This window comes from Salvia hispanica, chromosome 1 (assembly GCF_023119035.1).
Source record: "Salvia hispanica cultivar TCC Black 2014 chromosome 1, UniMelb_Shisp_WGS_1.0, whole genome shotgun sequence".
In the NCBI taxonomy this organism is placed as follows: Eukaryota; Viridiplantae; Streptophyta; class Magnoliopsida; order Lamiales; family Lamiaceae; genus Salvia; species Salvia hispanica.
In genome coordinates this window covers 7,470,872-7,753,872 of record NC_062965.1, presented here as the reverse complement: position 1 = coordinate 7,753,872, position 283,001 = coordinate 7,470,872, and the positions used below count along the sequence as shown (strand labels likewise).

At 34.5% G+C, this 283,001-nt stretch overlaps 35 protein-coding genes, 1 long non-coding RNA gene, 1 other non-coding gene and 1 pseudogene across 55 annotated transcripts; 16 read left to right on the top strand and 22 right to left on the bottom strand.

Annotated features, from left to right (window-relative positions):
* Positions 1 to 1,475: 1,475 nt before the first annotated feature.
* LOC125201929 lies at positions 1,476 to 9,801 on the bottom strand. 3 transcript variants are annotated; one of them, XR_007173003.1, is made up of 5 exons: positions 9,441 to 9,801; positions 8,214 to 8,312; positions 2,732 to 2,778; positions 1,979 to 2,071; positions 1,476 to 1,681 (listed from the first exon to the last, which is right to left on the bottom strand). It is a non-coding gene; the product is annotated as an uncharacterized LOC125201929 (long non-coding RNA). The 3 variants fall into 3 exon arrangements; XR_007173000.1 differs by having other exon boundaries at positions 1,499 to 2,071; positions 9,441 to 9,771; XR_007173001.1 differs by having other exon boundaries at positions 1,499 to 2,071; positions 2,752 to 2,778; positions 9,441 to 9,762.
* A 3,264-nt stretch (positions 9,802 to 13,065) lies between these two features.
* Positions 13,066 to 18,270, bottom strand: LOC125200652 (casein kinase 1-like protein 10). 2 transcript variants are annotated; one of them, XM_048098353.1, is made up of 15 exons: positions 17,875 to 18,270; positions 17,513 to 17,699; positions 17,398 to 17,438; positions 17,088 to 17,157; positions 16,851 to 16,999; positions 16,669 to 16,764; positions 16,083 to 16,153; positions 15,195 to 15,256; positions 14,994 to 15,057; positions 14,824 to 14,908; positions 14,548 to 14,674; positions 14,371 to 14,444; positions 14,199 to 14,262; positions 13,800 to 13,930; positions 13,066 to 13,709 (listed from the first exon to the last, which is right to left on the bottom strand). In XM_048098353.1, exons 2-15 carry the CDS (start codon positions 17,586 to 17,588, stop codon positions 13,434 to 13,436), a joined length of 1,386 nt encoding a protein of 461 aa, XP_047954310.1. In that variant the 5' UTR covers positions 17,589 to 17,699; positions 17,875 to 18,270; the 3' UTR covers positions 13,066 to 13,433. The 2 variants fall into 2 exon arrangements, with proteins under 2 accessions (XP_047954310.1, XP_047954309.1); XM_048098352.1 differs by having other exon boundaries at positions 17,513 to 18,270.
* A 4,325-nt stretch (positions 18,271 to 22,595) lies between these two features.
* LOC125202775 (uncharacterized protein At4g14342) lies at positions 22,596 to 25,060 on the bottom strand. 2 transcript variants are annotated; one of them, XM_048101239.1, is made up of 5 exons: positions 24,979 to 25,060; positions 24,761 to 24,846; positions 24,542 to 24,665; positions 23,711 to 23,755; positions 22,596 to 22,832 (listed from the first exon to the last, which is right to left on the bottom strand). In XM_048101239.1, exons 1-5 carry the CDS (start codon positions 24,982 to 24,984, stop codon positions 22,785 to 22,787), a joined length of 309 nt encoding a protein of 102 aa, XP_047957196.1. In that variant the 5' UTR covers positions 24,985 to 25,060; the 3' UTR covers positions 22,596 to 22,784. The 2 variants fall into 2 exon arrangements, with proteins under 2 accessions (XP_047957196.1, XP_047957197.1); XM_048101240.1 differs by lacking the exon at positions 23,711 to 23,755.
* A 1,938-nt stretch (positions 25,061 to 26,998) lies between these two features.
* Positions 26,999 to 31,153, bottom strand: LOC125201666 (probable methyltransferase PMT3). 2 transcript variants are annotated; one of them, XM_048099874.1, is made up of 8 exons: positions 30,962 to 31,153; positions 29,571 to 30,040; positions 29,294 to 29,458; positions 29,000 to 29,182; positions 28,284 to 28,878; positions 28,029 to 28,141; positions 27,699 to 27,919; positions 26,999 to 27,579 (listed from the first exon to the last, which is right to left on the bottom strand). In XM_048099874.1, the coding sequence occupies exons 2-8, from the start codon at positions 29,835 to 29,837 to the stop codon at positions 27,267 to 27,269; spliced, it is 1,857 nt and encodes a 618-aa protein (XP_047955831.1). In that variant the 5' UTR covers positions 29,838 to 30,040; positions 30,962 to 31,153; the 3' UTR covers positions 26,999 to 27,266. The 2 variants fall into 2 exon arrangements, with proteins under 2 accessions (XP_047955831.1, XP_047955830.1); XM_048099873.1 differs by having other exon boundaries at positions 30,966 to 31,153.
* A 2,662-nt stretch (positions 31,154 to 33,815) lies between these two features.
* Positions 33,816 to 36,564, bottom strand: LOC125186589 (low affinity inorganic phosphate transporter 1-like). The gene is made up of 2 exons (XM_048083016.1): positions 36,433 to 36,564; positions 33,816 to 35,657 (listed from the first exon to the last, which is right to left on the bottom strand). Exon 2 carries the CDS (start codon positions 35,648 to 35,650, stop codon positions 34,052 to 34,054), a length of 1,599 nt encoding a protein of 532 aa, XP_047938973.1. The 5' UTR covers positions 35,651 to 35,657; positions 36,433 to 36,564; the 3' UTR covers positions 33,816 to 34,051.
* A 22,100-nt stretch (positions 36,565 to 58,664) lies between these two features.
* Positions 58,665 to 64,083, bottom strand: LOC125186308 (glycerol-3-phosphate acyltransferase RAM2-like). The gene is made up of 3 exons (XM_048082662.1): positions 63,971 to 64,083; positions 60,156 to 60,738; positions 58,665 to 59,577 (listed from the first exon to the last, which is right to left on the bottom strand). Exons 1-3 carry the CDS (start codon positions 64,081 to 64,083, stop codon positions 58,711 to 58,713), a joined length of 1,563 nt encoding a protein of 520 aa, XP_047938619.1. The 3' UTR covers positions 58,665 to 58,710.
* Positions 64,084 to 67,518: 3,435 nt separating this feature from the next.
* On the bottom strand, positions 67,519 to 68,635 carry LOC125201819 (ethylene-response factor C3-like). The gene has a single exon (XM_048100076.1). The coding sequence runs from the start codon at positions 68,449 to 68,451 to the stop codon at positions 67,837 to 67,839; it is 615 nt and encodes a 204-aa protein (XP_047956033.1). The 5' UTR covers positions 68,452 to 68,635; the 3' UTR covers positions 67,519 to 67,836.
* A 15,604-nt stretch (positions 68,636 to 84,239) lies between these two features.
* Positions 84,240 to 84,830, bottom strand: LOC125205104 (ethylene-responsive transcription factor 14-like). The gene has a single exon (XM_048103952.1). The coding sequence runs from the start codon at positions 84,819 to 84,821 to the stop codon at positions 84,465 to 84,467; it is 357 nt and encodes a 118-aa protein (XP_047959909.1). The 5' UTR covers positions 84,822 to 84,830; the 3' UTR covers positions 84,240 to 84,464.
* A 4,486-nt stretch (positions 84,831 to 89,316) lies between these two features.
* LOC125202631 (deacetoxyvindoline 4-hydroxylase-like) lies at positions 89,317 to 90,687 on the top strand. 2 transcript variants are annotated; one of them, XM_048101075.1, is made up of 3 exons: positions 89,317 to 89,834; positions 89,894 to 90,215; positions 90,301 to 90,687. In XM_048101075.1, exons 1-3 carry the CDS (start codon positions 89,350 to 89,352, stop codon positions 90,574 to 90,576), a joined length of 1,083 nt encoding a protein of 360 aa, XP_047957032.1. In that variant the 5' UTR covers positions 89,317 to 89,349; the 3' UTR covers positions 90,577 to 90,687. The 2 variants fall into 2 exon arrangements, with proteins under 2 accessions (XP_047957032.1, XP_047957031.1); XM_048101074.1 differs by having other exon boundaries at positions 89,894 to 90,227.
* Positions 90,688 to 90,770: 83 nt separating this feature from the next.
* On the bottom strand, positions 90,771 to 93,062 carry LOC125186297 (transcription factor bHLH104-like; the record flags this gene model as incomplete). The annotated part of the gene is made up of 5 exons (XM_048082652.1): positions 90,771 to 91,201; positions 91,311 to 91,473; positions 91,587 to 91,664; positions 91,903 to 91,989; positions 93,007 to 93,062. Coding segments are annotated over 5 exons (633 nt in total), but the record flags the coding sequence as incomplete, so codon positions are not given.
* A 698-nt stretch (positions 93,063 to 93,760) lies between these two features.
* Positions 93,761 to 95,718, bottom strand: LOC125201659 (electron transfer flavoprotein subunit beta, mitochondrial-like). Its single transcript, XM_048099864.1, has 5 exons — positions 95,574 to 95,718; positions 95,221 to 95,505; positions 94,437 to 94,517; positions 94,138 to 94,232; positions 93,761 to 94,062 (listed from the first exon to the last, which is right to left on the bottom strand). Exons 1-5 carry the CDS (start codon positions 95,640 to 95,642, stop codon positions 93,837 to 93,839), a joined length of 756 nt encoding a protein of 251 aa, XP_047955821.1. The 5' UTR covers positions 95,643 to 95,718; the 3' UTR covers positions 93,761 to 93,836.
* A 349-nt stretch (positions 95,719 to 96,067) lies between these two features.
* On the top strand, positions 96,068 to 99,023 carry LOC125202788. 4 transcript variants are annotated; one of them, XM_048101249.1, is made up of 5 exons: positions 96,068 to 96,320; positions 96,977 to 97,372; positions 97,569 to 98,116; positions 98,233 to 98,296; positions 98,378 to 99,023. In XM_048101249.1, exons 2-5 carry the CDS (start codon positions 96,985 to 96,987, stop codon positions 98,434 to 98,436), a joined length of 1,059 nt encoding a protein of 352 aa, XP_047957206.1. In that variant the 5' UTR covers positions 96,068 to 96,320; positions 96,977 to 96,984; the 3' UTR covers positions 98,437 to 99,023. The 4 variants fall into 4 exon arrangements, with proteins under 4 accessions (XP_047957206.1, XP_047957210.1, XP_047957207.1 ...); XM_048101253.1 differs by having other exon boundaries at positions 96,068 to 96,328; XM_048101250.1 differs by lacking the exon at positions 96,068 to 96,320 and adding an exon at positions 96,405 to 96,435.
* Positions 99,024 to 99,321: 298 nt separating this feature from the next.
* LOC125213308 lies at positions 99,322 to 102,755 on the bottom strand. The gene is made up of 7 exons (XM_048113782.1): positions 102,637 to 102,755; positions 102,234 to 102,339; positions 101,877 to 101,921; positions 100,715 to 100,823; positions 100,264 to 100,489; positions 99,974 to 100,182; positions 99,322 to 99,706 (listed from the first exon to the last, which is right to left on the bottom strand). The coding sequence occupies exons 1-6, from the start codon at positions 102,679 to 102,681 to the stop codon at positions 100,000 to 100,002; spliced, it is 714 nt and encodes a 237-aa protein (XP_047969739.1). The 5' UTR covers positions 102,682 to 102,755; the 3' UTR covers positions 99,322 to 99,706; positions 99,974 to 99,999.
* Positions 102,756 to 107,555: 4,800 nt separating this feature from the next.
* On the bottom strand, positions 107,556 to 110,604 carry LOC125216336 (annotated as a pseudogene).
* A 1,229-nt stretch (positions 110,605 to 111,833) lies between these two features.
* LOC125196830 (non-specific lipid transfer protein GPI-anchored 21-like) lies at positions 111,834 to 113,205 on the top strand. Of its 2 annotated transcripts, none has more exons than XM_048096343.1 (4): positions 111,834 to 112,229; positions 112,393 to 112,419; positions 112,522 to 112,584; positions 112,926 to 113,163. In XM_048096343.1, exons 1-4 carry the CDS (start codon positions 111,896 to 111,898, stop codon positions 112,946 to 112,948), a joined length of 447 nt encoding a protein of 148 aa, XP_047952300.1. In that variant the 5' UTR covers positions 111,834 to 111,895; the 3' UTR covers positions 112,949 to 113,163. The 2 variants fall into 2 exon arrangements, with proteins under 2 accessions (XP_047952300.1, XP_047951784.1); XM_048095827.1 differs by having other exon boundaries at positions 111,839 to 112,229; positions 112,909 to 113,205.
* Positions 113,206 to 113,283: 78 nt separating this feature from the next.
* On the top strand, positions 113,284 to 113,365 carry TRNAS-AGA. The gene has a single exon. It is a non-coding gene; the product is annotated as a tRNA-Ser (tRNA).
* A 724-nt stretch (positions 113,366 to 114,089) lies between these two features.
* LOC125186287 (type IV inositol polyphosphate 5-phosphatase 6-like) lies at positions 114,090 to 116,725 on the bottom strand. Its single transcript, XM_048082642.1, has 8 exons — positions 116,634 to 116,725; positions 116,447 to 116,551; positions 115,629 to 116,358; positions 115,347 to 115,540; positions 115,173 to 115,281; positions 114,937 to 115,085; positions 114,419 to 114,857; positions 114,090 to 114,347 (listed from the first exon to the last, which is right to left on the bottom strand). The coding sequence occupies exons 1-7, from the start codon at positions 116,723 to 116,725 to the stop codon at positions 114,635 to 114,637; spliced, it is 1,602 nt and encodes a 533-aa protein (XP_047938599.1). The 3' UTR covers positions 114,090 to 114,347; positions 114,419 to 114,634.
* Positions 116,726 to 121,372: 4,647 nt separating this feature from the next.
* LOC125223182 (ATP-dependent RNA helicase SUV3, mitochondrial-like) lies at positions 121,373 to 126,627 on the top strand. The gene is made up of 16 exons (XM_048126198.1): positions 121,373 to 121,616; positions 122,130 to 122,253; positions 122,341 to 122,462; positions 122,560 to 122,750; positions 123,458 to 123,598; positions 123,814 to 123,936; positions 124,429 to 124,506; positions 124,908 to 125,076; positions 125,239 to 125,351; positions 125,442 to 125,522; positions 125,610 to 125,675; positions 125,813 to 125,877; positions 125,966 to 126,011; positions 126,101 to 126,217; positions 126,307 to 126,398; positions 126,464 to 126,627. The coding sequence occupies exons 1-16, from the start codon at positions 121,568 to 121,570 to the stop codon at positions 126,555 to 126,557; spliced, it is 1,671 nt and encodes a 556-aa protein (XP_047982155.1). The 5' UTR covers positions 121,373 to 121,567; the 3' UTR covers positions 126,558 to 126,627.
* Positions 126,628 to 126,812: 185 nt separating this feature from the next.
* On the bottom strand, positions 126,813 to 129,813 carry LOC125223189 (serine/threonine-protein kinase STY13-like). The gene is made up of 6 exons (XM_048126211.1): positions 128,691 to 129,813; positions 127,991 to 128,109; positions 127,704 to 127,909; positions 127,458 to 127,632; positions 127,232 to 127,366; positions 126,813 to 127,155 (listed from the first exon to the last, which is right to left on the bottom strand). The coding sequence occupies exons 1-6, from the start codon at positions 129,004 to 129,006 to the stop codon at positions 126,949 to 126,951; spliced, it is 1,158 nt and encodes a 385-aa protein (XP_047982168.1). The 5' UTR covers positions 129,007 to 129,813; the 3' UTR covers positions 126,813 to 126,948.
* Positions 129,814 to 131,723: 1,910 nt separating this feature from the next.
* On the bottom strand, positions 131,724 to 134,093 carry LOC125202101 (protein XRI1-like). 2 transcript variants are annotated; one of them, XM_048100439.1, is made up of 9 exons: positions 134,028 to 134,093; positions 133,870 to 133,919; positions 133,373 to 133,428; positions 133,174 to 133,296; positions 132,884 to 133,014; positions 132,743 to 132,806; positions 132,563 to 132,650; positions 132,430 to 132,476; positions 131,724 to 132,355 (listed from the first exon to the last, which is right to left on the bottom strand). In XM_048100439.1, the coding sequence occupies exons 2-9, from the start codon at positions 133,890 to 133,892 to the stop codon at positions 132,018 to 132,020; spliced, it is 870 nt and encodes a 289-aa protein (XP_047956396.1). In that variant the 5' UTR covers positions 133,893 to 133,919; positions 134,028 to 134,093; the 3' UTR covers positions 131,724 to 132,017. The 2 variants fall into 2 exon arrangements, with proteins under 2 accessions (XP_047956396.1, XP_047956397.1); XM_048100440.1 differs by lacking the exon at positions 134,028 to 134,093 and having other exon boundaries at positions 133,870 to 133,954.
* Positions 134,094 to 139,275: 5,182 nt separating this feature from the next.
* On the top strand, positions 139,276 to 142,970 carry LOC125209639 (protein tesmin/TSO1-like CXC 2). The gene is made up of 8 exons (XM_048109229.1): positions 139,276 to 139,612; positions 140,444 to 140,604; positions 140,683 to 141,690; positions 141,773 to 141,847; positions 141,917 to 142,100; positions 142,163 to 142,258; positions 142,340 to 142,406; positions 142,498 to 142,970. Exons 1-8 carry the CDS (start codon positions 139,508 to 139,510, stop codon positions 142,884 to 142,886), a joined length of 2,085 nt encoding a protein of 694 aa, XP_047965186.1. The 5' UTR covers positions 139,276 to 139,507; the 3' UTR covers positions 142,887 to 142,970.
* A 7,220-nt stretch (positions 142,971 to 150,190) lies between these two features.
* On the top strand, positions 150,191 to 155,849 carry LOC125202228 (protein NETWORKED 1A-like). Of its 2 annotated transcripts, none has more exons than XM_048100590.1 (3): positions 150,191 to 150,309; positions 150,461 to 154,533; positions 154,624 to 155,849. In XM_048100590.1, exons 1-3 carry the CDS (start codon positions 150,207 to 150,209, stop codon positions 155,704 to 155,706), a joined length of 5,259 nt encoding a protein of 1,752 aa, XP_047956547.1. In that variant the 5' UTR covers positions 150,191 to 150,206; the 3' UTR covers positions 155,707 to 155,849. The 2 variants fall into 2 exon arrangements, with proteins under 2 accessions (XP_047956547.1, XP_047956546.1); XM_048100589.1 differs by having other exon boundaries at positions 154,621 to 155,849.
* A 2,513-nt stretch (positions 155,850 to 158,362) lies between these two features.
* On the top strand, positions 158,363 to 160,532 carry LOC125202808 (latent-transforming growth factor beta-binding protein 2-like). The gene is made up of 5 exons (XM_048101279.1): positions 158,363 to 158,687; positions 158,760 to 158,849; positions 158,945 to 159,070; positions 159,865 to 159,948; positions 160,227 to 160,532. Exons 1-5 carry the CDS (start codon positions 158,432 to 158,434, stop codon positions 160,304 to 160,306), a joined length of 636 nt encoding a protein of 211 aa, XP_047957236.1. The 5' UTR covers positions 158,363 to 158,431; the 3' UTR covers positions 160,307 to 160,532.
* A 1,191-nt stretch (positions 160,533 to 161,723) lies between these two features.
* On the top strand, positions 161,724 to 165,969 carry LOC125200880 (ubiquitin carboxyl-terminal hydrolase 2). Its single transcript, XM_048098692.1, has 3 exons — positions 161,724 to 161,936; positions 162,329 to 165,225; positions 165,515 to 165,969. The coding sequence occupies exons 2-3, from the start codon at positions 162,335 to 162,337 to the stop codon at positions 165,732 to 165,734; spliced, it is 3,111 nt and encodes a 1,036-aa protein (XP_047954649.1). The 5' UTR covers positions 161,724 to 161,936; positions 162,329 to 162,334; the 3' UTR covers positions 165,735 to 165,969.
* A 5,019-nt stretch (positions 165,970 to 170,988) lies between these two features.
* On the top strand, positions 170,989 to 174,304 carry LOC125202522 (VAN3-binding protein-like). 2 transcript variants are annotated; one of them, XM_048100927.1, is made up of 7 exons: positions 170,989 to 171,409; positions 171,610 to 171,729; positions 172,277 to 172,694; positions 172,777 to 173,001; positions 173,161 to 173,210; positions 173,411 to 173,468; positions 173,632 to 174,304. In XM_048100927.1, the coding sequence occupies exons 1-7, from the start codon at positions 171,074 to 171,076 to the stop codon at positions 173,832 to 173,834; spliced, it is 1,410 nt and encodes a 469-aa protein (XP_047956884.1). In that variant the 5' UTR covers positions 170,989 to 171,073; the 3' UTR covers positions 173,835 to 174,304. The 2 variants fall into 2 exon arrangements, with proteins under 2 accessions (XP_047956884.1, XP_047956885.1); XM_048100928.1 differs by having other exon boundaries at positions 170,990 to 171,409; positions 171,613 to 171,729.
* Positions 174,305 to 177,622: 3,318 nt separating this feature from the next.
* Positions 177,623 to 178,266, bottom strand: LOC125212163 (EPIDERMAL PATTERNING FACTOR-like protein 4). The gene is made up of 2 exons (XM_048112287.1): positions 178,114 to 178,266; positions 177,623 to 178,008 (listed from the first exon to the last, which is right to left on the bottom strand). The coding sequence occupies exons 1-2, from the start codon at positions 178,184 to 178,186 to the stop codon at positions 177,830 to 177,832; spliced, it is 252 nt and encodes an 83-aa protein (XP_047968244.1). The 5' UTR covers positions 178,187 to 178,266; the 3' UTR covers positions 177,623 to 177,829.
* A 9,815-nt stretch (positions 178,267 to 188,081) lies between these two features.
* LOC125201856 (stem-specific protein TSJT1-like) lies at positions 188,082 to 189,929 on the top strand. The gene is made up of 4 exons (XM_048100131.1): positions 188,082 to 188,343; positions 188,795 to 189,035; positions 189,118 to 189,238; positions 189,581 to 189,929. Exons 1-4 carry the CDS (start codon positions 188,141 to 188,143, stop codon positions 189,769 to 189,771), a joined length of 756 nt encoding a protein of 251 aa, XP_047956088.1. The 5' UTR covers positions 188,082 to 188,140; the 3' UTR covers positions 189,772 to 189,929.
* Positions 189,930 to 198,461: 8,532 nt separating this feature from the next.
* LOC125214801 (guanine nucleotide-binding protein subunit gamma 2-like) lies at positions 198,462 to 199,503 on the top strand. 3 transcript variants are annotated; one of them, XM_048115999.1, is made up of 5 exons: positions 198,466 to 198,636; positions 198,746 to 198,882; positions 199,044 to 199,096; positions 199,170 to 199,214; positions 199,296 to 199,503. In XM_048115999.1, the coding sequence occupies exons 2-5, from the start codon at positions 198,766 to 198,768 to the stop codon at positions 199,378 to 199,380; spliced, it is 300 nt and encodes a 99-aa protein (XP_047971956.1). In that variant the 5' UTR covers positions 198,466 to 198,636; positions 198,746 to 198,765; the 3' UTR covers positions 199,381 to 199,503. The 3 variants fall into 3 exon arrangements, with proteins under 3 accessions (XP_047972122.1, XP_047971956.1, XP_047972041.1); XM_048116165.1 differs by lacking the exon at positions 199,170 to 199,214 and having other exon boundaries at positions 198,462 to 198,636; XM_048116084.1 differs by lacking the exon at positions 198,466 to 198,636 and having other exon boundaries at positions 198,643 to 198,882.
* Positions 199,504 to 199,529: 26 nt separating this feature from the next.
* Positions 199,530 to 201,314, bottom strand: LOC125214659 (ADP-ribosylation factor-like protein 5). 2 transcript variants are annotated; one of them, XM_048115883.1, is made up of 3 exons: positions 201,244 to 201,314; positions 200,910 to 201,108; positions 199,530 to 199,972 (listed from the first exon to the last, which is right to left on the bottom strand). In XM_048115883.1, the coding sequence occupies exons 2-3, from the start codon at positions 201,099 to 201,101 to the stop codon at positions 199,613 to 199,615; spliced, it is 552 nt and encodes a 183-aa protein (XP_047971840.1). In that variant the 5' UTR covers positions 201,102 to 201,108; positions 201,244 to 201,314; the 3' UTR covers positions 199,530 to 199,612. The 2 variants fall into 2 exon arrangements, with proteins under 2 accessions (XP_047971840.1, XP_047971766.1); XM_048115809.1 differs by lacking the exon at positions 201,244 to 201,314 and having other exon boundaries at positions 200,910 to 201,237.
* A 9,570-nt stretch (positions 201,315 to 210,884) lies between these two features.
* Positions 210,885 to 212,165, top strand: LOC125186278. Its single transcript, XM_048082634.1, has one exon. It carries the CDS (start codon positions 210,885 to 210,887, stop codon positions 212,163 to 212,165), a length of 1,281 nt encoding a protein of 426 aa, XP_047938591.1.
* Positions 212,166 to 215,646: 3,481 nt separating this feature from the next.
* LOC125186267 lies at positions 215,647 to 217,008 on the top strand. Its single transcript, XM_048082625.1, has one exon. The coding sequence runs from the start codon at positions 215,647 to 215,649 to the stop codon at positions 217,006 to 217,008; it is 1,362 nt and encodes a 453-aa protein (XP_047938582.1).
* Positions 217,009 to 220,268: 3,260 nt separating this feature from the next.
* On the top strand, positions 220,269 to 222,072 carry LOC125206905. The gene is made up of 3 exons (XM_048106123.1): positions 220,269 to 220,984; positions 221,080 to 221,272; positions 221,391 to 222,072. The coding sequence occupies exons 1-3, from the start codon at positions 220,646 to 220,648 to the stop codon at positions 221,945 to 221,947; spliced, it is 1,089 nt and encodes a 362-aa protein (XP_047962080.1). The 5' UTR covers positions 220,269 to 220,645; the 3' UTR covers positions 221,948 to 222,072.
* A 5,209-nt stretch (positions 222,073 to 227,281) lies between these two features.
* On the bottom strand, positions 227,282 to 231,334 carry LOC125201447 (U-box domain-containing protein 44-like). Of its 2 annotated transcripts, XM_048099560.1 has the most exons (4): positions 231,256 to 231,334; positions 229,739 to 231,029; positions 229,355 to 229,661; positions 227,282 to 229,279 (listed from the first exon to the last, which is right to left on the bottom strand). In XM_048099560.1, exons 2-4 carry the CDS (start codon positions 230,963 to 230,965, stop codon positions 227,763 to 227,765), a joined length of 3,051 nt encoding a protein of 1,016 aa, XP_047955517.1. In that variant the 5' UTR covers positions 230,966 to 231,029; positions 231,256 to 231,334; the 3' UTR covers positions 227,282 to 227,762. The 2 variants fall into 2 exon arrangements, with proteins under 2 accessions (XP_047955517.1, XP_047955516.1); XM_048099559.1 differs by lacking the exon at positions 231,256 to 231,334 and having other exon boundaries at positions 229,739 to 231,098.
* A 565-nt stretch (positions 231,335 to 231,899) lies between these two features.
* Positions 231,900 to 233,648, bottom strand: LOC125201449 (major allergen Pru ar 1-like). Of its 2 annotated transcripts, XM_048099561.1 has the most exons (3): positions 233,362 to 233,648; positions 233,111 to 233,274; positions 231,900 to 232,128 (listed from the first exon to the last, which is right to left on the bottom strand). In XM_048099561.1, the coding sequence occupies exons 1-3, from the start codon at positions 233,543 to 233,545 to the stop codon at positions 231,994 to 231,996; spliced, it is 483 nt and encodes a 160-aa protein (XP_047955518.1). In that variant the 5' UTR covers positions 233,546 to 233,648; the 3' UTR covers positions 231,900 to 231,993. The 2 variants fall into 2 exon arrangements, with proteins under 2 accessions (XP_047955518.1, XP_047955519.1); XM_048099562.1 differs by lacking the exon at positions 233,111 to 233,274 and having other exon boundaries at positions 231,900 to 232,292.
* A 2,180-nt stretch (positions 233,649 to 235,828) lies between these two features.
* Positions 235,829 to 236,397, bottom strand: LOC125186249 (major allergen Pru ar 1-like). The gene is made up of 2 exons (XM_048082605.1): positions 236,214 to 236,397; positions 235,829 to 236,127 (listed from the first exon to the last, which is right to left on the bottom strand). The coding sequence occupies exons 1-2, from the start codon at positions 236,395 to 236,397 to the stop codon at positions 235,829 to 235,831; spliced, it is 483 nt and encodes a 160-aa protein (XP_047938562.1).
* On the bottom strand, positions 236,059 to 239,733 carry LOC125200808 (pentatricopeptide repeat-containing protein At3g23020). Its single transcript, XM_048098581.1, has 3 exons — positions 236,727 to 239,733; positions 236,214 to 236,286; positions 236,059 to 236,127 (listed from the first exon to the last, which is right to left on the bottom strand). Exon 1 carries the CDS (start codon positions 239,338 to 239,340, stop codon positions 236,767 to 236,769), a length of 2,574 nt encoding a protein of 857 aa, XP_047954538.1. The 5' UTR covers positions 239,341 to 239,733; the 3' UTR covers positions 236,059 to 236,127; positions 236,214 to 236,286; positions 236,727 to 236,766.
* Positions 239,734 to 264,319: 24,586 nt separating this feature from the next.
* LOC125202216 (auxin-responsive protein IAA14-like) lies at positions 264,320 to 265,664 on the top strand. Its single transcript, XM_048100581.1, has 5 exons — positions 264,320 to 264,662; positions 264,737 to 264,960; positions 265,035 to 265,170; positions 265,244 to 265,305; positions 265,391 to 265,664. Exons 1-5 carry the CDS (start codon positions 264,442 to 264,444, stop codon positions 265,426 to 265,428), a joined length of 681 nt encoding a protein of 226 aa, XP_047956538.1. The 5' UTR covers positions 264,320 to 264,441; the 3' UTR covers positions 265,429 to 265,664.
* A 4,872-nt stretch (positions 265,665 to 270,536) lies between these two features.
* Positions 270,537 to 274,862, bottom strand: LOC125186239 (late blight resistance protein R1-A-like). The gene is made up of 2 exons (XM_048082595.1): positions 274,440 to 274,862; positions 270,537 to 272,780 (listed from the first exon to the last, which is right to left on the bottom strand). Exons 1-2 carry the CDS (start codon positions 274,860 to 274,862, stop codon positions 270,537 to 270,539), a joined length of 2,667 nt encoding a protein of 888 aa, XP_047938552.1.
* Positions 274,863 to 283,001: the final 8,139 nt, after the last annotated feature.

The following is a 283,001-nucleotide window of genomic DNA, read 5'->3' as shown; positions in this document are numbered from 1 at the left end:
TATACTTCATATATTAATTTTATAATAAAATATAAATATAATTAATGAAATAAGCAAGAAAAAAATAATTAGTACTTTAATTTGTTATGGGGCAAGATTTCGTAGACAAATGGGGTTACTCGTATTTGTTTTTGTATACAATTCACTTATTTACTTTTCCCACTCTCGTAGTCATAACTTCAGCTAGTCATAATTTATGTAGGGGACTATAAGGAGCTGATAAAATATAAATTTGCTCACACAATTACTTTCATACATGTTCGATACCTAACAACAAATTAAGTAAACTCTAATATTTGTACATTACATATTTTTAAATTTGGATATCGCATGTACTTTCAAAAATACTCGTTTTCAAATTTAAATTCAATGTTTTTTTTATTTTGTACACAATTTTTTTCCCTTTTATAAAATCCACCAATATGTACTTCTCCATAATAATACTTGCGAAATTAAAAGTTATTGTAGAAAGTAACAATAAAATATCAGTGGTTTAAAAATACTCCCTCTTGTTTCTCCTTGTTAAAATATTCAATTACATTTTTCTCTTTACCTACTCCTAAAATCCCATGGCACTCAACAATGTTGACATCTTGAGTGGAACGAATGGAATATATATATATATATATCGTATAATACAAGAGAATTTCTAAATAAAAGAGTATTTTGTCCAATTTTTTCTTTGTAAAAAAGAATAATTTAATTATCTTTATATCAATGTGATAGTTTAAATATAATGAATAAAAAATTACTACATTAAAATACCATGAACGATTATTCTATCTAAAATTTTATTTTGAATCTTTTAATACATGGATAATTTGATAAATAAAATCAATTTTTAAAATAATATAAATGAATAAGGAAAAATTGTAAGAATATAATTTTCCTCCTATAATTGTAAATAGTGTCAAATTAGTCATAGAAATATGTAATTAATGATTCTATCAATTTAAAATAATTGGGTCTTATCCTATTTAAATTAGTCTTATCTTTATTCTATGACTAAATGAAAATATGAAACATTTAATATGATTTGCTATTGAATATGAATTTGAACCCATTTTTAGCATAGGAAATAAGTCATTAATTCAATGGTTAAAAAAAGCATCTACAGATTACGGATACATCTACATTAAAGGCGAGTATTCATTTAAAATTTTACAGCCTGTCATTTTTGACTGTCAATTAAAATTAGGCATATTTCATTTACTGTGGAGGTTTTCTTATGCTTGTTATTACAAGAAGACAAATAAAGTTTGTTTTTTGTAATCATTTCCTTTTTCTGGTTAGTGGTTGTGATTATTTTCGTGATGGAATTCTCCATTATACTTTATGACCAATGGCCAAAAACAATTTCTGCTGCCCCTTTTTGTTCTTTCTACCAGAAAAATATACTGGCACTCTTCCCAATTAAAATAATCAATAAGTCATAATATTCCGAGTAATTTAAAAAATATCTAAAGGCGATTGAAGAATAAGCTACAACATTGTGAAATGAATAAAAATATCCTACATGTTCAAATAATAACAATGGCAACAATAGCAAAGCATATCTCATATGAAAAAAGTGAAATTCCAAAACCAAAGTATAAACAGAGTTTGAAATTCCATATGTTTTAGAAATTAAAATTTTCCCAATTTTAGCACACCATAATAGTAAAATTTGAAAGGCTCCACCCTGTTCATTATTGCATTAGGCAGGCATATAAATAACAAAAATATGCCTTCTACATCTGCCAGTTATGCATAGTAAACATTAAAACAACCCCAACATTACTATGAGTAATTTAGTACCTGTAGATCATTACCACTCATCCCATTTCTTGTAATTAAATGAGGCACACTCCTATACTATGCATCAACTCTAATTAAAACCTAATTGTGTAATTAATAAACCATATTTCAGTAATGAGAAACTTGATTGATGATTAATAAACTTCAATCAAAACGCTAGCTAAATGAGAACAATACTTACCGTTTTGCGTTAAATGAGAAATCGGACAATTAGGCCACACCAAAATATGGACCATGATATAAATAGTAGTACTAGTTTCTAAATACAATTAGCCTGCAATTGTAGACATTAGCACAATATTAGTTTCTAAATCAGCAACACCAGATCCGTTACATCATACTATTACATTTTGATGATCATTTATGTTAGGAATGTTTATATCTTACAAACCTTGGTTATGTGAATGATGAAACAAAAAGTGTGTATATAATTTTTATTTCATAGATTTGATTAATTAGATATTAGGGAAATACTAATTGCCAAAATGCTGAAATACCCCGGCCCTGATTTTCACTGTACTAACTTAACTAATCAAACATCCTCCTAGTACCCACCCCTGCATGATTTTTAACAAAAATTGGCTCTTAGAACATACTATCTTATTCTAAAAGACCTCTAAGAACAATGTTTTACCTCCACATGTTTCCAAAAGAACCAAAGATGCCTAAACTAAGTAAATGAGATGCAAATTATGCAAGATGAACTTAGCTACAATCAAGGTATACATATGATATGAAAGAGCAAAATTCTCTAAGCACCTACGTTTTAGGAGTTCAAAATTTAAGAGCTCTAAAATAGGAAAAGAGCCATTAAAATTCATTGATTTACCAGTTGATCTTATTCAATCAGCTCATGCTAAAGACTACATGAGAACATTTGGCATTACTAGGTCCAAAATCTACGGTAATTAGTTAAAATTCGAAATACATTTACCTTATAGTAAGGCTGCTTACCTCACTTTCTTTGCAGCTCTTTCCACCCTACATAATCAAAAAACACATGTATCATGAAAATGAAGGAACCTAACAACTGAATAAATTGGAGTTTGGTTCCTGTCCCATAGTAAACAGGATAATCAAATAAAATGGATAAGTACCGAAGACATTACAGCGTCACTTGTGATGTATATCTTAAATCTCTGCATGATTATTTGATGATGATATTAGATTATTCCATTCAGTCCCTCAAACTCCTTATTTATTCTAGTTATTCTTGCAAAAGAGAGCCACACATCTTCAGGAAACAAGTTGTTATGCATTATATGAACACATTCAGCTATGTAAAAGATGAAATTGAGTTGACTACTTGACTTAGTGGAAAGACAATACACGAAGAATAAAGGAGATGATGGATCGATGGTAGACAGAAGTAAATTGGTTTTATCTTTCATTTCAATGAATCTTGGAAAATAGCACTAGATAATCAGTTGTGTGGCTACTTATAGAGTACTAATGCAAATTAATTGGAACATGTCTAAGTGTGTGTTGTTTGTGGATATCTACCTAGATATAGATCGACATTATACGATCATTGATTTCGAAGAATTACAATATCAGTTCATTCTTAAGTGGACTTCTCATCATTGTATCTAGGTCAAAAAAAAGGAACAACTGAAGACATTGAGCAAGCAGGCAGAGGATTTGAGTGAGAATACAGGGGTTTGGAAGAGTTGAAGCAGTAAATTTGGCAGAAGACCAGATGGATAAATACAGCCACAAATAAATGCTGAAGGCAGATTTTACAAGCTGGATGTATTTGAATAAGGCGAGAACATAAAATCAATTCATATTTCGTGTTAGTCACATAGATGATCACTATTTACTTGATTTAATATAGTCCAAAACCAATTAGAATTGGTAATCCTTAATTATTTGTGGTTTCATGTGCATAGAGGTTCTCAATTAGAATAGGGTACTTCTAATTCGTAATGTTGTTATCAATTTAATCTTAAAGGGTTCTTGTACATACTACATTGTATTGTATTCTAGAAGCTTATAATCAATTTGGTTCAATTGTATCATTCATGATTTTTGTGAATTCATTTTTACATTCAGAATTTCTCTCCAACGGTAACTGTTTAAGTTGAATTTTCTTTAACATCCATCTCCAAAAAACTATAATTATAGATAAATAACAAAAAGGTAATTTAGCTCATGGGAGGGGAAGTTGCACAGTTTCTCGATGAATCTACCCTTACTCATTCGTCAATTAGCATGTTACATATGAGTTCGTAATCACTTGGGATCCCCTCTATTCCATTTTTCGGTTTCCCACTCATGTCTCACTATTAATTTTTTATGTCTTTCTTCATCTTGATTTCTTATGTTTTAAATTAGTTTTACAATTATTAATTAAGTTCATTATATCCACAAGCCTTATAATTATTTCTAGAATTCAGTGTTCATTTTTTGTAAATAATTAATTGTTAGGCTTGATTATTTCATCTTTAAGGTGTACTAAAACTTTTTTAAGCTTCATTTTTGGTAGCAAATACCCCCCCCCCCCCCCTCCCAAGGTAGTTGAGTCGTATTCCTTTTCGAGCTGCCCCAAGGTAGTTGATTCGTTTCCTCTTTTGACTAACAACTTTATTCTTTCTCCTACTAAACTCTCTCTTTCTCTCTAGTCTCTCCTACTTTATTCCCACTTCACTTAACTCACTAACCATCTATTCCCTCATCTCCGTGCCCAAAAGAAATGTTCCAACACTACTTTTTCTACTGACATAGAAGAGAAAGGAAAGCAATATCCTAAAAAATCTCTCATGTAAATATTATTATAACATAGATTTTACCGTGTTTTTCTAATTACTCCCTTTGTTCACAAAAAATAGTCCCATCCAAAAATAGTCCCTTATATTCCTTCTCATTTACAACTTATACCTGCCATCTATACACATTTTCTCTTTCTCTCTCATACTTTACCCACTTTCCCTTTCTCTCTCCTACTTTACCCACTTTTTTTCTCTCACTCTTACTTTACCAAATTATCATTAAAAACTGTGCCGTCCGCCCATGGGACTATTTTTGGTGGACGGAGGAAGTATAAGATATCTTGCCTTTTCCTAATGAAGTTTCAATGCGAATCAAATAAAAGGAAAGACGAAATTTCATTCATTAAATGCATAACACAATAATTGAAACAGCAACAACAGATCTACTAATGGAAAAACAATGGGGACATAGCAACACCAGATAAGCATATATGGATGAGTTTTCTAAAGTTTCAACGTCAAGTCTATCTCAATTGAGCTCTTGTTCTCATCCTCCTCCTCATCATCACTTATGACAATTATCTCTTGATTCTTATGAACCGGAAAGCGCATTTGCCCTCCATTCCGCTCTCTCAAAGGCGGTGCCGCTGCTGCTGCTGCTGCGCTGTAAGCAAAGTTCCTATGATCCACTTCGGAATACTTGATTGGTTGTGATGTATTCAACACAGGGATATACAGAGGATTGGGGTCTCTTGGTGTATGGTTTGGTGCTATTTCTGAAGGAACAGGTAAAGGATGAGATCTTAAGAAGTCATTCATCCTTTGAAACCTTCTAGCCAAAGCAGAATAAGAACATGGTGGGCCGCTCGAAGATAAGCGCTGCTCACTTCGTAAAGAGGCTAGGTCTCTGGCACGTAGCCTAAATCCTTCATTCACATGGCACTCAAAGTGTAGCACAAGGCTAACATTGTCGAAGAACACCATATCACACACCCGGCATGCGATTGGCATTCCACGCAAGCCAGTAGGCCTCTCATTTTCGAATTTTACAGAATGACGATTATGTAGAGACATGTTGTGTGTGTTTAAGAAATCTTAATAAAGAAAGAAACTCAGAGATATGATTAATGGCAAACAGAAGAGAGAACAAAGACTACAAGGAAAAGGAGGTTTTGGGTATGAAGAGGAAGGCGATGCAATAGGTCTTCTAGGGAACACCGTATTTATAGAATAAAATTGGGAGGCCTTTCGAATGCGTATCTGTATGGACATGAAATAAATGCTCAAATTTGCTGTCACTATTGCAAAATTCCAATGTTGAAACAAGGCGCTGTACGAATTAGTTAGCATCAATTGTATTTATTTCACCTATTAGCGAATCTTTTTAAATTTTAAATTTCACCGTTGGAAATTCTGGTTCTTAAAAAATTACTCCCTCCGTCACATCGAAGATGACCCACTTTCCTTTTTAGTTCGTCCCACTAAAGATGACCCATTATTAAAAAATGAAAACCCCTTTATCTCTACTTTATTTATTCTCTCTTACTTTATTTTCTCCATCTAACACAAAATTAAACTACATAAAATCCCGTGCTGCCTAAGGAAGGGGTCATCTTCCTTGGAACGGACGGAGTACTTATTAGTTCACACTAGACCAGAAGTGGATCTAATAAAGCTTTCGGTCGGTCGGTTCGGTTTAGGGTCTAGGATTTTGGTTCAGTTTGGTCAATAGAGCGGTGCAATTTTTTATTCAGTAGAAATTTAAAAACTAAACTGAGTTTGGCCAGTTTTAATTTCTAATATGTAACTTTGTTTTGGTTGAAACAAATCGAAACTATAACATATTTTTTATATTTTATCTTAGAACTTTGAAAATCAAAGTTATTTTTTACTCTCCACTTTCATTATTTTCCCTGTTTGCTTGTTTTTTTTACAGATTTGTTAGCATAAGAGACAATATTGGAGCAACCATATTTTTTACTACCAGCTATAGTGGCATGCCTGCTAAGCATACCAGAGGGTGATATACCAATGATAACCTAATATCTAATATCTAATTTATTTAGAAAATAAAGCTCTTGAAAAAGGACTGGTTTGACACCTCTAACCAACCTAAGCTCGACTACATAAGGTAGCAATGTATTATTTAAAATACCCTTCATCAGATTATTATAAACCCTGAATTATTCTTGCAAATTAGTACACTTTAGGAAATTGGGAATAGTACACTATAGTATACAAAACCAAAGATTGAAAATCCATGGACTAGTACACAGTATACTGAACAAAACAGTAGGCTATACATCTATACAAAATTACAAATTAGGAATACTTGAAATAACAGAATATATACCTTTTTGGAGAAAGACATCTATCTTAGTCAAATATATCAAGTTTTATCTGATAAAACTTAGAAAACGAGCCATTAAGCAATTGTAACTCGCAGAAAGACAAAAATGATTTCTAAGTGTAGATAATACAGAGAAATGAAGTAGAAAATATCAAATTTGGCCAGTTATATGTCTAGTAAGGAACACTTACCTTGTTATATATCATAATCACAAAAGCTTGACTCAAATTGAAAATCTAGCTTAGATTTTTAGAATCGATGTTACGAACTTAAATATAGTGTGCTTTAAATTTACAACTTCAAGCAACATCAGAATACCAAACATAAATAAAAGAAAAGAACATTAACTGCTGTTCATGATATTCAAGTAATAAATGATAATCTTTCAATAGCTTACAGGTTTTTATCATGGACATTCAAAATAGTAACAAAGTTAAGTCAAACAAAAGGTCCCAGTTCAAATCCTATCACAATTGTTTATCACAAAGTACATGTACATTACTTGAATTAATAGCAATTTTATTGCTTGCTTGTGCGCACTTTAAAGGAGAAAGAGGGCTATATCGTAAGTATAAAACAGTAGAGCGAATTGCTTTAAAGATTAGTACAACATTTGGACAAAATTGCAAATTAGACATTAATATTAAGACAACACCACTTTTCGATTTGTTAGTTTATTAAGATTTCTAACTGTTCATGTTCGACATGTCAGATTTTCTTTAAAGGACATAGTTTCCAACAAATGAAAAGAACCTTTCGTTGGAACACAAATTATGGCAATTGGCAAAAACAATGATTTTTTGGAGATAATTGATATTTCAGCATGATCTTTATCAGTCTTTCAATTAGAACATCAATCTATGGTTGAATGTCCAGACATCAATAAAAGAGGCTTGTGGAAGACATTCATTATCTACGTTGAAAACCCAAAACCCGTAAACCTATGCTCAAAATTGGGGGATGTTGAAAAACATCAAAATCGTAAATTGACGTCTTGAGTTTAAATAATTGAAACTCCTGTCAAATTGCAGCTTTTCTCACAAGCAGTGATTTCTTTTCCAACAATCATTGTTGAAAAAATGTGTTCCTTTATTTTCCTAAAACTATGTCCATGTAAAAAAATTCCCATCAACATGTCAGACTTGATAGACTGGAAAAATTTAGCGATGCTGTAAAAAGCATACTCCTCTAAGCTTCTAGATGAAGCAATTTTCCAACAAATTCAACAATAATACTATAGATAAGTGAACACATTAAAGTCCGAACTCATAATAACATTAATAAAAAATCATAAAGTTACTAATGTATAATTTATAACATATTCACTTTTCGCACTTATGAGAGTATGGTCATACCTAAAGCAACTTATAGGTTGTAACTGCAGTTTGCTAGCGTCTCATGATACACAAACAGTGGCTTCTCTTGTTAAAGCGAATACTGCATGCGCTCCACTTCTGAAAATAAGATATAGGATCAATATCACATGAAAATTAATGATATCAACAACACCTTTATACCATTAACGTTTCTAATTCCTAGCACGTCAAATACATGTCTAAGAAATATAAATGTCAAACTCAGCCAATTGGGGCTCCGCTATTAGGTGTTTAGCAAGTAAAACCTTCAGTGCCGCAATTACTACCCATCAACTGAATTGAATCTAGGCTGAAAGTTGTGATGTATATTATGATGTACTTTAAACAAAAAAAAGGGCAATCCACGAGGCAAGTCTGGAGAAGAAGAGAGAACTTTTTACAATTAAAAAAAAAAAAAACTCACAGCTTCCTACAAAACCAACACTGATGGGGCAAAACAAACGTATGTAGAATTGAAAGTACTCGAGAAATTGTCACTCTTTCAGGTAAGATTCCAGGAAGAGTGGGTATTACAGTATTATTAAGATTCAAATCAAGAAAAAAGAAGAAAGTCAACAAAACCATATTTCAGGTTGAACGATTAACAGCTAAAAGGCCTTTATGCAGAGTACAAGGAAGCCGACACAATAAATGTAATTGAGAAGGATCAATTATTAAACTAACATAGGGGGTTTCTATACCGAGACGGTTTACAAACGTAATTACGTGCCAACCTTTAATGCAGTGTATTAGCATATCATTCATCACTTTAATTGACTCAACATCAGTTTTATAGTAGCAAACTACTCTCATCGCTGCTGCCATTATTAGGTACAAGCTTGCACGTAGGTAAGGTTTTAAATCCTGCTGCTAAACAAGGAAACAAAACTCTCACTTCAATGTTTTACTAACAAATTGAGTCTCAAATATTGCCAGAGTGCAGTAGGAACAACCCTTTGCTACAAATAACAAAACATCATGGCATATCATCGACTAAAACAGAGCTAATTCTGATACACTCGTCAATTTCTAGCTCGAATTTCACTCTGTTTTGCTGAAGAAATACAAAGATGGCGCTTTTAGGGGACATCACAGCCAAAATGTTCATAGTAACAAGATAGATAAAAACCAGATTACGAAAACACGAACAACGAGAAGGCTAATATCAATGCATAGTTAAGTGCTAGTATAGAATCGATTAAAATGCTTGGAAAAAAGCTAATGTACCTTGCGTGCAATATTATGCGCCATTGCAGATCGAACTTCGCCGAAAAACGTCTTTGAAATGGATTGAACATAACGCATTAATCGCAGGGGTTTGAGATTAGGGTTCGGAAATGGTGAAAATTTTGCCCAAAATTGATTTTACTTTCTTCATCGAGAATTGCTCTCTTTATTTGCTTGATTGATTTGGAAAAGGCAACCGGAAGAGATTTAATTCACACGGATATTCATTAAATTATTTCATTTTCAAAAATAAGCTATATTAGCAAAATTAAAAAAATTATTAGAGTATGTTGAAGTTGAAATTGAAATTTTATGGAATTAGAGCATGGTATGCTCACGAGCTTCGTATCACTTTTGTCCATTTTCATTTTTCTAGTGTAATTTTTATTTTATTTCTGGGATCAAATTAGTGTACAATCTCATCGATCTCATATCAAATTTCATAAATTGAATCACTTTTTCAAAAAATACGCGACATCTAAGTTTACGAATAAAGAAATACATTCATTGATAAGAAAAAAGAAAAATTGAATGGAGGTTGGATCGTAATGAAAAGCACTATAAGGGTGTGTTTGGATGGTCATATAGCATCAGTTAGAGGGTGTTAAATGGGGTTAACTAATGTTTGATTTGTCATTTACATATTGTGCTAGGCCCAAGTTATGGGGTCAGGCCCGCCTAATAAAGGCGGATAGTGTCAGTTACCTTAACTCTCAAAATTGGTCTGATACATAACTGGGGAGTACATTTAAAAAGATATTTTGGGTGCAATTACTGAAATACCCTCGCCATTTACTCATTCTCATCAAAATTAAATTTCTGAATCTCCTCTTTCATCTTCATCGGAAGCGAAGTTCTTCAAACTCTTCGAGTTCGCCTCTATTCAGGCCGAGGCATATCACTGCTCAGGTTGGCGTACTCGGAGACCCAGCTCGCCTGCAGTTAGGGTGATGGTTTGCGGCGGCAGCGGAGGAGTGGGTAGAGGAAGGTGCAGTGGAGGTAATGGAGAAAGAAAGGGGAGATGAGGGCGGCGGTGGGTGGAGACTGGAGAGGGAGAGTTTTTTATGAGGGGGAAGAGGAATAAGCTATGAATAAAAAAAATACACAAACAGACAATTGATTTGGGTGGTGCCTGAAAATTCAAAGTTTGAATCTATAAATCACTAGAACTAAACTAATAAAGTGTATGCTTTAAAATTACAACTTATAAACTTTAAATTTTCATACGGTTGTGGTTATTGTGGTGTGAGAGATGGGTTTCACAAAATAGAACGACGGCTGTGGATGATGAATTTGCACTGGAATTCCTCAAGGGCAAGGTTGGAAATTAGAAAATAAATGAGGTTATGGTGGAAAGTGATGTTTTTGCTCTGTTGTATCGAAATTTTCCTCTTCAAAATGATTTTAAATTTTAGATAATTTTGTTGTTCTTTCTAGAATTATATAAAATCTTCAATTTTTTTTTATAGTTTTCTTCAATAATAGTTGGAGAAAAGTCTTTCGTTTCGATCAACTACAACATAAACAAAGAATAAATTAATCAATTTGAATTAAAGTTTGTGTTCGTGTTATTATTTTGGCATTTTTCATAATTAATTCTTTATGAAAATTAAAAATCATATGTTATATGAATCAATATTAAAATGATAAATATATTGAGATTTTGATGAATTAGTTCTTAATTTTATCTTGATTGGCTTTGGTGGTGGTAAGACAGTAATGACAGATGATGCGACGATGGAATAATAGGTGGAGCTTGAAAATTGATAGTATGGATCAAGTGGAAAAGTGTAAAATAAAAATTGAATAAAACTAATAATTGTGCCACATGAAATTCAAAGATAAAAATTAAAAAAAAAACCTCAAAAACTTAATATTTATTTTGTTATGATTTGAATTGTAATCATTATTCATAAAAACGTTATATCACTTTATTTAAATGATGATCCATTAAAAATATACTTAGTACTCCGTAGTACTATGATTTTTTTATAAAACATCACATTTTATAATCATGATAACGGTATATTACTCACATCTCCCTAATATCAATAAGCCTCTCCCAAATATATCAATTACTTGCATAATCTGTCTAAGAATTTTGAACCTTTTAGAGTATTCACAATAGGGGAGCCGTGGCTTCCGGGCGGGGAATGGTTGGGCCACGACTCCCTATAGCTGGGGACAAGTAAGGAGAGTCGGCCGCGCTGGGGGGGGGGGCATGGGAGCGCCACGTAGTTGAAGGCTCGGGAGCTCTTGGGAGCGGGGCGCGGCGCCCGCCCAGGTTCGATTTTTTCTTTTATTTTTTCAGTTTTTGTGCTAATTTTATGGAAACAAATTTTGGAGAAGGTGAAGTGCGGAGAGAGAAATATGGAGAGAGAGAGAGAGTGTGTGTAATTAAAAAGGGGACGCCGATTTAAAAAAAATTAATTTAGCATTAATTTAGGAAACAAATCATCTCTAAAACTAAATCTCAATTAAAATTGGTCAACTTTTTAGTTAAGGATTGTGATTTCAATTCACACCCTAATCACGGAAATAATTAAAATTCGAATTTTCAATAAATATATTTACTTGTAATTGTCAACTTTTTTATTAATTAATTTATGTTTTTTTTCTAATTATTATAGTCCGATAATTTTTATTCTAATTAAATTAAAATATATCAACAATGAAAAAAATAATTAATTGTGGCTTAGGCTTGTCCACTATTAGGGTTGACTAAGTTTTTTTTGGCCTTGGCCAAGTTTTTGTGGCTTGGGCTTGGCCATGGCCTTAACTATTATGGACACCCTTAGTAACCACAAAGGAGAAATACACTATTGCTATCAAAACTAGTAGGTGTTTCTATCATAGAAAACAATTTGGATGAATCGAGTATATTAGAATAAAATATTATAGGGCTAATAGCTAGAAAATATACTCTCTCCGTTCCATAATAGTAGAGTCATTTTTATTTTCTACACTCGTTTCAAAAAAATGAATAATAAATAGTTAAAGTGGAGAAAAACTAAAATATGAGAGATAATAATGTAGAAAATATTCTTTATTTATAGTATTCTCTCTCTTACATTATTCTATTATCTCTCTTACATTATTCTTTCTCCACCTAGACTATTTATAATTATTTTTTTTAAAACGGGTGTAGTAAATGAGATGTTTTTGCTATTGTGGAACGAAAGGGGTACTAACTATAGGGCAATTCAGATATTTATCATGCATTATGTTTATTCAATATACATAAACTTTTTACTCTAATCAATTTTCACGACAAAATATTTTGGCAAAAGTAAATCCTTTGCAGTGTTCAATAAGAATTAGCAAGATTTTTTATATATTTTTTATTAAAAAATGTCATTTTAATTTAGTTTGACAATCCAATATAGCACCTCAAACTAAGACGATATCATTTTGAAAATTTAAACATGTCGTTTTGGATATAATTTGGACGATATTCAATTTTTTGAAAAAATTAGCTCTATATTAAAACGCCCAACATAATAAGTTAAAAAAAAAACTAAAACATATAAAGATCAAAACATAAAACTATTTCACAAATTTCCAAGGACAAAAGGAGCTGAAACACATGTAATGTTTAACAAGAAGAATGTAGCAAAGTGCAACATGAGGAAGGGTACCCTTGTGGAGACAGTATTTATTTGAATCACAGTAGAATCACAAACATGAAGAGTAGTAGTTCCATTTAGCAAATTAAAACATTCGTCTTCGTGGATTTATACGTACACGATGTATCGAAGCAAGAATAAGTAAAGAGAGCAATTCAAGAAACGGAGATTTAGGTAATGCCATTGGAAACTGACCAGTGATGTCGTTGTATCCGCAGCCGGAGTTTGGAGAAGCCATATCAACAAAGGATGCCATAATATACCCGTAACGAGTGAAAGGTTATAAGAGACATGATGATGAGCAGCTCCTGGTGTTTACATAGTTTGGCCGCAGACAAAGCTGAAACGAGCAATATAAATGGTACGGTTACTTCTTTTTCCCACTGCCAATTGTCAGCAGCTCAAAGCTGCGGAGAGTTTCATCTCGGATGCCTCTTGCAGCAGCACGAGTGAAAGAAGAGGATTTGGACTCAAATCCAGGTTGTAATCTCTGAGTGGTTGATATACGACCACTGCCTGACCCGAGCCGGCTATGACGATTGTCACTGGGTTCACCAGAGGAGCTGGGCCTGCTGCTTGACACGACTGCCCTCTTTGAGCTACTGCCGGTCCGAGAAAGCCGACCTCTTTCCGAATCAATTTTCTAGAAAATCAACAAGCAATATTCAGTTGTAAAAACTTTGGTCCTCAAATAAAACGTAACTAAGAAAAACTTCTGTCAATTTCAGCGCACCACGTCTTTGGATGGTGGTACTTCATCGGATCTGTTTCTCGAGTTTTCTCCATGCAAGCCTGCACCAGAACCATTTCTTCTGCCAAATGCCTCCATTGCACCAGATAATCTGTCCCGAATATCGTGCTTCACTGCATGACACATGTGTTCGACATTCATTAGAGATTGTCAGCACAATGAGAATTCAAACCTGTGTACCAACTTCTTTCTCTTTATCAACAGCTACCCTAAATAGATTCTTGTTTTGAGGGGTTCGATGGGAGGATTAAAATGGAGAAAATAGACACTACCGTTTCACATCTTTTTGAATCAAATCATCAACCCAAAAAAACGAAAATTTTAATACTTTCGTGGTCCGTATTCTTTCTAGCAACTGCAATCATAATCATCTCTCTTTACCTGGTGTCTTCTCAACTCTTTCTGCAGGCTGTCCTAGGTTTAAAGGGACTTTTCCTGTTGGGTGCTGATGAAGAAAATATAAAAAATAAAGGAAAAAAGGTAAGATTTATATCTTATAGTAGTACTTATTAAAGTGAAATAATATAAAATAAAAGACCAAGTGAAAACTAACCCTTGTTTTAGAACTCGAGCCGACTTGTGGATACTTCAGTATTGTCCAATCAAATACATAATCAAATTGGTAACCTGCGATAATGAATTGAAATAAATTTCTGATATGAAGACTATAAAGTAAAGTTGATAAAAGCATAGCATAAAAACAAACGTGAACAACCCTATAGAAACGTACCTTCTCGAATAAAGAGGTCTCGGAAAAGTCTCTTCAAGTAAGAATAATCAGGCTTGTCTTCAAATCGCAATGACCGACAATAATGGAAATATGAAATGAACTCTGATGAATAAGATTTACAAAGCACCTGTCCACAAATGTACAAATAAATTCATATCATCCACCATGTTACACCTGTGGCAACGCAAGATATTCATGGTGCACTTTGCTTTCCAGTTTGCCATGATCATCATAGGGTAACACAAGATAAATTTAATACAGAGCAAGTTACAGTACTTCTACTGGAGTAAGCATCTTTTTCTCGCTGATTCTGTCATACTTCTGCTTTTTTGTGCCAGCTTTTAGTCCCTGCCAAGGAAGGCTGAAAACGAAGAACATTTAGGGAAGCAAATCAAGCCTAAAGAAGTTTGATGGAAAAAGATATAGATAAAAACTTTAAACTCAACCTTCCTCTTAGAAAATACATGAGGACATAACCAAGAGATTCTAAATCATCCCTTCTGCTTTGTTCTGTAATAAAAGATCACAAACATAATTTAACAAAACCAAGAAGATGCCAAAAAAAAATCTCTGTTCTTCTGAGACAGACGAACGAGAGAGTATATGTTAACTTTAGTATACTGGTAACAAGAAAAATGGTGACTCACCAACTCCAAGATGGGTGTTAACACTAGCATAACGAGCTGTGCCAGTGAGGTTCTTATTTTCTCTGTATGTAAGAAAGAAAGAATCAGTACATATTGTTTGCACAGTTTAAGACTGTGAAATAATTAGATAGATATAAAACAGTATATACTTACAACAGCTAAGATTTACATTATACCCAAAAAATTATTATTTCAGTATGCCACAGAGCTCAGAATTATCAGATGTAAAATAACTAGTACCGGATTGAAGATACCAATCAGTCAAAATTCAAATAGCATTGAACTACTATTCTAATTGACATGTAAATGTACAAGCTACGGAGCACTGTTTCAATCCCATAGAAAATAGTGACAAGTTTAAGCCATATGCAATAGTAGCAGTAAAACAAATTGTGCATTGTGACTCCTATCATACTAAAAAAGATTGCTAGAAAGATGAACACGGTCCTAAATAAATACTCCCATCGCCCCAAGTTAGTTGAGTCATTTCCCTTGTGCACGTGATTTAAATTAGTAGTGTTAATGGTTAAGTGGAGATGAAATAAAGTATATGAGAGGATAAAGTAGGAGAAAGAAGAAAAAGTGAAGTCTGAAAGCGAACAAAGATTTTTATGCCATAAAGAGAAATGACTCAAGTAACATGGGACGACTTGAAATGGATTACAACTCAAATAACTTGGGAGTTGGGATGGATGGGGTATTCGATACAAACATTTACAACCATATGCAACTTTCTGCTCTTTTACATCAGCAATTATATAAGTCTAAGGAGTAGTAACTCATTATTTATGATATTTAGGGGTCAAGGGTTGTGGTGGGAGTGGGACAAAAAAGATCAAGCATGAATTAGTTGACAAGATAACAACTTTGTCGACCTAGTGATAATACCTGTAAGGTATATGCTTGTGAGTCTGTAGATCTCGGTATTTCTTAGCGAGCCCATAGTCAATGATGTACACCTGGCAAAAAGATAAACAAAGTTGAGTTGCTTCAGGTACAGGCCTGAAATGTTTTTGAAGATAAAATAACTAGTTTTTCCATCAACAACTTCAGAGGATGAACCAAACTGTTGCCTTCAGGTTTCCAATCATCACCCATTGAATGCATATTGCTATATGATCCAATACATCATAGAGAACAACAACTAAAAGCTGAGCATCCTTTACCCATATTGTGTTTGGTAACAAAATAACTAGTTCGAATCAGAAACTAGATTACTTTACCCAAAATGTGCTTTCATATGCACAACTGCACCAATGACTAATTGCAATATTTCCAGCATATTTTATCAAAGACAGTATACGATTCGGGTGTTAGGTGAAGCGAATCAACATATATTATAGATAGCTTTTACCAGGCAAGTGATACCAAATGCTTAAGATATTAACAACTAGGAGCATCAAAAAGGAAGTAAGCATGGACTATTCTAATTTCTAACAAAGACTATATGACCTGGGAACAAAAGCAAACTTACTTGATTGGCTTTGCGTCCCAACCCCATTAAGAAGTTATCAGGCTTTATATCACGATGAAGAAAGCCTCTAGAGTGCATGTATTCAACTCTATTTATCTACATATGAAAAATGGCAGTCAGTCAAGAGAAAATAACAAAACAAATTAACAATGTAGTTAATGTTAAAATGAAAGCATACTTACTAATTGATCTGCTAGCATAAGAACTGTTTTCAACGAGAACTTCCTGTTGCAGTAGTTAAACAAATCCTCCAAGCTTGGACCAAGAAGGTCAATAGCCATAGCATTGTACTCTCCTTCAACTCCAAACCATTTAAGGTGGGGAATCCCAGCTTCAGGAGAGAAACAAGAGCATTAATGTGGATTACATCTTATAGAAAAGAAGAAAAGAACTCAGACTTCATGAATGCAGATACTCACTTCCCCCCTGAAGAAGCATGTACAACTTTGATTCATAGTGAAGCTGAGGGTGCTTAGTCTTAACAGATTCCTGAAAAGGAGAAAAATATGTTCCTTCGCAAGATCAGAATACAGCACATTAAATAGAAATTCAAAAATTGCAATTGGATGAGCACCATGATCTGTAATATCCTATTCTGGCTCAAAACTAAACATCTTAAACCATTACACAATTGAAAACAGAGGAAAAATATCCAGATCGACCAATCACTCCACAGGATTAAAAAAAAAGGCTGCACAACTTCGCCATTATTCCTCGAAACTAACTCACCAGCTTCACAGCAACTTCTTCTCCAGTTTGAATATTTACTCCTGAATGAATGAAAACAATGCATGATTCTTTTTACTCCAAAACCACAGAATTTGGTAATCATAAAAAAGAGTACCTAAGTAAAGCTCTCCAAAAGATCCGCTCCCAATCTTTCTTCCCAGCTTAAACTTCCCTCCGATGACATGATCCATGCTTCGTTTTCAGAAATGAATCAAAATTTCTCCCAGAATCAATACAAAAAATGAATCCCTTCTTATTTCCCGATGCACAGCTTAATGTATCACGAAATTTGGACAAAATCCCTAATAAACAATAAAAAAAAAATCCCCAATTTCTCTTCAGATCCTATCAAAGAAAACGATACAAAAAAGGCACCCAGAAAAAAATACCCTAATCGAGAATACAAGTTCAGCTTATATCACATAAACCTTACAATATACACACACTGTATTAGAACAAAAATCAAATCTTGGTTACTTGAAAGTTAGAAAACAACAGGGCTGAATTGATAGCTAAGACACCGCGGCAAAAGGGGAAACTTCACGCAAAGTCAACATCTGGGACTTGGCAAAGAAAACCCCAGAATTTCTTCTCTTTGATCCGAAACTAAAAATCGATAGAGGAATGTTGTATGTTTCTACACAAGCGGCGAAGTAATTCCACAGCAAAATGTCGGATGCGGAAAACTAAGAGAGGAAGAGAGAAGAATCTGAAGGAGAAAAAAGTAGCAAGTTTATAGATTGTGGAAAAGATCCGTGTGAGAGAAGTACATAGACAAGAATTGAAGAGCAAATTCAGACTGCTCTGATTGATAACAATTGTGGATATCTCATGAATGTCAGCTCAAGATATGGGTGAGTGTTTGTATATATACACTTTTAAATACTGTATTTCTGCACTTTTATTTTCTTCGCAAAATGAATTTGAAAACCTAATTTCATTTTATACTGTTGATATCCGGATTACGGTTAGTGCACACTTTGTTTCTCTCGTTAACTCAAGTAATTTATCATAATCTAGACTGAGTTCTAAGACCATTCACGGTAGTACTCTTGAAATCTTGTCTTATTTTTTCTTCTGTATTTTATTTTTCAGTCCCAACACTTACAATAACACTCTAAATTTTACTCTTAAAAATACGCAAATTCTATTTTCACCACTATTTTTTTTTTAAATATTGTGTTATCAAATAATAGAATAAACAATATCAAAACATACTTAACTTTTTTTAAAAAAAATTACTGTACAAACAATGGAGTGAAGGGGTGAAGAAATAGGATAAAAGAGAGAGGGTATTTATAGAGTGAAAATAGTGCGAAAAAACTTAGGGAGTCAGCAAAGAGGATCTGCAATAGCGCCGATCGTCACGCCCTATCCTTGGGGAACCAGCCTCGGCCTCGAGAAATCTCATGCAATAGCGGCCCATATACCCGCTGATCACTTAGGGTGAATTTATAGGCACTATTATGAATGCCCTAAACACATTATCTTTGTTTGTTTGAGCATAAAACATTAAGTGAGTTCTGCATAAAGTCTCTTGCCACATAGAAAATGCTTCATATAAAGTGTGAAGGAGAGAGTTGTTTTTATTACTCACTTATTTATTCAAATAAAGATATTCTTTTTGTTTAATAAGAGTATGCATTGTTTCTTTTTAATCTGTCCCACAAGAGTATGCACTATCTAATTTTGAAAAGTCTTTTTACTATAATGACGTGGTCCCATTTTCCACTGATAATACTTTAATTACTTTTTTTTTTCTATTTCTCTCTTACTTTACCAACTGTACATTAAAACTCATGCCAAATCAAAATACATATTTTTATAGAACGGAAGGAGTATAATATCGAGTAAATCTGAAAGTGGGTGTATTTCCAATCTCCACATTCAATATATATATACATATACTCCATCCACCCCATAAAAGTAGTAACTTTCGGAATTGTACGGGTTTTAATGCAAAATGGTAAAGTAAGGGAGAGGTAAAAAGAAAAAGTGATGGGAGTATTATTAGTGGAGAATGGAACTCACCTCATAGAGAAAAAAGACTTGCCAAAAATGGAAGATGATTGTTTTTGTGGGACGACCCGAAATGGAAAAGGAAGACTATTTTTATGGGACTGAGGGAGTATATTGCTATGGATGTAATCAAATGCAAACTCTAATATTATACAAATTACAAACTATGACCTGGTCCATTAGAAAATGTCAACAGATGACAAAATAACAGCAAAAAAAATGTCAACACAATGTCAACGGTTGACGTTGTATTGAATCTGTGTTGATATTAAATCTTGAAATATTATAATGTGTTGATATTGTATTGAGAAGTTTGGAGTTTATACAATATATAGAGTTTGCATTCTATCACTACACATATATATGTGTGATCAAATACTAACTAATTTCCAATTCAGAACTTAGCACTTTTTAATTTTATATATTAAAATTATCAACACATATTATAAGTATATCAACACTAAACTGTTGATATACTTATGTCTTTGTGTTGATTTTAAATTTACATATTGCATTACTAAAGATATGTCTTTGTATTGATAATTTTAAGTATATAGTATCGAAAATTCTGCATTCTGTATTGGTAATGGACCTCACGTTACACTAACTTATCACATTCAAGTTTTATTATAAAACTAATATTCCTATATAAAAGTAGGACTCATATTTCACTAATTTTTTCAACAAAATTTTCATTATATTTCTTAAAATTTAAGCCGAGTAAAACGGACTTGATTAATTGTAGATGGATATAAATAGGGGTGTAAATTCGGGTACCCGCGGGTACCCAAACCCGAAAATTCGGGTACCCGAACCCGAAATCTCAAAAATATCATACCCAATACTTGACCCGTATGTGAATTCGGGTACCCTAATACCCGATGCGGGTACCCGAACCTAACAAATCGGGTACTCATAAACATGAAATTATTATATTTAAAAATTTTCTTTTATATAAATTAAATTGTGATGAAAATAGAAATTATTAAAAATAATACTATTTATACTGTTTATTGACTATAGTTCTACTATTACCATTAAGTTACATGCAAATATAACAAAATATATAGCATGCAAATTGATTAGGTGTAGATATTGAGTTTAGTATGGTCACCGCCAACCATGAAGGAGGTAAAATAATAAATATGCAAACATGAAAACTGCAAAGAAAATAAAAAACCAACCTGATCTAATGCAAACGATACACGAAAAATCTATAAATCTACATGTGATTAAATAAAGTTACCCTAGATTTACCGTACGGGCCATAGGTCCTATACTAAATAAAAATATTTATCATAAATATATAATTAATCGGGTTTAATCGGGTATTAGTCGGGTACCCTAATACGGATTTTGGGTACCTTAAACCCGAAAAATCCTAACATTAACTACCCAAACTCGTACACGAACCCATAATTTCGGGTTTCGGGTATCCAAAACCCGTCGGGTATTGAGATTGGGTCGGGAATACCCGAAACCCGCAGATTAAATTTTCAGGCCTAGATATAAAACATTAAGGCCAAATAAATAGAACTTTAATAAAAGTGTACAAGTCAAAATAGACGCTTATTAATGTTGATTCAAATTTTTGATGGAGCCGCCAATTTGCTGTTCCAATCCAATCAATCTTTCACAAAAGGAGAAAACCAATCAACAAACAACTAATCCAATTATCTTCACATGTATTATTGACAAAATTAGCAATACAGCACATATCTTTTCCCAATTTAAAACGGCTATTATATTGTTTTGCCTCGATATATTATTACGTACATAGATATTATGTTGATAAACCATATGAAATTAAAAACACGAATGGTCATTATCGCAACAACTTATTCAAATAAATTACATTAACATATAAGTCAAAATACAATTATGTTTTTAGAACTGAAATTTAACGAAAATTTCTAACAAGTCGACAAAAATAATCGCAATAAGTGCATGCCCAAAGTATCGATTACATTATCAGATAATTCTTGGTTTGAAGATTTCAAATAAAACTCAAAGAAAACGAGTACACGGAATTTTCTCGTGAATTACTAATTTATTTCTCTTTGAATTTATTTGTTGACACATGTCGTCTATGTTTATACTAATTTATACTGGGAACTTTATTTTGGTCATTTTTATAATATAAAATACATGTCTTGTAGTCTAAGTCAACATCAAGCTTGGTTGTGGAAGCGTAATATCCACTTCGTTACCCAGACTTACATAAATGGTAGGAGTATTTAAAATTTAACAATATATTATGTTACACAACAATTATTTCGCTGTCACTCTATAACAAAAAAGGGTATGTAACATTAACAAATAAGATTGCGACTATGCCATCTTACTATACAAAATACAACAAAAAATTATCATACAAGACCCAAATATTGTCCATTTCACGCATCATGTCAAAGATAAAAACAACCAATAAAAGAAAAAATTTTTTGCTGGCCATGCCCCTTCTTGTCACCATATGGATGCCATAAGATTATCAGAGAAATAGTAGTTAAATTTAAGACTTGTTTGTTTTGATGCTGCATAACATTTGTATTGTTGTAAAACATCTCACATTGAGACTAGTACATTTACTTATCAAGTAGAAATGAGCTGCAAAATTCACTGGTGATTCAACATGCTTTGCTCGAGTGCGAAACGCAAGACTTGTGGCCATTCTTGAAACGGTGAAATCGGACGAGATTATTAACAATGATCCCTCTGCGAAGATCTTCTACTCACCCCCGTTGCCTCACAATATCCTGCAGTAGTGCAGTGCCTTGCAACGGTCATGGTGGTTTCCGTCTCCAGCTAGCTTCGTTCTTCTTCGCCCCTGTCCTTGTAAGGGTCGCTTTCAGCTTTGCAGCCTCTTTCCACCTTCCCACATCAACATAAACATTGGATAACAACACACTTTTCTATTGAAAACAAATTCAAATTTGGACACCCACAATTTTTCAACTAGTGGGTGGTGCCGACTCTAATGCTAACTTTAGTTTTGTCAATTTAATTATCTTTTCTAGTTTTTGTATTCACGTGTATGTAATGTGACTCGAATTTAACTTTTGTAAATTTAATTCTTACCAAACATTCCAACATCATCCGTTTCTCTACGGACGAGAAGTTTTAATCCTTGAGATGGCATTTTCCTCGCAGCAACAGTAACATTTACAGACAAATGTGCATATAATAAAGCAACCTTTCTTGCAAAAACTAAACACTCTGTTAAGAGACAGTAAGAGTAGAGCAGTCAACTACAGCGTGAGTGATTTATATAGAAATGCATAAGACAGATCACACGGACGAAAGGAGTGGCCAGGTCTCTGGGAACATCCGAGTGCAGTTTCAGCTCCACAATGATAGCAGGAGGCCCTTCAATCATCTTCTCTCTCGGGAGGGAGACCACAAGGCAAAAGCATTTTCTGTACACAAGTTGGGAATTCACAAAATATTAGTACAAACTTTGATACAAAAACCAGCTACATACAATCTCTGTAAATATTAGAAAACATGAAGTGCTAGATGATATAAAAGTTCAACACAAGCAAATCTGATTGCTCCAGAGCTCAATGAATTAATGAATAGTAGTATTTTTTAAGCATTTCGCTGCACCATCTCCTGATAACCCACATTCAGTTAGGAGTGTTCCGAATAAGACTTCACCTCAAACCTTTCACACAACTATATTACGAGCTTTTCAGTTCAGGTTTTACTAATCCAAGATCTGGGTATATTTTGAAAAATCTTAAAATTGCAACAAGAACTTATTTGTTGTGGAGTACTTTTCTAAAGCTAAAAATATCCAAAAAAAAATGGACACAAAGTAACAGCAATATTCAAATCCCAAATTTAGTGGAACTTTTATGGACATAAAATTAGACTGCTACAAGATCTGAGAGCTTCACACCCACTGCTACAAGCAGTAAGACGATTGACTTCCCATCATAGATTTTGGATACATATATAAAGAAAGGGGGTGGGGGGATGATAGTTGGGCTGGCAGGCCAAATGTCTGTTAGCGTACGCAGTGCACTTGGATTGTAGCTGGATTTGGCTTGGTAATGTATTTCCCCAGGGGGAGGACGGGGGAGAGATGGGGGAGGGGGAGGTCCAAGAGGGGCAAGATACTTAAAAGAAATGAACTCTCAATCAGTTATATATCATTCTTTAAAAGGGCTTATAAATCCTCAAATGGACTTATGCCTCTAAAACAATTTTACCAACTTCATAACTGAACCAACAAACAGTCAATAGTTCCAGTGGTACCACTCACCACTAACATCAACCAAAAACCATTTACCTGAAACCAGTCAACGGACTGACTTTGGCTTGGGCAGGTCAGTGGCTGGAGCCAAATATGAACAACTTTACTAAGAAAATAGAAACTAGAAACTACTCCCATATATGCTAGCAGAATTAGGAATACACTCAACCAGAATGATTTCAGAAACAACTTTATCATTGATGATTGTGTGGAAGTAAAATAAAAAATACAAAAGATATTTGGACAAAATGGCACTTTCATAAATGCCATACCAACAACTCCTAACAGGAAGACCCTGTATAAGTAAAATTATCATCTCTTCTCTGACTAGTCGTGAGAATAAACCCAATCAAACATACTATCTGGGCTTTATTCATTCATTTCTACCATGTCCAGCGACAAATTGAAGCTAAAATAATACAAAATGTGGCACGCCACTCATCTTCTTTAGAAACTTTCCACATTGAATCAAATTATAGTAGTATGTATTTACAAGAACATTGTAAATTTTGACTATAAAACCTAATGTAAAGCTGAAAGAGACAAACAAACAATGAAAAGATTGCACCAATCGACTCAAATCTCACTGAAGTATTTACAGAGGCAATTGTACCCATTTACCATCCTAAATCCACAAAATACAACCACCAAACCCACCACAGCACCAACTCCAAGTCCACAAAATAGAGAAACTAAAGGGGGAAAGGAAATGAAATTTTGAAAAGCTCAACAGACCGACAAATTTTCAATACCTTCCTTACCTTCACCAAATGACTAAATTAACAATCACAACAAGCTCCAAAGTCCAAACACCAAAAAAACAAAAACACAAACAAAACAAATGAAGATTGAGCACGGAAGGTATACCTGCATGAAATTGTAGCGCTCTCTCCCAATGGATTCGTTTTCAGCGACGGCAAAGTAGGCCAGCATCGGATAATGCCCAACGTACGAGGCGTAGCTATCTCGGTGGATATTCACCGCCCATTCACTACAAGAGAAGCAATTTTCCCAAAATTAACAAATTAAAGAAGAAATAGAGAAGCAATCGATCAGTTATCCGCAGGTTTGGGTTAGGGTACTTACAATCGAGTCAAGTCGGCGTGCCCTGTACCGACATATTTAGCTTGCAAATGTTCGAGCTGTGAGTTGATATTGAACCTGTCGCTCGCCTGCACCGATCACAGCCACAAAGATTAGCTTCCACCAAATTTCAATAACGGTGAACTTCATCGAAGTGTTAATTGTGGAAGAAGGGAGAAAAAAAAAACCTAGGGTTTCAGCGAGGATTTAAATTAATTTACCTGCATATTGAATCTACGATTGAGCTGAAGAAAAATAAGCCGTCTGGTTTTGACTGTTAGTTATATAGCCTTGTAAGTTGCCAGCAACCCGTCGGCTGGTCCGAATAGCCCGCCAAATTTATAGAGTTAGGGCTGAAAATTTCCAATCCGATTAGCCCACACCCGATTAACTCGCAATCCGTTAAGGCCAGATTCAAAAACCCGATAAATTTTCTATTATTTTATTTATTTTACTCTTAATTCAATACTTCATTGATTAATACTATAATATAGATAACTAAAAAAATATCTTTCGATTTTATATTAAATATACAAATTACATATTGAATTTTGTTAATATAATCATTGATAAATAAATTATAAACTTCTTATTCACTAAAAAAATATTTAAATTTCTAAAATATGCATTAAAATTTCACGAAATATATCAAATATTAGTCTTTGATCATGTTTACGATTGAGTTTAAGGATATATCTCAAATTTATCATAATTAAATATTTTATATTTAATGATTATAAAAATTTCATCATTATTTATTGAATCGATCACATGTTAACCCGAAAGAAATCACAACCCGATTAGCCCGCAACACGAATAGAGTTGGCCCGAAACCTGACGGGCCGACCCGATTGACATCCCTACTTATAAGCGTGGGATTGAAACAACGACAATTCTAAAACGCTGATAGAGAAATATTTATATTTCCTCATTTTCTTGGGCAAATTGGCTTAAAAATCGTGAATTTTCATAAAAGTTTGGTTTTTCCCGTAAACTATAAATGTTGCGTAAAAAATCATGAACTTTCATAAAATGTGCCGATTTCCCGTATCGGGTATTCCGGCTAAGATGGCTATATTGACGGTGACGTGGACGATGAGTTGGCTGCTGAGATGGAATATTTTTTTTAATAAACAAAAGCATTACTTATTATACATATTATACATATTATACCAAAATCGCAGTGTTCATCCATGTAGTGCTGTTTCCACCCATACATAGAAAGATACACATCTGCAATTGAATCAATTAAGTAAATTCACTCAGAATTTGGGGATTTTGGGGTAAATGTGAAATTAGGGTTGAACGCTTACCGCCCAGTAAGGGAGGGGTTGGATTCGGCCGCTAACGACAAGCCACTGGACGCCGTAGCCGACGAAGTCTTCGACGGAGCCAATGAGGAGGATGACGGAGGTGGGGAGACGGTCTGAGGCGAGGCCGGCGAAGATGCCGAATGCTTTTCCGACGTCTTTGGCGACGGAGAGGCTGTGGAGCTGGAGCTGAGTGAGTCCCATGAGTGTTTTGAGGGCGTCGGAGTAATTAGAGAAGGTGTAATTGTTGCCGGAAATCGCTTGAACCCAGACGGCGGTGACAAGGCCGAGCCATTTTCCGGCAGGGGACGCCGGCGAGAGTTTTACTCCCATGGCAGAATGTGGGAAATATTTCTTTGGAAATGATTTCAAGGTTTTGAACTTTGGTACTTGCTGTGAGGACGGGATGGAGAATTGTAGATGGAGGAGGAGGAATAGCGATGGGATGGAGGAATCGTAGCTGGAGAAGGAGGAATCGCAATGGAGAAATTGCAGACTGGACTTCACCATGGGTGGAAGAAATCTAATCCTAATTGATTAAATTTAATTTTTTAACAGAAACTACTAAAACGACGTCGTTTTGACAGCCGGTATGCCATGTCACAACTCCGGCAGCCACGTAGGATAAGTTTTGGCCGGAAATATACCGGGTCGGGTCAACCCGACAAAGTTCATGATTTTTTATGCAATATTTATAGTTTGCGGGAAAAACCAAACTTTTATGAAAGTTCACGATTTTTAAACTAATTTGCCCTTGAAATTTCAATTATCTATGTTAGATATAAGATTCAAATTATGAAATTATGAGATTTAAAATTATAATTTAATTCCAAACTGAAATATATATTTTTTATATATAATACTATTAGATTTGGAATTGAAGACTACACCAATTCCATATACCACACAACTTTTTCTTTTTTCTCTAGGATGACAACAATAAATCTTTATATAATTTGGCTAAGAACAAGTTCCCCAAAATCTTAATTTTACAATAACACAATCAATTGAAATGTAGCCTACAAATAAATTACTTCATGCATCGTGATCTAAATCATAAATTAGAACAAAAAATAGCAAAAAGAAAGAAAAAAGAAAGAAGAGAAACCAAGTAATGAATTTCCCTGGGAAAATGCTTCTTTGATCCCAAGAATATGTTGAACAAATATAACAAGAGGCATATCAACAAACCTCAACGCCTACTCTGCATCTCTGAAGCTCTCACTTGTCAGCCACAGCTTCTTCTGGATGATAAACACGACCTCGTCTCCGTTCTCCTGATTCGGCTCTCCAGTCGCCACTGCTTCCCAGTGCAATGCCGCCATATACTTCTTCACAAAGTTGATTACTGGCTGCCTGTCCCGGAATATGGCAAATCCGGTGGGCCTCAGAATGCGATCCATCTCAAGCAGTAGATCCTCGCCACTGCAGCCCTTCTTCTCGATGTCTGAGAGTACATTCCACGCGTGGAGCAAATCATAGGTTCTTGGGTACGTAGAGAAGGCTTCACACCTGCAGTTTATTAGATAATGACTCAACTTAAAATGCTGCAACTATCAAACTGAAAGTAGATCACTAAAGCAACAGAAAAACACAAAAACATCTTGAACCACAGCAGTTAATTGACGTACCAGTTATGAACTGAGCCGATCAAGCCTCTGTCGTAGACAATCTTAAGCGTTTTGGGTCCATCGTCAGCTACAACATTCATAACCCACACATCCTTGTCATTCAAGGCAGCAGCAAACGAACCTAAATTCGCTTTCATGTCCATCACATTCCTGATAGTATCGGATGAGATCTTCGGATTCAAGAGACTCCAGTAGTTGTCAACCCTCCGCCTCCATAGTTCCTGTTTTTAATCAGCGAGAATAATATCAATATATTTGGCCACATATGCATATGCACAAGCATAACAAGCTGTAGGGATTCAGAAAATAGGGAAGAATGTGCTCGTTTACCATGTCCTTTTCAAACATATCACTCGAATAGCCAAAATCAGCAAGGCGTGGAGGAGGAGTAATTAATCTAGCAGGCCATGGCGCTAGTCCGCTACCTTTCATTTTGTGATCATCTGATAATGGAAAACAAAATGTTGTATAAATAAGTCGAATCACATGAAAGAAACTTTGCCATATAGATTCTCGAGGCAGGATGAGATTTCTTCTGTTTCTTTTAAAGAGAATCTCTAGGTAAAAATGTAGTGAGATGCTTACGGTCTGAATAACGTGTTATGCACGGCTCCATCAGCACGCTCCCGACAGCATCAGGGTCATCATCAGATCGGCAGAGAGGTGGCTGAGTGCCGTGTTCTCTTTCAAAATAGCAATCATTACTCAATGGCTTCTGCCAAATGACAGTTTGGTTTTTCTTAACCGCTATTCTCCAACACATGCGCTCAACTAGTGCACTCATCTCCTTCCATATTCTCAGATCCTCTTCGTCCTGAGCATAAGCTTCGGGAGACGAGTAGGCAAAATATCCCCCAGGTCTAAGCACCCGATCTAATTCAAGGAGAAGAATCCCATCCCTCTGGAGCCAATCAATTCTACAGCGAGAACAGTGAGCAAGTTCAAAAGACCTGCTCGGATAAGGAAGCCTCTTTGTCCCAAGAACACCTAGATATGCAGGTATCCCTCTCTCCAGAGCAAATTGGATTTGATTTTGGTGCACGTCGTTAGGAGCAAGTGACATAGTAAGGATATCGGATGAAAGTAGGTAACCACCAAAACTTGCAACACCACATCCAACATCAAATACTGTGCGCAATCTACCTTCATTGTTCAATACATTGTTTGAAAAGTTGAGCATCTGCCAAATGGAAGCATGATTACAAGTAAAATGAGTTTTATTAAATGTCAGTAAAAGCAGTGTTATTTTTACAATCGGGTTAGTTATGAAATTCTCCGTACTACGATGGCGAGAAACTTACATTTGCTAAGTGCGCAATATATTTATCTGCTCCGTAATGAAAGTGGGTGCCTCCTCCAGGAAAATGAATTTTATCGCCTTTAACAACCATCCAGTTTTGGTCTGACTTCTCGTGGGCAAGGTGAGTGTGGGGTATATTAGCTTTCCAAACCTCATCTCTGCTACCCGGCCACTTAATCGGAATCTGTAACTCCGAGAAAGGGTAAAAAGAGTTAAACAAATAAGCGAAACAATCAATTTGCAAACTTTATCACACTGCAAACTTCAATACCATAAACCAGCTCGATGAGCTCACCTTGTATCCGGGAGGAGGAGGAATCAAACAATTGAACCGCCTTTCAGGTAATGGGCAGTGCCTCTCGTAGTGCTCCATTAATGATAGGTCCAGCTTCAATCTCATTTGATAAATAAGATTTCTGTCCAAACAGGGAATCAACTCCGAATGGCGATCATCACATACCTTACAAACCGAGCACAATGAGATCATAAAGTCAATTAGACACAATTCACATATCATTTTTCTGATGACAGACAAACTTAATTGGCATGAAATGAGTTGTCTAAACACTTACAGGGAAGCTCTTGGGAGTGATACCATCCTCACTGTCATCTAGCACAAACTTAGTTTCATCTTGTTTACCACCAAGATCAGAATCTTCATCTCCACCCAAGTACGAAGACCCCAACTTTCTCAAAGACCGGCTGCCATACTCTAACGCAGACTCCCCAGTATTCTTAGAGCCATGGTAAACGTATAGAAAAACAAGAAATAGAGCAACAACAAATACAATAGTCAACAACCGCTTCTTTTGTGCTTCATCTGGCCGTCCCCTCGACATTTATGTAGATTCACTAATACTTGAAAAGGCCTCCTCCTCTCCAACCACCCTAAGTTTTTTCCTTTTGTTTTTGGGGTAAACTATTACCTCAAAATCTGGAGCTTAAGGTCTGGAAGCATAGTAGTGTTACAGAGGTTATGGAGTCTACCGACCAAGAAATCACACTCACAACTATTCAGGTAAACGATGGTCTATGAAGCAACCTGTAACATCAATGTATAGTTAGAAAAATTGAATAAATCAACCACATAAACATTTTTCCAGAATAATTTATGAGAAGAAATGAATTACTATTCCTCCTATGGTGCTTAACTAAACAGGATATCGTTAGGCGTTACAAGTCTTAAAAGACAGAGTTCGTATTATAAATATAGCATATCAAGTTGCAGCAAGTATAGTGATAGAACTAGCTCCATTGTAAACCAAAAAAGCTACCACCGTGTGAATGTAAAGTTTCAAACATATGCACAAGAAAAATAAGCTGAGATTATAACCGATTCAAATTGCAAAGTGACTGTGGTAAATGAAACCTATAACTCAAGGTTGTATACACTAAAGCATTGGAGAATGAACAATCATGGGGCTATCAGAGAACAACCAATTTCGATTACAGGAACCAAGTTTCTCTGGCAACTCGATTTGCATTTAGAATGAAACTTCTTGCCAAATCAACAATTGCAGAAACAAATTTTCAAGATTCCATAAATGTAGCATAATCATTGCCTGATTTGATTGAATCATCACAACCAAGATACATCATTTTTTAAGAGACCTATACTTCAAATCGATCATAGTATACTCACCTCTCCATACTAGAAAACTAATCAATCAATCTACTCCATTTATAAGAAACATTCCATACTTAATTCAAAAATCCACACATCAAAATCAAATCTTTCTCTACAAAAAGACTCATAACACAGCTGCATCGAGGTAGATCTACGAATACGAAACCTCAAAGCCGCATCCAATTGCAAAATGCAGTAACAGAATTCACATTGCAATCAATTTAAAAAGCTAACAGCTATTCATTGGAACGAGCTACATAGATCAAAATATCCAAATTTTGCAATGAAACGCAATGGGACACTGAAAGTAGAAACCAGATCAAGATAGCGAAGTACCTACCGAATACTCAGAAAATATTGAGACCGGGAAGATCTGAGTTGGATTCAAGGAATAAATAGAGTACGAATAAATGGTTATCGATCCTGCGCGTGGTGGAGAGGTGAGTAACTGAAGATTTAACTAAGGTGCCGCATTTATTTGGAAACATATGTAAATCATCAGGAAGATAGAGATATATTGAATGAGGTTAGTAATTTGGATACAATTTGATATTTTTACTCTCTTTGAAATGTGGAGAAAATGTGAAACTTTTGTTTTACTCTAGGCCTTAATTTATTTTAAACTATTAGTAGTATTCTTATGTGGAAAATACTCTTTCCTCCATCTCTCGTGAGTCGTGTCTCATTTTCACTCAGATACATATTTTACGAAATATAATAAACAAAATTGAAAAAAAAAAAGTTAGTGATACGTGGATCATAGTACACTAATTTAATAATTAAATGTCAATGAAATTGAGTTAATGGAATGTGAGATCCACGTCAAAATAGTAAGTGAAATATGTACTTCCTTCGTTCGACATTAGGAGTCCTGGTTGACCATTTTCATCTGTCCGGCATTAGGAGTCCCAGTTAGACATTTGCATAAAAAGTGAAATAAAAATATTGGGTCTCACATTCCATTATCACACATTTTAATTAATTATTACACACTCAAACATTTGTTAATATCCACAATTCAACCGAGACTTCTAATGCTGGACGGAGGGAGTACAAATAATGGAAATGGAAAAGGTAATAGTTAAGGGAGAACTACGAACAAATTTAGACTCTGACCTATGAAGCAATGTAAAAACAACTCACATTTTTCAAAATTGTTCTCAGATGCTCTTACCTTTTTTATTAATATCAATACAAAGATTTTTGAAGATACGTTTACCCTTTTCATTTTTATACTTATTATTCTTCTCTTTTGTCTCACTTGGATTAATTTTTTTAAAAAAAGAATACAAGTAATGTTAAAAAGTGCTATATTATATATCAGACACTAGAGTAGTCTGAAAAAATTTAAAAAATGAGATCGTATTTAATATTTGTTTAGTCCCACAAAAATTATGCATACTTCTATTTTCGCTCGTTCATGGATATCTGCATTTATGAAAAGTTGCCACAACTTAAATTTATGTGCTAGAACTATAAATGTTTATGTGACTAATGTTAATATCTTGAATGAATTGTATTATTTGAGGGCATAACTATTATTTTGACAGGATCCAAATAAATGAACTGATAAATTTTAATGAGGTATGTAGCTGTTAATTTATGAATAATAACAATCACAATAACTATAACTATAACTATAATAATAATAATAATAATAATAATAATAATAATAATAATAATAATAATAATAATAATAATATAATAATAATAATAATAATAATAATAATAATAATAATAATAATAATTAAAAAATGGGTGTCACGCGGTGGTATTGGAGAAAAGGTTGAGAATGAATGATGCTGTCGGTGAGCATTCACTGAGCTGGACTCATATGGACATTTTTGTATTTGGGCTTGTTCGACTTGAATTTCTCGATACCTACATTTAAACGTGATGACAGATTTTTAGCCCAAAAAATCTCATTGAGATATAACGCAGGAACAATGATATTTACTAAGTAGTAATTTACAACTTTCTGTTACGAGATAGTAATTGTTTGGTAGTATATGGTGTTCAGTTTGCAAAATTGGATACCCGATTAAATATTTAGTGTGTTTGGTTCATGAGATTTATCTCATAATTCAATCCTGAATTGATAATCATGGGATAATTAGTCCTAGCTAACCCCCCGTGCCTGAAATAATCTCACAACTCAATTCTAAATTGTATCTCGGTTGTTCATCGTCAACGACTCGTGCACTTTGAAGTTGGGGGAGATGAGAGAGCCATGCGTTTAACGAATGCAGTGTACGTGGTGACATGCGAACTCAGACTAAGAGATTCGATACCTTTAGGTGGTATTCGGTTTTCTAGATAAAATAATACCAAGATAGGAGTATACTCTAGGATTGAGTTGTAAGATTATTTTAGTCATATGGGGTTAGCTATGACAGATTATCTTATGATTATCCATCTAGGATTGAGTTGTGAGATTGAATCTCATGAACCAAACACTACATATTTAATCCCGGGATACAAACTTGCAAACCGAATACCGCCGTAGCATATTTAATCAGACAAAAAGGATAAATATTTCAAAAGAATGAGGGAATAATTGACTCCGAATGTTCAACATCACGTACCACATCGGCTTCAAGGTCATGAGTTGATACAAGGCGAAGGCCGTCAAGATCAAGTGGGTAAAGGATGGAATAATCTCATATTTTGCTTACCCGAGACTTGCCTCTTGTAAATAAATCTCAACAAATAAACAATGGATATATTGATCTAAACATAAAAATTAGATAAAAATTGCAGTAGATGGAAGAGAAAAGAAAGGAAGAATGTGTGAGAGGTGAGAATCCTCTTTAGGATTTAGAATAACCATTTAAAAGAAATGATAATTCTAAGTAATTTTCACTTTTGCAAACACCATATTGGCTCTACAAAAAAGCCCCCAAAAATGGCTTAAAAGCTAAAAGTCGAGTTGGTAAGGTCTCAAGGTTGAGTGGGAGCCTCGAGAGTCGAGAGTAGTCAGCTAGGTTTTCCATAAAAGCTACTTACAAATTAAAGGCACTTACTTCTAGATTATCCAAAAAATTGACGATTGTTTGCGCATTCTAGATACGTTCTCCGGTCTCGACCTTAGATCTTCTATATAATCCGTGCCCTTTATAATCTTTGTGTACGCAAAATTGCAAACCAGTTATGCGAATAGAACTTGTACGAGAGAAACAACCCTTAAATGTGGAAGAGGAAAATTTGAAAATACTGTATAACATAGAAATGTGTATAGAGCAACATTAACAAAGCACATCTGTACATAGAGAAGAAAAATTCGGGTAGCTAGTCACAATTTTTATACTACTAAAATCAATTTAAATCTGGCCATTGATGACGCTATTGTACAGCACACATTCAAACCAACTTCAAAACTAAGTTCATAACAAAATATCCAAAACTCTTAAATCCTTTGCATAAAATTTAAACAGGAACCGTCCTAGCTGGATCACCCGCTTCTCCATTTTCATCCTCGACCTCATTCTCCTTGGACATCTCCTCCAGCGACTTCCCGTTCGACTCCGGCACCAACAACGTGAACATCACCCCCAAAGCGTTCACACACCCCAGCACCAGCAGCGCGTTTCTCACCCCGATCCCCGCCGGGTACCCCGCCTCCGTCTTCTTCGGATCCTTCGACTGCGCCGCGTACAGGAACCCGAACGCCCCCACCATCGCCCCCGCCTTCCCCGCCGCCGACGATATCCCATGGCACGTCGACCTCAGCCTCGCCGGAAATATCTCCGCCGGCACCACAAACGTCGTCGCATTCGGCCCGAAATTCGCAAAGAAGAACGTCAGCGAGTACATCACCACGAACCCGATCCTGTTGTCCGGGTGCGTCCAGTGGTCGTACGGAATCGCCAGAGCAAACATGAAAATTGTCATCATCGTGAATCCCATTATCTGAATCTTGAACCTCCCGATCCTGTCGATGAAGAACACGGTGAACCAGTAGCCCGGGACGGTGCTGCACAGCGCGATCAGCGTTTGCGCCCTCGCGATCCTGTAAACCTCTTCCAGGGCGTTCATCGTCTTCGCGGCCGGGATCCACCCGATCGCGCTGAAGATGTCCTTCTGGAAGAGGTTCTGGCTGTAGAAGGCGATGTCCAGGAGGAACCACGTGCTCGTGGTCCCGAGGAGGTGGAGCCCGTGCCTCCGGAGAAACTCCTTCGAAAAGAGGCCGAATTGTTTAACCTGTTTTCTCTCTGGCTCTGGCTCTGCTTCTATATCCACCTGCAAAACCTTAGACATGTCGGCCGCGGCCTGTTTCGCGTTTTTCGCGACAAGGGCCGTGTACCGGGCGGTCTCTGGCATCTTCATCCGCCAGTAGTAGGTAAGGGCCGCAGGGAGTGCACCAAACATAACAATAAGCCGCCAGACATAGTCAGACGCCGCGGGAATAGAGGCCGCGGCGTTGACTTCATAGGCTGGGGCGGGGTAGGCCGCCTTAAATGCGGCCGACATAATTATTGCCACCATTCCGCCAGCCAGGATTCCAAATCCCTGCATGGCGAAAACCGCGGCGATAAATGCGCCACGGGTTTTTTTGTTGGCGTATTCGGACATAATAGTGGCTGAGAGAGGGTAGTCGCCGCCGATGCCAAAGCCAAGCCAGAAGCGGAAGAAGCAGAGCGTGGCCATGACGGCCTTCGGCTGGCTTCCCATCGACAGGCCGGAGGCGATTGAGCAGATTACCATCATCATCAGTGTCATGCCGTACACTTTCTTCCGGCCTAGCTTGTCGCCGAGCCAGCCGAAGAAGAGCTGGCCGGTGAGGGTGCCGCAGAAGGCGACGCCGTTGACCGCGGCGGCCACGTTAGGGGGAAGAGAGCCTGGCTTCTCGGCCCCTTCGACGGTGTAGTAGAGGCGGCCAAGGAGCTTCGTCACGAGGGAGATGCAGAAGAGATCGTAGGCGTCGGTGAAGAATCCCATTCCGGCGATGACGATCGCCGTGAAATGGTACCATTGCGTTTTGGCAACGTCAAGTGCGTTTAGCACTTCCAATTGTTTCTTGGCCATAATTTACCTGCCACAAACACTCAAATAGTAAATAATAGTACTAATTAAATATATTTCCAAAGCCAACTATATGTATTAATTGCATGATCACAAGTTTCCAAAGAGGTGGGGTGTGTGGGGGGTTGAATATGACATAGAAATGGGTCACATGAAAACGAAAGAGTTTACTTGTCTAAGTCAATAAAGGTATAGTATATATTTTATTTATGACCAAATTTTATAAATTAATGCTCGCTTATTTGCTTATCACATATCCGTATTTTAATTTTATTGACACGAATCAAAAATCAAGTTTCTAATCAACAATTGATAATACAAATAAATAATTAAGTAAAAAAGTGAGTAATTTCTAGTGCTCAAAAAATAATAGACCAGCCTAAGTTTGAAATATCAACAAGATTAGATTGTGTTAACCACAAAAAATAACAACAACGATAGTAATACTGTTTGTGATAACAAGAAAGCGAAAGGAAAAAGAACCATGTTGAAATTTCATATAAATCGTATATTGAAATTTATTGGAACGGAATCATGCTACACCACATTCATGACCATAAATATCGTGGTATTCACATCATTAAATAGGAAGCAATTTCTATATACTGAAACGTAATAATCGTTTCGCGATGCTTCAAATTCAAATTGACAATGAACTCCATAGAATGAAAAAAAAAAAACTCGTCATTCACAATCTTTCTTCAACCAACAAAAAATATCTAATGAAGAATTCTCATGCAGATAAACAAAAAAATATAAAAATATTTAAATAAAAAAGCATTTACCTCACTTGAAAGACGAGGAAAAGTAGAAAGAAGTAGATGGTTTCAACTTTAAGCGACTCTCGATTTTGCTTTTAAAGTGTTCCAAAAAACAGAGAGAGAAAGAGAGAGACAACCGGTAGGAGAGGAGAGGAGTGTAGTGATTAGAAAATGGGAGTGAAGATACGTATTTAAAAACAAATTTATGGAATCTTTGTGAGCATATTCCGGTATGGTGTATGGGCACGTGTGATATGACCTAGGTAAATCTTCCAAAATCAAAACAAACTAGTATGATTAATTTTATTATTCTTTAAAAAATTGAACCTTTTGTATTTCCAAGTATATCATTAAAAATTATTTAATTTGCTAAAGTCAAACATGATTGACTTTGATTAGAAGATTATTAATTATTCAGATATATAATGAAAGATTAATCATTTGAAATATCTAAATATTTAATCTGAAAAGGTTAATATCTAAATTCTAAACTATAGTAAAGGTTAATCCTTTATTAATTTATGTCATTATATGTGTACAATATATAACGGAACTTTTACGATTGTATATTTAAAATTAATTCAGGAATAGTATGAACTATTTTTAAATAAATTAATACATTATATATGTATATCCTTCTACTTAGAAAAATAAATATTTTAAAATTAAATATCTGCAGAATAAAATATTAATATTTCTATTGAATATATGAATATAATTTACAAATTAAACTTGTATATATGCATGAATTTGTTATAAATCTTCGAGTGAAGTATAAAAAAGTTCCTGAATTATATAAATATCTCGCCAATAGTCCCTGAACTTTAAAAATATCTCCAATAATCCCTAAACTAAGGATTTATTTCAAAATCGGTCCTTTTGCACTGTTTTCTCTCGAAAATGGCCTTTTGGGCTACTTGACAATTTTATCTTTTCACATTTTTAACTTTTTTGATCTGATAGTATTATTTCAAAATTATCTTTTTCTTTCCTTTGCCATCCTTCATTTTATTTCATTTTTTAAATATCAATGTTAATTTTATAAAATTATATTTAAAATATATATTTTTAAATACAAATAAATTATTTTTAATTAAAATTATTAATTTGCTAATTTGTTTGCGTCATTACTAAACAAGTAAAAAACAGTCAAAACTGCATAAATATTAAGGCTCGCCTTGGACAAAAATGTGCACGTAGGGTTTAGATATTTTGGAAAATTTTTTATATTAAGTGATGTGGATTTGATGGTTTTATATAGTTAGTTGATGAAGTTGTTGATTACGCAATTAATAATAATATGATAATATTTTAATCAGGTTTTATATAGATAATTGGTTATAGTTTTGATTTTCGATTTTATATGACTGTTGAGTGTTGACATAGTACTCCTTCTTCATATGAATAAATGTCTAACTTTGATTTGAACAAATTTTATGTAATTTTGGAAAAATAAAGTGAAAAATTAGTATTTCCTCCGTCCCCAAAGAGTATGAACTTTGGGTTCGGTACCGGTTTTAATGCTTTATTGGTAAAGTAAGAGAAAGATAGATAGAGAAAATTTCTTAAGTATTGTTAGTAGAGAATGAGTCCCACCTCATTAGAGAGAAGAGAGTTTCTAAAATTGGATTGTTCGTAGTTCATACTCCTTGGGGACGAACGAAAAAGGAAATAGTGCACACTCTTCAAGAAACGGAGGGAGTTAAATATAAATCTTATTTTTATATAATACTCCCTCCGTACCACAAAAGATGTCACGCTTGTGGGACGACACAAGATTTTAGGAGGTTCTGTTTTGTGTCTTAGGTGGAAAGAGAAAATAGTACTAATATTTATATTAATATGAGAGAGAACTTTTTCCAAAAAAGAAAATGTGACATCTTTTGTAGGACAAACTAAAAAGGAAAGTGTGACATCTTTTGTAAGAGGAGGGGGAGTAATTTTTTGAAGAATAAGGTACTAATTGAAATATGAAGTCAATTTACTAAAAATAAAGTAAAATAAATATATATCTGTGGATATTCTTAAATGACAATATTAGATATTTAATGGTGAACGAATACAATGTAATTTTAATTCCGACGTTTTCTAGTTATATTAGTCAAGAGTGTTTTTTTCATTTATTTATTTTCTAAATATCTCTCTATTGGAGGTTGCTTGGGATTATGGAAATTCTATTCAAACTAAATTTTAATTAAAATAATTTTAATTTTATTTAAAAATAATTTATTGGTATTTAAAATTCTAAATTTTAAATAATTTTATAAAATTAAATATGATATTTAATAAATGAAACAAAATGAAGGAGGACAAAAGAAAGAAAAAGATAATTTTAAAATTATATCAGATATAGTACATCATTGAAATAAAATCAGATTGAAAAAGTTATAAATGTGAAAAAGTAATTGCCCATTAGCCCAAAAGGGCATTTTGGGAGAAAACAGTGCAAAATGATCGATTTTAAAATAAATTTTTTTTGGAACTATTGAAATATTTTTAAAGTTCAGGGACTATTAGCGAGATAAATCCATAATTCATATTCCCTCCGTTCCATAGTAATGGAGGCGTTTCTTTTCGGCACGGAGATTAAGAAAGTGTTAGGTGAGTTAAGTAAAGGGAGAGTAAAGTGGAAAATGAAAAAGGTAGAGAGATGAAGAGAAAATAAAGTAAGAGAGAGTAAATGAGGTGTGGAAAAATGTGTTGACTTTTACTAAAAAAGGAAAATGACTATATTACTATGGAACGTACCAAAATGACAAAATGACTCTATTACTATGGAACAGAGGGAGTACTATTTTTCTAGTTCACTCTAAATCTTTCATCCAAAACCAATTTTATGATATCTTTTAAAATACAATCGTGGCACTTTAATAAGAAAATAATCTATACCCTCCACACAATCAATAGAGTCTTTGTTGTTTCTGTTTTGGCTTGTCTATAAAAGAATTAAACAACTTTCATTTTTGGTATGTTTTCTTTAACAATTTTTTCACTATAATTTTTCTAATTACCAATTTTGCATTTAAACGTGTATTACGGAAACGGATAATGATTTATTAACAAACATTGTATATACAAAATGCCCTTATATTTTAAACCGGTTTTTATTTAAACCGGTTTTATTATTTTCTTACTAGTTTACTCTTTGTATATATATATGGAAAATTATGAATATGTGGAAGATCAATACAATATTTATGGAAATTTCATAAATTAAGATAATTAAAATTTATCTAGCCAAGATTGTTTCTTAATGCTTATACGTATATTTTAAACAAATAAATATACTACTGCTAATATTTAGCACTAATCTATCGTTAAATTCAAAATTATAAGATTACATATCTTAAAATTTTTATACTTATTTCTTGTGTATTAACCGTAAAGTGATGAAAACAAAAAAAAAATACTTTATAATTTTTAATTAATATTATATAGTATAAATTTAAGGGGAAAAAAACCAAAAGTTTAAAAGAACCAAGCTCCAATATAGTATCAATTATATACGAATAGAATAGTAAAGACTAAAAAAAGATACTATGTATAATTTTTAGTATTATTTTAGTGAATAATCATATTCGAAAATGTATATACATCTAGTTGTTTATATAGCTTAAAATTTTAGTGATAAATTAACAATAAAATAATTAAATGTGAATGATAATTATTTTTTTGTCTAATTAAATTATAAAATATTTATTTCCCTCACCGGATTTTATGTGATGGTACTATTATTATTTTGTGAGTTAAATAAAAAGAGAAAAAAAAAAGAGATGATTTTATTTCTATTTTAGCAAATGTGTCATTTTTGTGTGACAATTCAAAAAAAATAGGTGGAATACTTTTGTTGGATGATAACACTAAGAAATTAAGTATATATACATACAATCGCTTGTATGACTTAGAATTATAAGAATTATTTTAAAATAAAATAATTGGATGAGAATGACTGTTATTATTTCGTTGGATGATAACACTTAAAAGTAAAGTATGTGTACATGTAGTTGTTTTTATTAACTTAGAATTTTAAAGATTATTTCCTTGGACGATGATACTAACAAATTAAATATACATCCACGTAGTCGTTTTTATAACTTAAAATTTTATTGATTATTTAATAAGCACTATTCTAGGAAGCGAATGACTAATATTATTTCGTTAGATGATAACACTAGTATATATACATGTAATCATTTTTATAACTTTAAGGTTTAAGAATTATTTAACAAAAAATAATTAGATGTGAATGACTAATATTATTTCGTTGGATGATAACAACAAGAAATTAGTACTGTATATACATGTCGTTTTTATAACTTAGATAATGATTTTTTATTAATAAAATAGTTAGATGTAAATGACTATGATTATTATGTTGAATGATAACACTAAGAAATTAAATATATGTTTTTTTATAATTTAGAATTTTACATAATATTAAAGTAATTATTTGATGACCATGATTATTTCGTTGGATGATAACACGAAGTATATATACATGTAGTCGTTTTATAACTTAGAATTTTAAATAATTTAAACAAAATAATTGAATAAGAATGACTATGATTATTTCGTTGGATAACAACATTAAGAAATGAAGTATATATACACGTAGTTATTTTTATAACTCGAAATTTTTATAGATAATTTTATAATAAAATAATTTGATGCGAATGATTATGATTATTTCGTTGGATAATAACACTAAGAAATTAAGTATATATAGATGCAATCGTTTTATAACTTAAAATTTTAAAAATTATAAATAATTGGATAAGTATGACTATGATTATTTTGTTGGATGATAATACTAAGAAATGAAGTATATATATACATGTATTTGTTTTTATAAACTTAGAATTTTAAAGATTATTTAATAGCAACACAATTAGATGCTAATGATAATCATTTTTTCGTTCAAGGATAATATTAAGAATATATATATACATATATAGTCGCTTTTATAATTTTAAAATTTAAAATTATTTTATAATAAAATAATTTGGTATTAATGACTATTAGATGAGTGAATTAAAACAGTTCTAAAGCAAACTCAAACGATATACTCCCTCCGTCTCTGAAGAATATGCACTATTTTCTTTTTTGTCCGTCCCGAAAGAGTATTAACATTCCAATTTTGGAAATTCTCTTCTCTAATGAGGTTGAAATGCATTAAAACTCGCGGCGAACTTAAAGTTCATACTCTTTGGGAACGGAGCGAATATAAACTTTTATATTATTCTTTGAATATTAAATAAAATTCTCCATTTTAGATTGCAAGTCAACTTGGAATCCTTTTATAGTAGTAGTATTTTGCAAATTTGAAGTGAATCTATAATATCTTACTAAAAGTATTGTAAAGTTTTAATTAAATTTTTTTTAATTTATTCCTAATCAAAATATTCATCCGAAAATTATGAAATCATGAACCATATGAATCTAGCTAATTTGTAGGGGAGAGTTTAAATTTTTATTAAATGGAGAAGAAATATCCTCATTTTTGTTAATGAAAGAAAAAATTATGTAACGGTTAGTATACATTATCAATTACTAATTATTCCTTAAATACATAAATATTGATTATGAGAAACTTAATCTTTCCTAAATAATCAATTAAAGGGTAGATATGTAATACATTAATTTTAAAATGTAAAATACCTTAACTATCCAATTTTGTATATACAAATTTTGTTAATTTATCACTACTCTTACGGAAACTACTAATAGTGGTTGGAGAACATAATCCATTTAAACAAAACATGAAACATTTGTACCCTACTAATTCCGTACTACTAATTCCGTACTCTGATATTTATCAGTCTTTTGAATCCATCACCTCTCGATCAATAAAATTGGACAATTTATTGACTTAGTCTTACATCTTTTCTTATTGTTGAATTTCCGGATATTTCTCAACCGACACAACAATAAGGCAATAAATAATGCTTGGAGATCTTGTCCTTGATTGAGTTATCTCTAATTGCTTAGATAGACATCCTGATAACTTGGAATGAACATACTAATATATTTAGCATATGAACATACTAATATATTTAGCTAGGTAGTTGTTTTTATATTGTTACGTTGCGAATGGATCACTTACAACATAACAACAGATATGTTGGTTTGGTGCGGCTCTCTCATGCCAATAAAAAAAACATAAAGCTATCAAAAAATAAACCAGTTACCTCACTTTGACAGTATATTTAGCTAGGTAGTTGTTTTTATATTGTTACGTTGCGAATGAATCGCTTAACATAACAACAACAGATATGTTGGTTTGGTGCGACTCTCTCATGCAGATAAAAAAAAACATAAAACTATCAAAAAATAAACCAGTTACCTCACTTTAACGGGCGAGGAATATCTCAATTGCTTTAAATCTCAAACTTTCGTTTCTCTTCAAGTATTTAGCGTGTTCCAATAGTATTTGAAAGGAACAAGTCAGAGTGCAGTAGAAAATCAAAGTGAAGTTCAGCATTTAAGGACAATTTTACAGAAGTTAATTTTACTGTTAATTATATAATTTCTTCACTTAATTTACCTTATTGTATTTCAAGACATATCATAAATCATTAGAATTATTTAATTGGATAAAGTGAAACATGATTTACCGTGATAATTGGATAAAGTCAAACATGATTTATTGTGATTAGAAGATTATTATTCAGATATATAAACGAAGGATTAATCATTTGAAATATGTAAATATTTTATTCGAAAAGGTTAGTATCTAAATTATAGTAACGGTTAATAATTTATTTATTTATGTCATTAGGAACAAAAGGCTAATTCAACTGCCAATTATAGCTAATTTAAAACTATAAAATTTGTAGAGATCCAATGGTCCATAAATTATCACGTGTAATTTTATTTTATTATTATTTAAATTTAATAGTATGATCAATTTATGACTCAACCTTTAATTACTAACTATAACTAATTTAAAACTATAAAATTTATAGAGATATAATAGTCTATAAATTACCATATGTAGTTTTATTTTATTATTATATAAATTTAAAAAGATAAAAAAACCAATACCAAAATTAGGGTTTTAGATCAAAATATCAATATAGCATATTAACATATCAATAAGATTCATTGAATATGTCAACACAATTTAGTATTGACGTTGTATATGTATTATATTTACATATTGTGATAGCTACATTGACATTAAGCTGCTTTTTAAGAAAAAATGAAAATTCAAGAATACTTTTTTTTCAAATTTTGACATCGGACCATATGCAAGTGAGATTTCGTTAGAATCCTTATTAAATTATCTTTAATTTAAATTGAGATAGTTATAATTATTTAAAATTTTCATATATTTTTTAAAAGTTAGTTAACTAACTTTGGCCTAATTGACATTTTTTTAAATTATATTGATACTCATGGATGAACTCTTATGCTTTAATTTTATGATTCAATGCCTATTATTTAGCTGTAGTTAGCAATTTATGAGTGAATTATCAATACAATATATAACTGGAACTTTTATGATTGTATATTCAATTCATGAATAGTATTCACGGAGTACTAATTTAAAATAAATTAATATATCATACGTATATCCTTCTACTTAGAAAAACTAAACATTTTAAAATAAAATATCTGCACAAGAAAATATTAATATTTCTATTGAATATCTGGATAATAATTTACACCTTAAACTAGTATAGATGCGTGAATTTGTTACTATAAATCTGTGAATTTATTATAAAAATCTTTGATCTAAAATTATTTTTGCGATATCTTTTAAAATACATTCGAGGCAGTTTAATAAAACAAATAATATCTGTCATTATATTTCTTTTGGTTAATAATTTTAATTAAAACGTGTGACATTAATTAAAAAAACTACTGGCAGTGGTATGAGAGCATAATCCATTTAAACAAAACACGCCTAGTTCAATTTTAAAATGTAATGGCATAATATACGTCTGCAGATTATACATACATAATTGAACTTTTTAAAACATTATTCACATTAGAAATTTATTCATAAATATTAATTTATTCAAAATAAATTACATATACTAATCATATGCAACAATATAAAAAAAATTGAAATTTTAACTTAAATATTAGCATATTTAAGAAAAAATATTTTTTTATTAAATATTGTATAATTATTTCGAATGAAACTCGACATTATGTTACAATTTGACATAAAATTTCTATATCATTTTTTTCTTATTGCTACATGATAATATGATACATAACAATTAATTTTTAATTAAATTCAATTAAATATAAATTTAAGAATATTATATACTCTCTTCGTCCCATAGAAATAAGCCATTTGATATGGACACGGGTTTTAATGCATAATTGGTAAAGTAAGATAAAAGGAGAAAAAGTAGTTGGAATTGTGTAATGGATAGTGGAGTCGATAAATAAAAAGAGTAAAAAGAGAAGGAGAAAAAGGTTATCATAAATGGATATGGATTATTTGCATGAGAATGAACGAAAAAGAAAATATAATTTATTTCTATTTATTGTAACGAGAGAGTACATGTATAATTTACGTACATTTATCTTTTTTCTAAATGAAAAACGTTTGTTCCCTATTAGTTACTACATGTCCTATTTGGAAGGAAACATCTTCATAACTTCAAATGAAAGTACGAAGATATTTTAGTTACTCCATGTCCTATTTGGAAGGAAACATCTTGATAACTTCGAATGAAGGTACGAAGATAATTATCGGAAGCTTTTGTACGCATCCTCCACGCAAATCAATGAAATTGGACTATTTGTTGACTTAGTCTTACATTTTTTTTTTCTTCTTGCTGAATTCCCGGATGTTTCTCAACCGACACATCAATAAGGCAATAAATAAATAGGGCTTGGAGATTATGTACTTAACTGAGTTTTCACTAATTGTTTGGATAAAGACATCTTAATGACTTGAAATAAACAAACTATATACTGTTAAACTTTTATGTATAGGCTGCTGTTTTTACGTTGTTATGTTGTGAGCCTTGTTTAGTCACTCACAGGACTCAAAGAGCTTATGTTTTAACTTTTAATGTTTATGAATTGTGTTTCACGAATTCTAGATAGTGAAAGGTTTAACATTTTACGGGTTCTCTTTTATATAGACATATTGCATCACAATGAATGGTTATTTTCGATTAAAAATTCATTATTTAAATTATTTTAACCTTTTCAATATTAATGGAGTGTAATTTTTTTTAAATGATATCTTAAACAATTCATGAATTATTTTATTTGTCCTAAATTTTACGTATTTTTGCAAGAGTATAAAATTAATTTTAAAAGTTTCTATTTAACCATAATCTTTTAATTTATAAGTGCATCAGGTACCAAAAATGTTATGGAGGATGTTAAATCACATTTTTGGTATTTAATTGAAATTTATAAGGTATAAAATCACATGTTTTTGTTATCGAGGATGTTATGGAGGATGTTTTTTGGAAAAGTGCATCAGGTACCAAAAATGTGATTTATAAGTACCAAAAGCGATATAAAATAAAGATCAGGTACCATTTACGTATAAAGTGAAAGATCAGGTACCATTTATGTAGTTCACTCTTTAATTTATCATATACCACAATCAATCAATCAAAACAATAAGAAATACTCCCTCTGTAATGACTGATAATTTGTTACATATTGGTAAAGTAGAAAATAATTCAAAAATTTTACATAGACTTCACTAAATTGGAACTCTGGGGCATTATAACTTTTCATTAACAAAACTAATCATAAAATAGGCATAGTATATGACACAATTCGAGCAAGATACATGCGATATTTGTATATATGAAAAATAAATCTGAAAATTATTTGCTTTTGTATAAATGCTATAAAAATAATTTTATAATAATTGTTTTGTATAAATTTTATAAAATTGTTTGATAATATGTAGTCGAATTAAAATTTAAATATAATTGGCAACGATGATGAAAAAGTAGTCCTTAAAATCATAAACTTTCGCATAATTTGATATTTCACAATAGCTTAAACTTTGAACCCAAAAAATAATGAACTCAATCTTTGTAGTGAAATTTTTGTAAGAAATGTTACATAAGTGTCCCTAAACAGTAACCGGTGTCCCCATTAAAATTCATTACTCTTGGCTGGCATGTATGAGAAGACTTTGAGAAATCCAAGTCAACGGTCAGTTCTGTCGCAATTTGTAGTTAGAAATTACTTTGTCTGTCCCATAGTAGGTATCATACTTCGGAGATGGAACAAGATTTTAGAAGATGTTATTTTGTGTGATAAGTGTTAAGAGAAAATATAATTTTATAATTAATGTAAGAGGGTCTTAAAGATGGTAATCGAGAGAGATATAGAAAGATTGGATAGGTATATTGTTGTAGAAAGTGAAGAGATTGTACTTCTTTTCTTGTTGTTTTTGATTTGCTAATTTTCCCTAGAATTTATATGGAAATTAGAGTCTTGTAAATTACACCAATAAATGAGTATTGGAAACATACTACACTAGGTACTCTACATTTATTCAATGTTCTAGGAACTCTCCTATAATCAACATGGGCAGCCATCCTCCTCTTTCCAACACTCCCCTTCAAGTTGAGCGACGGTATCACCGATACTCAACTTGTAAAGAAATTCTTTGAAGACTTTCGGACACAATGTCTTGGTTAATATGTCTGCGAATTGTTCCTCAAATCGAACGAATGGAAATTCAATGATGCCGCTTTCGAGTTTTTCTTTGATGAAGTGACGATCGACTTCGATATGTTTCGTTCTGTCATGTTGTACGAGATTCTCTCAAATGCTGATTGTCGCTTTGTTGTCACAAAAATGCTGGCTTTTCCGTGTAGATGGAAAGCCAATTTCTGTTAACTACTCCCTCCGTCCAACAACAGCAGTCCCATTTCTAAAGGGCATGAGTTTTAAGAAAGTTTTGGAGTGTGTAATAAATGGTGTGTGATAGTGGAATTTGGGACCCACTTCAATTGTGTTAAACTTTTTCTTTTCGTCTTGCATAGAATAGAAGTTGTTTCCAATATTTTGTGCCAGATTGCTAGATTGCTAAACGTATCAATGTCATACATTTTGATGACATTTTTAATTTACTCCTTTCAATAATTTCAAGCATACATTCTGATGACATTTTTAAATTCCTGCATTCAATAATTTCATGACATAAAATGCAAACTGAATTTAAAATGAAACTTAAACATATACCAAAGGCCTGCGATTACTAATTGGTGCAAATGAGTTTGAATCTGCTCTTTTTACAAGGGGGAATCACTCACCATCCACGATGGATCATCCAGATCTGGGGTTTCAAGGAGCAGTTTGGGCTGGGATTCAGACCACGAAGGGCCTTCGACCATCGAAGTTTCAGGAACCACGGGACATCGAATCAGACGCCTCCCACGAGTATGTGGGGACAGGAGAAAGATGGGCAGCAATAGGAGTCAAGATTGACCCCTCCGAGGTGTCGAAGGTCCACTCCGGCATCGGATTCGGACGAGGAAACCGTGGCAGTTGAACACGCTTTCCGTTCGAATTTATAGATTAGGGTTCCGAGAGTAGCGAGAGAGAGAGAGTGAGATAGTGAGAGAAATAAAGATAGACGGGATCGGGGGTGGGGTTTGGGGGGTGTTTTTTAATGGCTTTAGTGTAAATAAGTGAGAAGTGGAGGCTAATTTTATTTTCCAAATATAGTAAGTAGAACCGGGACTCCTATTCCCGGACGTCCAAAAACGGAAAAACGGGACTCCTATTGTTGGACGGAGGGAGTATCTTTTAAGCCAAAGTATCTCCATAAGGCCACTCCTAATCCCTCGAAATTCGGCTTCCGCACATGATAGCGCCACTACTTTCTGCTTCTTGCTCCTCCAAGTGACTAAGTTACCCCCAACAAAGATAAAATACCCTCCAGTGGATTTTCTATCAACGGGATTGGGTTTCCAAGAATACCCCATAAATGGCGGTTTCCTTTAAATATCTCACAATTCTCATGACAACATCCATATGATCTTCCTGAGGCTGATGCATGAATTGACTGACAACTCCAACTGCATATGTGCTGCATATGTGATATCCGGCCTAGTATGAGAAAGATAAATAAGTTTACCTACTAACCGTTGGTATCTTTCACGGTGTGTAAGCTTAGCTCCATTAACAATCTTCAACCAATGGTTGGGTACCATTGGAGTTTCAGCAGGCTTACAATCTAGTAGTCCAGTTTCGGCTAGCATATTAAGTACATACTTCTTTTGCCTTAGGAATATTCCGTGCTTGGATCTCAACACATCTATGTATTTCAAAACTCCCAAGACCTTCATTTCGAATTCCTTGAAAAGATTCTCCTTTAGATTTTGGATTTCTTCCGCATCATCTCCTGTTATGATCACGTCGTCAACATAAATGATTAGACATGTCATTTTTTCGTTTCTCGTCTTCAGGAATAGTGTGTGATCTGAATGGCTTTGTTTGAAGCCATGTTTGAATATTGCCTGACAAAATCATCCAAACCATACTCGGGGGGATTGTTTTAACCCATAAAGGGTCTTTCTTAGTCTGCACACTTATCCTTTTCCAAATTCGTCACTAAAACCCGGGGGAACCTCCATGTAGACTTCTTTGTTTTTCTCAAGTTCTCCATGAAGAAAAGCATTTGTAACTTCAAACTGGTATAACGGTCATTCCTTACATGCAGCTACAGATATTATATTTAGTTTGGCCACAGGGGTGAAAGTCTCCTCGTAGTCTGCTCTATACACTTGAGTATATCCCTTAGCAACCAATCTTGCTCTGTATCTCTCGATTGAAAAATTATTACTAACTTAGTTGAAAAATTATGTAACCGCGCCACCTCCCACATTTTATTTAGCCAAAACATTTTGTGTGGAATTTTAGGACTTTAAGTATAATTTTAGATTTTAGATTATGACTACAAATAGAACCAATGTAATGTGTTTGTATTATTTGCCAAATTTAAGTAAGTTTGTTGCATAGTAAAATTTATATTTATTTGTGTGGTTTATTTGTTGCTTTATTTTAGATATATAGGTTAGTAGTATAAAGTAAGTTAAGATTCGTGAATCGCACATATATTATACTGGTAGTATATTCTAATTTGCAAGTGATCATAGTCAGAATATGAAATATTATTACTACTCCCTCCGTTTCACCATAGTTGAGGCGAAATTTTTCGACACGAAGTTTTAGAAATGAATATTGGGTGTGTTAAATAAATAGATAAAAAGGTAAGAGAGAGGAAAAAGTAGAGAGAATAAAGTATAAGGTGAATAAAATAGAGAGAATAAAGTAAGAGAGAGTAAAGTAAGAAAGAGAAAAAAGTTACTCCCTCCGTCCCACAAAGATGTCACACTTTCCTTTTTAGTTTGTCCTACAAAAGATGTCACATTTTCATTTTTAGAAAAAGTTCTCTCTCACATTAATATAAAAATTATATTTTCTCTCTTCATCTAACACACAAAACAAAACCTCCTAAAATCTCGTGTCATCCCACAAGTGTGGCATTTTTTGTAGGACGGAGGGAGTACTATATAAGGAAATGACTCAACTATAAAGAAACCTCCTAAAATGGTTAAAATGACTCAACTATAGTGAAACGGAGGGAGTACTATCTTTTTAGTTTGAGCTGAAATTCAGGTTTTTGTTTTAAAAAAAAAACTATGACAAACTCGAAATTTAAAAAAAACAACTTTGACAAAAAATAATTTCCATGTATATATTAGAAAATTATTGTCAACCACACTTACAACATCGTTCAAAATCTGAAAAACATCGCATGGAGATTCCAGAAACAATATACAGTTTCATTACCATAAATAAATAAATATAAATTCCATTAAGAAACATCTAGGCTTTGGAGATTTGATTAATGTCAAACAAAATAATAAAAATAATTTGATTGTGGGAGCTCCACCGATCCACTTTGAGAGGACACAATTTGGAAGCAATAAACCACCATAATTTTAGAATTTTAGCAATTATTATTAATTTCTGATTCACCTTGTTTCTTTTAATTTCGAGAACAAATGGTAATGTTGCCATCAGCGACATTAATCCGCCGCAACAAGCGTGTACTTACGAATGAAAACTATTGACTGGCATAAAGTTAAATACTTACCACACTTCTTAACTAGTCAATTTTTGATCATTTATCCGAGACGGATCCAAAGACCCTGTCTATAATAGTATGAATTAAATTATTAAATGGGAATGTGGTAAAAGAAACTTTGTTAGTGATAGTTGTAAGTAGATCGCATATATTAAAAAAGAAATACTCCCCTCGTCCCAAAAAAGTATGAACTATTTCATTTTTCGTCCGTTCTTAAAGATTATGAACTTTCTAATTTTGAAAAATTCAAACATACTACCCCCTACACATCATTTTACTTATAACATATTATACCATTACCATTAATACTTATACCATTATAATAATATGAATCCCACTTTCCACTAACATTATTTCCACTCTCTCTCTCTCTCTCTCTCTCTCTCTCTCTCTTACTTTTCCCCATATTTATTAAAACTTGTGCCGAACATACTCTATGGGGACGGAGAGAGTAATAGTAAAATACTACTCCCTCCGTCCCGGCTAAGATGACACATTCCTTAGCCGGCACGGGATTTTAGGAGTTATTGATTAATGTATTTAAGTTGAGAGATAAAAGGTGGGTGGAACTGTGGAAGTATTAAAATAGAGAGAGAATGAAAGATGAATATTTTAATAGGGGTAGGAAAAAAGGTGGTTGAGTTTATTAATTGGAGAGAGAAAGTTTCCGAAAAAGAAAATGTGTCATCTTATTTGGAACAAACTAAAAAGGAAAATGTGTCATCTTACATGGAACGGAGAAAATACTGTAAAAGAGGAGATAACAAATTTAGTCACTTAAATATGCTGTAATTTGAATCGTGATTCTTATTCTGTAAAAATATCTCCAGGCGAGTTTAATCTTTAATGTAAAATAGTTTGAAATCTTTCTCCACTATTCATAACCTTTTTACTTTTATGATCCTGGGGCATTTTTGTACTTTTACAATCGAGAGCACGATGTTAGTGCTTCAACTCTGCAATGATATCAAAGGAGGCCTTATTCTCGAACATTATTTTCACACACTTGATCTACTATCAGTGGAAGGATTTCATGACTATTTTTTGCCATTTGGGTAATAATTTTTTACTCAAGAGGCAGAAGACCAGGTACTTTTGTCCAAAAATACTGAAAGTTCTTCTAACGGTATTATATCAATTTTTAGTGAATATGGACTTTGTTTGATTTTATTGCACAGTTCATAAACTAATTTATGGTTCTCTCAATTGCAAAAGTATAGAAACGCCCTTTGACTAAAAAAACCTAAAAGTGAAAATTACATTACAATGACATAACAGTAAATAAAAAGAAAAAACAAATTAAAATAACAAAATGAAATACTTAATCTAATAACCCGGTAAATCAGAATGAGCTCCTCTAGTATTATCATAGTACGAAGGATATGTTCAATTTGCATAGTTATTTGATTGTTCTTGTAGTTGAGCTCTTTTTTTTTTTTTTTTTTATAAAATATATCTTCTCTCAACTTGAAAATAAGGATCGAATATGGACAACTCCAGTCTCCATAGTCATTATTTTGTTTTCTTCCATCATAGTTTTGAGTCCGTGGCTATTTTTGATGATTTGCTTGTTTCATACTCTCATCTATTTACTCATTTTGTTTTCCTAGAGCAACAATAAGTGATGCCGAGTTCTCGGATAACTTTTTCTTCAATTTAGCTTCCGCACTCTGATGAAGAAGAGCCACCAACGACATGTTCCTTTCCATTATCACAACTCATGGGAAATAAGACAGTTTGTGATCCATGCAAAATATGAGCCTAACTTTCTGAATTAGAAGATTGCATTCCACGTGATGCTTGTTGTCTAGAGCTCCATGCACAATCTGGGATGAGATGATTATGGTGTTGTGCTTTCTTGTATTTAAAGATACGAAATTATTATTTTGTTTCTTAAATGGATGACTAGAATTTACTTATACTTTTGCTACGATTGACTACAATTGAAAGCACAATGATTATGTTTTTTTTCCTATTACTTAAATGGATGACTAGGATTTACTTCAAAATTTACGATGAGTAACTACGATTGAAAACACAAGGATTGTGTTTTTTCTTTACTTTTTTCTGCCACTTGAATGAGTGACTAGGATTTACTTCTATTTTTATATGATACAGTATTATTTTTTAGTAATACTCATATAGATAGAGAAGAGATGGAGAATGGCTTTGACGTTCACAAGTATTAAGTTGATAACCTCATTCTCTCCATAATGTGTTTTTATTTTGGATATTGTTGTATTGTCTTTCAGTTAAACACTGTTTCACTTTAGCTATGATAAATTTTTTTCTACTGTTAAATTTTTGAAAATTTCAAGAATATATCAATTCTGGAGCCCTTATCAAATCAGTGTAATAGAAGACTAAATCGCGTGAAATTAAATGATATTGGAAAGGGCTGAATTGAAGTTGTGAATTGAAAATTTGAAGACGCAAATGAAGAAATAAATTATATAGCATTGAGAAACAAGATGACCAACTCCCAAGAAATACATTTAGTTTATAAAATTAAATAAAAAATTACAAAAGTTTACTATGTAGATTGAGACAAAAATGATTTCACATATTTTGTTTGTTCAAAGTTCGACGACACCTACACTAATATTTAAAAACAAAATCAAATCTGAATTTCTTACCATATAGTTATAAAATATCTGCTCATTTAATCAAATTAATGACTAAAAAATCTAGAAACGGAGTCTAAATCAGAAACCAAAATGAGCAAAGTTTTCCTCACATTTGAAAATCAGCAGTGATGATGCGAAATTGGAAGAAAATGAAATTGATTTATAAGAGGAGGAGGAAGATGAATTAGTAATTGTCTAATTGAGTTCTAGAAATGTGCATGCTCAATTCTAGTTATGTTATACTTTCTCCGTTCATAAAAATTAGGGCACATTTACCATTTTTGGCCGTCCACAACAAATAGAGCACATTCATTTTTAAAAAGTTTTCAACAAATAATAACCCTACACATCATTCCACTAACACTACTTCTCACTTATTTTTTTTCTCCTTGTCTCTTACTTTTTTCCATTCTCTCTTACTTTACCAATTCTATATTAAAACAAGTGTCATGCACCAATTGCTCTATTTTTTATAGACGGAAGGAGTATTACCGGAAAAGTGTGAAAGAAAAGTTAGAAGAGTGAGGTGATCAATTTATCGTATACTGTAGAGTACAAGTTCTGAGCATACTGTACATTATGTGATGTGTATGAGAGTGAGTTAGACATTAAATAGTGTTCACTCCGTCTCATTTTAGGAGTCTCGATTTACTATTTTTGGGTGTCTCACTTTAGAAATCCCAGTTGAAATATTCTATAAATGGTATTAGACCCCACATTCCATTAATATTTTTCCACTCACATTTTATTATAAAACTAATATCAAAAAGTAGAACTCACGTTCCACTATCTTTTTTCACCAATTTTTCTTTACATTTCTTAAAACTCGTGCCGAACTCAACTGGGACTCCTAAAATGGGATGGAGGGAGTAGTACTCTCAACGTTTCACTCAAGTTATCCATCTTTCCTTTTTAGTATACCCTACTCAAGATGTCTATTTTTTATATTTGGACATAAATCCCTCTCTCTTCTCTCCTCATTAATATATTCAACAATTTTTTTCGTTCTACTTACTTCACCTAATATCTCCTCCTAAAATTTCATGCCACCGAAGAATATGGATATCTGAGACGGAGGGAGTACTCTTTTCTGAAATAGATTCTTGAAATGTGAAAGATGAAAAATAATGTATCGTATTGGTAGCATAAAAAAAGGGTTGTAAGAATAGTTCGACTTCGACCTAGCTATAGTTCTTTATAGTTACATGGCTACTCTTTCACATTGGAAACCAAAAATGAATCCTAATTTTTAGGATTCCTAAATATCAAAGATGTTTTTTTAAATAAAACATTAAAGATTAACCTAATTTAATCAGAAAAAATCATTAATTAATATAATAAAAGACAACTTCGAAAATAACTAGGACGATGAAATAAAATTCACACACAAATAAACAAAAAAAACATAATTGAAAACGAAGAATAAATTTCAAAACCACTCTTGTTTTCGGCAAACGTGAAATTAACAATACTTTTCCCTAATACCTTAATTTGATAATTTTGTTTATTAATGAAATATGATATACACATATACGTTATACATATACAAATTAATATTTAAAATGCTTCTACTACTGACACTATTTTATTCGATACAACTATCGTTCAGGCGGGAAAGCGAGCCCGATATTTTATTCGATAAAACTAAACTTGTTTCTCTTAATATCTTAATTTGGTGTTTAAATTAATTTAATATCATATATGTTTAATTTCATTTATGAAAATTACAGGTTTATATCTAAATTGTTTATGTTTTACTTATCAAGTAGAGTTCTACGAATTATTGATGAAATATATCTCATCAATAATTATCTTAATAAAGGTAAATTAGTAAGTGGAACATTTCTATTTCGGCATAGGATTTTATATAATGTTGTTTTGTAAACTAAGAGCATCCGCAATGGTGCTTAGGTCAGCCATAGACCAGCAATAGGCCAGCCATTCTCTCCCCTACCACGTCAGCAACACTAAAAAATCCACATGCCACATCAGATTTAGGCCAGCCATAGTGCCAGCCGCAATAAAAATAATTCAAAATATACTACATTTACGGAATTAAAATTACGATTAAATTACGGAATTAAATTTACGACACATATACGGGAAAAATAATCCATTCCATTAAAAAAAAAGTACAAAGATTTTAAAAAAAAAGTACATGATTTTTTTTTTTAAAAAAAAGGGCTTCCACACACGAGCCCCGCCGCTCTCTACTCCTCATTGCCGTCACCGTCGCCACCGCCGCTGCTGCTGCCGCCACCCGTGGTATCTGAGCCCACGTCGGAACCCGCTAGCCGTGCCCTCGCGATCTCCAAATCAACACGCATGCTCTCGAGCATCTCGTGAAGAAACATCTTCTCCGTGGGGTCAGTGGCGGCCTTCCACTCTTGGAATACCTTGTACATCTGATCCCACGTATGGTTACGCGAATGGAGAGTGTACTCGAGTGGGGCGGGTGGGAGTAGCCGACCATTGCGGATGCTCTAAATAGAAAGAATAAAGTAAGAGTGATAAAAAAGTAGAGAGAGTGATATTTTTATTTTTAAAACTGTGTCATTTAGAGTGGAACATCCCAATAAAAAAAGTGATTCAATAATTAGAGTGGAAGAATATTTTAGTAAGCATCAAACAATGCATTTAAAGGTAGGTATGAATAACTAAAAATCAATAATACTGTATTTGAGAAATTTATCTCCCGACTAAAATCAATTAACAACACGTAGATAAACGCCACATTTAAAATTTGATACTTCTTCCCTAAACTACTAATGGTTAGATTTAGTTAGCGAATTATTTGGAATTCAGAAGCGAAAGAAATCATTTTATCTATAAATAATTGTGAACATATAGGGATTTTGAGAAATCTCAAATACTCTCTCTGTCTTATAAAATTTATCTCAGTTTGATTGAACGTGGATTTTAAAAAATTGTTTGACTTTGTATTAAATAGGGGTATGTAGTGGAATAAAATGAAACAAACTTTGTGGGACGGAAAAAAATGATGAAATGAGATAAAATTTATAGAACATAGAGAGTAAATACTCAATAATCATTTAATTCTCGTTTCGACCCAGCGCAAAAATCTCAACAAAGAATCTATTTTCATACATATCTCAAATAATTCATATGCCCACTCTTTTATTTGAGCATAAGACTCCGTTTACAGTGTAATATTAATTCGCATTCAATGAGATATTAATACTAATAATCGCATTTAAAGTCATTTGTAGTTCTAACACATGATGATTTACGATTTTGATACAAAACATTATCTTTTGATTTATTACATTATGAACAAATGAAAATGGTCCGGATTCAGTCCATTTTGGATGGAACATTCAAAATTTTAACATTCAACAACAATTAAGTAAACTTTGACTGGATTAATAATTTTTAATTAGAATATGAGTAGGAGACCCTTCAATTTTCTTTAAATACTAGTATAATCTATTTATTATTGTTTTGTTATAAAAAGACTAAAGGCCATTTGTGGTCCTAAATATTCAAATTAAAAGTTGTTAATCCAGTTAAAATTCACTTAATTGTCGTTGACAATTAAAAATTTGACGGTTTCATCCAAAATGGACTAAATTCGGACCGTTTTCATTTGTTCAGGATGCAATAATTCAAAAGATAATGTTTTAGACCAAAATCGAAAAATTGTCATATGTTTAGGATCACAAATGGCCTATAGTCTATTTAATAAATAAGCATAATTCGAATTTAATTGGAAATTGAAATAAAAATTCGTCGGAACATATGCAATTGAGATCTTGTTAGAATCCTTATGAAATTACCTTTAATTAATTTGATATATTTTTTACCAAAAAATAATTTAAACCGAGAGAGCTATGTAAATTTAAAATTTTAAGACGAATTTGAGGAGAAAGAAAGTGACTAATTTTAACTACCATATATAAGAAATGATTTTAATCCCATGACATTATTTTAACCACTATATCTTCTAATTTACTCCATCCGTCCACCATTAAATGTCTCATATTTGACCGACACGAGTTTTAAGAAATTATTTGACTTTATGAAGTAAAATGGGTAGAAAAATTGGTGGAATGTGAGACCTATTTTATATATTGGTTTTATAATAAAATGTGAATGGTATGAGTTAGTGGGATGTATAGTCCACTTAACAAATATGATAAAAGTGAAATGCGACATTTATTGGCGGACGAACGAAAAAGGAAAAATAGGACAGTAATTGTAATAATCAAATGGCTAAAATTTAATAGTACTATTAATTTGTGATTACTAATTATTTATGAATTTATCATAACCATAACCAGAGAATTTAATACTTAAATGAATAATTAAACTGCTCGACTTTTTTATCAAATGGAGGAAGCATCCTCCTCTCCCGTGACTGTTTCACCTTGTGTTATGTACTTGTGTGTGTCGTGAGAAGGAGATTCTGAGCAGCAATACTCCCGTGACAATTGTAAATTGTTTTATTCGACCAACACACTACTCCCGTGACAAACCAAGCTCCATTATTTTATACTATTTCTCTCTTTTCATCACACCCTCTTTACTCTTAACCTCTCACTTTTATCTCACTCCCATCTTTTTTACACATCTCCCTCTTCGTAGACTTTCATTTTATTTTATCTCCATTTTTGCAGAAACAGTGATTCTCTCCATATAATAACTTGTCCAGCACTATTTTAATCCTCATTTCTTCTTTAATTATATCTACGTTTCTTTTAGCAGTTTTCTTCTCTCTAAGGAAAACATTAACAGTCATCTTCTTCCTCCGGCGGCGATGGAGGGGGCGACATTGGCGGTTTTCCGGGTTGAAATAGTCCGCCCCCGTCATCCACCACTGCCCGTCATCAGGCCTCACAGCTCACACATATTGAAGTGCATAATCTCTCATTTCTACCGCCTATCTCTATTCGCATATGCGGCCATGCGTGACGCAGTTCGTCTGGCATCCACGCTAACCCACATTCGAAATGTTCACCTCCTTCTTTAATAATTCTCGTAGGAGAAGGGAACTGGAGAGATCTAGCGACAACGAGATTATACAACTCGGAATTGAGGTAGAAAACAGGCTCAACCGCATCCAGAGCCTACTCGAAGCTGAAAGGGCGGCCATGCGTGAAGCTGTCGGTGCGGCCTCAAGGCTGACACACATTTGGGTACACACTGTTACAGACATGGCGAACCACGAGTGGGACATCTGACCACCAAGACCGAACCTCAGCAAGAAAAGAGGCAGACCGAGAATATAGAGAACCGAAGGAAGAACGGCCAAGACGTTAAATGCGGGCTCCAGACCGCTAATCTTCTATTTATCGTTCCAATTTTATCGGATGTCCTGAAGGAACGCTATCTAGATTATGTCTCTCGTTAATTAGTTTTGATTAGTAATTCGTATTTTATTTTATTTTATCGGAGTAGTAATTATAAATAGCTAAACATCAATATGAATGTGTTCATGAAAATTACACTCTTTATTTAACAAAGTACAAAACATAGAGTGGAACAAACAATTTAGGCCATCGTTATGTTGCAAAGTGTATTTTTAATTAAACCGAAATAGCAAATAATGAATCAAGCAGTAGCTTTGCTGTTGACGAGGCCATCCGTCCGAGCCAACATTCCATACTTATCCTTCCTCGTAAGAGTGGTGCACTTATACCCCAACGTCTCGGCAATCATTTTTTGAACATTATTTGCAACGTCGAAGCTCGATTTTCCGGCCTTGCAAGTCTCGTGTGGCGGCAACATCTCCAAAAAGGTGACATCGTAGACCGGAAAAGGGTTCATGTATAAGAAGAATGGGTCGAGCCATTTGTGGCCTCGTGCCGTGGAGCCGTGGAACATGCCCGTTTTTATGGATAGGGCTACCGGCACGATGCGGTCGGTCAGCTCCGCGAACAATGCGGAGAATCTAAGCAAGTATGGCTCCCGGCACGTTGTTCCCTCGGGGCACATCACGAGGAACTTGCCTTGGTTCAAGATTTGCTCGATCAATCGGGCGTCTTTGGCGCGGTCGCGCGTGAGCCTGGAGGTTTTGATTGGGGATATGAACTCGCTGAAGCTTGGTACGGAGTAGGAGACGGTGGTGGTCATGCGGCGGAGGCAGGAGGAGACGACGACGGCGTCGCAGACGGTGCGGTGGTTGCACACGAAGGCCATGCCCTTGCCCCCGGGGAAATGCGTGGGAGCTCCTCTTGTTGTTACTGGGCACCCGAGCACGTACATGATGTAGCGATTCATTGAAATTGGTACTATCGAAAGTGTGAACACACGTAGAATTGATAATATAATCCCGAATGGGAGCCATAGAGTGATTAGTAGAGCCCGGGATGGTGTTGGTTTCTGAACGAGCCGGCCGTCGTGGAATATCACGGGCTTTGGCAGCGTTTCCGGTCTCATTGGCTGCGTCCCGGGCCTCAGTGGTACCATGTATTTTTCCTGCATGGCAAAATAAATAAATAATGTAAAAAGATACTCCCTCCGTCTCCTATTAGGAGTCACTCTTTGACCGGACACGGGTTTTAAGAAATGTAAAGAAAAGTTGGTTGAAAAAGTTAGTGGAATGTGGGACCCATTTTTTAATATTGGTTTTATAATAAAATGTGAGTGAATTGAGTTAGTGGAATGTGAGACCTACTTACTATTTATGGTAAAAATGAAGTGTGACTCTTAATTGGGGACGGACCGAAATGGAAAAGTGTGACTCTTAACTTAATGTGGGACGGAGGGAGTATCTGAAATAGCTACATAAGTCTAATAGACCACTCATATTACTAATTTGTTTTAAGGCTAAGACTTTATGGATTTATATCATGGTATTAGAGTAGTTCGTCGATTGTGAAATATTTAACTAGCTCAGCAGTATATATAGGCTGAAAATAAATAAATAACAGACCCAACAGTATAATAGGACTTTAAATTTGGATCAGTTTGATAGAGAGATGATCCGACCTAAATTGTATTGATTTCTAGCACTACTACGTTGTAAGATGACTTATAGATGAGATGCATATAACCTTGCACAATTTGAGGAATGGAATATCAGTCTCTCTATCTCCAAGTCCAACATGAGGCATTTCTTGATCTCGAAAAGCCTTTCTAAGAGCAACAGCCTTGCTCTCCCCAACCAGCACGCCGTTACCGGCCACGAGGCCGGTAGCAACGCCCTTAAACGACGAGATCTCGGTGCCTAACACGACATCAACGCCCAAATAATTCTGCAAGAAAGGCTCAACCATGATCCTGGGGTTGGCCGTGAGCACACACTTCCTCCCACACGAGGCGAAAACGCGCCACGTCTCCGGGTGCAAGTCCTCAGAGTAATGCTTGGGAAGCACTGCAGCGGCCGCTGACTCGATCGACGACACCTTCACCCCGGCAAACGTGGCGAAGATGAGCACCTTGATGCCGGCGGATTCCGACACAAAGTGGTAGAGAAGGCCGGCAAACGGAGCCGCCAAGAGCAGCAGCATCAGCCGCAGGATCCCTCCCACGTCGAACGCGATCAACGCGAAATAGGCGAAGGAGCTGCGGCCCACCAGCAGCGTTCCGTCCATGTCGGAAACCACCGTCTGATTTTGGCGATTGTCCACATGGCAGCTGATTATTCATCCACGTGTACAAATGATTAGCTAGGAATGGTGGTATGGTATTATTGTAAGATGGGTTATCATTTTAACACATCCCCTAGAAATATAATTAAAAATACCACAAATCACAATCGTAATTACAAACATGCAATCCTAAATTGAATAAATAATAAAATATTCAGCCTTATTTTATTATACCTAGATAATTATTTGTATTTAATTGAAGGGGAAAGCAACATTAATATAGTTATATTTAATAAAAGTCGGATCGGTAAAAATAAATGGAGTTTATTAAAATATCAAGAAGTAAGATAAAATATTACTAGTAGTATGAAAATGGTAACCAATGTGGATGAATTAAAGTAGAATAAAATAGGAAAACTTGTTGGATTAATTATGTTGTAGCTGTCTATATGCGATTTGACATCTTCTAGCTTTAAATTTTTTTTAAGTTTTCACATTTCCTACTAAATCCTCTTGATTTCTTTTCTTCTTTATCGTGTATATTCATCTCATTTCTCTCTTAGACACACGCACACTTCAAGAGGAACCATGGCAGGATACTGGTCCGGCGTCAGTCAAGCCTCCGTTAGAGCGGCGGCTTGGCCTACGCTAGGTTCGTCCCTGATTGAGGCGAAACTTTTCAGCACGAAATTTAAAATAGGAATGTTGAGTGTGTTAAATAAATAGACAAAAATGTAAGAAAGAGAAAATAGGTAGAGAAAATTAAGTAAAAAGTGAATAAAGTAGATAGAATAAAGTAATAGAAAGTAAAGTAAGAAAGAGAAAAAAGTTACTCTCTCCGTCCCATAAGAATATGCACTCTTTCATTTTTAGTCCGTCCCACAAGGACATGCTCTTTTTAATTTTAGAACTATTTTCTCTTTAATGAGTCTCAACTCATTATCCACTAACAATAATTTATTTACTTTTTCTCTCTACCTCTCCTACTTTACCAATTTTTCAGAAAAACTCGTGTCGAATCTAAAGTGTATATTCTTTGGGGACGAATGGAGTACTATATATGAAAATGACTCTACTACGAGGCAACTATGAGGGAATAGAGAGAGTAGTTCATTATTAGATAATATATAGATCATTTTAGTTCATTCTTTCTAAAGTTAACTAAAACAATCAAATAATAAAGTCGATATAAAATTATATCATTTGCTTAATTTATTTTATCCGCTGAATTAGTGAAATGGATGGCTGAGATTGATCACTAGTTTTGCTAGTTCGACATTGTATACCAGGAATTGTTCCGGATGTATGATGACAACTCAGTTTATCTAAGCTGCTTTTTGTTTTAATTTAATAAATGGACCAGGCAATCTAGCTAGCTACGTTATTAAACATATTAATGCAATTTAATACATTTTCATTTTGGCGCTGCCCACGTATCTTGCTAATCGAATTAAACGTTATTTAGGATGTGTAATGGGGAATTGATGGTTTAATTGAAAATTTTACTAGTGACAAGAAGTAGGTGGCTGCGTAACACAACGAACCTGCTCATTTAATTAAATTGATTAGATCAATACCCTACATAACATAGTACTATTATTTAATACACACCATAGTTTGGAATTGATAATGCATTTAAATTTTCCGCTCCTGGACCGGAAACTAAGAAATAGGGCAGCCGGCAGCCTAACCTAATTATAACCTTTATAGCCATAACCTTTAGTGTATAGGGGAGTGAGACAAAGTTTAAGTCCAGTATCAATATCATGATTTTTAAGAGTAATTTCATGGTACTCCCTCCTTTTCACTTCACAATTTTTGCAAACAAAGATATTAATGCATTTTCACATTTATTATAATTGTGTATATTTTTATGCTATTAGTTCTCATACGTTTTACTCCCTCCGTCCCACAAGAATATGCACTTTTTAATTTTAAAAACTCTTTTATCTGATGAGACTCATTCTACACTAACAATACTTTAATTTCTTTTTCTTTCTATCTTTCTCTTACTTTACCAATTTTGCATTAAAACTCATGCTAAACCTAAAGTGCATATTATTTAGGAACAAATGGAGTATTTTGCGTCTTCTTTAACTCTGCGTGTATTTTTTGAAAAACACGAATGAATTTTTTTTTAACCAAGTCCACTTTTTAAAATGTATGGTGTATTCACTAAAAATAGTAAAAACAAAATGATATGTGTATAAAAAACGAAATGATATTTGTATATAAGTCATTGCAAAAATAAAAGTGGAAACAAAATAAGATAAAGTATTATTTGAAAAAATATATATAGGGTTCATTATGCTGAGATTTCTTAGCTTAATTGAGAATTGAGATGTATTTTCAGCCACTCATCCACAACATTTTCAAAATGTCAACTGCAAGTAGATTATGTCAACTCGTGGGTCGTCAATATCATGCACGTCAAAATGTCAATAGCCTGCACACAATGGCGGACCTACATGGGGGTTTGGGGGACCCATGGAACCCCCATTAGTTTCGAATATTAGTATAATTATATATTCCTAAAAATTATATACCAGCTTAGTTCAGTTGGTAAGAATATACGCCTACCATCTCCCCATCCTGTGTTCAAGCCTCATCTAGACCATTTTGGTATTTTTCAGTTTCAATTGTATTTTTACTATTTTTCTGATATTTATTTATACTATTTCTTACACAATTATACACAAAAATTTTCTTATTATATACTTCATTATAACTTATTTCAAAATTTATTCATGATTAATAATATTAAATATATACATATCTAGTTTCTATATCATCTAATTAAATCTATCACATTACTCATTTCCCTCGCATCGTAATAATATCGCAACTTTCGGCTTCAACGACATCAAATAATATTTTACGATTGTTATAAGATAATTGGACCCCCCAACTTCAAAATCCTGCGTCCGTCACTGCCTGCACATCAAATGTCAACAATTTATAGTTGACATAAATTGTATATGTAGTTGACATTATATGTGTGTAGTTGACATAAATTGTACTTGCAGTTGACAAAAAAAATTTAAAAATTAAAAAAAAAATAAAAATAGAAAAAAGTAAAATGTACCATGAAATTACCATTCTACCCTTTCATAATTCATTAATCTAAAAATATTTTCCATGTGGCAAATTCTGGACCACTCATTTAATAAAAATGATTGACTGATAATGCATCTCAATTCTCAATTAAGCTAAAAAATCTCAATTGATCACAACCCTATATATATTTAAACTAAACCCTAGAAAATAAACTCCCCCACACTTTCCGCCTCCACTCCTTACTCTTCTTCCTCCACTCCCTTCTATCTCCAATCTGCATCCACGCTATTGCACTCGCCTTCAACTTCACACTGTCACCGGTAACCCCCGCCATCCAGCTATCCACGCAGGCGACTCAAGATCTGGCATCTCCCTAAATGCTAAATCTCTCCAGCTCCAGCTCGAAATTATGAAAATTGAAGATTTTTGTTGATTAGTATACTATTTAGTGTGTGTACTCATTTTGTGGAAATTGTGGAAAATTATTGTTGATGAGTTCACTGTGTACCCGTTTTGATTGAAATTTAATTTTTTTTTATTTTAATTTTTGGTTGATCTTGATGGATGATAATCAATTTTTCTATTTTTTTGGTTTTAACTTTTTTTAGTTTTTTAAAATTTTTGTAGAATTTCGGTTTTTTCGGTTTTTGTAATTCGGTTTTCAGTTTTTCGGATTTTGGTTTTTCTGTTTCGGTTTCTGTTCAGTTTTAGTTTTCAATATAATTCGATTTTTCGGTTCGATTTTGGCAGAAAAACGAACTTAAATCCGAATGTTCACCCCTACTTAATTCTTTGAAAAGAAAATGTTTTGGGATCAACTATGACTTTAACATCTAATATCCTAGTGGTTTAGCTATACCAAAATAATAATGCTATTCAGTGGCGGACACACAGCCAAGGGAGGAAGGGTTTAAGCCCTCCCCAAATAATTTTTTTTTTTATATTTTGTACTTCAAAAAAATTCAAAATATATGAAAAAATGTCTTTAGCCCTCACTAAACTACTGTATCTAAGTCTTAAATGTAAAAGATTGAATTAGAAGGAGGGGCTGAAACTTGAAATTGCAGAAGGAGGTTTTAAAAAAATGGTTGTCGTTGCTGTTTGAAGAAGAAGATGAGATAAATAAGGCTAATTAAATTAATAATAATAGTAGAATTTGCAAATGTCAATCCCCTGCCTATAGGCTATACCTATATCACGTGTACGTATTCTACTTTTATTAGTGTTTTAAAAATATTTAATTATCGTATTATAATTTAAAAATATTAAATACAGTAAGTTCATCAAATGTTTATCTTTTGATTCTTTAGTCATTTTAAAATTTACTATCATATATTATTATTATTAATGATGGGTTCCATCCACTATGACTAGCACTATTTCAACCAGTTTATCAATTTATGTTTCATTCTATATTAATTTTACTTTAAAATTCGGGTTGCTGCAGAAATCTCTACTTTTAAAAGACAAAGAAATGTATATTGACTAAAAAAATTTACTGTACAGCCCCTCCCAAAAAATATTTCTGCGTCCGCCACTTATGCTATTACTCAATTTTGGAGTATTAAAAATACTCCATCCGTCCTACTATTAATTTAAAATATTTGCTTTTCAGAATAGAATTTTATGTAGTGTTGTTTCGTGAGTTAATGAAGAGAGAATAAAGTAAAAGAGATGAAATAAATTAGAAATGATGGTTTTTTCATTTTATAAACATTTTATTTTTAGTGGAAAAATTTAAAAAGTAAAATATTTCATTTTTAATAGGACATATGGAGTATATAGGTAATGACATTATTATACATATACTTTCTAATTATAATTTCATATTATTGGTTGTGTGTATCTAAATTTATATGAAGTCGTACAAATCCTTAATAGTTTTACGTTTCAGCATAAATTTGGTGTAAAGTATCAACTAAATCAAGATTATGGCGTAACTCAGCCTATTTATCATGTTAGGCCCATAGATGATAGTCACAACGGGCCCAATATTTGAGGTTAGGTCAATATGTCAAGCCCATTTACAATTAATTACTGATTTGTAAGTGGGAATTAACAAAGTAACACGTCGAATTTTGGTAGACAAAATAACAGTGAGATAGAAACAAGATTTTTCTAGAATTAAATTAGTCATACAATTAAAGATAAAGGTGAGATTGTTAGTAACAAGAGAGTACAATTTAATCTTGATATCATTTAGATGGATACATTGTCTTCAACCAAACTCCAAACTGTAAAAAAACACAATCTACATTAGTCATAATCTTTAATCATGAGCCACAAGAAATTTATGCTGTATAAAGTAACAATCTAGGGCAGATGTTGACATCCAAAAGCAGCGTTGGAAATTCAAATTAAATTGAACGCAGACAACAAAAATAAATGTACCTGTGACCTACCCAAATTTATTAGGCTATGATAACCCCTAATTAATTGATTCCTCGTAATATTCTATCTGCTGTAATTTATACTGCAAATTAAACGTCGACATTAAATTTAATGCTAAACAATGCTCTTGCTAATTAATCATAGATTTCTGTCCCCACCAATAGATTATAAAAGCATATCTTAAATAAGTATTTCTACAGCCTACTGAGCTGTCTATTTCCTAGGTTTATAGACTTAAAAGCACTGAGAATGTCCACAATAATTTGGCACATCCACGGATGTACTCAAGGCACGAACACAAAAACTTATCCACAATCACAAAAACATTTGTCCAGCCCAACAGTGGACATGCCACAACCACAAATCACATTATTTTATCAATTATTGGTATATTTTAATTCAAATAAAAGAGTGGAGATTGGAATGGTGTGAAAATAAAGAGATGAATGGGTTGATTTATAGGAAAAAAACCGCAAATTCATAAAAAATTTAAAAAATCCGTTTCTGGCTCTATTGCGGCTTGCGGCGCCGTGCAATAGGGCTCCAGTCCCACCGCCACTGCCTCGCTGCCAACGCGGCACATGGCCGTCCACCCCCCTCGCCGCGCCCGCCCATTTCTGCAGCATTAAATAACCGGCGGCCACCGCGGGCTCCCTGTTATGGACACTCTAATAAGAGATTGTAGTCACTTTATGGCTTATCATAGAATGCAAAATTTTCTAAGAGATTGTAGTCACTTTATGGTTTTATCATAGATTGCAAAATTTACTACTTGATATTTAATGCACAAATTCTATCAAATTTTTATATTTTAATTTTAAATCTAAAAAATTTAGCATGAACGGCAATCATATCTTTACTTTGTTTCTGTGACTTAATTTGCAGGCAATACATTATCCAACTTAAAATTAAATATTATACATTTCCGTGTTAGACATCGCGCGAATGAGGTTTCCATGCATGTTCATATAATCATATGTAAAATCAATATGATAAGATGCAAATCTTTATTTCAAAAAGTGTTTCATCGTTTAGATAACTTGACTACTAATAGTTTCTATACTTGGGTTCCGTTTAATTTTTCATTGAAAATATTTTGCCTCCTTTTTCATCATCAATACTTTTCATGAAGATCGCGCTGACTCTTAAAATCTATAATAAATTTACTAAATCATATTCTATCAAAATAGATAAGAAAATAGTACTCATTCTATCCGTCATTTATAGTCTTATTTTGACTCAACGTAAATTTTAAGAAATTGTTTGACTTTATGGAGAAAAATAAGGAAATAAGTTAGTGGAAAGTGGGCCGCACTTGTATATATTGGTTTTATAATAAAATGTGATCAATGTAACGAGTTCCCCAAACCTAAAATGGAAAAAACAAATGAAACTTTAAATTACGTACTTCCCAAAATAGCAAAAATAAGATATTATTACATGGGCAGATGGAGTATTATCTAAACAAAGATCTCAAAGTTTGAGTCTTGTTCATTTGTCAATGCTAAAAAAAAGTAATACTCCCATGCAAAAAACACTAAATCTTCCACACACTATATAAGATGAAGATTTTATCTAAACAAAGGAAGAACAAAAAACTCCTAACAAAAAGAAAATAAAATTAGTGGCCCCTTTCATACTATGGATATGGACAAAACATTTAGCAAGAAATAAAAAAGTAGGTGGCTTTTGAATTTCACCAAGAAGTAGCTTGTTCACTCTTGATCAAAAGCTCCTCCAAAAAATCAGCCCCCAAATCCTCAAACACCACCACCTTCTTCTTCCCTCCTCCGCCGCCGCCGCCGCGCCGCCTCATCGCGTGCCTCCTCTTCAACGCAATCACCGGCGACACCCCTTCCCCTTCCCCCTCCGTGCACCACCTCATCTCCCGCAGCGACTCCCTCACCCTCTCCACCGGGAAGTTGAGCACCGCCGCCGGCCCCCTCATCGCGAACGCCGCCTGGTCGTACGCCAGCGCCGCCGCCTCCGCCGTCTCGAACGTCCCCAGCCACACCCTCACCCCGTTCCGCGTCGAGTCCCTTATCTCCGCCGCGAACTTCCCCCACGGCCGCCGCCTCACGCCGCGGTACGACGCCGCTTCCGGCTTCGCTGCCCGCGACGAGTTCACCTCGTCGCTGGCTTGCAGGAGGTGGCGGCGCCCCTCCACAACGACGTCGTAGAGGAGCATTTCCTCGGAATCGTTCTCGTTGAAGGGGAGAGATGATTCCGAGGATGAAATCAATGAGGAATTGTCAGAGGAGAAATCGGTGCTTGATGATTGAAAAGTAGTGCCATCAAACCCTGGCTCCATTTTTATTTTTGTGTGTGTGTTTTTTTTTTGAGGGAAGTCTAGGTTCTTTATATATATGTGTATAATAGTACTAGTATTGATAATGGAGAGGAATGTTCAAAAGAGTAACATATTGTGGATGAAAAGGAATATATATTATATTGTATATTATTCTTAAAACTAGGAGTGTGACAATAGTTCAGGGAGGATGCATGTTTATGATTTAATGAAATTGTAGTACGCATATAAATAATTGTAGGAGGAGCAACTGGGATATATCACACGTGACTCCAAAGCGTGACACGCAGCCATGTCAGACAAATAGTTATAAGATGAACATTAAATTTTCTAAAATAAAAGGAGTATTTGTTTGATTGAGTGTAGAAAGTAATTGGTGAAATATCTATACTTCTAAAAGAGTGATATTTCTTGATCTTTGCAGAAAACAGAGTAGTACGGTTGGTAAACTTAGGATATTATAGTGGATGTTTAATATGGGTCATTGAGTGGTTTTTGGATTAATGAATTGGTTGTCATCCACTTATGCATTTATTCAGGTTATTTAATGAGTTTGTTGAAGTTTTGGAGTTAAAACAGTTGAAAATGGGCTCAAACGGGGCTTAAGGAGGCAAAACAGAGACAATGTCTGAGTCGCACTCTGGAGCAGGGGAAAAAACACCCTGAGTCACGTGTTTTGTAGTTCAGAAATAGAAAAAAATGCCTGAGTCAGGAATTTCACGCATTGAAAACCGCTTGACCGCGTGTTCGAGAGGTCTTCGTGAGTCAGATAGAATGCCCGAGTCAAACGATTCTCACATCTCGGATCGCCCGACTGGGCGATTGCACCTGATGCCTATTTTGTTGATTTTTCACTCCAAGTATAATTACCAAGCTTAGAACTCAATCCCCACAACTTTCACACGTCCCAAAACTCACTTCACACACTTTGGACGAGGAATTGAAGTGCTAAGAAGTCCTATCATCTACATTCTCGAAGAGGAACACTCCCCACCATCCAATTCATCCTTGGGAGTACGTTTGTTTAGTTTTATCATGTTTTACCCAATTACTATTGATTTGTCCGTATTTGTTGATGGAAAGAACATTGGGTAGGATTTGGTTACAATGGGTTGATAAATTAATTCTATGTCTTATTTTCGTGATGATCACAAATTAGGGCACTCGAGATGGGCCTAAGTCTAATTAAGTGGTTCCCTAGTAAACTTAAAAGGTGACCATAGGTAAACATTATGCATTGGGTAAATTGAATGAATGACTATTTTTATGAGAATAGAATAGTGATTCTAAATGGAATTATGATTTCTAAGGTAAAATGTATACTACTATTAAACAAAGGAATGAAATAGAAATAAGAATATAATTCATTTCTTTGTTGCAAGCCATCATATCAAGAAGGATCTATGTTAGAAACCATTTCAAGTTCTTATGATTATATATCGAGGGAACATCTTTTTTGTCTACGAATTTTGTCAAAGTATCATTTTTGGTCCGTGAACTTTGAAAATATCATTTCAGGTCCATCAACTATGGGTTAATATCATTTGGAGTACTTTTTAACTATTTCCAAATTTTTTTGGACAAAAATACCCTTGATACCTTAAAGGGTATATATTTTTAATAAACTTATCCTATACTCATATTTTTTATAAATATCTTTACTATATATTTTTGATGAATTTTCAAAATATAATTTGACCTTCAATATTATCACTTAATTTTGTAATTAAGTGACATGCAAGAAAAGATCCTTATTAAATTTTTTATTATTAAAGAAAAGTTCTTTATTCAATTTTAAAATTCTTTAATATAAAAATTGAAGAAACAATTTTACTTGCATGTCACATAATTAAGTGATAATATTGAAGGTCAAATTATATTAAGAAAACTTGTCAAAAATATATTGTAAAGATATTTATAAAAAATGAGTATATGATAAGTTTATTAAAAATATATACCCTTTAAGGTATCGAGGGTATTTTCGTCCAGAAAAACTTGGAAATAGTAAAAAAGTACTTCAAATGATATTAACCCATAGTTGATGGACCTGAAATGATATTTTCAAAGTTCACGGACCTAAAATGATACTTTGGCAAAGTTCGTGGACTAAAAAAAATGTTCCCTCTCATATATTATACTCCCTGCCTCCTTCATTGTATGTCCACTTTTATTATTTTTATTCGATGTGTCCATTTTTTTATCATAAATTGTAAGTAGGTATCACATTCCACTAATTCATTTCATTTACATTTTATTATAAAACTAAATTAAAAATTAAGAGCTTTCAGCTTCTAAATTTATACTACTCCCCTCATCTGAAAAAGTTTGTCACTTATTTTACTTTTGTCCGACCCATAAAGTTTGTCACATTTCACTTTTATCATTTTGGTATAGTAGACTTCAAATTTCACTAACTCATTTTTACTCACATATTATTATAAAACTAATAGTATATAAAAGTATGACTCATATTTTACTAGCTTTTTCAATTCATTTTCTATTATATCTTAAAACTCGTGTCGGTCGGGTCAATACATGACAAATTTTATAGGACAAAGGGAGTACTAATTTTCAAGAAAATTCATATATATTCCACGATGATTCTCGTAATTTAAATTTTAAAAATGATATTTATTTTACGTGAACCGTAAGTTTCAATCAAGCCACTACCGTTAAATTTTTTTAATAATTTCCGTGGTCAAGTATCTTTTTTCTAATTCATTTTTTTATATTTTAAAAGGCTTAGTTCATCCTCTTCTTGGCTTCTTGGATTCTTCCTGGCCGTTGTATCAATTACGTATGGCGCATGATTCACATCTACCCTTTTTGTCATTTTCAGAATTTTATTTTATTAATTAATACAGTCATATTATGATTACTATTGTTTATATTACTAATGTTTATATTTAATATTTATTCAATATTGGACACATGTTGTAATAGTGTATTTTATGTTCCTGTCCAATACGTTACATGATCACTAGCTAGCTAGTTAATTTATTTATTATATTTCTTGTTTTTAATTTATTAAGTACTACATAAATAAATTTAATTGAAGATAATTATTTGACCGACATTCAGACACAAGTCACACAATAATATTGCGGTTAGAGATGTCAAAATTATCGAAATAAATGAGCTGACTCGAATAGCAAAAATAGATAGTTAAAGGCTGAAAATGTCATACCTAGAATTTAAAAAATTACATATGGCGCGAATAAAAAATATCTCGTGACCGAGTGGTTGTTTGATTAAAAATTTGTTCTTATTATTTTATTTTTCTATTTGATATAAGATTTTTCATAACTATAACTTTAAAAATACAAATGGCGCTAATAAAATAAAACTCGACACCGACTGGGTGATCTGACTATTTTCACATTTTACTGTATTTGATAATAAGATGTTGATACTTGGATACATGGGTTTAGATTTTCTCATGTCCCTAAAAACATTTTTGAATAACAATTGAAGAAATTAGTAATTTATGGTCAATGTATGCAAGTTAAGTGAATTACTATTTCTACGCGTAATATTAATTATATAGTATATGCATGCTAGCACGTGGGCGTAAGAATTAAAAGAGACAATTGTATAAGATAATAATTTTTCTATTTCTTTTATAGGAGCTTTTGCATTTTATTTTACACAAAATACCAATAAAATCATAATATTAAATAATAAAGTAATAAAAAAAATAGTTGGTGAAGGGCTTAAAGCCCTCCTTAGTTACACGTGTCCACCCATGATTGAATCAGTTAGGGAATTCTTTAAAACTTACTCTACCAGTTAAAAAGTGACACACTATACTACATTTGATAAAATTATACTGTGAAATTTCGAGAAGAAACAATAGATAAATTCATGGGAGAAGAAGTGGAATTTTCATTAATGATTACATTGTAGAAGTGTTAGTTGCAAAATACTAAGAAAATTTTTATATATAAGCACGAAATACCAACTAATAAAGTCAACTAATTGCTAATTACGTTTATACTTTCAACTTAAACATATATTTCCTTGCTTTCAAAACAACAAATTGTACTTGCATTCATATTCGCAGATACCAAAGAAAAATAAAAATAAAATTTCGTTATATATTTTTTATGTTCACACGCGAATCCAGAGGAGTTAAAGTCGTCATCGATCACGTAGTTAAGTTTTGATATTTCAACAAAAATATAAATGTGCAACAGTGTAAGTGTCGTGTCAGATCCTAAATTAAACAGCTCCGTATAGAAGTTCTAAACTTGACTTGGATATTTGGTTTTACTTCCTTTATCGATTTTTACATTTAGTGGAAAATGTATTGTAGGGTTTACATTAATATATTTAAAGAGTTTTATATTTAAATTTAGTCTAATTTTAAAAAAATGGCTCAAAATAATAAAACTAAGCTATTTTTTTTAGGAAGGGGGAGTACTATTACCAGTGACATAATATAAAATAATACTTCCTCCGTTCCAAGATAAGTGAGCACAAATTTTTTGGCACGAGATTTAAGGAAAGGAGGTTTTGTTAGTAAAGTGGAAAGTGAATAAAGTAAGAGAGTTAATAAAGTAGAGAGAAAAAGTAAGAGAAAGAATACCAAAAAATGAAATGACTCAACTTATCTTGGGACGTCCCGAAAAGGAATGTGAGTCGCTTATCTTGGGACGGAGGGAGTATGAAATCTAAAATCAATGATTGGAGCTAAGGTTGAAATTATTATATATTTTTTTAATTATAAAGGGTATTTATTGGCGGGCTGAGTGACTAATCTGCGCACTGATCTGTAGGTACTTCCATGAGCGAGACAGTTGGCCCAAGGATTTAAAGTTGCTCCATATCCAAAGGCATGAACCAATCCCCTGACCACTTGGTTAAGGAGGACGAGTCCTATGCCACTCGACCACACCCCTTAGATTAGGGCTGAAAATTTTGACGACATTAATAGCACCAAATTTATAGATTTGAGTCATGTCTCTTATTGGGTTGACTCGTTAAAAACCCGATAATTTTGGGTTTGAGTTGTGATGTGTTAGTTGGGTTCGAGTGATTCATTATAAAATAAAATTATTATTTTAAATTATTTTATACTGTTTTTTGAAATATAAACATTTTAGTTTCATTCTGTATGTTCGTGTAAATAAGGTTTTTATCATAAAATCATGTTTAATAGCATCGGATTTTAATCGTGCAAATCAGGTTTTTATAGTGTTAGGTTTTAATAATGTAAACCAGGTTCGGATAATTATCGGGATTCTATCATATCATGTAAACACCCATATAATTTTATCGTGTCATTTACGGGTCAAATTCGAGTTTGAGTCAGTAGGCAGTTTTATGTTCCGGTTGAGCATTTTCTTAGAGCATCCCCATCGGTTGTCCGTCCGGCCTTGCCAGCGGCACGGCGACCGCTTGTCCGTCCTTGCCAGCGGCAGGGCGGTGCTCTTAGCTATGAGCACGTCCGTGCCGCTGAGCAGGTCGACGTGGTGGGCTGTGATTGGCCAACGACTTAGCCATTGAAAATTCTTTTTTTTATTATTTTTTTTAAATTCGAATTTAATTTTAAATTTTTTTTTAAATAAAAAAAACATTTTCCCACTTCCCAATAAATTATATCAGTTTTCTACACACTTTTAATTTATTTTTCACATTTTCATCTATAAATACTCACACTTCAACATTAAAAATTATGCAATTTTTAATTTGTAGGATTTTAATTATGTAATTTTTATTTTTTAGGATTTTAATTGTGTAATTTTTATATTTTAATGTATTTTAATATTGTAGAAAAGTTTTTAGTAATTGGAGTATTTAAATTGAATAAATAGAATGGTGGGACTCTTGAGATTGTCCTTGCGGAAGAGCATGGATGTGGGTGTTATGTTCTTGCCTAAGGACAAGGAGTAAAAATGAGTCCGAGCCCACCTCCGTGTTTTTAAATAAGAGCACGGATGAGGATGCTCTTAATAGATAGAATTTAGGTTAAACCTTATATATTAGGTTGAATTGTTATTAGGTAATTAGGTTGCCCGATAATAGCTCAACCCACGCGATTTGCAGTCACCTAAATAGAACTTATACAAATATTACATCAGTATAGAAGTGTAGTTCGATCTATGCAAATGACCAAATACAAGCCCCCTTGAATTTTATCGAAAATTTATTGAAAGTCTTAAAAATTAGATACTCAATTGCGCTTTGAATACTTCCCATAACAACGGATACTATAGTTAGACATGGACTCGACTCTCGTCATTAAATCACTCTTCTATTGGCGCCACATTTTGCTATCTTTGAAAATTTCCACAAAAGTCTAATTTAAATGATAACGTTGTGATCCATTTAGTATCTTAAAATTCGAGTATTACTATTTCATTATTGAAATGAACATTTCACCTTTTGTGGCAATTTTATTTACGGAGTATATGTTTTGAGGAGTAAATTAAATTTACTTTGTACAATACTCCATTTCCAAAAATGGAGTATTACTAATACCGAAAAAATGTACAGTGACACTAAGCAAATGTATAGACATTAAGATATATTTTTCCTAAGATTAATTAATGGAAGTGTTGGTTTATTTGGTGTTTAATAATTTCAACTTAGAATTTACTAATTTTCTATTAAGTCTTGGTGATAAAGAATTTTCAGAATCAGCCAGACGAAATCGTTCTAATGATTGTCAAATTTTACAAGAGAAAATTCTTGGAATAACCCATCTTTATTTTTGTTTCATATTCAGACAACTACTTTTCATGAAAGTGGGACAAAATATATCATGGCTATTTTGAAACCAGACAAAAAAAATGAGTGGAAAATATAGGGGGCTAGCAAATCAGATTTTGACACCAATTACAGTAAATCTTTTCGTATCGCAATCGAAAATTCCTACCTCCTTCTTTAAGATTTATACTGTTTGATTTAACAAGCTAGAAAAATCTGTTTTTTTTAAACCAAGAGATAGATCACTAGAAAGGAATCCATTTAAAAACTATAAACACTTAAATTCATCCCCAAAAAAGGGCTAGTTTATAATTCACCACTTATTCAGAGTAAAAAATGCAAAGGGATCATAGGAGAATGAGAAAAATAGCAGGTCATAATTAATGTGTTCAGCTGCAAATCAGGCTTGCTCTTGTTTTTCTTTTCATTTTAAAATTATCAATATTTAAGGCGATAGTAAACTTTAGAACATTTTCCGAGTATGGGAATTAAGACAAAATTGATAAAGTAAGAGAGAGTATGAGAATGATATGGTAAAGTAAGAGAGAAGAGGAGAATGATATAACTTTCTAAAAATGAAATGTATTTATTTTTGTGAGACGGACGAAAATAGAAAGTGCACATATTTTTATGGGACAGATGGAGTATAACTTAACTACCTTGAGATGAATGGTGACTATATATATATATACATAAAAGAACTATAAAAAAATAACTGCTGTGTATTTTTAATTCTAAAACATATGCAAAATCATTCTCATCTAGTATCGCAATTTTTTTAACTGGTTGGTTACCTGGTTACCATACTCAAAATGTAAAATGTTAGTATAAAAATTAGGAAAAGAGCAAGTTGAAAGTTGGTAGTCTGTGGGCCAATTTTTTAGTGGTATGTTTTTTAGTACTATACTTATATTTGACCTGTCTTGTGTACTATATCAACATATTTTAATTGTGAAATATTGGAGTTTTTCATTTAATCAAATTACGTATGGTGTCTGCCATATTTGGAAATTATATTTTCTAGTAGATAAACACATGTATCACTTGTGGCTGATTGGTGCGATTATTGACTAATTAGAATCATCGTGATCTGTTCACAATAGTGTGTTCATAAATGAAAAATATATACAAACAATATTTTATATCGATATAAAAAAAACTGAAATTACTATATACTCCTCTTGACTAATTGATTTTAGGATGGAATTCTAATAGAATTTTGTTTATAATTGAATGGGTCGCGGGTCACCTACTGTGAGTTAAAAAACAAAAAAATTGACTGAGTTTATAAAGGTTGGTCCAACAGTATCAGGAAAAAAATATAAAAAGTAAAAAAAGTTTTATCACTCCAAAGTTCATGGATCACTCAATCTATCATCTATAAGTTTTAGAGCATCCACAATAGAGGACTAGCACGCAGATTAGCCTCTAGTCCTGTGCTAGTCCACTATTGTGGGTGGCGAGCGGGTGACGGACGTCCCAGGAGGGCGAGAGGTCGTCCGTCGTAAAAGGCAGACGTCCGTCTCCTTGTCCGTGCGCTCCTCCGCTATTGTGGGCTGGCGACGGACAAGAGGTAAGACGTCCTATTTTTTTAATTTTTTTAAACTTTTTTTTATACTCAATATTTACAACTCATTGCATTTCATTTTTTGTATATTTGATAAATACCAACAATTAAAATGAATTAATCATATTTTTTTCATTTATTTTATTAGCTAGGGCGTCGGCTAGTCCTAGTGCTAATCCACTATTGTGTAGTAGGATGGATGTTCTAGTGGTGTGGCAGTGGGGAGGAAAGTCCTAGTGACGTGACAAAAAATGTTTTTGGGAAGTCCTAATACTAGTCTGTGGGGACGTCCATCCTACTGTGGATGCTCTTAGGATTATGAGTATTAAGCTACATAAGAAATTATAATTGTTTATTCCTTTTATTCTTTTTTAATTGTGCTTTACAGACATTGCACACAAGAAAAGTTTATCTAATTAATGCGTATTAAATATAGCTTCTGCTTAATTTTTAGGGCATAAAAAAGAAGAAAGAGTGAGAGAGATCGTAATCATTAATTTATTAGTATACTTAATCACATATTTCAGTTAGGTGATTGTGATCTATATTTTCATGACTACAGAGAAACATTTAACAAAAAGTGTCCCATTTGCACACAATTCCTTTCATCAAGTAAACTTTTTTTTTTCTTGACTTAAAGTTGAGAAGTAATCCTTCGTTAGTTTATAATAGCAAGAATCATGAATTAAATAATTAAGCAGTCACAGTTAATTATGTTCATGAATCTAATTACTTCTTAGCTAATTCTAGCTAGTTAGGCACAACTGTTTATCTCAAATGGAGTAAAAAATTAAAATAAAATGATGATTCATGGAAACCTCCGATGTAGCTAGTTATAAAATACTTATAAAAACAATTATATATATATTTAAGCCTATGTGCCGCCAGAAAACTACAAAATAATAAATAAACTCAAGGAATTTCATTTATTAGTTGTCATTATCAAGTGTGCGTAAATCAAATAATAATGATAAATGAGAGGGTTAGGCATTTCTACTGATACAGAGAACTTAGTCGATTTTTTTTCAATTTCGATGTTACTTTCTCTTCCTGGTCCCTAGTTATAATTGATATATCTATCTCTTTTTCCTTTTTTCTTTTTTGAAAATTTCTTTCCAGCAGCTTATTTTTTATGGTCAAATTTATACCGTTGCCGCCGTTGTAGTTATTAATTGCGACACTCCAAGCACTTGCTAGTTCACACTAAACATAAACTAGAAACTAAATATATGAAGATTAACAATTTTGGAAATAAAATTTTGAAACAGACGGTTTCGTCCAGTTATATGACTATATTACTCAACATTTTAGTATCAGTATGCATGTGGTAACTTTTTTATAATTTGGCTTTAAATGAAAAATGGTTAGATGCAATCTGCACCAAAATGACATTATAGTTGCTAATAACGCACACTCCCTCAGTCCTCTAAAAATAAGAACTTTTGAAACAACGCGATTTTAAATGAAAATTAGATAAAATAAGATGGAGATAAAAAGAAAAGTTTTCAATAAATTTTGAAGTCCACCGTCTCTCTCATCTCATGGTATTCTTCACAAGTTTAGGCGAAAAAAGGGTACTATTATAAGTGCTGGATTTTCTAATATTATACTACTAGCGAATAATAAAATTTTTGGCAGCATTTAGATGGCCCAGATCAGATTTTAAATAAAGCCCATTACTAATTTCCGTTTTTTCAGATATGGGCTCAACTACAACTGGCATAAATAAAGCCCATTACCAATTTCCCTTTGTGCTTTCATAAAGCTTTATTATTCGTAATTTACGTTTTTGAATTGATAAATAAACTGATATTTAATGATTGTGGACTACAAATCTAGATTATTGGTCTCCATCCCTCTATTATTAGAACAATATATAGATGCAATGTTATTAAACTAATACATATCTATTTTTTATGGAATTTTTTTTTTCTTTTACTTGAGTATTATTTATGACCCTTATATCCGTTATATTATTTTAATTACTTTTTCTTCATCTTTTTAATTTTATTAGTTTATATATCTGCTATATTATTTTAATTACTTTTTCTTTATTTTCCTTATTTTATTAGTTTAATATTAAAACTCATATTATCCATAAATGATAGTGGTGGGAGCACTTGTTATATGTACACATAAATGATAGTGGTGGGAGCACTTGTTATATGTACACATATTATTTTGATTTTTAAAATATAGCACATGCTCCATTTAAAATATGAACGCTCTCTCTACATATAGCTCATTTCATACATATATGTCCTAATGCCCATATAGCTGATTTCATACATTATATATACCTCATATACGTATGAGAAGTGTAATCTGCTACTTTATCTGTTCTACAACGGTATGCATTCTTTCATTTTTAGTCAGTTTCACAAAAATATGATTTTCAATCTCATTTCTCTCTAACGAGGTGAGAGTCATTTTCCACAAACAATATTTTAATTACTTTTTCTTTCTATTCTGTCTCTTACTTTACTAGTTGTGCATTAAAATTCGTGTCCAATGAAAAATGCATACTCTGGTTGGACGGAGGGATTATATGCTTTGGTTAGACTTAGCATGATTTGATTGAATATTGCTTCAATTTAGAATGTTTTTGTCTAAATTCCTATCGATGGGTTGTTTTTAAGAGTTTGGTGAGTTTTAAAGAAATTAATAACTAAAATTTAGGGGTGGGTAGGTATGGTATACCTTACCGAAATCACCATACCGTATACTTTACCGTAAATTCGGTATGCGAAAAAATCATGCATTTACCTTATCAAAATTTTTGTTATACCGAACTTCGGTATATCTTATTTTCGGTATGGTGAATTTCCATACCTATATCGTACCTCATATTCGGTATACCCTACTGAAGTTCGGTATACCGTACTTTTACGGTATACTTGACTTTCAATATTATTGAAAATATAATTTTTGAAATTTTAGAATGTTATTTATATTTAATAATTTAAAAAATATATTAAATATATATAATTCAAAATTATATTTATTATTATAATTTAAAAATATATAAAATATATTTTATATATAATTATACTTATATTTTACGGTATATACCTTAATTTACGGTATATAATAAATTTCGATATATCGCGGTATACCACTGTATATCAGAATTCGTACCGCTACCTTACCGAGATCTTTCAGTAACGTGTCATATCGTACCAAAAATCACGGTATACCAAAAATTCAGTATTTTTGATATTTTTCGGTACGATAGAGTCGGTATTTCAGTATTTTTCCCCAACCCTAAACTAAACATGATTAGTTAAAATTATTTTTCAAGGTATCTAGTATCTTCATTTTCGAATGAGCTTTATATGAATATCTTGTATGCCTCAATCGTAGCTCGGTATAAATATTTATGGATATGCTACGAAAACTGCTCGAGGTAGTATAGTACAAACCTAACGGTCCACTGAGATTATGTGATAATTATGATATTTTTGTCTTTTGAAGTTAAACCTTTTTTTAATTAAAAGTATATTCTTATAAGATTCAAATCCTATTGTATCTCAATCTAAGTATCTCAATCTAAGTCTCCTTCCCATTATAAATATATCTGCTTAGGGTCATATTCTAATGCTTAGAGCACCCTAATCTAAAATCAAGACCAAATCTCCATCTTTAGATTTTAAAATGAGTGGATGAGATTAAATCTTATGAATCTCAATAAATAGTAGACAAAATATCAACAAAAGGGTAATATCGTCATTATGTTATCATATGATAATTTTCGTGAATGTTTTTTTATATCAACAGAGTGTATTACAAATATCAACAATATGACATATGAATATCAACACTAGTACAAGAAAATATCAACACATATGTATTGAGATTTTTACATGGTTTTATTGAGATTTTTACATGGTTTTATTGAGATTTTGTGATGTATTTGTTGATAAAAATCTGGTTATCAACATTTACGAAAACTAAAATAAAAAATATCAAATTTCATCATCCGAACATCGTCGGAACATATGCCATTGAGATCTCGTTGGAATCCTTATAAAATTATCTTTAATTTGATATGTTTTTGCGAAAAAATAATTTAAATCGAGAGAGTTACGTAAATTTAAAGTTTTAAGATAATTTTAATGAGAGGTAATTGACATTAATACCCTTTAATTTTATTTATTAATTTTCTTAATTAAAAATATAATTCATGTGGCATTATTTCAACCACTAGATCTTCTAATCTAATGGCTAAGATTTAGTCTTAGTTTGAGATTGTTAATTAGTTAGTAATTGATCACTCCTCTATCTGCTCATACTCATAAATAAAGCAATTTGTTTGGTTTTTGGATAGAGGTGCGCGCTGACGCACCAATGTTGAAAATCGGACCGGACCCGACCGGCTTGTTCGACCGCGAACTAGTAGGCAGTCCGGTCCGGTTCACATCTAGAAACCTTCAACATCTTAAACCGTCATGGACTGTCGAAACCGGTCGGTAAGACCGGTCGGACCGTAAACTAGAAACTGGTTTTTCACTTTTCAAAAAAAAAATTCAACATTTGTTGTTAATAGGGCTTGAACACATTACCTTCCTCTAAATACCAAAACCTTTACTGCTCCACCATATGACCATTTTAAAATATTATAAACCTTAATTATTCTCATATGTTAAACATGAAATTTTTATCCACCAAAAATAATAATTCATTTTAATTTTATACGCTCTTAAGAATATATTAATTATGTTATATATTTCCAACATTTAAATTATACTTTATAAATCACTAAATTTTTACAATATACGAGTTTATAATCATACAAGCTTAGTATATTTTTATATATTATTTTCATTGTATATATATATATATATGCACTTACCACTGATATTAATATATATTTTCACTGAAAATAACTAATACCTCGTGTTTAATTATACAGTAATATAATAGTATTTCGTCCAACCCACTCTTTTTTAGTTAAAATGAACTTTATCTAATATTAATTTTTTTTTATCTACAATAACTAATGAATTATATATTTCATTTTATTTACAAATAAAAAATATTTGAAATTTTATCATTTACATAAGTTTAATATTTTTATATTTACAACTAATTATATATAAGGTTAATATTATTGGATATATTATTAATTATATGTAAATCTAATATATTGTGTATATAGTATATTTACTTATATATATTTGCAACAGTATAATGATTCGACCAATAATTGAATCGATTGGATCGGTTGAACTATGAATCAGTAGTTTCACCGGTTCACCGATGGTCCGGTTTTTTAAAATATTGTGACGCACTATGGGATTACTGACATAATCTTTGCTTACAATCATTTTGATTATTTGCGTCTGTGTATAAAAAATGGGTTAAATACTCGGCCCTATAATGACTATTCGGTAATTGGGTAAAAATTACGCAAAAAAAATCTAAATTGTCTATGGTAGCCTATTTCTTTTTTTTATATCTATTATTTTGTTTCTTTATTTTATCAATTCAAATACTTTTAGCTTCTAATTACCAAAATAAACCCTTAAAATACTTTATGAAATTTACTCTTTTAAATAAAATTTAGTATGCACTTACGAGATTTAAATATTTACTATTTTACCTATATTACTTTAGAATTATTTAAAATCAATTTTATTAGTAATTTAATATAGTTTATTTACTTTAACTAACCTAATTATTTACACTAGAAAATATAGGGTCGCTTTAATTAGGATGATAACTAGGTTAATTTTCGAACTTTCTGATTAATTTAACTCTAATATGAATATATCAAAATAAATTTATATGTCTTTGTGTTGAAGTTAGCAAAATAAACAAGTTACTATTTGATCACACCCCAGTAAATATATTTGTTTAATATTTACACCTAGTATAGATTTTTTAAATTAAGATGTTTATCTCATTTATTGTTTCTTTTACGAACTTCGCCAATTAATTTAAAACATGACTTTTATATAACTATAAAATTTGTAATTTTTATAATGTAATTATGAGTGATCATGGATATTTATTATGACACCAAATATTTTGCGAGCACAATCATGTATTTACCATATTATCAAAATTACGCTCGATACTTTTAGCAAGCACCTTTTGCTCAATATATCAAATCAAGAAAGCACTGTGTGGAGCCAATAATTTGGTCGCACTTGGGTGCTCAAATGTTTAGCAGAGTACTAACTTTACCCAAAAATCTATATGGCATCATGCTTTCTTTCTTTTTTTCTTTTTTTTTTTTGTAAATTGTAATGGTTAGCTCCTATTTTTTTAGTGATCCCTTTCTAGAATTATTTCTGCCCCCCTTGCTACTTGATCATATTCACTGTATTTCACAAAAATAAACAATATTATACAGGTATCATTGTTTAACCGTATCTATGTATAGCACCTACAAAGTGGAAGATGCAAAATGATGCTCATCATGTTCATATTAGTAAAGAAGTTTAATTTATTTATGAGGGCCTACTGGTGAATAATTCTAGGCCCCTTAAATTTAAAGTTGTTTTGTTAACAGTAACACTACGTATTCCCCTTCCATCCCTCAAATAATTATTCTTAATCTACCCCCACTAGAGAGAAAGAACCCAAAAAAAAAAAAAAACTACGAAATATTGAAATCGCAATTTTCACAATGCATATAGAGAGAGAGAGAGACCTAGGTTTGACCTTCAACTATTTATTTTGACTCTACTTTACAATGTTGACTCATTTCTATTAGAATTCAGTTTTGGCCCTTAGTGATTGAATGATCCCAAAAAGAAATATCTGAAATTTGTCGTGCTCGTTGTAGTTTATAACCTATTCTCATATTAACTAATCATTTCAGGTTTATGTTTGTCCAGCTAGATTGCTGATCGATAGTTCAATCATCATTACAATTATGTTTGATTTTTCAACTATGAATATATAGTGATTTACCAATAAATAAAACTAGTATATATATATAAATAAACTAGTGTGTAGCCACGTGTATATGAATATATAGTGTGCGCACGCAGTGTGCAGTGTTTGTTTGTTTGTATTGTGTCTGTTTGTATTGTATGTATGTATAGCAATCTATAGGGTTGGACTTTTTTATCGGGTCATATCACCTCTATATGTCGACCTGACCAAAATATAGAGCCAGATAACTGTTGGGACACGTAATTTGTGTGTCGTGTGTCATATATACAGTGTGTGTTGCGTGTATTAATAGAAATCTATAGGGTTAGACTTTTTTTTATCAGATTGGATATGTTCTCTGTCAAACTGACCCAAATTTAGAGCCAAATATATTGCTAAGTTTGTTATCTTTTTAGTTTTGATCCAAATATAATGTTGTGTCAGTTAAATTTGGTCCACAATCCGCGATCTGCTCTGCTAGCATGATAGAAATTCATATAGTTCATCCTAAAATGGGTTGGCCTGTATAATTTGTAATGTTTCAGTTCTCTCTTTACGTACAATGATGTGTGATAATTTCATATTTATTCTTTCTCATTTGCCAACATGTATGCTACCAAACAGAGCCTTATAGAATCCAATTTCCATATAATCAAATTGAAAAGAAGAAATTGGTTACATAAAATCAATCACGCACACAAGAAGAATGCAAATGCCATGCACTGCATTTCAATGGCTACTCATGAATTTGATCGTAGATGAAATGTAATTATTCAATTTTATTCACCTTAGGGTCACACTCACACACGAAATGCAGAATGATGATGACAATGATTGATATCAATCAAACTTATTAATTGTCTCTCTTATCATCAAGAAGATCCTCAAGAAGCTTATCGTCGTAGTACTCGAACTCGAACACCTGGCGCCCCTGCTGCGAACCGCCCGAGGGCGCAGCGAAGTGGGATGAGGTGCTTGGCAGGTTGTACTCCTCGGGAAAGTTGAGGATCGCATAATGGCCCCTCATCTCGTAGGCCGCCCTGTCGTAAGCCCTAGCCGCCTCCTCGGCCGTGCCAAACGTCCCCAGCCACACCCTCGCCCCCTGCCTCGAGGTGTCCCGTATCTCGGCCGCGTACTTCCCCCACTGCCGCTTTCTCACGCCCCTGTACTTCACCTCCCCGCCGCTGCTTTTGCTTCTACTCTCATCCATGTTTGTTTGTTTGTTTTCAATGCTTTTGTTGTTGGAGACTTGGAGTTATGTGGCATTTATATAGTTTCCGTGGAACATTCTATTAAAGCCTAATGGCTGACGTGGAATTTCTTATTCTCCCTACTCCCTGTCCCACTATTTATATAAAACTCTAGGCAAAAATAGAACAATAACTTGATACTTCAAACAATATTATAATTAGTTTATGATCTCCACTTAACTTATAAATAATATTATATAAAATTTTGTGCCGAATTAGAACTGATCTACTTAGAATGAGACAGAGAGAGTAAGATTCTTGTTGCCTATATATAAGCTTTGTTGTTAGTTTGAATAGCAGGTTTTTGGACAGTTAATGAACAAGATTTAGAAACTTGAGTTTCTGTATCGGTTGGTTTCGTTTCTCTCATGTGTTCAGTCAATTTCGAGAGCGATTTGATATCTGATTATTATATTGATTTAGATGAATTTCAGGAGGTCAAGTCTCTATGATTAATTTAGGATATACCAGTCTCTAATCAATTCAAAATATAGCAACTATAAACATAACCACTTATTGTATAAATAAAACAAAATTTTGATAATTTATACACTACTAATATTCCATTATTTTTTTCCTCCATAATAGTTTGTGACTACATTTGTGTGTGCATTTAATTTTATCATTTTTTATGGAACGAATGAGAAATTTATTTTATGATTGGATGGGTGGGTTGGTCTTGGGACGAAGAATGGCTCTAGATTTGCCATGTCAGATTATCAATTGAAGCAAAAGTGGTTCCCACGTGGGAAATGTCTGATGTTGACCAAATTTTTGACATGCTCTGAATCTGGGCTGGTCAATGTGATGGCTGTGGAATTCCTTTACTTACTAATGTTGATGTGAATCAACTGAAGGCTTCAAAAAATTATAATCGTATGATTCCTATTCGTTTCTTACTTCTAAGAATTGGCTAAATTAGTTCCTCATTCTATATTCATAAATCATTATATTGTAGCCAATCATTAATATGTATCGTGAAAATTAAATGTTGAAATAAAATTTCTAGCATAGAAGAATTGAATTGTTAGTGTTTGGTCATGTTGAAAATTCAAAGAGTCATAGCTAGGTTTTCATAAACGTGAGGAATTTTCTAACAGTGGTCAAGATATGATAGTGAAGTCAGTTTGCTGACGTCCCGTATGACGTAGTGTAGATAGAGACTCATCTTTCCTTTCTAAGCCTAACACTTTTAAATTAAAGCTAGGTTTTGAGGTATATATTCATAATTAAACAAAATTACTTTCCGTAATAATTAATTAATAAAATAATTTCTGATCGTCAATCGAAGGTTTTTTTTTAGATCCCGTGATATAGTAAAATAGATTTTATTCCTGTGACGTCATCGTTTCAAATCTAGTTACATCATGTTCTAATAATGTAAACGGAATATACAGCCTAATGGAGTAAAATATTATTGGGAGAGACATGTACGGGGAACTCTAGGGTCATTAAATATTTCTTGCTCTCTCAATTTTTTAAAATAGAGACATTTGGAACGAGATTAATGCATAATTGGTTAAGATCTAAGAGCATTCTCATCTATGCTTTTGGTAAAGAGTATGGATATGGGCTCAGACTCATTTTTATTAATGTTTTATTCTTTGCTCTTTGGTAAGAGAACAATATTCATATCCATACTCTTCTGCAAGAGCATGGTCAAGGATCTCACCATTCTATTATTTAATTTAAATACTTTAGTTACTAAAAACATTTTCATAATATTAAATGCATTAATAATACGCGGAATACTAAAAATTTAAAGTTACACAATTAAAATCTTAAAAATTAAAAATTACATAATTAAAATCCTAAAAATTGAGGTTGAGACAGTTGTTTGGTATAGTGTCATTTTTTTTTTGTTTGAAATGAGAGTATTTTACATGAAAGTATGAATTTTGGGATAAAAATAATGAAAAAATAAATTAAAAGTATGGAAAAAATGGATATATTTTATTAGAAAGTGGAAAAATATGTTTTTTTATTAAATCTGAATTTTTCAGATTTTTTCAATTTTTTTTAAAAAATAATAACAAAAAATGATAAACCAACGGCCAACCAGAACATTCACGTCAGCTGCTCGTGCTCTTGCCGTTGGTACGAACGTGCTCTATGCATCGAGCAGGGCCGTGCCGTTGGCAAGAGCACATCGGCGAGCATGGGTCTGCTCTTGCCGACGGCACGAACGTCGTTCTTGCGCAAGAGCACCGATGGACATGCTCTAAGAAGAGAGATGCGAAGAATGATAGTTAAAATAATATTAGTGGATAGTGGGCCCACATTATTATTAGTATTTAATGATGGACTCTAGTGGTGTAAGTTGTAAATAAATTGATATGTACTCCCTCTGTCGGACTAGAAATGAAACGTTTTCCTTTTTGGGTTGTCCCATTAAAAATGAAACGTTTCTTAAAATAGAAATAACTTTATCTCTACTTTTCATTCTCTCTTACCTTACTCTCTCTTCTTTAACTCACAAAACAACACTACATAAAATCAGGTGCCGAAAAGCAAACGTTTCATATTTATTGGGATGGAGGGAGTATATGAGTATTGAGTTGAAGTGAACTTTCTATCAATGGAAGTGGACTATTTTTATGAGACTGACGGAAAAGAAAAGTGTCTCTATTTTTGTGGGACTGATGGAGTATATTTCTTTTCAAATTACTATGAAATCTAATTTAGTTGGTAAGGCTTTTCTCCTCTATCCAATAGGTTGGAAGTTTGAATTATTGCAAAAATAATGGAAAATTATTATTTACTCTTTTTGTAAGAAAATAAATATCTCTGTGCCACCTCCTTTGCGAAAATAATTTAAGAAATTATTATTGAGAAAATTATTATTGCAAAAATAAATTATTATCCAATAGGCTGGAAGTTTCAAATTATTATTGCAAAAATAATGTAAGAAAATTATTATTTAGGCCTTTGCGTCCAGATCTATCCAGACGTGGTTGGCCAATCTTCGTGCCATGGTGAGTCCTTGTAGAAATGCCTTTAGTTCCGCTGCTAGCTAGACTAGATGACGTGTTGAAGTAGTCTGCAAAATCTCCCAATATGTATGACTCCCTCATCCACCGGCTGGCACGTTAGGACCAGAGAACACACCATTGGTGTTGACTGTTGAGCATAACAAACTATAGTATCATTATGATAATACATTATATTCCTCGTAAATTTAATTTTACTGAAATTTAAGTGGCAAAAAGTAGTATACTACATATTTTCAGTTGTATGTATTGCATATATCTGCCAACAAATTGACAATTACCAATTTAATGTAGTTGCTAATACGATAAATTTATTATGATTAAATTTTAGATCTAATAAATAGTTTTGTTTAGTACCTATTTTAATTTGACAAGTAATTAAAATGATTGGGCTTTCAAAATTCAACCTTAAAATGAACAAATGTTTAAACCAAGCTATTGACCATTAGTTTTTAGGTAAAATCAATTTGGTTTTTGGATCAACATTAATGTGATTACTGATTAGAACCTACCTTATTCAATTTTTTATTGAAAACGCAATTAATCTTGTATGAGACGCATGCCACACATTTATTGGATTGGCAATATTATAAAGTATCCCAACATTTAGTTTTATATGTACTAGAATATATATTGTCTATCATAGGAATATGAATTTTATAGTACTCGCTCCGTCCTATTGAGGATGACTCAATTTTCTTTTGGTTTGTCGAGTGACACATTACTAAAAATGGTAGTAGCATCTTTTCTTTACTTTAACTTTCGCAACTTCACACGCAAAATAAAATTGCATAAATTCTCGTACTGCTCAAGGAAGGGGGTCATCTTTTTTGGGACGGATGAGTGAAAAGAAAGTAGGTGGGAAAATAAAGTAAAAGAAATGATTTTTTTGCTTAAATGGAAATGGCTCACTTATAGTGGGACATCCCTAAAAGAAAAGTGACTCGCTTATGGTGGGACAGAGGGAGTAACAAAACGAAATTACACATGACAATTTATAGACAATTAAATCTCTAAGAATTCTATAGTCTTAAATTAATTGTAGTTAGCAATTAAAGATAGAGTTAGCAATTGATGACACTATGTACTGTATAATTGTTAAAATATTGCAATTTAAAAAGGGATATTGAAGTTAAAAATGATGAGACACGATGTTGCTAGTTTGTAGCAAGGTACATAAAACTGTTGTTAAATGTAAATAACTAATGTACGATGTGTGGTTTGTGATCTGATCAGATTTTGGATGTCCTTCACGCAATTCTACAAATATCAATACCATCTTTTTATGATGAATATGGATGTAATCGGCGAGTTCCGCATGCATTGTAATTTGTACCTAGTCCAGCATGATAAACCCTCATCATGTCCACATCGCCAAGTATTTGGTGACTAAGATATTACATAGTCTGCTCTATTAAATACTCCATAAGATCTAATGTGACTTTCCAAAATAGTAAAAAAAAAAACAGTGAGTAATTTGTGAGTGCAGACAGCAAGCATGTCCGAATACAACCGAGGCAGGGAACTAGAAGCATTTGATGAGACGAAAAGCGGCGTGAAGGGGCTTGTGGACGCTGGAATCGCAAAGATTCCTCGTATTTTTGTCCACGAAGACTACATACAGGATGACAAGACGCTCTGCGATCTAAGCGTTCCGGAGATTGACTTGGGATTGTTGAGCGATGATCGTGGTGAGATCATCAATGAAGTTAGAGCCGCCTGTGAAGAATGGGGAGTTTTCAAGATTGTAAATCATGGAATCTCAACGAGTTCGATGGGCAAAGCGATGGAGGCAGTGAAGGAGTTCCACGAGCAGGACACGGAGGTAAAGAAGCAGTACTACACGCGGGATAACGCGAAGAATGTGGTCTACAACTGTAACTTTGATCTCCATATAAATGCCGCTACTAACTGGAGAGACAATCTCTATTTGATCATGGCTCCCGACCCTCCTACTGCTCAGGAGCTGCCTCAAATATTCAGGTATACAATCCTTTATGTTTAATGGTTTGCATTTTGTAACTGAACTATCATTTGTGCAGAGATCCGATGATGGAATTCTCGGACCAAGCTAAGAATGTGGGAATCATTCTGTTTGAGTTGCTGTCTGAAGCTCTTGGACTAAAGAGGAGTCATCTGATAGAGATGGATTGCGCCAAGGGAGAGTTTCTTGCTTGCAATTACTATCCAGCTTGTCCAGAGCCCCACATGACATTGGGATTCGAGAGTCACACAGACAGTGGATTTCTCACTCTTCTGTTGCAGGACGAAATCGGAGGACTGCAGGTCCTGCACAAGGATCACTGGGTTGATGTGCCCCCTTCTCCCGGAAGTCTTGTTGTGATCACCGGAGATATGATGGAGGTAATCAAGTTGGTAAGGTGCCACATGATTCTGTTATGCATCAGTATCATAATGATAATGATGTTTGTGTTGGTGTTTGTTGCAGTTGATCACAAATGCTAGGTTTAAGAGTACCTACCATAGAGTTTTGGCGAAGAATTTGGGCCCCAGAATCTCACTGGCGTTCGTGTTCAGGATGCATCTCGAAGAAAGTGGGAGCTCCAGGCTTTATGGGCCGATCAAGGAGCTCTTGTCTGAACTTAATCCACCCATTTATAGGGAAGCCAAGGGAGAAGAGATTGTTGCGTGTCGATATGCAAAAGGAATAGAGAAGAAGACTCCACTACTGTGGTATTTCAAGCTCAGGACACCGCTGCCATGATCAGAACATTGCATGCTAAGATGATCTTTTGAATCATCATCATCATCATCATATACAATTTGTGATGCTATTTCCTTTCCGTCTAGATCCAATAAAATGTTTTTCTTTTCATGAGTGTTTAGACTATTACCTAAACTATGTGTTTGGATGACTATTCTGTAATACTCAAATATGAGAGAGAAGAACATCAAACCTTAGCAGAACATCAAAATCTTTCAACTTATTCAGTACTCTACATCTGTTCAAAACAGCATTTGAACAGATCTAAAACCAAGATAAAATCAATTGGTAGGTATTTCAATATTTACAAGCATGTCATGCAGAACAATTTTCAACTGTGTGATCAAGCTTATAAGGCCACCAACGCATGCGAAAGTTAAGCAGCAGGCGGCCTGAGCTCATGATCTTGAGATGTATCACGAGCAGATGCTGGTAGATACTGCCACATTGGGACGAGACTGTAGCCGGGGAACATAGGCATCTTGTTCGGGGCAGCCGGGTATACCGGTGGATGTGCAGGCAAGAAACCAGTAGGAGGAACAGACATACTTTTCAGTTGCTGCTCCATCCTCTCTTTATCTGTCTTGAGCACCAGCTTCTCTTCACAAAGTTCGCTTTTCTCAGCCTGTTTTAGATATGACAGATAGTTATAGTGCTGAATGAGATTTCTACTGACTCAAAAAACAACAATTTGAGGTGGTTAGGTATTTCTAATGTGCAGGGTGATTTCTGACCTTCAAAGTTTTTATCTCTTCTGAAAGCTTCTCGTTCATCTCTTTATACTCCTCCGATTCAGTTTTTAGCTGATTTAGAACTCTGATGGCATCACCTAGTATGGCCAGTTTGTCAGTTTTCGCAGGTCTCCCGGGTTCTAGAGTAGCAGACAATTCTGCAAACCTGCACCAAGCCAGTTCTTTAATTTGCAACAATCTATATCTTGTCCATTACATAATGCACTACCATGATCTCCCTTTTTCTTTCAGTAAATAGTACTCGTATGTATATACTACCTGTCGTTCAATTTTTCTCTCCTCATTCTCTCACGACATGCTTTGTTTCCTGTTCCACCACATTGATCACTGCGTCCCCTGTAGAATGAGTGCAACAAGGCCAAGAATTTAGTTGGCTTCATTTGAAAAAAAATTGATAAAGCAGCTGCACATAAAAAAAGTTAAAGACTAAAACATAACCGAACATACAAGCAGTTCAGTGAGAAATGGCTCAAAGTGCCATATATTTTTAAGGACTCTCATGAATCCAGCTGAATCACATTTTAGAAGCTTTATAAGTTCTTCTAGTTACTACAGTAATTATATTAGTGATTACCTCTTTTTTCGGCTTTCTCGATCTTCTGCAGAGTCACTGACATGTGATGTAGTTCCACTAAATGACACATCGGTTGTCAAACAAGCGCTTCAATAAAATAACGACTGTGTCATGACCGAGTAATTGAAAGGAAAACACCAGGTGTAGTATTTAGCAATAGAACTGTAATAACTAATACCAAGTAAAATAGTAGCCAAATGATACTGTGTTATGAAATTTAATGCATCCCTACCACACCTTGGTTATAAGAGCCACCAGCAACTGAGCACTTAATTTCATAACTGAAACCTAAAACCTAAAACCACCTAAGAATAACTTTAGACTCAAAACTCAAGCTCACAAAACTGACTTCAGCACAGGTACAGCAATATCATAAATAGAGGAATAAGCACAAGTCATATTCAGATATTATTTGTTTGTCCAGTTCCCATGTATCACCTTGTCTTGCTTTTTCTATTGTATAAGATACGATGCTCTTCTCAAGACATTATAGGGACAATTTGGCACTCGTTATAAGTACATTGGTCAGTTGAAGTAAGCTGCAACTTGGGATGTATTATTGTAGTAATCAAAGGATAGACTAACACAGAATTTTTTCACCATGACTTTAGTCTGGAATCTTATCAGTTATCAACTGAGTGCCCTATGAGCTATCAGAACACCCATAAGCAGTTCAGTGTTTACAAAAAAGATACGCATGAGCTCAAATCACGCCTAAACAACATGCTAGGGTCAATTGATTTCCATAAGAAGGAATTTAAAAAATCAATTTTGGTAAATACTCCATATTTCGATAGCTGCATTGGCTTAAATTCGATTTCCACTGAAAAGTTATTAATAACGAAATAAATCTACAAAACGAGCTCCTTTATCGAAATATCAATCCTAAACATACTAAACATAGCCCTAAATGCTGAAATCCACCATTTCTTTTGAGAAAATTCACGTGCATCTGGAAGCAAAGTACTAGCACAAGTTTATTCTGAAAAAAGGAAATTGCAGAAAACCTAAATGAAAAACTACATCCGTAAAGTCAATTCTAGAATCAAAGCATTCCAATCAAGAGCATCGTTGTAGAAAAAACTAATTCTAAAGGAAACTCACTTTTGCGCGGGTAGCTGAGGGTTCCAATAAAGGCCGGAGGGCGGGACGCAGCCCAATTAACTCCATTTGAACATGGTGACCTTTCCAATATATTAAGAGGCAGCAATTGGGACAAGAAAAAGGTTCAAACTCTTAAAGTAAAAACTAATACTCCTCTAATAATAAATAATTATTGCATTCTGCTCCCACAACATGTGAAAAGCTTCATATATACATCCAACACTTTATAAGAAAAAAGATCACAATCAGCACATGCAGTTACACTCAGTTAACAAAAGGCTACCCTCCAATCTATAAAAATTAACTAGTACTGTAGTAAATTATTTTGCAACCACAATCTTCAAATTTCCATTCTTTCAAACCTTGAATAGAGAAATCAGAAAGATCGCAACCCAAATTTTTTTTTTTTTTATTTTATTTTCCTTCTATAAATATAATTCCCATCAATCACAATTCATCTTCATATTTGTTTCTAAAATCCCGCAAAGTGCTCATGGCCACCTCCAACAAGATTCTGTCAAACAAATTTGGTCATGCACACTACACACATTTAGGCATTGACATTAATATAATTTTTAATATATACTTTAGAAATTTGAATTATGTAATTTAAAATTTTAATCAATATAAATAATTGAAATTATAAAATATGGAATTGGAGATTAATTAAAAAGATGAAAAAAAATAAGTTAAGGTAGTAGTATGATTTAGTATGGCTTGAAACAATGAGTTCTGAGTTTTGGTAAATGAAGAGTGAAACACAACATTATACATACTTATTTAGTTATAGAAGTAGCTATTGTTTGAAGTTACAGAGAATTTTCACAGTATCATATTACACGGGCTTCATTTTTTAACCTATCAATAAGTTGGTCTACAGAAGAAAGAATCACCCCAGCTTGTCTTTTGGGAGGCTCTGTCACTTGAACAACCTCCAAATCAGATCTTATCTCGACATTCAGATCCTGCGGACTGAGCTTCTTTATCACCTTCGACTTTGCCTTCATAATGTTCGGAAGAGTAGCATATCTTGGTTGGTTCAGCCTCAAATCAGTGCTGCAACAAAGAAAGAGTCAGAACATGAAAGCACGAGAGAATGAATCCTCAAAAGCGAGAAGGGGAGATTTTTACGTGATTACAGCAGGCAAGTCCAAGCTCAAAGTCTCAAGACCACCATCAACCTCTCTGTCCACGGTTGCCACTTTATTTCCTTCATCGAGTACAACCTAACAGAGATATCAGCCAAGCTTACAGCTTAGTTGTAATTGAACCAAAATTTGAAGATGGAAGTGATGTGTCAAAATTATCTTAAGGCCAATGAAAGAAGATTTTCGAAGAAAGGGAAAGAAGGGGATACCACAAGGCATCATAATCACTATCTCGTCATTCTATAATCTCGTGGGAAAAGAAAGGGACAACGTTAGGCTAACCTTGGAGGCAAAGGTGGCTTGAGGCCATTTAAGAAGCCCTGCAATCATTTGTCCTGTTTGGTTGCAATCATCATCGATGGCCTACATAAATCTGAACATCAGAAGTAATACAAACAGCATAAAATAGGTCTACAAAATGAAATTTCAGGTCAGAAAGCGCAATAAAATCAAAACAGAAGCATCCTTTTCTCCTGAGGAGTGGATAACACTGATACAAGTAATAAGATATGAAAAAAAAAGAGGGAAGCAACATTCAATGTAAATGGACATAAATGTGTTGGGAAAGTCTTAGAGAAGCTAAACTAAGTAACAAGGAACAACAATAGGATCCAAATGTGATATATGTCCTACATCTACTTCAGGTGAATTACTCAGATCAACAACAAAAAGCAGCAACATCATTTCTCAAGTACAAAAAAAAGAACTTTGTAAGAGAATACAAGCAAGACCAAATGAGGCGCCTTCCTAATTCTAAACACGAGAAAATGATTCTGCGAGCAATGTGAAAACAAAATGCAAGTTAATACGCAACTAAACAAGGGCTATGCCAAGAACACTTTACCCTGCTCAAACAATTTAATTTTAATTATTAGGATTACTCTAATCACTCGATCAAAACTAACATCAAGACTAGCCTGTTAGGAGAGATAACACATTTAGTCTTTATACCCCAAACCAGTTGTTCTCACAACCGATGAGAGACATTGAGTCCATAACAACAACAATGTTCACTACATACGCATAAAAGCTAATGGTAATAAAAAAAAAAAACAAAAAAAAACACCTGTTTTCCGAGAAGGAGAAGGGCGGGTTTCTCAGCATCGACGAGGGCTTTGAAAATCTTAGCAACGGAAAGGGGGTAAAGGGTAGCCGGGTATTCCACGTGGATGGCACGGTCGGCGCCCATGGCGAGGCCGGTGCGGAGAGTATCAGTGCACTGGGCCGGGCCCACGCTGACGGCCACGACTTCCTTGGCCCGGCCCGATTCCCTAATCCGGAGTGCTTCCTCTAACGCAATCTCGCAGAATGGGTTCATGGACATCTTCACGTTCGATGTCTCCACCCCGCTCTGCAAGTGCAACAAAGGCATCATAAATTTAAGAGGAATACCAAATTGTGTCGTTTTGAGCATCATACCTTGTCGGGTTTGACCCGGATTTTGACGGCGTAGTCCACGACCCGTTTGACGCCTACCAGGATCTTCATTATTGCCGGATTTGGTCTGAAACAGTGCTTTTCTTCTTTCTTGCTGCGGCTAAACTGAAGAATGAAGCAAAATTTTTGAGTTTTAAAAGTTCCAAATATTCTTACCTTACGTGGCAACCCATTCTAGATAAACATTATGTAATTGAGTAGATTATTATAAGATAATTTTTGCATGATAGGAGTATTATTAATAAAATAAAATAAAAAATACTCCGTATAATTAATTGCATTTATTTAGTAAAAATGAAATAATTTCACATTGAATTGATTTATATTAAAAATGTGAATATAATGTATATAATAAATTAGTTAATTAATTAAGCTAAGCATATGAAATTGATCGTCTCTTGCGTCTGAAATTGTTTTCCGATCAATTGACATAAAAAACATGAAAATATCTTATGAAAACCTCCCGCCAACAATCTAACAAAATTGCAGCAAAATTTCAACCACCACAAATCAAATTCACATTTACAGACAAATTGTAAATCCCACATTTCCAGACAACGAAATACACAATCAATAATAGTAATAGTTTCGTCTCGTATGGATGGAGATGACGCATTCATAGTGTGATTCAATTCAGGAACTATTATCATGGAAGGAATGAGCGGAGGATCTCCCGCGCCGGTGGAGCGTGAGGAAAACTCCACGCAAAAGCAAAATCTCCGTTCAGGGGTAAAACGGTCATTCCACTACTGTTGCCATTTCTTTCATTTTTAAAGCTCTGTATTCACAATTTTCACTTCTATTCTATCTACTATTGGATTAGGGTTTCTGAATTAATTTCGCTGTAAGCTACAATTTTCGCACCTATTTACGTTTTGCGCTGCATCACTTTCTTCAATTGAGTTGTTTGATCAGCCGCTCTTCAATTTAGTTTCTCAGATGAAGTAATTTTACTATTTCTAATGTTTCTGCATATCAACTGTTTCTTATAACCGAATAAGAAACCTTGACTCTATTCGGTTCATATTGTTTTTGCAATTTTGAGTTAATAATACACATTCTCCTGAGGTTTGTCATTTAATTGTTTAATCGGGCAGCTTTGCCTATCATAATGTTTATCGAGTTGAATGTGCTTTACTTGAGTAGCAATAAGTGTGTTTGAAATTTGAAACAAGCTTGATCAAATTAAAAGAGGTTTTGAGCAATTAAATGAATTAGAATTGGAGGTTACAGTAACTGTAACTAATTATGTGCTTCAGCAATTACCAAATGAACTTGCACTGTTGAAGGAAGTCTATCTCATGCTGGTTAATCTTAAGTTAAATGCTTAGCGTGTTGTTGCGAATTAGCATTATTTTATCTGTATCTGTTATAACATGTTACAGAGCCTAAAATGACTTGCGAGCCAGAGAAGGAGTCTATGGACATCGACAGTGCGGGAGAAAGCAAAGAGATTCCATGTGAGGTTGTCAGAAATGGTCTTAATCTCTATCCAGTCTTTGCTAATGATTCTGGTGAAGGCCTTCCATATGCACCTCAAGATTGGCCTAATCCCGGTGATAACTGGCGCTGGAAAGTTGGGAAAAGAATTTCTGTTTCAGGATACTTTCGAGATAGATATATTTATGTTCCCAGCAGGTTCCGCAAGATGGGAGATAGTAAAGGCTTCAAGAGCAGGCTCTCACTTGAACACTATATTCGAGAAAAATTCCCTTGTGCAGATGTTGATACTTTCTTTGCCTCTTTCAGCTGGGTAATCCCTTCTAAACTAACCAAGAAAGGTTTGTATCATGCTTTGCTTGTGCTATGAAGTTTGTTTACTTTGACTTTTCATCCTTCAGTTCATACAAACTTTGGACTTCGATGTGAGCTATATCTTGTGTAACATATATTGGAAGCTGTCAGAAAAGTGTTCTGTGTACTTAAACAATCAATTTTTCCTGCTGCCACATGATTTGCTCTGTTAATATGCTTCAGATGCAGATGACCGAGAAATGCTCAGGCTCCTGCCGGAGCCAGCAAAAGATCTAGAATCTGATGGCGTTGCGCGTTGTAAAGCTGGTAATAGATTTTGCAGCAGCTTAGCTGCACGAGAGGAGTCTGGTTCACAAATCATGTTATGTGATATTTGCTGTGGTGAAGCTGGTTTCTGCAGAGATTGTTGTTGTATATTATGTTCTCAAACTATCGACAAAGCTTCTGAAGATTACAATTCCATTATATGTGAAGCTGATATTGAGGGCGGTACTTGTGGACATAGTTGTCACATTGACTGTGCTCTACGAGCTTACATGGCTGGGACAGTTGGAGGGAGTATAGGTTTGGATGCAGAGTATTTTTGCCGTCGCTGTGATTCAAGAACCGATCTAGTTCCACATGTTACCAGACTAATAAATGATTGGAAATCAAATGGCTCGCAGGATGATATTGAGAAGATTTTGAATGTTGGCATCCTTGTGCTGCGTGGGTCAAATAGAACAAGCGCAATGCAGCTGATGCATCGTTTTCAGTTAGCCATGTCAAAGGTATCTGAAGAGAATGATAGGCTAATAATTGTTTTACAAAACAGCTGATACTTTCTTGTCTATACATCTTTTTTCAAATTGCCACAGTGATAACCTATCAATGTTATTTTCATCAGCTTAAGAATGGCAATTATCTGGAGGATATTTGGAAGATGGATCCTGTCTGTAAAGATACTTCTGGTATTCTGTTCTCCATGCTTGTTTTCTTCGAATTTTTCACCTCTGCTGTTCTATAAAATCCAAAATTGTCTTACACTCCAGGAAAGATCGCCTGCTTCGGAGTTGATCTTCTTCACAAGACCGATTGCTGGAGTCCTTAATATTCCCCAGCAACCGTGGTTGCAACTTCATTAAGTGGGATTTGACACAGGTTTGAAAACGAAATTGATCTCATTCTGGACGCTAAGAAAGTCGCAAGAGATTTCAGTACAGACTTGCTGGAAAGGCTCTCAGCTCAGGAGGACTATATCATAATCTCTACGAACAGCTTCACAGACAGAAGGACTTATTGCTTGATGCAGTCTTAAGCAGAGTTTCTCAGGTGAAGCGGGAAGTGTCCGACTCAAGGACTTGGGCAGAGTTTCAAGGGATTCAGTAGGGTTCCTAAACATATCCTTTTGGACAATTCAGTCTAGATCTTGAGCATTGGCAAAGCTTTAGCTAGCTTCCTGTAGGGAATTCACAGGAAACCAGGAATGCTTTATACCACAATGTTCTAAATGCTGGAGAAATGTTTTCTTGCAAAATGTTTGTGTATGTGATATGATGAATGTGTGTCTGTGGCTCAAAGTTTTGGTGTTCCTTTAGTAGTTCGTGAATTGATTTCATTTCAACTTCATATTGAATAATCCCTCAGATATGAGTCTCTCTTGATCAAATGTAATTGATCTTCCTATATTACCTTTTAGTGAATTGTGAATAGCCCTTTAATTAGCTATGAGACCCTACCTAAAAAATTTTCTTTCTTTAGTTGTCAAATTTCATTACTTTACTCTCATGTAAAATGACAAGGCTTGTAACTTATTGCATATATTTGTGAAATGTGTTCTATTCAAAATTTAGAGACAATGTTCACGTCTGTCTTTTTATTTAAATGCTTAATGGAAACTTAATAATGTAAAATTCCATAAAGATATTACCTCTATTTTGCATTAACAGCCAATTTGGGACATCTCATCATAGTCATTTCATTTTTCTGACTAAAATTAACAAAAAAAAGTTTCATACTTTATTCCATAAAGAGTATCTTTTCACTTAACATACTAAACATTTTTTTTTATTTCTATGCTGAAAAGAAATATCACTATTAACAATAATCGGAAGGGGTAGTTTTAAGACCACTATCCCTAAAATAAGTAGTAATTAAAAAGAGAGCTAATTGTGTTGAATTTTGCCATAAATGAAAATGACTCAACTGTAGTGGGACGACTAAGGGAGTGTCGAAAATGACACTTTTGCATTATTGCTGATACTGAAAAATGTCAAACTCTAAAAATATAAGTCCAAATGCGCTGGAGCTTAGCAATGCAAAAAAGCAGCACCAATCCAAAGCAAGTGCATTTGTTTGTGATTGTTCAACAACTCCCCACCCTGCATGTATATCTCAGATTTGTAAAACAATTGCCATTTCAAAAAGCAGCAGCAGCCCAAAGACAACATGCTAACATAATATTTTCCGAATAACAACACCTTTTTATCATAAATATGAAAGAGACAGATGATGATATTCCTCTCAAGTAAGAAACACATAGTTTGGCATTCTGACATGATGCAACACAATTCAATAAGTTCCGATTTCTAGGAATGTATCAGAAATAATTCATATAGAATTACAACACGGATTTTCAAGCAACTTACCGGTCATCATGGTGTTGCTTGGTAAGCTAAATCTCAGATTCCACGTCACGGCCATGCCTATGCCTGCGGTGCAATCGTTTCTCTTTTCGTGCCTGCCTCCTCGACAATATTTTGGGTGCATCAGCCTGATCAGAAACCTCTTTTGTACTCTCAGGAAACCCGAAAATGAGATCAAATGGATTCTCTGCAGTGTTGCTTCCTGTACTTGCCTAAAATTTCAGAAAATACAAAGAAACAGTCATTCTCAACTCCCTTCTGAATTGAGTGTATGTAAAACGTTGGTCACTCACATAGACTGGTTCGGTTTCTTTTGCAACCATCTTGGCGTCTTTCTCATGTGAATTGGCTTCCGTGGTGCTTTGTGTTTGAGAAGCAATGGCATCTCCAGACGTGTTTCTGTAACGCCATCTATAGAAAGCCTTATCTACCGATGCATCGACGAAAACAACTTCAGGGTAAAAGTACTTGGAGACGTATTGATATGCCCAACCATTACTCTGATTGTTCCTCAATATTCTGATGACACGGCCAAACAAAAGAAATTAAATGAGAATATTTTGTATCAAAATCGGGGTTTCGGAAGAGAGGGAGACATAAAGTGGACAAGAAAATTTTGGGAGGGTAAATGTAGTACATGTGAGACACGAATAATGTTTTGCCACAAGATATTCATTAGATTCCAAAAACAATTAGCCGGAAAGAGATTCAATGCACAAACTAATAGAGTTTGGTAAAACCTACATGTGTGCCAATTCTCCCTGTACCCGACTCCCTTGCAGTGAAAGCATATAATCAACAGATGAGTGAATAGATCTGTTAAGTAGAGCCAGTCCAGAAAGGGAACCAAGCCCTGGTAAAGTAGCAGTAGACAATTCAGTCGTATTCTTGTTTATTGAAGATGCTAGACGACACATTATGCTTGCAGTAAACGCACATCACACCTCCTACATTCCTTATTTTCCTTACACTACAAGCACACAAATGGGGATTCCTGAATTATTAAAAGAATCCTCCCTCTGTCCCATTAAAAATGAAACGTTTCCTAAAATGGAAATACCAACAACTCTACTTTTTCCCTCTCTCCTACTTTATTCTCTCTTCATTAACACACAAAACAAAACAACATAAAATCCGTGTCGAAAAGCAGACGTTTCATATTTAATGGGACCGAGGGAGCAAACTGAACAAGAACTAGCTGTAGATGTTATACAATGAAAAACAAAGTCCATTGTAAGAGAAGAGCAAATAATGCAGTGTTTGGTTTTGTTCCATCATCTATTTTCCTTCAACAACCGAAAGGGCATTGGATTTTTTCAAAATATCAATCATATATTGCAATATACTAGTATGAAACAACAGTCGGGAAACAAGAATTCAATTATCTTCCTATTACTATAACACTGATGGGGCAATTAAAACTGAAAACTTCCCAAATTACATTGGATCATTTTTGCAAAAATTCATCCACTTGTTTTGTACACTTTATACATTTTCCAATCATATTTCGAGTACAAATTCTGAAGATAAAACCAAACAGTTTTGCATCTTCACCCACTGATGATCATTCTAACAATTCATATTGATAAACAGACATATCAGCAGTTTATGCAATGACTCTGCAAAAATCATTGCAAAATATGCACAAAATTTGCATTTAAAAGCATCTAATAACGTAGGGGCTACAAGGCTGAAATATCTATGGCAACATACACACCATTTTTTAAATTACATTATCATATCAAGAGCAGCCTTCCCCCTTTTACGTATAAGTAGGCACTCAAACACGAATAAAAAGTATTCAATACTGTATATATTTACTAAAGGATCCGTACACTCCCAGCCACTCTTACAGACATAGTGACATACACGAACACAAGGGTAAAATGGGAGCGACGTCACCAACCTGCAGAAACAAGAATCCGTAGCTGCTTGTCAAGCCTTTTTGTCACTGTCAACAAAAGGATGGCCGTTTAATTAGGCAACAGTATTAAGCATCAACAACAGATCATTTCACTAAACAGAAGAATTAAAAGCAGTAACAGAAAAACAAGTCGACGTGCGAAAAAGCGAAACTAAAATCTATTTTTCTTCACCTCTTTTCCAGGAACAAAACCACCTATAATGAGGCCTAATGCCTTTTGCACAACACAAACAATTCAGCAGAGATGCATCACTTTTCCATGTTAAACAATCTATAACCAACAAACTAGTTAACAAGTAAAAAACCAACAAAAGTACAAAACAATGGTCATGATAATACCTAGCCAAGAAGTAACTGAACCAGCAAGACCACCAACAGATAAAGCTCTTTCAGCTCGATCTCTCCATGATTGCAATGCATTTGCTTCTTTAGGCGTCAATTGGACCTGCTCATCCGTCTCAACATTTTCAAAAAATTAAAATAAACTGCAATAATAGTACAATTGAAGTAAAATTCAAGAATCAATTCGTGATTTTCAGAAGTTGAATTCTGAAGCACAACTCTGTTCGAGTTTTGTCTTTAAGAAAAGACACACATTTTCCAGGAAAAAAGTGAAATTAGAATCCCATTCGCAAATTTTCAAAACCAAGCCGCAAAATGCCCAAAATTGACAGTAGAAGAGTGCAAGAAGAAAGAAAATATCAAATAAATTAGATATCTAAGAATTTTGATAAACGGTCACCTGTTTTGAGCGAAGAACTGATTCAAGATTCATAAGAGCATCCATTTTCTAGGCGAAGAGATGATTTCAGTAATTAGTTGTATGACTTTCTGCAGCTGGTTTTAATACCCCATTCGAATATGGGCCCAAAAAATGATGATATGGGACAAACGGTGTCGTTTTGTATGGAGTATTTTGTTTTACTACTCATGTACTCACTCCGTCCCAGTTTTCTAGTCACATTTTGCCATAAAAGTCCGTCTCATATTTATAGTCCCATTTAGAATTTTCCATATTTGGACATAAAATTTTACCACATTATTCACTAAAATTACACTCAAATGCCATTATAAACACAAAAATAAACCAAAACAAAAATAAAAAATCAAAAAGTCAACAAGGGACCCACTTTCAACCAACCCACTTAATTTATTACACACTCCTTCATCTCACTTCATTTATTACACACTCCACCATCTCACTCTTCCATCTCACTTCATTTATTGCACACTCCATCATCTCACTTCATTAATTACACATTCCACTAATTCCTTAAAACTCGTGCCCTAACTAAATGTGACTATAAATGTAGGACGGAGGGAGTATAATTTTAATTTAATTAAACGAGGGAAATATAGGATAAACTATAGTTCAAGAAATAGTAGCAGAATCTAGAAAAATGGGTAACATGAAGAGTTTTCATGAGGATTGAGACATGTAGGAGGAAGAGTTGAAACGAAGGTGCGTAGGGAGTAGGATTTTCTAAGAGCATCCGCAGTTACACGGACTAACCAATAGGCTAGCTACGATTAGCCAAAATCATCTCCTACCACATCACTAGGACTTTCCACAGCCTGCCACATCATCAGGACTTTCCACTGTCCAGTAAGAACATCCACAATAAGGCGGACTAAGAGCATCTCTAATGGGACGGACTTCCCATTGGACTTTCCAAAAACACCCCCTGCCACGTCATAAGGACCTCTCACTGCACTGCCACGTCATAAGGACATCCCACTACACAATGACGGTCATCCCCAAGGACTTCCCGCGCGGACTTCTCGCAATAAAAAAAAATCACAAATTCACAAATATGCAATTTACGTTACGAAATTAAAATTTCGACACGAATACGGATAGGGAAAATGCAACAACTTCATTAAAAAAAACACATACATAATTATATATATAAAAAATTACAATGCAAACAAAAGAAAATTAAAATATCAACGTCCACCCCTCCGCGTCCATAGCTCTTCAACGATATCATTCTGAAGTCGTACATGGGCTTGTGTTTGGCGCATGTCGGCAAATTTGCGGATCCGATCCGCGTCTCCAAGGGGTATCCCATACGTGCATTCGCCGTGGCCACACCGTGGCTTGGACCGACACCCATAGCATCTTCATTGGTCCACCGAGTCAGTTCAGGACATTCACTTTCGACAATCATGTTGTGCATAATAATACATGCGTACATGACATCAGCGATGCTGTCAATATACCACAACGACTCTGGAGCACACCAAATGTCCGCTCCACATCCTTGCGTGCTGCCTCCTGACGACCCGCAAAATAGATCTTCTTATCTTCTGATGGGCATCTGATCGTCTTCACAAAGACGGGCCAGTTTGGGTATATCCCATCCGCCAAATAGTAGCCCATATTGTGTTGGTTGTCGTTGGCGACGAAACTGATGGTGGGACCAACACCCATGCACTGATCGTTGAACATGGGCGACGACTGGAGGACGTTGATGTCGTTGTTCGACCTGACTACTCCAAAGTACGCTTGTTATATCTACAGCCGGTAGTCAGCTACAGCTTCAAGGATCATAGTGGGATGCTTGCCTTTGAAGCCGGTAGTGTACACCCCTTTCCAGGCGGCAGGGCAATTCTTCCACTCTCAATGCATACAATCTATGTTGCCCAACATTCCGGGAAACCCGTGATCTATCAGCTGCTGACAGTCTTTGGGGCTGGGCTTCCGAAGATACCAAGCCCCGAATATCTCTCTAACGCCCTGATAAAAAACTGCAGACACTCGCGGGATGTCGACTCGCCAATGTGGAGGTACTCGTCGAACATGTCGGCCGCGCCTCCGTACGCCAGCTGCCTGATTGCGACAGTGCACTTCTGTATGGGCGTGTGACCGGGTTTACCAACTGCATCCTCCCTGAACCTGAAATACTCGTATCAATGCACTAAAACACTCACGATATGCATAAATAGCAGACGATGCATCCTAAAACGTCGCCGGAGTAAGTTATCCTCAAAACGCGGCTCCGGAGCGAAGTAGCCCGCAAACAACCGATAATGTGCAGTGATGTGGTCCCGGGGTACTATAGCTTGACGATGGATGGGGCGAGGTACCGCCGACCGCTGCTGCCGCTGCAAGGCCTCACGTAGCAGGCGATCTATCTCCCGTGCCATAACAGCCCGCACCTCTTCATTAATTCGCTGGCCCGCATCCGCACCACTATCACCCGCGCTACTACCACCCGCACCACTGCCACCCGTACCACTACTAGCCATTTTGGATATACTGAGAACAAAAATTTTAAAGAGAGAGAAACTCGTTAACACAGTGTTGCGAATGAAATGAAGTTCAACGAGCTGTATATATAGAGTTTTTTTAAAAAAAATCAAAAAATTGGAAGTCCGCGTCGTCGCCGCAATGGCGAACGTCGCGGCCGACGTCCCGCCTCAGCCGCGGATGAACGGTGTCTGCTCCCGACGTCTGCGTCCGCCGTAGTCTGACACTAGGACTAACCAAAAACACCTTCTGCCACGTCACTAGGACACCACAGCCTGCCATATCACTAGGACTAACCACAACACAATAATAGGCTAACACTAGGATTAGACGACACCCTAGCCAATAAAACAAATTGAAAAATACGATTAATTCATTTTAATTGTTGGTGTTTATCAAATATTAAAAAAAGTTAAGTGCAATGAGTTGTAAATATTGAGTATAAAAAAAAAAAAAATCGGTTAATTAGTCCTCTGTCCGCGCAATAGAGGACTAAAGGTAGGACTAACTAGGGCGTGGATGAGCGCTCGTCCTACTTCGGGAAGTCCGTCGCGTTAGTCCATTATTGTGGACGGACATCCCCACGCCCTAACCGCTAGTCCTACCTTAAGTCCGCTATTGTGGATGCTCAAGCACTAGGACTAGCCGACGCACTATCCAAGCAAACAAATTCACAAATATAAAAATTGGACACGAATACAAAGAAAGTGCAATAAAATTTCATTAAATATAAAAAATTTACCTAGAACAATTAAAAAAAAAAGTCTAGTTAAATTAAAAAAAACAACAATTCAAACAAATTACATAGATATCAACGTGCAATCATACGCGCCCATAACTCTTCAATTATATCATGCTGGAGTCGAATATGAGCTTCTTGTTGGCGCATATCAGCAAATGTTTGGATCCTTTCGGCGTCTCCCGGGTATCCCCATTCGTACATTAGCAGTGGCAGTACCGTGGCTTGGACAGGCAACATCTTCAACGGCCCCATCAGTCAGTTCTTGACCTTCATTTTCGACGATCATGTTGTGCATGATAATACATGCGTACATGACATCGACAATGCAGTCAGTATACCACAACTGTGTTAGATCCTTCACTGTCGCCATCGAGACTGGAGCACACCAAATGCGAATGAAATGAAGCGCAACGAGCCATATATATAGAGTTGAAATAAAAATAAATAAATAAATAAAAATGTGGTTCCCGATCGCTCGTTGATCAACGCCGCACAATAGCGGACGAGCAATCGCCGAGTGATCGGCTAACGCCTCCTGACCGCGCACGACCGCTCTTCCACCCCCCTCTCGGCCTAGCCATTCGCCGTCCGCAACGCTCGAGCCGCTAGCCGGTGGCTAGGGCGTGCGTTTTTTCGTCCGCTATTGCGGATGCTCTGAAGGAGCTATGATTGGTGCCAGGGACAACAAATGTATATGTACGGGGAAAAAATATACATAAAGATATTTTAATGAATTAAAAAGAAACATAAATAAGAATATTTTCAAAATATTTAAATTAATTATTAAAAGTAGCATAAATGAATTTTTTAAGGTGGAACATTCGCCCCTTGCAGAAGCCATTTGGTGCTATGTGGCATAAAATTTGAGAATGACGTTGATGCTAGCGATGCAAATGCTTGCTGTTGGCGTCTTTTTTGCACGTTGCGAGCGACAATTTAACAGAGGAATTTGGCATATGCATCGCCGTTTTCGTGAGAATTGTGTGTTTTCTTTTAATCATTTTTTGGAATTTGTACTTCTTGATATTTTAATTGTACATGTAGAGAAAATGTTGTTCGATTTTAACACTAATTTAACTATTTTTCTTTTTCTCTCTCTTACTTTATTAATATATATTAATTTTCATGTTGTTCTAAATATCTTTAATTTTATGGGTTAATTTTATGGGATAGGGAGAGTTATTCAGCATTCTCTTTCTTCTATTATTCTTTTGAATTATATTATTCTTGCCAAATCATGTACTGCCAAGTTTATGTACCAAGTTTCCAACAGATATTTAACCGAGTAAAACTGAATTGCGATTCTTAATTCGACTAAGCTTTAATTTTAAAAGAATAGTGGAATGCATTATACGGCTAGGATAAACAGGAGTAATTTATGTTTGGCTCTCTAACCGGAAATAAATTATCAATGATGACAAAATTTGTGATCAATCAAGACGTGTGATAGATTTACAAATTTAGATAATCCTCTCTCGGTCTTATTAGAAATGAAACGTAATCCTCTCTCGGTCCTATTAGAAATGAAACGTTTTTCTTTTTAGTTCGTCCTATTAAAAATAAAATGTTTCCTAAAATAAAAATATCTTTTATCTCTACTTTTTCATCTCTCTTACTCTCTCTTTATTAACTCACAAAACAAACGCTACATAAAAATCAATGCCGATTCTCAAATGTTGCATATTTAAAATATGGGATGGAGGGAATATAAAAAAACATAGGTTACAATGAAATACAACCCATGTTTATACATGCTCGAGAAAATTTAATACTCCATCCAAAGCTACTTGATGCATTTTATCTATCTGAGAAAATAATACTACCATTTGCCTATTTACAATTATCTATACAGCTCCAACTTTTCATAATACAACTACTTCTGGTATAAGGTATCATTAAACTCAATTCGACTTTGTTTCAACATCAGCATTCTCGTTAGAATCGCTACCAGATATATCTTGAGGGAGGAGGCCAAGTAGAGGCAAAGGTAGCAATGAACTCAAATTGCAAAGAATAATCAGAGAAGCTAAATTCGAAAACTCATCTTTCGTGACGCCCAGGAGCTGAGTTAGTCCAGCTCCGATTAAACCACCAAGGACACTGCCACAGTTTGAAACCGACATGAGCGTTGCAAATAGAGTAGCCTCCATGCCGTCTGGGCAGATTCTTGCAGCTAAAACGAGAACAGGCATGAACGACACCTGACAAGAAAAATTCCCTCGTTGAGCTTCTAAACAAATGAAATTTATATTCCAGATGTATGCACTTGATACACTGCTATCAGTACCTGACTGAGAACTGTTAGGGCCAATGAGTCGCCAATTGAAAACCACTCGTCGCTTATACCAATCTGCCGGTTCAATCCAGTGACTAGTAGAACCTGACATATGCCAAATGTGTGATTCATTAATAATAAAAATGATTTTTTATTCATAAGGATGGATGAAGAGGATTCATACTTGAGTTAATCCAAGAGCAGAGCCAATGAGAGTAGTCATGAGAAATATCTTCTGCAGAGGAACACTTTTCAGGAAGCCATTGTAGAGTCCAACACCGGCTAACGATGCAATGGAAGTAACAAGGTTCACGCGTCCTAGAAACTCCGGAGTGAAACCAAGCTTATTCGTTCTGAGAGTAGAAAGATCGCGGTTAAGAGTCATCATCAAGCTGGGCCAAGCACCGGCTCCTCTCTCACAAGGACAGCAACAGCAGATGTTATTAGTGGAAGCAAAGCCGTTAATCCAAATACAAACCTGCAGATGCTTGAGAAATCATGAATAAGAACAATGCAAGTAATAATGATGAGATAGATCATATGGTATACCTCACACCATAAGCACCCACCAATGATCCACTGAAGTAGGAACTTATAATAGCTCCAAAAGCTGATGATCCCCAGCAGAGTGACTGAAGGGATCCAGAAATGCTCTGTGATTCACCACGAGCTCTCTCTACAACCATGGAGTCCACAACCTGCATCATGCTTTATCTTTATAAGAACTGAAATGACTGCATATGGCTGTCTAGATGATGATTAATAAGCCAAGGTGATCTGTATTATAATGCATACAGTAGTGTAACTAAATTTCTAAAATATTAGTAAATGATATTCATCATGTCATATACATGATTCAGGAAGCCAGAGAGAGCACTATATTCTAAACTTATGTCAGTTTGCAAAGCAAAGTAATATAATTCGACATATTTTGACACTAAAGAATGCACACAGTAAGGTGAAATTGCACTAAATATATCTCCATATACTTACTACATCTGAAAATGCAACAGACAGAGACCCCAGAAGTATGCAGAATGCAACACTGTATTTGTTATCAACCAAGGTTGCCATCAAACTCCATGAGAGGGCACCCAAGAGTCCTGAAATAACCAAATATGACCTTCTTCGGTAGCCAAAGAGAGGGAATGAATCACTGCACAACACATTCATAACTAGGTTTAGAATATATATTCATTCTACTGTAAAAGGGAAAGAGAAGAGATAGACAATCAGGGTGAGTGATTCTACCTGATGAATCCATACAGGGGCTTAACAAGCCAAGGCAATGATGAGACGCCAAATATTATAGCTGTCTAGTCAATTATACAGAAATGTAAGTCGTGACTACATTTCACATGAGATATGTCCGCTCTCTAGCCAATTAAGTATGTTTTAATACCTCTGAAGGGTCTAAATGCAGGTCATCTTTCAGGTAGAAATTGACGGCAAGCCTGGAAAGTCCCAAAACACCTTGCACGAAATATACCATAGCAACGGCAATATTATCCGCAGTTAAGTCAACCCCAAACAAAGTAATGGAGTCGGTAGAATTTCCATTTCTGTACAAGGACGCTTTGCTCGAGGAACTAACAGCTTTATCTTCAGTGCTCGTCAATACATCCCCCTTCCCGGCAGCTTCATAATGAACATAAATTAATCAGGGATGTGTGTGTGTGAGAGGGAATGAGGGGTGAGATGGAGAGAGAGAGAGATGCAAACTACCATCACAAGAAGAAACAACCTCTGTATAATTATATCATAAAGATTCAAATCATTTCAAATTTCCACATTCTAGGTAAAAATCAGAAATCAGCTTCCATTTCTTTATAAGCGAATTCAGTGATCTACAAGAGTTCTGGATATGATTTAGTGTAGTAATCCTACTTTTATAGATTACTCCAAATAACAAGTCTCAGCTAATTAAATCCTCTAGTTCAGTAGCTGCATCATCCACAAAATCCGCAAATGAAAGTTACTAAAACATAAATAGTGGAGTAACACTTCGAAAATTGCATCATCTGCAAAAATACTAAAATAGATACTTCTTCACAACATTCATCAACTTCAAAAAATCTACTAACTAAAACAGCAGAAAACATAACTAGCAGGAAAAAAGTAGGAAGTGCGTAAATTCAAATTCATCATCACATTCAGCCATTAATGTGACTCAGCATATAAACGTAGATATGACTGACCACATATTGAATCGGAGCCGCGCCGGATATACGTGGCTGAATCCGGAGGTGGTTTCAGCCGGAAGTTGCGACGGATGATCGAAGCGGAAGGCGACGGTTTGCAGCGGGAGTGACCGAGGGATAAGAAGGTGATATTGTGGTGTGGCAAGGGTATAATTGGGAATTGAGTGGAGCTCAATGATCTCGTTGCCATTAATGGAAGTAGAGCTCGGATAGAAAGAAGATGAAAAAACCAGTGACACTCTTAGCATACAAAAAAACTTATTGACCAAACTACCCCTGGTGGTGGTTAAATATCCACTAGGAATAATTATTTAATTTTTATTTTATTTTATAAAGAATAATTGTGGGCGATAGTTCAAGAACATTTAATTAAGACATATGTTAACGATAATCGATTAACAATTAAATTTGAGTTAAATTCCAGTTCAGCATATATGTAATTGACAAGTACACATATTGAATATGAAATGTTTGAGTTACCAAATTCTTTCAACTCTTTGAATTTGAAATGGGTCTTTCCTAATTAAATTTAGTTAACTAAAATGAGTTTCTCCAGTTACATTAATTTTCTGAGGAATGGAGTGGTTGTAATATCTACTTAATTTCGCATTTTATTTTTTAGATATTAGCACTAATATTGTTTAACTTTCAAAAAATTAGATTTTTCCCTCAAACTTTCAACTTGACAAATAATATTACAAACTTTATTAGAGTTTGTCATTTTCCGTTAGCGAAAAAATTTCGGCTATATTAACGGATTGTAAAACAATTTTGGAGAGTGTGATTCAAGAAAAAATATCTTCAAATGTTGAAAAACTTGAAGCTATCGAAGTTATTGTCGAGAAATTATGAAAAAAAAATCTGTATCATGATATCATTTGGCGGACTTTTTTTCGCTAGTGGCAAATAACAAACTCAGATAAAGTTCATGATATCATTTATCAGATTTAAATTTATCAGATTTAAAGTTTATGGCAAAAACTCAACTTTTTTAAAGTTGTAAATATTAATTCTTTTATTCTTTTACTTTGATTTGGCCGTTCTGAATTTTGGATTTTTGTACGCTATATAGCTTGAGAGCTTATTGAGTATTTTCTCCCCTTCTTTCATTTTTGGGTAATTAGTGCAACAAGTTGGGGGAACTAGAACAGAGGAATCGTGACGCACGTACAGAAATTAATCACAAGAAAGAAATGCAAATTATTATTGAATTTCTACAAAGACTTATTCAATAACATCACGATGACAGATAAAAATAGGATTAGTTATGTGGTTTACCAACCCTAGCTGTGGATTGACATCCTAATATTCATGGTCTCAGTCTCAACCCAAAGAATTTAACTAAAACATCATCATACTCTAAAAAGAAAAGATTAGCTTGACATGTAACAAGGTCACCTAAACCCTCCAAAATACAGTTAAGGTAGGTGAGCTAGCCTTGTCTTCTCTTCCTTTTTTCTTACAAAATTAAACCATGCCATCTATAACTAATAAACCCTCCCTTCTCTCTCCCTCCTTAAACAAGCATCCATGGAAAGCATGATTGTATTAGGAAATCTCATTATCATAGCTTTCCTCGCTCCGTATGCGGCAGCGCAGTCGAACACGAACACGAACACAACCTGCACAGGGCCCATGCTACGCAGCTTCGGGTCGTGCATAGGGTACCTGACGACCAGGTCGAACGCGTCGTCGCCAACTTCAGCGTGCTGCAACTCGTTGAGAGACCTCATGAGCAACGGCCAAGATTGCTTGTGCCAGATTGTGACGGGAGGTGTACCTTTCCAAGTTCCCATCAATCGAACTCTCGCAATCTCCCTTCCTAAAGCATGCAACCAATCTGGAGTCCCAATTGAATGCAGAGGTAATTAACCTATCAAATTTAGCTTATTTTTTCAAAATTTTCAAATGCAAGTAACTGCGTCTCTAATTTTGTAGGAGTATTTATTATTTTTCTAGTGATTATTGAACTATCAAATTTCAATATGCTTAATAATATTAATAACTTATTTGACCTCAATTTGCAGCCACAGCTAGCCCTGTTCCAGCTCCAGGTACATTTATAATCCATTCCCAACTCCTATTTATGCATATCATCAATTTTTATTGTTATGGCATAATTAATTAATAAATCTTGATGATTTTGGTCGATACAGCACCAAGGAATTCAAACCCGTCTGCACCAAATAATAGATCACCTCCTCCTTCAATTCCTCAAGGTACTATTTAAATTTTTAATTCCATATATGATGTGAATTTTGGTTTAAGTAAATTTAAATATGTTTGGGCATGGTCCTATTCCCCTAAGACCGCTATTAAAATGAGATTGACAACCATATATATTAGTTTGTTGATTCACAAAACATATTAGATCGTTGATTCATGAATATCAGTAGATTTTTTTTTATAATGAAAGTTGGTAATTGATATGTTCTGTGATGTCAACTGGTTGTTATATGATCACAACTCTGTTCAGGCATGTATATTTATATTTTTGGCAATTGATTAGAGTTGAGTAGCACTGATGTTACATGATCTTTCAGTTCCATTTATTCCTCAGCCCTCGACACCACCGTCTTCTAGGATGACGCCACCTCAGACGCCACAAAGTGACCTAGTCCCGACGCTTACGCCACCAGGGATGCGACCAACATTGTCGGCTGCGCAGCCATCTCCAAGTGCTTTTCCATCTCTTCTTGTAGCGATGATGGGGGTCTTTCTCATCTACTTTTGTTGATATGTATATGCTATGTTTTTTGTGGATTTTGGATTTCATTGATTCATTATTTGTATAAGAATTTCTCTATGAAGAATAATACTATAGGAGTATATTTTCTGTTTCATGTTTTTATTTATGAATTGTGATGTATTCTCAAGTATAAAATACAATTGAAAAAACTAACAAACAAAGTAAACTAGTGGACGTGCCGGAGTGGTTATCGGGCATGACTAGAAATCATGTGGGCTCTGCCCGCGCAGGTTCGAATCCTGCCGTCCACGTTTTTTGTTTTTTTATTTTGTCCAGAGCAATAAAAATAAAAATCTACTAATTTCTATATTGCAAATCCAATTTAATTCATTTGCCAACATCCTGTCTACTAATTTCTAAATTGCAAATCCAATTTAATTCATTTGCCAACATCCTGTTAAATTGATGATACAAAGATATTGTTTCAATCCAAACATTTCCTTACGATACTAAGTAGGGGTGTTGGAACGGGTACCCGCACCTGAACCGTGAAATTTATAACAATTTGTTTTTCTAACAAAATGCATGCTCAAATCTATCAAAAGGTACCATTATTGTCTCTGCATAATATGAATTGCATTTTCTTTAGCAGATAGATATTATTTCAAATAGCACTCCTGTTTTCCCTGCAAATGTCAAAATAGATATTGACACTTCTTCTAAAAGTTTTAAAGAGAAATAACATGCAAAAAAATTAAATCATTTGCAAATTTATCTTTTGCCTTTTTGACTCTTTTGCTACTTTTATGGTTCTGATTCTGAGTAATTTTTTTGAATATGCAGCTAAACAAGGCATATGTATTCATGTTTTGTGTGAGGGTTAGTCATGTTTTAACTTGTCTTTTGCTTTTGGTAGGTTCAGAGGCTTTTGTTTTTTTTATCTTTTCATTTTCAGACATAAAGGAAAAGCAGACAGAGAATGAATGTGGAGGCACAAAGCAACCAACTTTTCAGTAAAATCATTGGCAACAAGCATAAAACAAGCTTGATATTTCACTATCATGTTATCAATGAGTGTTTTTTTTACATCAAGATTCCCAATACTTTCTCACATTGAAAACTGCAGCTTTCTCAATTTAAAGAAGGATGATTATTTTGACTATGTCTAGTTATCCAACTTTGTCAACAATCTATGATCCTATTCTAAGTTCTAACTAATCAAAGAATCCTCAAAATAAAAATAAAACAAGAATCTTGTACTTTACTTGGCATCTTCAGTTGTTAGATTACATCCTGCAACAGAAAGTTTTGTCTGTTAAATTTTTGTATGAATTTGGAGAGAATGAGAGTGGTTTTCTCGATACCTTAGCTGCGGAAGAAGACTGCAACGGCTCGTATAATTAGACTCTACAACGAAGTGTACTTAGTACATGATCAGTGGTGTGTAAGGTTAGGTCTCCAAAACTGTGAGTATTCACATCTGATGACGAAAACAATTAGACGAGGGGAGAGCAACAAAGATGGCGTGTGTACGAATGATATGGGAATATGGGATGCCAATGCAGCACGAACACTTTTTTTCAAAAGAAGCAGAGTTCAGTATAGCTTTGTGTGTAGGGTAACAGCTCCTCGGCCTGTATTCTGGAGCCTGAGCAGCTCGTGCTTTTCCTGAACCGGTTGGGGACTAGCTCGATCTCGGCCGAGAAAACACTAGAGACTGGTCTATGGTCTGAGAACCTAGATTCGCCTCGTGCATAGGATAACTGCTGCAGACCCCGTCCGTACCACAAGATCCTATCACACCTTGAGATTCACACAAAACCACAAGTAAATGGATTGTTTTCAGTAGGTTTATTCGAATCATGATAAACGAGAGCCTAACCATGCTGGAGTTCGTCTTTTCTCCTTCGGGTGCATATCATCACCAGCATATCTGTCTGAATTGTGCGAGTATTTATACGTTGGTGGGAAGTAGATCTTCCCTTCTTTCCATCCATCAAATACTCGGCCTTGTCTCTGCTCTATCCGGAGCTGTCAGATGACACAAATCATCGGTCTTTAAGGTTTCATATCATCATAAAGAACAGACATGGTATAAGAAAGAGTGTCAAAACATACTTGGTCTTTTTCTAACAGTGTCCTCCAGTTTTGCATTTCCACGAGAGCTTTGGCAGATCGGTAGGGAAGAGCTATCCGATAGTTCAGATCTCCAAGCCAAATTATTCGACTACATTCAAGAATTCAAGCTTAAATCTATGCACATGACAGAAAATTTTCTTGAGAAAATCTTACTCATGTTCAAGGATTGTCTCGGGTGATTTTTCATCGTTGATGTTGCTGACACGTGGGAACCGTGTCTTCCTTAGGATCTCCATGACATCAGCATTTCTACGAAGCTCATCTCCTTCCTTCTCACCGGACGTCAAATGACTGCACACGAAGCAAAGGCTGGTCTGGTGCAACATCATGCTGATTGAAATGGAACCCTGTGATCAAAGGATGGTAATGCCTTCTTAGTTTAATCAATGTAGAAAAGAATTTAAGTTTTGTAATGTTATAACATAAATCAGCTACCTTATTACCAAGATATCCCATTAATCCTCTTCCAACAGATGAAATCTTTATGTTTCTCACATGTTCCTTCATCTCACTTTTAACCCAAACAGTGAGAAAGATGCCAACCATTTGCTTACTTGCAACCAAAGAGTATCTCGATCTTCCTGGCTCTCCGTATGCATCTTCTGCGAGAGCACAAGCCCTCGGCTGCAAGACCGTGCTAGGCGAGTCACTAGTCAGATAATCCTCAAAGTCACTAGGCCTATGACCCAAGGAGTAGTCACTAGGCCGGGGTCCAGATGAGTAGTCACTGGGACGAGGGCCAGAAGAGAAGTCGCTCGTCCTCTGGCTAGATGAGCAGTCACTAGGTCTACCGCCCCATCTCACATTCGCACCAAAGTCACTCTGCCTGTGACCAAAAATTACCCTGTCACACACACTGAGTCTCCTATCAAGGGGAGTCTGTGGGATTGACATGTCGTTCTCCATGTTCCAGCGCTGTGGTGGTGTTTGGAACGACCGACGTGGAAAGAAGGTTGAGGCTTTGTTCCTGGACGATCCCTCGAAGTCTGCATTCCATTCAGCGACTGGATCAGGGATCGGAGATGGTGTGTAGCACCCCCCGACTCCACTAGTGCCTGGAGCATTGTCCAGTGTACGTTTGATTAAGGCGAGCCACTTCTTAGCCGGGCCGTTGTCCTCTGCTCCAAGAATGTTGCCGGCATTCAAAGGAACTATTTCTTGAAAACTGCCAAGATTGAAAATAACAAAGTCTTTTAGAAGCCATAGATGAATAATTTCAAGTAGCATCAAAAAATTGATGATCATGTTCATACCCTAGAACATATACATCTGCAGAAGGAGCTGAGTGAAGCCAATCATCTAAGTTCATATTGCTCCTAGGTGGCCTTCCTCCCACATTCCATGTTGACACGAAAACACTGCTCGAAAATTAAGAAAATTCTAGAACTTCAACCAAGAGCCGCAAACAACCACAATGCCTGTCATTGAGAAGAATCTAACCTGTAGTTTTGGATGTTTAAAATCTGGGGATGATCAAGATAGCCTCTCCCTTGCCTAATGAAAGAAGTTAAGATGCCCACTTCAAAACCCATATGCAAGTGACCCCAAAAACACGAAAAGACCAACTTGAACATTACATTGCATGAGATAGAGGGCCTTCTTTAGTTTCTTTTTCTTGAAAACTGCCTCGTTCTCAGCAGCAAAATAGTTACACCATTGTATCGAAACTTATGCGTGATTGGAATAAAGTTCAGCCATTGCCTTCTCTCTTTGTTTGTATGTTTTACGAACCCCAAAGGCTGGCCCACCAAGTCGAATTGCCAATTATGATCCATTTTTCTAATCAAAATCTATTCTTTAAATAACAGAATAAATTGAAAATATAGACTCGGATTTCTAGATGAAACAAATTCCATCTTTAATTTCATCAAAATAAGTTCTTCTTCGAATTCTGATAAAAATCTTGAATTTATTTTCACAAATTGAGCTGGTCAGAAAAAGTGTGTAGATATGACAAAAAGTCAAATGGAAATCCTTTTATAGCTGTATGTATATTATCTTGTTTTGTCTTTGCCTTTTTGGTCTCACAAAACAAAGGTAAAAGCAGGCAATTAAAAGAGGCACATTGTTATATGTAATGTAAAGATAAAGCTTAGTAGTCCCTCCTGTGATTAACAGTGCTGCAAATCTGGAAATTTTTTTTTTCATCTTTTTTTTATTGGACTTTTTTTTATGTTGTACTGTTGTTTTATACAATGCTGTAGTAAAAATTCCCCTTTTCTTGGGTTTTGGTGTTGGGTGTCTGAGAATTTAGAATGTTTGTATGTTAAGGATTGTCTTTTTTTTAATATTTTTTATACCCTTTTAAAGTGGGATTTACATCATTTAGGTTATTTTCTTTTTAATGCTTTTTTTTTTATGCTGTTGAGACATAAATTGAAGTGGTCAGGATTTTCTGGTGATATTAATTGTCAACATTTATTCAACCTGCCTCCCAAGATTCATTAATTTGGTCATGACTCATGATTTTTTAATATAGTTTGTACTATCTTTGAAAGTGGTTGTGTTTTTAGTATGATAGTAGTTAATATAGTTTGGACATTTAGTTCAACTAGTCATTTTTATATGTGTATCTTTATGTTTCATTTCTTAATTAAATGTTTGGCAGGCCATTGTTAACAAAATAGATAATTTTTTCTATTACAGCAAATGTTTTGTAACAAAAACTATTTATAAGACAAAAACTATTTATAAGAGGACCCTGCAATTTTGACTGAATTTATCAGTGCAATATCAGTATAATTGTCTGTGCACAATGGGAAATAATCTCCTACTCATTTGTAAAAGTAAAAGGTCATTTTTTATTGCTACGGTGTAGAGTTTAATATTTATGCAATTAATTTTTTTAATAAAATTCTATATTAGCTAATTGGTCGGATGAAAATAAAATTTATATTGCTGGGATGGCTAAAACCTATGAAAATTGTGGGTAATATTGAAGAAATGTGAGGCTGAAAATATGGTTTGTTGTCTCAGTTTAGGGGGCGTCGTCAGTGGCCCTTCCTTTTCAAGGCTCATTTTGTCCATTTGGATTAATATGTATTTTTAAATGAATAAACTTAATTATAAAAGACATACACGTGATAAAATCATAATTAATTATTTGCAAAACAAATAATATTAGTACTACTAAAATAATTAAGATAAGGGAAGAAATGTCATTTTAAATAAATTTCTGATATTGTATAGGCATAAATTTCACCCATTATATTCTTAAAATTTAAAGATAAAGGAAGAATGTCATTTTAAAAATCGTCAGCTATCCAATATGCATAAATTTCGCTCATTGTATTATCTTACCTCTGATATTTCACGTAATAAATCACGCGAAAATGACTATCAAGATTGCATACGGTATTTTACATTCTCACTTATCTTTTATAGGAGGAATTGTTAATCCACAATTCGCGTCTCTGTATTATTTTCCATCTTATGCTTAATGACTATGACCTATGTAGTTTATTATATGTTATTGATTCTTGAAATATATTTTTTTCCTTAATCAATTTATTTTCATAAAACATGATAGACCAGTATCTATATATTGATTCTTCCTATATCTTTTTTCCTTAATTAATTTATCTTCATCAACCATGATTGTTTTTTTCAGCCATTCAACCGGTTTTATAAATATCTTGTTCGAAATTTCACTCCAATTCATATCTGTTCATTAAATAGGTGTTGAATACCGAAAGTGGTTAGGAAATAGCCAGAATTTTTCTTGTCATAAAACTCCACTTAATTTTGATTTTTTAATCAAAATTTGAAATTCTATAGTATTATGTATGATTAAAAAAATATAAATAGCTTCCAATAGTACCTCCGAAATTCATATAAGATTTCGAGTAAATTATTTATTGACAAAAATAGAGCTGATTAAAAACCAAAATTGATAATTTTTTTGTATTTATAAAAAAAATTAATTCAAATGATGATAATAGTAGTAATTTTTTGTCATATTAATATTTAACATCTCCCCGTTGTTGAGAAAATAAATCAATAAACTTTTATTTATCTACTAGCAATATATTCACATTAATAGCACCAAATTTAATAATATTTAGAAAATAATATAATTGACGGCAAATTAATATACTAGTCCTCGAGGATAAAATAAGTAAGCAATCCACAATATTTGGGTCCCAATATTTATGATGATTAAGGTTTTGTATAACTCCATTTACATGGGATGTATCATGTATTTGTCATCTTTGTCAATCTCTTTTATTTCGTGGACGCTTTATGTTTTCCATATTCGTAACATTTTATATCAAACCTATTTATTTTAGTTTACGGTTGAACCATTGTCCCATGCATGATTAACCAAAACTCAAATTAATATTTTTTTCTCTCTCATGTAATAATGATTCTTTCAGATAGATGAGATGACACCATTTTGTGACGGAAAATTTAATACGATGAATAAATTCACACCATTTTTATTTATAATTTTACTTAATTAATATCGTGCTTATTTAACTCAACCAAAAACATGTCCCTATTGAAGCTTTGACTAATTTTGATTGACATGCATAAAGAAAATGACATCTGAAGAAATAAATTGTGTTTATATTCAATCAAAACATGATTACATTTAATTTTCAGTGAGTGCATGAATGCAGCGTGGAAATTGATGCGACATTTTTTGGAGTAAAGTTATTTAATAAACTATATATACTCTTTGAAAAATGAAAATGATACTAATATATACGTCGTCTGTGTAAAATTGTTGAGTAAAAAATTATGTATTCATTTACATGCATGTATTTTTTTATGACAATATATTATCTGTGTTAATGATTATGCTATATTTATTGAAAGACTATGTTTAGGTTATAATGTAAAATAAATGAGTTGTGACGTTACAACTTACAAAAACATGTTATATTCAAAATACAAATAATGAAATTTTTGAAAGGATAAATAGATTTATTATATTAAGAACATTTTTATACTACGACAATCTACAGAACAGAGGCCAAGATGCGAGGTTATTTTTCATTTTTCATATCCAATACAAGTTGTTTAAATATTCATGAATTTTTCTAATCTCTGTCATCAGCTCTAAAATGGGCCCAGTGGCGACTGTGGAATATCAATCCGTATGGCCTCATTAAAGGCCCAGTAACCTTTTAGTTAATACCAGTAAAATATTATTAGAGGTATAAATATGCTATTTCTCTATACATGCAAGAGGGTTTTAAAAAGATAAAATATTATCAATTTTAACAAATTCATACATCATGTTACTTTTTCATCTTGTTTTGTCTCGTAAAAACTATTCGAGACCAAGTAGGTGTTGTGTCTTTCCCAAACTTCCAATATCTTTGTGATCGAAAAGAGAGCTATGTTTACTAACGCATAACATTATTTCTTCACAAAAAAGAGCTTGTGAATTACTTACTACATTTGGTATGAAATTAATGTGATCCACATGCACATAGATTTCATCTCTACTCAATAATAAGTCAACCAATATAGTCGATATCAATTTTGAGTTATTTAAACACTTCATTCTACATATAACACACGAATTACACTGTCTATATATAATTTGTGACATGATAGTTTTTAAAATAACAAAATTAACTTAAATTTGAAGATACTTAGTCTGTACACAGAAAAATGGATAAAACGATTCAAAAATATAATTGTTATTATTAATACTAGGACATAACATTTCCCAGCCAAACTGTAGTCCAAATCGCAACGTGTATATGTTTCTTTCTAGTTATAATTCAATCATGTAACTCAACCATATATATTTTCAAGTTTCGTCAACAAATTATATACTGTATACATATATATAGAGAAATGATCTGCTGGGCGTCTCAGTATAAACAACGGTTGAGCTAACGTATTTATAATATTCTCCCTTTTCACTTTCCCTTAAGATGTCTTGCCTCTATTTAACGCTCAACATATACTTTCTCCAATGATGTAGAGAAATGATCCGATGGACGCCTCGTAGACCTTAAAATTAAGGTTCTTAGATTTTTTAGGATGGAATTGATACAATGATATCTAGTTATCCACTATTTTGACTTCCCTTACAACCTCTTGGACCTAATAGATATTTCTCTAATCCTCGAGGACCAAATTGCAAAATACTCTTTCTCCCCTCAAACAGACTTCAAACAATACGAAGACGCAAATATATAAACGCCGAACATTTTCGGAGTCGGCGGGTTAACGCCGAAATTCTTCACCTCAACTGAAATCTCGCGCCACCAATTCTCCCAATGTTTCGTTATTTTAGCGCCAATTTTTTAGCACCCCCAAATTGCAATTTCTCTGCGATGACAATTTCCATTTAATTTGGCACCGAGCCTTGTGAATTCGACACTCTCTAAGTTAAAAAGTATAATAGTCAAATGGGCTCCTTGCTTCTCCGCCGGAGGATTTCTCGGTCATTGCTTCCCGGTAATTCACTTTTATAGTTTTTTCCTGAGTTTTTTTTTGTTGTTGTTTTCCGTAGTTCTAGTTGGTTGGCTTTGATGGAAATTCTGAAAAATAAAATTGAGGAATGAATGAAATACTTTGAAAATATATGGAAATTTGAAGAAAATTGAACAGAAAGGAGACAATAACAAAGTTTCAATTGTTATTGCTTTCCGTGAAAATGGGAGCTCCTTATAGAAGCTATTAGGCAAGTATGAGAATGGGGATCGTTAAAAGAAGAACATATGATAAATATGTGCGTTTTTTTATAGGAGTGGGTCAAATGGGGCATATTCTGTTTATACTATTAGATTCACCAAGCTGAGGAATTCAAGGTTCGGGTTCTTGAATTTGATTTATTCCGTTTCGATGTTATTAGTGCATTTGGGATAGAGTGCAGAAGAATGATAATTGGAAATTAATGCAAATGCATTAAATATTTCACTGCAATTCTTTTGTTATGTTATCTTCATTTTTTTCACTCTTGCTGGTCAGATAATACTGATTTCTATTGCTCTACGTGGGAGCCGAAGTTTAGAACTTCATGTGGCATCTATGAATGCTTAAGGAAGCTCAGCAGCTCTACACCGCGCGTTAAATTTGATTTTACAGACCTCACGTAAGAGAAACTTCTGTCAGTATGGAGTTTGGTATTTTGGCAATTCATTTGTATTTTTGTAGTACTAATTCTGTATTCACAAATTAGGCGCCCTCATACATGGTACCCTGTTGCTCGACGAAAAAAACGGAATGTAATATTGCATGTTGGTCCAACAAATAGTGGCAAAACATACCATGCTCTGAAGCGGTTGGAGTTGAGTCCTTCAGGTACATAATATTCATATTTTTAAGATGCATTTCGTTGGCCGTTTAGGTCTATCTATTGAGGTGGAATCTAGGCTTCGACTTAACAATCATGCCACAGGTATCTATTGTGGGCCATTGAGACTTTTGGCGTGGGAGGTTGCTCAGCGTCTGAACAAGGCCAATGTTCCTTGTGAGCTCATTACTGGGCAAGAGAGAGAGGAGATTGATGGAGCAAAACATAAAGCTGTTACTGTAGAAATGTCAGATGTCAATTCTGATTATAGCTGTGCGGTTGTAGATGAAATTCAGGTGTGCCTATGGTCTAAGTCGGACATTATTTTTAGTCTATTTACTTCAGATATCAAGATCTTTGTGCATACCAGATAGTGTCACTAGCAGGATGTTTGTGTGTCTCTTGCAAAGCAACTGTATTTGCTGGACTGTAAGATTATTTGCTTGATGCTTATTTTACCCCTTCGAAGACCAAGATGATATTTTCTCCAATGTCCAATTATAAATCTTATTTGTAGGGAAGGACAATTTGGGTGGGAATATCACTTCTAAGCAAAATCCTAACGAGAAGCCGTCATGTGCTGATTATATTCTGCTTAATAGAACTTTATCATAAATAAGATGGACGGTAGATCAAAATATTTAAAGATTGAAAGGCAAACTATTACATGCTTGAAAGATATTTTGTCTCTTTTTAGCTGGTATTATGACATTGGTTATCTTTTTTCATTCCAAGGTGCTGGACGGGACAAAACAACTTATGCTATTCTGAAATGGAAATTTCTGATTTGGTTTCTTTTCCTTTCTCTTCTTTGATACGGCGGTTGGGTGTGGCTTTGATTGCTTATGTTCTCCATGTTTGCATTTCACTTGTAGTTCTTCACAGTTTAGGCATCCTTATCTAAATTCTTTCATCAGCTTGATTTTTTATATGGATTCTGTTCTGTAGTATTGAGTATGTGTGCGCAACATAATCTGTGTTTACTATCTTATCTTTCTCACAGATGTTGGGATGCAAAACAAGGGGCTTTTCATTTACCAGGGCTTTACTAGGAATATGTGCTGATGAACTACACTTGTGTGGGGATCCAGCAGCTGTTCCTTTAATTAAAGAGATGCTTAAAGTGACCGATGATGTTGTCGAGGTATTGCATTTCGGCTTTCTAATCTGTAGAATGAATTTCTTTTTCATTTCACACAAGTCACATTTCTTTTAATTATAATCTCTCTCAATCTTAAACTGCACTGTTTTCAAACACATGTACTTATGTCTATCGTGGGGCCAATTGCCAAATTACAGAAGAGGAATGTGATGTTCTTCTTAGTGAATCTGAACTGTACACTTTTCCTGTTGATTCAGGTTAAATATTATGATAGACTTTCACCTCTTGTCCCCTTGGATGTTCCGCTGGGATCTTTTTCCAAGATACGGACAGGTGACTGCATTGTCACATTCTCACGTTATGAGATATACAAAATGAAGGTATGGTAACTTCCAGTTTATTTTCTTTTAGGTAGGCTTATGCACTCAGTATCTGACCCTTTGTACCTCCCCACTGACACTCAGTTGCAAGTTTTTGAAGCCTTCTAAAGTCACCATGTAGGCAAGAACCATGTGCATGCAAGTCTAAAACTAATGGGTTGCACATAAAGAAACTGCCAAAAATATGGCCCTGATCTTCACTTAAACACAATACGGCAGACGCATAGCTTCTACGTAGTACTAATCAAATTAGCTACTTGTGAGTTGGATGCACATCATTGTAGTATTGGTCGAAAGTGGAGAAGTCAATTATTTTTTGTACGTGTATAGGTCTTCTAATATAAATTTAAGGGTTTTCTAGATAATGTCAGGGATGTTTCATATAATTACAGTGTCATCTGAATCAAATCAAATTCATGTATATACAGATTTTAATGTGGTCACTAGTTTATAGGCTTTTGAGTTCCCCTCTTATCATTGTTATGTTGGCAGAGACTAATCGAAGATCAAAGGCAGCATATGTGCTCCGTTGTTTATGGTTCATTGCCTCCAGCCACTCGAAGCAGACAGGTTCTTTATGGCTATCACTTGTCTTGCTTAGGAATTTGTTTATTTAAATAGTGTAGTAAATTGGATAGGTTTCTTTGTCTTCTCGAATTGTATCTGATTGTAATGCGGTTGAAATATATCCTTTTACTGAAGGCTTTTAATGTTTAAGGCATTTGGAGACATCTACCTTCTACGTGATTCAGTTTTTTGCTTTTGATTAAGTCAATTATACTCCATATATTATCTCTATGGATTTACTATTTCGCTTTCATCTATTCGCACATATATATATTATTTTTCATTCAGACTACATGCTATTGGTTCTTACAGGATAATTTTATTTATCTTTCCATTTTCATTTTGATTTCTTTATCTGGTGAGGCAGAAATTGGCTGAACTAACCAAATTCCTTAAGATTGCAGGCAACAATGTTCAACGATGAAAACAATGGTTTTGATGTTCTTGTGGCGAGTGATGCCATTGGAATGGGTCTCAATCTTAACATATCCAGAATAATTTTTTCAACATTGAAAAAATTTGATGGTATAGAAATGCGGGACCTTACTGTTTCTGAGATTAAACAGATTGCAGGTAAGCTATTTTGTTTGCCAACTGTGCTTGTGTAAGTCGTGTTCCACTAAAATTAATGCTGAGTGGCAAATCTTCATGAAGTCTTTGTCTTAAGTAGTTTTTGTTAAGAATATACTTATCATTTGTACGCAATATATATTTATGTCATGAATTTTCTTGTAGGAAGAGCTGGAAGATACAAATCTAAATTTCCTATTGGTGAAGTGACTTGTCTAAAGGCTGATGATCTACCTTTACTTCATTCATCACTAAGTTCCCCTTCTCCTACTCTGGAGGTAGTTAGGGTGTTTCCATTTTGGCTCTTACCAACTTAAGCTGGAATTTTTCCCATGACACAATTTCTGGTTGGACATTCTGTGATGCAGCAAGCTGGACTCTTCCCTAGCTTCGATCTAATAGTTATGTTTTCACGTTTACATCCAACTTATGGTCTAAAGCAGATATTGGTACGTCTCTCTCTGTCTCTCTCTTTGTACGTGTTTATTTCAGTATCCATTAACTAGTCTGATACCTATCTGCTCTTGTCTTCTTAGGAGCATTTTGTTGAGCACGCCAAGTTGTCAGATAACTATTTTATCACTAATTGCGAGGAGATGTTGGTATGCTTGCTTCCTTCCTTCCTCCACTGCTCGCACACACAAGACGATATATCCACTTCATTTTCCCAACTATGCTTGTTCATCTTTTCTAAAATATCTATCGTTGTAGTTGCTAACTTTTTGTTGCCTATAAACAGAAAGTAGCAGCCGTAATAGATGAGCTACCTCTTACTTTGAGTGATAAGTATCTATTTGTTATGAGGTGACATTTATATTCTGCTATTGAATCATCCCCTTCGTACACAATGATATACGTACTTCATGATAATAGCCTGCTTTTTTATTTCCAGTCCCGTTGACATGGAGGATGACATCTCGTCTCAGGGACTCACTCAGGTCGGATATGCTTGTAGCCTCTAGCTCGTCACCTTGTTTAATTAGTGGCATGATTTTTCATACTCTACCTTATCTCTCTCTGATGTCAGTTTGCAACAAGTTATTCTACAAATCATACTGTGCGGCTCAAGGAAATATTTACCCCCGGAACACTCAAGATACCCAAGTCGCACAAGCAACTAAAGGAACTCGAATCAATTCATAAGGTCAGTAATAGCTAGTATCTTTGTCGACCCATGGTCTGTATCCATTCTGTAGAAATGTCATGGAGTTATTCTTCTGTTGGTAACTGTAGGTTCTGGATCTGTACGTTTGGCTGAGTTTTCATATGGATGAGTGTTTTCCCGACCGGGAGCTGGCATCGTCGCAAAAGGCCATTTGCAGCATGTAAGTATACTTATACTCTTGAAATATAATTTAGATTTGTTTTGCTTCTGATAAAATTCATCTAGGTTGATCGAGGAGTTCTTGGGAAGGAGTGAATGGGAGAAGAAGCCAATCCCTAGAAAATTACCTCGCCCCACTCGCTTGAAATCTTTGCATTGATCATTTCGTTGTAATCACAAAACCTTATTTTTTTAGGGATAGCAATTTAATGAAAAACCTTGTTGACATAGCTTAGTTGATTTAGTTTGGTTGCATTTAAACATTGTACAAAAAATAAACTACACATTCTTTAAATTTTATGATGAAATGGGGTGAATAAAATGATCATTCCTACCTCCATTACTTTACTCGGTACAATATTTTTGCAAATCTGTCATTTCATTTGGAATTAAAAAGGAAAAAAAGGGCCAATAATGAAGGCAAATAGATAGCATTGTGAAGAAAATCACAAATCCATAAATCTTTAAAAGTAGATGAAGAAAACTATCTTCACAAATGGGAATTCATCTAATTAATGGCTGAAAAAACAGAGGAGAAGCTAGACAATCTTTTATGGGCCTCTAGTCGGAGCAAAGCAGAAACACCTTGCTGATTGGTCTTCCGGTATCATGCCGCCGCCTTTGCTCGTGTCGATTGCCTCGAGCAGCCTCACAACCTCATCCATCTCCGGCCGTCTGTCCGGGTTTGCATCCCAACACCGTTTCATGATGCTTGCAAGAGAGCTAGGACAACAACGTGGGATCTCCGGGCGTAGATTCTACCAAGACATGATCGAGAGTATCAGAATGATCGAACACTCAAAACTTAATCACAGCAAGGTGAATAAAAGTTACCTGTCGAACAACAGCTGACATAATATCAGCAAAGCTATAATCGTTGTAAGGCAGATCACAACAGTATATTTCCCACAAGCAAACACCGAAGCTGTATACGTCGCATTTCCGGTTATAAGGCTTCCCATCTAGCACCTAAGTAGACCATAAATTTATCATTTATAAGCATATACGTCGCAACAAAGGATATTGATTTCCATATTTTATGTCATTTCTAGAGAGTTACCTCAGGGGCCATGTAGCCTAGAGTTCCGGTTTCACCAGTCATGTCGCTCGGATTATTAGCTTCAACACGAGCGACACCAAAATCAGCGATTTTCAGTGTTCTTTGAGCACCTATAAGCATGTTTTCTGCTTTGACATCACGATGTACAATCCTTTGCGCGTGCAGATAGCTCAACCTGCAAGGAGACGTATGGCATAAGGTAAAACATCGAATAATAGAGACAAAATGCACATTAAGAAAGATTACCCTCGTGCAAGGTCCAGAGCAAGCTGGATCACAACTTTAAAGGGAAGCTTCTTTTTTCGATTCTTGAATAAGTAGCTCTTCAATGTGCCTCCGGAGAGAAATTCCACGACAACACAACATGCCCTTGGTGGAAGGTTTGTGTAACCCTCGGATGGATTCTTTGGAGGAACTTTCAATTGTGACACCCCCATTGACGCACCAATGAACTACAACGAGATTCATTTTTAGGAATAATTACAAAAACTTCAAACACGGAGAATAGACCGTGAAATAAGTTAGATATTTACACTAGTAACGTTTGGATGGTTGAGCTTGTGCCAAACAGAAACCTCCTGTTTGAATGATGCTCGAATTTCAGCAGCTTCTGCAGCTGTTTTTGTGCCATCCTCCCAATCCAACACCTTAACTGCAGAAGAAGAAAAACATCTAAACTCGATTTTTCCTATAAATAATGATCACACAAACATATAATGTGGCATATAAAGTTTTCACTGCGCAACTCAGTTACTTTAATTATCTAATCCACCGTGTTTTCGATTTAATTTTGCTGCAAATCTAAATCTATGCACTCGAATACAAGCAATGTCTAGAAACACATCAAGGGTTGTCGTTATAAGAAATACGCAGATGATGTTTCATAGCTACAGAGTGGTGAAACAGAGAAAGGGACGTCATGAGGCCTAAAATGAACTCGTCTATCGAAGAAGATGAGCTATTATTAAAGAAGCAACTCGCGCAAATACTACTATGACTTAGAGGGCACCACAAGTTTGAAGTAATAACCGCATTTTGGTTGAATAACGACTTCAAAAACCATCACTCCGTAGATACAGTATCAGCCAAAACATTTACTCTGATATTTAAAAGCTAAATAAAATCAAGTCATTGCTTAAGCTTTCACTAGTATCGACCATAAAAGAAAGCAACAAGCATCGCCTAAAAGATACAGCCGATAAAAACAGCCTTACAACAAGATTGGACAAATACCTGCAACATCCCGACCATCATAAGTACTCCGGTAAACTATGCCATAGGTTCCCTGAGCCACAAGGTATCGAAGTTCTAACTTAGTAGGATCGATCTCCCACACCTCTCTCGGCTTCTGGCTGCTCTGAGTTTCCAAATTCTTAGACCAAACCTTGCTCAAGTGCTTCTCAAGCTGCAAATCTAAGCTCTTGAGATCAATCTTATCCGCCCGAAAAATCATATCTTTGCTGCTAATGCTTCCTACGCTCTTATCCGACAAGCTCTTACTACTACTATTTCCCACACCCTTCAATTCCTCACTCGTATTCGGATCCATGTTGCTAAAACTCAGCCCTTAAAACTCGAAAATATGCCAGCAGAATCAAAAACTTTTAACTAAAATAGGCCAACCAGCATACAAAATCAATATGTGATCAAAGCTTCAATTCAACCTTTTTATCACCAAATTTGTAGCAAAGAAAACTCTGATAACTTTCCTATTGCAAGACGAACTCTAACACAAATAACTACGAATGAGCTAAACAAAGAAGTCTATTCCAATGTGGACTTCAAAGCCAATAAGATTCATATAAAAGAGAGGACAAAGTAATGCAAGAGAATTAAAAACTAAAATTTGACTTTTCAAGAAATGAAAAGCCTTATTTATTCAAGCCAGCAATCAGAGCTGGGGAAAATGCCCAAATAGAAAAGAATAAAAAGTAAACCCTAAGAAAATGACCACAATTGTTTTCTAATCGCAGAGACCGACTCCAACACAACCCATAACAATCTTCTTAACAGAATCAAACCCAAAAAACAAAATAAAAAACAAATCTTTCTTCAAGTGAAACAAATCAACAGTTTCAGATATCCAATCAAAATATACTAACAAGCATATGCTAGCTACGAATACGTATATCGCACGATTTAAACTGCAAAACCGCAAAATTTGACCAGATTTCGAAAAAATCAAGAACTTGAAATTTAAGCCGACATATTCCCAGAAAGAGAGAATATTAATTATGTGAAGAAGAATGACGGAGAATGAGGGTCCAGATATAAAGGGCTGAGAGAGAGAGTTGCCTAAAATTGAGGTTTTACTTTTACAAAGGTTTCTAGTGAGAGAGAATTTAGGATAGGACAGAAGGTACACCGAAAAACATAAAGGTACTATTCCGTGCATGTCCGTCCAACTAAATTACCTGAAAATCTAGAAATGCGCGCTTGAATTTACCAAATTACCCCTCCTCTATGTTTTAATTTACTCCCTTCATCTCACTTTAAGAGTCTCATTTAAATTCGGCCTAAAACGGCCTAAAAACAAAAATTCAATCCATGAAACATTCAATATATTTATTTACACAAGTTATTGTGGCTCCACTTATTTATTTTAGTCTCATTTATACATTTTAGTCTGTTCGCAAATAGGAGTCTTGGTTCATTTTTACTATAAATACTAAAAGAGTCATGTATATTTCATTAACTCATTTCACTCACATTTCATTTTAAACTAATATATTTAAGTGAGACCAATATTCTACTAACTTTTTTCCACTCATTTTTCTTAACATTTCTCAAATTCGTACCGGAAAGAAATGAGACTTCTAGTGGCAGACGGAATGAGTATTATTAATCATCTCACACCAATTTTTGCATTGCATAATCTAAACAAAGAAGTATCTTTAATCTTGTACTTTTATTAGTAAGTATCCAATCACAACAAATAAAAGACGAGGGGAGTTGGAGCTGTGGCGAAGATACCAAGGTACTCCCTTGCTGTTATTGTTTGTATGGTTAATTTGTGGACCATTGGCAATTATCCACATTATACTCTTTTTTTTTCATTTTTTAATTTGGTTTAATTCTAATAGAAAACTGGCAATTTGTTAATAATAATGCTTAATTTATTGAATCAAACAAAATGAATAAAACAAAAAAGTTAAGACTATTTGAACAAAACGAGAGCGATATATACTATAGTAGTAGTATAACATATGCAGCATAACCTTTTTTCATTCATTTATGATGACATTTATAAGAAAATCACTTGAGCCCATGTATACATTATGCTTATGGAAAAAGGCATAAACGTAAAAATGTTAACTTTAAGGTATCAAGAAGCAACCACCTGTTTTAGTGTTTACTTTGCCTTCATTGACAACAAGTAGCAATAGTTGAATGGGATGTCAAACCAAACTCGTCTCTAAAATTTAATCTTTTAATACAACCAATAATAGTTGAGAAGTTGCAAATTAAAAGAAAGTCTACCTATAAATAATATTTATTTATTGTTTCAACAAATATTCGGTTGATTCAATTGTAAAGAGCACGCCTAATGGATTAGATCCAACAAATACGAGTCTTCCACAAAAGGTTGACTACCAATAAATTAATGAGTTATTGAGTTTTCCTATACAGAATAAACAATCAGATTATTTGATTCTATGGAGGAATATATTAATATACTATCTCATCGTTTAATAAATTTAAATTTGATTTTAGACTCACATTTTAATGACGTAAACAAATAAACAAAATAATTAAATATTATTGATCTTCCAGATTCGAATCTTGCGCGTGTGGGACCCAAAATTTCTTACTACAAAAATAATAGAAACCATAATAATAATCATAATATTATACCCTAATGGTACTTAATTTTAGATACTTGTAATAATTAATGGAAGATTAAATTAGTATAGCCTCACTGATGAATGAATACAAACATTCTTCTTATAGAACTTTTCACATCTAGTTGATAGAATAATTTTGATGAGAAAGTTTGTTACAAAGAATGCTTGTGCTAGTAGTTTGTAGAAGAAAATATGAATTTAACACTTTGCTTTTTTTTTTAAATACTAACCACCAAATATTGATAAGGTGTTGTTATGTTTTATTGGGCTCTAACAATATTTACTAGCCTTTTTACATATTTATTCAAGCCCAATGCAGTAAAAACACATCTCACAACAAAAGAAGAAAAAAAACAAATACACACATTTCAGTACTGAAATTTGAAATCAATACCAACATGTTGAAAAAGGAAAAAGAGAATGGCATCGACAAGTATAACTATTTATACATTTATATGCCTATCATTTTGAGAAAGCTGTAGGAAAAGGAAAACCTCAAAATCAATGGCTGTTCAAGTGTTTATCACAAAGAAAAACAATGAAAACTGAAGTAGCTTTCCTCTATAGAAACAATGCAAAAATGAGGCTCAACTTAAGCTAAGATCCTCTGGTATAATCTTGAGAAATCAGTTGGGAACTGATCTCAAGGCGCGAGCGGGCTTACCGCTGCTGCAACTCTCGTTCCTCGTGAGAAACGAGCATCCTTGACCATCACCTACCCTTTGGTCCTCATGATTGTGATGCTGCCCTTCCCACCTTCGGTGTGGATTTTGGTCTTCCCAACGACAGGCTTCCCGGAGAATGCTGATGTGGGATACTCGTCTTCTGCTGGTTTAGGCTTTGGTGGATTGTGTATCCTCTGGTTTATGTCCTGGAGAGTCGTGTGTCCGAGCAGACTACATGGTTTGATGAATGTGAATGGATAGATCACCGATGATGCTGGCTTAGGAGGCGTTCGCATGTATGATTTTGTACCTTTGAAGACAACGTTTCGAGGAGTGCTAATACTAAGATTGTTCTTGACCTCATAAGTAGGAGCAGTGTTGCAAAGCTCTGCAATAGCACGTTTACGCTGCGTTGAGAGATCAAACGAGAGGTGGAAGTAATGGAGATGGTTTTTAGATTACCCGTAACATCAATTTGAACGTCGGAGGCTCCTCCACATGCACTATTGCTGTTGTTTATTATACAAAGATCTCCTGTCATGAATACTGTTTTACTTGAGAAAAAGAAACGGTGAAAAAGTGATGGCGAACTTACAAATCTTCGTTGCAGAGGTGCATCCCAGGATCATTGAAGCAGTCTGCCATCCACCCTTCGGATGAAGGATCCAAGCACTCATCGCTGGCTGCAGACATGCCATCTATATATTAGTACTTTCGTTATATAAAAAACACACGCGTGTTTTAAACTCAGGCACGAGATATGTGAGAGACGAACTTGTGAAACCAGCGACCCACTCTGACATGTCTGAAATAGCAGCTTCAAGAGACTGTTCTGTCTCCTAAACAAGGAATCAAACAAGAATTAGAATCTGTGTTGGAAAAAAAATGTAATGGCAAATTAACTAGTTGCATCAACCTTAGATCTTAGAAACTCCTCATCGTTGCAAATGGGCGTTTCCAAGACTTCGGACTCAAACTGCAGCATCCTGCGCCTTTTCACTTGAGACGAGTGATCCCTGTACAGCTCCGACTCTTTCCCTGATGTCCCTGCAGTTTTGTCCAACGAGGCATGAGTTGAGCAACATGGACAAAGCAAGAATGCACACAGATAGAACAAGCGTAGTCACAAATGATGAAAAAACAGATGATTTTGCTTCATCACATCAATCACCAATTAACAATGATTAGATGGACAGAACATCGTACCATTGTTGGAGACGTAGTAGGGCAAGTCTCCACAGGCCTTAACCGGGGTAGTCTCGTTGTCGAACATATAAGAGATATGATCTACATTGTGCTCCACTTCATTCATAGGAGACTTAGATGCTTCTGCCAGCCACATTAGGCAAAGTTAAGCTTCGAAGCCCTCAATCAAACAAGCAAAAAACACGAATTCAAAGCTTACCTATGCTAGTGTTATCTTCAAGAGAATAAACCTGATTTCTCCAGCCCCACATGTCACTGTTATCAATTCACCAATTTCTTTTAACAATGAGCTTAAACAAGGAAATCCACATTGATGTGAAGAAACTAGCTTTGTGCATAATCTAAGAAGCCCAGAAACCATAAACAATAAGAAAATCATGCTGAAGTTAAGAAATGATTGTTCTAACTAAATAAATCAAGAAACCTCTTTTGTGCATACACAATGCCCTAATTAACAAATTCTAGTCAAATACATAAAAAAAAATGGGAAAGTTCTTCAAGAAAAAACATCTAACAGTATACAAGAATCAGATATTCCAAGATAGCTAAACAATCAGGATTAACATTCTCATTTACAGATTTAGAAAATAGCATGATAAACCACAATATCAAGAAAATAATAGTATTAAAATGGACCCTCTTCGAAAAATTAAAAGAAAACAAAATGGGGCTTTTGTTGGGGATTGAAGAACTAACCTGCCATTGTTGTTGTAGCTCATCTTCTATTCCTGTAAAAAATTTCCTTCCTCCAATAAAAGAAAAATAGTGCTTTAAATCAGACAATACAACTGCTATAATAATGTTATAAAACAACAAATCTTAACTAGCCGTTACAGGTTTAATTAAACATTCACCTGTTTAATAAATGAAAAAAATAAAACTCAGCAACTACACATTCCAAGACGGAATATATAGCTAACTATTAATGAAAAAGCTCATCTTTTGAATAATACACATACATAGTAAATTATACACATTATAGCAAATCAGAAGTAAACATTATATACATCTTGACATAAATATAGAATTTTTTTGTGTGTGAAGAGCGGATAAAGAATAAAGTTATAAGTTATTACATGAGAATATGGGATCTCAATTATGGATTAGTTATCTTTTTTGTTTCATTGACTCTTTATGAAGATTGAAGAGTCAATATATTTTGATTGATCCATATTATTGAAATGTTTTAATTTTAATGAATCAATATTGATTGATCATGGTTGCTTTTTTATTTTCCATAGATCTATATTCTTGTATATGTTTTAATTTTGATGACTTAATAAGCAATTGATTTAAACAATGAATTAATTTCCACTTTTGATAGGACCGGAGTTAATTATTGTATTAAAATTGTCTAGTTTTGTATTTAAACGATCTGCTACATTAATTGAAATAATTAACATTTCACGAGCATTTACTTTTTATTAAGTATTTCCATTCTCGTTTCTAAAATTTCTTTAATCTCATTCAACGAGAGTTAGTTAATTCATGGTCAATTGACTCGATCCTCTTGATACCTATTACCGGGCATATACAATATCAATTATATACATAATATAATAAAAAAATACTTAAAAGAAATGTAATATCTGTCAAACAAGCACATACAGTTCATGTACACATATTGGTAAATAAATGGTTAAAATATTAATTCAGATAAAATCGGATAAAGTGGATTTGTATAAAAGGAGAGTGGGCCTTGACTAGAGAGATAGACAAACCAATTGATTAATTATATAATAATCACATCTCAAATGAAAATTATACTCCACTTATTAATAACAGTCATTTAATTTGACATCTAATGTTTTAATCAAGTTTATTCATATTGATTCAACTTCAATGGATTTTACTCATTTACCTTTAATTTTAGTTATGGAAAATTCTATTGTTAGTCCGTGTTTTTCGGGGCACATGCACTGTCACGCACACGTCAAGGGAGAGTGGCGTGCTCAGTCAGACCATCTCCAATCATATCTCAAAAATGAGTTTTGATGTAGAAATTTTTTCCAACTATACACTCAAGTCAAACTCAATATTGGCGTTCTTTTGTGAAACAACACTAAATACTCCTACTGCAATTATTTTATGAGACAAAAATTCAAAAATGGTGTAAGTTTTGAATTTGGTGTAAATGGTTGTGGTAAAACTACTTTTTGGTGACATTAACTCAAAAATGAGTTTGAGTTTAATGTAAATGGTTGGAGATGACGTGAGTACTGACATGTTCTTATATACAGGGGCGGATGTACATGTATTGGAAGAGGGGCAATTGCCCCACCTCATGTTTTCCATCCATGTATTTATATACCTATTTTAAATTAATTTCTTTTAATCTTCTACTAAATGCCCCTCCTCAAAAGTGTAAAATTTCGTCATAGGTAAATTTGCCCCCAATTCTACAAATTCCTGGCTCCGCCCCTGCTTATATATGCCAATATACATATGATATATGCAATTGAAGCATGTCTATATCAGCATAATATTCATTGAATATGGGTACATTAGTTAGACAATATCTTTATAACAGCAAGCACACAAATATATGAACATGCACAAAAATATTACTATCAATTTTTTTTCAAATTAATTGACATGGAGAAAACTATGTGTACATACGAGCTCATAAATCTGATTAGTCTTTTAGACTTTAACCAATTACTATTGAGTAGTAGTAGTAGTAGTATACTTTTGCAACAACTTTGAGAGCAAGGTATATAATTTCTGTTTTCTTTCCATTATTGCTTATGGTAGTGTAGACTAGTAAAGTAGTAGAGTAGTACGGGTAATATTTTATGCATTTAGGATTTTCCCAATTTGTTGATTATGGCCTCTCTTTTTTTATATATTCTGTTGATATGATTGATAACTTTTTATTCTTTTCAACGTGTTTGGTAATGTTATATTATATCGTTGGTAATTATATTTACCAATTCAAACTCTAAATCATACCACAATTCACTAATTCAGCTATCATGTCGGTATTTAAATCAAATCTCAAATTATAGCTCAACATCTGAACACATTATGTACCCCAAATTATATCAAACCACATCATAATTTACTTTGTTTTATTTTATTCCCCAATTCCATATTTTGAAATTTCTATATTTAAAATAAAGTTAACATTTCCCATTCCACAATTTCACCCCAATGGCCGAGGGTAAAAGACTATCATCATGATATAATATGTGATAATATTAAATCCCTCTTCGGTTGAAATGAGCTAAGGCCTAGGAGGGGTAATACCATCTTTAATCATTTATACCAAATTCAAATTCATTTTTGAATATAAGTCGTATCAAAAAATAATTTACTTCAATCACTTACATTAAACTCAAATTGTATATCATTTTTTAAGTACTATGTGTCACACAATTTTTGCAGTAGACCAATATTTGATATTTTTTTTAGAAAAACACAAAAATAGGTTTTGAGTTTACATTGTTAGATTGTAAACTTTACAATATAATTGAAGAAGTTTTTCATGCAAGAAATGAGGTTTAGTGTATAGTTGGAGATGATCCGAGAAATAGTAAAATTGTCTTCTATAGAGAAGGATGGAACAAAAATAAGGATCGGACATTTGTTATTTTTTGTTATCCCTTATATGAATTCAAGAAAATTAATATGAATAGCATGAACCAAAATGTCACGTGCTAGACCATAAACACAATACAAGAACTTCATAAGATTTTGACCATTAATTTCAAGTTTGATACTGTAAAATATCTGGAGAAGAAGAAGGTGAGGGTGTCACGTGACATTAAGACAATGTCCTAAATAGAATGGGAACCACCAGTAAATGTGGCAATCCAATTCAGAAAAAGAAGAAATAATTAGTCAAAGTAAAAGGGGTTAAAGTGGAAATAAATTAGGACAAAAAAATTTACTGGTCTGATCCTATCTTATTCTTTTTGAAGTTATCAACATCCTTTTATTCATTAAAATCAGTGCTAAAAGCAAATAAAGATTCAACAAAGGAAGAAAGGAAATACTGTAGTAAGTATTATTTAAAATCTTAAAATAATCTAGAAATGTATATAGTGTACTTAAAAATTAAAATCACTCGCACATTTTGTGCTGACACAGTCATTTCAAGAAAATGACTAGAAAAATTCATGTGTCGATCGACCAATTTAACAATCATAAATGTGACAACAATAAATGGAGTACAAAATAATGATGGCCATTTTAACAATAAATACAAATTTCACGAGATGTATGTTGTGGCGTTGAAGTTAGATAATTAGGTGCGGGCGGGACCACGGTTAGTAATTGTACACCTCACGTGGCCGATCACGTATGGTCCCACATATTTAAATTCTCCGGCGCGCCAACATTTAATTCCATTTCTATTATTTTGGCATGTTTTCCACTGCTTTTATTATTTTTATTTCTTTATTTATTATTTTGGTGACACCATGCATTCACCTAGTCAATGTGGATACTATAGGGTGGGTTGGGAAATCTACTAATTCCATCTTATGGTATTTGTAGTATGGTAGCTTCTCCCAACTTTTTAGGGTTTGAATTTACTTTTGTTTTTCGTTCATTATCTGCTATAGTTATTGCTATTGCTTTTGTTATCATCTTCAGATGCCGATTACGACTTTCTTGATTAGGTCGGAGTCCACAAATTTGATTTTTTAGATCGTGCACAAAGATGATACGTTCTTAAAATGGACAATTTCTACTTTCATTATTTTAGTAGTGTACTTGATAATAGGTTAGATATTAAAACATATTTTGCAAAAAAAAAAAAAAAATCATAAAGTTTGATCAAATTCTGGTTTATCCGCAATTTTAAAAATAGTCAATTTTATCATAACTTTGACGTTTTTCTCAATTATATGATAGTTAATGATTTGAGGAAATTATGTACTATGATTTTGGCAAACAAAGAATACCATGCAAACATAATAGTCTACTCCGTCCTTTAATATTTAGTCATTATGTCTTTATTTTTTAATATTATGTATTCACTACGTTGATAAATTCAGAAATGTAGCATGATGATATTTTTTGCTACGAGACAATTTAGAAAAATGTCAAAATTATAATATAATTGGTTATATTTTAAAGTTACGAGAGACCAAAATTGACCAAACTTCGTAGTTTTTTTTAACAATTTACCCTTTATTATTTATGGCTACTTTGTAATAGAATTACTGCAATATATATACTCCATGTAGCTACTTTTTGGTAAAGAGTAAAATACTTTTTTCCATTATTCATTGCTTCTCCTCCAATCCATCCTTTTCTTTTCTTTTCTTCTCCTTTTCCTTTTCCTGTTTTGAATGTTAAAAGAAAACAGAATCATTATAGATAAAATCATGAAGAGCAAGAACAAATCGTGTTTGCAAAAATAATTAGTTACTAATCATGATAAAACTGCACTAACATGAAATCATAACTGTGCCACAAACCTTGTACCTAAATATCGTGAAATCAACATAATCACATTTACCTTTTTCAACAAATTAAATAAAATTACATCAATTGATTGACTGAATAAAGTGTGAGACCTAAGATCAAACAGTCAACATGAATAAAAATGAAATAATAATAATAGCATTTCTATAACTGGGCCTATACTAATTTACTAATTTATTAAAATAAAAAAATGTAAAATCTAATATACATTGGATCTACTGAAATAGTAACAGATGGCATTAAAGCATAGTTTTACTGATAGTTAAGCCAATGATTGAGCACTAATGCCTTTCTTAAATGAAAATTATTCCGTAATTAACAATAATAATACACCCGATTAAAACCGCTATTACACAATCAAAACCAATTCGTAACTGTAAAACCCAAATCATTTAGCAACAAACAAAAATTATCACTGAAATCAAAAGAACCACGTGGAATAATTGTGAACAATAAAGCAGATAATCAAAGAATATCTGTATAAATACATTTGCCATTGAAAGCGTTATTTACGTTACTTTTTTGTCACTGTTTTCCCTCCCAACAAACAACAGCCCTTTTTTGGCTTAGTTTGCTGTGCATATATAACTTCATCCACAACGCAGCACTGCAGAGAGACTGTGTGTAGTGTGTTTTCTTTTTTTTCCTTTTTCTTTGTTAGCCTCTGTGTGTGTGTGTTTTCTTCTTTATCTTTTGTGGGGTCTCTATTTTCTTGAAGAAAAATCGTTTCTTTATCATTGTTTGTGTTGCTGACCTTCGTTTCCCGCTCCTTTCTTCGTTTGACTCCTTTTGTTTCTTACAAACCAAACAAAAAAAAAGAATAGTGTGTCTTTTTTTTAGTGTGTGTGGTTGTCTAATTCAGACAAGGATTTCAGAGTTGGATAGAGAAATAGATAGAATGATGGGGGAGAGGTGTGAGAGTTCCAGAGGAGAGAGAGAAGTCATGGGAACTCCAGAGAGAAGCAAGAGCAGCCAGATCGCCAACTCCATTGCCAAATTTGAGGTTTGATTAGGCTTTATTGGAACACTTTTCTGAATTTTTTATTGTGGGTTTTTGGTTTTGCTTCGAAATTGATGAAAACTGGGTTTCAGGTGGTTCTGCTGAAACATGCAATGATTTTGTCATTTTACTTGAGTTGTTTTTTTTGGGTGGATTGCTGATTTGTGAAGTTTGATAACAGAAATGTTGGTCATAAAAAAGCTTTCCTGGTGTTGAATTCTGTTTTGATTGACATATTATCTCTTTATTTTCTTGCATTTTTTTTTGCGGCAATGCTAATGTGGATTTCATTGGCAGCTTTATCTTGCTTTTTTATTCCCCTTTAACTGGTGTTATTCATGGATTAGGCAAAATTTGGTATGCATTTTCAATTGTTTATATGAATTTGAAAATTCTGGGGAGATTACTAAGTCCAATTATGCATATTGTGTGGCAGTAGATCTCAGATTCATCTTAAGCTTCTTTATGCCTTTCAATTCTATTTCACATTGATTTGCTGTTTAAGTATGATTTTACTTACCAATAACTGATCAATTGATCAAATTTCTTTAATTTCTGTGTTTCTTGTTAGACAGCCCATCAACCTTGAAAATATGGGGGAGTTTGGTTATTTGATAAGTAGATTAGGCCTCCAGTTCTCCCAGTATGATGGAGCTTACATTCATAAACTATGCTTAATTCTCATCCTTTAATGCACTATGTCTCATCTTTACTGATTGTGTGTGTGTGTGTTTCCTGCACTAAATTCAGTGGCGGATTTAGGGGACGGCTGCCCCCGGCCTATGTGTGTTTTCAGTGATATTGGTTTCTGATGATTCCCCTCGTTACATGCAGGACTCCCCTGTCTTTAGCTTCCTCAACAATCTTTCCCCTATCAAGCCGGTTAAACCGGTGCACATCTCTCAGACGATAAATCCACTTAGCTTTGCTTCCCTTCCATCCGTTTTCAGTTCACCCCACCTTGCTTCCCTCAGGGAATCTAGATTTCTTCGCAGGTAACATTTCTATCTTTCGTAAAATCTATGTTGTATGCATTTGTGTTTTATGTAGTAATTGTTGTTTCCTGTGTCCAGGCACAGTCTTTCAGATCCATCAAAGCCCGAGTTCTCCACTGATGATGGGAACAAAGTTGATCCAAACATGGGAGTCACTATGAACTTGGACGAACACAAGGAGTCAAATCCGGATGCAAATGGTGAAAAGGTTGGTGAGCCACCTTATGTATGCTCGAAGCTTGTAGTCGAGTTTGCAGAAACGCTGAGTTGTGAGATGGACATTGTTGGCTCGGGCTTGAGTGGTCTTGAGGCCAAACAGGTAGCAGAGTATGCTTGCACTTCTTCAGCAATTGTGGAAAGCCAGAGGAGTGTAAACATGAGTGAGACGAACGCGGAGGTGTTAGGCAATACTATTGGGAACTGTTGGGACAGTTTGATTGCTGATTCATCTGATCTATTCATCTTTGAATCACCAAAAGCAAAGGCTTGCAATGAGTCTGTTGATCCTGCAACCGCTTTCTATAGGAGCATTAGGAATGCCATCCAGCACGTCCAATCCTTTGGTGCAGCGGCTTGTGGTGAACGAGGAAACGCAGCTGAAAACATGTCTTGCCAGCCTGAAGAAGGAATTGGGATGATTGAAAACATGCCTTTGCAGAATTTTCGTGGTATGAAAAGGCGCTCTCTTGTCTTTGAGATGGCAGGAGGCCATAGGAAGAATATGGAGGATGGATCAGCTCGTGATTCGCCTCTTCTGCTAACAAACTCTGATGGCAATGCTTCCTCGGACAAGCAAATAGCTCGGACTAAGACTGGAAGTGACTGCTCTGGTCTCCTGCCTGGGATCGGCTTGCATTTGAATGCTTTGGCAGCGACTCACGAGTCATCAACTTCTGGTAGATTATTGATCGGATCGAGCTCATCTGCCCATTTTCCTCCTCCAACTACTAGCCAAGACTTGTTAAGCAGCTACCTGTTGGAAAGTGGGGTTGATACCTTCAAAAGCCTTCTCCTGGAAGATCATAGCCTGGAATCTGGATATATTGCGAATGAAGATATCAATCCGAGTAGTCCTAAGAAAAGGAGGTATGTGAGCTTTTCACAGGGAGATTTAGTTTTTACACTTGAGAGTCATTTGATCATAAATTGCTGGAATTTGATAATTCAGGCGTAAGTCGGAGCAAGGTGGAGACGGTGAATCTTGTAAACGATGCAATTGTAAAAAATCGAAGTGTTTAAAACTGTAAGTTTCACATTTTGCATAAGCCTAAAAAACTAGGAATGGATAGCTAATTCATAGTGTGAACTGCAGTTACTGTGAGTGCTTTGCTGCTGGTGTCTACTGTGTGGAGCCGTGCGCGTGTATAGACTGCTTCAACAAGCCCGTGCACGAGGAAATCGTCCTCGCCACGCGCAAGCAGATTGAGTCAAGAAATCCTCTTGCATTTGCTCCTAAAGTGATCAGGACCTCTGATTCTGTATCAGAGATAATAGGGGTATGACCTGAACCTTTTGCTCGTCTTGCTTGGGCACGACGTGTTGACACTCTTTGCTACAGGATGACTTCGCCAACACTCCTGCTTCTGCTCGCCATAAAAGAGGATGCAACTGCAAGAAATCTGGCTGCCTCAAGAAATACTGTGAATGCTATCAAGTTGGTTATCTTCCCCTACTTGTTGTATATCTATTGTTCCCCCCCTTTTTGTCTTGATAGTGAGCCTTTAACCTTTTTAAGGGAGGTGTCGGATGCTCCATAAACTGCAGATGCGAAGGATGTAAGAACGCGTTTGGCAGAAAAGACGGTGAGCCTAAACTCATCCCTCTTGTTAATTCCATATTTACTTATAGTATATTTATTGGCTAACTTGTTTCGTTATACACATAATGTATCAGGTTCGTGTGCATCAGCAGAGCACGAGGACGTAGAGGATGAAAACGACACTACTGAGAAGGCTGCACTCGACAGCTACAAGGCTTCAATTCACGATGATCTTGATCAAAGGAAGAGGCCACCTAGAGCCTATGTTCCTCCCAGCAGCTCATATTCTGGATTTGGAAACTCGAGTTTAGCGTTTCCACCACCAGCGCCTAAATGGAGGCCGCATGTTGAGGGGGGAGACGAGATGCCACATTTTCTTGCAGGAGGAGGGTCGCCTATTAAGGCGTCCTCGCCTAACAGGAAGAGAGTTACTCCGCCTCAGACGTTGACTGGTCTGAGGAGCAGCCGCAAGCTGGTACTTCAGTCCATCCCGTTGTTCCCTTCCCTTGCATCCAACCAGTAGTTATGCTTGCTCTCAGTTTTGTTCTGCTGAATGAGTTTTTTTGGCCTTTATTCATCAATAAAATGCTCTCTCTCTGACTCTTAATCTATTCATTCTTTTATTATCTTAAGACTTTACTAATTTCATAACAGTAAATCTATGTGGCAATAACATATCTGGCTGTAAAGGACATATTAGTAAATATATCAATTATGTTAAAGGACATAATAGTAAGTACATAAATTATGTGTAATAATAAATTAATAGCTTCATTTAATGCTTAAATAACTTGAAGATAGTATGAATATTAGTTTCAATTTTAATTTTGTTTTAAAAATCAATTACAAACATTATCTGAATTAAAGAAAAAAACTGAAAATTATAAATCTCTCCAAGTTGCTGTTAGCGTCCGCCAATTAATATTATTTTTATCATTAACATTATTTATGTAATATCATAACATAGTATTATCATAATAACACAGATGTTAGATCATACTACTATTAGCATAAAATTTGACACTATATTATAGTGACACAATATATAATTGTTATTAAATAAAAAATGAATAATATTTTAATATTATCAGTTACTACTTTGAAAAAAAACAAATATGCTGACTGCGCCGGCTCAGCAGTTGTTCGGCGCACTATAGGCGCCGAGAGAACACCATCCACCCCAAGCCCATGCCCTTACCTGAGGCGCCAGCAGATCGCTGTCCGTCGTCTCTCCTCACGTAATAGATGCCGTTAGCATGGCGGCGGGACGGCGTCCCTATTGTGAGTATTCGAATAATCTACATATTCTTTTATAACTAAAGAACAGAGCATAGGGTTAGGGATATACTAATATGCTAACTAATATTAAAGTGCTAACTTACATCCAATTACGTGCTGCCACATGGCACAAAAAATGCAATATTGTATACAAAAAAATGCAATACACATTTGTAGAAGCTATAAATGAATTTCGGCAGATTGCATTTTTTATAGTTGAGTTTTGCATTTTAGATATTGACTGTTAATTTGCAATTTATATATAGACGAATTGCATTTATATATAGTTTATTTTGCAGTGTATATGTGAAATGCAAAACTTAACAATATAAAATGCAATTTGCCTATAATTAAAATGCAATCTACAGAAATGCATGTACAACTTGACAAATGTGTATTGCATTTTTCTGTATACAATATTGCATTTTTCGTGCCACGTGGCAGCATGTGATTGTATGTACGTTAGCACTCTAATTAAGTATGCGCCCTAGTACTCCCCTTATTTATATATTTATGTTGATAATATTATTAGACTTTCTTAATTATGATTTATGAGTATTAAGACAAACAACCCGTAAACTAGTCAATTACATTATATGACTTTTTTAAAGTTCTAATCCAAAAACCCATTTTTAGCCATTAAACTTGGCCTCAAATAATACAGAACTGAGTTCTACATGTAAGCATGATTAGGGGTGGGGAAAAAAATACTGAAACATCACACTTATCGTATCGGAAAATTCCAAAAATACTGGCTTTTTGGTATACCATAATTTTTGATATGGTATGATACTTTACCGAAATCTTTCGGTACGAGGTATAAATTTACATGTACCGCGGTATACCGAAAATGATATATATAAATATTATATTATATTTAATTATTTATACATAAAATAGAATTAAAAAGAAAAAATCTCTGAAAATGATGTATAAGTGAACTGAGTAGATGATGTATGGGTGAACCTTTAATTCTCTCTTCTTATATTAATATCATAGCAAAATCATGTATTCATGTTTATCAAGGAATATTTTCTCCATATCAAAGTCATGCCAAAAGGTCGAATGAAACATGACATAATAGAAAATGTCATATTGAGACAAGCGTCATGCTGGATAACCTGAACCATTTGTCACATTCCAGCAGTTAGCTACCAATGATTAATGGATTTATATAAAAACTAGAGTATACAATCACTTGAAAAAAAATCGAAGTACACCTTAACATCGCAAACTCTTTCCATGAAATTGTTTGATGCCATCCCCGTGATTTGCATGGATTAAACCGAGAGCAACTTCACTAAAACTAAGGTGCCATTAATTAATGCTAATTTCATGATGGCAGTCATTCTTTACATAACTAAATATTGTGGGAGAGTCCTATACTGCCATTTTTATTTTGCTCAAAATTTCAAAATTTTAAAAAGCCCAAAAATAAATTTAAGTTGATTTTTCTTTAGCGGCCCACAATGCTATTATATGGGCTGCTTGATTACAAGCCCACTAAAGAGATTTCCACACCACAAGGTGTGATTGTGATAACTTAAAGAGAAATCTTAGTCTGCTAATTTGTTCTCTTTTTTTTGCTATTTTTGATCGTCCATCAATATAATTATTTAAATATTTACTATAAATGATAAATAGATTATGCATTTCACTAATACATTCCACTCACATTTTTCTAAAAATCATAACAAAAAAGGACTTTTATTACCAAAAGGAAGGAGTATATATTAATTTCAAATTTCCAATAGGAATATAAAGGCAAAATAATACTCTCTCCGTTCATTGAAAAGTATGAACATTTAGTTCGGAATGTGTTTTAATGTATAATTGATAAAGTAAGATAGAGAGATAATTGGTAGCATAAGTAGTATTAGTAGAGAGTGAACTCCATGTCATTTGTAGTATAGTGCAATGGTATAAGTTGTACTACATAAAATGATGTGTATGGCTAATGTGTTGTTTAACTATTCTAAAATTAGAAAGTTCATATTTTTTAGAGACAAAAAAAGTAGGACTTCTATTGATAAATAAAAAAAGAATATGTAAATTGATATATAACAAAATATAATTACGAAAAAGCGTGACTCATATTTAGAGGTGTTCATGGTTTAAAAATCGATAGTTACCGATCTACAAAATCGTGAATCGTAGCCGGACCGAATGAGGGTTGGACGGTTCAGATTTTGGCCCCGAAGCGCCGGTTCAAGCTAGATCAAAACCGCTTGTTTTTGGCCGGTTTTAGCGGTTCTGGGCCGATTCGATGGTTTGTTTTATTTTTATTTTTTATTTTAAATTTTTAATTTGCGTTAAAAACCGACGATTTGGTCGACGGTTTTTGTAAAAAAATCTGGGGGTTTGGAATATGTAACAAAATCTATATGATTTTGTACTTGCTTAAAACATAGAGTTGGAAACAGTAAATGATCTCATCACTGTAAATGATCTCAACCCTAAACCCTAAACCCTAAACCCTTTTCTACTTATCCATTTTTTAAATGATAAATTTACGAGATTAAATTAAATGTGTGAACGGCATGAAATGTCTCTAACTTTTGCATTTGTAATACCAGTGACCCCTAACAAAAAAAAATAACACTAGAGGAACCAACGTTAAATATAATCACGAATCATGTTTTTTAGTCACTTTTCGGACGAAAATGCCCAAATAGCTTGAAGCGCATTTTTGGCAATCCCTAAATTCGCTGACATATGAATTATGTCACATTCTGTCAGCAGCTTCTTAAGTGATTTCCTAATAAGTTCTGGTACTTCATACGTGATTGAAGTTTTGTCAATATTTGTACCAAAAAAAATTCTTATGTCCCTCTATTTCTAGTTAGTGGTAACAATATAGTACCTATATCATGTAGGAAATTCATTGAGAAACAAAAATATGGAAAAATGAAGTTATTTATGAAATAAAATCCAAATCAATAATACACAGAATAAAAAATATTTCACCTTTAATTAAATGATACAATAATTATTTTATTGAAAACATTGACATTTAAAATATTATTTCATTATATATCATCGAACTAATTTGTTACTCTAAGCCTAACTTTAAGATGATTTTTATGATTGATATTTTATTGATGTAATTTTAATTTAGCTCAAACTTGAAATTTTTAACATCATATGAACATTCAATCTTTAGATATAAATTTGCATAGTTTCTTGCCATTCATGATAAAATTGAAACATGAGTAATATTTTGAAAAAATTCAAGCATGTGATATTAGCTATTTAATCCTTCAAGATTTTTTATTAACAATAATATTTGAAATAAGACAATGTAAATTTATAAATTAATACGGCAAAATTAGGATATTTTCATAATAAATAAAATTGATCCATAAACCAATGTAAATAAAATAAATTACGGGAAATAAAAACATGGAAAAATACCAGAAAATGAGTTTTATAAATATGTTCATATTTATATTAATTAATGTTCATATTAATGCAGATAATGATACATATGCATATTATAAAAAAAAATAGAAAATGTAAATAACAACAAAAACATAATTCGGATGTTATCACTTTAAGCAATCCATTCAATTTCTGTATTTCCCTAAATGGATTTTATTGAATTTGTGGACAACCGCGTTTGTTGGGGAGATTAATGCATATTGCCTGTGACATGTTTGTTAAATAATTAATCATTGAGAATATTTGTGCCAATTATTTCCAATTTAACAATTAACAATATTGTTGTGATCTGACTTCTCATTAAATCTAAAATATTTATTCGGTGAATGAATGGCCAATGTATTATTGGGACTAATTAAATTTGTTACTTGTGTCGTCAAGTTTTTTTTTCCTTATGATTGATGAAGCTGAGTGATCAAATCGAAATTTCATTATGTATATCCTTTATTTCATCGTTTTAATACACTAAACATCTATTACTAGTATTTCTTACTCTTCATAATATAACATAACTAAAGAGTAGTTAATAAAGACCATTTCTTAAAAAAAAAATTGTCTTGTGAAATATCTACCGGATATCTTAATTACCACCAAATTCCAGATATTAATATTGATAAAGAAAGAAACGATAGCCCTACTCCTACATATATCGATAGTCGATTAATGAGTGTATTTATCTTTAAAAAAACAGAAAAAGAAAAAGAGAATCATGATAATGATTATAGCATCTAAACTGAACGTGCATATAAAATTTAAATATTGTATCTACTGAAAAAGAATGAAAGCTCCTTTATGAGATAGATAAGTAATAAATGGAGTAACACTTTATGAGATAGATAATAACACTACTACTTAAGTGCATCATTCACATGCCAAATGGACCCATACAATTAATTGTTTAGAAAACCAGGCTGCAACCAACACGTTCCCAATCATAAATTTCTGCTTTTCACATTAATACATTAGATTCATGGCTGTATTTTTCTCAAAATTAATTTTTTTATTTCAATATCACACTACAATTTTATCATATGTCCATTCACTTAGTTCTAGACTGATGGTGGCCTCTTATAATTAAAAAATGGGACAATCGGTAAAAACCCCAGAAATCGGCATTTTAGAACCGGAATAGCCATTTTATTTGTCAGAGTATATGTTGTGATTGGAGACAAACTTGACAAGATAAAGTTTAATATTAAAAAAATATTTTATATGACTACAAAATTTAGACCATTTTCCATTTTCATTTCTTTTGTATTAAAAATTGTAGTGTCCATAATTAAAATTATTGATGGTAGATTAATGAAGTCCAGTATATATTTTGATATTACTGCTAAAAATAAAAATTCATCACTTGATAGGAGATCGATATATTATACTAGTATTTTTAATAGTACTATTGATTATTGATTGTGAATTTCTTGTTTTTAAAGCCGTGATTTGTATTTAAAATGTTAATTTGCTGTGATAGATATTTGCACTTAGTTTAGATAATACTAGTAGTACATTTTTAATGATGAAGTTGACGCACAAGCAATATACATATATCAGAAAAGCAAAAAATAATAACTCGATTTGCCCTTACTTGAAATCAGTTTTAACTATTAATCTAATTAATCAAACCGATCCAAAAACTGGTAAAAATTTTAAAATTCATTTCATATTCAGTTTTTTTTTGGATTCAATATTTGGAGTAGTAGGAGTATCTACATTATTTATATAAATTTATAGCTCACAAAACCATTTTTGATATTCACATAATATATGCTATGAAATAAAATACAATAAAATATGCGGGACTAAATGAATTTCATTAAGTAACGGAATTAATGAAAGGGGATTTGGAAATTTCAGACTGCAATGCAAAAAGCCAATATTTTTTTGTCTTTTTTGGTCAGGGAATATGAAATTTCCATAACACAAGAAGTCCCACTACATTTACCACACACACACAGAGTATATATACTGGTATACTAGGGGTTGTAATCAAATGCTAACTAATTCCTAATTCAGAATTAGAACTAAATATTATGTTAGAAATTTCTATATATATATATATATATATATATATATAATTTTATCAACATAACATGTAAATTTAAACCTCAATACAAATACATAATTTTATCAACACAAATCTATTAAGATAATTTTATCTTTGTGTTGATAATTTTAATACATAATATTGAGATAGTTCTGAGTTTTGAATTAAAATGTTGGTTTTATTTTAACGCGACCCTATATACTAGTATTAATTAATTAAATATTCAATCCGGTGACTTAATCATTCAGAAGAATATGTCTACCGACTAGTACAAGTCTTCATTTATTTTTGTTAACAATTTTGAAAAGTTGCCCACAGAATGCAATTATATATTTATATGTCATGCACACAACTAAATGAGATAAATATAAGGTCCACCTCTGATTTTTTCCAATTATTGCTAGAGAAAACAATATTCCACAATTGATTACAATTCTCTATATAATATTCCACTTTACATTAATACAATTAGTGTTGTAATTTTAGGAAAACACCAATCCACACTAGAACTTCACATATTTATTTCTTTTTACATCGCGTATATTCTTTTATCAAACTCCGAGTTGGTCACATAATTGCTTTGGAGTGAGATTAATTTCTGGATAACTTTTACTAAATCAAAATTAATTGATTCCGAATCTAGATCTAAATCAAAGCGTCGGTCACGCTGAAACAATATTTTGGAATATCCAATTAATATTAATTGATTAGTTAAATTTCCAATATTGTGTCATTTTTCGACCATTTAAAATCATTGATATATACATACAGACACATGTACGTATTGTTAGAGATAGAAAGATAAAAAATTATTTTTAGTGCACTTTTACAGCATTCTTTCTGAGACCTTTGTCTGCACCAACAAAAACCCGAGCTTGAGAAGAAAATGCCAACCAGATTTTAGAGAGAGAGAGAGAGAGAGAAGGAGAAAGCTGAGATGCAAAAAATGGGGTGAAGTGAAAATTAGCGGCTGGTGTCGATTCATATCAACAGCTGCTGATCGAGATTCTGTTTCTTTGCTTTTTAATTTGTAAGTTTTTAGCAAATGAAGGGAGTTGCATTTTGTTCTTTGCTGGAGTCATGGCCAACTTACCTAATTCTGAATCGAGGCGGTTGTATTCGTGGTGGTGGGATAGCCACAACACCCCTAAGAACTCAAAATGGCTCCAGCAAAATATCACAGGTATAAACTCAGCTTTTTGTTGATGGAAATTGGCTATAGATCTCTCTCTGTGTGTTTCTGTTGAATATGTTATTAGAGCTTATGTATTATGTTGAAATTAGTGGTGTCTTTTTCTCTGTTTGGTATATTAAATTGCATTAGTGGTTTACAGATATGGATGGCAAGGTGAAGTGTATGATCAAGCTCATCGAAGAAGATGCAGATTCATTTGCTAGACGGGCTGAAATGTACTACAAGAAACGCCCTGAGTTGATGAAACTGGTTGAGGAGTTCTACCGTGCCTACCGTGCATTAGCTGAAAGATATAACCATGCAACGGGGGAGCTCCGCCATGCTCATCGAAAAATAGCAGCAGCATTTCCTGATGAAGTTCCTTTTGAGCTCGGGGACGAGGGCGATGTGGATCGCATGCTTGAGCACACTAGCGCGAGTTCTCCATCTGATCAGGAGGATTCTAATGGAGGCATGGAAAAAAGGGGTTTAAAGCAATTGCAAACGCCACCTCAAGATTCGAATTCTGCTGAGAGATCTCAAGATTCTGTAGATGAGATGCATATTGAGACTGAAAGAGCAGAAAGAGCTGAAATCGAAGTTCCCGGCTTGAAGAAAGCACTTGCAGATATGGAAGTCGAAAAGGAGGGTATCCTGCTTCAGTATCAGCTATGCCTCAAAAAGCTGGATGAGATAGAGGGGCAGCTGCGTCATGCTCAAATGGCATCAACGACGTTCAGTGAGAAGGCCGAAAGAGCTGAAACCAAAGTTGAAACTTTGAAGGAAGCCCTCATTCAGTTGGAGTCTGAAAAGATTGCAGAAATGGTGAAAAATGAAGAGTATCTTGAGAAGATATCTCATCTTGAGGCTATGGCTTCTCGACTACAAGAAGATATGAAGGGCCTCGACAACAAAACATTTTCAGCGGAGAGTGAAGCACAAACTCTTAAAGACGAAGTGTCAAGATTAGAGATTGAAAATGAAGCAGCAGTGTGTAGGTATGAGCAATGTCTTGGAAAGATATCGGAATTGGAGAACATAATCTCTACGAAGGAAGATGAGGCGAGGATGATTAAGAAGCAAGCTGAAACGGCTAAAATTGAAGCCTCGAAACTGAGAAAGGCAGTTGCTGATCTGAACAAGGAGAAAGAAGCTTCAGCTCTCCAATACAAGCACTGCTTAGAAATGATATCCAAGCACGAGAGAGATATATCTAGCGCAAAAGATGAAGTTGAATGCCTTAACCGTGAAGTCTTGATTGGCACTTCGAAGCTCAGGACTACACGAGAGAAGTGCACTCTGTTAGAGATGTCTAACCAAGCGCTGCGAGTTGAAGTTGATGATCTGGAGGAGAAGATTGCAAGGAAAGATCAAGAGATCTCGAGCAAGCAGGAGGAGCTCGAGAAACTTCAGTGTGGTTTGCGTGATGAGAGCGCTCGTTATGCACAGGTTGAGGACACTCTTGAGGCTCTGCAGAATCTGCACTCACAGTCAAAAGATGGTCAGAGAGCTCTGGCCTCGGAGCTCAAAGACATGCTTCGGATGCTAAAAGATGTTGAGACAAGCAAACGTGGTTTGGAGGAGGAGCTTCAGCAAGTTAGGGATGAAAATCATGACTTGAGTCGAACTTCGTTCTCTTCAGCAACGTCCATGGAGAATATGCAAAATGAGATCCATAGTTTGAAGGAGATTAGGGAGAGGCTAGAAAAGGAAGTATTGCACCATATGGGCATAGGCATGTCCCTCCAGCATGAGATCTCATGCTTGACAGGAGAAATCGAGCGCTTGAACAAGAGCTACCAGGCTTTGGTTGAGCAAGTGGAAGCAGCAGGTCTTGACCCGAAATGTCTTGGGAATTCGATAAAGAGCTTGCAGGATGAGAACTCGAGGTTTAAAGCGTTGCACGAAGAGGATAGCAGTGAGAAGGAGATTCTGTTGAGGAAGTTAGAGAGCATGGACGAAGTCTTGAAGAAGAAAGTGGCAGCCGAGAGGTCCCTCTTGGACTTGAATCGTGACCTGGAGTCATCACGTGAGAAGGTGAAGGAGCTGCAAGAATCCTGCGAGCTCCTCCATGGAGATAAGGCCACTCTTGCTGCTGAGAAAGCTTTTCATTTATCTCAGTTGCAGGTGATAACTGAGAGCATGAACAGTTTAGTGGGGCAAAATGCTGTTCTTGAGAACTCGTTGTGTGCAGCAAAAGTTGAGCTTGAAGGCTTAAAGGAGAAATCGAAGGGATTAGAAGAGATATGTGATTTGCTCAAGAATGAAAGGTCATATCTTCTGTCTGAAAGGGACAGGTTGGTTCTTAAGCTGGAAAATGTGGAGAGAACACACGAAAGCCTAGAGAATAAGTTTCAGCGATTGGGAGAGAAATATGCAGACTTAGAGAAAGAGAATGAAGCCATGCATTTTCAAGTCGAGAAACTCAAGGTTTCGTTTGGTGAGGAGAAGCAGGAACGAATAGGTTCGCAGCAACTAAGTGAGACGAGGATGGCCGGCCTTGAAACCGAGATTCATCACCTGCGAGAAGAAAACAAATGGAAGACGAAAGAATCAGAGGAGGAACTCGAAAAGGCTATGAAAGCACAGTTTGAAATATCCATCTTTCAGAAATTCATACAAGATATGGAAAAAAAGAATTATGCTCTCATCATCGAGTGCCAAAAACACGTGGATGCATCTAAATTGGCAGAGAAAGTGATATCAGAGCTTGAGAGTGAAAGCCTTGAGCAGCAGGTGGAAGCTGAGCACTTGTTGGATGAAATTGGAAGGCTGAGGTTAAGCATATACCAAATTTTCACGGCCCTCGGAATCAGTCCAGATTGTGCACCTGAGGATAAGGGTGAGACTGAGCAAAATTTGGTGCATCAGATTCTTGAAAGTGTCAAAGATATGAAATTCTCCATCTCCAAAAATGAAGACGAAAAACAGCAGATCTTTGTTGAGAACTCGGTTCTGGAGGCCCTCCTTGAGCAGTTGCAGTCCAAGGGCGTGGAGATCGAATTGCAGAAACAGCATTTGGAGCAGGAGGCGGAAATGATGGCCAAGAAACTTGCCATTGTGAACAGTGAAAAAGAAGAGCTCTTAGAGATAAACATGCAGTTAAAATCAGACGTGAGCAAGGGTTCTCAGGCGGCTTTCGTGCTTCAGGCTGCGCTGGCAAGTCTCTGTGTTCGACAAGGTGATCTGCAAGCGGCTTATAATGCATTACACGAAGCACACTCTCGAGCAAAGCAGGAAAATGCATGTTTGCTGAAGAAGTTCTCTGATATGACTGAGGAGAAATGTCAGGTGGATCAGCATAACGATGATATCCTCTTGGAATTATTGGCAACTGCCAATCAATCTGCCTTGTTGAAGAGCTTTGTAGAAGAGAAAACAGTGGAGCTAAGATCGCTACTCGAAGATCTGAACATTCAACACGAGGTGAACAGTTGCCTTGTAAGAGAAATGAGCGAGTTAGGGGGCAAGCTTGACCTACAGAAGGCCGAAAATCTAGTTCTCAAAGACGCTGTGTGCAGCTTGGAGAGTGAGATCCAAGAAATCCGAGAATGCAATGTTCAAATGAAGCAGGAGATAGCAAGTAATACAGAGAGCTTAATTCAAACCAAGATGAAGCTCTTTGATACAGGAATGCAGCTTGAAGCTACTGAGAAGATTAACTCCACGTTATTCGTGACAGTAGCTGAGCTGAAGATTGACGTTCATAGGTCTCAGCAAGCAAGGGAAGATCTAGAGAAGAACGTGGCCCGTCTCTCTGAAACTAATTCCACACAGATGAAGGAAATTCAGAGCCTTCACAAAGTCAACAAAAACTTAGAGTATGAAATTGGCCTACTTCATCACGAAATTGAGGAAAATGCAGTGAGAGAGCAGACACTTAGTATAGAGCTCCAAGGAATGAACAATGAGTTCGAACTCCGGGAGGCTGAAACAGCTGCACTTTGTTTAGATCTTCAGGTCTCGTCTGTCCAAGAAGTTCTGTTAAAGGATAAGGTCCAAGAGCTCACTGGGGTGTGCCGGAATCTTGAGCATAAAAATACTACAAAAATGTCGGAGGTTGAAGAGATGAAACGGAAGATTTGTCTCATGGAGAGCGAAATCAACGGACTGAAATCCCAACTTTCATCATATGATCCAGTGATAGCTTCCCTCAGAGATGATGTAACACTCATAGAGCACAATGTACTACTTCGTTCCAACCTTAAAGCTGCACACAGCCAAGAGACTGAGGTAAAATGCTCTTTTGTCACAAGTAGATTGAATTTTCCAACTTCAGTTTCGAGAAATTTAGTATTTACCATTTCCTTCTATTATTAGCAGTTTCTGGAATTTGCTCCTCATCCTAGTGAAGCCACATCTCAGACGCCATTGGAACATCAAAGCCTTCTTAGTTTGCAGAATTTGCAGATGAGAGTTAAGGTAGTCGGAAAATTGATGGAAGACAAGAAGAAACCTGTCTTACGAAGAAGATCCAGTTCCAAGAGCAAACAGGAACCTGTGATTGATGAAGGTTTCCGCTTGAAGATGCAGCCCAGCTTGGGTAGAGACAAGCATAAGCGCAACAGCAAGAAAGCGTGTCAAAGTGAGCCGAAAGCAAAAGCCAAAGCCTCAGAAGCCCAAATTTCAATGCTAATGAAAGATATTCCTCTTGATCAAGCCTCTGATAGCTCCTTGAGGAATACTAGTAATGGCTCTGATAATATGATGCTTGAGCTGAAGGAGACTGTCGAGGATGGAATCAGACATCAGCGCAGACCAAAGGGATGGGATAGAGCTCATGATCAGTTACAGCCATCGACTGATTCAGATATGGAGAAAGAGATGGCCATGGATAAGCCGGAGCTCTCGTCTAGATTCACCGAGCCTAATCAAGAACTGAATGACAAAATCATCCTCGAGAGACTTGCCTCCGATACTGAGAAGCTGGAAAGTATCCAGACAGTACTGCACGACTTGAGAAGGAAACTGGAGACGAACAAGAAGAGTAGGAAGGCCAAGAATGTCGATTTTGGAGATGTTAAGGAGCAATTGCAGGAAGCAGAGGACACATTAGTGCATCTGGCTGATTTGAATGTTCAGCTAGTGAAGAACATAGTGGAGTGCCCTCCTGAAGAAATGTCCTCTCCAAGGCTGAAAGAGGCGATGAAGGCGTGGAGAGTCAAGGTGATCGAGCAAGCTGATAAGGGGTCCGAGAGGATCAGCATGCTGGAACTAGCGGTGCAAAAGATTCAGTTCGTGTTGTCAAAGGTGGAGGATGAAGGCAAAGGGAGCAACAAATTCTTGAGGAGCAGAACTGTGATTTTGAGGGACTTCATTTATAGCGGAAGGAAGAACAGCGGGAGGCGAAAGAAGGGGCTGAACTGTGGGTGGTTCAAGCAATCAACTAATGGAAACAGAAGCTGAAAGATTGATTCTTGATGCTGTTGGTAGGTTTATTTGTGTTAAGTTAAGTTGAGCATAACTGTAATGACTAGAATTGCTCTATTTGTGTAATTTTCAGCTCAACATTATGTTGGTGTTAGAAATATTGGTAGTTCATAACTTCATATGCATGTGATAATCATGAACACTCCAACAAAAGAAAAATGGTCTCCAAAATCTTAAAATGTGTCAGCAATTTTTTTACACATTTAAAAGTTAATTGCAATAATCATGAATTTAGAATTTACTAATCAATTTCCCAAAATTTTGAATTTCGGTTAGATCGAAACAGACATTTCAGTTAAATCCAACAATACGATGTTATTTTCATTATAACTTTTTTTTAAAAGAAAATAATTACAACTAATCTATAAAATAAAATTAAATATATTAACTTGTAGTACTAGCCAAACTTATTTGTTTATATTTCAAAGAGATTAATGGGCTAATTGACCAAAATCGATTATTTTAACTTAGGCCATTTGACCAACTAAAACCATTCGAATGCATCCACGACTAATTAACCAAACCCAAGCGTATTCATGAAACGTGCGATGCGAACGGGTCATGCGATTCGTTCGAGTTGCTTATACGAACATTATTTAGTTAATTAAATTAGGGATTGGGTATCTTTTTCATATCTTTGTTTCTTATTCATTAAGTTAGTTATTAGCATTATAAATAGGAGTTATTGTAATAATTTGAGTAATCAATTAAGAATATCAATATTATCATTCATTCTCTTCTCCAAAGTGAGACAACTATCAGACTATTTGATTGACATCAAATACCGAGGTTTTTCGTTACGTGACTATTGCGAAAAATGTCAAACTCATGATATTAATGGTTTAATATTTTATACGGAATTGACCTGAATTTACCAAATTTCATAGTTTCATTGTCATTTTATTTTAACAAAAGATACAAATGATGTTTCGATCGATGGTAAGAAGTTTGTCCACATAATATTTCCAACCATCACGTTAGACAAAATTTTTCTCGAATTAAAGTTACTAAGACGATTGCAAAAATTATTAAAGTGTTGTGATATTAGGTATTGATTGTCACACTTGCTACACTGACTAAAATTTAATCAAAATTTATGATTTTTCTATGTCATGCTCTTTAATACTATAATTAATTTTCACTTAAATGAAGCTTAAGTTGTCACCTATCATATTTAACAATTATTTTTCAATGTTTGGTACATGTATGATTAAGATGCACAAGTGCAAACGAGTAAAGATGTTGTATAATCTAAATTTCTAACTTGCCGCCGTGAAATTAATACACCGAAAGATAAAAATATTGAACTGTATATAGATACAAAAATTGAAATAGGTTGAATCTGATAATTGTTATACATACGTCACTATAATTAGTGCAACTAAATCGATAAAGTAACAGTAATTAATAGCCAGTAGTAAATTATGAAAAATACTGTTTTTCTGACCTAAGAGCTAAGATAGTCGTATTCAAACCGATGATGATGATGATTATAATGCTAATCACAAACTCTACCAATCTATTGTCTATTAGTGAAGTTAATTGAGTTGGCTAGATTGATTTGATCTAAATAATAGGCTTTTTAGTGAGGATCAATGGTTGAAGTCCTATCCAATTGTGGGATCTCTGTCTGTGTTATTTAATTACTATCAGCTAGTTTGCATAAGTTAATTTATTTAGAATCATTTTGCAATGCTATCTATAAGTGTATGGTTCTATATTTGTATTTATCAATGTAGTCGTACCACCTAATTAATTACATTTGAAATAGATGATTGTGTCCCATACTTTATTTCACAAAACTTAGAATCTTGAAAATGGTTATTGATCCTACTATCTTTAGACCAAACATAAAAAGTCAACAAAGCTACTATTGAAACAAACAATTAAACCTATAAATAGGCAATGTAAATCCCATTATTAATTAGAAACGATTAATCCAATCCCTTAAAAGGGTCCATTCAGTTTAAAAAATTTATCTCACGATTTATTCTAGATGGATAATGATATGATAATAAATAAACATCCTTTCAATTAAATTAATCTCATAATTTAATCTAAATAAATAATTATATCATGATATTAAGTTATAGTGACCAAACTAACTCCTAAGGCAATAGAATTACCCAAACTCAATTTCTTCAGCACAAAAATTTAATTCAACATTATTAATAAAATTAAATGCATTAAGGAGATAGAAGCTGACTCAAAAAATTAACTGTAACTGAATTCAAAACTAGCAAAAATAAAGGGTATTGCTGCCTAATATCACAGAACTTTCCAAAAATTTATTTTTCTCCTAAACTTTAAATTATGATGGTAACCGTATCTGATATGATGTGGTGACAAATGAGATGTAGCCGAATTTTGCAGCCATTGGAAAAATTCAATAACTATTTAAATTCGTGATATTACCTGTCAAGTTTATAGTTTGTGAAAATTATTAGTACTACTTAAGAGCAAGAGGTCTAAATGGTGTGAAGTTGAGGCCCCCCAAGCTAAGCTACACAAACTCAATCTCCAGCCAAAAAAGAGTAATCAAAGACTAGAACCTAAAACTTTTCAACAACATTCATAAATAAAAGGTTTGACATATTTGTCTTTAAAATCTGAACAAACAAAACCTCAAATTCAGAAATCCATCCTAAAGAAGCTGAGAATTCATCATCAACAACCATCTCCCTCAAGGCTCAAGGAAAGGATGGCTAGAGCTGCTTTTGTTGCAGTTATTGTGATTCTCCTATATTGCCAATTTGCAACTTCAGACACTCCCCCTTACAACAACATCAATCCCATTTTTGACCCATGTGAAAGAGTTGGTGTGTGTGGGAGGGGCAACTGTGTGCATGTCACCAACAACACTCTTGGTTATGTCTGTGAATGCGAGTCTGGCTGGCGCCAGGCTCGCCTTCAGGAAGACGCCTTCCTCGCCTTCCTGCCTTGTGTCTTCCCTAATTGTATTCTCACCTCTCTCAAAAATTATTTCGATGGTTTGGTTAATTTCTAATTTTTTATGAAAAAAATTTCAGGTACACTTAACTATACGTGCACGGACAGCAACCCGCCTCGTTCGGACGACTATGATTATCAGGGGCGGACTAACATATCATATACAGACCGTAATAACTACTTCCTCTGTCCCCGATTAATTAATTAGGGTGTGTTTATTAAGTGCATTTTTAATTTTATGTATGTATGCATGTCTTGATTTTAGCTTGCTACACGGCCAATTGTGGAGGAGGAAGATGCAACATTACATCTCCCTTCACACGTAGCTGTTTATGCGAAGATGGTTTTCAGAATTTGCTCAATTCCACTACCTTCCCATGCTACAGACAATGTAAGTAATACTAGTAACAACTTTACCTCAATTTTAATAAGAGGGTATATTTTTTTTTTTCCGCAAACTTGGCTAATGTATCAATTTTGGTCCTTTGAAAATATCTTTTCAGGTCTATTAAATTCAATTAATATCGTTTGATCTACTTTTTTACTATTATAAACTTTTTTTAACGAAAATACCCTCAAGATCATAAAGGGCATTTCAGTCTATTTATTCTCTCTTATTTAATTTATCTATCTTATTTTTTTGCTTCTTTATTAAAAGGATAAGGAAAAAAGGAAAAGAAAAGAGAAAAAAGAAGGAAGAGAGGGGAATAAAACAAAATTAAGAGAGATACATTAAAATATTATATAAAGAAAAGAGAATAAATGGACTGAAATGTTCTTCATGCGCTTGGGGTTTTTTGTCTAAAAAAATTTGAAAATTGAAATAATAAAAAAGTAGTTCAAACGATATTGTGTCGAAGTTAATGGACCTTAAAAGATATTTTCAAATATTAAGGACTAAATTGATACCTTGACAATGTTCGATGAAAAAAAAAATGTTCCTTGTTTTTATATATAAATTGCTTATGTCTGTGTGTTGGTAATCACTATATGTCCCACTATTATTACGCTTTTAAATTGTTAACTACTCGCTATAGTTTAAACTAGCTAGGAGGTAATATTAATATATATGGATATTCAACTCTCTCCCACACACAAAAATAGATGAATTTTGGCTATACATTTGCAATATATTTGAGTGGTTTGAAAAACTGAGTATTATGTCTATGTGTGTGATTAAATTAGGTGCATTTGGAAATGAATGTGCTGGTTTGGGATTCAGCGCTAACACAACCGTCATAGATCCTTTTGCTCCTCTCTCTAACAACGGTAAGAATAAATTCACTTTTCTTATGAGTATTTGTTTTATTTGATGATGTGAACGTGACCGAAATTAAATAATTGCACACATTAATTATCTTAAATAATTAATAGTAGTACCATATATTTTGAATTAAATTCGACACATAATTGCACACGCCCCACACAATTTTAGGTTTTTTTAAATAAAATAAATGAAAATCAAGTCATCAATAATGCTACTACTAATAATAATAAAAAAATTGAATGAGTAGAAGTAGTTAATGATAATGGTTGATTGGCTGCAGTGGCGAGGTTGATGGAGAGAGTTGCATTTGGTTGCATCTTCACAGTGTTGATTCAAGCCGCGTCCAACTTCTACTTCTAAACGCCTTCAAATTTCCTAATTTAGATACTACTATGATTGATTTTAATGTTTATTTATCAATTACATCTCTTATGTTTATGTAATTCCTAGGAAGATCAAATTGTTGTAGTAATTTGTTCTCTAGCTAGGAGAAGGTGGTGGTTTTATTTATGTTTGGAATTCAGATTTGTTTTTAAGTATGTATTCACGAATTGTTGTTCTTAGTGTAATAGGAGTATTAATACTATTTCATTTTGCTAAATATAACGTATTCACCCATCGAAAGTGGCTTAATGAATATAATAGTGGCTCAGTTTTGACTCCCCACGAGCTTCTATAACCATGGTGAGTCTATTTTTGAGTCACTTTAAATCATTTAAATGTTAAAAATTATGTAATCAATGCAATATTGCAATGAATGATTATAAAAATGTGTTGCCATTAAGGGTTGAGGATATATAAAGGGATTAAGGGTTGAGGATATATAAAGGGATGCAAGAAAGGGGAAATTTGTGGTATAACATCATATGATCCTTTTTAAAGGGACATGATTTTGTTAAGGTTGTGTTTGATACTATCAATTGGTGGATTGAATTTGGAATTGGAATCTTGAGTTTCAAACTCTGAATTCACTATTTGCCACCAAAATAATATTTAGATTTAATATTGAGTTTCGGTTTCATACTCCCTCAATTTAATAGTTTAAAATCTAGTATATTCAAATTAAATATTTGAAAATTCATCCCTTAAATTTTTTTTTCGTGTTTAAGTTACTATTTTCAAATATAACACATACTCTAGAAGGCAAACATACACAAACTTATAATCATAATACAATTTCCAATTGGTCAAAATAAAGACACGTGAATTGAACTTGAATTAGCTTCAACAATTTGCAAATAACACTGACGACGATCTCGGAATGTAATCAAATGCAAACTCTAAATATTATATAAACTTCAAATTATGATTTGGACTGTTAGAAAATGTCAACAAATGACAAAATAGTAGCAACAGAAAATGTCAACACAGTATTAACGGTTGATGTTGTATTGATATTGCGTTGACATTTTCTATTGCTACTATTTTTCAACTGTTCAGATCATAGTTTGAAATTTGTATAATGTATGGGTTTGCATTGTATCACTATCCCGAGTTTCCGACACTCTCATTCATATTCAGATATACTACTAAATAAAATTTTGAACCCTAATCTGATTCAAATTGATTCAATGATACTTTGAAGATAGATGGATTAGATTAGATTTATACATCTAACGAAAAATAAAATTAAATATTTTTTAATCTAATAATCTCAAGGGCACAAAAAACATCCATCCATTTTGTTTCCGAAATTTGTAATTATAGAATTAGACAATTAAAAGAGATTTAATTAAATGGAGGCCCTCTTGAAAATTCAAAATCAGTAAATCAGCAAGATTCACAATCCCTCAGAGTCTGGTTTAGGTCTTCCTTTTCTGTTGGCTGCTCATCTTCTGGGCTCACACTCCTCTCCTTGAGAGGAGACACAAGAGAGGGGGCAGTCCACACCGATTGCCCCGAATCCAATTCACAATTTTTATCAATATTTATGCAATATACTTGGAGATTCTTCGCAAAACACCGCCCACTCCTTCTCCATCTTGTTTAGGTATACAATTTGAATTACTTATCGATTGATTGATTTTTCTGTTTTCAACTCTGCTGCACTTCGCTTCACTGTTCGATTGTTGGTTGAATCTGGGAATTTGTAAGGAGTAGTTTAATAGATTCAATGCAATTGTAATTGCTCAATCTTCATACCTCTGCAAAAAACCCCCAAAATAAAACTATTTTAGGTTTCGTGTTTGGGCTTTGATGTTTGAGAGATTGCTTGTGTAGATTCGATCTATGCTAGGTTTTAGGGGTGCTTCTTTTTCAATAACTTAGTGGCCTTGAGTTTGATTCCCAGCATTATATGATAGTATCGTTTATGTTTGTTTGTTTATGGTTCTTGTTTTCTGGTTAAGTGCTTATGGTTTCCATTTATTGGATAATATGTAGGCTGTAATGGGGAAAAAGGTGAAGAAGAAAACGAGAAGTTCTGTGAAAGAGAAATCGGGTCCCTCGATGTCTCCGACAACAGTTCCCAACGATGACACGAGCAATGCTGAAACAACTGTTGATGCAGTTGTGGTTGTCAAAGATAGGGGAGTGTGTTCCCATGTTGATAAAGGTATCAACTTAGACAAACTTTCTGCCAAACTGCGATCTTCAGAATCCAACAAGTGTGAAGATTGTCGGGGAAATATGGCTGATAGACGATCAAAGAAAGGGCAAGGTAAACATGGGAAAAAAGGAGGGACGAAAGCACTTTGGGTTTGTTTAGAATGTGGGCATTATGCCTGTGGAGGCATTGGATTGCCAACTACGCCTCAGAGCCATGCTCTCAGGCATTCGAAACAGAACCACCATCCTTTGGTGGTCCATTATGAGAATCATCACTTGCTTTGGTGTTTCCCGTGTGGAAAACTTGTTCTTGGTGAAAATCCAGAAGACCATAAGCATAAAGAGATCTTAAGCGAGGTTGTGAAATTGCTGAAAGGACAACCGGGTGAAGGATCGACTGTAGATGTTGAGGATGTCTGGTTTGGCAGTGCTAGTGTTACAAGTGCGGTGAAATCAGATTACTCTGTAAGCACCGCTGGGAAAGCTGGCTATTCGATTAGGGGATTGAGTAATTTGGGGAATACTTGTTTCTTTAACTCGGTCATGCAGAATCTATTTGCGATAAATAGCTTGCGTGATTATTTCTTCAAGTTAGATGAATCTGTTGGTCCTCTAAGTGCTGCTATGAGAAAGCTTTTCCTCGAGACCAGCAATGAAGGTGGGTCAAAAGGGGTACTCAATCCTAGATCCTTATTTGGTGTTCTCTGTAACAAGTCTCCACAGTTCAGGGGATATCAGCAACACGATAGTCATGAGCTTCTTAGATGTTTGCTTGATGGCATGTCAACAGAAGAGTTGAAATTTAGAAAGCGCAATGAATCTTGTGAGGTTTCAGTTAAGGATCAGACATTTGTGGATGGTTTCTTTGGTGGAAAACTTTCTAGCACCGTTAGTTGTCTGGAATGTTGCCACGCATCAACTATTTATGAACCGTTTTTGGATCTCTCCTTGCCAGTTCCTACCAAGAGGCCTCCTCCCAAAAGGACCCAACCTCCTCTTCGAGGCAAGAAACCAAAACTGTTTCCAAAGAGAAGCGCCAGGAATTTCTCCAAGGGTAGCAAAGAATCAAATATTTCACCAAGAAGTGTTCTTGACCAATCAATCAGTGGCAACTCTTCAGTTGAAGTGCATTCTATAGCTCAGCCAGCAGAGCCTTTGGCCCTTGCATTGGTTGATTCGGCATTTTCAGATTCCACTGGTTCCTGCAGTGTAGCTCTTGATATGGGTTTATCTGCTGAGGATCTTTCTGCTTTCCAGAATCCCAATAGCCAGCCAGCGAGTCAAGCAGTTGTAGAGCAGACAATCTCTTCTGATGCCTTTTCATGGTTAGATTACCTTGATCCGTGTCCGACATCAGAACAGGGCAATGCTGCCTCAGAAACTGATGATACTTCAGCAATCGATGATTCTGCAAAAGAAGATGTTCTACTGCAGGATACCTCATCGACTGCTGCATCAGATTCTAGGTTTGAGAGTAATTTAGAAAATATAGCTCCAGAAATCCCCTTAGGCAATGCCAAAAACTATGATGCCCCTGAGCCGGATGCTGTAGCCCAAGAACAGAATGCTTCTCTCCAGTTTGAGGATGAGCAAAATGTTAAACCTGATTCTGATGGACGTATTGCGCCTGAAGGTTCTCTTACTGAGGACCGTTTTGAGTGTGATGGTGGTAAAGATCACAGCTCTCCTTCATGCAGTCAAATTTGTGCGGAAGATTCAAATGCTTCATGTAGGGATAACGATAGTTCGTCACAGAATCTGGATCCTAAAGTTATGTCAAGTCAGAATCAAGAAGCTGCTACATCTAGTGTTGATGTGACCGGAGCAGACACTGAGGTCTCATTAGCCATAGTTGGAAACGAACAAGAATCTTTAGATTTTGATGGATTTGGAGACATGTTCAATGAACCTGAGGAGTCTTCGGGTGCTAAGTCCTTGGACAATCCTGGTCCTGTGGCTAAAAATGGAGTAAATGGAAATAATACTAGTGAGTCTGATGCGGATGAGGTTGATAATGCCGATGCTCCGGTGACTGTCGAGAGCTGTTTGGCTTTCTTCACAAAGCCGGAATTTCTTTCCAAGGACGAACATGCTTGGCAATGTGATAATTGTTCAAGAATCTTACGAGAACAAAGAGCAAAATCGAGGAAATTTAAAAATCCTAAATCTGGTGATGTGCCCAACGGTTGTGAGGATACACATCCTAGCAGTGATGGAAAAACTTATGACACAGAGAAAAGTATGAACAGTAAGGCAGAAGTTGATCCTTCTGATGGCGGGTCGCTACCCCATAATGAGGATATTTTGGAGAATGGGAGATGCAAGGTTGGAAACTACGTGGTAAGTGAGATAAACGGTACTGAAATCCAGTCAGAGAATGTGGAACTGCAGGCCACAAGTTCATGTCCTGGTTCGTTAGAAGGTTCAGATTTAAGTAATCGAAGTCTTGATCCACATCAAGGAGAATGTGATTCTGAAAAAGATGTGTCTATGGGAAATGAGTTGCAATCTGTGAAGTGTGAAACAGAAGTCAGTGAGCACGAGGATGTAGACTCAGAGAAATTGAAAGTGAAAAGGGATGCAACGAAGAGTATACTAATCAGCAAGGCTCCAGCTATTCTAACAATCCACCTCAAGAGGTTTAGCCAAGATGTGAGAGGGCGCTTGAGTAAATTAAACGGCCACGTGAGTTTCAAGGAGTCAATTCATCTCAAGCCTTACATGGATCCCAGGTCTGATTACACTTTACGGTGCTCATATGATTTGTTGTTTTGTTATTTAGTTTATAATTGCCCTTGTTCGTGAACCCATGTGATTTGTCCCTCGTTTGAGAGTTTGCTGCTAAGTATATATGTTGATAATGTACGAATCAGGAAATGTTTTAATCTGCAGAATGCAAAACTACTTATATTTGGGACATAGCAACATGATTTCCGTATACGTGCAATGATATCCTTTGTTTTCAAAATTTGTTGAGATTTGTGGAGTGAGACGAAATATTCCTTGATTTTGTATCTGCAGGTGCAGCGAGGACAACTGCACACCCTCATACCGTCTAGTTGGGGTCGTGGAGCATCTAGGGACAATGAGGGGTGGCCACTATGTTGCGTATGTTAGAGGTAGCCCCGGTTACGGGGATGATGGCGCCTGGTATCACGCGAGTGATGCTTACGTGCGCCAGGCTTCTCTCGACGAAGTTCTGCGCTCTGAAGCTTATATTTTGTTCTATGAAAGAACTTAAGAGGAGATTACATTTTTGTTCATTTATTTGTTTTTCTTCTCACATTGAGATACACAGATGAGAGAGAAAGAGAGGGAGAGTTAGGGGTTTATAACAACCATTGCTGATACACGAAATTTTGGATGTGCATTGATCTCAAAATGTGAGAAATCATTCACAGATGATCAACCTTGTATACTTATTTTTGAATTGTTCTTGACCATATTCCAATATTTACATCATTGGGTGTGACTGACTTTGATTTTTGGAGTACTGTTATTTTAAGTAACGTACACATTGAACTGAAAATTTTACTCCATCTGTGTCATCAAACATGATCTATTTTCCTTTTTTGTTTGTCTCAATTAAGCTCATAACTTATTATTAAAAATAGATTTTTTTTTCTATTTTATTTCTCTGTTTTATTTTATTTTTTCAACCTAACACCCAAAGCTAAATTGTATAAAATCTTGTGTTGACCTAGACAAGGGTTATCTTTCTTGGGACATAGAGAGTATTTTATAAGACCATTTTCTCTATTAAATGAGAACTATGCACTATTCCAATCTTTAATACCATTGCTTACAGTAACATCCCCACTTCCTTTTTTTAGAGAAACAAAACTTTAGAATTATACCACATTTAACAGCATCAAAGGTAGATCTTGACTTATTGTTGGGCCACTCCAATAGCTAATTCACATACTGGGGAAGGGACCAATTGATTTTGATGGAAAAATGTGATGGGACAAATTATAGCAAGATAAATATTTTAAATAGTACTAGTTTTTAACAAGATTTTAGTGTGGGTGGATCCAAATTGCTTTCAATTGATTAAATAAATTTTCCTTGGGTAATGATCATGGTATGATCATAGTTTTTATTCAAATAACAATCATTGGGATCTTTGATTAAACCCACTTTGGAAACCCACCATGAATTCTATTTTAAGGTCCCTTGGATTTGGAGAATCAAGCTCAACCAAACAATTTCTTTTTTCAAAATCAATTTTTGCTTATTTCATAGTTTTGTACAGCCACTAAGCTAAACTAATGAAGGGGGTTTAGTTTTAGAATCTCAAGAGTAATCATGATTAGAGCACGATCACTAACATTATTACAACAATCAGCCTTCTTATAGTTTGATTCAAGTTAAGTATGTACGTTTTTTTTTTTATTATTTACATTTTCTGAAACTATATTTATAATTTACAACTGATTAAATAATGCTATATGGTAGGAAAATTCAAAATAAAGTGATCAAATTGTAAAAATCGAAAAATAACGAATATGGGCCCACCCAGTGGACCCACAGTTGACACCTCAGGCCCACTTAGAAGTAGGATTTACATACTTTCGAGTTTTGAAGAAAAAAAACAAAAACGAGATTCTTTCTTCTAAAATGATGTTTTAAAAACAATTACTATTACTCATAAACAAATATGGGAAACAACTATTAATACTTCACTCGTCCTCAAAACAATAATCTTATTTATTTTAACCTATCTAACAAAATCTATCTAGAAAACTTTCTCATCATTTTATTCCTTTTTCCCTCATATTTTATCCATTTTTCATTTTTTTTACTTTATTAACGGCACATTAAAACTCGTGTCATCTATAAATAAGACCGGCTCTTATAGAGAGGTGGAGTATTAAATATATACAACAAAAAAATACTACTCCCTTCGTCCCCTAATATTCTAATAACTGTCCACTTTAGTTCCGACGCGAATTTTAGAAATATAAATGAAAGTGAACTGAAAAGGTCAATAGAATATGAATCTTTCTGTTATAAAAAGTAAGGAGAATGGATTAGTAGAATGTAAGACCTAAAAAATAAAAGTAGAAAATTAATGGCGGATGAATGAAAATGGGAAAAGAAATAATTAACGGGGGACAGAATCTGATTTGATATATATTAGTAGTAAATAGACCTATAATTTTTTTTCCTTGAAATATGTTTATAAAAGTATGCATTTCGTTCCGACCAAGTGAACTAATTTTGAGATAAACCCATACATTATTTATTATATGTTGATGTTATTTAGAGTAGCAACTATGATAATCTAAAATAGATGCAATTGGTAGTCGGTGATGAAATTTGGATTAAATGAGGACGCGCATTCCAGCTTTGAAATTCAATGATTGACAATATTTGAGACCCACATTGGCTTTGTAAAATTGAATTTGGTTACAACTCTCACTCATTGTTTCATCACCACTCAATTCTACCTATTTATAACCTCTTTCCATATGCCCTCGCTCTCAAGTACTTCTATGGCCCCTCCCTTATTCAATTCTATATTTGGATCAACTCATATTAGATATGGATGTTCTGATATTCAATTGCTCAATTAATATCTTGTCTTACCTCTCTCTTAATTCGACTCCATAAATAATTGTGGTACAACCATGCATAATTTATGCACAAACAATTAGGTCAAATTCATAATGTTCAAAAATGCTCTCCCCTAAAAAAAACGAAGTTTGGTGAGTACCAAAATGCTCACTAAATGTCATTAACAGTTCACCGATGCTCGCAACTATGTCACTCGCTCAAATTTACAAGCATCAATCTTTGTTATGTAGCAAGCACGTCGTATGTGCTCGCAAAATCTTCAATTGCGAGGGCACAATCGGCTGTTTGACTAGTATACTCGCATATTAATTTTTGTTGTTTTTTATTGATTTAAATCATTTAATTACTTTTAGAATGTATGGATTTCGCTAGCATTATTGTGCTTGCTAATATAACATTAAAATTTAAAGACAAAATAATATTTTAGTCCATCCGTCCACATAAAATAGTTCCATTTTGTCATTTTAAGATGTTGACAAAAAATAGTCTCATTTCTATAAATTAAAAGTTTCTTTCTTATACTTTACCCACTTTTTCTCTCTATCATTCCTACTTACCTACTTTTACTCATTCTCTCTTATTTTATCAATTTTCTCGTTAAAACCCGCGTCTTCCATAATTAGAACAATTTTTTTTGGATGGAGGGAGTATAAATTATTCTTAGGCTACCCACAACTCATATCCTAAATCAACCCAGATCTTTTACTATAACTCATATCACAAATCAAACCCAAATATTTAACAAATTTATTTATTAAGTATTCAATTTGATATTATATTTTTAAATTTATGTATATTATAAAGTTAGAATAAATAAGTCCAAAATAAAGCTATCCAATAAAAAAAAATACAGTACATCATTAAAATTTCTCAAATTGAATAATAATAATTTTTTTCAAATAATACCATTAATTGTGATCAAATTACGTTATATTTATAGATGAAAAATGATAAAAATAATGTATAAAAAATAAATATTGTGTGCATTTGGTTCTATTCAGGCCTGCGCCTTGCAATGCAGTCGTATTCGGGGACGCATCCTTAGAGCATCAACAATGCAACCACGATTGAGGGGGGCCGCCCGACGGGGCAGCACTGCAACTCCCTCTCTAAGTGCGGCGGCCTGGCCGCTAGCCCCATTTCCGGCTGAATAGTCGGCCTTCCCCCCTCCCCCTTTTAAAAATAATTTTATATACCTCTATTTCATATAAATATCTTAATTTCATCAATAAATATCCATTATTCACATCAAAACTTATACACTCGTTTCTCAAATTTTTTATAAAAAAATCAGTATTTAATTTACGTTTTTACATAATTTTTTTGTAAACTTTTTGTATTTTAAATTATTGCATTTTTTTTTATCGAAATTTACTTTTTTGATTTCAATTGATATAAATTTCAATTAAGTCAATTATTAAATGACTAAAAAGCATGTTAAAAGTTGTAGGTGAAATTGGGGCTGAATTTGGGGCGGGCTATATTGTTCTAGTACTCCTTCCGTTCTAGAAAATTTGTCACTTATTTCCATTTTCTTTCGACCTTAAAAATTTATCACCTTTCAGTTTTGTCATTTTTATTAGCAGATTTCACATCTCACTAACTCATTCTCACTCACATTTTATTACTCCTTCCGTCCCCAAAGAATATGCACTTTGGATTCGTCACGAGTTTTAATGTAAAATTGGTAAAGTAAGAGAGAGGTAGAGAGAAAAGTAATTAAAGTATTGTTAGTGGAGAATGAGTCCCACCTCATTAGAGATAAAAGACTTTTCATATTTAGTAAGTGCATATTCTTGTGGAACGACTAAGAAGGAAAGAGTGCATATTCTTGTGGGACGGAGGGAGTATAAATTAATTTATAAAAGTATGACTCATATGACATTAACTTTTTCAACTCAATTTCTATTATATTTCTTAAAACTCATGCCGCACCAAATGATGACAAATTATTAGGGACAGAGGGAGTAGCATTTATTGCTAGAACTTGAAAAATTGACGTGGCAGTTGAAAAATGGGTTTGTGGCTGGATTTTGAGTCCAATACTGTGGATGCTCTTATACTGATGGAGAGGGCTTCGGTCAGGTCCGGGCTGCACCGTTGTCCCAAGAACATATGAGGCCGAACCGCACCACACCGCGCTGCACGTTTTGTTGTTCGATCTCGACAAGGGCTTCAATTATTCATGCCTTTAAAATAACTAGAAACATTATACTTCCTCTGTCTGCGAATAAGAGTCCCTTTTTCTATTTTAGACCGTCCGCAAATAGGAGTTCTGATTCACTTTTATCATAAATAGTACTCCCTCTGTCCCATTGAAGATGACTCACTTTCCTTTTTAGTTTGTCCCAACTAAGATGACTCATTACTTAAAATGGAAACACTTTTATCTCTACTTTATTCCATCTCTCTTACTTTACTCTCTCCTCTCAACACACAAAATAAATTTGCATAAAATCCCGTGCCGCCCAAGAAATGGGTCATCTTCCTTGGGACGGAGGGAGTGATAGAGTCTCACCTTTCACTAATTCATTCCACTCACATTTTATTTAAAACTAATATATATAAGTGAGACTCATATTCCATCGACTTTTTTCCATCCAATTTTTTTAATGTTTCTTAAAACTCATGACGCTAAAAAATGAGACTTTTAATGGCGGGCGAAGGGAATAATATAGAGGTAAACATTCAATTTTGCCGAAATCGAGCAGAATCGAATTATTGTAAAAATTGAACTTGAAAAATCAAAATCCAAATCCATAGAACAATTCGAATGGAAACCTATAATTACATCAAAATATTTTTAAAAAAACGAAAATACAAAAATGACATTTTTCTAGTACTAGTACTTAAATTTTGAACAGAAAAAATTAGTCGCACCACTTTAAAATTTGTCTCTACTTTCTCGTAAAATAATGTCTGCGAGCTTTTCGTCTCTGCAATCGTCTTGACATATACCCGATTAACTGTTCCTTTCTCTCTCCTTCTTCCCTATAAAGAATGGAATCACCTCATTTACCCATATATCTCATGATCCCATTTCTTCAACTAAAAACAGCTCCATCATCCGCCATGGACACCGCCCAGCTTCACCACATGTATAACCCACCAGAGACTCCCAGAGAGCCCATGGAGTTCCTCTCCCGCTCCTGGAGCTCCTCCGCCCTCCAAATCTCCAAAGCTCTTGCTCCGCCGCCGCGCCCCTCCCACATTCCCGCCGAAATCATCCTCGAAGATATCTCCGCCGAGCTCGACTCCGCCGCCGCCGGAAACCCCTTCTCCTTTGCTTCTTCTGAGACCTCTCAGCTTGTCATGGAGCGCATTATGTCTCAGTCTGTAAGTAAAGATCCAATTTTTGTATCTGTCTGTTACTTAAAAATCAAATCTTTCCCTCTGTCCCTACCCATATTCTTGGAATTATGTGAATTTCGTACGTGAATGTATGGAAAAACAGAGGATTTGTTGTTGAGTTCTGCAATTCAAGAATCAAGAACGTTTTTTTTATTGTGATTTTGATGAGGGTACTACATGTAAAGCAGGCTGTATCACCGCATAGCTCAGGAAGGCCTTCCCACAGCAGTGGGCCCCTCAACGGCGGTGGTGGTTCCATCTCTGATAGCCCACCAGTCTCCCCATCTGAAATGGATGATCTCAAGGTTTCTTCATTTTTCTCTCATTATTCTATTTGTTTCTTGCTTTACTGTGTTTGCTGTCTTGCATTTGCATTTATGTTTTTGGAGTAGTACGAATTATTTGTCTGTGTTATTTATTTGGTCGCACAAAACACAAGTTCTGCAACAGAGAGAGAGAGAGTATGTATCAGCTTTCTCTTTAACCAACAACATTCTGAAACTGTTAACAAAGTACCAGACTGAGACCACCTATATCAGTTTCTTGCATTAGCTTTAAAGATGGAGGAATTTTTGGGGTGGCTAAATATTTAATTTCTTAATTCTAATTTCTCCTAGGAAAAAAATTGTGATAAATGTAACAGCTTTGATTGTCTGGCAATAATGGAAAGAAGTGAATTTATTATGTGGGGCACTCTGCCATCTTCAGTTGTGGTTCATGTTGGTCTTGGTGGGCTCTTTTTGTGGTAATCTTATTGATTGAATCAAAACGTGGAGGATGCAACATTTTTAGCATTACTTTATCATCAAAATTTAGTGAATTTGATGTTGACATTGATTTTTTTTGATGTAGTTGATGAATGATCATGTTGGCGGTAGCAACCAGATCAAGGCCAGCTTCGTCATCGGGCCATCTGCAGGCGGGAGGAAGACGGTGGGGAGGTGGTTGAAGGATAGGAAAGAGAAGAAGAAGGAGGAGTTGAGGGCACAGAATGCACAGCTTCATGCTGCTATATCTGTTGCTGGTGTAGCAGCTGCTATTGCTGCCATCGCGGCTGCCACAGCCGCATCTTCTGGAGCTAGAAAGGATGAGCAGATGGCCAAGACCGACATGGCCGTGGCCTCAGCTGCAACACTGGTGGCTGCACAGTGTGTTGAGGCGGCCGAGGCCATGGGGGCTGAGCGCGAGCACTTGGCCTCGGTGGTCAGCTCCGCTGTCAACGTGCAATCTCCTGGAGACATTATGACCTTGACAGCTGCTGCAGCTACTGGTACAAATCTTGCCAATTCTTGGATCATTCTTTTATGTTTTTGAGAAGGTTTTTTAGTGAATGTCTGCTAAATTTTTCCCAGCTCTGCGCGGCGCTGCCACATTGAAGGCGAGGGCGTTGAAGGAAGTGTGGAACATCGCATCTGTTACCCCCGCGGACAGGGTGCCTAATGGTGGCAGTAGTGGAAGAAATGGGAGTTTGAACGGAAGCCACAGTGGCGAGCTTGTAGCTGAAGAGAATTTCCTCGGTATTTGCAGTAAGGAGTTGCTTGCTAGAGGCGGGGAGCTCCTGAAACGAACGCGAAAGGGTAAATTCTTGAGTCTCCTCGTCTCAATGTTTTAACAAAAATGTTCTAGTTAGTGCCTCTATTAGTATGTCAGATTGATGATGATGATGATGGTCTTTACACGTTTTTTGTCGATGATTGTAGTCGAGTAATGGTTGAATTCTGTATGGTGAAATGCAGGTGATCTTCATTGGAAGATTGTGTCTGTGTACATCAACAGAATGGGTCAGGTGAGAGCCTTTTCTTGGCCATGATTGAACAATCAAACTCTTTGCCAATGATATTATGCTCGGCTTTACATCTAATCTTCAGCAAAGAAACTTCAATCAAGTGGGGGCAAAAGCTAAAGCTAATGAAAAACATACAAAATGCTGATCTGCCTTTTGCTTTCCATGATCTAAAACAGAGTTTTTGATTCACATTTTGACAGGTGATACTGAAAATGAAGAGTAGACATGTTGCTGGGACAGTCACAAAAAAGAAAAAGAGTGAGTGAGCCTTTAATTTTCTGCTTTTGTCTTTTCTTTTTATTTACAGAATTGGAGGTGGTGGGCTTGCTTCCATTTGGGGATTTGAGAAAGTAGTGTGAAAATTGTTATGAGAGTAAAAAAAAGATAAAGAAAGTTGGCATCTTTTTCTTGAAATTCTCAGATGTAGTGCTGGAGGTGATGAAGGACATTCCAGCGTGGCCGGGGCGTCACCTGCTTGAAGGCGGAGAGGACCGGAGATACTTCTCCTTGAAGACGGTGGCGCGTGGGGTCGTCGAGTTTGAGTGCCGGAATCAAAGGGAGCATGATATATGGACTCAAGGTGTTACAAGGCTGCTTACAATCACTGCAGATAAGAAGATGTGATGGTTTTAATATCCTATGATTATGGCCTAAAGTCTTGAAGTTTGCTTGGGAATTGTTGTTTTTTGTTTTTCATATTTCTTTGCCAATGTCCAATGTATAAAATGAAGCTTAAGTTTGTCACAAATGGAGGCATTTAGTAAAGGTAAAAGGTAAAGTGAAATTAAAGAAAGATAGAAAACCATGTGATCTTGTGGGAAAGGAAAAGTGGTATCTTGGACTAGGTTATGGTCAAAAAATAATGGGGGGATCCATTTTTCTTGAATTTTATATTATTACAATGCAGATAATGTTAAATCCAGTTAATTAGTGTTGGGAACATAGATTAAGGTTTGTGATTAGGCTGTTTGGTTTGTAATCATTACTGCAGTATTACAATCTGTTTGCTTTTTGTCTTTTACTGTAATAGTTTGACTAGGACTGTAAGATTGTCTGAATTGAAGATAATGCACAAATTCAGACTGTTTGTAGGAGAAGGCAACCTCACCTTCCACAAAACTAAATAATCCAGATAACTCAAACCTACCTATCATGTCAAAAAAAATTTATCTTATCCACAAAACTAATGCCCCTTTAATATTTTATTTGTGTTCAATTAGGAAAATGATAATTTCGTTTTAAATAGTAGTAGTATACTTTTTCTTTTAGGATTTTGTACATGATTTCTGTCCTTCGGCGGTTATCTTAAAATATAATGTTGTACATTTATTTGGAATCTCAAATAATCACATTTTGTATGAAACATTTAACTAATAACAGATACTTTATAAATAAAACATTTGATAAACTTATTTATACAACCTGCATGACAAAATTGTAGTAAATGATACTCCCTCCATTCCATAGTAGTGGAGACGTTTCTTTTCAGCACGGAGATTAAAAAAAATATGTTAGGTGAGTTAAATAAAGAGAGAATAAAGTGGAAAATAAAAAAGGTAGATAGATGAATAGAGAAAAAAGTAAGAGAGAGTAAAGTATGTGTGAAAATATGTGGAACAGAGAGAGTATTGTTTTAAGTAAAGTAAAAGAGATGGAGGGAAAAAGTGGTGAAAGTAGTGTAGAGGAGGATTGTGGAGTCCACATTTAGAATGATGTGTATGGTTAGTATTTGTTCAAAATTTTCCATATTTAAAATTGGTCTAATTTTGGTGGATGACCCAAAATGGTAAATTAGTCTAATTTTTTTGTTTGGACGGAGGTAGTATATATTTATACATATAAATAAATGATACTACTATGTTGTAGGGTGTGTTTGGATTGAAGTTCATCTTTCATTTAGAACACAATCATTTTGCAAATTTTTTGTTTTCCATTTTTATTTGTGGTGTTTAAATTGATGGTATGTTATATATAGTCCTTAATATCACATGTTTGGTTTGTATTTAAAGCACACTATATTTCAAAATTACCCTCTGACTTTTTCTATATTTCTAAAATTGAGGGCTATATTAGTAAATTCCACGTAATTTAAGATTAATATAGTGTTGCACATATTATTACCACATAATTTTCTATGATAATAAAACACATTTTTTCAGCCTTAATTCAACGGGATCTTGCCCATTGAGCGGGGCCACGCAGAAAATTTAACCAACATATAAAACACTTGTTTTGACCATTAAATGTACTTTAAATGTGACTATCTACCAATTCAAATACACCCGTAGGACATCCACGATCTCATCTCCAATTCATCTCATTTCTACACATTTAACGGGTCCCACACCACTTTTTACTCATCTCTTCATCAAGAGATAACACTTGCAATCTTTCATCTCCATACCATCTCATCTCTTAATTATTTTACTTCTTTGATTAAAAATACCGTTTCATTTAAAAAACATTTCAATTAAAAAATATTAATCAAAATACTCGAATATTACAAATTAAAATCCTAAAAATTCAAATAAGACAATTAACTGCTACTTTTATGAAAAATTAATTTTTAAATTAAAACCGATTTTATAAGAAACTAAAACCATGCATACTCAAAACCCGAACTCGGCTTCCACTTATTAATCAAATTAATAGTATTACTATATAGGTTCTACTAAACTTTTAAAATCTGAACTAGTCAATTAGGATACTCAAAATTAATTATTTATCAACTTAGTTTCAATAATATATAAATGGTGCAATTAAGTAAACGACTGAGCATAATTGTGGTCGGTAACTTCTCTGAATGGTGCAATTAAGTAAACAACTAGTCTATTTTATTGTACTGGTAGTTTAGTGATTAGTGAGCGGCATCAATGCTTAGTAAAACCTGCCTACTTAGGAGCGGTACATAAATTAGTTTTGGTAAATGGACTTAAATAGCTGAAGATATCAATTTCAATCTATTAAGTATATCGGTTGACAATTATTCTTATCTACATTAGACTAAAGAGGAAATGACTTACAGTAGAAAACATCCACATTAATTTATTTTGGATTTGGATGTGGAACCGTCACAAATATTTAGCTGTTATTTGGTCAGAGATACAGCACAATGAGATCATGTTCACACTAATTGACTAATTATTACTTTTTCGTTCCACGGTAATAGAGACGTTTATTTCGGCATGTGATCTAAGAAAAATAATGTTAAGTGAGTTAAGTAAAAAGACAAAATAAAGTAAGAAATGAAAAAGGCAGAGTAATGAAGAATGAATAAAGTACTAGTAAAGTAATTGAGAAGAAATGTATTGACTTTTTACTAAAAAGGAAATGACTCGATTAAAACTCGCCTAAGAGTCAGAACTTGTAAGTACTTTTGCTATAAAAATAACGCAAATTAGATTTTATCATAGAATTTGGTCTTTAAATAAAACATTCCAAATAATTAATACAGTAATTACATAAATATAAAAAATCTGCAAAGTATTCGAATCTTAACTAAAAATTCTTTTATTTACAAGGTAATTTGTCGATTTCAAGATAATTTTAATGTACTTTTATGTTTACAACATTATTGTTGTACTATAATATGAATAATTGAATTCTTTTTCTTGGCAAGGAACGAGGTAATTATGATATTTTTCATATTGCGTCGCCGATGTCCTAAATAGATACTCCCTCCGTCCCCTATTAGGAGTCACTCTTTAATTGGGCACGGATTTTAAGAAATATAAAGAAAAGTTGGTTGAAAAAATTAGTGGAATGTGAGACCCATTTTTTTATATTGGTTTTATAATAAAATGTGAGTGAATTGAGTTAATGGAATGTGGGATCTACTTACTATTTATGGTAAAAATGAAGTGTGACTCTTAATTGGGGACGGATCGAAATGGAAAAGTGTGACTCTTAATGTGGGACGGAGGGAGTATAAAATATGATTATTATAAATAAAAGATATGTACCTATCACGTCCATCATATCTATAGAACTAATATTTAAATACACAGTGTTGATGCTGTCCCATGCTATCACCTGCATTGAATAAGTCACATAAACTATACGCCAAATTAATTAATTAAATTAATAATGCATCCCACCAAATTCAAAACATTAATCATATTCATATCCTATTTGAATTTTTAGTCAATGAATTGTAGCCCATGTATAATCTGAAAATTCCACATGTGAATAGTTAAAATAAATTTATACTAGTACAAAAATCGGTCAGAGAGGTATAGGTTAAATGCAAGAAATGTCACAAGTAAACAAAGGCTAAACAAGATGATTATATCTAAAATTTTGTGTTTCCTTTATTTGTGACTTTGTAGTTTAGTCAGTCTAGTCTGACGTTGAGAACATAAAATCGAGAGGCGCTAAAAATAAGGTCATGAATTAACAGTAAACAAATTAAATAGAGCTAAAATTAAAAGTATACTGAAATAGTCTGTTATCTCTGCACTCCTCATAGTATGGTATTGTATGTACAGGACAAAATAAACAACAAATGTTGGCAAAAACCCCAATTAAGTACTAGTAGTAGTAGTAGTACAAATTAAATATGCATATACTAAACTAAAAATGAGGTATTAATTAATTAAATAATTAATTAATATTGTTACTCAAGGGAAGAAGATCTTGTCTCTGCATTTGCACCTCCAGGCCTCCGGATAGTACTCCAGTTTGGAGGTGAAGCCCGGGTGAATCGCCACGCGAACCGCCTTACACGGCGTGCACTGCCCGCACTTGGATCTGCATGACGGCGGCGACGATCCCGGGCCCACTCCTACAGCCTCCTCCCCTGCACACACCAATCATCCTTACTTAATTACTCAATTCTAAACATGACTTATAAGTATATATGTATGTACAAATATAGTAATGAAGTAGGTACGTAGAGATATACCGAAGGTCAAGGCTGAGGCGGAGGCAAGGAAGAGGAGCGTCGTGACGGCGGCGAAGAGGGTTAATTGGTTCATAGCGGCGGAGAGGATTATTGGAGGTGGGAAGGCTCAAGGCTGAGTGTGGTTGTGTTGTGTGTGCCTGAAAAGATAATAGTAGTAATAGATACATATATTATTGATGCAACCGTGTGTGTGAGTCCAAGTCAAAGAAGACTAGACAGTGTGTGTGTGAAAATCGAATTGTAATTTAAGAGGTTTGTAGTATAAGTACTATTCCCTTTCTTAGACAAGACGAGATTTTATGCAAATTAATTCTGTGTTCAAAAGAAAGAATAAAGTATTTTAAGGACTTTCTATATTTAGTAATGCGTCATTTTGATTAGGAGAAATCGAAAAGAAAAGTGGGTCATATTCAATGGGACATAGAGAGTAGCAGTATAATTTTAATATACGATTAGTACTTAGATATACTATTCGTTAGTTCCTTTATGGTGTATTTTCTATGCACATTTCATTGTTTTATTACCTCTATTCATTTTTACATCGAGGCTTTTATATCCCGTAAATGTATATTTGACCTTTAAAAAAACTCATACTAATGTAAAATAAAGCATCAGATGATTGAATTTCATGCGGATTTTATGGTATAATTTGAGCAATTAATATATAGCTCACTTTATTATATTCAGTTCATATATGGGAAGGGGACCATTTTGAAGTTTGAATGATATTTTATCTTGCTATAATTAATTTGGTCAAGATTTTGGGTTGTAAATTTGTTGTTTAGCTTCTTTTTCCATAGATCCTAGCGTATTCATATTTTCATACAACCAATACATCTTTTTTCAATGAAATTCCCGTGCTGTATTCTATTGGTCTAGCTATAATTGCATACAAGTATACAATTTGTAATGATATTATATTCTGAATATGAAAGTATTTTTTACTTATCATTTTTTGGTATTTTACAAAACCAAAACAACAATTGTGTGAAAATGAAATTCGGTGGAATATTTAGAATTATTAGTAGGGTAGGTGTCGCCGAGGAGGACTATATACTTGCTGACTAAAAAATAGTACTCCCTCAATTCTCAAAATTTTATACATGTTGTTTAATAAGTTAAAGGAGAGAGAATAATTTAAAAGATTTGCATTTCTATTTTATGAAATATAGTATTTCTTTCATCCCGCAAAAAATGTCGCACTTGTGGGATGTCACGGAATTTTAGAAAATTTTATTTTGTGTATTAAGTGGATAGAGAAAATATAATATTTATATTAATGTGAGAGATAACTTTTTTCAAAAAATGGAAATATGACATATTAAATGTGACAAACTAAAAGAGAAAGTGAGACATCTTTCATGGGACGAAGGGAATATCATTTAGAGTGAGAAGTCCCAAGAAGAAAACAATGACTTAGAATGAGACGGACCATTTATCCCTCAAAAGATATACTCCATCTGGTCCCAATAAATATGAAATATTTGGTTTCCGACAAAAGATTTTATGCGGTATTGTTTTGTGAGTTAATAAAAGAGAGTAAAGTAAGAGAGAAGAAAAAGTAGAGATAGTATTGTTTTCATTTTAGGAAAGATTTCATTTTTAGTGGTAAATTCCAAAGAAAAAACGTTTCATTTTTAATGGGACAGATGGAGTAATACTTATAGGATTAGACGAGGTTTAAAGAAATTTCATTTAACATGTTAAATGGAAGGAGAAAAAATATTTTGAATACATTAATTGAGCGACAAATTGTAATTAATATAATAATAAAGAGATAAAAAAATATAGTTAAATATATTAATGATGATTTACTATTTTCCAAAAATAGAAATATGAATGGAATAAAATAAAACAATAAAGTGAAACATTTGAAGTACTTCATCCGTCCGCGAATAAGAGTCTCGTTTGTTCATTTTAGTCAGTCCGCTAATAAGAGTCTTAGTTCACTTTTACCGTAAATGGTAATAGAGTCTCACATTCCACTAGCTCATTCCACTCGCATTTTATTTAAAATTAATCTATACAAGTGAGACTCGTATTTCTTTAACTTTTTTCAACTCATTTTCTTTAACTTTTTTTAACTCATTTTTCTTTAACTTTCTTAAAATTTGTACCGCTAAGAAATTAGAATCTTAGACGGACGGAGGGAGTATCATTTGTTTCAAATACAACTTTTCTTGAAGTAACTATTTTCACCTAGGCACATTAGTTTTGTTGAACATATAATTTATATCAAATAGTACCATTATACTTCATCCTTCTCATTCAAGATAAACACTTTTTTTTTTTGTCCAACTCAAGATGGCCACTTTCCAATTTTATAAATAACATTCTCTCTCGTCTCTTCTCATTAAAATATTCAACTACCTTTTTACTTTCTACTTCATTCCACTTAACAATTACCACTAAAAAATGTGGTCATTTTAAGTGGGACAAAGGAGGTACAACTTTTTTAACTATTTTCACCTAGGCACATTAGTTTTATTGAGCATATAATTTATTTCGATTACTTCCCCTATCCCACGATTCAAAATGCGTATCTTCTGGAATTTCTCCATTTATATTATTCCACTTATCTTTTAACAAAAAAATCAACGTATTTTCATATTTTTATAACAACCCGTTGTCAAAAAATTATTTTCTTTTGACGTTTTAGTATGTCTTACAGAATTAATTCATTTATTTAATTTTGAAAATCATTCACAACAAATTACAACACTAGTTGAGTCACACTATTCACCGGTAGTATTTCAAATTTATTTTTCTTTTATTTTTCTTTTATTTTATCAATTTTGCATTAAAACATGTGTTCCTAAAACTCCATATTTTTAGAAAACATAAAAAGTATTTTATTTTATTTTTATTTATCTATTAGTTTATTTTATTTCATTTTTATTTATTTACTCACTTCGTCCCCCACTAATTGTCCTCTTTTACCGTTTTCATCCGTTTCCTATTAATTGTCCACTTTTACTATTTTACCACAAATAAAAAGTATGTCTCATATTCTATTAATTTTTGTATACTCTATGCTGGAACCAAAATGGATAATTACTACTAGAAGTCAGGAACCAAAGTGGACAGTTACCATATACGAATGAAGGATTGAGGGAAGACCGTTTTTATCATTTCACTCATCAATAATAACTTCGTTAAATCTCGTTTAAGCGAATTAGCTTATTGTAGAAGGAGATTCATGTGATTGTTATTCCATCACATTAGTCACTCTATGTGTAACATCTTAGAGCTTAGACATTAATAATATGTGATGTCAACGTTTTAGGTGTACAAACTCTATGAAAAGAATTAGTACATGAATTTTTACAGTCTTTCAAATAATACCTAGAGTAGAGAGAGAAAAAAGATTGGAGGAGGCGTTGGCGTACCAAAATATAAAGTTGATTTAGATAGATTTGTTTGTTTTGATCTATTTCAATGTTCAAGAAAAAAGTTTAGGAGAAAGGGTCCCACGTTGGGATGGATTGATTGATATGTGTCGAGGCCCAATTCATGTACACAAATGATCTTTGCTATTGCTACACGGTCTTCTTGGACTTTGGGTTCATAACAAATAATTTCATGTATAACAAATAAATAAATTTTAAGACCATTAAATTCATAGATTTAGTAGATGGAGTATAAATTTAACACTTATCAATAGTTAAATTATGAATTAAAAGGTAAAGTCAAAACTGTAACGTTGCACAATAATTACTCAATTAGGTAGTTTCATCTGGTTCTGTTTTTATGTAATTTTGTTATTTTTTATTTATCTTATTTGATTATTTGAATTATATGATATATTAAGTCATATTGTAATTAACTGTTGTGTGAGCATATCCATAGCAAAATTGCCGAATTCCCAAATAGTACTCCCTCCGTTCCTTTATAGTTGAGTCATTTTTTCATTTCGGAAAGTTTCATCATAGTTGAGTCATTTCCATATATAGTAATTTTTCCTTCTTTCTTACTTTATTCTCTCTTACTTTATTCTCTCAACTTTATTCACTTTTTACTTTATTCTCTCTACCTTTTTCTCTTTCTTACTTTTTTATCTATTTATTTAACACACTTCAGAGCATCTCCATCCGTGCTCTTAGCTAAGAGCACGGAAGTGGGCCCGAACCCACTTTTACTCCTTGTCCTTAGCTAAGAGCACAACACCCACATCCGTGCTCTTAGCTAAGGACAAGCTCAAGGGTCCCACCATTCTATTATTCAATTTAAATACTCCAATTATTAAAAACATTTCTACATTATAAAAATACATTAAAAATAAAAATTACATAATTAAAATCCTAAAAAATAAAAATTATATAATTAAAATACTAAAAAATAAAAATACATAATTAAAATCCTAGAAAATAAAAAATACATAATTAAAATCCTACAAATTAAAAATTACACACGTGGAAGACTAGTCCTCTATCCCCAATTGCCTCTTGAGACCCCGGATCATTTGCTCATGTGTTGCAAGTTGATCCGGAGTCATTCGAGATGTATCGTTCATATAGAGTTGACTCAAGATGGTCCGCAACGTGTTGTTCGGGGGTAGAGGAGGCACAAAGGGAGCGGGGGCGGGGGCCGGGGTCGGGGCGGTTGGCCGCCGCCTTAACTTCCTTCCTTGCGGGCGGGAACTGCTCGGGCCAGCGTCGGGGGCTACCCAGAAGTTAGCTCCGGCAAGCTGGGTAGCCATATCATTGGAGACAGCCGGATCGAGACCAGGCAACCGACTGGACCGTTTGCTGGAGGAGGAGCTGGAGGAGGATCTTGCTATACCGCCCATACTTCGGATGTTGGCGCCCCTCTGCCAACAATCGAGGTACTTGAACGGTTTGAACTCCTCCCGTTGGTATGCCGCCAAGGCGGCAGTGACGATGTCGAGCTCGTTCGTGCCGCTCCCCGCCGACCGCTCTTCCTGGAGGTAAATCCCCTGGAACTTCCCAATTGCCTCGTTGCATATGTAGATGCAATTGCGAACCATACTATCATTGCGATAGATGGTTCCCGCCGGCCGGGTTTCATTGTAGAGGCGAGTGATGCGCCACCAATACGTATCCCCGGTTTGGTTCGTGCCGACGTCCGGATCTTCGGAGACTGCCAAGTAGGCTTTGAACATCGTCATCATCTCACCCGGAGTGTACGGGGTGCGGGTGCCACGAACAGGAGGAGTAGGAACGAGAAGTAGGAGTAGGAGTAGAGGCACGTTGCTCCCTCCCGATCCGGGTTCGGGTGCCCACCCGAACCCGGGCGTTAGGTCGTGCAACGGGTAGGACGGTAGCCACCCGGAGCTTGCGAACCTTAGGTTTGAGGAGGGGCCGTAAATTGGGTTTCCGGACTATGTCCGGCCTCGGAGTCGAACCAATTGTGGTTCCAACCGCGATTGCCGGAAGGGTGATCGCCGGAGCCGGACATTGTGTAGTGTGGTGAGAATTTAGATGAGAGAGTATGAGGAAAAAAGATGAGAGAATGTAGATGATGATAGAATAGATAATAGATGAGAATGTGATTTTTTTTGTGTTGGAGTTGGGGTATTTATAGATGAAAATGTGAATTTTGGGGAAAAAAAATTGAAAAATAAATTAAAAGTGGGTAGAAAACGGATATATTTTTTTGGGAAGTGGGAAAATATTTTTTTTATTTAAAAACATTTTTTGAAATAAATTTCGAATTTAAAAAAAAAAAAAAAAAAAAAAAAAAAAGCGAAATTGGGCCAATCGTGAAGCTGCCACGTAATTGTGCTCAGCGGCACGGACGTGCTCTTAGCTAAGAGCAGCGCCGTGCCGCTGGCACGGACGGACGACCTCCAGCGGCACGGACGGACGGACGCAGTTTTCCCTACCGCTGCGGATGCTCTCAACATTCATTTCTTAAACTTCGTGCCGAAAAATTCCGTCTCAACTATGAGGGAACGGAGGGAGTATCAAATAATTGATCAAAACTTAAGGATTCGGATTTCAAAACATCAAGCATCCAATTAAACATTCAAACCTATGAAAATACGAGTTTGTCATTGCTTTAGATTCAATCAAGATTTTAGATCACTTTTTCGTATAATAAACTATATTATTGCTGGGTAATTTTGTCCATAAAGAAAAAGCATTAGGCATTTAATTAAGTTATGAATTAAAGCTAACTACTTTCTCCATATAAAATTCTTACAATATCCTTAGGTGCTGCGTTTTCTACATAATATGGTACCAATAATATGGTACCAAGATATAATCTAGAATTTAATTGTGAGATTATTTTAGTCAAATGAAGTTAGCTATGACTAATTATTCCATTATAATCCATCCAGAATTAAGTTGTGTGGTTGAATCTCATGAACCAAACACACTACATATTTAATCTCGGGATACAATCTTACAAACTGAACGCCCCTGTTGCATATGTTCACATGAATTGTGTTCCTACATCATTGTCTCTCTTTAAATATAATCAAGCCTAATCCGAAAATGGAACATTTTTTATTTGATACAATATCATTTTTATCAAAGCCTTATATCAATTTTCATTTTTCAGAGCATCGTTTTATTATGAAACATTATTCCATAGAAATCAATACTCAATATTAGTTTCAATTCAATACAATATCAATATTATAGATGATCAACATCCTTTTTTTCTTTTCAACATAAGTATCGTTTTCAGTTCGATACAATACCATTATTGATAAAGACAAACACCATTTTCAAATCAACGAGCCCTTTTGCAGTTGGCAACTTCTTGTCACTAAAGATGTGAAAATAGTCGTAAATGGCTCTAGGCTAGTTGAAACATACCATGAGTAACATAAGGGATGTATACGAGGATAGGAGTGCAGTCTTGTCCTCATGATCACTTTCTATCCTAAATCTAGGAAAACCGGATTATTGAAATGATAGAAGATTTCAAGAATTAATGATATAGACCAATAAACAACTGCAAAATAGTATTCAACCAGAGAACTTAGACATGACATCGATTTAATATTGAATAATTGAGTTGCATTTTATGAAAATTTATAGAAATTATAATGATCTAATGAATTAATATGGAATAATTGAGTTGCATTTTATGAAAATTTATAGAAATTATAATGATCTATTTCATTAGAGTTGAGATGGAACTAAAGATAAGACAAAATAGATACACAACGCAGAAAGAGTAGCATTAAAACTAACCAGCGTATATAGTTGTTGTTGTTCTCTTAGTGCTAGCCATAAGCTGACATCAAGTTCTCCAACTATCAGTTCCATACGTAAACCGTAACTTTAACATATAGGTATTCTTGTATCAAAAAATTATTAGGGCAATTTTATTATTATTGCGTAAGTTATCTTCATAATACGCAAGCATTTAATACTCCCCCCGTCTCGCGTTACTTGAGGCGTTTCTTTTCGGCACAAGATTTAAGAAAGTTGTGCTTAGTGAGTTAAATAAAGTAGAGGAGAGAAGTAAGAGAAAGAAGAGAGAGTAAAGTAAAATAAAGAATAAAATAGGAGAGATTAGATGTTTTGTTTTTAGCCAAAAAAATAAAATGACTCAAGTAACTTGAGACAACCCAAAATGGAATAAGACTCAAGTAACTTGGGACAAAGGGAGTATGAACATTTGGCCTGACACGGTTTTAAGAGCATCCGCAGCGGCATCTCGCTGCGGACTCGGTCTCGTCCCGGCGAGATGAGACGCCGCTGCAATCAATCGGTCTTGTCGCGTGTCTCGGGGTGGAGGGAGGGGTGGCGGGCTTTCTCGCCACGCGCCAGCATCATGTGGAGAGCGCTGGCGCGACGCGTGATGCTCACTCGCCGGCTCGCGAGTGGGCGTCGCCATACTGACGCAATAAAAAAATATTTTTTTAAAAAATTCTATTTTCCGCAACGGTAATTCTTTATTTATTTTGTTTTTTTATTCTATAAATACTCCTATTAACCTCTTTCATTTTACACACAAACACATTATCTCTCATCTTTTAATTAATAAAGTGTGTTTTTATTAATTGAATTTGTTGGAAATAAAAATAAAAAATGAAATTGAATGAATAGTTGAGGAATAAGATGGTTAAGAGATGGATGGATGCATGTACTGTCTCCTAGTTAAGAGTTGGAGTAAAAAGTGCAGTGGGGATGAGACGGTTAAGAGACGGTATTGAGACACCGCTGCGGATGTTCTAATGTATAATTGGTTAAGTAGAAGATAAAGCTAGAGAGATAAAATATAGTGTAAATAGTGTTTGTGGAAAAGTAGGCTCCACATTATTAGTAGTATAGTGTGATGATATTGTAAGTAAAATTATATGTAGGGATAATGTGTTGTTTAACTATTTGAAAATTAAAACGTTCATACATTTCAAAAACAAACTGATAAGAAAATAGTTTATACTTTTCGGAGACAGAATTATATTAGTATTAGATATCAAGTTTATGCGGAAAACGTTTTATCCGAATTGACTGGTACAAAAATGGTAAGTGGACGGTAAAAGAATAGGTCAATGGGGGTGAATAGTGGGTCTGGGCCGAATCAGAGTCATTGTGGCCCAATAATTCATATGCATGTGGATTTGGGCCTTCCCTGAAATCTCTACGTCTCATCTACTCTAGTCTTAGTTAATTCCTTTTGTGTCCTATGATAACAATGCAATTCCATAGGTGTATTGCGTTTTATTTAGCTTCTCAATTTGTGAATGACGCATGTCCCTCATGCGTCATCAATTAATGAAACACATTAGGTTCATGTATTTTAGGCGACGACGTATGAGACTCATGCGTTTTTATATTTTTATTAAACGACGCATGAGACTCATGCATTTTCCTAACGCATGTGCCACATGCATCTCTATCTTAAACAAAATTAGGAGTCCAGACTCCAGAAGCATAAAAGACGACATTTTGTACACAAATGATATAAATTGAAACTTCATAATTTAATATTATAATTTCAAATATAATAGGACAATTTTATTTTTTTTTGACTAAATTCCATGTTTAATTTGAATGACTATTATTAAAAAACTATTATGCTATAAATTCCCTTAGCTTTAGTAAAAAAAAGTTATAGTTATTGGATAATAATAGTAATTATGCTAAAGTGTTTGGTGTTTAATTTGAACAAAAATAATGTAAAAATGATTGTTCTCATAGTAAATAAAAGTGATAGTAGGTAACATTAGCTATGATTAAAAGTGACAATTATTCTTTATTTGTTTTTATAGAAAGAATTAAACATCAGCCATTTCGTTTGTTTCTGTTTTGGTTTAAATTTATATGGTTGGAGTATATAGCAATGTTGTTGGAACAACAAAAATTGAGAGTGAGTGAGTGGGCTTCATTGTTCAGTAGGAGTGAGCCACGTGAAGGGAAGCCCGTGGCGTGCTAGTTCAATTATCTCCTCCCCACTATGTGATTCTCTACGGGACGAGACACCCGGGAGCGACCGTTGCGGATGTTCTTAGTAGCTTAGATAGGGTAAAACATGCGAGAGGCGTCATTGTACTGAACGCCAATGGATACATTAAACCATTCCTTTAATTTATTTTTACAGTTTACTTTTATCGAACGATCGAATGTCCACTTAGTGCTTCTGTAATTTTTTTGGTCGCTCATATGTAGATCCACACCCATAAATATTTTTATTTTCCTTATCAATATGGAGTATAAAAGAGTGAAATAATATCTTACAGTAAGTGGATTATTATTATATTTATATAGAGGCAATTATAAATATTAGAAACATTTATATCCAAGTATATTCTCTTTGGTTGGAGTGTGAGTATTTCTTTTAGCATTCAAAATTGTAATTTGATTTCGAAACAATCATTACAATTTTCCAACAAGATGATTAATAGATTTAATTGAAAATCATTTATAAAAAGATCCTATAATTATTCTTCCGTTTAATTTGCGAAGGACATTTCCGTCCATCCACACGGATCTACACAATTCTTCTCTTTTTATTATTTAAACAGAACACTTTTTGATCAAATTCTGGATTTAGCACTCTTTCTCCATCAACTTGAAATCAAGAAATCTGTTCATTAAAAAAAATGTTGTCTGTTTTCGACAAATCGGTGGCGAAAAGCCCAGATGCATTGGCGCAGCACCCACAAAATGAATCGCTCCCCGCACTCGAAGACAAATTCTTGGCCACCTATTTCTCGTCCGTACATCCCGGCTCCGTCATCATCAACCTTGCCTCCGCCGGATTCATGGCCTACTCTTCCGACAGACAAAACCCCATTCTCCCCAGGTATTTTTTTCTGAGAAATATTGATTCCCTTTTGCCAAAGAGACTCAAAACTTCATATATTTACCTATTCATTTTGCGTCATTGTTCAAAGATTGGATTTTTTTTTATTCATCTATTGTGAATGGTGGATTTTCTTCATGATCTGATTTATATGCCATGTGTTTGTAGTTTTAGCTAACTGAATATTAAATGCTGAGTTTGTGGATTTTTAGATTTTCATCTTAGGAAGTTTTAGCTTTTATTTTTATTTTTATTTTTATTTTTGTCATACCATTAGATTGTGCATTGTGAATGGTATTTTTATTGAATTTGATAGTCTACAATTGGTTAGTTTGATATTGTTAATTTGGTTGTAGTCCAAACTATAGCGATGTTTAATTGCAAAAGTTTCTTAGAATTGAAGTTAGTTGATTCATTTTAAGTAAAATTGATTTGTTTGGATGCATTGCAGGCTGTTTGCAGTTGTGGACAACATATTCTGTTTGTTCGAAGGCAACATCCAAAACGTCGCTCACCTCAAGCACCAGTACGGGTTATGCAAGACTGCGAATGAGGCGATCATCGTTGTTGAGGCTTACAGGACGTTGAGGGACAGAGGGCCGTATCCTGCTGATCAAGTGATCAGGGATATTGAAGGGAAGTTTGCGTTCGTCCTCTTTGATAGTGCTTCCAACAGTGCATTTGTTGCAAATGTGAGTAAAAAAGCTTTAGTCCTTCTGTCATTACAACTCGTATCTTGTTACAATACATCTAAGGTTGAACGTTTTGGGACAGGATGCTGATGGAAGTGTTCCCTTCTTTTGGGGGACTGATGCGGATGGCCATCTCGTTCTCTCTACTGATGGAGAAGTCGTGAAGCAAGGTTGTGGCAAAACCTTTGCTACCTTCCCCAAAGGTACTCTTTTCAATGTTGTATACATGTTTACATATACCTAACCAGTCTGGTAAAACTGGTATTTTTCGAGAATGGAATGAGGTGAGAACTGATTAATTTCACACAACATGAAAGAGTTATGAGAGTATTTGTTTGAGACACATAACTATACTATACTGCTTAAGTTGCTGATTGATCGTCTGTTCCGTGCATCTCCGGTAAAATCAAGAATCGTATTGTTGTCATCGTCACTTTTGATTATTATCATAGTGATGAGTTTGTTAGAGTCGGATATCACGAAATCGGTTCAAAAATATTCCTACAAAATTCCTCTTCTTTAATCTTACTACTTTGTATAATCAGGGTGCTTCTACACATCTTCTGGAGGCCTCCAAAGCTATGAGCATCCCGTAAACGAACTGAAGGCCGTGCCAAGAGTCGACAGCTCAGGCGAAGTGTGCGGTCTAACCTTCAAGGTGGACGCAGAGACTCGCAAAGGGAACACGGGAATGCATAGAGTTGGAAGCGATGCGAATTGGTCCAAAAACTACTAATCTACTTACTGACTTCATCATATTTATCTACTATGGTGTGATCAAATTGAGCAGTGTCACGTCTTTAATGCTTTGTAGAACAATGCCAATTTCTTACTGTTGTTGAAGCCATTTTGTTGGCATACATAAAAGCAATAATAAAGACTCTTTTCGAGCCATATTTTTGTTACATATTTCAATTTGACATAGGACTCGAGATATTCATCAAGGATATTCATGTGTTGATTATCGGAGAAATCATTAGAGAAGAGAGCGGTGGCAGAGTGTTTTGAGGAGAGAGATCGTTTCTCTACGTGAGACAAACCTTCAAAAATGATATTACCTCCGTCTTATAAAAATAGGGGAACTTTCATTTTTCGTCTGTCCCAAAATTAAAAGTAGTTCATTTTCATTTATAAAAAGTTATCCCAACTCATTACTCATATATACCACAACGTAACCATTAAATGCTAAAAACAATATAGATCCAACTATCTACTAACACTATTTTTAATACTCTTCTTATCCACTTTCTTACATTACCAATTATGCATTTTCTGTGTCGTCCTAAATATCCATATTTTTATGGTTATATCTTCATTATTGTAATTAGATTCTACGTATATTTATAATGTGCAGTGCAAAAACTTCTATAATTATAAAAATAAATCAAATATAAATAAACTAATCAAATCAAATTTTAACAAATTAGGGAAATAAATAGTAGTACTCTCTTTGTTTCATTAAAAATATAAACTCTTTCTGTTTCATATGTTTCATGTAGCACACTTCTATTTATGATGAGCTCCATTATCTATTAACAATGCTCCAATTACTTTTTTTTTCCTACTTCCACACTCCATCAAGAACCCTTTTTGGTGAAGAATTGAAGATTGAAGTTTCCACTATGAACATTCATCACGTAGGAGTATCTAGTTGCTTTTATTCATGTATTTGATTGAATTCGGTGTTTTAGGCTTGGTTTTCATGAAGAAAATCAGTAACTAAACCTTCATTGTAGGATTCTTGGTGAAGATGCACTAATTTCATAGTTTTTTCCAATTGATTTCGTATTTACCTTACTCTTGTATTGTTTGATTATTCTTGAACTTTATTCGTTCAGTTGAGTAGCTAACTATTGAATGTGTTAGGGTTAATTAGATTAAAAGGGGATGAAATAGTTAATTTTAAAATAAAAATAATTCACATCTTAATTCAATAGAATTTGGAATAGTTGAGGTTTTGTGTGAGGTCTTTGATCTTTTGATTCTTTTGGGAATTAGAGGTTAAGGGTTGGAAGGGGATTTCAATCTTAACATACTCCCTCTGTCCACAAACAATAGATCTATTGTTGTTCGACATGAGTTTTAATGTAGAATTGGTAAAGTGAGAAGATGAGGAGAAAAAGTAGGTAAAGTAAGAGAGATAGGTAGAAAAAGTGAGTAAAGCAGGAGTATGAGAGATGGAAGAAAAAGTGGAAAAAGTATGAAAGATAAAGTTTCTAGTTTTAGAAAGTGATCTATTTTTTGTGGACATCACAAAATGGCAAAAGTGATCTATTTTTTGTGGACGGAGGGAGTATAATCTATGGATTTCTCACCTCGAGAGGGGGTTTAATATACTATTGTGATCAACTTAACAACCTTAGAGACACTAAAAGGTAACACAAATTGATTGGATAAGAGCTTGGAATTATGCATCGGATCGTCGAATTCTACATTTTCTCCATATTATTTTTTCTCTTCTTGTTTATTTGTTCTTGTTTATTTATTTATTTTCTCATTATTGCTTTAGTAGTTGAATTAGAACAAAATCTTTTAGATTGTCTAGATAGTAGTCAAAGTTAGTTTATGGTACTTAAGTTGGTACAAATTATTTCTGTGGGATATGAAGCTTGCTATCTGCTACACTAACCTCATACACACTTGTGGGTATTACTTGTGTTAAAAATAAAATGAGTCAAGCCTATAATAGAAGAAAAGTGGATGGATAAAAATGGTGAGATGTGGGTACCCTTTTTATAAAGTAGTAATAAAATATGAGAATAATGAGTTAGTGGAATGTGAGGCCTACTTGCTATTTATAGTAAAAGTGAATCAAGAATCCTAGTCGCAGACTGACCAAAATAGCAAACCGAGACTCCTAAACGTTGAGAGTATATAAGGTTGTGAGTTGTAGAGGAGAATACAACGAGTAAAGCTCCCAAACACTCTTTTTATGTTTCATGCACACAATCATCACTTAGAATTTTAGGAGAATTTTGTTGCTCAGTTCTCAAAACCCATCAAGATCGACAGTGCTTAACATGTTCGATATGTTTCTACTCGCTAGGAAGAAGTTGTTTGTATCATCGAGGACAATACATCAATTCTTTGTTTGTTTTTCTATTTAATTGTAACAATTTCTTACTTACATGTGCGATCGATACTAGGTTGCAAGCCCCTATGCACCAAACCGTTGCAACCCGTGAATTGCTGCCCTTGCCACTTTTTATCAGCTAGCAATTAATTTTGTTAGAACTTTTACCTTTAATTAATTAATATCTAAAAGAGCCCTTCACTTTAATCATGGAGATTCCCTTTTGCATGAACCAATCTGCTCCTTCCAAACCACTGATTTCTCAATCTAAATACATGTTTTAGTACTATCTTCTTAATTGCAAATTGCACAATTAATTGATGCCAATTTGTTTGTATCTTATAAAGTCTAGAAGATTCCATATATATATATATGCATAACCCACTATCAATATGGATACCATTTGTGGAGTATAATCTATTAATATGACGATGATCAAGATGCATTGTAACCAAAATGTGACATGTTATCCTTTCGTATTCCATAAACATCAACATCTATCTTAAAATCCCTCTTAAGAGCTAGAACTTAAATAAAATATATTATAGTGTCAAGACTATATTGGTTTATGTAAAATCAAATCATGTGAGATCTATCGTGTGTATATGATGATAAGAATCATTTTTGGGATATCATAATAAATGGAACATTTACAAAAGATCAATATTTAAGGGAGAAAGCTAGGTAGAGTAGGGAAAGCAAAGCGAGTAGAAAAAAGAACGTTTCCTAGTTCCAAAAGAATAGAATTTGAATTAAAGAACAATTAGTTTAGTTTAATTATTCTTGAATGCTTAGTCCCAATCTGCACACCTAGCCTAGCTACATGAAACAAGTCATTTTCTTGATTTTCTAAATTGGGATTGGTCTAGCTGGATATATTTTGAATTTCTAACAATTTTGATTTCTAATAGCATGAGATATGAATAGAAACAAAGAGAAGATGCTAAAGAACTGACTTAATTTGTAGTACATCACTCCTCGACAGTGATTCGGAAGGAAAACAAATTGAACGTTGTGATGAGATGAGATGAGATGCCTTTTCAATTGCCACTTTTATGGGAACATTGCTATGCATCACTTTTAAACAAATTAAGCCATGAACAAACCATATGGTCCCCCTCTTATTATTTTTTAAGATGATTAGTAATGGTTCCCCATCTACTCCATGTGATGACTCAAACTCCCGACCTATTGAATGGAGGAGAAGTGTGTTAACAACTGAGTTGCGCTTCATCGTCACATGGTCCCCCTCTTGTTTGTAATATATGAAATCCCTCTTCTTTTAATGTGATAAGTAGCACACATGAGGCACATATTGTGGTATGTCACATTGTGTTGAGCATTATGATTTGTGAATTGTGAAGATAGCACATTTGATCATTTTTCTAAACTCAATGGTAGAGTTTGGGTACTAAATCATTAAAAGAAAAGAAGAAAGACAAAGAATAAACTTAATTAAAGGTGAAATGTGATTCTAGTCTTTAAAACATTGTATGATTCCCATATTTTTTTGGCAATATTTCAATTTTATGTGAGATTTCAGAAGTTATATGTATAATTTTTGTTCTAAATTACTATATACGTTCAATGTGGTTATTCCATGGATATAACAACAAAGCACACATCAATGGTGCATAGGCATATAAGAACTTGTAAATACATATTTATATACATATATGTCTCATTGTAGGAGTTTGAGAGAGAAAGGGTCCCCCACTCTCCAAGCCTAAAGTGAATAAATGCTCTTACAGAATATAGAAACTCTCACTAGCCTGTCTGAAAAACCTGCATGGTGGAGGTGGAGGCGTGACATTTTTTAAAATTGCACCTAAATTTATATAAATATTGGGACCACTTACTTACTAATTCATCCTTCTCTCACACTTATTACTAATTATAATATATTTGTAATATCCCATAGCTTTTTCCTTCACAAACATCTTATCTTTTTAGCCCTAAAACCATTCCCCCTCTTGATTCCTCCTACTCACCACCTCTACTTATACCCCCTACTTTGCCACTCCTTAATTCATCCATTACACAAACTCTCTCTTGATCACTTCTTTTCCCGCTCGTGCAATCGTGTCGGGTAAAGCTGCCAGCATGATCTAAGCTTCTCTTGCGAGTCGGGAAGGGAAGATTAGGTCATATGGCAGCTTCATCCTACACCGTTTAGCTCGAAGAAGCAAAACACACTTATTCTTCCTCTTTTTTCAAGAATTTTGTTGTGCATATCTCAGATCTTGTGGTAGTTTCAATCAATTTTGTTTGCAGAAGAAAACCCTAATTCTTTTTTTTTTTCCAATTTTAGGGTTTGTTTTTCAGGTGAGCAAGTATGTGTAAGGTCCTCTTCTTGCCTAATTTAGTTATTTTTCTCGACTTCAATGCTTTTGTTTTGTCTGCTTTATGTGGTTTGGCAGCTCAGCTGATTAGGGTTTCTGCTTTTGGTCAATTTGCTACTTATTGCTTTTCATGGGAAGTTTAGGGATTCTCATGTAGGAAAAATCATTCGATTTTTAACGAAAAATCTTAATTGTTTTCCTAAAATTGTTCTTAATTCTTCCTAATTGCTTCACTAATTCAAGAAACCCTTTATTCTTCATAGCTAATTCTTACCCTATTTCGTTTCAATCTTACTTTTACAGATTAGAAATTCCAAACAAGATTCAATCTTTCTATCTAGGGTTTTGTTAAAGAAAGATATATCTATTCAACATAATCTCTTAAGACTGGAAAAATTTCTATGAAAAAAATAAATATTGAGAATTACTACTAATGTTTAAAGATTTTTTTTTTTTGGCTTCCATTTAATTCCAAAAATTGGATGGGGTAGCAAAAAATATGTATATTTTCTGCACTATATATAGTTATATAATTTATTGAGCACATTCATAAATCATAATCACGGTTTTTATAGGAAGTTTCTGCAGTCTGTTTTATTTAAACTGATTGATCAGAAAATTGAATAAAAGTAGGCAGAGTCTGTCTTCTTCTCTCCACATTTTCATCTAATGCATCTTTCATTTTCATGTTCTATTTTTCACTTGTCACCATCCATATTTAATTGCATTTTAGGTAGCTTGATTTAGAAAACTTTTCAATTGCTCATTTTTGAAGTGGTACGTACAGTTGCTCAGACACTCTGTTCAAGAATTTTATTTTTTTCTTGATGGAGTATATCTGATCTCTAGAAGAATTTAGAATTAGGTTGAAAACTGCCTCTCATTTATCGAGAAATTCATTGTTTTTCTCTAACCCTTTTTATTTAAGAAAAAGAAAGGCAATGTGGCTGATATTTTCCCAATGCCAATTGCGACTTTGCGAGTGACTATATATTGGTATAACAAGTTTACATCGATTTTTCCTTGAAAAATTCAGATTGTCTTATATTGACAGTTTCAGTTAATTGGTTATGAAGATTTCGTCCTTAATTACTTTTGCATAATTGATATCAAAGAAATGTATATTTATGTTTTGGCATCTATCTTCTATGTATGTTTCGAACTAATTTTAAACTGGATATGAGATTTCCTTCGATCCTTAGCTAATGTGTAGTTATAAAATAATCAATATAGGAAATCGGAAAAATCAATATAGTGTTATATGATCGATAATCAATTATATAGTGACAGAATATATAAACAATATATACTACTATATGATTAAAAAATAAGTTGAAATATTGGTCACTCAGTTATGGCTACTAACAAGATTTATCGTGGATTATAATATTAATATGGTCAAATATACCCATGTAAATTATTTAGTACGACAATTATAATAATGGATGATCTATTAAATCTCATCCAATCCATATTCATAATCTGATAATTAAATTTGGTTTTAATTTTATACTAGAGGTCTAGTTTCATCCCAATTCACCCCTATTTATATAACAATTACTCCCTCCGTCCCACTTTAAGAGTCTCAGTTGAGTTCGGCACAGGTTTTAAGAAATGTAAAGGAAAGTTGGTGAAAAAAGATAGTGGAATGTGGGGCATATTTTTATATATTAGTTTTATAATAAAATGTGAGTGGAAAAAAGTGAGTGGAATGTGGGGCCTATTACCAATTATGGAATATTTCAACCGGGATTCCTAAAGTGGGATACCCAAAAATGGTAAATCGGGACTCCTAAAGTGGAACAGAGAGAGTATTAAGTCGTTATTATTCACGGTTTGAAGTTCGCGATCACTCTTGAATTAACCTGCCAACTTCAAAATTTAAAATTTTTTTGACTAATTTCTTATAAATATATTTATTTATTTATAAAAATATATAATTTCAAATATATTTATACATAATTTAATAAATTAATTACGAAATGTATTTGTATTAGTATTAGATATGTACAACTATATACTACTCTCATACAAAAAATTTATTCATATGTGTTTGCGATTGACTATGAAAAATCATTTGAGCTTGGAGAGATTAGTTAAATGAATAGTAATATTTTTTTTAATTCAAATTGAATAGGTCTATGTATTTGTATCAAATATTTTTTTTTAATTCAAATTGATTAGGTCTATGTATTTGTATCAAACATTTTTTTCTTAAGATAAATTAAGATTTTTAAATTGTTTATTTATAAACAGGATTTTTTGGATTGATGTGTTTTTTTATGGTAGAATGTATATATGCTCCATGAAGTATTCCTCTCCTTGTTGGGTTGAGATGATTCCTTTAATTCCATAAATGGTTTTGGTAGCTAAGGTTTCTTTGTGGCTTATCCACTTGGTTGAAGGGTGGAGATTTGCAGATGATTGCTTGGATGAAATATTACAAACTTTCACAAACTCGCAAATAACCCAGCTTGCGATAGTCGTTTGGTAGGCAACAGGGACGGATCTAGAAATTCTTAGCAAGAGGGCCAAAAATATACATGGAGAAATTTTAAAAATTAAAAAAGGTGTAATTAGTGGAAGATAAATATAAAAATCTCTATAATTGGTTATACATATATATAAAGAATGAAATATGAGTAAGGGTATTTGCTCCATCTAACTTAATGCTAGATCCGTACCTGGAAGGCGATATAATTCCACTTCCACGTACATCAAACAAAACTATAAACATATGATAAATAATCATAGTCAATCCCTTCTAACTGAAAAAATTTCATAACTTAATTCTATATTATATCTTTGATACTTTGAAAACCGAACAACAACTTAAAATACTCTTGTGATATTTGTCATGGGCTTATGGCATGTAGCTTAAGCCCAATCATTACCAATTTACCTACATAACTAAAACCATGTCCACCGCGGAATTCTAGGCCGGGCATGGGCCCAAGTGGCAGCCCAGGGCGCTTTCCGGTGGAATCTTTGCCATTAAATTGTTAAGAGTATTTAAGACTTTAATGTAAGTAATCAATTTGTAATTATATTTCTATGACTTGATATGATATTTATATTCATTGTTATATTTAATTTACTTCATTCTTTTTTATTTTTTTCTCAAAGTAAAACAAATAATGCAATCATTTTTTTTCTTTAGTAGTATGAAGTTTAATGGAGTACTAATAATTTTACATGATAGCTCACGCAAAATATACAAAACAAAAATATGTATTAATAATATTTTCTATCTAAAGACCAAGTCATAGATATTGACAAAAAATAGAAAGTGAAATTTTTGACATTAACAACTTTATTATGCACACCTATATTTATAATAATTAATATATAGATTAAATAATCATTGATCCATACGATTATTCAAAATTTCTAAAAATTTAAATTTAGTTGAGAAGAACTATGCGTATATTATTGTACGTACTTGTGAAATTAAAATAAATAATGCTAAATAATTCAAATATGCATGCCAAAATAAATTTAAATATCATAGTATGTACTCCCCTCATATAAAATATAAATATCAAAATTGTCTACTAAGCTATTATAAAATCTAAAATATAGTTAAGGGTTTGAGGTGTGCTATGGATTTTCATGATTTGATCCATTATTTTTACCCTATATATACCAATTGTATATGGTCTTTAATTAGGCAATAAGAAAATGATCTAGCTACAAAAACTAGTTCTAAATACGTAGTGTGTTTAGCTCGTGAGACTCAATTTTAGATGGATAATCATAGAATAATTAAATATAATTAATTTCTCCAACTAAAATAATCTCAAACTTCAATTTTAGATTATATTTTTTTATTATTTTATTTAAGAATCCGAACACCACCAACGTAAGTAATTGACTATTGAATAGTCTCGCGTGCAAGAGCCGTATGCGTCCAAATGGAATAGTCTCGTGTTTAAAAACACTGCAGTGGCTGAAATTTCTTTAGAGAACACACCACCAACTTTTCATTATTTAAATCTTGATAATATCCAAAGAGAATAACACCCATAAATCATAACCCACTCCCCAAAAGGCTAAAGTTCCTATTTTTTCTCCCCTCCTTTTCTCTCAATTACTGTTTTGAAACAGAAAAAAACCACTAAACTCCAAGCTTTATTGTGAGTTTTTAAGGGTAATGATACAGCAATACAGCTGAACATCTAAAAAGGTAGCATCTTTGACTCCTCCACGAATTCGGCATCTCTATCTGATTTCTGTTTGTTTTTCTCACAAGTATTATTGTTGGTGTTTGGTTTTACCAAATCAACATTGCTAAGATTATAAAAAGAGAAATAAAATGCAAAGTGGGAATGGAGTGGAGGCAGAATCAGTGGCGGCAGCAACAGATATGAGAGGGAAGCACTGGATTTCTGCTGAACTCAAGAGGCTTGACCAAGAAACTCGGTTCTTGGAGGTTCTATACACAAATTGGAGTTGTGTTTAATGATGTTTTCTTTGTTGTTTTATTGTGTTTCTGTTATTGGGATATTGAGTTTTTAGTTTTGGTGTGGTGAAATGTGAAGTCTTGATGTTTTTGTATGGTGCATTTTTATCATTTCAAAACTGCATATACAGGAGGAACTGGAGCAGCTGGAGAAAATGGACAATGCCTCATCTTCTTGCAAAGAGTAAGAATTTATTCAAATACTTACTCTTACAGTTACAATACATATTGAAACTCTCTTCCATTTTTCTTCCCAGAATGCTGACTAACGTTCGAACCAGACCGGATCCCTTGCTCCCACTGTAATTTTTACTAACTTAGAAGTATCATAAAATCAACCATTTATATGCCCTAAATCCTTTGTATATATCTGTTTTTTTCAGAACATTAGGGCCCATGAATCCAATCTGGGACAGATGGTTTGAAGGACCACAAAATTCTTCAGGATGTAGGTGTCCCATACTATGAAAGAACCAAGGCAGAAGATGTCATTTTAGTAGATCTATAATATTCTTTATCTTTATGAGTGATTGTGAACTTGATAGTATAACATTTTCATCAAAAACATCAATATGATGCTTTTTTCATTAACGTTATCTTAAGCATCAGCTTAGATCTTTGATAAAGACATAAAAAACACTGGGGATAGGTGTATTCAGTTGTAGTGAATTAGAAGGTACATCAGATGATTTGAGTGCTTCTAGGCCGTTGCTTTTCCAGCTACTCTTTGTGCAATCCAGCCCAAACCATCGTATAGGCCTTCACCAGTTAGTGCACTGCAAGCTTGGATGTGCCAGTCGTGATTCTTGATACTGTGAAGGGATAAAGCATCGGTTATCTCAGCAGGGGTCATGGCGTCCTTCAGATCCTGCTTGTTTGCATATACGAGCACTACTGCACTCTGGAGATCCTCGTTTGGAAGCAGCCCAAATAGCTCGTCTTTCATTATGGAGATCCTAGCTCTATCAGTGCTGTCTATCACTACTATAACCGCATGCGTCCCACAATAATAAGTTGTCCACGACTTCCTAAGCCTATCTTGCCCACCAAGATCCCACACCTGATAATGAGAGGGGAAGATTCAAATAATATTAGAACAAGGAAAGTCCTATTTACTAAAAAAACGAGTGTCTGAGTAGTTTTTACAAGGTTAAGTAAAATATACATTGGAAAATTCTACTCTGGTATATGTGAAGAAGACTAGTATCATGGCACCCATATTTATAGCTAAAACAATTTGTCAGCCCTAAAAGGTCGAGTTCTCCGACTCAAAACAATCTGTTACTATTTACACCTTTAGATCATATACGATATTTCAGTATATCCAGTAGTTATTGAAACGGTATGAAAAATCAAACAGATAAGCAAAATGGTTTCAGAATTCACACGCAGGCATGGAAAACAGACAATAATATGAAAAGGGGGAGCCTAATACATACTGCCACTAGTTTCAATAAAACCGGCAACTCTAGGAGGAAGTAGGAACCAACCATAAAATTAAGTTTTCACCATCATCAACCATCCTGTAATTAATTGATATCGCCGATCAACTTCAGGTTTTGAGATTACTGGCTTAGATATTTCCATAATACCATATCAAAGGTAGGCAACTAAAGATGGCACACAAAAACCAAACCCCAACATGTAGCCAACTGAGTTAAATGCAAGTGTCATCTTCCATTCAGGATAAAAGAAGACTGCAGCATTCATTTGTCGATCAATTTGATATAATAGGCATCCAAATAAACCACGAACGAAGAGAAACAGAGCCAAAGAAATGGGTTAAAAAAAAGCAACCAACCACTCACATATGTCAAGTAATTGTTTCAAACTAACTAAGCCAAGTATATACCTACTGAAATTGTGAATACTCATACCCAAAATTAGCCTAAATACACAATCATCATAGAGCAAGAATTAGGGGAATCGTATTAATAAAAATCCCAACTTGCATTCGAAACCCAATCGCAATTAAAATTAGAGGTGAAATCACGCACCTCAAATCGAATATTTTTGTAGACAACCTCTTCAACGTTGCTACCGACAGTTGGATGCGTGGTGACCACCTCCCCCAAATGGAGCTTGTAAAGCGTCGTCGTTTTACCGGCGTTGTCCAGCCCCACCACCACGATCTTGTACTCTTTTGCCGGAAACAACATGAACCACATCTTCGACATCAGCACCCCCATCGATTCCCTAAAAATTTCAATCCAACAACAAATTCAATAAATTCTGATTACTATACTGATTTTTGAGAATTTACTGAAATTAGAGTAAATAATCTGCCGAAATCTGCAGAGAGATAGCTGTGATTTGGTTAGGACTACGCACACAGTACGCAGGGATTATGATACCGTGAACGAATTCGGGTTTTTAAGATTGAAATATAGGTTGAACTTATATATATTAATTTTAAATAAATAATGAAATATAGGTTCAATTTATAAATATTACTCCCCCTCCGTTCTGACTAAGATGACACATTACTTAGTCGGCACAGGGTTTAGGAGTTATTGGTTAAATTGTTTAATTGGAGAGAGAAAAGGTGGGTGTAAGTATTAAAGTAGAGAGATAAAGAAAGATGGATATTTTAATAAGAGTGAGAAAAAGTGGTTGAGTGTATTAATTGGAGAGAGAAAGTTTCCAAAAAAGGAAATGTGTCATCTTAGTTAGGACAAACTAAAAAGAAAAACGTGTCATAAATGGGACGGAAGGAGTAATTTTAAATAAATAAAATATGAGAAGGAATAATTAGTGAATTGTGATATTTTATTATCATTTATAGTAAAAATAAATTGAAAATTTTATTTACGGACCGATTAAAATGGAAAAAAGTGCCTCTATTTCACTGAGAGATGGAAATATTTTGTAAATTTAATTGGATATTTTATAAGAAAAATTAATATTTTATGATTATATTATCCTTCTCATTAATTAATGTTAATCAAGCATTCTGTCGAGTTTCGGACTCAGTTTTATGAGAGTTGTGTTAATAGTGGGTAGTCTAATTGTGCATTTTGGCAGGTTGGTGTTATTCTAAACAGTGAGTTAGAGATATAATGTCACCATATCATAATAATTCTATGTCACTTTATCATCGTAAAGCTTAAATTAAATATGAATTAATTTACATTTATGTTATTTTAGAAAAAATATATCTTAGATTATGATAATTAAATTAAAGCATGCTTATTATGCTTATACTCGTATTTATTAGTATATTTATGGTTTTAATTAAAGTTAAAGTTTCAATAAAAGCACTTTCCTTTCCAAGATCTAGCCAGCCACACACCACTTTCGCGCGCATATTCAAAATTGTTGAGTAAAATGAGATGCACAGAATTGCGATAAAATTTATTGAAAGAATTTGTCAGGAAAACCAGATAGAGAATTTTAGAACATGAAGAACTTGCTGCTCTTCGCTTCCGTTGATCTGCCGCCGCTCTTCGCCTCTGAATACTTACAAGTCTTATTCTTTTGAGAGAGTATATAAATTGAAAAGTTTAGTTTATTTTATTTTTTATGTAATTATTCATTTAATCATTGACGTATAGAATTAGTTTCAAATTTAGGTAAATTCTATTTTGACTGCGGGCTAATTGTGTACCAGTTAATGATGCTGAACCCTAACCCATTTTGGATAGAAAGCTCTTCTGCATTTCATCCTTTTGAATATCAAATACTTATGATATCGATCGGTTAAACAAGTAGAAGATCATCCACAATCATGTTCGTTTAAGTTTTACTCCCTCTATCCTATCTTAAAATCCTATTTTACTTTTACCATAAATGGTAAGTAGGCCCCACATTCCACAAACTTATTTCACTCACATTTTATTATAAAAGTAGTGCATATAAGTGAGACGCATATTCCATTAACTTATTCAACTCATTTTTTTAAAAAAAGTTTAAAACTCGCACCCTATAACTTGTTAGGACTCTTAAGTTGGGACGGAAGAATATTTATATGTTCATGATATTATTTTATTATATATATTTTTTTATTTTAGAAACAATATTCATAAGATCTAAGAAAATGATATTTAATAAAATTAAATAGAAAGAATAAAGTAGAAGACATAATAAATTACTCAAGTGAAAGATAGAAAAGTACAGTAAAGTAGAAACAACCTATCTTTAGGGAAACAATAAAACAAACCCAATTGCAATTTGTTATGCAGAAGCCCAATACCAAGAATGAATCCATGGTGACACGAAAGCATAAGGCCCATGATACTGGCAAAAAATTTTAATGTTGGTACAGGTTGGAGTACTGATGGATTCAGTCATCACATCAACTCTAATCTTCTCAACTTGGTATTCTATTTCTGATGGATTCAGTCATCACATCAACTCTAATCTTCTCAACTTGGTATTCTATTATGCAAATGCGTAATTTCATCCACTTAATTTCCATTTTCTTCATAATGAAGAAAATAGTGAGCAATGGACTTATAATATGCATACACTTTTATAGGATTTAAACTATGCAGTTCAGTTGCCATGACACATTATCATATGATTATTCATCTAGGATTAAGTTGTGAGATTATTTTAGTTGGAAGGAGTTGGTAATAACTCATTATATTATTGTATGATTATTCATCTAGGATTAAGTCGTGAGATTCAGTTTCATGAATCAACACATGATACTCCACGCATTTAATTATGAAATATATATAATCTTGCAAATTGAATGCTTCTATATGTATCAATCTGCCTATCGCAAATTTAAAACTACCTTTTATTTAAGATCTATGGTATCAACATCATGTAGATTTATTAATAAATATATATGATTAACTATCAATGTTGATGACTTCCAGGACATCCTCCATAGGCCATATTTTACTCCTCTTCAGTTTTGGCTTTTCCTCATATCTCTTTCTACTGACCTAGTCACACTTGATATTTTTTTTTTATACATGCATTAATAGTATTTTACTGTAATTTCAGTTTGACATTGCAAATATTGATCAAGTCTTAATGTCACAAGCCAAGAATTGGCAGAGGAAGGTGAATTTGACAGGTTTGTCATTTTGCTTTGATATTTTCTTAATGAAGATAATGTCTCCCTTTTATTTAGTAAAAAACAACAAGGTTTTTGTTGCGGGTCGTAGCCTGCTCGTCTACGTGGGCCCGGAGGTTGGGGCGGGGCACTGGGGCAGCTACTTGGCATCCGTTGTCGTCTCATCAGGTGGGACACTACTAATGTTTCTTATTATCAATGGCGAATCTTGTTTAAGGCTGTTAGTAGTGATTGATGATGTTATCTTCAATTAGTATAGTTTTTGTGTTTTGGCAGATTGCAGTATGACTCTTTCAATGATGTACATGGATGCATCATAAACTATATTGCCATTTAATCCTATATTTTAACAAGATCATATATCTAAATAACCATTTTGTAGTATGATTCTTTCAATGCTTTACACTGATGCATCATAATTTATAGACTATAGTAGTATTATTACTATGTTCATGAGTTGGGGGAAAAGAAGATGGCTCCACTGATCCATGGCTACAAGATTAATTATTAGTACTAGCATTTAGTTATTCATGTAATTCATAACCAAAATGATTATTTGAAAAAACGACCCAAATTATCATCAGTATTCATAAATCACAATGGCATGGTCCCTGACTTTTTCATCTTTCATTGCAGACCAATCTCACAAAACTATCCTATGTATCACAATTCACAAGACCTAAAAAGTAACTCTTTGTCTTTTTTTATTTGATTTATAGTTAGTGCTTACATAGCTAATAATTCGTTTGTGTTGGGTCGTTATCGGGTCAACCCAATATCGGTCCAACCCAATAAGGACTAACCCAAACCCAAATTAAAATCATCGGGTTCTAGTTGATATGACACGATAACATCCCAAACCTGATTTAACACGATTAAAACTTGATATTACGTGACAAAATCCAATATTACACAATTAAAATTTTACCAGAATTTAAATCTAAATAATAAAGTATAATATTATTTAAAATGATAAAAATAAAAATATTATCTATCCGAACTAACCCAGAATCATTGGAATATTATTGGATCGATAAGATAAGAACTCGAAATCATTGACTTTGTGTGTGTTTGTGTCAAATTTTTGTTTCATACTATCAAGATAAGAACTCAAAATCATTATCTTTGTATGTGTTTGTGTCAAATCTTTAATCATACTATTCAAAATTGTCAACCCTACTTACATATACATCTAATTCTGAGTTCATAATGGTTCTTGGTCAAATAAATTTATAATCCTTTGATCATGAAGTTATTATTTTATTAACTAAAAGTAATTATATTACTACATGTTTTAAATCTTTAAGTCAAAAATGGAGTTCATTTCGTTTTCTTTCAAACAAATTTCTCTCATCCATAGATTTTGTTGAAACATAAGAGATGTCACGTTCACATAATTATTCAAATACATGATTAAGAATAAGGGTGCATATCTACTAGACATTGTACTCGAATGTAAAACTTTGAGGTTCATGAGAGAGTGGGTAAAAAAGCAAAAATAGATTCATAATTGCTAATACTCTCAAACCCTTTCATAATTGCCTCAAAACACCTTTCTGTCGTTATCTATCACTATCCTTGTTTATTTTAATCATTGTATTTATTTATTTATTTATTGTTTCCAATGTTATGTCACAAACATTATCAAATTCGGTGCATAAAAATAAGCGTATTAATGTCTTTAATTGTAATCATACATCATAATTAATGTAAAAAAAACCAAAAATATAAATTGCTGTAGCGTTTTTTTGAACCTCGAATCATAAGAAAAAGTTGCCTGGCCATGCAAATAAAGGAGAAAAAGGTATTGTACTACGCACTGTAATATTTAATTAGTTAAAGACTTTCTTAATTTATTTCATTGGAATGAAATTTACTTCATTTAAATAAAAGGAGTGAATCTTTAACTAAGAATGAGTTTTTTTTTCTCTACCACAGTTGGATTTTTCAAAAATTACTTTATTCGTGTCCATCCATATGGTGAAGTAAATATTTGATCCTTAGGCAAACAAAATATGAGATTCCAACAACTGCATCTATAATACCATAGGCTGCAAAAATTATGCAACTAAAAATGATATGGTCTATTGTTTCGGATTCCTCTTTATACAAGATACAAAACTCATCTTTGATTCCAAGAAAACCAAATCTAAAGAGTCTTTCTTTGGTGTTTAGTTTGATCAGCTAGACAAACGAAACTAAAAGTTGTACATGCGATAGGGCCACATTTCTCTATACCAACTTTTTATGATATAAGTAGTTTCTCTCTTGTCCCATGTTATACGAGTAGCCTACAAGTAAAAATTAGAAACGTAGAAAGAAGCTAACTTTTTATAAGTCCAAATCCTCACACTATGAATCTCACTTAGGTATTTATGGTCCATGATTAGGTAGAGGTCCTTCTCATAATCTTCCTCCCGAAAAAAAGTCTTCTTATCTTGTAAAGTTCTAAGTAGGGATGTCAATCGGGTCGGCCCACCGGATTTCGGGCCAACCCTATTCGGGTTGCGGGTCAATCGGGTGCGGGCTAGTCGGGTTGTGATTTCTTTCGGGTTATAAAAGTTCAACCCTAACCCTAAAAGCTCGGGTTTCGGGCTAGCCCAGCGGGTTAATCGGGTTGCTACCGATAGGATTAACATGCGATCAATCCCACAAATAATGATGAAAATTAGTTATATTCATAAAATGTAAAATATTTAATAATGATAAACGTGAGATATATGCTTAAACTCAATCATAAACATGATCAAATACTAATATTTGAGATATTTCGTAAAATTTTAATGCATATTTTAGAAATTTAAATAATTTTTTAGTGAATTTAAAGTTTTTAGTTTATTTATCAATTATTATATTAATAAAAATTCAATATATAATTTATATATTTAATATAAAAATTGAAAGTTATTTTTTTTAGTTATCTATAATTATAAAATCAATCAATGAAATGTCGAATTAGGAGTAAAAATTGCAATAATAAAAATTTTATCGGGTTTTTGGGCCAGCCCATCGGGTTTTCGGGTCTGGCTCTAACGGGTTGCGGGTTAATCGGGTGCAGGCTAGTCGGGTTGTGATTTCTTTCGGGTTATAAAAGTTCAACCCTAACCTTATAAATTTGGCGGGCTATTCGGACCAGCCCACGGGTTGCGGGCTACATTGACATCCCTAGTTCTAACGAGAAAGACACCAAAATAAGAAAGTAAAATCAACTAGTACAAATACCAACCACTTTGGAGACTTGACTAAAGAATATTAGTCATTTGATTTGATGTCAATGAGAATCTTGAACATCTTTCTTTTTGATCATATGATATGATGTCACCTTTCAAAGTAGTACTTAAAAAAGCTAAACAAAATTGTGCATAAAAACCGTAATTTCGTTAATATTTTCACCAAGTAAACTTGAATTATATTTAATTTCAATAGAAAGAAAAACAAAAAAAAAATAACAGGACACTTGAATATAATGCCTGAAAATAGTTTCTGGCCAATAAATTGATGGACATTATTGGTGGGCAATAATTGAAGGCTCCTGATTATATCAATTATCAATGTGATGTGATTGCACTAAATATAGCACAACATCTGTATTACTCATTTATCAACTTGCAATTTCATGTCCATTCATATTATAAGATAAGCAAATATATGCCCCACCGCTACACACACACACACTCTAATTTCAATTCCAATTAGCTATTATAGAATATGACATTGATTTTGATTTTAGAGTACTTGAGACCCCCACTACCACCCTTTTTATGGTGAAGCAATTTTGTGTTTTAAAGAATAAAGTTGGAATATCTCCATGATTATAGGATATCCACACAAATTTAGGTAATAATAATAATAATAATAATAATAATAATAATAATAATAATAATAATAATAATAATAATAATAATAATAATAATAATAATAATTGTGCTAAAAATGCATTTTTTTTTAAATTTCTTAGGATATTGAGGCATATGGCTTAAAATGAAAATTATTATGGATGCTCTGTGTTTTTAAGAAATAAAAATATATAATTATTAAATTGAATTGTAAAGCTAAATGATTGGGTGCTTATATACTCTTTATTATATATATCTTTTAAATAGATATTTTAATTATTTTTCAAACTCATATATATCTTTATCTTTATTATATATAGACTCTTTAAACAGATCTTCTAATTATTTTTCAAACTCAGATATCTTAATGTGGACTAAGTTTATTAAAATAGAATATGACTTAAATAGAGTAGAGACAGAATCCTATCTTGGAGAGAATAGGAAAAATGGGTTATATCTCAATAGGAGGAACGAAAATTTGAGTAATAAGCCTTGGGTTCCTGTTCTTTGTCTTTGTAACTCAACATTTGAAAATTTGAGTTCCAAATCACACCACTTACACTTATAAGTACTAGTAAAAGTGTAACTTGAATTATTAGAGCTTACATGTTTTCGCAATTTCAATTGATCTTTCCTTATTTGCTCTTGCGTGATATTATCCTCAAGAGAGTTGTTGTTGAAGATGTGCCGCCTAATCCTATCCATCGCCGAGTGTCTGTGTTATGAGAGCATGCAGTTGCGTTGAATGGATCGTTGGTATTTGCCAACAATCTACGGTGGGACGTTTTCTTTTAAATTTTTTTGAGGTCGTTTTAAAATGTGCATCTTTGTTTTATGCACATAATGAGCAACTTGGCATATTGCGATAAATATATTGATCAACGCCCCGACTATTATGCCCCAGACTCTTGACACTGCAGACGTCCGCAATGACAATTTGGCAGATGGCTTACGGAGGGATGTTGGATCTATTTGATGAGTACATCCATGTCGCAGACACTACTAGCATTGAATATGTTAGGAGATTTTTTTTGGGGTCTAGAAAGCATTTCGTAACACATATTTACGAAGGCTCACTACTGCTTGTTAGAGTCTGTATACTAGAAATCACATTTCGAGTGATTGAATACTGTAAAAACTCTTATTTTATTTTCCAAGGAATAAAACAGATTATTTTTGTCATAATGTTATTATGTTTTACATATAATGGATGTTTATTGCATATTTAAATGTATAAGCAACTTAACAAAGTTTAAGTCTTTGTTTTAGTAGACCGGTTGTGAGCGACGTCCACTTTAATCGGATGTGTGGGGGACTCTACCACTACAATATCGAAAATGTACCCACTATGTTATTTCTTCCATCTATGGGAAAAACGCCAACGGCGTTGGCGTCTCAATAAGGTAAAACGCCACGTTTTACAATTTCTTATTGAATTAAATTTAAATACTATTTTATTAGAAAAACGCCAAAGCTATTGGCGTGTTTATTAAAACGCCTATTGCGTAGACGTTTTTAAGCCGAATTCTAGCAAAATAAATCATATATAAAATATATATATATTGTAAACACGCCAATACAGTTGGAGTGTTTAACAAAAACACATATTCTGTCGGCGCCTTTAAGGAAATTTCGGCTAAAATAAATCATATACTTAAAAGAAAATACATGGTTAAAACGCCAACGATGTTGGCGCCTTATCGTTGACACAGATATCAGTCCAGTCTTTCCCCAAAATGACGAACCCTAATGTTTTACCCATCCCAAATGCGAAAAAACATTCAGCTGCGCGAAAACCTTGCCCGGGTTGACTCAATCGGCGATTTGAGAGAGAAGATTTTGATTTTGGTCTACTCTTCCACTCATTAGTCCTCCTATTCGGTTAGTATACATAATTTTTGACTAATATTTGATGGATTGTTATGATAGTATATATTGTGGTGTAGTTAATTATAAAAATATTGTTGATGTATAAAGTTTCTTCTACATAATGATAAGTGTAAAAACAATACATATTTATTTTTGTGCTACGTTATTGCAGATACTATGCCGTGGTGTGTCAATTTATATTGGGGTGGAAAGATAATTTCCGGACCAGTTATTTCATATGATCCTCCTTTCTCATCAGGATTCATTATGTTGGACAAATGTATATCCTACAATGAGCTTGTGGATACAATTTGTGAAAGGATGGGTATAAACATACTTGAAAACAAAGTTCAAATAATATGGAAACGTACCATATGCGTTGGATCTGCAGTCACGTTTATAGGTACTCTACTAGAAGAAGTATGCATGCCACTAATGTTCAGTGAGAGTATGGCTAAAGGAGGTCAAATTGAATTATTTGTTGAGCATTCTGCAATTACTCAACAAAATAGTCATCATGTCATAAGTTACGATGTTGGTACGTCTACGAGAGTACAAGTAGCAAGTTTCGCTGCAACACAAGATTTTGATGTTGGAGGCGTGCGTTTAGGGGACAGTGACAATTGTGATGTGGTTGATGACATTATAGGTCCTGATAAAGCCGACTTTCTTGATCCACCATCACCTTATGATTCAGAAGATGTAAACATTGTTAGTACAGACTCAGATGGTGATCCGTCAGATGATGATCCAGTTGGAGAAACAGCAGTTGAAGAAATAGTGGATGGAGAAACAGCAGTTGGAAGAAGAGTAGTTCCACAGTTCCCACAGCGTGGAATGAACTATTTTCGCACCTTACCAGGTATATATGATAGTTTTGATCCAAAGAACTTTGAGGCTGCTGATCCTAGTGTGCATTATTGGAGTGAAAAGGATCCTAGCAATGTCGGTTTGCATTCCAAATTTAGAACGAAGTTGGAATTGAAGACCGCCGTTACTTTTTGGCATTTGGAAAAAATCCGACAATATACAGTTGCTGAAAGTAAAGGAAAGAGATGGCATGCGGTTTGTAAGTACCCACAAGGAAATCCGGAAGATAAGTCATTACCGAAATGTTTGTGGGAGTGTCGAGCAACATTGAGAAAGCATGATGAACACTGGCAAATTAGAGTGTTTACCACTGCTCATACTTGTATGGGGGATCGCAATTATGATGGGCACGCCAATCTCGGTCGTCCATGATAGCATTGAGTGTTCGGCATCAGATAGAAAACGATCCTGCTTACAAGGTAAAAGCTATTGTGGCGGATATTGAAAATAGATTTCATGTGAAAGTTAGTTACAAGAAAGCATGGTATGCTCGGAGGACAGCTATTGAGCTTGTATATGGTGGTTGGGAGTGGTCATTCAAAGTTTTACCGTCTTATTTGAATGAAATGCAGAGACAAAATCCTGGTATAATTGTCGAATGGTTGCACGATGACAGATTAAGCCGAGGTGTGAACAAGGTTTTCAAGTACGTATTTTGGGCTTTTGGACCAGCTGTGGAGGCTTTTCAACTATGCAAACCAGTTTTAACAGTTGATGGAACTCATCTACATGGACGATGTCGAGGTAAAATTCTTATTGCCGTTGGATTTGATGCTAATAAGAAATGTTTGCCGGTTGCATTTGCCATTGTTGATGAGAAAACCAAAGAAAGTTGGAATTGGTTTATGGAACGCATAAGACTGCATGTAGCAAAGCATGAAATATGTGTAATTTCGGATAGGCATGTGGGAATCATAGATGCAATGAATTCTCCCATATGGAAAGAAGAACCTAAAGGTTATCACAGGTTTTGCTTGGTACATGTTAGAAAGAATGTTCTGCAGAATCACAAAGGTATCATGGTTAAAAGGTTGGTTTGGAAAATGGGTATTGCTACCAAAAAGCGCAAGTTTAAGAAAAGACGTCGTTTACTTCGAGACGTCAACAACGAGGCTTTGCAGTACCTTGACACTGTGGATAAAGAAAAATGGAATTTGGCGTATGACAATCACAAAAGATGGGGTGAGATGACCACTAATGTGGTGGAATCTTACAACAACGTGTTGAGAGGCGCAAGAGAACTCCCAATCAAGGCTTGCATTGATATGACATTTTGGAGGACAATAGAATGGTTCAATCAGCGGTCAATTGCATCAACACAGTGTGCCACACCACTTACCCCGTGGGCGCATGAAAAGGTGTGCAAAAATGATGCAAAGGGTCAGTTACATAATGTGAGAGCACCAAGCACAATGCGAGGGATTTATGTGGTTCGAACACAACGTCGAGTTGGAGGAAAGGGTGGTAACAAGTGGAAGGTGAAGTATTTGGAGTCGAACTGCAAATGTCAAAAGTGGCAGATGTGGAGACTTCCGTGTTCACATGCAGCGGCAGTTGTGCGGTTTAGAAATGACAACATGTTATCGCTTGTTAACCCTGTATACCACACAAGTGTTTGGGCATTGTCATATTTCACCTATACAACATGATGGGATCATCAGTGAACCAACTGATCAGATACAGCAGTCAACAATGAGAGTTTTTATTTTCATTTATCTGAAAGCACATCTATCTAGTTTCCTATCTTGAAATTCATGTGTGAAAATTAGTACTGTATCATATTCATGATCAACATTGTCTCTGGTTTGACTCTATGAATCCATTGTTTGAAATATCAAAACTTACAAGAAATAAAATGTTCACACAAGTAGTAGGAAGTACCAAACAAGTTAAGTGCAATTTATCATAGAACTGAGACTGCTAATTCATGATCAAAATGATCAAATCTCTAAAAGTTGCAAACCTTCGAGAAGCAGCAATTTTGATTTCTTCTGATTCAAATCCTCACATTTTTTCTATAAATTCGATTTTCCCAGCCCTACGACAAACATCTGAAGCTTCAAAAGGCAACATACAAATATGGGATTTAGATATAAGAACATGAAATGGAATGTTCATACAAGCAAAAAGTCGAACATTTTGTGAGAAATTTCGCAAAGCTTCGGATTTCTTCGTTTTATCCCACAAACAATTACTAACCACTTCAAATTTCAAGAACTTCAGTCTCCAGCTATTACAAACCACTTCAAATGGCTGGAGTCTCTCGCGCTGGGTTAGGAGGTTCTCGATTTGGGAGGAAGTGGAGTAGTTTCCGATTAGGGAGAATGAAATGGGGATGTTTCCGATTTCGGAGGAGAAATGGAGGTAGGGTTCGCGATTTGGGAAAAATAGATGCAGAATCTGTGAAGAGGGAAACACGCCAATTTCATTGGCGTTTTTACAATATATATATATATATATATATATATATATATATATATATATTTTAAATATGATTTATTTTGTGAAAAATCGGCTTAAAAACGCCTATGCAATAGGCGTTTTAATAAACACGCCAATAGCGTTGGCGTTTTTCTAATAAAATAGTGTTTAAATTTAATTCAATAAGAAATTGTAAAAGGCTGATTAAGCTGGCGTTTTACCTTAATGAGACGCCAACGCCGTTGGCATTTTTCCCATAGATGGAAGAAATAACATAGTGGGTACATTTTCGTTATTGTAGTGGTAGAGTCCCCCACACATCCGATTTTCTCAATAAATGAGACAGAAAGAGACTTTATTTTTCGTCAAAATTTTCGTTCCCTTCTCTATACAGAAGAGGACGATTTCTTCAATTCTCCTCTGTGAGATATTTCTGTCTTCTTTATTTAAGTCCTAGTATCCCGGTGAGATCAGCCCACATTGATATCGGAATACAGTTCGGGCACCAGTCAGAACTCGAAAGATTTGTGGTCTAGTACTCAAGATCTTCACGTGGAGAAGTAGCGAGCTATCGTCGATTCTTTAGAGAATCATTAAGGTATTATTCCTACTCCGTAGAAAAGCATTTTTTAGGTTTCAATTATACTTAAAGCATGTTTTAATTCAAGTTATGAGCATGATACATGTGATAATTATGTGAATAGATTTTGTATAAATAATCCGCTAAATAGATCGAAATTATTATGTAATTTATTTGATGCACGCTTCCACTGCCAACCCCTTCACTGCTGATACCCAATTCTTGATAAATTTGCACGAGAGTGTTCATGACTATCTCGATATGCTAGGAAACATAGATTTGTATGCATTGGGCGTGGCAGTGCATGGTTGCATGCACATGTAGTTCTATAAGGGCCATCGACCGACCATAATCCTTGAACTTTACTTACTAGCGACTCTAGATCTTGCTTCCATTCTTTGATGTGGCTAAATTGAACAATGATATTAACGTCATCAACCACTCACTTATCTTCAATGAAGTTTTGCACTGGTAGTGCCCAAGATCATATTCACTTCAAATGGACGACAACATAATATGGGTACTACTTGGCTGATGAAATCTACTCAGAGTGGTCGGTGTTTGTGGAGTTGATTACATGTCTGATTGATCGAACAGGAGCTTTATTTGTTCAAATGCACACAAGAATGTTAAGAGGACTTTTAGTGTGCTCCAAGCATGTTGGACAATAGTGAAAGGTAACGCGCATATGTGGTATCAACCATACATCACATATGTGATTTGTACATAATCATCATACATAATACTCCCTGCGTCCACAAAAAAAATAGTCTTATTTATAAAAGACATGTGTTTTTATGATCAATTGGTAAAGTAAGAGATGAGAGAAAAAGTAGATAAAGTAGGTGATACACGCTGGAAGAGATATGAGCGAGAAAGCAGGGGAGTTGTTTAGCCTAACCACTCAGAAAAATAGAAGAAGGAGTCAGCATCAAAAATCTCGGCATTTGTTAATTGTTATTTTCATGATTAAGTTGTTGCACTTTTTTAGCTCCATTAGTTATAGTAAGCCTATAAATATTGAGCTCTCCACAGACGAGAAATCATCTTGGAAACTCGATCTTTAGGGCGTTTTAGCGCAGGCCTCCTGGTGAGGATTTTTATCTTCCGTTGTTCCTTGTTCTTTTACTGTTATCAAATAAAGCCGAGATACTTCCATCTTTATTTATCATCTTCTTTGTGTCTTGATTAAGCAGCAATCGAGTGATTAATTCTAAGCAATTCTGGAGCATTCCTTGTGCTCTTGATCTTCCGACGGCCTTTACTCTATCAAAATTGGTGCGGTGACGATGGTTAACACTCGGAATACGGACTCGCGACTTGACGGATTAGAGAAGGCTGCCGGGGAATTGGAGAAAGGTGTTGATTCCCTACAAGTTTCCGTGGGCAATTTGAATGCCCAGTTTCAAAAGACAGACGAACGAATTTCGGCGGTGGCTTCTCAACTTGAGTTGTTCATCGCAGAGATGCGAAAGACGAATGGCAGAACCACTGACGAGGAATCTGCGGAGAACCTGGAGTCGGGCACCGCGGAAAAAGCGACCACTGCATCTCTGACCATGCCCTCTTTCGACGGATCCGAGGCGGTCGGATGGCTGGCAAGGGCCGAACAATATTTCCTGGTCTCTAATACCCCAGTGGAGAACAGGGTGAAGGTAGCCATGGTGGCTTTGACGGGACCAGCACTTCCATGGTACCAGCTATTGATCAAACGCATTCCCAACCTCTCGTGGGATCGTTTTTTACAGGAACTGATGAAGCGTTTCGGGAATAACGGCGCTTTGGATGAATATGAGGCTTTCGCAGCGGTCCGCCACACTGGTTCTTTGGCTGACTATGTAGCGGTTTTCGAGTCACGCCTCGCCTTGGTACCGGATCTAGCATATCATCAATACTTGGGCTTCTTCTTGGCTGGCCTTCGCCCTGATGTTCGCTTGCAAATGAAGGCAGCCAAGGTCATAAACTATTCGGATGCGGTCCAGCTAGCCCTCGACATCGACCAAGTTCCGGGGAATCTGCCCCCATACTCGGGTCAGTCGCTGACCGCTAGCTAATCAGCCACGTCGGCAGCAGGTTCAGGGCGGGCTATCTCAAAAGGGTACTCCCAATCATTTTCTCCCCAATCAGCCATGGGACCATTCCGGAACCCCTCACGGAAATTCAGGAATATGTCAACGGAGGAATACCGAAAGCACATTGCAGCAGGTACATGCTTTAAGTGTGGTTTGAAATTTGGTCCCACCCACCGTTGCCCTCCAAAGACTCTCAACGTGCTAATGTATGACGACGGTGATGAAATCTTGCCCGATGGCTCGGCCGTGGAGCCGGAGGGGGTGGAATCCGATCAGGAATTAGAGTTGTCAGAATTATCTTCGAACGGGCTGGATACCTCCCAGACCATGAAATTATTCGGAAAAATCGGCCAGCATAAGGTGCTAGTAATGGTGGATAGCGGAGCTAGTCACTGTTTTATTTCAGATCAGCTTGCTACGCTACTCAAATTACCGGTAACACCAACCATTCCCTACTCGGTGACTTTAGGCGACGGCTCTCGGGTCAGGGCTGCGGGGATTTGCAGAGCCATCGCCCTGACTATGTCCTCTGAGGTCTTTCCACTCTCGTGTTATGTGTTTCCTCTGCGGAACATTGATGTTATTTTAGGTGTGTCGTGGCTAGCTTCCTTGGGTGATGTGACCACCAATTGGAATGATTTATCTATGAAGTTCTCGGTGCAAGGGCGGCATGTGGCGATCAGAGGCGACCCTTCCTTAACCCATCGGGCATGCTCCGCGCGTGACATTCAGACTTTGGAGGCGGGCGATGCCTGTTGGGTACTCCGTTCGATGACTGACGATATATCGAAGGACCAGTTCGAATTTGATGTTGTCCTTTCTGCGGCAGAACGACACCAGCTCCAAATTCTAACCGGGCGGTTTCCAGCTGTCATCAACGGCCCCAGCTCCCTTCCACCAGCCCGGCGGACGGACCACCGCATTACCCTCCAGCCAAGGGTTTTGCCTGTATCAGTCAGACCCTACCGATACAATCATATCCAAAAGGATGAGATGGAGAGGTTGGTAGCAGAGATGCTAGCGTCGGGCGTAATTCAACCAAGCACAAGTCCATATTCAAGTCCCGTTCTACTTGTTCGGAAAAAGGATGGTTCATGGAGATTTTGTGTGGAGTACCGCGAATTAAATAAGCGGACTGTGCCGGACAGGTACCCCATCCCGATTATTCAAGAGCTTTTGGATGAATTGCACGGTGCTCGATGGTTTAGCAAGCTAGATCTGCGGGCCGGGTACCACCAAATTCGGGTTGCCGCCCCGGACATTCACAAACCTGCATTTCGCACGCATTCGGGTCACTATGAATTTTTGGTAATGCCTTTTGGCCTCACCAACGCCCCCGCCACCTTTCAGAGTCTCATGAATGACATCTTCCGGCCATTTCTGCGACGGCATGTTCTCGTTTTTTTGACGACATCTTAGTCTATAGTGATTCCTGGGAGGCTCACTTACGACATCTCGGCCAGGTATTTCAAGTCCTCCAGGAAAATCAGCTGGTTGTGAATCCAAAAAATGCTTGCTGGGAAGATGAGAGGTAGAATACCTCGGCCATATCGTCTCCTTCGAGGGGGTCAAAATGGATCCCTCTAAAGTATCAGCGGTGATGCGATGGCCGACTCCAACCACGCTTAAGGGTATCCGTGGTTTTCTTGGCTTAACGGGATACTATCGTCGATTTATTCGGGACTATGGGAAGATTGCAGCCCCCTTAACAGCCTTGCTGAAGAAATCAGAACCGGCCACACCCAAGCGGGCCTGGACTTGGCCGACAGAGGCTGATCAGGCGTTTCACGATTTGAAAGCCGCTTTGACATCAGCTCCCCTCCTGCGCACACCAGATTTTACTAAGGAGTTCATCGTTGAATGTGATGCTTCTGGTCGCGGCCTAGGCGCCGTCCTCATGCAAGACCGCCAACCCGTTGCTTATTTTAGCAAGACTCTCTCATCTCGTTGGCTAGCTAAGTCGGCGTACGAAAAGGAGCTCATGGCCTTGGTCCTCGTCATCCAACATTGGCGCCCCTATCTTCTGGGCCGCCGCTTCATAGTCCGCACTGACCAACGGAGCTTACGGCAATTGCTAGCCCACCCCTTGTCGACGCCGGCTCAACAAAATTGGGCGGCCAAACTCCTGGGATACGACTTCTCTATTGTTTACAAAGAAGGTAGGCTCAACCGGGCAGCCGACGCACTTTCTCGCCGGGACAACGAGCAGATGGAGTTGACCGCCCTATCTCGCCCAATCTGGGCTGATTGGTCAGCAGCACAGTCATTTGTGGCGTCTGACCCCCAGCTCCAAAAAATTAAAACTGCATTGGAAGAAGGTGTTCCAACCGCCCCACACTATGAGTTGATTCATGGAGCCCTATTTTATAAAGGCAGATTTGTGATTCCGTCCCACTCTCCATGGATTCCAAGGTTGATGGCTGAATTCCATATGACTCCAAGTGGGGGCCATGCCGGTGCCTACCGGACATATCGGCGCCTCGCGGCAAATGTCTACTGGCCAGGAATGGTCAAGCATGTGACAAATTTTGTTGCGGCATGTGCAACGTGCCAGAAGAGCAAGTCTGAAACTCAAGCACCAGCAGGTCTTCTAGCACCTCTACCGATCCCAGAACGTGTTTGGGATGACGTGAGTATGGACTTCCTTTCGGGTCTTCCTAAGGCAGGCAGCGTCGATTGTGTGTTTGTGGTGGTTGATCGATTGTCGAAATATGCCCATTTTATGGCTCTCCGTCATCCTTTCTCTGCTAAGCAAGTAGCAGACTTGTTTACTAAAGAAGTAGTCCGTCTACATGGCATCCCCCGCTCCATTGTCTCTGACCGGGATCCCATTTTTCTGAGTTCATTCTGGCGCGAACTGTTCCGGGCAACCAGGACCAAGCTTAAGATGAGTTCGGCATACCACCCGGAGACAGACGGGCAGACCGAAGTCCTTAATCGGTGTCTGCAGACATATCTGAGGTGTTTCTCGTCAGATCAGCCGAAGCAGTGGAATAGGTGGCTATCTTGGGCTGAGTATTGCTATAATACAAGCTCTCATTCGGCGTCGGGCATGTCACCTTTTGAGATAGTATATGGACGACCTCCCCCAACAATCCATGACTTTTTACCCGGCGAAGTCCGAGCTCAAGCTGTGCTGGATAACCTGCGTTCCAGAGACGAGATGTTGGCACAGTTGCGACGTCATCTGGAGCGCGCACAACAGCGGATGGTCGCCTCCGCGAACAAGCATCGTCGGGACGTGGAATTCGAAGTAGGGGACATGGTTTTTCTGAAGTTCCGTCCTTACAGGCAGTCCACACTCTTCACGGCTCCTAATCGGAAGCTTGCTCCCCGTTTTTTTGGTCCATTTCGGGTGGAGGCCCGAATTGGCAGCACGGCCTACCGTTTGGAGCTTCCAGCTGAATCCCGCATCCACCCGGTCTTCCACGTTTCATTGCTGAAACGAGCGATTGGCTCGGAGGTCCCTGCGCAGGAATTGCCCTCCTCATTATGGGATTCGGACCCCCCATTCCTTCCCGAGACTGTGTTGGAGAGGCGGGTGGTGAACCGGGAAGGGGAGGAGTTTGATCAAGTGCTTGTCAAGTGGCTGGGTCAAGGGACCGATGAGGCAACTTGGATGGACGTTACTGATATGCATAGCCAGTTTCCTCTCTTCCGCCTTGAGGACAAGGCTTCTTCGACGGCGGAGGCAATTGATACACGCTGGAAGAGATATGAGCGAGAAAGCAGGGGAGTTGTTTAGCCTAACAACTCAGAAAAATAGAAGGAGTCAACATCAAAAATCTCGGCATTTGTTAATTGTTATTTTCATGATTAAGTTGTTGCACTTTTTTAGCTCCATTAGTTATTGTAAGCATATAAATATTGAGCTCTCCACAGACGAGAAATCATCTTGGAAACTCGATCTTTAGGGCGTTTTAGCGCAGGCCTCCTGGTGAGGATTTTTATCTTCCGTTGTTCCTTGTTCTTTTACTGTTATCAAATAAAGCCGAGATACTTCCATCTTTATTTATCATCTTCTTTGTGTCTTGATTAAGCAGCAATCGAGTGATTAATTCTAAGCAATTCCGGAGCATTCCTTGTGCTCTTGATCTTCCGATGGCCTTTACTCTATCAGTAGGAGAGGAAAAGAGAAAAAGTAAGGTCAGAAAGAGAAGGCGAAAAAGTAAATAAAGTACTCACTCTGTCCCATAATAGATGGCACACTTAGGAAATAGCACGATATTTTAGGAGATGTTGTTTTGTGTGTTAGGAGGAAAGAGAAAATAGTATATTTATATGGGCAGGCCTATATTCCTTGGTTTTAATAGGACTCCTTACAAGCGTTGTTTCTATCTACTATTATCTAAAAATAATCAAGTTATTAATGACTGGACGAAACCAAGAAATCACCCCTCACGTGCGAAATTATAGAAGATCCCCTTTAAGATCAAACAATTCCATCGAATTGAGTATGATTGTATGTGTGATAGCATCTACTATACCAGGAATATCAATGAACCCGATAATTCCTCAAATATTAAAAAGCAAAAGATGTAACGCTCGTCGCATGTGATCATCCCCAAGCTGTGGATAATTCACAAATTGGAAGATGCCACTTGGCGCAATGGCCCCCACCTATATATCTAAGCTTTGCCATATAAAATCGTCGCTCACTTCCTCAGTTGATAGCATAGCAAAAAATCAATCCAATTGAAAAACAGAGAAGCCAAAAACACATAAACACGCGAGTGACATCTCTTCGCCGGCGACATCAGCATTGCCGGAAAATGCAAATTTCGGCGAACGATTTTTTTTTCTCCCCCTACAAACACAATGTTCGTGTTTCCTTCCATTACCGTCACGTTTTCCGTGAAAAGCCCTAGCAGAAGTTGTTTCCCCCTTTTGAAGTAAATATTGCTTCACAATTCTATATTTATCCTTTACTTTTGTGTTGGAGTTCAATCAAAACAAGTAGTAGAATTCAGATTGCTTTTTTAGGTTTTGAAATTTTTTGCAAGGAATTTTTGTCTAGTATTGAAGTAATTTGATCTCGAGTGAAAAGCCTTTTCCGATGAGAATCCAGCCGATCGATGCGATCCGACACGACGTCGTCAAGCCGCCGGTCCTGAAATCGCGGCTGAAGCGGTTTTTCGACCGCCCGTTCAACAGTGGTCTGAGGAATTCATCAGTTGAATTCGAGCCGAGCTCAGTTTGTTTGGATAAAATGGTTCAGAATTTCATCGAAGACAACAACGAGAAGCAATCGTCCGCTTCCGCCGTGAAATGCGGTCGTCACCGCTGCAGCTGCTTCAACGGCAAGAGCAACGACAGCTCCGACGACGAGTTCGATCTCTTCTCAGACTCGTTAGCAGCGAATTCGTCCTTCACCGATCCCTGCGATGGCCTCACGGTACTGCGATTTTCAATTTTTCATTTGCCGATGATGACCTAGTTTGTTTGCTGTGTTTAATTATGCTTAAATCGTTGATAATGTTGCGATTGTAGAGCTTGATTCCCTGCGTGAGCGTGGAAGAGAGAAATTTACTGGCAGACACTTCGAGAATGGTTGAAAAGAGCAACAAAATTTGTAAAAGGAATGACGAATTGAGAAAAGTCGTCGCCGATGGCCTAATTGCTCTTGGATACAACGCCTCTGTTTGCAAATCCAAATGGGAAAAAACATCTTCTGTTCCAGCTGGTTAGCTCTCACTCTCAGTTCTGTTTTCTAGTTTCATTTGAGAAATTTAAAATCACAATTCGCAAAATTTGTTATCAAATTTGAATAATTCTGGTCTCTGTTGGTTAATTATGCTCAGGCGAGCACGAATACATCGATGTGATAACGGAAGGCGGCGAGAGGCTGATAATCGACGTGGATTTCCGATCGGAGTTTGAGATCGCCCGATCAACAAGCGGTTACAAGTCGATCCTGCAGTGTCTGCCGTCGATTTTCGTCGGAAAATCGGATCGGCTACTGCAGATCATCGTCATCGCGTCGGAAGCAGCCAGGCATAGCCTGAAGAAGAAAGGAATGCACATCGCGCCGTGGCGCAAAGTCGAATACGTCAAGTCTAAATGGCTCGGCCCTCACACACGCACCACAGCCGTTCAAAAGCCCGATGACGAGGCCCTAACCGAGCCCGAAGTCATCCGAGTTATGGATGGTGCCAAGGGGGAGCTGCGCCTGATTTTTGGGGAGGAAACGTCGTCGCCGGAGTCTGGTACGGAGAAACTGAGTTCGCCGGTGATTTTATCCGGTGAAATTGCACGGTCGGTGACGTGGCAGTTGCCGGAGCTGAGGCCGAAGAGTTTGGAGAGGGGAAATAAGGTGGTCGTCACGGGATTGGCTGCTCTCCTCAAAGAAAAACTCTGAAACTAAAATAACATAAAAAGAATAAAAGATAAATTTTGTTTTTTTTTTTTTTTGCTTGAAGCTTCTCTAATCTTTGTATTTGAAATAAGATTGAACAATGATCCATGATCCCTAAACTATGCTCATTTTTGAACTTTCACATATAGATACTGAATATGATATCGATCCTGAATATGATATTTTCTCTATTTCATATATCTAAAATACAATTGTAATGAGTTACTAAATGTAAATTTCACAATAGATATAAGTAATGTGGATGGATTGAGAAGAAAATATGGCACGAGTAATCTAAGACACCAAGAAATTGATAGTAGTATGTTGAAATGAATTATTGTGCTAATAATCAGAGATAGATAGCTGGAGATTCATGCATATCCAATTGTTTCCTAGGTGGCAAACAATATGGATATATGATGCTCTTTCTATCAGTGTTTGGGAAAAGTGGATAATTCTGAATAACATGGTGGGGAGGAAAGCATGAGATATGGCTGGGAGAGAAAGACTTGTGTAATCTGGGACTTTGGAATGGCAACTTGTATGTGCATGAAGTTCATGAAATTTAGGATTATTTTAAATTATTTCTCTCTCGTGGTAATGAAACAGAGCTCATATTTGTTGTGTAAATATTTTCACGAGCGTTATATTGAGAACGTCTTGTATGAAAAAAAGTGTAGATGGATGTTTTAGTTGAGTGGGTGTAAGGGTCCTCACATCATATAAATAACGTGATGATATTCCTTTTTCCTCTTTGGTGGTTCGCATCTAGCTTTCCTTTTTCACAACTCTCAAAGGGAAAGAGAGATTTCAAATTCAAACCCATTTTAGATTTCAAATATTTGAGATTATGCTCTTTTACTTAGTTTTATTGTCAAAATCAAACGACACATCATTTATTAAAAATAAGAAAAAAATAAAATAGTATAGTATAAAGTAAAATGGTTATTCGCACGACAGAATATAATTCGTGGAATTAAATGCGTATTTTTTTTTTAGGTTTTTAGCTTTTACCTCTGTTTTTTTATCATTGGAGCTTTTTAACTTTGACCGGACAAAATGGAGTGGGGCTGTAAAACCTGCAGTTAAATAAAAACGGGTTTTATGGATGTTACACGTGTTGCGTATGCATTGGAGCAGTAAAATACAAAAATAATGTCTGAAGCAAAGAATAAATTGAAATAATGGAACTGCCGTATGTTCATTATTGGCCATCATCACATTACTTTATAGACATAGTATCTAGGTGTATTATAAAACTTTTTTACTAAAATACTAAAATTAAATAAAATCAAATTTGAGTAGTGCAAAACAAAATTACAAAGGGTAGAGTCTAAAGTCTAAACAATGGTAATCTTATACTCTCCCTCTATTCTAGATAGTCGAGGCATTTTTTTTAGAATATGAGAATTATGAAATTGAATTGTTAAAAATTAAAGATAATGAAGTTTTATAAGAGAGGACTAAAGAAATAAAGAGTAAAGTATGAAAAAAAGATAAAATTTGTGATAAAAAAGAAATAACTTAATTACCTTGATTTCTTAAAACAATATCAAAAAGAATACGATTAAACAACCTTGGGACAAAATGTATGTATGAGTCCGAGATTGTTTTACAAATTAGATTATGGAGTATAAAATAGATCAAAATTCGAAATGCCATCAAGAATTTGAATAAGTATGATTATGCCACCATTTCAAATTTATATAAGTAGCCGTGTATAATATTATACTCCTTTCGTCCCTGAATATGTATCCTGACGGATTTTAAGAAATGTAATATAAAGCGAGTTGAATAAGTTAGTGGAAATGTGTGTCCTACTTTTAAATACTCTATAAGTTTATACTCCTTCCATTTCTAAATAATATGCACTTTGGGTGTGGTACAAGTTTTAATATAAAATTGGTAAAGTAAGATAGATTTAGAGAGAAAAAGTAATACTAGTAAAATATTATTAGTAGAAAATATGTCCCAACTTATTAGAGAGAAAAGAATTTCTAAAATTAGTTTGTACATATTATTATGAGATAGATTAAGAATAAAAAAATGCATATTATATAAGGAGAAAAATAATAAACTGTAAATGAAAATGAATTAGTTCAATATTAGATTCACTCCTAGAAATGATAAAAGATAAAATGGGATAATATGTGATATATTAAAATAGAAAATTGGAACGCTTTTTTAATATCACAATCTATCATTGTGGTGGGGTTGGGGATTATTAACTGTATATAAAGTGGGTGGGACCAAAACAAACAAGATATTGGGCCATGTATACTAATTTTCCTCTTTAAATTTAGTGAAATGGGTCCCTTAGAGGCCACAGCAAAATAATACAATTGCCAGTTTTAACAATAATACAACCTCTATGAAGCTACTCTCTCACAATGGATATGGTTAGGCCGTGACCATCTTTAATGATACACTAAAATCTAAAATCGGATAGGTATTTAGTTTCAATAGTACTCAAAAACCAATTCTATTTTTGGTTTTTGAGAAAAAAAATACCTATTTTTAGGTTTACACTAAACCAATACTAAGAGTTTTTCAAATTTTGTGAGTAAAAAAGGCATAATATAGAGAATATTCTTTTAAGTGTGAGTTTAGTGTAAATGGTTGGAGTAAAATCAATATTTAGCGTGAGATTTACACTAAAATGAGTTTGAGTTTAGTGGAATGGTTGGAGATGCATTTACAAAGTCGGGGATGCAATGTTTTCTCCATTCATTATATCAGAGCAATTCATCTCAAAATAAAATAAAAGATTAATCCAAACCTGAGTCGACAGAAGCGGGGGCGACCATGGTGGATTTCCAGCAAGGAAAAGAGAAATACTCCCTCCGTTCCATAAGAATACACACTCTTTTCCTTTTAATTCATCCCACAAGATTATGCACTTTCTAACTTTTAAAAGTTGTTTATCTCTAATGAGGTGAGACTCATTCTCCACTAACAATAGTTTAATTATTTTTCCTCTCTACCTTTTTCTTACTTTACTAATTTTACATTAAAATTCATACTAAACCCAAAGTGCATATTCTTTGTGGACGGGGGGAGTATATAGATAGAGTATATAATCATTTAGTTTTTTCAACTTGCTTCTCAAAACAGTTACTCACTCTGTCTCATTAAATATGCAACATTTGAGAATCGGTACGAATTTTTATATAGTGTTATTTTGTAAGTAATTAAGAAAGAGTAAAATAAAAGAGATGAAAAAGTAGAGATAGAAATGTTTCCATTTTAGGAAACGTCTCATTTTTAATGGGACAAACTAAAAAGGAAAACGTTTAATTTCTAACGGGGCAGAGTGAGTAGTTGTTACTTGTTACACGTTTTCATGTAATATTATGTCCGTTTACAAAAAATACTCATGTTTTGGGATATTGGTCCCAAGGGGTGTGTTATATTGATAACTTTTTAAGTTGTTAACTCTGCTAACTCATCAACACAGTGTATTAAAAATGTTAAAACAATGATATTAAAATGTCAACACATATTGTCAACACAAATTATTGAAATGTCAACAAAATAAGGTGTTGACATTTTAATGTCACCGTGTTAATATTTTTAATACACTGTGTTGATGAGTTAGTAGAGTTAACAATTGATCACACCCTTGGTCCTAAAATCATAAACTTTGGTCAAAGTTTATATTTTAGAATATCACAAACTTTGCAATTTGTTTGGTTTTTCCAAACTGACCCAAATAAGATATTTTTATCAAAATCTTATTTTACGTGAGCAACCACGATACATTTTATTTTAATCCACTTTTTAAGTTCATAACAAGTAGGATAAAAAAAAAGTCACGTAGAAAACAACATTCATTTAATCGTGTCAAGTATGATAAACAAACCTCATAAGTTAGTCAAATTTGGTGATAAGCATGCCGTGAGAAACACCAAACGAATTGCAAAGTTTGTAATATTCTAGACCAATTTTAAAGTTTGTGGGAAATACTAAACTTTGACCAAAGTTTATGGTTTTAGGGACCAATATCCCTCATGTTTTTTAGCATTACTTATTTTGGAATGTCCACTAAAATTAGTCGTTATCTATTTATAGTAGAAAAAAATTATGTGCTAAGGTGTGTCCCATTTTACACTAACCACATTTCAACTACTTTTTTCTCTATATTTATCTTAGTTTATCAATTGTGCATTAAAATTCGTGTCATGCATAACCAATATTATTTTTTGTGGACTAAGGTAGTACTCCCCCCGTCCTATAAAAATACAGACTTTTTGTACAACACCAATTTTAATGCATAATTAGTAAAATATTAGAGAGGAAAATAAATAATTAGAGTATTATTAGTGAAAATATGACCTGCCTCATTAGAATGAAAAAAAATACCCAAAATAAGAAAATGGACTATTTTTATGGAATGAACTAAAATAGAAAAAATGTCTATTTTTCTGGAATGGTGCGAGTAAGAATAGCATTTGAATATGAATAATCCATAATTTCATCTAATGAACTTATTAAACTATAGCATTTGAGTATTATATTTCATGAAGCACTTTAACTATTTTTTTATTTTACTAAAAATTATATTAAAATTCTTAATGCCCATAATTAAGAGTATTTTTTATGAAGATAATTATTATTTTTGCTATATGAATTTGAATATGATTTCCAATAATTTTATCTAATGGACATAAAGTGTGTGAATTGAGCCCAACTCCAAATTGAAAAGGCTAAAAATTGGCCGCTTAAATTTAAGCCCAATTAATGATTCTACGCCAGACTTGAATTTCGTCGGGGAGAGAGGTGCAAAGAGGCCGTCCATAATTCCGCTGCGACAGCTGTCCGGCGATACCATTTACGCTCCACTCCGCCTTCGTGGGTAATACTCCACTAAGCCCTAATTTCTGAAGTTCTGCTTATAATTTAGCTATTTTCATGATTCTACACAGAAATGCTAATGCTGTGAAATCATGAATATGTGATTTTGTCCTTTGTTACTTCATATTATTTAGGTTGTGATTTTGAATTGGCTTGTTGCATTTCTTAGCATTTAGGTTAGAGGATTTTTGAAATTTGCTTTGGATCACCTGCCTTATTGCTGGTAAAGAGTTGCCGAAGACTAATAAAACTAGTAATCATAAGCAAATTTCAAACAATAAGGATCACCTACAACAACTTATGATTTCTGCTTGGCCTCATGATACTCAACCCTGACAACAAATCTTTCCTTATGCTGTTTGTGTGCATTATACGGCATATAACATCAAGTTTAGCCACCATTCTTCTCCTAGCAATTGATTGATATTATTAGCTTCCCAGCTGATGATGCTCAAGCAGCAGTTGTCGGCTGATTGGATGCAATTCATCAAATCTTCTAAATTATTTGTTTCTCTTAAGTTAAAAGTTTGTATCTAATTAAGATGCCACATACAGTGCCACAAGTTTGCTGAAAAGCAGCTTTGATTCTGGAGAATCTATTGCTGGAGCCTCAGAATAAGCCTAAGCTGCTAGGCTACGATAATGCGTTTGCAGAAATGCTCTTCTCCGAGACAAGCCACACTGACACATTTGCTCGGATAATACACGAATTGACATCTCGTCCCAGCAACAAAATCACACATGCTCGTGGTATTTGGGGCATGTAATACGAGCCTGCTTCTCAATAGGCTCAATTGGTTAGTTTCTTCATCTCTATAGCTCTACTGTAATTTTAGTACATTAAGCTGGTCTTTTCTTCACATATATATATATGGTTATTTCTAATAAACTGTACGAATTCATGTGTGGTGTATGAATGTCTCAATTTCTAAGCACCTTGAATAAGTGTAACGATGGTTGACTTTCAATCAGTTATAGGAGCTGCTGTTGAGACTAGAGAAGTAGTAGATGATCTGGAGTAACGTTCGATGAGAAGCAGCACCCTAACCGCCTTCCTCTGCAGATGCCTCTCATCACATAAACTGTGAGAAGCGAGCTGTCCGAGAGGCGCTCTCGCCATTGCACCGTACAAATCTACCATCTCCGTTGACACGAAAACTCTCTCCAAAAGGATCAGCGCCTCTGTTTTCAGTGACTCTGAACCCCATCTCAGCACCTCTATTGTTGGTCCGATTGCCCCGTACTCATGCAGCACTGCTGCCCCCCTCTGAGGTGAATCCTCCTGAACGAGCGTGGACAGCGTCTGGATCGCCTCATAGGCCGTGGCGTGGACCTTATCCTGCACCACCCGAACCAGATCAGGTAACGCACCTCCCTCCAACAAACAGAACGTCGTGCTCAGACTGCAGGAGCCTCCATGCACCGGGCACACTGCAGCTCGTGCCTGAGGGAAGCATGACCAGAACCAGCCATGCTTCTTTCTGTGCAGCTCGCTCAGCTCTGGAGTTCGCACTGAGAGGTCGCCTAGCAGAGCTGCAGCTCTGGCACTAGCTGTGACTGAGCCGGCTCTGAGAAGTCCAGTGAGAAGAGGAAACGCGTTCAACTCAACCACGACGCGCTGCGACTTGAGATTCGTGGGATCGGTGAACCTGAATAGTGCACTCAGAGCATTCTCCTTGGCTTCCCCTGTTCCTGATCTTATGATCTGGATTATCGCCTTTAGCCCTCCCAGCTCTATTAACTTCTCCGTTAACGACGTTTCTGACTTGGGGAGGTTGGCGAGCAGACCGGCTGCAGCCCTCTGCACGTCGCCCTTCTCAGAATTCTCAAGGAATCCGACCAAAGCCTCGAGGCGCCTAGGCTTAAGAAGATACTCCACCACTCCCTCTGGCTCATGCTGGGAGAAAAGGAACACGAGGTTGATCGCCAGCTCGCGTATCTCCTGGTTGGAGTCGTCGAGCAGAGCTAGAACAACAGAAATGCCACTACATGAAACAACTGCAGACTTCACCAGCCCGGCCTCGGACTGACAGATGCCAACGAGGGCTCGCAGGGCAGGCTTCCTGATTGAGTCTAGCGAATTGAGGTTCTGTTGGATCGCGAGCAGATTGGCAGTGACCGACTTCAGCTCGAGCTGGCCTTCATCTTCGTCCACCAGAAACGTCGTTCCATCGCCATTGGCAGATAGGTTTGCAAGAATCTCTGCACATCTTGCAGTGACCGCGGGGAGGATGTGAGGCGAGGAGAGCAGCTTCACCACGAAAGAAACGCCACCACTGCCACAGATGAGATGTTTGTTGCCCCGGAAGGTGGAGAGCTTCACGAGGGCGTGCAGGGAAACCTCCTTCGACTCAACGCCTCCGGTTGCCATCTCCAGCAGGGGTGGAATCACCCCCTCCTCACCAAGTAACTTGATCTTCTCATCATCCAGTTCTAAGCTAACAAGTTCTTTCACCATTGAGATTCTTTCTAGTACTGATCCTGTTAGAGAAATGTCATAAGATTCTGCAACAAAGATTCTTCGAACAGTTTTTAACGATTGGAGATCGAACTAACCTTGGACCACCTTATTTATCATTGGTCTGAACCAGTTCACTCTAGCCGCCTTGAGAATGTTGTCATCTTCTTCACACAGTTTTAACAGTATTTCCTCTGCTAATTTAGACCCATTCTTGACTACAGAAACAAGAAGTGGAATTATCTCATCGCATTGCTGAGAAAGCCTCTTGCAGCACGATGTGTTCCAGCTCGATCTATCAAGCAAAACCTCGTAAAGAAGCCCAACTGCAGCCTCCGAGATGCTCGCATCCAATCCTAAGCACATCACAATCTTCTCAATCCCTCCTTTCTCTAGGATGATAGCCTGCAATGAAGTCGAAGTCAGATAACATACATATGTCGAATCAACGCTCAAAAACATCAGCAACCAAATAAACTGACCTTGTTTCTAGCATGCCCCTCTATGATATCCTTCAAGGTCACCAACACCTTCTTCCTCACAGCCTCAGTGATCCTACTCTCGAGCAAGGCAATGACACCCTCTGTCAGCCCTCCAATTGAAATCCAATCCTTGTTGATCGAGTTCTCTGCAACGAGCTCCTTCATCCAATCAAGAGCCTCCACGACACGCTCCTCGTTTGATGTGATCATTGCCTTGCAAGACCTAATCTTGAGGCAGTAGTTCAGCTCCCTCCACTCCTGTATGGACTGCCTCAGCTGAATGTTAGGCCTCCATGAGAAATCTTGAAGATCCTCCCCCGTCTCCGGATCTGACTTCTCACCCCGTTGGAACCACGCCTCAAGTGCCAACCTTTCACACGCAGTCCCCGTGCAGAGGCTCACAGGATCAGCCATCACACAACCGGTTATGCAGCAGTAGAAAGCCTTAAACGGCTCGATGTATTCCTCTCTCGGATCGTACCTTTCGATCACCTTGACCCTCTGCATATACTGGTTGCTCACCTCCTCATAATCCCGCGCAGCATCTGCACGGGAAAGCAACTCAATCACCTGTTCCAGAAAGAAGACCTCAGCCCTCTCCTTCCTATTCGCAGCTTCCTCCTTTTCCCTCTTGAAGCCGGCTAGCTCCCTGCTGATCTCCGAGGGCTCAACTGGGACGCCCACGGCCCGTGCTATATCCCTGAGCATATCATTGGCAAACTCTTTATCAAATGCCTGATCAGAGATGCCCTGATTCAGCTTGTCAACAATCTGGAGGCGGGCGTGGGAGGCCTCAAACTCGGCCCGTTGCATCTCGTGCTGCAGCCTATGCACCTGGTCGGAGATCCCAGACAGGACTTCAACGTTGGCGAGGGAGAGAGCGGCCAAGGAATCACCAATCTCTCTAGTGACATCCTGTATCTCCTTGACAATGTGCCTGCATTTTACTAAGAGGTAGAAGCGCGCTCGCCCTTTGTACTTTTCGACCAAGGCGTGGGCCTTCTTGACGTTGGTCTCGAGCGACTCCAGCGCCTGCCTTGCAACGGGGGAGTCGTTCAGCTGCTGTGACTGCAGCTCCTTCAAGACGGGCTCGATGTCAAGGAGATGCTTGGCTAGGGCACGGAAGCTTTCCTTCTCGAACACCACGTCCTTGGCGGCTTGGCTGATCTTGATGATCTGATTGGAGAGAACGGCCAAGATTGTTCCAATCGGTATGAGCTCAGTCATCTTGATCACTATCTCTTATTGCTGCCTCATTCAATCTTTACTTTTCTATCAGAAACAACTCCTCCTATACATATATATGGTGTTAAATAGTAAAATGTTGTTGAATGATAGAGCTACAAGCTTTATTTAACAAGCATTGAGCATGAAATTAAACATACAAATTCCCAGAAAAAGGAAAACTCCAATGAAAAGAAGAAATGAGATAGTAGTACATGGGATAGAAGAAAATCACAGAAGACAATAATTCTCAAGGAATGAAATTTTTACAATAGAGCTTATTAGAAATCTACCTTGAACTTGAAGAAACACAAAATACTTGATTTTGGAGCCTTTGATGGAAAATGAAAAGCCCCATTTTGTGTATATAAAAAGAATTGTTTCATTGTTTAGAGTTTAGACTGAGTTGACTTGAAAAGTCCTTAAGTCTTCGGTGATTTTGTGTTTCACTTTCTTAATAAAGGAAAAGCGCGTTACAGCATTTATTTATTTTAATTAAATTAATTAAACAACTTAGGTCAAGTCGTGTAATTTCTATTTTTTTGCTTGTAAATTTATCACGATATTCTTTGCCGAATGAAAAAGAGTTTGAATCAAGATTTTCATATACTCGGTCTAATGCAAAATTTATATTTGAAAGATTGTCCTCTATATATAGAAAATATTGAATAAATCTGAGAGTTTTTTAAAAATTTACAAGATTGCCATTTTTAAAGGAAAATTGTCTATCGGTGCAAACTACTTTATTAATTAATTATTAATTAATTAATAATTCTCCTTCAAGCTGTGCGATTCAATTAATGTTTGCCTTTTTTTTCTGTGAATAGCAGTAGTGATGGAAACCTGTTTGCCTTTTTTTCTCCTTTCAGATCATGTAAATTTGATAACTATTTATCTCATTCACATGATTGATGCTTAGAAAGGATACTCTCAACACTTGAAAATCCAACACATTTATTATTGAACTAAAAAAAGTTACAAAGTTTATTAAACAAGAAAACCAAATCAGAAAAAGAGCATATGACAGTGAATCAAACATAGGCATCTGGATTCTGAATGAGGAAAGCTTCAACAGCCTTGTACATTCCCAACACCCTCTCTTTCCCTGCCTTCACTTCCTCCTCTTTCAGGCTGAACTCCCCGGCAGTGTAGTACTTGCTCGTCACCTTGGAAACCGACCCCCCATCGCCCGACTCCTCCAACTTAACCTCGTACGTTATCTTCTCTAACTTCTCCGCCAAAGCATCTCCTTCCACCAACGTGTAGCAATAAGTCAGTGTCTTCTCGTCCAGTTCGTCCACACGGTATTTCACACACTTGAGAGGGCTACCTGCACGCCGAGTGGCGATTTATCGCCGGATTATCGCCGAGCGATCGCCGGCCACTGTGGGCGACGCTCGGCGATAATCGGCGATTTTTAAAATTTTTTTTTTTTTTTTTTTTGGCCGAACGGCTATTTTATCCCACCCCTATAAATATTTCATCCTCTTCCTCCATTCATCACCCACAAACTTCATTCACACAAATTTTCAATCTTTTTTCTCTCCATCTTTATTAAATGAGTTCTGATTCATCGTCTCGTGCTCAGTCCGACGAGGAAATATCACATTCTTCTTCCGAAGAAGAGGTACCTCCCGCTCCCACCGGATGGGATGTAGCGGGTTTCGCCAACAACCCAATCAACAACTATATCTTCCGCCCGCCAGGGTGTACCGCACAACGAACATGAACGGTTCCAGGCGTTCATGGACATACACCAGAAGGAGGCCCATCAAGCACTACAACACGATATCATCGAAGAATTGTGGGCAAATAGAAACCGCGCCCACCGCCCTTGAATTTTTTTTTCTTTGAATTTTTTTTTTGATTTTTTATTTCCATTCGTGTACTTTTTTTTTTTTTAATTTTCTTCGTTGTAATGTGTACCCGTGTTTAATACAACGAACTTTATTACTATTTATTTGATTTATCTTTATAAATTAAATAAGCTAGCTTTATTATATATAAAAATAAAACAATTAAATTAGTGATGATGTAAAAATGAAATGTTGAGTTAGGGAGAAATAAGGGAGAAATAAGGGAGAAACCATTGTAGGGGTTGGCTAAAAACTGGGATAAAATGTGATGCTGTGGCGGGGATGTCGTCACCTTGGAAACCGACCCCCCATCGCCCGACTCCTCCAACTTAACCTCGTACGTTATCTTCTCTAACTTCTCCGCCAAAGCATCTCCTTCCACCAACGTGTAGCAATAAGTCAGTGTCTTCTCGTCCAGTTCGTCCACACGGTATTTCACACACTTGAGAGGGCTACCTGCACGCCCGTCGTGCTTAAACTTAATTTACCTCAGCAATCTACTACTACTAATACATAGGGAACAACGAGAACACGAAAACTGACCTTCAGCAAAGTTGATCTGCTTGATGCTCCCAGCACCTCCGTCACCTTGTGTGATCTCAATGCTTTTTATGGCCTGTGGCAGGAGCTTCGGGATCAAATTGTGGGAATCAACGATCGAGGCCTTGAAGATCCTCGATGGGGCAACTGGGGAAGTGTATTCATCACAAAATGTGGTCACACCCATGATTCTTTGTATAACTGAATGAAGGATTTCTTTTATGACTTATTTGGGATGAGTGAGTAAGATGGAGAAAGCAAGTGTATTTATATGTGCAATTTTGAGTTGTTGAATGATTCCAAATTTTGTCTTTAAACTGCAGACCGCCAAACTTATACTATTACTACTCAAAAAAAAGTTTAAAACAGATTATGCAAGACAAAAAAGAGCATATCTTGAGCTTTGCTCAATTCCAAACACAAATTAAAGATTTAGAATAAACACCATCTTCATTACACACATTTGATGTATCATTTGTCATCCAATTCTTTTTTCTTTTATTCTAAATTAGAGGTTGATCCAAAATACATGGGTAGTTCTCCATCTAGATCAAAAAAACATGTTGCCGTATTGCATCCAGATCAATCTACTATCTCGATTTCTCATTCACCAGAAGTTAGTATACTTGGTTGATGCCATTCTTTACTCACAATCAAGTGTTTTATAATGTGACAGATCTCCCTACCTTCCAGAGAGCATGCAAAGTTTTGGATCCATACATAATATCGTTCGTTGATATACTGCTCTCGCAATATTTTGAAACTTGTCTTGTTCGCAGGGGAGCAATCAAGAGTTTAACTTAACGTTGCATTGGCATGTGATGCCAAAAACGGGCATATAGGTAGGCAAAGTAATGGCGCTTGGGCTAGTTCGATAGATGATTGCTCTATTTTACTTATGGAAGAAAAAGCAGAGTTGTTATGTCAACAAAAAATACATAAATACTACATAACTGTTTGGAGTAATTCTATAGTTTAACATTATGTGATGTGTCTTTGGATTGACTGCATCACACACCAACACTATACGTGATCTTCGATAACAAGAAAAATAAGCGAATTTGGCTAATCAACTGGACTCGTACATTAGAATATGAAATCCCCACAACTAAAAGAAATGCATACACAGTCAAATAAGATTCAAGCAAGGATTGTCCAACACAACTACGCTGTAGTAAGATATGGGTTAGGGGAGGGGCGGAAAACATCGATCCAAGACTGAAAAGATGAGAGAACAAGTCATATATACGGAAGCTGGTGATGAGGAGAAAAGACACAAGTCAATCTAGGTAGCGTATCTCCTTCAAGAATCCCATCTGTGGAATTGCTGAGGGTCAACTGGGCCAGGCAGCTTGAAAGAGATGCAGCAAAGATTCTGACTTCGCATCTCAGATACTTGAGACCATTTCTCCACTCTTCTTTCACTCCTTTTATGATCACCGTGCCATCACTCTCAACTTCACGGCTCAAGTCCTCTGCAATGTATCATGTTAGATTTGATGTTATTGAAGCTAATAAACAAATCCTGACTAAAATTGAACCATGATGATTAGCAAAGGAAAGAAGCAAAGTTAAAACAAGCTTTTTCCACAGTAAAATTAAAATGACCAAACAGACGACTTACATAGATAGCATAGGCTAACTATGAATGCTCAAATTATGCCAGGAATGTAACATGTCATGGATCCTTACAAAATCTGGAACTTACTTGCATCCCTTTTTACGGAGTCCTCTGCTTCCCCAATATCAGTAAGTCCTACAACTTCCAGTAACAGCAAAACCACCGTTAGTGGAAGAAACAAGGTTGCTCTCCATTCTTCCTTATGAATAACATTCCCTGATCTATTTCTTGCCCGGAACTAGCCTTGATTTGCGATAGGACTGTGAAACCGCATGCCACGAGGTAAGTATTAAACAAAATCCATTATCTATTATTTAGCATTGACAAACAAAATCCATTATCTATTATTTAGCATTGACAAACAAAATCCATTATCATACCATATAACAGTACAGTGTTGATGAAACATAGGGGATCATTTTCAACATGATATTACAAAGTTAGGTATAAGTGCGAACACATTGAATTTGTCTCTAGGAACATTTCTAACTTGCAAGTTACCAGAATTTATTATCAGTTCGATGGAGTACAATTTTTATTACGTAAATGCTTGTCATGTATGAATATCAGAGCTCAACAACAGGAATTTGCTTTTCTGCCATCTTCTAATTCCTAATCTCCACCTAATTCAATACTCATCTCACTTTTCTAACTTAAAAAAAAAAAAAAAAAAAGATGATTCTGGGGGGGCAATTCATGAAACTCGAACATAAAAAAGTAAATTACAAAAACATTAGCAGCAATCCACAATCCAACACATTTATTGAGCATAAACTATCCAACAAAAAAAACGTTACAAAGTTTATTAAACAAGAAAACCAAATCAGAAAAAGAGCATATGACAGTGAATCAAACATAGGCATCTGGATTCTGAATGAGGAAAGCTTCAACAGCCTTGTACATTCCCAACACCCTCTCTTTTCCTGCCTTCACTTCCTCCTCTTTCAGGCTGAATTCCCCGGCAGTGTAGTACTTGCTCGTCACCTTGGAAACCGACCCCCCATCGCCCGACTCCTCAAACTTAACCTCGTACGTTATCTTCTCTAGCTTCTCCGCCAAAGCATCTCCTTCCACCAACGTGTAGCAATAAGTAAGTGTCTTCTCGTCCAGTTCGTCCACACGGTATTTCACACACTTGAGAGGGCTACCTGCACGCCCGTGCTTAAACTTAATTACCTCAGCAATCTACTACTACTACTAATACAGAGGGAAATTTGAGAACACGAAAACTGACCTTCAGCGAAGTTGATCTGCTTGATGCTCCCAGCACCTCCGTCGCCTTGTGTGATCTCAATGCTTTTTATGGCCTGTGGCAGGAGCTTCGGGATCAAATTGTGGGAATCAACGATCGAGGCCTTGAAGATCCTCGATGGGGCAATTGGGGAAGTGTATTCATCACAAAATGTGGTCACACCCATGATTCTTTGTATAACTGAATGATTTCTTTTATGACTTATTTGGGATGAGTGAGTAAGATGGAGAAAGCAAGTGTATTTATATGTGCAATTTTGAGTTGTTGAATGATTCCAAATTTTGTCTTTAAACTGCAGACGGCCAAACTTATACTATTAAAACAGATTTTATGCAATTTAAAGTACCAAATCTGCACATGTATGACAAAAAAGAGCATATCTTGAGCTTTGCTCAATTCCAAACACAAATTAAAGATTTAGAATCAGTCAGTAAACATTATCTTCATTTCACCATAATTTCCAACGTAGACCAAAACAAGAAAATGGATATGTACCTGGATATATGCTACAATTGTTTACTCTAGCAAGCACAAATTAAACTTCTTCATCGCTAAAATCATCATCATCCATGTTAACGACGGAGGAAAGAGTCGCAGCCCAAGTCTGCATACCATCCAGAGCATCCCTCTTCCTTGTCTGCTCGAGCTTTTCCAGAGCGCTCTTTGGAACTCCACATTTCAAGAGAATGATCCCGAGCGACTTGAACGTGGAGTCATCGGGCATGACACGAGACTCTAGCATCTCGCGGAAGGTAGCTACAGCCTCCTTGTACCTTCCATCAGAAGCATAGAATCCAAGCACAAGATTATAAGTAAGCAGCTCTGTCATGAGCCCTAATTCTCTCATCTTTCTTGCAATCCAAAAAGCTTCCACGAATCTCCCGTTCCTTTTATACATGGACAACATCATAGCATGTGTGAACTCATTCGCCTCTCCAATTTGCTCCAACCTCTTGAATATCTTCTCCGCCTCTACCACCATCGAACGCTCACTGTAGAGGTCAATCATGCATTTCAAGGAGTAGACATCAAGCCCACCCGCCTCCAGCGACTGAAGGGTCCTGCACATCTCCTCCGCTTCTCTCAAGTATCCCACCTTCGTGTACAGCTTGATTAATGACTTGCATATGACCGGATTCATAGACAAACCTTGGTTTGCCATGGTACGGACATAGTATGTCGCCTCATCCACACTCCCAGTGTCTGCAAATGCATTTATAAGGACTCCATAAACGATTATATCAGGCTTCACGTCATGAGAAATCATCTCCTCGTACAACTCAACTGCCATGTCTACACGGCCTAACTTTGCATAGCTAGAGATGACTGCACAATACGGGACACAATCAATCACAAGCCCTGCCTCCTGCATTCTCCTAAGATAGACTATCGCAGTTTCTGGCATATCCGCACTAGCAAGCATTTGCACAAGAGAATTATATCCACATAAATCAGCAACCAACCCATGTTTCCCCATGCTATCAAACAAGGAGCAAGCCTGCTCGAGTTTCCCCCCAATACCATATGCTTTGATCATCACATTAAACTCGAGAACAGTCAGTTTTTGAACCTGCACACAGCAATCAAACACTTTCTCAGCTAGTGAAACATACCCTCTTTGGCCATAAGCATCAATGTTTGCAGAATAGCACTCGGAAGTCATCCCTCCTCCACGGTGAAACCTCTGAAACCACGACCACGACTCGTCAAGCAAGCCTGCTTCTATATACATTCTTGTCAAGGATGACTGAGTAAACTCATCAATCTCCAATCCTCTCTCATCCATCTCTAAGACCAGCTCCTCTGCCTCGTTAACCATATGCCTAATTGCATAGGCATACAAGAGAGTACGATAGCTGACAGGATCGGGCTCAAGAGATGCTGCCTTCATCTTCTTCCAGTATCTTGCTGCAGATTCTATGTCATTGTGCTTAGCATGAAGTGATATGAGAATATTATAGGTTCGTGTATCGGGGCAACATTTAGCACTCTCCATTCTACCCATCAGGGAAGCAACCTCATCAAGCTGCCCATTGTTACCATACATGTGAATCATAGTGTTAAAAGTCACTGTGTTAGGAGATAAACCTTTCTGCACCATCTCCTCGAACGTCTTACTTGCTTCCTTTAGTTTCCCGGCTTTCCCATACGTATCAATCAACGTATTGTACGTGTAAGAACCAACATTAGCACCCGTTTTCCTCTTCCATTTACGCCCCTCAATCGAAGAGTTTCCCCGTGACCACTTCTTGAAGAAATCCTCAGCAGCCGCGAAATCCCCTGCTTTCTTATACATTTGCACCACAATCCCCAGGGTCACCTCATCCGGCTCCATTCTACGCTTTTTCATGAGCTCCAACCACCTCATTGCGACGTCCCTACGCCCCCCTTTGCAGTACACATCAATGAGAGTCCCATAGGTGGAGTTGATGGGATCAACCCCGCTCTTCGCCATCTCATCCCACAGCCTCTCAACCTCGCTCCACTGCCGCGCCTTGCCTAGAAGGCGAAGCATTATGTTGTAGTGGATGACATTCACTTCGTAGCAGCCTTTCCTTTTGAACCACTCAAAAATCTCCATCGCCCTCTCCCACCCCGACTGCTCCTTCAGCAATATGCTCCTCTCCTTGTTCGTAAGCGTCGCCTCCCACGCCTTCAACGCCTCGTCCAAGTCGCTTATCCTCTCCAAAGCATCCAACATTGCGGGAATACTGCCGCCGTACCTTCCCCATTTCGTCGAACACTTGGTCTGCATCCCCTCAACCACATTTTCCCGCCTAATCCCTTCACTGCAATTCACCTTTTCTTTCCTAAAAACCCTATTACGAGCAGGCAATTCCTCCTCCTCCACACCATTGACCCTATTTGAATTGCCGAAAATCTCTTCTTCTTTCTGAGGATTCCCATTTCTGCCATTAAAGCCACCTCCTTTTCTCTCGATTCTTTCACGAGGGCCTTTGAAAAATCCATTTTTCTTGAACAACCGAACTGCGTCGCTGGGTTTGTGGGAGGGTGGAGTAACGGAGATGCCGACGCTTGGCGGAGTGGTTTTTGTGGAACTGAATATGCGCAGGCAGCTGGCGTCAGAATACTGAAACTGTACAAACATATTTTCGCAGGGTTTAGGAGAAAAAAAGGTAGAGTCTTGATATTGTGATTTTGTGATTGCAGAGTTGGATTCTGCTTGAGAGAGATGCCGGCAACAGTCCTGGTAGCGCGAAGAGAAAACAGTCTCAAACTTAGGACAAATAACGTCCAATTTAATCAATTTTGATATAATATGGAGTGAATCTAATCTTTTATTTCAGGAATTTTGATGTTGGGAGGATGGGCATGAAGATGAGTTTTTTTTCTTTTTTGTAGAGAAAGGAGAACAAAACTGAGTGGCAGACTAGCGACAGAGGTGAAGGAGAGCAGACGTGAGTTGACGGCCGGCTGGAGGAATTGTCGACGGAGATGGAAGATGGTGCGCGCGTGTTTTCCTTTTCTCAAGGATTAGGGATCATTTCATTTGAGAGGAATTGAATGAAATTGGGCTCAAATTTAGGCCACTTAATGAGTTGGGCTGACTGCACCTTTAATATTCAATTTTCTTCTTTCTTTTTCTCTTCAATTTTAATTAAATTATGCAAAAATTTATTTTTTTTAATCTTCACTTTATCCTCTTTATTATTTTATTCTTCTACACTCACAAAATAAAAAAATAGGGATGACAATGTAGCCCGTAACTCGTGGGCTGGCCCGAATATTCCGCCAAATTTATTGGATTAGTGCCGGAAATTTCTAGCCCGATAAAATCAAAACCCGATTAGCCTGCACCCGATTAACCCGCAATCCGTTAGGGCCAGACTCGAAAACCCAATAAAGTTTCTATTATTCTATTTTTTACTCCTAATTCGACACTTCATTAATTAATTTTAACTAAAAAAATAACTTTCAATTTTATAATTATATATACAAATTATATATTAAAATTTTATTAATATAATAATTGATAAATAAATTAAAACCTTCAAATTCACTAAAAAATATTTAAATTTGTAAAACATGCATTAAAATTTCATGAAATATCTCAAATATATTATAATTAAATGTTTTACATTGTATGAATATTAGTAATTTTAATCATTATTTATTGGATTGGTCGTATGTTAATATTATCGGTAGCAACCCGATTAACCCACTGGACTAGCCCAAAACCCGAATTTTTAGGGCTAGGTTGACCTTTTATAACCTGAAAGAAATCGCAACCCGATTAGCCCGCACCCGATTGATCCATAATCTGAGTAGGGTTGGCCCGAAATCCGACGGGTCAGCCCAATTGACATCCCTATAAAAAATTATAAAATTTCATGTTGAATCGGAAACGCTCCACTCAGATTGGGACCTTATATTACTTTTTTTTAAGTGTTGTTTTATTTGAGAAATTAATTGAACATCTTCAGTCATCCAGCAGCCACTTTATCATACCTGTGGTAAAGCTATGTTTCATATTATTGAACACATTTGTATCATAAAAGATTATTGCAGATTTGGAGTGGTTTGTATTATTAGCAGACCTGCGTATGGTTATTGAAAACGAGATGTGCTGATAGAATGCTTCATGAAATGGAAGCTCACTCATGATTATTATATCAATTAGTAGTTTCTCAGTACCATTCAGAGGTAAGCTTGAATACCTAATTACCTATCCACCATCGATGTCCTAATTAACTTTTGATCTATTCACTTATTTATGGCATGTCAAAAGCAGTAAGATCTACACAGATAAACTAGTTAACAAATGAACATGGTGTCAACTGTCAAACACTAATCCCAGGGCATGTTTCAACTGTGCCTTGTTCTTGATGTCCTTTATCTTGTCCTGATCTGCTAGCTAGAAAAAGAAGTCCTCACTTGTAATGAAAATCTTGTACTAGTCTCTTTTTAGTCTGGTCATTCTTTCTCTTTTGGTTATAGTGAAACTATGCTTATTGATGTTGGAATAATGATTTCCGAAGCAATTCATATTTTCATTATCTTTGAATATATCATTATATTGCACTATATAATCCATACACAAATTTATGTTGCAGTTTGGGGTTAACGTTGTTGCAATCACGCATTCCATCTTCACTGCATCTTGAAATGGATGAATTCACAAACTTCACAAGCGCATTGTCCCATGTGTCGTAGAGAATGGCAATTCAAGGTAATTCAGGGACGGAACTAGAAATCGAAATGAGCCAATGCTAAAATTTAACGATAAATACGCCAAACTGTGTGATGCTTTCATAATACTAGTATTATCCATTTGTGATTACTTTGACTCGTTTCTAATAGTATTAAAAAGTAAAAAGGTTAAAAAAAAAAAAAGAAAATTAGTGAGTCATTTTATATACTAGTAGTAATTTTATGAGCAGAATGTGAAATTTATTTATCAAAATTAATAAAATAGAGTAGTAAATAAATATGTATTTGGATAGACCTAAAATAAAATATGAGATGAATAATACAAAATATTAATCAATAATGTTATTACACAAATAAAAATAATGAATCCAATCTTACGACAGGTATCACGTATGATCTTCTCATAGTCTATGTTGGCCTTGGTTGTGTGATCTCACCAAAGACCATTACCATGTTGGTTTTGGTACAAGTCTCACATGCAAACTTGATCGAGGCTGGCATCAGATATCTGGTCGCAGAGCTTGTCAGGGTGGGTTGTCCCTCGATCACACTCTCAGAGTTAAACAAGAAGGTTTCCATTAATGTAAATTGTAAATATTCTCTTAGAGTTTGAAATCTTTACTTATTGACTTTTTTTTTTTATTTTAATTTATGCATTTATTGTTTGAATTAATTTTTAAACGTTATAATTATAAGTTAAAATAAAGAGACTATTGTATCTCAAAAAGTGATGAACCGAATGGATCAAAATCGTTCTGAAACCACCAAAATCGGCATGAAACAAGTGGTTTAACACATTGGCACACTTACCAAACTACATTAATTTTTTTGTATAACATTATGTTTTGTCACTATTTTTTTATGCAAATTGATGTGCAAAACTCCTATCAAAATACTCTTTCTAGCTAACATGACACATTTCTTAGTCAGCACGAGATTTTAGGAGGTATTGGCTAATATGTTAATTGAAAAGGGAAATGTGGGTGTAAGTATTAAAATAGAGCGTAATACGAGTGAAAAATAGTGGTTCAGTGTATTAATTGAAAAAAAAGTTTCCAAAAAATAAAATGTATCATCTTAGCCCCTACAATATCAATTTTCTGCATCCGCCCATATTTAAACAGGAACCATTAGCTTGCTCATGGGCTAGATACAATTTTCCATTTTCTTGAACCCATAATAATAATGATAACAATAATAATAATAATAATAATAATAATAATATCAATAATAATTATTATTATGTTTATTATATAATGACATAAAATATGAACAATAATTTTATAATTACGCTACATTAAGATTTACTTAATTAATTATTAATAAAATAAAAATAAAAAATAATTATTATTATTATAATTAAGTTTGATTCACAATTTTAAAATTATTCATAATTTTAACATAGTCGTGACACTGATGGAATTTTAACAAAATAATATAAAGTGCGTGAATATGTAACAAACTGAACATCAGAAAAAGAATACCAAAAAAGAACTAAGAATAATCCCGACAAGTTAAATAGTTTTATTATTTTCAGAATTCATATGATTTTCAGTATTAAATAAAAAACAGTTTAATAAGATAGAAGAGCCCTTATATTCATACTCGTAAGTCGTAAATATATGTTGATTTAATTATCGTGGTGCTCAACTGATTTTGATCTTATATATTTTTAACTTTTAATTTCATTCCAAATCGAAATATATGCTAATTAAATTATCGTGATATTCAATTTGACTATTATCTAATTATATTTCAACATTTAAAATTCATTCGAATTTCAATTTGGCTGAGTCGGCTTCTGTTCATTCCTTCAAGTTGTTAGTCTTGCCACGTCAATAACCGTTTCACCATTCATTCTCTTTTATCCAATCTTTTGTTATTCAAATTTGTAAATAAGTGGATGACTTCACAAATGGAGTATTTAATTGACATACATTGTTATTTTTAATAATGTTACGATTTTTCTTGTTTATAGGGTATCCCAGTAGTACACAACTCTCAAATTCGACTATTTGGAATTTTGGATCAGATATTATTAATTCTGATATATATGTGACAAATTATTGATATTTTTTTTCACAAAAAAATCAAAAGAACACATCTTTGGGCCTCTTGATATATGGGCCTAATGGCTCGTGAGGTGGTCCATTCACAGGTTTAAATGATTGAAAGAGATATGGTGGTTGAAATTTGTGATTATTATACTAAATATTTATCAAAAAAACATGAAAAACAACGACCTCGACATCAACAATCCAACCACTAGAATTAACTTGAATCCAAATAAAACGTTTTTACTAACGTAATTAATTAAAAAAAATAACTTTTCAATTTAAGGTTTATTCTAATCAAGATGTATATGTAAACAATGTATCTACCAAATGAAAACATAAAAGCACATTTGTATCAATACCAATTGAACATGAAATATTATGTCTTATACAATAATATTCCAAAATAAATGGACCGAAAAAATATGCTAAGAATTGGACCAAAGATGGCTAGCGGATTATCACTGTCACAGTCTTTGTTGTTATAAATGTCATTAATTTCTGAAAAAGAATAATTTTTTGGGGTATGATTAAATTAATTCATAACGGTGTTGTGAATGTGACGGGAAGGAATGTCACAGCAACAGTTGTTCTCTCTTGGTCCAAATAATAATTGGAATATATTTCCAGATAAATGCAGAAATCAGATTTATGGCTTCAAAAATTGACTCTTATCTAATTCAGGTCCAAAAATTTAATTCTCAGGTTTACCCCATTAATATGGCATATTTATACTTTCATTTCACCATTTATAATTAATTATTTGCATTAAGAATTTTGATATAATAATTTAAGAAAAAGGCTCTACTGATTAAAAAGGAGAAGCCGAAATCAGCTTATAATATAACAAAGATTATAATACGAACATTTGAAAGCAAAAGAACAAGTGGTTTCTGTTTGATTATGTGGTAATGCTTATAACATTCGCTAAATGTAGGACATAATTAGTAAGTTTGAGCATGATTAGTACCACTAACGAGATCCAAACCAATATGATCATTTAACAATTAAAAATATAACTTTTAATAATAAAATATGCCCAAAACCAAAAAGGCTAAACCTGTCATATATATAATGCAAAATGAAGTGTACAAATCTTTGGAAGATCAGAGTTAGCCGAAGCCACACTTGCAGACGAATAGAAATTTAAATGCCGCACCATAATAATTTTGAACTCGAAACCTTTGTCTTAAAAATTTATCGTTAGGTCAATTCACACACACAAAATTATTTATGTTACATTTTTATTTTTAATGATATAGCCACTATTTTATTTTTGCTTATAACTCTCTTTTCTTTGTGTCTACTATTTATCCATCTTCATCAATCTCTAATAATTTTTTCTTTCATTCTTTATCAACTTACAATAAAACTTACGTTACCAAGTAACGAAAATAACGAGAAATTACAAAATACATTAGAAAACAAAAGGTCTCTATTGTTTAATTCAGCTCCCCTTGCCATCAAATTTATATAACCTGTCGAATGTTAACATTATCATATCTTTTACATTGTGACGAAGCTAGTATACCAATTGAATTCAATTAAGAGAAATTTTATCAATTAATAAAATGGTACCACAAAAGCGTGTGCTAGATGGCAAAATAAAGAAGGGTGGTGCGCTTTTAAGACATTTTAAGGGAGACCCCACCAGTGTATATTGTCCCATTTTCAACCAACATATGGAATATATATTAATATATTATTGTGCTAAAGATTCCATTATATTTTTCTACATTTTGATTTCCAATATGAAGGGGCCCTCAACAGTTAATTTAGAATTTAAATGACATTCATATTTTACATTTAGTCAAGTTATTAAATATTTATAAAAATTGATTAGTGTTGCCAAAAGATTTATTGGTTGAAGTAAAATTATATATCTGCATAGTTTGTCATCATTATTGGGTAGAATTAAAAAGTATGAGTAAATATTTTTATAATTGGTAAACCACATTTTACTGGATAGTAAATTAATTACAAAGTCTCGTAATTATGCATACGGGTGATAAATGGTAATGATATAGTAGCGATTTTTAACAGAGCAAAATATAATTTATATATAACTCCATAATTATATAATCGAATAAATACTGCAGAAAATTATAGATATTGAAAAACTAATTTTAACTATATATACAGAGTCATGGAGGCATGTAAAATTAAAGTGAAAGAACGAATAACTTAATATATATGTTTACCTAAATGACTGAACTATGTATATAGAAGTATTTAATTGGTACTTTGATGCTTACACTGAATATCACTTAATTTTAATTATTTAAGAATTACCGACAAATTAATTCGATTTTGTTAGTCTAAAAAAAGATTTTGCAGATGTTGACATTGATGTACCCCATAAATTTCAAATTCAATAGTCTATGTCACTTAATTATTAAACTTTTCTCTCTATCATTTTAGGAATGATTATATAATGGATACTACTTTTTTCCATGAGAATCACCAAAAATAAAGGAGAAGTAAATAAATCTCTCATTCTACAGTTTAGTAGTACTATCATTTTATTAACTTTTCCTTCAATGAAAAATAATTCTACTATTAGATATTACACGTTTTACTAGAAAATTAGAAAAATAAAAAATAAGTATAACATAAACAGTGGATCTAAATAAGTATTTTTATTAAAAAAAAAATAAGAAAAATCATTTTAATGATAAATTTATTATGAATAGCTACTAATGGATGAAATAGAAAAATATAATTATTTTTTGTGAACGGGTTAAGTACTTTTGTAATAAGCCATAAACTAAATGTTTTATACACCATTTTTGTTATTCTCCATGCAGTCCACGCTAGTTCTTCTTCGGGTTACTCTTTAGTATTACCATTTTCAACAATGAATTCATATAAAAAGGGCAACTCAGAAGAATAATTCATCTTGCTTTTCCAAGCTTTATATAGGCAACATTACAACAAGCAATCTCTTCTGTTGCACCTCCAAAGACCAATTCCGAATTCCGGCCACCAAATATGATGGGCATCAACAAGCTTTGTGTTAAGGACCTAAATCCCTAACGATCCGATAAATCGGACAATAACAAGATAAAGATAATCCGACGCCCGTAAGGGTCGGCGGAGGTAAGGATCTGGGCGGCTGTGCGCGGGTTCCAACCCATCGGGCAACGGCTACAGATCAGATATACGTTCCGGCTATGCGCGGAGACCTTCCGTCGGGCAGCATTATGGATTCAAAGCATTTCGCAAGGCATTTGGCCAAAATAACGTATTCATTGATTCATTGTTGATGATTCAGCATATATCTCACGAAGAGATCTCTCGCGATACAGAAAGTAAGTTATACAAATTGAAAGACAACCACGATAAGGGAAACACACGAACTAAAATAAGATAAGAGATAGAAATAGAACTGAAATAAGATGGGATATAAAAATACGAACTGAAATAAACAATGTTAATCCTCTTACGAGGCCTCGAAATTTCGTGCCTTCAATTGTGTGATTTTATATGCACCTTTATGAGATTTAATTTAATTTGCGTAATTATGTGACTTATTTAATTTTGGATAAAATCCAAAATGAATGTGTTTAATTAAGTGAGTCCATGCATAATTCCTTTCGCTTATTTTCCTAGGTAATTTTCGATCCTTACCCTTTTTTTGAGAGAAACTATTATTTCTTGTATTTAATACTTCATCCGTTCTATTTTAGAAGTCTCAGTCACTTTTCTTGAGAAGACTCTTTACTGTGCATTATTCTCTCTCTTAGTTTACCATTTCTCCACTTTAACTATTTATTACTTCATCCGTCCCAAAAAAATTATGGGTAATGAGTATGGCAAGGGAATTAAGACAAAATTGATAGAGAGGAGGAGAATGATATGGTAAAGTAAGAGAGAGGAGGAGAGATGTTAGTGGATAGTAGGACCTACATTATTAAATTGATATAACTTTCCAAAAATGGAATGCATATATTTTTGTGGGACAGACGAAAATGGAAAATGCACATATTTTTATGGGACGGAAGGAGTATAATTTTTATAAAACGGGTGCAAAAAAATGACTAAGACTCCTAAAGTAGGACGGAGGGAGTAATTTATTTAGAGATAATTTTCCAAATTAAATCTTATCCATTTGCCCTATTTTTTGATCCCTGCCCCTATTCCCTACATGTAATTTTCGAAATTTACATGTCTTAGTAAAGAAGAAATTGTTTTGTGAATTTAATTAATTCCTTGTGTATATCCTTTTCTAATTAAATCCAATTAAATCCTACCATTATTCATCAAGAAATCTTCATTTGTTGTGTTCCTTTGGAGTTGAAGAATCAAGAACCTTTGAAGAGCCCTTCTATCCTTTTGATTCTTTTGTATACTTCTTAAAATTCATTCTTAAAATTCATGTTGATCCCGGACAACTAATGACGAACACTAAAGTATTGAACATGGGAGATAATTCAATATATGAGGTAACGAGCAGGTCAATATTATTTTGATAGTAGCACAAAATAATGTTTTATTTGTTGACTTGAATTAAATTGTGGCTTGATTTAATTTGAAAATTGGAATAGATTAGTCTCAGTTTGACCTTCATGATCCTGGTACGACCTTGATTACTCATGATTTAGAAAACTAGAAATGAGATAGAAAAGTAGAGAGAAAAAGAAGGGAATATTCAAAAATCCCATATAGGAAATTTTCAAGTTTTATATCCACTTGCTAAAAGGGGATATATGTTGTGGTCTACCTAGATATCGAAAACATGATTGTCGGATATTATATATATCCAAGAATATCATTCCTAGGGATTCACATAAAATAGTAGTAATCATCAACTTAATTTAAGTTAACTAACCTACCTAATACTTTGAAGACCACGTTGCATAAACATCTAGACTCGGTCGCATCTTTACCATCCATCGAGGACTTTAGTTTAGTCTCACATAATCCGTAATCCTCTTTCCAGACCTCGAATAAAAATATGCAAAGACCCCATAACTATAAATCCAAATTAAAATCTCTCTTTAATTGTTTTGGACCAATTACGTACATTCCATTAGTTACGCAAATGGACATTTGGGAGAATTCATTTTTGAAAAAAAAAATCGAATTTTAAGTTTTTAACTAATGTAGCCAGGATCTTAGTTCAAACGAATTCAATGATGGAGTGGTTTTTATTGGAATTGGACCTGTCTTCTATCGTACGTATGTTTCTCTCATGAAGTTTTACCTGTCTTCTAAGTATTTTTACTGACTTTTAGCTTTTCCCCTAACTTCTAGGACTCCATCAGATGTCTAGAATTCTTTCAAATGTCTTTTAAAATACTTCTATCCACTTCGTTCATTTCCGCAAAGTTTGGGTGTTTACTCCTATCGTACGTGTGTTTCTCAGAATCCTAGACATCTGATGCATGAGAGAAACACACGTACAATAGGAGTAAACACCCAAACTTTGCGGAAATGAACGAAGTGGGTAAAAGTATTTTAAAAGACATTTGAAAGAATCCTAGACATCTGATGGAGTCCTAGAAGTTAGGGGAAAAGCTAAAAGTCAGTTCAGATACTTAGAAGGCAGGTAAAACTTCATGAGAGAAACACACGTACGATAGGAGTAAACACCCAAACTTTGCGGAAATGAACGAAGTGGGTATAAGTATTTTAAAAGACATTTGAATGAATCCTAGACATCTGATGGAGTCCTAGAAGTTAGGGAAAAAGCTAAAAGTCAGTAAAAATACTTAGAAGGCAGGTAAAACTTCATGAGAGAAACACACGTACGATAGGAGTAAACACCCAAACTTTGCGAAAATGAACGAAGTGGGTAGAAGTATTTTAAAAGACATTTGAAAGAATCCTAGACATCTGATGAAGTCCTTGAAGTTAGGGGAAAAGCTAAAAGTCAGTAAAAATACTTAGAAGAATCAATTTCTTCTGATCCAATTAGAGGACAAGATCCGTTTGATTTTTAATGGCATAAACTTTTCAAAGAAGAGCGTTAAGATTACATATTCTAGATCTCAAAGAAGGAGTCAAAGCAGATGTGGCAAGAATTGAAGCTTTTCTCCAAATTATCAATAGAGAAATCAATGTTCCAGGAGAAATTGATCAGTTTCATATGGATTTAATCTTAACTGGGATCCAAAGAAGAATGGGCCGAATCAATGAAATGAAGAAGAATCTTAAAATCATCTCTATCATACTTGCTGCTTGATATGTTTTTCAAAGATTGCAGTTTTGAGATTACCAGGCTTGAAGAAAGGATTAAAATTCAAAGACGTTTTATCAAATATATCTTTATTCAACAACAAAGGAGACAAGAGTTCTACAGGATCAAAATTGCAGAAAAATCTGAGTCACGACAAAGAATGGAGAAAATAATGATATCACATGACCTTCTCTCTCTCCAAGAAATTGAGTGGAGGACAGGTGTGATCGATTCTGCTCAAGCTCAAATCCGACGCATCAACATTATCTTATCAGCTTGAAGAGATAAAGATGCTTTTCAGAAAAGAAGAAGGCAAGAAGCGAGAATCTCGCTTACACCCTGACAAAATTCTCATACTTTAATAATGTAAAATATTGTGATGTAAGTGATGATGTAATCAAAATGTAATAGTGAGTTTTACTAGCCACCTGTTTTGGCTATAAATAGATAGTTTCAGAGTGATGAGAGACACACCGGGAATTTGATGGTCTTCCCTTTGCTCTCTCCCTCCTCCCTCTGTTGTAACTGCATGTTTTAAGCCAAAGTAATATTTTCATACTCTCTGTTCATTACTGTTTATTATCTTCAAATTCAAATCTCTTCTAGCGAAGAAAGTTATCATACTAGCAATGAGCAAGGAAAGGATATTTGTAAAAGCTGTATTAATATTATCTCCAAAGAAGAAAATGAAGTCATCTTTGGTCTTATCCAAGAAATTCCTGATAACAATTTAAAAGAAGATTACCTTAACAAACTTAAAGATTTAATATTGGAAGAACCATCGTCTTCTAAGAAAGTCAAAATCAATGAACAGTTTAGCTTAAATAAAATTTGGGAAAAATATCCATACCAAAAGTTTTTCCAAACAAATAACTGCTAAAGATCTTCAAAATGAAATTAATACTCTTAAAAGGCAAATTAATAAAGAGTTTCATGAATTAAAAGAAAAAGACTTTGAACTCGAATCAAGAATAGAAATTATTGAAAATAATGAAAAGGTTCATGATTAGAATAATGAGGAAAAAGATACATAATCCATTAATAACAGGGAAAACAATTCCATAAAAGTTATTCAAAAAATGAATTACTAAAAATGGCACGTGAATGTCACCCTAGTTGTTGATAATTTCAAAACTAGTATAATGACTTTGGTTGATTCAGGGGCAGATCATAATATTATTAGAGAAGGAATTATTCCGACAAAATTCTGTGATAAAACAAAAGAAAGACTTTTTACGGCAAATAATAATCCTTTAACGATAAAATATAAACTTTCTAGAGCTCATATTTGTAATAATGGTTATTGTTTCAAAAACATTTTCACTATTGTTAGTGATGTCTCTTATAACATGATTTTAGGAACACCCTTTTTAACTCAAATATACCCATTCTATGTTAATGACATAGGCATCACAACCAAGATTCAAGGAAGAGAAATAAACTTTAAGTTTCTCTCACCCATTAAAAAGCAAGAAATATTAAACCTTCAAAGTAGTTCCATATTTAAACAAATAAATAGCATAAGCCATAAGAAAAAACAAATCAATCTATTAAAAGAAGAATTGTCTTTTCAAAGAATCGAAGATCAATTAAAAACTTCTAAATATATTAACAAAATAAAAGAAATAGAGAATAAATTTATCAATAAAGTCTGCAACGAAGTTCCTAATGCTTTTTGGGATAGAAAACAACACATAATTGAATTACCATATGAGAAAGACTTTAATGAGAAAGATATTCCTACAAAATCAAGGCCTATTCAGATGAATCAAGAACTTATGGAGACCTGTAAAAAGGAAATCAATGAATTAATATATAAAAAATTAATAAGACCTTCCAAATCTCCATGGAGTTGTTCTGCCTTTTATGTCATGAAACAAGCTGAATTAGAAAGGGGAACTCCAAGGCTAGTAATAAATTATAAACCTTTGAATAAAGTCTTACAATGGATTAGATATCCTATTCCTAATAAAAGAGATTTGATAAATAGATTCTATAATTCTAAGCTTTTCTCCAAATCTGATCTTAAATCAGGATTTTGGCAAATTCAAGTTGCTGAGAAAGATAGATATAAAACAGCCTTTACTGTACCTTTTGGACATTACGAATGGAATGTAATGCCTTTTGGATTGAAAAATGCTCCCTCGGAATTTCAAAGAATAATGAATGACATTATGAATCCCTATAGTCATTTTAGCATTGTCTACATTGATGATGTTTTAATCTTTTCTCAAGATATTGACCAACATATTAAACACCTTGAAATTTTCATAAAGGCTATCGAGAAAAATGGATTAGTTATCTCTACTCCAAAAATGAAACTCTTCCAAACCAGCATTAGATTTCTAGGTCATGACATTACCAAAGGGACATTTAAACCTATTAGCAGATCTTTATCTTTCACAGAAAAAATTCCTGATGAGATCAAAGATAAAAACCAATTACAAAGATTTTTAGGATGTTTAAATTATATTTCTGATTTTTATCCAAATCTTAGAGAAACCTGTAAAATCCTTTATCAAAGACTTAAGAAAAAACCTATAAATTGGTCTGATGAACATACTAAAGTAGTCAGAATCATTAAAGAACAAGTAAAGTCTTTACCATTCTTAGGAATCCCAGATCCTAAGGCTTTCATGATTATTGAAACAGACGCCTCTAATATAGTTTATGGAGGAATCTTAAAACAAAAGATAGAAATCAATGCAAAAGAACAATTGATAAGATTCCATTCGGGAATTTGGAATAATGCACAGATGAACTATTCGGTCATAAAAAAAGAAATTTTAGCCATTGTTCTATGCATTTCAAAATTCCAAGATGACTTATATAATAAAAAATTTCTCCTTAGAATAGATTGCAAATCTGAAAAAGAAGTCTTTGTCAAAGATGTTCAAAATATTGTTTCAAAATAGATTTTTGCTAGGTGGCAAGCAATTTTATCAGTTTTTGACTTTGAAATTGAATTTATCAAAGGAGAAAATAATTCATTACCTGATTTTCTAACCAGAGAATTCTTGCAAGAAAACAATCATGAATCCAGAAAAGAAAAGAATACAGAGCGCTAAAGACTATGAAGTTCAAACTCCAAAAGACTCATCAAAAGCCATTGTCTCGGCTTCACATCCACTTACTCCCCAAAAATCCATTCAAAGGATACCAAACAGATTCTCTCCTCTTCAACACCAGCCTGAAATTCCATATAATACTGTCCTGGTCTCAAATCTCCCAAAGCCAACTAATATTCAAATCCCAAACACCCCCGAAATTCATAAATATGTTGTCAAAGATTGGCATGAAGACTGTGGGATGACCACTTTTGCTGATTTCCCAGTCAACATATCTCAAAATGATTATATCAGAAACTGTTTCCCAAATCCTTCTCAATTTTGGGAGTCTGATGATCCCTTAAAAGACCAAAAGTATTATGAGTTTATTCTTGTAGACTCGAATTCGGTTGAGATAACTCACAATTTCAATAAATCTAAAGAAGTGGAATTTTCAAAATGCCTTATCAAAAGAATATATACTCCGACCACTTTTGGAGGACTTAGTGAGTTCAAAATGTTTTCGGTCAATCATCCAGCCCATGGGTATCACTACATTGACTACAAAAATGCATGGTTTCGTGCTTTCTTTTTAAGACCCTTCAACCACTCATGGTTCTTTTCCTTTCATCAAAATTCTGACAAATCTCTTCCAATATGGTTTCTTGATTGGTGGAGAAAGTTTGGATCTTTAGTTCATATTCTGCCTTCTCAAATCCAAAATGGTTTTAACGTCTTTGCAGAACTTTCTACCCTAAAAAATTATCAAAAGTTCGTCATGTTTCATGCAGAATTTAAAATCCCTTAGATCTTTGCTTGGGATTTTCATTTTGAGAAAATCTACCCAGACCCTACTCTCTTCTCTTTAACAAGGGTCTATAAGATCAAATGGTGGGCAAAAGATTGTTTATCAAAAGGAAGAAACTAAGAAAGGAATCAAAGCAAATGTGGCAAGAAACTAGCTCTCTTAGTATCTTTCCTTTCTTTAGTTTCTTCCTTTTGTTAAATAATCTTTTGACCAGTGGATAAGAAATGCCTAACTGCAGGTTCTGCTCCAAGATGTTCTTGGAATTTTGCCCACCATTTGATCTTATAGACCCTAGTTAAAGAGAAGAGAGTAGGGTCTGGGTAGATTTTCTCAAAATGAAAATCCCAAGCAAAGATCCAAGGGATTTTAAATTCTGCATGAAAGATGACGAACTTTTGATAATTTTTTAGGGTAGAAAGTTCTGCAAAGACGTTAAAACCATTTTGGATTTGAGAAGGCAGAATATGAACTAAAGATCCAAACTTTCTCCACCAATCAAGAAACCATATTGGAAGAGATTTGTCAGAATTTTGATGAAAGGAAAAGAACCATGAGTGGTTGAAGGGTCTTAAAAAGAAAGCACGAAACCATGCATTTTTGTAGTCAATGTAGTGATACCCATAGGCTGGATGATTGACCGAAAACATTTTGAACTCACTAAGTCCTCCAAAAGTGGTCGGAGTATATATTCTTTTGATAAGGCATTTTGAAAATTCCACTTCTTTAGATTTATTGAAATTGTGAGTTATCTCAACCGAATTCGAGTCTACAAGAATAAACTCATAATACTTTTGGTCTTTTAAGGGATCATCAGACTCCCAAAATTGAGAAGGATTTGGGAAACAGTTTCTAATATAATCATTTTGAGATATGTTGACTGGGAAATCAGCAAAAGTGGTCATCCCACAGTCTTCATGCCAATCTTTGACAACATATTTATGAATTTCGGGGGTGTTTGGGATTTGAATATTAGTTGGCTTTGGGAGATTTGAGACCAGGACAGTATTATATGGGATTTCAGGCTGGTGTTGAAGAGGAGAGAATCTGTTTGGTATCCTTTGAATGGATTTTTGGGGAGTAAGTGGATGTGAAGCCGAGACAATGGCTTTTGATGAGTCTTTTGGAGTTTGAACTTCATAGTCTTTAGCGCTCTGTATTCTTTTCTTTTCTGGATTCATGACTGTTTCCTTGCAAGAATTCTCTAGTTAGAAAATCAGGTAATGAATTATTTTCTCCTTTGATAAATTCAATTTCAAAGTCAAAAATTGATAAAATTGCTTGCCACCTAGCAAAAATCTGTTTTGAAACAATATTTTGAACATCTTTGACAAGGACTTCTTTTGCAAATTTGCAATCTATTCTAAGGAGAAATTTTTTATTATATAAGTCATCTTGGAATTTTGAAATGCATAGAACAATGGCTAAAATTTCTTTTTAGATGACCGAATAGTTCATCTGTGCATTATTCCAAATTCCCGAATGGAATCTTATCAATTGTTCTTTTGCATTGATTTCTATCTTTTGTTTTAAGATTCCTCCATAAACTATATTAGAGGCGTCTGTTTCAATAATCATGAAAGCCTTAGGATCTGGGATTCCTAAGAATGGTAAAGACTTTACTTGTTCTTTAATGATTCTGACTACTTTAGTATGTTCATCAGACCAATTTACAGGGTTTTTCTTAAGTCTTTGATAAAGGATTTTACAGGTTTATCTAAGATTTGGATAAAAATCAGAAATATAATGTAAACATCCTAAAAATCTTTGTAGTTGGTTTTTATCTTTGATCTCATCAGGAAATTTTTCTGTGAAAGATAAAGATCTGCTAATAGGTTTAAATGTCCCTTTGGTAATGTCATGACCTAGAAATCTAATGCTGGTTTGGAAGAGTTTCATTTTTGGAGTAGAGATAACTAATCCATTTTTCTCGATAGCCTTTATGAAAATTTCAAGGTGTTTAATATGTTGGTCAATATCTTGAGAAAAGATTAAAACATCATCAATGTAGACAATGCTAAAATGACTATAGGGATTCATAATGTCATTCATTATTCTTTGAAATTCCGAGGGAGCATTTTTCAATCCAAAAGGCATTACATTCCATTCGTAATGTCCAAAAGGTACAGTAAAGGCTGTTTTATATCTATCTTTCTCAGCAACTTGAATTTGCCAAAATCCTGATTTAAGATCAGATTTGGAGAAAAGCTTAGAATTATAGAATCTATTTATCAAATCTCTTTTATTAGGAATAGGATATCTAATCCATTGTAAGACTTTATTCAAAGGTTTATAATTTATTACTAGCCTTGGAGTTCCCCTTTCTAATTCAGCTTGTTTCATGACATAAAAGGCAGAACAACTCATGGAGATTTGGAAGGTCTTATTAATTTTTTATTTATTAATTCATTGATTTCCTTTTTACAGGTCTCCATAAGTTCTTGATTCATCTGAATAGGCCTTGATTTTGTAGGAATATCTTTCTCATTAAAGTCTTTCTCATATGGTAATTCAATTATGTGTTGTTTTCTATCCCAAAAAGCATTAGGAACTTCGTTGCAGACTTTATTGATAAATTTGTTCTCTATTTCTTTGATTTTGTTAATATATTTAGAAGTTTTTAATTGATCTTCGATTCTTTGAAAAGGCAATTCTTCTTTTAATAGATTAATTTGTTTTTTCTTATGGCTTATGCTATTTATTTGTTTAAATATGGAACTACTTTGAAGGTTTAATATTTCTTGCTTTTTAATGGGTGAGAGAAACTTAAAGTTTATTTCTCTTCCTTGAATCTTGGTTGTGATGCCTATGTCATTAACATAGAAGGGGTATATTTGAGTTAAAAAGGGTGTTCCTAAAATCATGTTATAAGAGACATCACTAACAATAGTGAAAATGTTTTTGAAACAATAACCATTATTACAAATATGAGCTCTAGAAAGTTTATATTTTATCGTTAAAGGATTATTATTTGCCGTAAAAAGTCTTTCTTTTGTTTTATCACAGAATTTTGTCGGAACAATTCCTTCTCTAATAATATTATGATCTGCTCCTGAATCAACCAAAGCCATTATACTAGTTTTGAAATTATCAACAACTAGGGTGACATTCACGTGCCACTTTTGGTAATTCATTTTTTGAATAACTTTTGTGGAATTGTTTTCCCTGTTATTAATGGATTCTGTATCTTTTTCCTCATTATTCCAATCATGAACCTTTTCATTATTTTCAATAATTTTTAGTCTTGATTTGAGTTCAAAGTCTTTTTCTTTTAATTCATGAAACTCTTTATTAATTTGCCTTTTAAGAGTATTAATTTCATTTTGAAGATCTTTAGCAGTTATTTGTTTGGAAAAACTTTGGTATGGATATTTTTCCCAAATTTTATTTAAGCTAAACTGTTCATTGATTTTGACTTTCTTAGAAGACGATGGTTCTTCCAATATTAAATCTTTAAGTTTGTTAAGGTAATATTCTTTTAAATTGTTATCAGGAATTTCTTGGATAAGATCAAAGATGACTTCCTTTTCTTCTTTGGAGATAACATTAATACAGCTTTTACAAATATCCTTTCCTTGCACATTGCTAGTATGATAACTTTCTTCGCTAGAAGAGCTTTGAATTTCTTCAATGTCAGAATTAGATTTGGTATCAGAATAAGAGTCTTCTTCATTTTCTTTCAAAAGACTATTAATTTGTTTACTTATTAGTTTAATATTTCTCTTTTTCTTTTTCCAGCACTGATTTTTAGTATGTCCAGTTTTCTTGCAAAACCAGCACTTTATTTCAGTATTATTCTTTTCTGGTTTATAATCTTTCTTAGGCCTTGGTCTCCTATGTTTATTCCTATATGGTTTACTATAAAAGGGTTTTTGTATAATTTTCTTAAAAGATTTTCTCTTATTCTTGGAGGACGGGGCTTCTAATTTTTCTATTCCAAACATCTCACAAAAGCATCCTAATTCATTCTTAGCTTTCTGCTTATCTTTTCTATATTTATTTTGAATTTTTATTTCCATGCATAAAGATAAACCTTCTTTTTTTTATGAAGGCAAATAATTGCCCAAAAGTAATTTCTTCAAAGGGGATATTTTCGGTTCCTATATCATCTTTTACTTTTTGGATTATTCTTTCGCCAAATAATTTTGGTAATCCTGCAATAAATCTCTCTTTCTAGAAGGCTTGATTACAATCATTTCTTTTGAGAACTTGGGTTATGAAAACGTCTGTATACCATCTATAATCAGATAAAGTAGGACATTTTAGATTTGTCAAAACAATAGAGGAGCTATTAAATTCTTCTCTAGGATTTCCTATAAAATACATTGATATCGTTACAACTAGGTAATCACAGGCATCATTTGTTTCTTTGATTTCCCCATCTTGATCTTCTGTATTAATGACATGGTTTAAAATTTTCTCTTTGCTTTCAAAATTCAAAGCATTATCCCACCAATTTTTTAATTGGCATGTGAATCCATTAACGAGGAGAACACAGGCTTCCTTTTCAGATATTCCATTATATCTATATGCTATTTTGGCCATACCAATTTCTTGCAGGGTATTAAGAATTTCATATTCAGATTTTCCATCAATATTCCACTCTGTTATAGAATTTCCGTCATAGCTAGATTTATGGAATTGTCCTCTTTCTTCATATTGTAAATCTGCATGTGAGGGTTTAGTATAATAATTTTTATTATTATTAAATTTTTTTCCTTTAAATATTCTCTTAATTTTATAAGGATAACTTTGTTCTTCATCTCTGAAAACTTCATCAAGTTGGTCTAAGACATTGTCTTCTTCAGAAGAAGAACAACTGGTCTGACTATTATGTGATTCTCTGATAACATTTGCATTAGAAGAGCTTGGTCCTCCAAGCTTATCAGATATGTTTGATAAAAGTTTTTCAGTTTTTGGATTAAAGGTAACGCTATTGCTTTTCAAGATATCATTACTTTTGAAGAAAGGCTTCGAGGTGTCATTCAAAATACTTTGTTTAGTAGTAACTAGATTTTTACTAGAAATAGTGTCAAGTTGATTTGCAATGGTTCAAAATTTGATTTGAATAATTATTTTGTTGAATAATCCTTTGTAAATCTTTATTTTCAGTAGTATCTTTATCTGTGGAATCTTTGGTCTTTTTGAAAGGATCTGCTATGATTTCGCCTTTGCAGGATTGGATTTTCAAAGATTGAAGAGGAAGATGGATTGCTGTAACAACAATATCATTACTGGACAAGCATCATTTTTTACTTAAATTAGTATTAACTTCAATAGTGGGTTTTCTAAAACAATCGTACCATCCTTCGGATGAGAGGAAGATGGCAATGAAATCGTAAAAAAGAAAGTTCGATTTTATTTTCTTTATTTCTTTTATCCATTCATTTTTAATTTTGATTCTAATTCTATTGTCAAGTTTATTGAACCACTTCTCTTTTTCTTTATAAAAAGGAGAACTCAATTCTTTATTCAAATAATCCATGTCTGGTACAAAATCTTGACCAGAAATTATGACCATGGTACTTCTGGTAGGGGAGTATGAACCCTCAGCACCATCTTCAGTCGTTTGTCTAGGCTGTGGTATTGGCATTTTAAAAGTATATCTATTTTCGGAAGTACGTGGAATATCCGAGCAAGAAGCCCTATGTTCATAGTATTGGTAACTTCTATTATTTCTAAAATTCATGAAGGAGTTTGTCCTATCAAATTTAATAGTGACTGTTCCATCTGCTTCTTCAACAATTTGTGAAGGTTCTCTTCTTTCAATGTTTCTAGAAATCTGAGGTTCTTTAATTATGAATTGGTCCGGAATAGTCATCTCATTCCATTTAAGTCTTTTAGGGGTATAAGTAGTAGATTGCTCCGCATCTACTTGTAGAAGGATTGTTTCTCCTTTTGAGAAAGGGTTTCTACTAAGATATATCCTGAACATAACTGCAAAATTTTTGCAAACGTGGAATTCATCTCCCTGGATTTGAACATCTAAAACTAAAGATTCTAGTATCATTGGGTCAGTAAGGTCAACGGAAAAGTTTGGAGTGCAATTAAAATAGATTGGTCCATTGCATATATTAGTTTGAACCATATCTAGGAGAGAGGTTTCATATCTTTTCAATCTTTTATCTCTCAAAGCTAAATATATAGGTGTGTCAACTCCTATATGAACTAAAGGTTTGACAGCTATTTGTGCTAGACCAACATGCGCGTATCTGTAACCATTTTCTTTATATTTTTTGACTGATTCTATATTGAGAAGGGGAAAACTATCAGACTCATGAAGAATACTTCTAGTTTCTTCGTGGGTTCTAATGGAGAAGGCCGTCCTAAAATCAATTAATCCTATATCATAAAAATTTTCAATTTTCTCTTTGGGTATACTCCAATTTGAATAATCGATTGGGACATGAATTTCATTACTTAGAACAATATTTTTATTATCTTTATCTTCGGTCTTAAAACTTAACAATTTTCTGAGTTTACTTGCCATTTTCACTTAAAAGTTAAAAATTTGTGATGAGATAGTTTTAGTAGAAGAAACTGGCCACAGCGGAACACTTTGCGTGGAACACCCTAATCGGGTTTGCCAACCGTCTTACAAGTTTGCCAAGCCTGGATTCCAACGTTTCTTTTATTAAAACTATAATAAGCCAAACTTTAAAACTTTTAATTTGAAATTGAAAGCAATCTCTGAAAATCTCATTATTTAGATGGTTATATATCTCTATCATCGCCATCGAAATGGCTCTGATACCATTTGGGACCCCTTTATTAGAAACATTTGAAATATTCATGTTATGATCCAAGCACAGCTTAGCCCTTAGTCCATGACCCACTCTAATACCGTAAAAAGTCCATAAAATTTCATCTAAAAATCAATTAGTGATAAGAGTAACTCGTAAAACTTATACTGATTTTACTTCTCTTAGAGCATCTTCAAGGGGAGAGGTAAATGGAGAGTTAAAGTTATATAACTACCATATTTACCTTTTTTTCATAAAAAATCATTCTCCAAGGGGAGAGGTATTTGAGAAGGTATTATACATTTTCCCATTTTGAAAAAGTATCTTTACCTCTCCATTAATGGAGAAGTAAAATTTTATAACTATCACATTTGTCTTCTTTTCATTAAAAAAAACTATTCTCCCAAGGAGAAGGTATTTGAGAAAGGTATCATACTTTATGTTTTCTTAATACATATTGTACTATTATTTTATGTTTAAAAAATCATTTACCTTTTTACGTACCTTTTTTCTTTGGAGTATTTCTTTTCGGAAGGGTATATTTTACATTTTGACGAGGTATATAGAAGATATAACTCTTTTATTAACCCCGGAGATGCTCTTATTAGTTGACCAGCATATACAACCTCATGTTATTATAATAACTCCAAAAGTGAACTCAAAGAGTGTCACTTTCTTTTTAGTTGTTCTTTGTTTTCTCAAAAGGGCATTAAAAAGATTAGCTCGCAGATTTATATTTTCCCAAATGCGAAAAACGATCTCTTGTTTTCTTGTATGATTTCGACCGGCGCACAAAGTTCCAAAAGATGATCAAAATAGATATATCATCTTTTTAGATATTGTAAATTATTGAAGAAAATGTGGATAGGAATGCATGGTTTTGATTAGGGAGCAATTATTATCTATCTATCAATATATCAGCAATTTATATACTCCCTTCCTTCTATAGAAATAGTCAATGTTTTTTTAAATAGTCCATACTCCATATCTATTTATGAGAACATTTATCTTTTTATTTTATTTTATTATTTATAGACTTCACCATTCATTACACGATTTCAACTACATTTTTTTCCTTCTCAATTATAGATTAAAACTTGTGCCAAGCCTACATGGTTTATTTTTATGGGACGAAAAGAGTAGAAATTAAAAATAGGACCATCGAATTTGGTAAAGAAATTTGGTCCTAACACATGCAATATTCCAATAAAAAGATGGTGATTGATTAATCATAAGCTAATAATTGGATGCTAAACAGGAAAATTCATATGGCATGTTTTGTATACGAGGAAACAAATTAATTAAACAAACAATACATGAATAAGTAATTAAAACGATCGTGCAACGAGGAGATTCTCTTCGTATAATAAACCTTATGCATGTAAAAAATGATTTTATCAAACTTTGGAGATAGTGATGGGGCAAGAGGATTTTAGAGATGTTTTCTTTTTGTAATTAGGATGTGACCTGTCTATCATTTTTGGCCATTGATTTTTCATAAATGACTTTAGATAGGGTGATGTTCCTGTCACATTTACCTTAAATTTTTACATTATAACATGCCTTACACTTTCCGTGCAAAACTATTGACTTTATTGACAATGGAGAAAAAAATAATAGTATTATACATATGTACGTACATCATTTGTACACTTATACTCCTATAGTACTGATAAAAATACATTTTACAATGTCCGTTGAAAGTTCTCATTCTTGTCCCACTGAGCTATTCATTTATTCGAAAAGCCTCATAAAAATGGAGAGTTTCGATCTAAAAATATATAGAAAAGACATTGTCACTATGAAGTCGATGTGAAATAATATTATGTTTTTCAACATCACCAAGAAACCTTAATAAAAAGGACTTGTATACTCTTACATTTGGGTCTCATTTATGAGATATACTATAAAAAAGGAAAGGCAAAAGTTTGAAGAAAGAGTTCTCAATCCAAGCAAAATGTATGTAATTATTATTTAGTCGGGCTAAAAATTACAATAAGTAAACAAATATTTGTGTGCAAAATGGATAATGAGAAGCTTCGGCGAAATAAGAAACTTTGTCCACCAGAAGATAATAAAAACACAATAATTTAGCAAAATTCATTATATTGCTAGGGTTGTTGCTTGGGTCGTTACAATATGTTCCTCTAACATGTAACATACCCCATTTATTATGGGACTCAATTCTTGAAGGGACTATTTATGGTATCTCTATTATTGCCTTCATATTTACCTGGTTTTGTGGATCTATGTTTAATAATACATAAACAATACACACACAGATTAGGTGATACTAACATTTAACATGGTATCTTGGCATATTATGTGCTGAGACGATATAGATGTATATTTTGAATATTTATGTAGAATCAATAATCTAAAATTGTCGATAACTTAATACTATAATATATTCAATTATTAAAAAATTAGATGAAAAATGCAATTTAATTGGTAAGGCAGTTCTCCAACTGATCAACCGAGCTAGTTGAGGTGAATTATAATTTTGTACTTAGATAAATAAGTAATGGGGTATTCCTATATGAAATGAGAGAAATTGATTGGTATAATTAGTTGATGAATTGATTGGAATGGCCAAGAGCACTTAAAACTTGGGTTTTTTTGTTTATCATTACACAGACAGTGGTGTAATATATTCAAAGCAAGCATTAATTGAAAATAGTCTAGAAAAATATAATTAAAGACTAATTTTTACCAAAAGTAATCACCATCAAAACCGAAGTTCAATTTGGACGAGTCACGAATATTTCACAAGCAACACAGTGATTAGTCAATTTCAGGATTCATTGAACAATTTCTGAAATTGAGTTTTGAGGTTGGCCATAACAGGAGAAAAATATTTGTTCTGGTTGCCTTTTATCCATGGACCATTCTAGAGCCGACAAATAATGCGAGTTGGGTTATTATCGAGTCAATCTGATATCGATCCAACCAATAAGGTCAAACCAAAAAAACCAAGCTAAAATCATTGAAATCTTATTGAGTCGACTTAGGACTCAAATTCAATAAAGTTTAACCCTTCAAATCTACTCCCTCCGTCCACGATTAAGAGTTCTAAATGTCGCGGGTTTTAAGAAATGTTAAGAAAAGTGGGTGGAAAAAGTTAGTGGAATATGAGTCCCACTTGTATATATTAGTTTTAAATGATATGTAAGTGGAATGAGTTAGTGGAATGTAGGGTCTCTTTACCATTTATGGTAATTATGAACCGGGACTCTTATTCGTGGACAAACAAAAATGGAAAAACGGGACTTTTATTCATGGCCAGAGGGAGTGTATATTAACTTCACGTGTGTTTGTCGGGTTTGTGTGTCATATTGATAATTTCTAGCCCTACCAATAACGATACGACACAATTCGAATTGATACGACACAATATTGACCCAAGTCCGATATTACAAAAATTAAAATCTAATATTACACAATTAAATAGTACTCCCTCCGTTCCACAAAAGATGTTACACTTTCCTTTTTAATTTGTCCCACAAAATATGTCACATTTCTATTTTTGGAAAAAGTTCTCTCCCACATTAATATAAAAAATTATATTTTCTCTTTTCATCTAACACATAAAATAAAACTTTCTAAAATCTCATGTCATCTCATAAATGTGACATCTTTTGTTGGACAGAGGGAATATAATACTTCGTATTACACAACTAAAACTTGATCACAGCCTAAATTTAAATAATAATATTAAAACATACAATCTCCATCTTTTAAAATATAATTTTTTTTAAAACGATGCATATTTTAATGCACGACTCATAAAATATTAAAGATATTAATTTAAAATTAGACATAACTCCATAAAAACACCATTCATATCTTCTACAACTAAAATAAATAACTGAAGCACCAAATTTGTCATTTCATAACATCAGAAAAAGCTGAGGATTTAGGAATTATTTAACCTATATATTTTCAGTAATTAAAGCAACTACAATCATTATCTCAACAAAATGCTCTTGATCCAAGATGATCAAAATACCACGTGGCAGCACGCGATTCCTCGGAACTTGATCGTCTGCTGCTATAGTTATATATAAACATCCCGGACTCACACATTTGCTCTTGCTCCACACAAAATTATTATTACTACAAACACGCACATTTTTCTACATCCAATCCAAGAGAAAAACGCAGGGATATAGGAGGAGACGAAGAAACCGGCGGCGGCGGTTGTGAGAATGGAAGTCGGCCTGAATCTGAAGGCGACCGAGCTCTGCCTCGGCCTGCCCGGCGCCACCGTGAAGAGCACGGGCAAGAGAGGCTTTTCCGAGACGATCGATCTCAAATTGAACCTTCAGTCAAACGAATCTGACGCTCTGGATCTGAAGGAAAACATGCAGAATTCCTCCAAGGAGAAAGCTATGCTCCCTCCCAAGGATCACATCAAGCCTCCTTCCAAGTGAGATTTTCGAGATCGCGCCGTGTTTAATTCAATTTCTCGACTATTTAATTTGATTTAATTGAAAATTCTAGGGCTCAGGTGGTGGGATGGCCGCCGGTGAGGGCGTTCCGGAAGAACATCATGAGCCACCAGAAGAGCGAGGAGTCGGAGAAGGCGGCATGCAGCGGCGGCGGCGCCTTCGTGAAGGTGTCGATGGACGGCGCGCCCTACCTCCGTAAGGTGGATTTGAGGATGTATAAAAGCTACCAAGAGCTCTCTGATGCCTTAGCCAAAATGTTCAGTTCCTTCACTTTGGGTAAGTTCAAATAAATCAACATAAACTACTTTTTTTTATTATTATTATTATTTTTAATTATATGATTTTGGTAGGGAATTATGGAACCGAGGGAATGATAGACTTCATGAATGAGAGGAAATTGATGGATCTGTTAAACAGTTCAGAATATGTGCCTAGTTATGAGGATAAGGATGGTGATTGGATGCTTGTTGGTGATGTTCCATGGGAGTAAGTTTTTTTTCTTATTCCATAGTAGAAAAAATATAGATCTATATTTTGAGCAATATTTATGATTTTTTAGGATGTTTGTTGATTCATGCAAGCGTCTCCGAATTATGAAAGGATCCGAGGCTATAGGATTAGGTACGTTACGCTTATATTCATCAGATTTCTGTTTTAAATTTCTGGTTTCGTCACTTAATATTGTTATTATTATTGTCATATTTAGCACCAAGAGCCATGGAGAAATGCAAGAACAGATGCTAATGGAATATTTGTAATAAACTACTGGTGCAACTTGGTTTGATGGTTCCAATTATGTATCATTATTTTTCGTTTCTTGTAATTTTATTAGCTTTTCGATGAATTATTGTCTGTATTTTATATTGTAGAATATAGATATGAAATTTTATGGACATATTTGTATTAGACAAGAAGCAAACGCACTATCGGTTGTCTGGTTTGTTATAATTAAAGTATATGGATCATTTTGGCTTGTTTAATTAAATTGTAAATTATTGTATTGGCTGTCACAGTTGTGCTTGTGTCTTTTATTTAATTTTGAACATAGAAAATCGAATTTTTATATCTCAACAAGATTCTACGTGACTTGTTACTCAAATTTCTATACTATATTGTTTTTTTGAGCATTATTATTTGATGATTATTGTAGCCACTAGACTGGTTAGGCTGGTGAAGGGAACAAAGCCATGTGAATGTTCATGGGACTATTCCTGGCATTCTATATTTTATTCGGTAGCATGCATTAATTATTCTTGTTAGTTTTTAAATATATTTAGAATGATTGAAGGTTTATATATTTATGAATGGTCATGCTTGTAAATGTTAGTCAATTAGGGTTGTCTTTGATGAGCTGGAATTTAATCATGCATTATGGGTGGTCGGGAGAAAATGCATGTGTTATGCTACATGTACCTAAATTGTTTTGTGTGTTAATTAATTTATGAAAAAAAGTTGTCCCAATATTTAACCTTTATGATATGCACCAAAATGTTAGTAGTATTAAATAATGTACATAACAATTTGATACATAATAAGTGCATTCGTTCATTTTGTGACATAATATCTCATTTCGAAAAACTGATATACTTACTATTCCACATTACGAGTATCGCGGCAGTTAATGTCTAATTAAGTGGTGTGACATCTTTAGTAATAACTAAAATTTTTGATAGCGTTTATAGTAGATTATTTATAGGATGGTGAATTGATAATACATAAAAGTAAGTAATTGAAGAATAAGAGAGCCAAACAAATTCAAATTTAATCAATTCATTAAAATTCATCAAATAAAATGTGGATTACCTTGGATCATTTTCATCAATCATCCTAGCATGTAAAGCCTGAAATAGTATGTTAACTATCATCACATCTCTATATTAGTGATGCTTTAATCGCATCCAAATAAAATATACTAGTGTGGAAGTAATTTATTTGTAAGAAATTAAGAATAATTATCTAATTATAATTATAGTTACAAATTATACTAAATGTATAACATTGAAAAGACAATCAATTGTCCAAGCCTCAATTGGGTTTCATTTTGTTACACAATCTGATATGGACCAACCTTTGAAGTGAATTAAGCTCCCAATGGTTCCTACTCTCTAAAATTAAGATGGCCCAGTAATTGGACAAGCAGAGTCTAAAGGGACTAGCCCAACTTAATTATTAGTTCTGGCTTCTAAGGGACATTTAAGACCACTGTCCACACCGTGTGGTGTTTTTCTTTCACCCTCTTGTTTCATTTTTCTTATTTCTATTTTTCGATACAATAAAAAAGCTTAGAGCCAAAGGGATGACGAACAGAAGAGTGAGTCTGACACAAACAAAGCTAAGACGAACACGAAGCAACTTGATTCAAACAGCAGAAAACAAAATCACATAGATAGAAGAGGAAACATATGGTCGTGATAACATCAAGTTCCTCTGTTTTTATTCACCGAGATTGTTGAAATAGAAAGATAAACTAACTGATTAAAAGCTCCTAATTTTACATTTTATTTTTCTATTTCAACATAGATATCCATGTATTATATTTTTTTATTTTCAAAACCAATCGCACCATGTCCTTGCAGTTTAAATATTAGAGGATTAGATAAACTATTGCAATTTCTTGTTATATGCTTAGGAAGAGGGTGTAAAGGACCGAGATTTTATAGAAAGTCCGTGCATAGGATTTATTTATGATAGTATTAATTAATTTATTTAAGTGTGTTATATTCGCCAAATCGAATCAATACTTTTTTATCTTTATAATTATACTATTAATAAAGTACATATTTTGAATATGACGTTAATGAGATCTGAATCGAAAAATATACTCCCTCCGTCCCAGATAATTCGTCCCAGTTTTCCATTTTGGGCGTCCCACATAATTTGTCTCATTTCACTTTTACCATTTTTGGTAGTGGACCCCATATTCCACTAACTCATTCATACTCACATTTTATTATAAAACTAATATATAAAAGTAGGACCCACATTCCACTAACTTTTTCAACTCAATTTTCATTACAATTCTTAAAACCCGTGCCCGGTCAAAGTGACCCGAATTATCCGGGACGGAGGAAGTACTACATTGAGTTTAAATTAGTACTAGTTCTATGGTAGTGAAGACATTTCTTTTTAGCAAGAAGATTAAGACAAATGTGTGTAATATATTAAATAAAAGGATAATAAAGTAGGAGGAAAAATAGAGAGATTAAAGCAAGAGTGAGAAAATGTGTTACTTTTTATTAAAAAGAAAATGACTCTATGTAGCAAAAAGGTGATGCGGTCACCCTGGCCGCCCCCACACCCCGGCCCGACAGTTTGTGAGGGGGTTCAATCAGGGTACACAGCGGCCCGTTAGAGAGGAGGCCTTCAACCCACTGTCCTGACAGGAGCCCATCTCCTTCACACTTGTGTCTGAGAGATGGAAGCTCCCACACGCCAGTAGTGGGATTCGAACCCAACTTCTTGTAGCAATATCTGCTCTCTCGGAACCAACTGCGCTAAGCCCCTGCGGGCAGTGTGTGTAGCATGTGAAGTGTGCGTAGTGCGTGAAATATGTGCATTGTATGTGTAGTGTGTGAAGTGTGTGAAGTATTTGAAGTGCGTGAAGTGTGAGAAATACGTGTAGTGTGTGAAGTATGTGAATTGCGTGAAGTGTTATAGAATGGAGAGACTACTATGATGTTTATACTTTGAAACAAAATTTAGAGACACCCCTACAAATAATCTAAAACACCCTAAAATATAATTTGAAACAAAATTTAGAAATCTCAGCCCCTAACGATATTTATTTCTACCCCTGGGGTGTCGCGTGTAGTGTGTAGTGTGTAGTGGGTGAAGTGTGTAGTGTGTGTAGCATGTGAAGTGTGCGTAGTGCGTGAAATATATGCATTGTATGTGTAGTGTGTGAAATGTGTGAAGTATTTGAAGTGCGTGAAGTGTGAGAAATACGTGTAGTGTGTGAAGTATGTGAATTGCGTGAAGTGTGTGAAGTGCGTGTAGTGTGTGAAGTTTGTAAAATGTGTGTAGTGTGATATATATTTAGTGTGTGTAACATGTGAAGTGTGTAGTGAAGCTATTTGATTTTATGACTATTTTTGATATCAAACATTGAATTTGTAATTAAAAACTCCAATTCCAAATTTCCAATTTCATGGTACCAACATAGCCGTATTTGATTGTTTGTAATTAAAAGCTCCAATTCCAAATTTCCAATTTCATGATACCAACATAGCCGTATTTGATTGCAAACAATAACCCGTACTCTTTGTTTGGGAGGTATTGTTGTTGAATATGATTGTAGGAAATATGATTCGGTTGATTACTTATTTTTTTTTATAAAATATCTTGTTATCAGTCATTTTAAATTCAATCAACTAAATTATACATAATAATTAATTTTTTTAAATGATGTACTCTCTCCGTTTCATAGTAGTAGTCACTTTGCTATTTTATTGTGTTCTATAGTAGTGTAGTCATTTCCAGTAAAAGTCAACGTATTTCTCCTCACTTACTTTACTCTCTCTTACTTTATTCTCTCTTCGTCTATTACTTTATTCTTCTTTTACTTAACTCACTTAACACAATTTCTCTTAATCTCCGTGCGAAATGAAATGCATCCACTACTATGGAACGGAGGAGTATAATAATTAGAATCAAAACTTGTATTGATGTTGATTTTATGTGTTTTGCAATGAGATTCAAGATAAATTCAATAAGGTTTTCGGAATCGGGCATTTGGTTATTATCTATGATTTGTGGACCGATCCTTATTGTTAATGCTCTAATATTGTGTTAAATTGGAAAATTGAATTTAGGCTTGTCAAAATCGAGTAATTGGATACCCGGAATCTAATTTTTCTTGTCTCGGATCGGAATCGTGTATTGAGAATTTTGGGTGTTCGGATATCGGGTTACCCGATATCCAATTGGGTAAACCCGATTTATCTGATTTTTTTTTTAAATTTATTCCCGATATCCAATTGGGTAAACCCGATTTATCTGATTTTTTTTTAAATTAATAAATATTATATTTACTCTAATTTTAAAAAAATTAAGTAATTGAACATTGAAGACTTATGTGTGAGCGAGGTGACTGTATTAATTCTAATTTGCCAGGTGCTAGTGGCTGATGATATTCTTACTTATTTACAAACCCAATTCTCCGCTTAATATTCTAACTGCTCATAGTCATAGGTTTTAAAATATTGTATTAATTCTAATTTTCAAAAAATGAAGTAATTAAATATTAGGATTACTGTTACTAAGTTACTGTGACTAAGTATTTAAAATAGTATATAAATTTTTTATATTTAAAAGTTTGTATTTTATCTTACATACTGCATCAAATTTGTATTTCTAAAAATTTGTACTTAATATTTTAAAATAAAATCAAAATCGAAATTGAAATTTTGGATACCCTATTATTCGGAACTGGATACCTGAGTTGGATATCCAAGTACCCCAAATCCAAATCGGATCAGATATCACATCAGGTACTAGATTTTGAGAAATTCGAGATCGGATACCCAATTTGACCGGCCTAATTGAATTGGTTTGTATTGCTTAATTTTCTTCTTTATACAACCGCAACAATCGTACAGTGAGAAAATATTCTATTCTTGCAAGTATAATTTGATCTTCCTTAATCTTCGCCCTTGATTCTCCATAATCATTGTTTGATTGGTCTGATCTTTACAACACAACGTACATACACAATGACACAAATTACACCTAATATGATGACTAAGCTACTTAAATCAAAACATCGATCAAATAAACCAATCCTAATACCGATTTTGAAAAGGTTGCTTGTCATATGTGTGCCAAGTAGAAGGAAGGGCGATGAATATTTAAGATCAAGAGATATGGAGATCCAAAGAAGCTCCTTTTTTAGCATCACGAATGGTTCGGGCAGAGGCATTAGCAGATATCGTATTGCTCAACTGCAACTTCTTAAGATTCACTATATCAGCGAGGCCAAGCGGGAGCGCCATAAGTTTGGTGCAGTTGGACAGCTCAAGCTTTCTGAGCTCGGGGAAGTAAACACTTGAAGCTTGCCAATGAACGAAATCCAGGCCTTCAATGTGCAAGGCTTGAAGATGGGGTAAACCTTTGTCGTCCCCACTGAACTCCCACTTGTCCCCCACAAATGCATTATCTTTCAGCTTGAGCTCCTCGAGATTGTGCAGTGATCCGAGGATTTTGATTTGGTCCCAAGCAAGATCAGTGGCGGACAGCGTTAGGCTTACCATATTGGGAGGAAACTGATCAGAGCGCTGAGGAAGGCTAAACAATTTCCCTTTCGAATTTGAACCCGTTACATCCATCAGTTTCCATTTCGAATTTGAACCTGTTACGTCATTCAGTAGCTTCAGTTTCTCGACATTAGCCAGTTTCCTCAACAACTCATTCCTGCCATCAACAAGCAATGCCAGCTGCCCGCGGATGCCCAACTTCTTCAAATTGAGAGCCTTGTCAAAGAAGATTTCTGTGCAACTTTTTGGTGAAATTCCACACAGTGTCTGAAGCTGTTCACCATCATTGCACTTCGTGTCTGTCTTGGGCAAAGTCGCAGATGCATTTGTCTTAAAATGTCTTAGCTCAGTCATCTTCAAGATATCAGCTTTGATCTTGAGGGAAGGCGACGTTGTATGAACTACAAGAGTTTGTATGCTGCGAAGCTTGTAGATGTCTTTAGGAAGAACATCTCCTTTGAGAGAGAGGGTGACGTAGCGCAGATGAACCAGCCGGTACAAGTCGCCAGGAAATTCGGTGAATCCCATTGGCTTAGCATCCAACACCCTAAGAAGTGTGAAAGCTGCACGAATGACCGAAATGTCTTTCTTCTTTAGGGGGCAAGTCTCTTTTGAGTGGGAAATAAACGACCGGAGGCGGACTCGGAGGCTACTGCGACTTCTTAAAGAGATAAATGTAGAGATGAATTTAGAGAGATCAGTGTGAACACAAACACGACGATATTTCTCCACTTCATCAATTGAAGGAAGAAAAGCTCCATCTGTTTTAGATTTCTTCACTTCTTCAAGAAAGTTCTCTCTCTCATTTCCAGCTTCAGTTTTGCAAAACTCGTACATCAGATAATTCATGCTGCATATTTTAGCTGAGCCATCTGGTTTTTGGTCATCAACAATAACCAAATTTCTGTCAATAAGAGATTTCAAATAGGTATGTGCAATCTCCTCCAAGCTCAAACTTTCGTTTGCCCGAACAAATCCTTCTGCAATCCACATCCGAATCAATTTTGAGACCGAAAACTTAGAGCGCTGTGGGAATATTCCCATATAAAGTAAGCAAGGTCTCAAGTCAGAGTCCAAGTTATGGTAACTTGACAGTATATTTGACCTCCCTTGGTCTTTAATGAAATAAATACGCATGCTTCCGCTTACATTTTTCCAAATTTTTAGCCTTTCATTCATTTCAAATTTCCTTGAATCCTTCTTGGCAAGAATACCAGCCACGATCTCTATTGTCTTTGGCAGGCCATCACACTGCACTGCAATCAGGTTCCCAATTTTTTCCAACTCGGGAGGACATCCGACGTCGCCAAAAACCATATATTGCAGTAGATTCCAGCTTTCTTCACGTTTCAGCGGCTGCAACTCTATGGAAGGATTATCCCGACCCACTGATCTCGCCGTCTCATTATTATTGCTGGTGATCAAGATTTTGCTATCTTCATTGCTCTTCTCAAAAGCAGTCATGAGCATATTGTCAATCTCACACACATCATCGATGACAATCAAGAACTTCGTTCGCTCCAAGCATTCCGCAACCAATTTGGATAGATCTTGAGCACACCTTTGAGCTGCATCTTCAGGGAGTTCATCAAGTTGCTTCAGAATGGCGAGCAAAATATTCTTCGTTGAAGGTTGAGAAACACGAATCCATAAGGGTGGTATGCTGAAATTATTTCGAACTGTTGGATCATGGAAGATCTTGGCCACCAGTGTTGTCTTACCAACGCCGTGCATACCAGTAACGAAGATGGCATCGATGTGTTGGGTATGTTGAGTAAGACGATCCTTTATTTGTTGTTCCTTAGCATCAAAACCCACCACATACTTGGGTTTTCCTGGTGGGTACTGTAAAAAAAGGACACTTCTTACTAATGTTTATAGTATGAAATAAACAAGTAGTAGTAAAATTTAATGTAGAAGATATTGGCAAGTAGACACAATCACTATCTTGCCTTGATCGATATAGAGAGAAAATTAAGTTTATATTTTTTTTAATTATTTTCAAATTTAATTTAAGGTCTACTTCTTAATATAGTTGCATTTTGTCAAGATGTAATCAAATGTATTAATACAAGAAAACATCTAAAATATATTAATAGAAGAATATTTATGTGTGTTTTGTCTTTTAATTATTACTCCATTAATTAGAATAAAAGCCAAAACTGGTCCCGCACATATGCTCATTTTACAATTTCGGTCCTATACTTTATTTTTTGAATTTTTGCATCCTGAACATTTCAACTCGGATCACAATTGGTCCTACGCTAACAATTCCGTCAATTTCTAAAGAGTTTCAACCTGATTTTGATGGTTTTAATAGTCCCATTCGGGATAAAATCATTTAAAAATCGGTCAAAATCAGGTTAAAACTGTTTAAAATTTGACGGAATTATTATTGTAGAACCAATTGTAATCCGAGTTGAAATGTTCAGGATGAAAAAATTCAAAAAATAAAGTATATGACCAAAATCATAAAACGAGCATATATTCAGCACCAAATTTTGACCTTTACTCTATTAATTATTCATATCACATCACTTGGCATTGGCATACTAGGAAATTTACCAAAAAGCGTTACTGCAACATTAATATATGTACAAAGTATTTAATACGAATACTATTAAATGACAAAAACAATTACTCTCTTTATCTATAAAAAGTAGTCCAATTTCTTTATTTTTATCCACGTATTAAAAAGAGAAAGTTATTTCTAATTCAATATCAATTTTTATCTTTTCTTCTTATTTCATTTGCATTTTCTAATTTTTCCTTCTATTTTACCAACTTTATCTATTTTTCACTAATATTTTAGTAATTTCATTTTTAAATAAGTACATGTTATCCACCGATATGACTATTTTCGGTGGACGGAATATTGATTTAAATATTTAAATAAAACTATTAGTACTATATACATCCTTTAAAAATATGAACTACTCCAACGTCTCCTAAAAATAGAAATTTTTTAAACGACGTGGGTTTTAATGGAAAATTGGTAAGTAAGAGAAGGATAGAAAGAAAAATTTGTTAGTGGAAAATGGGTCTCACCTCGTTAAGAAGAAAGAAATTTCCTTAAATATAAAGTTTCTATTTTTAAGGATCGACCATAAAAGAAAGAGTTTCTATTTTTAAGTGGACGGAGTATTTCCTTTTAATCTGTACTTTAAACTTGTAATCTACTTTTATTTATAGCCTGTTCTTTTTAATTCAATCCAACTAAACACTACTAATAATGTGGATCTCAATATCCACTAACATTATGTATACTACATTTTCTCTTCATCTCTTTTACGCCATCAATTGTGCATTAAAGTTCATAATTTTGATCAAGGGCGGGAGTATTTTACTTGGCATTTAATTTAATGTTAAAATATGGTTGAATTTGGATGAGATAAATTAGGCTTGAGTTTAGGTAGTAATTGAAGACAAGAGTCATAAATTGGAGCATTGTTAAAAGGAGCTGCATAGACCAGAATGAAGATGAAGAAAAGTTAGAAATTTGACCATATATTCTGCAGATTCTTCATCCTGGGCATTCTGGATGCCGCCGGTTTCATATTGCGCTTCAACCTTGTGGCGGAGAGGTGTGATCTTTTTTCTGATGGACTCCACAAGTTGGGCGATTTCGGCGAGCTTTGCTTTTGGCTTTCCGACGCCACCAGCCAGGAAGGAGTCAATGGCGTCTCGTGCATCGTAAATACTGCTACGCACGTCCCTGAGGAGCTCTTTCATGATTAAATTCTCCTTCTTACGTCTTTTCATGGACTCTTCCTCAAAATTTGTTAAAAACCAGATATCATTCTCCAGCTGATCCACGTTTTCAGTAGCATCCTTGATCACCCGCGATTGCTCCTTCTGCTGCTGTATATATACCAGCACCACGGATTTCAGTGTATTCAATAGAACACCCAATGCTACACCCTCCATTTCAGCTCTCTCGCTCAAATCAATATCACCAAAGTAGTATTTTTTTTTTTTTTCTTTCACTATAATGAATTAATATGACCAAAATTATCGTCAAACATTCTCACTTCTCACTAGAAGGGGATGAAACAACAAAATAAATAACCTTTTTTGTTAAAAGTAATAGTTCCTTTGTCCCATGAAAAATGTTTCATTTATTATTCCCTCTGTCCGGGCTAAGATAACACATTTATTGGTTAATGTGTTTAATTAGAGAGAGAAAAGGTGGATGAGAGTATTAAAATAGAGAGAGAAAGAAAGATAAATATTTTAATAGGGTGATAAAAAGTGGTTGAGTATATTAATTGGAGATAAAAAGTTTCTCAAAAAGGAAATGTGTCATCTTAGTTAAGACAAACTAAAAAGGAAAACATGTCATCTTAGGTGGGACGGAAGGGAGTAATATTTTTCTTTATTCGTCTCTCCTATTTTTAAACATCTAATAGTAACATTTTATTTCCTAATTTAATCATTTTTCTCTCACTCTTACTCTCTCGGTCCATGGTTAAATGTCTCATATCTAATCGGAACAAATTTTAAGAAATTGTTTGACTTTACAAAGTAAAGTGAGTTATAAAAAATTAGTGGAATGTTGGGCCTACTTTATATATTGATTTTATAGTAAAATGCAAGTGGAATGTAGTTTCATTTACCAATTATAGTGAAAATGAAATGTATAACATTTATTGGTGGATGAGCGAAAATAGGAAAAATTGGATATTTAATGGCGGACGGGAGAGTATTTTATTCATCTTTTCTATTTTTAAACAACCAACGACCTTCTTTTATTTCTGACGTACTTTAACTTCTTCTTTATATGTACTTTGAAGGCTCAACGTTATTTTCTCTTTTATTTGTTTTCTAATTTAAAAAATCCAATACTTTTCCTTTCTCCATAAACTTTTTAAAATACGTGAGCATAAAATTTTATGTTGAAGAATCTAAGCGGTGTGGTCGAGTGGCATGGGACTCGTCCATCCTTAACCAAATGGTCAGGAGGTTGATCGCTGTCTTTGGCTATGGAGCAGCTTTAAATCCTTGGGTCAGCTGTCCCACCCATTGAGGTGCCTACAAATCAGCATGGAGAATAATCACTGGGCTTGCCGATAGATACCCTTTAGCAATTACTAAAACAAAAAATTTATGTTGTCTCAGGAACGCAGCATTTTCCTGGAACGGAGAGAATACTACCACATATAGTCTTATTAATTAACACTAAATTTTAATGTTAAATTCGTACATTCAGTAGGTTTAGGAAAAAAATGGAAAATGGGACCTTCTCAAATATACTCCAAAAATAAAGGTTAAACTTAATAAACGGTCCAAGATAAAGAAATAAGACAGTTTTCTCTGAAAGAATTAGTAATGATGAAGATTAAATAACTATAGATATCTAATACTTCTTCGTCCATAATAATATGCACTATTTCCTTTTTAGTTCATCCCATACGAATATGCATTTTTCAATTTTAGAAATCTTGTCTCTCTAATGAGGTGAGAGTTATTCCTCACTCTTATTTTACCAATTTTACATTAAAACTCGTGTCGAAGCGCATATTCTTTGGGGACGGAGAGAGTATAATAGTACTACTTTCTTCTAAATAATTGTCACTTATTTTTATTTTTATTCATCTAACAAATTTTTTTGATATTTTAATCTTATCATTTTTGAATGAATCTCAAATTTAACTAATTCATTTTTATTTTTATTTTATTATAAAAATAATTATATAAAAATAAAACTCATATCAATTAAAATTTTTCAGTTAATGTTCATTAGTATTTCTGAAACTTCATACCTGAGTCAAAAGAAGTCAAATTTAACAAGACAGATGTAGTACTACTATAAATTGGCAGACTGAACCTGGCCCCATCCAAATAAATGGAAGAAAGAAAGAAAGCATTTTCACTACTCCTATAATATAGTAAAGCAAGAGAAAAGTAGAAAAAATAGTTGAACTGTATAGTTGATGGTAAGGCCTTTAAATAATAAAGTAAAAGAAAAAGAAAAAAGGATTGTTATAAATAGATATAGACTATATTATATTTATAAGATGAACGAAAAAGAAAATATGGTCCAACGGAGAGAGTATGCCACTTCCTATTACTATTACAGGTATATGAAATACTACCTTCCTTTCAAGTCAAATAGTAGTAAGACATAATAAGAAAGTGGTATTTAGGAGTAAGTTAATTTAGAAAAATAAGGGTTCAAGGTTTAGGAGGTTTAATACTTACTTCATTTAATACTTACTTCGTTCCACAGTAATAGAGTCATTTCTCTTTTTAGTAAAAGTCAACACATTTTTCCACACATACTTTACTCTCTCTTACTTTTTTCTCTTTTCATCTCTCTATCTTTTTAATTTTCCACCTTATTCTCCATTTACTTAACTTACCTAATACAATTTTTCTTGATCTCCGTGCCGAAAAGAAATTCTTCCATTACTCTAGAATGGAGGGAGTATAAAGAGAATAGAGATATTGGTCTCTAAAATACAATACTTAACCAAAATTTGGTAATTCTTACCAACATAAAAGTTAAGACATTAAAATCATGAATTTAAGTTTAGCAGTGGATTCCCCACAATATAATTCCTTCCCCTAATTAATAGGAAATTCGCTATAAGAGAAAATATTAAGGTTCTTACTACCAAAGTTTAAATTCATGTGAAATATACCAAATTAGGCCAAATTTTGTGATATTGTGGTGGACTATACCAAATTGTGGAGTTTTTATTATTTCTCATTTCTGGTACAAAATTTTTCATACTTAATTTTGACAAGATTGTGATTTTATGGATCAATACGTCAAAAGAATCAACATGAGAACAAAAAATGTGAAAAAATAAAAAGGAGATGGATTGACATCGACTCCGCCCTCTTTTACTTTATCAATTTTGTCTTAATTCTAATGTCATGTCATATACTTAGGGCATGTTTGATAAGTTAGTAATAATAAGATAGAGAATTATATATGGACATTTCTAATTGTTTGATATCATAGTTAGGCTTAACTCAAAGCCCAATATAAGACCAGAGCCCTATCTAATCTTACCAAAATTATAACATTAACCTTGTTTATGTATCTCACCAATTTGTCAAGTTAAGCCATGTTATTTAATATACAATACAAATTTAGATAATTTATTTTCTATCAAACAACAACGGAAAAAAAATCATATCTTTGCATATCTTGACATGAAGCCCGTATTTCTTATCTTGTTTTACATATCTTCTCATATCCCATCTTTTATATCAAACGAGTCCTTATATTTTTATTGGACAAAGGAAGTACAAAATTGTTGTCAAAGATAGGGCAGATATATAGTAAGGACTATTGCAACCGTATGAGCAAAACGATATTAGATTTGTCCCATTATAAATGAAACATAATCCTTTTTAGGCATTTTCACTATAAGTGAGACATTTGCTTTTATGGCGGAAAACAACACTCTATCTCTCTTTTATTTTAGGCATGTAGTCATGTCAGACGACATTTACGGAGTACGTACTCTTATCGAGTCAAATAAATATTATCTCCGTCCCATTAAATATGAAATACTATTTGGGAATCAACTGGGATTTTTATATAGTACTACTATTGTTTTGTGAGTTAATGAAGCGAGAATAAAGTAATAGGGATGAAAAAGTAGAGAGAAAATTGTTTTCATTTTAGGAAACGTTTCATTTTTAATAGGACAATCCAGAAAGAAAAACATTTTATCTTTAATGGGACGGATGGAGAATAAATCTCTTTTACTACTCTCTTCGTCCCACAATTAGAGTTACACTTTGTCATTTTGGTCCTTCCCACTATACTAAAAGTCACATTTTATTTTTTACCATAAATAGTAAGTAGGTCTCACATTTCACTAACTCGCCTAACTCACATTTTATTATAAAACCAATTTAAAAAAGTGGGTCTCATAATGCACTAACTTTTTCAATCCACTATTCTTTATTTGACTTAAATCTTGTGTTCACTAACTTTTTATATGTAACATTGGTCCTTCCGATTGCTAATTTTCTCAAGAATGGTACGTCCAATTAATTATACTATCCTCTGTCAAGTTAATTAATTATAGTACTATCCTCTTGTCAAGTTAATTAATTATAGTACTATCCCCTGTCAAGTTAATTTTAGCTGTCCTTCAAAAATGTCCCTTCCAATAAATCACGCCCACAACTACTCAAAAATGAAGACAGCTAGCAAGGATAGTACTCCATCCATTCCATACCACATTTGTCATTTTGACGTGTTTCGTATTATTGAAGTCATTTTCTTTTTTAGTAAAAGTTTATACATTTTTTTCCACTTACTATATTCTCTTTTATTTTATTTTCTTTTTATCTCTTTACCTATTTCATTTCATACTTTTTTTTCCCTTTATTTAACACAATTTTTATTAATCTCTGTGCCAAAAAAAATATCTCTACTACTATACAAAGGGAATACTTTTTTGGTAAGGGTATGAAAAATATAAAACAATAATCATATATCGGCTTTATCATATTGAAAAATATTTAAAATATCAAATTTTTTGATACATCGTACTCCCTCCGTCCCGGCTAAGATGACACATTTCTTAGCCAACACGGGATTTTAGGAGTTATTGGTTAAAGTATTTAATTGGAGAAAGAGGGTGGTGTAAGTATTAAAGTAGAGAGATAAAGAAAGATGAATATTTTAATTGGAGTGAGAAAAAGTGGTTGAGTGTATTAATTGGAGAGAGAAAATTACCTAAAAAGGAAATGTGTTATCTTAGTTGGGACAAACTAAAAAGAAAACGTGTCATCTTAAGCGGGACAGAGGGAGTAATTTTTTATACTACTATATGATACCATACTGAGCATACCAAAAATTAAGATATATACCGTGTACTGGTATATAACGTAATCACGGTATATACCGAATTTATGGTGTATAATTATATCAATACTCCCTCTGTTCCAAGGTAGTTGAGTCATTTTTTTGCGGCGCCATTTAAGAAAAATTATGTTAAGTGAGTTAAGTAAAAGAAGAATAAAATGGGAAATGAAAAAAAAAATAGAGAGATGAAAAGAGTGTAAAGTGAGAAGAAATGTGTTTATTTTTACTTAAAAAGAAATGATGCCACCACTATGGAACGTACCAAAATGGCAAAATGACTCCACTACTATGGAGCAGAGGGGGTATATATTTAAAATTATAAAATATAAATAATATTCTAAAAATCCAAATATGTTATTTTCATTGATGTTGAAAGTCCAATATGCCGTAAAAGAATGATATACCAAATTTCAGTATAATTTTCTGAAAATAAAGTATGAATCAATATTAAAATTTATCATACCGAAAATAAAGTATACCAAACCTTAATACATCAAATGTTTTGATAAGATAAAAATATACAGTAACTTTTATCTCATACCAAATTTAAAATAAAATATACTACTAATATATGATAATTTGTGTAATACATATACCTTAGCTACCCATCCATACTTTGTTGGCAATGATAAAGAAACTTTAGAGATATGCAAGACGTTAGCAAGGAAGTCTTACAGTCAAACATTTCAAATTTAATTGAACGAGAATTTCAAAATTTAGTTTTTAACCATACAATAATATCAAATGGGTTTATTGTTTTACAAGGAGTAAAACAAATTATTTTATAAAAATAGTATTATGTTTACTTTTGGCTTGTTTTTACATGTTTAAAAATATAAGAAAACATAACAAAAGTCTTTGTTTTAGTAGACCGGTCGTGAGCGTCGTCCACTTTAAAGTAACACGTTCAATTCTGAACAAAGGAAAACAAAATTTCACAACCCAAATAGACTCTAACTACCTATCGTGAAATGTTGCAATGTTCGTTCGTATATTTCCAAGCCTTAACGAAATAAAGTGACAATGGTATGATATAGCACTGAACGGATCTAACAGCAAGACAAGTCTTTATGCTATCTACAGAAAGACGAAGGTCTTGATAAACTACAATTTCTTAATCAATATATTTAGCATTGAGCATACGTTATTGATTATGCATTACTTTGATCGAACAAAAGGTGTGGGTTTTTTCCTACCCAAGAATCCTGATATTTTGGATAGTGGTAATTAATATCTATCGATGCTAGGGTTGTTATCATGTTGAATCGTGCCCCATGATAGTTTGGTTTGATATTGTCCTCAAGAGGAGCTCTAAACTTTTATTATTCGGAACTTAGCTAGTTGGAAACCCGGATTGCTTGCAATTTCGGATTGGATGGGTAAATCGATATTATTACTGTAGTGGCTGATAATAATATTTTAATTCAAGTTTATATTAAATTGAGTTCAATTTAATTAGATAAAAGCTTCATTGGGTGTGGCCTGCATCCAAACCTCCATAAATCTTTGACTGAGCCCAATATGTAACTTAGAGACACAATTTTTTAGTGAAATTTTCGTCCCCCCCTCTCTCTGAATTAGACGCCTTATTCTCTCTCTCCTACTTTATGAGGGAGTTCTGTCTTCTTTATTTAAGTCTCAGTATTTTAATAAGATCAGCCTAGCCTGATATCGAAATATAGTTCGTGAATCAGTCAGAAGATTTTGTGGTCTAGTATTGAAGATCATCATGTGGAGAAGTAGCAAGCAATCTTCGATTCTTTGGAGAATCAAGAAGGCATTAAATCCTCTCCGTAGAAAAGCATGTTTTCATTCAAGTTTTAAGCATGATACATGTGATAAATACGCGAATAGGTTATATCAAAATAATCTGCTAAATAGATCTATTTTTCTGCTTTGTTTGAGCTTCCGCTACATACCCCAACGTCTCTCTCATCTTCTCTCGTTCTTCAACACAATAATATCATTTCCTTTCTCCTTGATTCCTGGAGCTTGGCTGCTGAACTTAAATAATTAACTCTTGATGACAATTCTCTTTAGGGAAAATCCCTAATTCTTTAACGAGATTGGTTTTTCTCGAAGAGTTGGATTTGAGTCACGACAAATTTGAAAGAAACATTGATGATATTGACAATTTGTTGTCTTTGGAGATGATAAATCTTTAGAAGAACAATTTTGATGGCTCAATTCCATATTTATTCATAAACTTCTAAACTCTGTGTTTTAAACCTGAACAACAACAAATTCCGCGGTGGAATCCCACAGATCATTGGACCAATCACCTTGTTCAACTCCCTTGATCTCTCTGAGAACAATCTTATCGGAGAAATCCTACTTTCTCAAGAAATTAATGCTCAGACAAAAAAAAAATGATATTTTTTCAAAGTTTGCAAACAAAAAAGACGTTCTCATAATATTTTAATGAAGAAGAGAGAATAAATAGATTGAAATACCCTTTATGGACTTGATTGTATTTTCGCTTAAATAAAGTTTGAAACAATGAAAAGTAGCTCAAATGATATTAGATTAAAGTTCAAGGACTTTAGAAGATATTTTCAAATGTTACATACCAAAATTGATACCTTAACAAAATTCACGAACGTAGAAAAATATTCTTCTGTTTTAACAATGTTATTAGATGCATGGGTCTAACTTTTGATATAATGTCACTGCAAAATTCTCTTTTAGAGCATCCCCAGTGGGGACGGACTTCCCATAGCCTTCCCAACGGACTTCCCAAAAACAACTCCTGCCACGTCATAAGGACCTCTCATAGCCTTTCCAGCACTGCCACGTCATAAGAACTTCCCACTGCACAGTGGCAGACATTCTATAGCCTTCCCGCGCGGACTTCCCGCAATAAAAAATATTCACAAATTCGCCAAATTAAACAATTTACGGAATTAAACAATGTGCGGTATTAAAATTTCGGCACAAATATGGAGAAAATGCAACTACTTTATTTTTTTAAAAAAGTAATCCTCCGTCCCAAGATATTAGAGCTCTTTCTTTTGGGCACAAGAATTTAGGAGATAGTGTAAAGTGGTGTAAATGGAGTTGGTAGTAAAGTAAAATTTTACCATAAATAGAAATGGCTCAAATATGTTGGGACACCCCAAAAAGGAATAAGGGTCTAATATCTTGGGACGGAGGGAGTACATAATTATTAAAAAAAAACTTAACCAACAAAAAAAAACTACCCCAAGCTTCGACAAATTGCCCCCCCGTCT

Coding starts and splice junctions, on each gene's coding strand:
- LOC125212163 (XM_048112287.1), bottom strand. CDS start 178,186: ATGAACCAATTAACCCTCTTCGCCGCCGTCACGACGCTCCTCTTCCTT. Junction 178,009..178,113: donor CGCCTCAGCCTTGACCTTCG/GTATATCTCTAC, acceptor TGGTGTGTGCAG/GGGAGGAGGCTGTAGGAGTG.
- LOC125202228 (XM_048100589.1), top strand. CDS start 150,207: ATGGCCAACTTACCTAATTCTGAATCGAGGCGGTTGTATTCGTGGTGG. Junction 150,310..150,460: donor GCTCCAGCAAAATATCACAG/GTATAAACTCAG, acceptor AGTGGTTTACAG/ATATGGATGGCAAGGTGAAG. Junction 154,534..154,620: donor CACACAGCCAAGAGACTGAG/GTAAAATGCTCT, acceptor TTCTATTATTAG/CAGTTTCTGGAATTTGCTCC.
- LOC125202522 (XM_048100927.1), top strand. CDS start 171,074: ATGGAATCACCTCATTTACCCATATATCTCATGATCCCATTTCTTCAA. Junction 171,410..171,609: donor AGCGCATTATGTCTCAGTCT/GTAAGTAAAGAT, acceptor CTACATGTAAAG/CAGGCTGTATCACCGCATAG. Junction 173,211..173,410: donor ACATCAACAGAATGGGTCAG/GTGAGAGCCTTT, acceptor ACATTTTGACAG/GTGATACTGAAAATGAAGAG.
- LOC125214801 (XM_048115999.1), top strand. CDS start 198,766: ATGCAAAGTGGGAATGGAGTGGAGGCAGAATCAGTGGCGGCAGCAACA. Junction 198,883..199,043: donor AAGAAACTCGGTTCTTGGAG/GTTCTATACACA, acceptor CTGCATATACAG/GAGGAACTGGAGCAGCTGGA. Junction 199,097..199,169: donor GCCTCATCTTCTTGCAAAGA/GTAAGAATTTAT, acceptor TTTTCTTCCCAG/AATGCTGACTAACGTTCGAA.
- LOC125200808 (XM_048098581.1), bottom strand. CDS start 239,340: ATGTTTGTACAGTTTCAGTATTCTGACGCCAGCTGCCTGCGCATATTC.
- LOC125214659 (XM_048115883.1), bottom strand. CDS start 201,101: ATGGGGGTGCTGATGTCGAAGATGTGGTTCATGTTGTTTCCGGCAAAA. Junction 199,973..200,909: donor ACAAAAATATTCGATTTGAG/GTGCGTGATTTC, acceptor TCTCATTATCAG/GTGTGGGATCTTGGTGGGCA.
- LOC125186239 (XM_048082595.1), bottom strand. CDS start 274,862: ATGGAGGGTGTAGCATTGGGTGTTCTATTGAATACACTGAAATCCGTG. Junction 272,781..274,439: donor AAGAATCTGCAGAATATATG/GTCAAATTTCTA, acceptor CTTTTTTTACAG/TACCCACCAGGAAAACCCAA.
- LOC125186267 (XM_048082625.1), top strand. CDS start 215,647: ATGGGACCATTCCGGAACCCCTCACGGAAATTCAGGAATATGTCAACG.
- LOC125200880 (XM_048098692.1), top strand. CDS start 162,335: ATGGGGAAAAAGGTGAAGAAGAAAACGAGAAGTTCTGTGAAAGAGAAA. Junction 165,226..165,514: donor AAGCCTTACATGGATCCCAG/GTCTGATTACAC, acceptor TTGTATCTGCAG/GTGCAGCGAGGACAACTGCA.
- LOC125201447 (XM_048099560.1), bottom strand. CDS start 230,965: ATGACTGAGCTCATACCGATTGGAACAATCTTGGCCGTTCTCTCCAAT. Junction 229,662..229,738: donor AGGGGCATGCTAGAAACAAG/GTCAGTTTATTT, acceptor ACTTCATTGCAG/GCTATCATCCTAGAGAAAGG. Junction 229,280..229,354: donor GATAAATAAGGTGGTCCAAG/GTTAGTTCGATC, acceptor TTTCTCTAACAG/GATCAGTACTAGAAAGAATC.
- LOC125186287 (XM_048082642.1), bottom strand. CDS start 116,725: ATGGGTTTTGAAGTGGGCATCTTAACTTCTTTCATTAGGCAAGGGAGA. Junction 115,541..115,628: donor TGGGATATCTTGGTAATAAG/GTAGCTGATTTA, acceptor CTTTGATCACAG/GGTTCCATTTCAATCAGCAT. Junction 114,858..114,936: donor AAAAGACGAACTCCAGCATG/GTTAGGCTCTCG, acceptor GTGAATCTCAAG/GTGTGATAGGATCTTGTGGT.
- LOC125202631 (XM_048101074.1), top strand. CDS start 89,350: ATGTCCGAATACAACCGAGGCAGGGAACTAGAAGCATTTGATGAGACG. Junction 89,835..89,893: donor GAGCTGCCTCAAATATTCAG/GTATACAATCCT, acceptor TCATTTGTGCAG/AGATCCGATGATGGAATTCT. Junction 90,228..90,300: donor TGATGGAGGTAATCAAGTTG/GTAAGGTGCCAC, acceptor TGTTTGTTGCAG/TTGATCACAAATGCTAGGTT.
- LOC125201659 (XM_048099864.1), bottom strand. CDS start 95,642: ATGAAGATCCTGGTAGGCGTCAAACGGGTCGTGGACTACGCCGTCAAA. Junction 94,233..94,436: donor AAGCCACCTTTGCCTCCAAG/GTTAGCCTAACG, acceptor TATCTCTGTTAG/GTTGTACTCGATGAAGGAAA. Junction 94,063..94,137: donor GACTTGCCTGCTGTAATCAC/GTAAAAATCTCC, acceptor TCTTTGTTGCAG/CACTGATTTGAGGCTGAACC.
- LOC125223182 (XM_048126198.1), top strand. CDS start 121,568: ATGGGCTCCTTGCTTCTCCGCCGGAGGATTTCTCGGTCATTGCTTCCC. Junction 125,077..125,238: donor TGAGATTAAACAGATTGCAG/GTAAGCTATTTT, acceptor ATTTTCTTGTAG/GAAGAGCTGGAAGATACAAA. Junction 125,352..125,441: donor CCCCTTCTCCTACTCTGGAG/GTAGTTAGGGTG, acceptor TCTGTGATGCAG/CAAGCTGGACTCTTCCCTAG.
- LOC125223189 (XM_048126211.1), bottom strand. CDS start 129,006: ATGGATCCGAATACGAGTGAGGAATTGAAGGGTGTGGGAAATAGTAGT. Junction 127,910..127,990: donor ACCATCCAAACGTTACTAGT/GTAAATATCTAA, acceptor ATCTCGTTGTAG/TTCATTGGTGCGTCAATGGG. Junction 127,156..127,231: donor TGTCAGCTGTTGTTCGACAG/GTAACTTTTATT, acceptor ATGTCTTGGTAG/AATCTACGCCCGGAGATCCC.
- LOC125201666 (XM_048099874.1), bottom strand. CDS start 29,837: ATGTCGAGGGGACGGCCAGATGAAGCACAAAAGAAGCGGTTGTTGACT. Junction 29,459..29,570: donor TCACTCCCAAGAGCTTCCCT/GTAAGTGTTTAG, acceptor TCGGTTTGTAAG/GTATGTGATGATCGCCATTC. Junction 27,580..27,698: donor ATCGGCTCAGTTCATAACTG/GTACGTCAATTA, acceptor AATAAACTGCAG/GTGTGAAGCCTTCTCTACGT.
- LOC125196830 (XM_048095827.1), top strand. CDS start 111,896: ATGGAAAGCATGATTGTATTAGGAAATCTCATTATCATAGCTTTCCTC. Junction 112,230..112,392: donor AGTCCCAATTGAATGCAGAG/GTAATTAACCTA, acceptor CTCAATTTGCAG/CCACAGCTAGCCCTGTTCCA. Junction 112,420..112,521: donor TAGCCCTGTTCCAGCTCCAG/GTACATTTATAA, acceptor TGGTCGATACAG/CACCAAGGAATTCAAACCCG.
- LOC125186589 (XM_048083016.1), bottom strand. CDS start 35,650: ATGGCCAAGAAACAATTGGAAGTGCTAAACGCACTTGACGTTGCCAAA.
- LOC125186249 (XM_048082605.1), bottom strand. CDS start 236,397: ATGGGTGTGACCACATTTTGTGATGAATACACTTCCCCAATTGCCCCA. Junction 236,128..236,213: donor GCAGATCAACTTCGCTGAAG/GTCAGTTTTCGT, acceptor ACGGGCGTGCAG/GTAGCCCTCTCAAGTGTGTG.
- LOC125186308 (XM_048082662.1), bottom strand. CDS start 64,083: ATGGCGGGGGTTACCGGTGACAGTGTGAAGTTGAAGGCGAGTGCAATA. Junction 60,739..63,970: donor AAGGAGTGGAGGCGGAAAGT/GTGGGGGAGTTT, acceptor ATGAATAATCAG/CTGCCATGTGGACAATCGCC. Junction 59,578..60,155: donor CATTCCTCAAATTGTGCAAG/GTTATATGCATC, acceptor TTTGCCATGCAG/GAAAAATACATGGTACCACT.
- LOC125205104 (XM_048103952.1), bottom strand. CDS start 84,821: ATGGATGAGAGTAGAAGCAAAAGCAGCGGCGGGGAGGTGAAGTACAGG.
- LOC125202101 (XM_048100439.1), bottom strand. CDS start 133,892: ATGAGCTACAACAACAATGGCAG. Junction 133,015..133,173: donor CTACTACGTCTCCAACAATG/GTACGATGTTCT, acceptor ACAAAACTGCAG/GGACATCAGGGAAAGAGTCG. Junction 132,807..132,883: donor AGGAGTTTCTAAGATCTAAG/GTTGATGCAACT, acceptor TTCCTTGTTTAG/GAGACAGAACAGTCTCTTGA.
- LOC125201449 (XM_048099561.1), bottom strand. CDS start 233,545: ATGGGTGTGACCACATTTTGTGATGAATACACTTCCCCAGTTGCCCCA. Junction 233,275..233,361: donor GCAGATCAACTTTGCTGAAG/GTCAGTTTTCGT, acceptor ACGGGCGTGCAG/GTAGCCCTCTCAAGTGTGTG. Junction 232,129..233,110: donor ATGGGGGGTCGGTTTCCAAG/GTGACGACATCC, acceptor TCGGTTTCCAAG/GTGACGAGCAAGTACTACAC.
- LOC125202775 (XM_048101239.1), bottom strand. Junction 23,756..24,541: donor AGCGCTACAATTTCATGCAG/GTATACCTTCCG, acceptor ATTTGGCTCCAG/CCACTGACCTGCCCAAGCCA. Junction 22,833..23,710: donor AGTCCGTTGACTGGTTTCAG/GTAAATGGTTTT, acceptor ACTTGTGTACAG/AAAATGCTTTTGCCTTGTGG.
- LOC125201819 (XM_048100076.1), bottom strand. CDS start 68,451: ATGGAGCCAGGGTTTGATGGCACTACTTTTCAATCATCAAGCACCGAT.
- LOC125202788 (XM_048101249.1), top strand. CDS start 96,985: ATGACTTGCGAGCCAGAGAAGGAGTCTATGGACATCGACAGTGCGGGA. Junction 97,373..97,568: donor TTCTAAACTAACCAAGAAAG/GTTTGTATCATG, acceptor AATATGCTTCAG/ATGCAGATGACCGAGAAATG. Junction 98,297..98,377: donor TGTCTGTAAAGATACTTCTG/GTATTCTGTTCT, acceptor CTTACACTCCAG/GAAAGATCGCCTGCTTCGGA.
- LOC125209639 (XM_048109229.1), top strand. CDS start 139,508: ATGATGGGGGAGAGGTGTGAGAGTTCCAGAGGAGAGAGAGAAGTCATG. Junction 139,613..140,443: donor ACTCCATTGCCAAATTTGAG/GTTTGATTAGGC, acceptor CGTTACATGCAG/GACTCCCCTGTCTTTAGCTT. Junction 142,101..142,162: donor CTGTATCAGAGATAATAGGG/GTATGACCTGAA, acceptor TCTTTGCTACAG/GATGACTTCGCCAACACTCC.
- LOC125202808 (XM_048101279.1), top strand. CDS start 158,432: ATGGCTAGAGCTGCTTTTGTTGCAGTTATTGTGATTCTCCTATATTGC. Junction 158,850..158,944: donor TAACATATCATATACAGACC/GTAATAACTACT, acceptor TCTTGATTTTAG/CTTGCTACACGGCCAATTGT. Junction 159,949..160,226: donor TGCTCCTCTCTCTAACAACG/GTAAGAATAAAT, acceptor GATTGGCTGCAG/TGGCGAGGTTGATGGAGAGA.
- LOC125186278 (XM_048082634.1), top strand. CDS start 210,885: ATGATAGCATTGAGTGTTCGGCATCAGATAGAAAACGATCCTGCTTAC.
- LOC125201856 (XM_048100131.1), top strand. CDS start 188,141: ATGTTGTCTGTTTTCGACAAATCGGTGGCGAAAAGCCCAGATGCATTG. Junction 188,344..188,794: donor CAAAACCCCATTCTCCCCAG/GTATTTTTTTCT, acceptor GATGCATTGCAG/GCTGTTTGCAGTTGTGGACA. Junction 189,239..189,580: donor CTTTGCTACCTTCCCCAAAG/GTACTCTTTTCA, acceptor TTGTATAATCAG/GGTGCTTCTACACATCTTCT.
- LOC125213308 (XM_048113782.1), bottom strand. CDS start 102,681: ATGGATGCTCTTATGAATCTTGAATCAGTTCTTCGCTCAAAACAG. Junction 102,340..102,636: donor CAGTTCTTCGCTCAAAACAG/GTGACCGTTTAT, acceptor ACGGATGAGCAG/GTCCAATTGACGCCTAAAGA. Junction 100,824..101,876: donor ACGGATTCTTGTTTCTGCAG/GTTGGTGACGTC, acceptor CTACTTTACCAG/GGCTTGGTTCCCTTTCTGGA.
- LOC125200652 (XM_048098352.1), bottom strand. CDS start 17,588: ATGGATCATGTCATCGGAGGGAAGTTTAAGCTGGGAAGAAAGATTGGG. Junction 14,675..14,823: donor AGATGCTTACTCCAGTAGAA/GTACTGTAACTT, acceptor ATTTGTGGACAG/GTGCTTTGTAAATCTTATTC. Junction 13,710..13,799: donor TACCACCATCCAAAGACGTG/GTGCGCTGAAAT, acceptor TTGATTTTCTAG/AAAATTGATTCGGAAAGAGG.
- LOC125206905 (XM_048106123.1), top strand. CDS start 220,646: ATGAGAATCCAGCCGATCGATGCGATCCGACACGACGTCGTCAAGCCG. Junction 220,985..221,079: donor ATCCCTGCGATGGCCTCACG/GTACTGCGATTT, acceptor TTGCGATTGTAG/AGCTTGATTCCCTGCGTGAG. Junction 221,273..221,390: donor AACATCTTCTGTTCCAGCTG/GTTAGCTCTCAC, acceptor AATTATGCTCAG/GCGAGCACGAATACATCGAT.
- LOC125202216 (XM_048100581.1), top strand. CDS start 264,442: ATGGAAGTCGGCCTGAATCTGAAGGCGACCGAGCTCTGCCTCGGCCTG. Junction 264,663..264,736: donor CACATCAAGCCTCCTTCCAA/GTGAGATTTTCG, acceptor TGAAAATTCTAG/GGCTCAGGTGGTGGGATGGC. Junction 265,306..265,390: donor ATCCGAGGCTATAGGATTAG/GTACGTTACGCT, acceptor TGTCATATTTAG/CACCAAGAGCCATGGAGAAA.